The following is a 288,358-nucleotide window of genomic DNA, read 5'->3' on the forward strand; positions in this document are numbered from 1 at the left end:
TGGTGGTTCTTTTTTATGGTCATTTATGGTCATAAGATATATTGTATAAATGGGAGGGCTCGGAACAGATGGAGCAGTATTTGTATTTTGGAACACAAATTTGGTTGAAATAGATTGGGGGCACCATGTTCCATTTGCTGGGCCCCTAAGGAAACCTCCTACAAGTGACACCATTCTGAAAATGAGACCCCTCCAAGGATTTTATCTATGAGTATAGTGAGCATTTTAAACCCACAGATACTTCACAGAATTTGATATTAGGCCGTAATATTGAAAATTTTCATTTTTTTTTCACAAAAATGTTGCTTTAGCATCAAATTTCTCACTTTTTCAGGCGGTAACACCAAACAGTGGACCCTGGGTTTTTACTCACTTTTTTATGAGCGTGGTGATACCCCACAAGAAGTCAGAAACCTCTGTTTGGACAAATGCAAGGGCTCAGAAGGGAAGGAGCAATATTTGAATTTTGGAAAGCAAATTTGGCTAAAAATGATTTCAGGTACCATGTTGAATTTGTAGAGCCCCAAAGGTACCTAGAGAGCAGAAACCTCTTACAAGTGACCCTAATTTGGAAACTAGACATCTCAAGGATTTTATACAAGGGTATAGTGAGCATTTTGAACCTCCAGGGGCATCACAAAAATGTTGCTCTAGCAGAAAATTTCTCACTTTTAGGCTATGTGCCCACGAGCCGGTGACACTGAGTCTGTGGAGATGTGAGTGTTGTCCATGGGAGAATTCAGCTGCCCGTGAACAAAATCCAGGTTTGGGTCGCTGCTGACTTTAGCTCTATTCTCCCTTCGGAGAACACTCCTCTCCGCAGCATAAATTGACAATCTGCAGTGCTGGATGTCAGTTTATGCTGTGGAAAAAATAAGCACAGTAGGCAGGAGATTTCTAAAAATCCTTCCACTGCGCTTCTACTGTACAACAAAGTTTTGGATGCAGTGAAAACAGCGTCCAAAATGCTTGAAACCCTAATCGCGGGCACGCAGCTTAAAAAACTAGGAAGGATTGAGGGATGGATGGATAGATAGACAGACAGATGTCAAACACATACAGTATCTCCCAACTTAATATATACAGTATGTCTCCCTTTCTGGCGCTGGGGTCCACAGGCCTGGTCGTGGTTGCACCCTCTGCAAATGTGATTGTTACACCCCTAATTTTTGAAATGGCAGCCTCTGATAGATTTAGCACAGATCTTTCAGACAGAAATACACATTATATTCATATGTATCGTACTTTTTATTCTTCTATGTTACATGAAGCACTGTACTTCTATTGGTTAATGAATGAGGAATATGTTTTATAAGCTAGGTAAAAAATATATAATCAGTCAGTCCAGTGAAAACTAAACTAAAAAGTAAGAACATTTATTGGGTAAAACAAACATTTGGCTGTTTGCATGGTGAATGGCCACGTGGTGGCAGCAAAAGCATACAATAATTTAATATGCACTCTTGCTGGAAATTCCAGTGAATGACATCTTGATAGATACTGGGTCTCATAAAAATTGTTCTACGGGCTCCTACACATGACTGTGTTATGGCTACGTTTCTGGGCTGCCAAAATGGCGGGATTGTCTTTTGTACCTCCATCTACTTCCAATTTCATATAAAGGTACAGAGTTGTTCCTCATTTTCTGGAGCACCAAAAACACTGGGGCCTCAGAACATTATAAACAATGTAAATATTAATTAACTATAGGGTGAATTCCAGCTTAAGAGATGTAGCATTTGCATGACACTTTCAATGTCAGAAGGCTGACTCTGTTTGCAAACAGCAGCGGAAACTTGGAGATATTTTGTTATATAGATACAGGTGACATATGAGTAAAGTTTAAGTGGAAGGATAACAATTTATCTTTTTTGAGTAAAGGCCACTTTACACGCTGCGACATCGCTCAAGCGATCTCGCTGGGGTCACGGAATTGGTGACGCACATCCGGTCGCTTTAGCAATGCCGTTGCGTGTGACACCTTTGAGCGATTTTGCATCATTGCAAAAACGTGCAAAATCGCTCATCAGTGACATGGGGGTCCATTCTGAAATATCGTTGCTGCAGCAGTAACGAAGTTGTTCCTCATTCCTGCGGCAGTACACATCGGTACGTGTGACACCGCAGGAACGAGGAACCTCTCCTTACCTGCCTCCCGCCCGCAATGCAGAAGGAAGGAGGTGGGCGGGATGTTTGTCCCGCTCATCTCCGCCCCTCCGCATCTATTTGGCGGCGGTTCAGTGACATCGCTGTGACGCTGACAGAACCGCCCCCTCAGAAAGGAGGCGTTTCGCCGGTCACAGCGACGTCGCAGGGCAGGTAAATAGTGTGACAGGTCTGGGCAATGTTGTGCGCCACGGGCAGCGATTTGCCCATGTCGCAAAACCAATGGGGGCGGGTACCCATGCTAGCGATATCGATCATGGTATCGCAGCGTGTAAAGCGGCCTTAACTCAAATATTTAATAGTAACAATGTGTAACCGATGAAATATGATTTGTCCTTTGTCCGTTGTTTTCTTACAGGATCCGTTACAAATGAAAAATAAATAGCAATCCATTAATGGATCAGTCATTCATAGACCCCTAAGTTAAAATAATGGATCCAGTAGTTATCATTTTCCCAATGGATCTCTGCAGGATCCAGTCTAATCGATAGTTACAGGATATGTGAACTTACCCTAACACATGTCCTGTAATCATCAATTTGAACGGATCCTGCAGAGGTCCATTGGGAAAGAAGAACTGCAAACACAACTTTTTTGTCCGTTGTTGAATAAGTGATGTCTGCCTGATACGTTTTTTAGACATTGGAGTCTATGGAGAATGGATCCGATAAGATAAATAGCAATCCATTAATGGATCCGTTCTCCATAGACTGAAATGTTAAAAAAAATGGATCTGGCAAAAATTATTTTGCCAACGGATCTCCACTGGATCAGTTCTAATGGATGGTTACAGGACATGTGAATTCAGCCTTAAAGTAACTGACGTAACCTCCAATGTATCTGTGCATGTGAAGATCATTAATGGCTAGATGGTGGGATTAATTGAATATAAACATGTCTCTTTTTTTAGGAGGCACTGGCGGATCCACCTTGTTGAAGACATATGCTGCAGGATACCACATTTAATCCTTTGTGTGAGGCCAGATCCATTCATTTTTTGACTTCTACAAAGCATTACTTCCCCATGATCAGAAATGTGCCATTGTACTCATGTGCATCGTAGTAAACAAAAAAGTCCCCATGCTTTACAGAAGCAACAAAATCTCGTGAGTATGCGGAACCTTTAGATGTCTTTTTCTTATATCATATTTACGTAATTTATTGCATGGTAATATTGCGACATGCACAGTCTCAATAAAATACATATTTACTAACATTACAATTCTTGGATTCTGGTGCGTTTTTCAATCGCACATCTTATTATTTTGGTTTTGTCGCACTGCCCAGCAATGATTTCATTAAAACATGGTCAAAGAGGTTTTGCAGGTATTCGGGTTTCCTATGTTTTTCATATGTCGGCCCACATGGTATATGATAAAAATATATGCCTGTAAAGGATGTAACAATTGTCTTGTTTTATCCGTTACATTGCTATTTTGCATCAGTTACGTCCCTTTCTGCAGCACTGATAAAGGAAACAAAAAAATCATGATGACAAATATGTACAGACTGCAGATAATTAGTAGTTATGTGATTGTGTTTCCAAAATCTCAGACTGTGCTGTTAATACATAAAAAAATTGATAGAAATTGTAAAGGGTATAAAAAAAGAATAACACAGTTTTGGTAATTGCTAAATTCTCTAAGCACAACTTTTTTTTGTGGATTATAAACACCCTAAAGTTAAGAAGAGATATCTACTAGTGATGAGCGAGTGTGCTTGCCACTGCTCGAAACTCAATTGAGCATCAGGGTGCCCGGGCAAACTTGTTACTCAGCCGAGTGTCGTGGGTGCTTGAGCTCCATGTTCAAGTCCATATCCGCATGTTTTGTGGCTGTTAGTCATGTTGGCTACTGCCAATACAATGATTGACAGACCGCATCGTGTCACCGGGTCTTATATGACACTTGGGGTCGCGATGCTCAGCACACTCTCCATGTGTTTAATGGCAATTTTAGTACATTATGTGTTGTACACTTGCACCCTTAACTGCCTTTGATATGGCACTAAAGGGTGTTTGTAGCCTTGTTCATTAGACCATCATGTACATCTGTGATTTTATCAAAAGAAAGAGATTTATTCTCTGAAACACGTAATAAAGATCACTTTCATCATCTGGTTTCTTCTTTAAGACGGCAGCATGGTGTTAACCCCTTCTCCTCCACATCAACTATGATTTCTGGATAAGGGGAGATCTTCCAGACTCCTGGAAACGTAGGCTTTTTCTTTGGTGGACCAAAGATCGAATTGGTTTCTGCAGCCTGCCCCATTACATAAAGTCATGAGCAAACATACTGTTGGTGCAATTGGTTCAACTACATATGGGCCAAGCTAGTGCAATTGGTTCAACTACCTAGGATCAAAGAGCTTTGGAGAAGCCCATGTAGAAGCAAATTATAAGGAGGGCAATTTAGCCTTTCAACCCAGGTACAAGTTTGTGGTGGACCTTTGCAAGCTTGTCCTCATTATGATTAACAGCACACCAGGCATTGAGGTTTTCCTGCTTATTGGTGCTTAGCTTTCTGCCATTTCTGTCCGACACTCTATGACTAGGCAGCACATTAATGTTATTGAAGCGCCGTTTTTGTCAGATACCAGGTACCTAGCCAGAAGAGTATGGAAGGGACGCGCCCACGGGGTCTGAGGTTACACATCACGAGGCCGCGTTTTTTCTCCTGGGCCACTGCTGTGGCCTTGCCAGGTTCCGCGGTGTCACTAAAGATGAAGGGATGGGGCAGATGAGAGTAACTGTTTGTGATGTCACCTGTCGTGTGCGGCCACTATTAGCCGCTGCTGTGGGACTTCTCTCTCTGCTAGGGCTGATTGTGACGCAGCTCGAGTGTTGCAGCGCTCCACAGGTAGAGTTAGGCCTCAGTGAGGATGTTGGGAGCAGTAGTCGCCTATGGCAGTTCAAGTTCTTTTCTCACTGGAAGCATGCCGCCGTTGGAGCACCGAGCTACGCTGTGATGGGCTTTAGCCAATCCTGGATACTTTGGAGGTTTAGACCGGTGTTTCCTTCTGTGCATCACCTTTCGACGTTTTCCCTCCACCCAAGCTCCTGGGCCATGGAACGGGTCACGGGTTCCTTCTGCACTCCCCGTTAACCCTGGGATCCCCCTTCTTTCCAAAAAACTCGGGTCGAGCTTCCAGCTCCAGACCACGGGCCCCGAACTGTCCGTGTCTCTGCTAATCTCCTCCTGAGGGCGACCTGGCGCTTCCTGCACCTGGAGCTAGCTAACTATTAAGAGTGATGGTTCATAACTACCCCTGTTGGTGCACCACCTCCCAGGTAACTGAACTAGTGGGCATGAGGTCCCATAGCTCGTGATGGACACCCCAGCACTTAACCTAGCCAAGTTCCAGTGGAAGAGCTCCCGTGTTATGTGTTGGTTGAGTATGTTGTCGATTGTTTACCGGTGACAACCTCCTCTGTATCCGAGATGAATACTGCACCTCGGGTGGGGTGCAGTATCCTGTGGCGCCTGAAGTCACAGGGGCACCACAGAAGCAGCACTATGAGGTTCATCTGAAGAGGTTATTGTATTTTATTTTAAACACGGCAAGGGAGAATACAATGGAGGGAGAGTGGAGGAGGGGTGGAAGAGAGGACAATTTAAGGTCTTATAATGAATTTTGGGGAAGGATAATAGAGAGTACTGTAATAAATGAGTCGGGAGTAGAGTTGAGCGCGGTTCGTTGTTCTCCAGTTCGCGGCTCGAGTGATTTTGGGGGCTGTTCTAGATCGAACTAGAACTCGAGCTTTTTTGCAAAAGCTCGATAGTTCTAGATACGTTCGAGAACGGTTCTAGCAGCAAAAAGCAGGGTTTTTTACAGCTACAGTGTGCAGGAGCCATCGCTGGCAGCCTGCCAGAAGCTGGTAACCAAGATAAACATCGGGTATCCAACCAAAGCGCTTTGGTTAGTAACCCGATGTTTATCCTAGTTACGTGCAGGAAGCCCACACTTCCCCGCTCAGCTCGCTCCACCCCCTCCTGCTCGCGGCATGTACACACGTACACACACACACACACACACGCACACACACACACACACTCTGCACACATGGCCCCGCTCGGCTTACCTGCGGTGATGAAGTCCCGCCATCCCGACCTCAGCGCTGTCACTGTCCTCCATGGCCTCCGCTTGTCACATCACCTTCTCTCGCTTCCGACCCGAGACTGACTAGCGGTGACGTCACAGGCCTCTCGCGATACTTGGCTGTGAAGGCGGCGGTCATTGAACTCAGTGACAGGTGCTGTCGGCAGTGCAGGAGATCAGCGCAGGTAATGTACCTCGCTGACAGCAGCACTTGTCATGCCCTGCAGTGACCTGGGCTGACCTATTGATGTTAGCTCAGGTCACTGCACTGCTCTCCCAGCCAATGGGGAACATTCTGCTCTTCATTGACTGGGACAGTGTGGATCGTCATGGCAACCCCTTGGATTACACCAGACCTGGATTTGTTTTTCTTTATAATAAATTGGTTAAAGAGGGAATGTTTTGGGGAGTGTTTTTTCAAATAAAAATATGTTTGTCGTCTATTTTTTTTTATCACTGACTGGGTTGGTGATGTCGGGTATCTGATAGACGCCTGACCATACCAACCCCAGGGCTTGATGCCAGGTGACATTACACATCTGGTATTAACCCCATATATTACCCCGTTTGCCACCGCACCAGGGCGCGGGATGAGCTGGGGCGAAGCACCAGGATTGGCGCATCTAATGGATGCGCCACTTCTGGGGCGGCTGCGGCCTGCTATTTTTAGGCTGGGGAGAGTCCAATAACCATGGACCTCCCTAGTCTGAGAATATCAGACCCCAGCTGTCTGCTTTACCTTGGCTGGTGATCCAATTTTGGGGGGACCCCTACGTGTTTTTTTTAATTATTTATTTAATTTAAAATAACAGCGTGGGGTGCCCTCAGTTTTGGATTACCAGCCAAGGTGAGGTTGCCAGCTGTGGTCTGCAGGCTGCAGCCGTCTGCTTTCCCCTAGCTGGCTACAAAACTAGGGGGAACCCTACGTCATTTTTTTTTTCATTTTTTTGGCTAAATACAAAGCTAAGCACCCCTTAGTGCCACATGAAAGGCACCAAAGGGTGCAAAATTACAAAATGCAGGAGAGTGGGACATTATGTGTCTTTCTGCCATTATAATGACAGAAAAGACTGATATGAAGTGCACAAGCACAGGAAAATCACCAGAGCGCTCTACGCTGTGAAAACCAGTAGAAAATGGCACTGGAGGGAACATGTGACCGCCTCATGTAGGATGAAGCTATGGATCCTGGGTAAATTTATGCATTTACCCTCCTTCAGTTTTTTTGCAGTACACAAAAAAAAACGGAAGGCACACGGATGACAAACAGATGACATACGGACCGTCTACGGAACGAAAACGGATGCCACACGGATGCACCCGTGAAAAAAAACGGACTGTTTTTTGAAGACCGCAAAAATGGATTGGTTGTGTTAATGTAGCCTTATTCTGATCTGCCGTTTATAAACAGCAGGCAGAAATAAGTGAATAGTGCCCCCCGGCGTCAGAAAATCTCCGGGGTTTCAGGGCTGGCTGAGACCCTGGAGATCATGATTCAGGACGGTTTTTCCGGTCCCCGCTCACGTGATCACAGGTATACACCGTACACCGATGATCACGTTACAGCATATGACAGCGCCGGTAAAAAATTATTTATCTCCCATCTGGCATGAACAAACACTTCTTCTCCACTTCTTCTCCACTTCTTCTCCACTTCTTCTCCACTTCTTCTCCACTTCTTCTCCACTTCTTCTCCACTTCTTCTCCGTTCTTTTTCTATGGTCGGTCTACCCATTAGCTCTGCCATGCATAGTGTAGCTCTACACCTACTGCACATGTTACTTTATGAATGGCATCTCTTTCGTACCAGAGCTGTCTAAGCCTACTCTGACCCCATATTTGTCATTACTATATTGTCCTTGTACTGTATTATGACATTTGTATCATGTGTTTCATTTCTTGCTGTGTTGCAATTTTTTTGCTGCATCCCAATTGTACCTCTACATTGTTCGAGTTTATGTTATTGTTCTCTCACTCTTATGTGATACTGATTATTGTCATTTTTCAGGATTACATGCAGATAAGTCCAATCTGATGAAGGCTCAGGCCGAAACGTCATTTGTAACTTGTTTTGGACAAAAACATATATGCTTATGAAAAAAAAAAATTTCTTAATACGGACCAATAAAGAGTTATTTTGCATTACTATCAGTTGTGACTTACTGACTTAGTCTGGGAGATTTAGAGTGCCGAGATTACTCACTAATTTTATCTATTATTACCTCTGAGCACCTTAATACCAGTGAGCAGAGCTTCCTCTACAGTAGTTCTCCTGATTAGGCATGCCCTTACCTCATGAGCAGGGCATTGCAGCTTTGGTAGCAACCATTACGACATGGACTCTGCTGCTGTGGACCCGGGGAGAGTGAGTGCAGATTCATTGCACCCACACTCCTCACATGAAGGGTCCGCACTCCTAGAAAATGGGGGATACGTTCCCTGAGTGTCTCCCCCCCATATTCTAGACGGTCCAGAGTCGTCGTGGGACCCCTTTATTTTTTTTCTTACAATCAATTGGTGAAAGAGGAAATGTTTTGGGGACTGTTTTTTCAAATAAATTTCTTTTGTAGATTTTTTTTTTTTTGTTAGTACTGACAGTTTATGATGTTGGGTATCTAGTGGATGCGCCACGTCTGGGGTGCCTGCGGCCTGCTATTTTTAGGCTGTGAAGGCCCAATAACTATGGACCTTCCCACCCTGAGAATATCAGACCACAGCTGTCCGCTTTACCTTGGCTGGTGATCCAATTTGGGGGGGACCCTACTTTTATTGTGTAATTATTAATATTTATAAAATCATTATAGAAAAGAGCCTGAGGGGACCTCCACATTGGATCCCCAACCACGGTAAAGCTGCCAGCTGTGGTTTTCAGGCTACAGCCGTTTGCTTTACCCTAGCTGGCTATCAAAAATGGGGGGACCCAACGTCATTTTTTTTTTTAACTATTTTTTAAATAGAAAAAATGAATGGGCTTCCCTGTATTTTGATTGCCAACCAAGGTAACGGCAGGCAGATGGGGGTGGCAACCCATAGCTGTCTGCTTTATCTGCGCTGAGAATCAAAAATACCGTGGAGCGCTACGTCATTTTTTTAAAGATTTATTTTTACAGCACTGTGATGTCCAGCAATCAAAATACAGGGAAGCCCATTTTGTTTTTAGTTATTTAAATAAATAATTAAAAAAAATATATATGGGCTCCCGCTGCATTTTTTGTATTGCTAGCTAAGGGTAATCCAAGCAGCTACTGGCTGCTAACCCCCACTGCTTGGTGTTACCTTCACTGGCAATGGAAAATCCAGGGAAGCATTTTTTATTTTTTTTTGCCAAAAAACTACAAAAAAAGGACGTGAGCTTCGCCATATTTTTGTATGCTAGCCAGGTATAGCAGGCAGGTGCTGGAAGAGTTGGATACAGCGCCAGAAGATGGCGCTTCTATGAAAATGCCATTTTCTGAGGCGGCTGCAGACTGCAATTCGCAGCAGTGGGGCCCAGAAAGCTCAGGCCAACCTGTGCTGCGGATTCTAATCCCCAGCTGCCTAGTTGTACCTGGCTGGACACAAAAATGGGGCGAAGCCTACGTCATTTGTTTTCTAATTATTTCATGAAATTCATGAAATAATAAAAAAAGGGCTTCCCTTTATTTTTGGTTCCCAGCCGGGTACAAATAGGCAACTGGGGGTTGTGGGAAGCCGTACCTGCCTGCTGTACCTGGCTAGCATACAAAAATATGGCGAAGCCCACATAATTTTTTCAGGGGGCAAAAAACTTCTGCATACAGTCCTGGATGGAGTATGCTGAGCCTTGTAGTTCTGCAGCTGCTGTCTGTCTGTATGGAGAAGAGCAGACAGCAGCTGCAGAACTACAAGGCTCAGCATACTCCATCCAGGACTGTATGCAGACGTTTTTTGCTTACCAAAAAAATGATGTGGGCTTCGCCATATTTTTGTATGCTAGCCAGGTACAGCAGGCAGCCACGGGCTTCCTCCAACCCCCAGTTGCCTATTTGTACCCGGCTGGGAACCAAAAATATAGGGAAGCCCGTTTTTTTTAATTCTTTCACTTATTTCATGAAATAATTAAAAAACAAATGACGTGGGCTTCGCCCCATTTTTGTGTCCAGCCAGGTACAACTAGGCAGCTGGGGATTGGAATCCGCAGCACAGGGTAGCCCGAGGTTTCTGGGCGCCTCTGCTGCGAATTGCAGTCCGCAGCCGTCCCAGAAAATGGCGCTCTCATAGAAGCGCCATCATCTGGCGCTGTATCCAACTCTTCCAACAGCCCTGGAGCCGGGTGGCTTGTTGGGTAATCATGAGTTAATACTGGCTTTGTTTTACTAGCCAGTATTAAGCCAGAGATTCTTAATGTCAGGCACGTTTGACCCGGCCATTAAGAATCTCCAATAAAGGGTTAAAAAAAAGACGCCACACAGAGAAAAAATACTTTAATAGAAATAAATACACAGACACATTAGAGACTCCATCTTTATTACCCCCTGTCAGCTTTCCACGATCCATGGTCTTCTGTCTTTCTCGTTCAACAAATGCAGCTCTGCTACATCACTGCTGCATGGGGGAAGACGCTGCTTCCCGTGGAGCATTCCCTCCGTGAAAGCTGCACGAGAAGCAGCGTGCAGCCTTCACTCCGTGAGTGATCAGTGCTGCTAGCGGTAACAGCGGTAACGCTGACAGACACGTTACCATAGCAATGGTGCTCCCGGAGCCGCGGTTAGCGGTGACGTCACCGCTAACTGCATTGATATGGCAACGGTGATCTCCGTTAATGACCGGCTGTGTCAGCCGGTCCCTAACGGAGCGGGGAGTCGACCGCGTGCTAGAGCATGTCGCCGGTACACGGCGATACACAAATGTGCACCGTGTACCGGAGAGATGCACTCGCAGGTCCTACATGACGCGTCATAGTCATGTAACCAGTCTGTAGCCAATGAGATAATAGCCACGTGACTGGTCACATGGCTATTTTGACGTCTTGATAGGTCCTGCATCTCTGCTGGCAGTGCCGGTCACCGGGAGGATTAAGCGATCATCGGATGGAATAGCGGCAGGAGACAGAGTGCAGGAGGGATTGCGGGGACCGGTAAGTGTTATGGCAATGTTTATTAACTGTATGTGTACATTTATAATGCATTTTTATGTGTTTGTGATTGCCTCCCATTATAGCCTATTGGTTTGAGTTCGGTTCGTCGAACGTTCGACGAACCGAACTCGAACGGGACCTCGGCTCGGCGAACCGACCTCGAGCCGAACCGCGACCGGTTCGCTCATCTCTAGTCGGGAGACTTCCACACATTAGAATTACCTCTACAGACTCCCACACAATATGAAAGCAACCCAATCTCCCATGTGTTTTTCTCCATCATACTTCCTCACAGTATGATGGCATGCACAGATTTCACCACAGCATGACTGCACAGGCTTAAATACTCAGTATTATGGCTCCCACAGACTCAGAAACAGTAATTTGTCTCCTACTCACAGTATGATAGCATCTGTAGATTACCACACTGCAGGAGACAGAAAGGGCAGGCTCTTTAAAGGATGTAACATGACTTGAAGTCATAAAGGAAATTTGTCACCAGGATGTTGCTGTGGCACCCCTAAGGCTCTGGTCACCACAGATTACTGCACCTCAATTATGGTGCGGTATTCATCTCAGGTAAGGGGGGGGAGTTAATCACCGGTGTTCCATATTCACACTCTACATACAGATTAGTAGCCTTCACACAGGGTAGAATGGTTCAGGGTAGGCAGGGGGTGGCCATCATCATCATGGTACATCCCTGGTCACTGAAGCCAGCCACCTGGGGGGCAGGTTCCACTGGGGGTAGAAATAGGCACAACACACTCACATAAAAAACAGATCCGTCGGGACCATAATTCTGACAAGACATCTGTGTAAAACTTGGACTTTACTAGGCCCGGGACTTAGAGCGGGAGCTCAGCCAGGGTACCTAACGACTGAGGGGGACATCCTAGAAATAGGACATTCTCTCTCTCCTTCTCTCTTAAAACACTGGTGGGGGCCCCCCTACTTGCCTGGGATTGACTGGAGCCCATCACGGCAGTGACCAGTGCTACTGGGCTGGCGACTGAAGCTGTGAGTAAACTACACCTTGAGCCCGCAGAGACTGTGTTGGCCTATAGTTATCGGCGTCGCCACCCAGCGCATAGGCGCCAACCACCAAAACCTCCCCTCTTCATCCACCAGGGGTCCGCTCTGCCTGTGGGGAGAGACACCATCCCGGCTGCCATAACACCTGCCCCGGCGAGGAATCCTGCAGCAGCGGCTCCTCCCTGGCTGCATACCAAACTTTCCCAAATACCCCACTTCCCCCACCATTTACTGTACGCTTCGGGCCAACAGAACCATGAAAGGCCACCCGTGACCATGGCCTGCTTTAGGCATGTGCGACTTGTGCGGTCGCACAAGGCGCCGACGGCCATGCTTCATGGGGGTGCTTTGATGGGAGGAGCCACAGGGAGACCCTATGTGTGAAGCTAGACGTACTGTCTCTCCAGCGGCGCCTCTCCATCCCTTTCTTGAAGCCTGGCAACCGGGTGCCTGCGCCGTGCATGCAAGCGGTATGATTGGCTTGGCGACAGAAAGATGAGTTTCATCTACTGCCCCTGCTCCAATCAGTGAACGTGCACATCCAGTCGCTCTCCCGCCTAGCTCCGCAGGCTCACCTCATCTCACATCCCCAGACCTCGACAGCAGAGAGAAGATCATGCCTTGTATGTGACCGCAGCGCAGGTGCAGTTTATTGCAGGCAGTCCTGCCTCTCTGTGTGGGCAGACAGGTGCCTCTCTGTGCGGGCGGCTAGCTGTCTCTCTGTGAGGGTCGATGGCCGGGTGCCTGCCTCTGTGCAGCGGGCGGCCGGGTGCCTGCCTCTCTGTGCAGGCGGCCGGCTGCCTGCCTCTCTGTGTGGGCGGACGGCCGGGTGCCTGCCTCTCTGTGTGGGCGGACGGCCGGGTGCCTGCCTCTGTGCGGCGGACGGCTGCATCTCTGTGCGGGTGGCCGGATGCCTGTCTCTCTGTGCGGGTGGCCGGCTGCCTGCCTCTCTGTGCGGGCGGACGGCCGGGTGCCTGCCTCTGTGTAGCGGACTGCCGGGTGCCGGCCTCTCTGTGCGGGCGGCCGGCTGCCTGTCTCTGTGCGGGCGGCCGGCTGCCTGTCTCTGTGCGGGCGGCCGGCTGCCTGTCTCTGTGCGGGCGGCCAGCTACCTCTCGGTGCGGGCGGCCATCTGCCTGCCTCTCTTTGCGGGCGGCCGTCTGCCTGCCTCTGTGCGGGCGGCTGGCTGTCTCTCTGTGTGGACAGCCGGCTGCCTGTCTCTGTGCGGGCGGCAGGCTACCTCTCTGTGCAGGCGGGCGGCCGCCTGCCTGCCTCTGTGTGCGGGTGGCTGGCTGCCTTTCTGTGCTGGAAGCCGGCCGGCTGGATATCTGTCTGTGCGGGCAGCGGTGGCTGTGTGGAGCAGGGCGGTGTGGCTGATGTCCCAGATGCTGTGGGTTGAAATGATGGCGTCCGGGGCGGCCAGTGTGCAGCTGGAGCCCTCAGCTCAAGATCTTGTCATTGAATTGAGAGCTCAATCTGCTCCGGAGGCTATTTCTTTGAAGCCCGCACCGCTGACAATGCATCTGGGACACCTGCCGCACTGGCCTGCTCCACACAGCCAGCACAGCTTCCGCTGCCAGCACAGACCCCATGCGGATTCCTTTAGCGGACATACACACACACACACACACACACATACACACACACAAACACTCAGCTTTATATATTAGATTTGTAACTATTTCATAGTTACATAGTTACTAAGGTTGAAAAAAGACCTAGGTCCATCTAGTTCAACCTTCCTTCACCAGTTCTACATTTGGTCACTAAGTCATTTATAACCAACAATGTTGTGTGTACTGAGGAAATCATCCAGCCCTTTTTTAAAAGTTGTTATAGTATCTGCCATTACTACCTCTTGTGGTAGGGCATTCCACAGTCTGACTGCTCTAACTGTAAAGAACCCTTTCCTATTTAGCTGTCGGAATCACTTTTCTTCCACTCGCAGTGAGTGCCCCCTGGTCCTTAGTATTATCTTTGGAAGAAATAAGTCATATGCCAGTCCTTTATATTGACCACACATGTATTTATACATATAAATGAGATCTCCTCTGAGACGTCTTTTTTCTAAGCTAAACATATCTAACTTTTTCAACCTGTCATCATATGGGAGGCCTTCCATTCCTTGCAGTAGTCTAGTTGCCCGCCTTTGAACTGACTCTAACTTCTGAATGTCCTTTTTAAAATGTGGAGCCCAAAACTGGATCCCATATTACAGATGTGGCCTTACAAGTGATTTATAGAGGGGTAACAATACATTGGGATCACAGGATCTAATCTCTCTTTTTATACACCCTAGAATCTTGTTTGCTTTTGCAGCTGCTGCTTGACATTGAGTGCTGCTGCTCAGCTTATTTGTAATGAGAATACCCAAGTCCTTCTCCTGTTCTGTAGTCCCGAGTTTACTTCCATTTAATGTATACGCAGTTATAGGATTACTCCGTCCTAGGTGCATTTCTTTACATTTATCAACATTAAATCTCATTTGCCAAGTATCTGCCCATTCTGACATCTTATCCAGATCTCTTTGTAATATTGTACTATCAAGGTCAGTTTTTAATATCCTACATAGTTTGGTGTCATCAGCAAAGACTGACACTTTACTATCAATCCCATCCACAAGGTCATTAATAAAGAGATTAAAAAGAATTGTCCTAGGACAGATCCCTGTGTTACCCCACTGCTGACTATAGCCCATTTAGAGAATGTACCATTTATGACTACTCTTTGTTTCCTATCTTTTAGCCAATTCCTTACCCAGTTGCATATAGTTTCCCCTAGTCCTTGCTTCTGGAGCTTTAGTATAAGGCTATTATGTGGTACAGTATCAAATGCCTTTGCAAAGTCCAAATAAATTACATCATCTGCATTACCAATATCCTGATTTGCACTTACCTCCTCATCAGGGCCGTATTTGGGGTTTTTGCTGCCCTAGGCACTGTCAGTGGTGGCGCCCCCTTCTGATCAGTCAGATTACGGTTATATGCACACAGCTTTTTTTTTTTTTTCCCAGACAGATCCGCCCTATAACCCGCCCCAAAAAACCCAAACTCTAAATATTAAAGAAATGAACTCATACACTGCAATGTAAAACGACTTGCTGTCCATATGTTCAGTCTTTGGAGTTTTTTTAAGCGCGTCAGGTTTCCTCAGACATGAAGCGGCTGACAGTGACCGGTCCATTATATGGCGCCTGCTGCTTGGATGCCGCTTACTAGTTGTGACCGGCCATTATATGGCGCCTGCTGCTTGGATGCCGCTTACTAGTTGTGACCGGTCCATTATATGGCGCCTGCTGCTTGGATGCCGCTTACTAGTTGTGACCGGCCATTATATGGCGCCTGCTGCTTGGATGCCGCTTACTAGTTGTGACCGGCCATTATATGGCGCCTACTGCTTGGATGCCGCTTACTAGTTGTGACCGGCCATTATATGGCGGCTGCTGCTTGGATGCCGCTTACTAGTTGTGACCGGTCCATTATATGGCGCCTGCTGCTTGGATGCCGCTTACTAGTTGTGACCGGCCATTATATGGCACCTGCTGCTTGGATGCCGCTTACTAGTTGTGACCGGCCATTATATGGCGCCTGCTGCTTGGATGCCGCTTACTAGTTGTGACCGGCCATTATATGGCGGCTGCTGCTTGGATGCCGCTTACTAGTTGTGACCGGCCATTATATGGCGGCTTCTGCTTGGATGCCGCTTACTAGTTGTGACCGGTCCATTATATGGCGCCTGCTGCTTGGATGCCGCTTACTACTTCATTTAAAAAAATAAGTAAAATCCAGTAGCTAAAAGATGTTGGAAAAAACAACCAAGAAGCCACAGCAAAAAAAATAAATATTTGCTTCAGGATAAAATGATGACTGTCCTAAAGTGTTTTCTGTCTGAATAATTCCGGGGGTTCACAGACATCTACAAGACGTGTGCACATTCCCTGATAGAGCCCAGAGCCTTCAGATAGTAGTTAAGACCTCCATACACATTAACCTAAAGTTGTCTAAACCCGCCAATATCGACAGGTTCTGCTGATAGCCCAATGTGAACAGGGGTTCTCAATTCTGATTGTCAGGGGAATAAGGATCCAGCATGTCCAATTACGGAGTGTAGATCCTATTATCCTCTAAATGATAAGCTGCTGTCGGAGATGTCCAGCAGCGGCTCTAATAAAGAACACAGAAACAATTGGCAGAATGAGTGCTCCTGTATATGGGAGAGCCGAGCAAGATAGCTGCCGGCCTAAAAATCAGACTATAGTGTATGGGGGCTTTAGTCTATTACTTATTCGGCTGACAGACATGCAGATAGCTGTATTTTTAGTCCAGCACGCTGACCCTATGTTTTAGGATCAAGACTGATAAGGTAAAGATTACAACAGCCACATGACTATCACCAGAACCACCATCAGTACAGTAATACATAACTAAAACCACACTACATACTATAATACGTAACCAAAACCACAGTTAGTACAGTAATACATCAACAGAACTACTGTCAATACAGTAATATCATCAAAACCACCCTAAACACAATAACACATCACCAAACCCACCCTGAAGACAATACATCGCCAAAACCACCATCAGTACATGAATACAATGCCAAATTCACACAGCAATCAAGTGCAGTGTCAGGTTAGACCCATATACATCTATGTATTGCATTAACGTACAACTCTCAGTATGTCCTTAACAATGGTAAGGAGATGCTGGTAGTTGTTACCAGCCATCATTAGACTGTGGACCATATAAGAACCACAATACTGATTAGTCCCAGGCAGTAGACTTAACTTTTGGACGAGATCTTATAGGTTTAGGTCCATTAATTCTGAGGAGATTAGTAGGGCAGAGGTGGGCTCAGTAGGGAGAAGGGGCATCATGGGGTGGGACTTGAGACCCCCACCAATTGCTCAAAAGACCTCTTAAGTGCACAGCTCAGGAGACAGGACTATGAAATTTTACTCCCGGAATCCATTCTGTCTGCATGTTCTGGTTCTGGGAAACACTCGGGGCCACGGTAGTCGGACCCCCAGCGATTGGAAAGTTATTCCCCATCCCAAGGATAGGGGGCAAGTTCCCAATGTGAGAAAACCCCCTTTAAAAGCAGCATTCACACTGCAGCCAAAGATGGGAAACTGATTTATCTAAACAGTGTCCATCACCCGATGCACGAGCAAAAAACTTTCATTCGTCAGGTGAGATGATTTTTAAGCTGACTTAAAGGGAACCTGTCACCCCAAAATGACACCTAGACTGCGGAAATATTTATATGGGGGACATGATCTGTGGAGAAATAAACCCACCCATATAGGTCAGCTTAAAAGGAACTGGTCACGACCTTTAATATTAAACTGCTCCATTGTCTTGTTAGTCAGAAAATGTGCATCACTTACATTGCGTCACTAACAAGAGGGGGGGCAGTTTAGAATTGAAAAAGGGTGTAACAGGTTCCCTTTAATGTTCACTGAAAAAGCCACATTTGATATGAAAATGAGGACATTTCTGCGCGGCCTAAGCCTGGTGCACGATACCACCTAATATAGGAAAATACTAGCCAGGCCTTTGTCTTGATTAATAGTGATCCATTGGTGAGAGTGAGCACCGTAACACCAGATCTCCTGTCTGCACCGCACCCAACACTGCGGCACACTCCAAGCGTCAGTGCGGGTGTGCACACAACACAGGAGGAGCACAGCGGCACACGCCAAGCGTCAGTGCATGTGTGCATCCAACACAGGAGGAGCACAGCGGCACACGCCAAGCGTCAGTGCATGTGTGCATCCAACACAGGAGGAGCACAGCGGCACACGCCAAGCGTCAGTGCATGTGTGCATCCAACACAGGAGGAGCACAGCGGCACACTCCAAGCGTCAGTGCATGTGTGCATCCAACACAGGAGGAGCACAGCGGCACACTCCAAGCGTCAGTGCATGTGTGCATCCAACACAGGAGGAGCACAGTGAGGAGGGGCACACGGCGCTGTGATGTGCTGTCTGCTCACTTCAACAACCTTCCTCATTGAATCGGCAGTCAAATACAGGCAGCAACCAGGTGTCAGAACGTACCTGCATCACACTGCAGGCGCACCACGCGGACACTGCAGTCACATTGCATGCACACCCACGCGGACACTGGAGTCACATTGCAGGCGCACCCACGCAGACACTGCAGTCACATTGCAGGCGCACCCACTGCAGTCACATTGCATGCGCACCCACGCGGACACTGGAGTCACATTGCAGGCGCACCCACGTGGACACTGGAGTCACATTGCAGGCGCACCCACGCGGACACTGGAGTCACATTGCAGGCGCACCCACGCGGACACTGCAGTCACATTGCAGGCGCACCCACGCGGACACTGCAGTCACATTGCAGGCGCACCCACGCAGACACTGCAGTCACATTGCAGGCGCACCCACGCAGACACTGCAGTCACATTGCAGGCGCACCCACTGCAGTCACATTGCAGGCGCACCCACGCGGACACTGCAGTCACATTGCAGGCGCACCCACGCAGACACTGCAGTCACATTGCAGGCGCACCCACTGCAGTCACATTGCAGGCGCACCCACGCGGACACTGCAGTCACATTGCAGGCGCACCCACGCAGACACTGCAGTCACATTGCAGGCGCACCCACGCGGACACTGGAGTCACATTGCAGGCGCACCCACGTGGACACTGGAGTCACATTGCAGGTGCCCCCACGCGGACACTGGAGTCACATTGCAGGCGCACCCACGCGGACACTGCAGTCACATTGCAGGCGCACCCACGCGGACACTGCAGTCACATTGCAGGTGCACCCACGCGGACACTGCAGTCACATTGCAGGCGCACCCACGCGGACACTGCAGTCACATTGCAGGCGCACCCACGCGGACACTGCAGTCACATTGCAGGCGCACCCACGCGGACACTGCAGTCACATTGCAGGCGCACCCACGCGGACACTGCAGTCACATTGCAGGCGCACCCACGCGGACACTGCAGTCACATTGCAGGCGCACCCACGCGGACACTGCAGTCACATTGCAGGCGCACCCACGCGGACACTGCAGTCACATTGCAGGCGCACCCACGCGGACACTGCAGTCACATTGCAGGCGCACCCACGCGGACACTGCAGTCACATTGCAGGCGCACCCACGCGGACACTGCAGTCACATTGCAGGCGCACCCACACTGACACTTGGAGTGCTACTCTGCTCCTCCAGTGTCAGGACACGTGCAGAAATGCTAAGTGATTTTAAACAGCACTGACTCACCTAAGGACGAGGGACTGTCTTTAATATGCAAATAGGACGGTGCACATCTGCACCAAGACATCGGCCGCACCAGGGGGGACAGAACAGTTTGCATATATATAATATTAAGGTAAAACTGTACATGCCAGAGTGACGTCCCCTGTATAAATGTGTCTGCAGATTAATTGCCATTTTGGGAGTAAAAGTAAAATGTCATCGCTCTTAGCAACACTTTGTCCTGCGTCTCCCAAGACTCCCCTCTTGTCTGGTCTGCTGCAGCACATACTGCAATGGTGCCCGTATAGGGAATCTGTCACCAGGGTTTGCTCCCCCATCTGAGAGCAGCATAATGTAGAGACAGACCCTGATTCCAGCAATGTGTCACTTACTGAGCTGTTTGCTGTCGTTTTCTCTGCTGCAGATCTCACAGTTATACAGAGCTCATGAATATGCTGGACTACCTGCAGCACACCAAGTAGTCCTGTAATGATAACTACTGCTGATTAAACAGTGATGTTATCAAAACTACACTAAGCAGCCCAGTAAGTGACAACACTGGAATCAGGATCTCTGCCCCTACATTATGCTGCTCTCAAATTAGGTGGCAAAAACCTGGTGACAGACTCATAATTCTCCTCACTAAAGAGTAACCACCCTAAGTAAGCCCAAGGCTGTGCCCAAGAATAAATAATTGCCCATCACTGAGCTCACAGCACAAAGAATGACCCCACACCGTGTCACTTACAGTATACAGCCTCCACATTCTCTCCTATAACATTTCCACTACACTGCCCCCTCACATGAAAACCCCACTGTCCTCCCCACTGAATTATACCCTCCAGACCTTCCTCACTTATGAACTATGACCTCCACTGTCCCCACCTCTCCATGCAGCCCCCACTTCACTGCCCCCCTCATGCTGTCCCCACTCTATAATGAGCCTTATGCTTCGCATTCTGTATACCGAGCCCTCCCAGGCTCCTAACTGAGCGCTCCCCATGCTGCCCCTTCTCCATATCAAGACCCCCCATACCAAGCCCACCATGGTTCCCCTTCCATACCGAGCCCCCCATGCTTTCCCATTCTCCATACCATGCCTCCCCCCGTGCTACCCCATTCTCCATACCATGCCCCCCCCCGTGCTACCCCATTCTCCATACCATGCCCCCCCCCCATGCTACCCCATTCTCCATACCATGCCCCCCCCATGCTACCCCATTCTCCATACCATGCCCCCCCATGCTACCCCATTCTCCATACCATGCCCCCCCCATGCTACCCCATTCTCCATACCATGCCCCCCCCATGCTACCCCATTCTCCATACCATGCCCCCCCATGCTACCCCATTCTCCATACCATGCCCCCCCCATGCTACCCCATTCTCCATACCATGCCCCCCCATGCTACCCCATTCTCCATACCATGCCTCTCATTCTCCATACTGTAACTCCCATTTGCTATACTGTCCACCACCCTCCCTCATTTTCCCATTCTGCTCCATCCCCCATGCTGCGCCCCCACATCATGCTCCAACCCCATGTTGCGCCCCCCCATCCTCCATGTTGCGCCCCCACATCATGCTTCATCCCCCCCATCCTCCATGCTGCACCCCCACATCATGCTTCATCGCCCCCATCCTCCATGCTGCGCCCCCACATCATGCTTCATCCCCCCCATCCTCCATGCTGCGCCCCCACATCATGCTTCATCCCCCCATCCTCCATGTTGCGCCCCACATCATGCTTCATCCCCCCCATCCTCCATGTTGCGCCCCCACATCCTCCATGTTGCGCCCCCACATCATGCGGCATCCCCCCATCCTCCACGCTGCGCCCCCACATCATGTTCCATCCCCCATGTTGCGCCCCCATATCATGCGGCATCCCCCCCCAGCCTCCATGTTGCACCCCCACATCATGCTGCATCCCCCCCATCCTCCATGTTGCGCCCCCACATCATGTTCCATCCCCACATCCTCCATGTTGCGCCCCCACATCATGCTGCTTCCCCCCCCATCCTCCATGTTGCATCCCCACATCATGCTGCATCCCCCCCCCATCCTCCATGTTGCGCCCCCACATCATGCTGCATCCCCCCCCATCCTCCATGTTGCGCCCCCACATCATGTTCCATCCCCCCATCCTCCATGTTGCGCCCCCATATCATGTTCCATCCCCCCATCCTCCATGTTACGCCCCCATATCATGTTCCATTCCCCCATCCTCCATGTTGCGCCCCCATATCATGTTCCATCCCCCATCCTCCATGTTGCGCCCCCATATCATGTGGCATCCCCCCCAGCCTCCATGTTGCACCCCCACATCATGCTGCATCCCCTCCATCCTCCATGTTGCGCCCCCACATCATGCTGCATCCCCCCCCATCCTCCATGTTGCGCCCCCATATCATGTTCCATCCCCCATCCTCCATGTTGCGCCCCCATATGTTCCATCCCCCCATCCTCCATGTTGCGCCCCCATATCATGTTCCATCCCCCCATCCTCCATGTTGCGCCCCCATATCATGTTCCATCCCCCCATCCTCCATGTTGCGCCCCCATATCATGTTCCATCCCCCCATCCTTCATGTTGCGCCCCCATATCATGTTCCATCCCCCCATCCTCCATGTTGCGCCCCCATATCATGTTCCATCCCCCCATCCTCCATGTTGCGCCCCCATATCATGTTCCATCCCCCATCCTCCATGTTGCGCCCCCATATCATGTGGCATCCCCCCCAGCCTCCATGTTGCACCCCCACATCATGCTGCATCCCCCCCCATCCTCCATGTTGCGCCCCCACATCATGTTCCATCCCCACATCCTCCATGTTGCACCCCCACATCATGCTGCATCCCCCCCCCCATCCTCCATGTTGCACCCCCACATCATGCTGCATCCCATCCTCCATGTTGCGCCCCCATATCATGTTCCATCCCCTCATCCTCCATGTTGCGCCCCCTTATCATGTTCCATCCCCCCATCCTCCATGTTGCGCCCCCATATCATGTTCCATCCCCCCCATCCTCCATGTTGCGCCCCCATATCATGTTCCATCCCCCCCATCCTCCATGTTGCGCCCCCATATCATGTTCCATCCCCCCATCCTCCATGTTGCGCCCCCATATCATGTTCCATCCCCCCCATCCTCCATGTTGCGCCCCCATATCATGTTCCATCCCCCCATCCTCCATGTTTCGCCCCCATATCATGTTCCATCCCCCCATCCTCCATGTTGCGCCCCCCCCGGGTTGCTTGTTCGGCGCTGTCTTCGGCTGTAAAGCGCTTACCTGCTCCAGGCTGCATCTCCCGTTCTCCACGGTGGCGGTGGCGGCAGCGGCGGCATCTGACATCTTGCTCGGCGGCGGTTCCATCTCCGGCGGCGGCTCCATCTCCGGCGGCGGTTCCATCTCCGGCGGCGGCTCCATCTCCGGCGGCGGCTCCATCTCCGGCGGCGGCTCCATCTCCGGCGGCGGCTCCCGTCCTCCTCTGCGCGGCCTCACGCTCCTGTGACCTCTGCACAGTGAGCGCACGGCAGCACGTCGGGGCGGGGAGCTGATTACAGCTCCTCTGACCCCGGAAGTAAGTGCCGGCACGCTCACAGTGTCATTTATATTCGCGTGTTATAGACGCGACTATAAATGACTGTGCGCTCCCTCCCTCCTCCAAAAAGGCGCCGGATTTAATAAAGAGTTTGGAGGAGGGAGGGAGGAAGATTTAAAAAAATTTTTTTTTTTTTTTTTTAAATTTTGGTTTGGGCGCCGCCCCCCTGGAAGGCGCCGCCCTAGGCACGTGCCCTCAAGTGCCTAATGGCAAATACGGCCCTGCTCCTCATAGAACCCCAACAGGTTGATTAGACACAACTTATCTTTCATGAATCCATGCTGTCTGTCAGTTATTATATTATTTTCTGCAACATATTTTTGCATGTCATCCCTTAAAATGCCCTCAAAAACTTTGCATACTACTGATGTCAGGCTTACTGGACAGTAGTTGCCTGGATCTACCCTCTTACCTTTCTTAAATATCGGTACCACATTAGCAATCCTCCAATCCTGAGGCACCAACCCTGTTACAAGCGAGTCTAAAAAGATGAGATACAGCGGTCTGTCAATTACGGAGCTCAATTCCCTCAATATTCGTGGATGAATGCCATCTGGCCCTGGGAATTTACCATACTATGAAGAAAAAGACATGGATCGCACATCCCAAAAATACAATGATCTAAAGCCGCTAGGCGAAAAATTAAATAGAACATGAGGTTCTTTTGTTACCATTCTGATCAGATTGTATTAAGCCCACTGCCACGTCACGGCAAACCTCTTGAGTGGGTCCCTAACCTGACCTTTTTGTGTGGCACCGTGCACTGACCACCGCCGCAGCGACAAAGCGCCAGCAAGGCGGGCGACCTGGTGCCTCACAGCACCCATGCTGCAAGGCAAAGCCCCCAAGGCTCCAGGCCGCGCCGCCCCACCAACACCACACCACCACAACAGCAGCCACCACACAGCACCAGCACACAGTGAGAGGAGCTGTGCACTCACCTCCCACTGGCTCCCATATGTGAACTGGGAGCAAAAAGAAGGATGACCCCTCTTGCAGTCTCCTGCTGATTAAAATCACCTGTGCCAAATGGGGAGAGTGCAGATCCAAGCAAAAAAAAAAAAAAAAAAGAAGAAATCTATCCCCCTCTGTTATTTGCTTGGATCTGCACTCCCCCCATTTTGGCACAGGTGTTTTTAATCAGCAGGAGACTGCAAGAGGGGTCAGCCTTTTTTGCTCCCAGTTTACACATGGGAGCCGGTGGGAGGTGAGTGCGCAGCTTCTCTCACTGTGTGTTGGTGCTGTGCGGTGGCCGCTGTTGTGGTGTTGTCGTGACGGTGGGGCAGTGCGGCCTGGAGCCTTGGGGGCTTTGCCTTGCAGCATGGGTGCTGTGAGGCGCCAGGTCGCCTGCCTTGCTGTTGCTTTGTCGCTGCGGCAATGGTTGGCGCTCAGTGCCGCACCATAAAGGCTTTAGATTAGGGACCCACTCAAGAGGTTCGCCGTGACGTGGCAGTGGGCTTAATACAGTCTGATCAGAATGGTAACTAAGAACCTCATGTTCTATTTAAATTTTTGCCTAGCGGCTTTTAGATCAATGTATTTTTGGGATGTGCGATCCATGTCTTTTTCTCCATGGCTTGTTATAGAACAGTCTATCCCCCTCTGTTTTTTGCTTGGATCTGCACTCCCCCCATTTGGCACAGGTGTTTTTAATCAGCAGGAGACTGCAAGAGGGGTCAGCCTTTTTTGCTCCCAGTTTACACATGGGAGCCGGTGGGAGGTGAGTGCGCAGCTTCTCTCACTGTGTGTTGGTGCTGTGCGGTGGCCGCTGTTGTGGTGATGTCGTGACGGTGGGGCAGTGCGGCCTGGAGCCTTGGGGGCTTTGCCTTGCAGCATGGGTGCTGTGAGGCGCCAGGTCGCCTGCCTTGCTGTTGCTTTGTCGCTGCGGCAGTGGTTGGCGCTCAGTGCCGCACCATAAAGGCTTTAGATTAGGGACCCACTCAAGAGGTTCGCCGTGACGTGGCAGTGGGCTTAATACAGTCTGATCAGAATGGTAACTAAGAACCTCATGTTCTATTTAAATTTTTGCCTAGCGGCTTTTAGATCAATGTATTTTTGGGATGTGCGATCCATGTCTTTTTCTCCATGGCTTGTTGGCCCTGGGGATTTGCCAATGCTTAATTTACTCACACGTAGGCGTACTTCTTCTTGTGTTAAATTAATTATATCGGGTGGTGAACTTTGATTTTTCACTTGTTGAATGATCCCTGGTACAGTCAGGTCCTTGGTGAACACAGATGAGAAATGCCTATTTAATATCTCAGTCTTTTGTTTGTCCTCTATAACTAACTTGTTATTTTATTTTAAGGGGCCAGTACTATCCTTTGTTTTCCTTTTGGCATTAATGTATTTATAAAAGATTTTGGGATTTATTTTAATGTCTTTGGCGATTTTTGTTTCAGTAGCTAGCTTTGCTTGTTTGATTTCTTTTTTGCATTTCCTATTGATATCTTTATACTCTTAAAATGCTATTTCTGTATTCTCAGCCTTCAAGATTTTAAACGCCCTTTGTTTTTGTTTTATTATACTTTGTACAGTCTTATTTATCCATAGTGGTTTCTTTTTCATTCCGGGACATTTTATTACCAGAGGGTATACGTTTTTTACAGGACTCTAGCAGTATATCCTTAAACTTTCCCCATTTATGTTCAGTATCCCTGGTTACTATGACTTTGTCCCAGTCTACACATTTAAGCTCTTCCCTTAGGCTACTTTCACACATCCGGTTTTTGCTCTGCGGCACAATACGGCGCTCTGCAGAAAAACCGCAACAGGTTGCGTTTTTTTTGCATAGACTTACCTTAGTGCCGTATTGTGCTGCATAGGCTTGCGTTCGGTCCATTTTTTGCCGCATGCGGCAGATTTAGCCGATGCCGCGGCCGGATGGAACGTTCCCTGGCACGTTTTTTGCTCTGGCAAAAAAAAACGCACCGCGCCGCATCCGGCCACTGTGGCACATTTTTCAATGCATGCCTATGGACACCTGATGCGGTTTCTTCCACTGTGCATGCTCAGTAGCATGCCGCAACCGGAAAAAAACGGTCGGGCCGCATGTAAAAACTTAAGCAAAGGATGCGGTGTTTTCGCCGCATCCGTTGCATAGGTTTCACAGCCGGATTGAGCCGCACTGCTCAAACCGGATGTGTGAAAGTTGCCTTAATTTGTTGAAATCAGCTTTCCTAAAATTCCAGGTTTTAGCATTTCCCCTTGTGTTCTATTGAATATTACGTTGAAGCTTACCATATTATGATCGCTGGTGCCCAAGTGCTCCCGGACCTGTAGATCTGAAATTGTATCCGGTCTATTTGACAGGACCAGATCTAGCAAATTATCTCCCCTCGTCGGTTCATCTACCATCTGAGAGAGGAAATGGTATTGAATGGTAGACTATGATTTTATCATAACATAATAGCATTCAACTGTCACTTAATGAACAAATACAGCATGATTTTCAGTATGAAAAAAATCCTTTAACTGACAACCATCTTTATTTATTCTTTGATGCACCCTGAAACATGCTGGGTGATCAAATATTACCCAAAGAGTTTCCTTTCTTGGGAACAATCCTGTACCCATTATTCAGGATTGTATTCAAATATGGATCGTGAAACAAAATGGGAATACACCTGTTGATACTTCTTTTTATTTCTTTATACTGGGGACTATACGGAGTACTAAAAGATAGTATATAAATTTTGATAGTTAAAAATGTTTTGGAATTGAAGCAGTAACCCATCCACATAGAGTTGGGGATTGGCACAAAAAAAGTGCTTTTAAGAGAAATGCGTTAATACTGCATCGAAGCACCAAACAGCCTAACAGCATGAATGTCCAGTATTACAATGCCAGAAATGCGCCAGAGGTGATGAGTTCATGAATACTGAGCATGTGTTAATGAATTTCAATAAAGAAATTTAGGATTTCATAAAGTCTGCCATACCTTCTGTTGCACCATTCCGTTCCAGCTATATCTATAGCTACACTTATCCATACTGGCTGTGCCTGTCCCATCAGCCATCCCAGCTGCATCTATCACATCAGAGACCATCAGTGTTCATCTCCTTGGGGCCAGCTGTTGTAGCACCAAGTCTACCTGAATGGAACCTTGTGACTACTGGCAGCCAAGTCCACCCTCACATTAGAGGCTCTGGTGAATACCTGGTCTACGCCAAGTCATGTCCCTTAGGTATACTGTGTGCTGTGGGCTAGAGGGTCCACTCCCCACTTGCACACTCGAGCACTGCAATTATGTTGCTGTAAGATGGGGTAGCAAATTCCTGGTGGCAGATTCTCTTTAAACTTCCTCCTACATGATTATAATGATGAGGAAGAGGAGGAGAAAGAAGCAAAATTTTGGCGACATTTGCAACCTGAAGGAGCTGGAACTATCCTAAACAGTTTATTGAGCTTTTCCTTTCTTTTAATTCTACCAAAGTTGACAGTTATTGTAGACTCCAAGTACACAGTGATTAATGTGCAGGTGCATAGGGATAAAAGTTGGCCCATGCTCTCACTCAACTACTTATGTCATTACTAGAAGGTGGCCCGATTCTAACGCATCGGGTATTCTAGAATTTACGTATTGTGTAGTTAATGTATGATTTTTGTTATATATATATATATATATATATATATATATATATATATATATATATATATAGATGCTGTTGTGTGTAGTTGCCAAGTGTTTGTGTAGGGCGCATGTACATGTTCTGGGTGTTGTCTGGGTGGGGGAGTGTGAGAGCAGTGTTGTTTGTGTGTTGCATTGTGTGTGTTGCATTGTGTGTTGCATTGTGTGTGGAGCGCTGTGTGTCTGTAGCGTTGTGTGTGTGGTGCTGTGTGTGTTGCGCGGTTTGTGTGGGTGTGTGTGTGTGGGGTGCGTGTGTGTGTTTTGGGGGGAGGTATGTTTTGTGCAATGTGTGTGTTGCGCGGTATGTGCATATATTTGTGTGTGCCGCGGTGTTGGTGTGTTGTGTGTGTGCAGCACTGTCTGTGTGTGTGTGTGTGGGTGTCTGTGTAGGGCGGTGTTTGTGGTTCCCAGTGTGTGTGTGGTGTGTTGTGCGGTGCATGTGTGGCGGTGTGTGTGTGTGTTTTGGGTGGAGGTGTGCTCCCCCCATCGTGGTCCACCCCCCATGCTGCACCCCCCATCGTGCTCCTTCCCCCATGCTGCGCATCCCCCATCGTGCTCCATCCCCCATGCTGCGCACCCATCGGGCTCCATCCCCCATGCTGCACATCCCCCATCGTGCTCCATCCCCCATGCTTTGCACCCCCATCGTGCTCCATCCGCCATGCTGCGCACCCCCATCGTGCTCCATCCCCCATGCTGCGCACCCCCCATCGTGTTTCATCCCCCATGTTGCACTCCCCATCGTGCTCCATCCCCCATGCTGCGAACCCCTCAGAGAGGAGTATAATAGGAGGATTATAATAGGAGCAGTATAAGGGGAGGAGTAGTCCTGGGGAAAGAGGAGTGTAATGGGAGGGGTTGTCCTGGGGGGAGGTGTACAGGTGCCCAACGTGTGCGGGGGGCGTGGCCGAGCGGGCATAGTGTGAGGGGGCATGGCCTAGTGGGCATAGTGTGAGGGGGCATGGCCTAGCGGGCATAGCGTGAGGGGGGAATGGCCTAGCGGGCATAGCATGCGGGGTGTGGCCTAGTGGGCATAGCGTGTGGGGGCGTGGTCTAGCGGGCATCACATGTGGGGGCGTGGTCTAGCGGGCATTGCATGCAAGGGGCGTGGCCTAGCGGGCATCGCATGCGGGGGGCATGGCCTAGCGGGCATCGCGTGCGGGGGGCGGGCCTGGCCAAACGGTTAATCTATGCAGGGGGCGGGGCTAAGCCGAGCCCAGCGGCCAATCCGACGGTTGTCACTGTAAGGGCACAATGTCACTGTAACGACACAATTTTGGAGCAAGACAGACAGACAGACAGAATTAGGCAATTCTATATATAGATGACCAATTCAAGAATGTAAATATATGGCCACCTGAAACTGCCACTGTCTGCTGAAATACTGCAGTAATGCCCATATAATTTTTTGGGTGACATGGCCAAGCAACAATACATGGCATGCTGCATTTCCCAAATTAAAAGTTGCAGAAGATTGACATTGAGGAGTGTGTGAAGAGGAGGAGATCCTGCCAGGCAACCTGGAGGAAGAGGAAGTCTGAAAGCGATCTCTTCCCACACAGCACTGTCTCCACTCTATAACTTTGATATTTTGCTCTCTACATTGAAATGTGTGAGTGCCAGGAATGGACTTAGTACCAAAATATAGCCTCTTCCCCCTTGTGTATATACAGCCTGCAACCTCTGTACAAGGTATTTCTTCTAATGTGCTCTACAGTAGTATAACTAGAGTTTGAAGGGCCCTGGTGCAAAATTGGTACCTGGGCCCCCTTATGTTGGTAAGATGCATTTATATATACATGTAGCATTCTAAATCCTATCAAGACATACGAGTTGCCCCCACCCCTCCAATTATGTAGTAATGTCCACGACCCTGTTCTAATGTCCCCCATCCTGGTGTATATATAACCCCATTCTAGTACAAATGTCCCCATCCTGGTATATATGTCACCATCCTGGTATATGTGTCCCCCTCATAGGGCCCTGCTGGTATCTGCTGCCCCCCTCGTATCTATTGTCCCCCTCCTGTGGTCCACCTGGTGTATACTGTCCCTCTGCTGGGCCCCTCCTGGTATATACTGTCCCCCTCATGATAAATACTGCCCCCTTTGTCCTGTCCCCTTCCGGGTATCTACTGTGCCCGTCCTGGTATATATGTCACCATCCAGGCAAATATGTCTCTATTCTGTCTAATGCAAAAAAACAACATTTTACTCACCATCCCTGGCTCCCACGTTGCACAGCGTCCTACTGTGTAGCCAGCACACAGTGTCCGATGGGTTTCATGGTTGTTGATGGTCTTGCAACGCATAATGTCATTGCCAAGCGCCATCCTTAGTCACTGGGACACAGATGAAAGCTGCAGGCTTCTGTTTTTCTGGTAGCGTGTATTGCAGTACAGGGACCCGACAGGTCTCTGCACCACAATGCATTTCAGCTGGATGTGCAGCCTTGAACGCACATCCAGCTGAAGCAGGGGCTGGGGCTGGCAGACCCCTGCAAGCCTGGGCCCGGTCGCCATTGAGCTCAATCCACCATTCCGCCCCTTGTATCCTACCCCAAAGAGTCCCAGCAGATCTCGTGTCTGACCTCACTACCTTATCTCCTCACATTGCCCTTTCCAACATAGTGTCACTTCCCTGCTCCTTCACTTTGCCCACCAAGTGGCTCCTCACCAATATTCCCCTTTACTCCTCCCACTGACCCTGCCCCTTGCTACTTTGTTTTCTTCTCCTCAAAATCCTTTCACCTACTACTTTATCTCCCCCTTAACCCTGACAGAGTACATACCTACATTTTGTTTCCAGATAGTATTTCCCTCCTTACCCTAGAACCTCTTTCCACCTAATAGAGTGTCTCATTGGTCTTCCCCTTGCTTTCCTTCTCTCTATGCTACTTTCTGTCCCCATTCAATGATTTTATGCATCTCATCACTGCTGCCCCTCCTGTACTTGGTACTTTCTGTGCTTCCCATCCTAGTTTCCAAAATTAAACTCTGCTACTTTTTGTGCCTACCCCTGCCATAGCTTTTAGTATTCTTCTCTCCAAACTTCTGCTACTGTGTCTCCATGAGCATTCCCCAGTAATTTGAGAATTGGGCCCCCAAAGGCCTAAAATCCTTTGCTGTATGGGGCTCAGGCATTTCTACTGACTGCTCTGATATGTCTTTAACTGTTATGCTTTGAATGTAATAATGGCAGGAGCATGGGTTATATTTGAGGGCAACATACGTCATACCCTATCTGAATAAATTCATATTTTAAAATCAGTCAACATGATTACATATAGACAAAAGAGATCAGCATCAAGGTACAATAAAATAACACAAAACCTTTATGTACATGTTTAGTCCAGCTGTAACATATTTCACATTTACTTAACTTGAACTGAAGTAATTTAGCTAGTATTAGGTAGCATATACCAAAAAATAGACAATTCAAGATTACATATTTTAGTCACAATGTTAGTTAATTAGAAGAGAGTACTTTATGTACATTCTTAAGTATATTATTTTCCAGTATTTAGTACATTTCATTTCAAATTTCTTTTAGATTGCGTTTTATTAAGGGAAAACACAGTAGAAATTGTCATTTTAAGTTACATAGTATTTTATCTGTTTTTAAAGCCATGTAAATATCTTATTTGTGGGTGATTTATGGAGTTAATATGCGGCTTTCTGACTTAAACAAGTCTGCCAACTGGTATACGAGGTAGACACAAAAATGCTTGTGGTGTTCTACTCAGGTTAATAGGATTTCCATCTAGTCTTATGTCTTCAAGAGATCTTCTGGCATATGACAAATCCTTCATTTTACAGAATGTATCTTCGTGCATTTCCTGAATGTTGTTATCCTAAAGCAATATGGAAAAATACATGAAATCTTGTTAATAATATTTTTACTTTTCATTAAAATTTTAAAAGAACAGTTAAATTTGTCCCCCAACATTTATTTTGGTCCATTTGATAATTTACTTCTTCACAACTAAGTTTCATTCTTACATTTTTTCCTCCTCATTATGGGTAGTTGTCTCAGATTCTGACAACCAGTTTGTAAATGCTCTACAACCGGCTGTGTGCACACGATGCGTTTTTTACCGCGGAAACGCTGCGTTTTGAACCGCAGCGTTTCAGTGGCAAATTGCATGCGGTCAGCTTTCCCAGCAAAGTGTATGGGAAAGCTGAAAAAGTGCACATGCTGCGTTTCTTTCCGCAGCGTTTTGGATGCCAAAAATCGGTGCGGAAAGAAAAGCAGCATGTCACTTCTTTTGTGCGTTGTGGCTGCGTTCTCTCCCCCATTGAAATCAATGATGTGGGGTCAGAACGCAGCTACACCGCATGGACCTGCTTTTTTGTTGCGGTCCGCGGCCTTTGTCGGCACGCCAGAACGCAGGCATTTACCTGGAAGTGAGGTCAAGAGGTTTCCTGTTGACCTCACTTCCTGGCAAAGCCCCCGGTGTCGCCAAAGTGCCCGCCCTGACCCCCGACCCCCCCTCCCGAAAATCCAACATGGCCGCGCGCACAGTAGCGCACCGGCCGCCCTGCTCCTATGATTTCTGTCGCATGTGCAATAACACATGCGACAGAAAACTGTTCCCCAGGCCCTGCCCGTTCACCCCCTATTCCCCCCGGTGTCATACATACCTGTCCGGTCGCAGCGCTGATCCCCCGCGGCCCCCTCCTCCTTCAGTGCACGCTGGCCGGTCACATGAGCAGAGCAGCTGACAGCCAGCACTGTGTTCAGTGTGAGCTGTGCTGGCTGCTCGCAGTCTGCAGCTGTGACCCGGGGAGAGTGGGTGCAGATTTTTGGCACCCACTCTCCTCAAATGGAGGGTCTGCCCTCCTAGAAAATGGGGGATACGTTTCCTGAACGTGCCCCCATATTCTAGAAGGTCCAGAGGCGACGTGGGACATCCATATGGATTTCTGCGGACCCATTTTTTTTTATTAAATTGGAGAACAAGGGAATGATTTGGGGAGTGTTTTTTCTAATAAAACATTTTTTGTTGTCTTTTTTTGCTTTTGTTTACTGTCAATTAGTTATGTCGGGTGTCTGATAGACGCCGTGACATCACTAATTGCTGGGCTTGATGCCAGGTGACATTACACATCTGGTATCAACCCCATTTATTACCCCGGTAGCCAACGCACCAGGGCGCGGGATGAGTTGGGGCGAAGCACCAGGATTGGCGCATCTAATGGATGCGCCACTTCTGGGGCGGCTGCGGCCTGCTATTTTTAGGCTGGGAAGAGTCCAATAACCATGGCTCTTCCCACCCTGAGAATACCAGACCCCAGCTGTCAGCTTCACCTTGGCTGGTGATCTAATTTGGGGGGACCCCACGTTATTTTTTTTTTTATTCTTTATTTATAAATAAAAAAAAAAACATGGGGAGCCCTCCAAATTGATCACCAGCCAAGATGAAGCTGCCAGCTGTGGTTTGCAGGCTACAGCTGTCTGCTTTACCCTGACTGGCTATCAAAAATAGGGGGGACCCCACGCCATTTTTTTCATTTTTTTATTTTTTTTTTTTATTGGATAAATACTAAGCTAGGCACCCTTTAGTGCCACATGAAAGGTACTAAAGGTGCCAGCTTAGAATATGCAGGCGGGGGTAGGACGTTCTATATATTTGACATCCCTTCATCCATTGACGCTTTTTAGGCTGTGTCCACAATCAGGGTTTGCAGCGTTATGGGCGCTGAGTGTTTTCCCTGCGTCCATAACGCTGCGTTGTGCAGTAGAAGCACAGTGGAAGGATTTTTGGAGATCCCATGCCCACTGTGCTTCTTTTCTCCGCAGCATAAACTGACCGGTAGCATGGCTTCCCGAGCCTCAGCATGTCAATTTATGCTGCGGAGACGAGAGTGTTCTCTGCAGGTAGCATAGAGCTCCACAGCAGCCTGAACCCAAATCGTGGGCATGGGCAGCTGCAGGAAGGCTGACACTGTACTAGACGCCGTGTCGCTGGATCATGGCCACATAGCCTTAGGCCCCTTTCACACGTCAGTGATTCTGGTACGTTTGTGCTTTTTTTTTAAACGTACCAGGATCACTGACATACGCAGACCCATTATAATGAATGGGTCTGCTCACACGTCAGTGATTTTTCACTGCACGTGTCTCCATGCGGCGTACCCGCGTGTGCGTGATTGCCGCACGGAGACATGTCCATTTTTTTCTGGCATCACTGATGTCCCACGGACCACGCAGTGGTGTGATCCGTGAAACACGTGCCAGAAAAAAACGTGCTTTTAAAATAAAAAACATTTTAACTCACCCGGTGTCCAGCGATGTCCTCTGCAGCCCGTGCAGCCTGCTGCTTCTGAGCCGGCTCATTATTGTCGCGCATATTCATGATGCACGACACAGCCGACCTGGAAGCAGCTGCTGCGGGGGTCAGCGCCGGCCGGATGCTGCACCGCGGGAGCGATCAGCACCATGGAGAGCGGGAGCGGGTGCAGGTGAGTTAATCTCTAAGTGCAATCACGGGCCACGGAGAACGGAGCCCGGATTGCACTTAGACAACCCACGTGTGCTGTGATTCACGGCACACGGAGGGACATGTGCGTGTTTTACACGCCAGTGAAAAACGTCAGTGTTTTTCACTGACGTGTGAAGCGGGCCTAAAAGTGAGAATATTATTGCTACAGCAACATTTTGGGTGAAGTAGCTGTGGATTCAAAATGCTTAATATACTCCTGAATAAAATCCTTGATGGGTGCAGATTCCAAAATGGGGTCACTTGTGGGGGTTTTCTGACGTATAGGTACCTAAGGGGCTTGGTGCGCGAAGTTTATTTCAACTTTTCCAAAATTCAAATGGTGCTCCTTCCATTCCAAGCCCTCCCATTTATCCAAACAGAATGTGGAGAAGGAAATGACATCACAGGTTTTTTTTTCCAAAGGTCTGTGTTCAACCAACTTTATTATCACTGACAAGTCTTAAAAAACGCACCTAAAAAAACGCATGAAAAACGCATGAAAAACGCATGCGTTTTCGATGCGTTGTTTCTCAAAAAGCATTGTTTACAATTCTCCCCTCTGCCAGAGGGTGCGTTTTTTTCCGCGCGGAAAAAAAAGCAACGTGTGCACATACGTGTGCAAACGTACCCTCATCCTTTTAATACCAAGATCTTTAGCATCAGAGATGCTTATTACAATATTTTGGGGTAGCTGTCAACTGCGAGGAAAGATACAGGTTAAGCGCGTCATCCCGCATTAAAGGACGAACATGGCCGATGATGGAAATATACGTCATCGGTCATGAAAGTGTTTATTTCACTGTATACTATATTTAAAAAAATATAAAGGTGTAAGTTATCTCACTTTTCCCAATTTAAAAATAAAGAAATTGAAAAAATTGAACGTCAAATCCATCAAAATCTAAAATAAAATAATCCATATGATCAATGCTGCAAAGAGAATAAAAATCAAAATGTCAAATTTTCAGGTTTATTAGTTGATGCACGTGACATGACCAAAAGTTGCCATAAAAAAATAAATCAAAATGTGATATATCCCCCTAAATGGTATAAAAAAAAAACAACAGCTTGCTATGCATAAAAACAAGCTCATGTTGTAGGCCCATTGAAGGAAAAATAAAGCTAAAATAAGTTACCGATCTCAGAAAATGGCAAAATTACTTAATATTTTTTTTGTACAAAGTTGTAAATTGTTTTTGACCATTAAAAAATAAAATAAAAACCTTATAACTTTGGTATTGCAGCAATTGAGGTTACAACAATTATGTTGCCAGGTAATTTTTCTTACACAATGAACTCCACAAAACTAAATCCCCAAGATAACAGCAAAATTGATTTTTTTTTTCACTATTTCATCCCACTTAAAATTTTATTTGCCTTTTTCAATACAATATATAGTGAATGATTTGGTTTATTTTGAAATTACAACTCATCCTGCAATAATCAAGCTTTCATTCATCTATGTTGGCACAATAATAAAAAAAAGCTCTTGAAAAAAAGATGAGAAAAATCACAAGCGCAAAAATGAAATTGGTTCTGGTGAGAAACTGCTTAAGAAAGGATGGGTTTCAAAAAAATGCAGTTTTGATACTATGTTTTATGCAGTTTTTAAAGCCAGAGTGAGAAGTGGATCCAAAAGGAATGACAAAATATAGACTACCAATTGTCTACTAGTGATGAGCGAGCACTGAAGTGCTCAAGTGCTTGTTACTTGAATCAAGCAGGTTGGTCACTTGGACAAGCTTCACCTGAGTAACAAGTATAACGGAAGTCAATGGTAAACTTGAGCAGTGGGAGGCCAGAAAAATCACTGGAATTTAATTTTCACATTTTTTACCTTATCTGGGTATGTGGTGTGTATGCCATGGTCAGACACCTACTGTTTAAATTATGAAGGAGGCATTCTGAAACTCACAAAGCATAAACGTGTGTCGCCCCTGCGTCAGCAGCCGGGCGGCTCGGATCCGGATCCGCGGTGGCTCGAGGGGCGTCTGGACCCAGGGGTCGTGCGGCCATTCAAATAAAGGGGATATTTACAGGGGGGGTGTATAGTTAAAGTTAGTAACGCCACCCGGGGTGTGTAGTAAGGTGGAGTACCACCGCTGCCGTTGGGGAGTACCCGGGGTGATGATAGGGGCAGCCAGGGGTTGCGACCCTCCACGGGTGGGGGGGATGCCCCGGGACTCGGTGATGGAATTGGGAAGTGCCGTTGGGGGTGAAAGGGTCAATTGTGTATTCACTCAGTCCATGAAGCTGACACCGACAACTTGGTAAACCAAAGTTCTGGATACCGCTGCCGCCGAGGGGAGCTAGTTTGGGTCCCGTTCTCACTGGTGTTGCCTGATGATCTGTGACCTTTTCCTTGGCACTCAGTTCTCTTGCTAGTTGGCCCCTGTAGTATAAAACTAGTCAGGTCCCACTCCCCAGTGTGGCTAACTGTGGGAGCTTGCTCTCAGGGTTCACGCTTGGGATTTTCTGGAAAGTTTTTGTAGAAAGTCCTATCCCCCTCATTGCTCTAGTACCCCGATTTTGAAGCGGGTGGAGAGCGGATCTTGAAGGCTCCGTTCTCGTTGGGTAAATTGTCAGGTTGCCTGAAGCTACTCCCTGACCTAGGGTCCACGTACCCCGTTGTGCCCTGGTCCCAGCCTGGTGATGGTACAAGGCTACCGGCTGTACTCCCCAACAGTTCTGTGCCCCTTGTCACGATCCCCTGTGACCGGGGGTCCAGCTCCTACTAGGCCCAGACCATCGTCTGCCACCTAGTTACTTCCAAGGAGCCCGGATCCTGACCTCCTCTCTTTCTCTCTCTCTCTCTCTCCTCTCTCACTTCCTACCCTTCACTGAACTACTCCTGACACTCCTGACCTCCCCTTACCAACCCCCCAAGTGGGCGACCCTATTCCACTCGGCCAGTGGTGCAGAGTGTTCCTAGGATTTTGATTGACTGCTGTTGGCAACACGATAAGTTGGGGACCCGTAACCAAGGAGGAGGTGGATATTGCACAGAAGGGTAGATTGCACAATACCCTGTGACTACCTGATAGGCCACGGTGTCAGAAGCACACAATGCAGTAAATGCAAAAATTAGAAGGAACAGGCACTTCGATACACCCTGTATTATACAGTACATAAAGAAGGGCTTCATACAAATTCTGTTAAAATGGTTAGCTAGTGGAATTCCTACACTCATAAAACCTATGCATTACGTGCAAAGGCTGCCAAAAATTAGAAGGAGGGACTTCAATACACCCTTACACCCTAGAAATTATGTAGAGTATGGCCTCAGAATAATTTTTTTGACCATTTGAAAAATATTCTGACTCCTACACTGGTGAAGCCTATGCACTAATTACAAGGCCTAGCACAAATTGAATGGTTGCTCATCAACAGATTGCCCCCGGAAAAAGCAGACAGGAAGTGTGTGTTGAGTCATTGTCAGTGGCCATTTTCTCAGAGACTCATCTCCATAGAGGTGCTAATGGATCTGGTAGGAGAGATGCTGAAGCCAGCGTCTCTTGATTCCACAGACCCAGAGGCGTTGAGTCTATCAGAAGAGAAAAGGCCTGAAGGAGACAGGTGGCAGAAGGCCATGTTTAGTATGTGGCCAGTTTCAGAGTGCCCTTACTCCTTAGAAGAAATTGGGGATAGTCGGTCTCCAAGGGGACTATAGTTGAAGGCGTAAGAGCCTTGTTCAGGAGGGACTGATAGGAAATCCCTCAAGGCCAGTTGCGCCTGGTCTTTAATTATATTTTTTTTTTCCTGTGGACTTTACCCAAATGGACCTTGCCCAAAATCCCATGGATTTTGCCTCTCCTTGACTGCCACTTTGTACTATGGACTGTTGCTGCGAGGGTGGGGGGATTAGAGTACCCTAGGCATCGTTGGCTTGAAGAACAAGTTTAGAAAGTCATACTGGGGACTATTGGTGTAAGGGCCTTGCTTTTAAGAACTTGAACTCCCTGTTTCGGGGTCCCAAGCAAGTGGAATAAGGTCATGATGACCCTGAGGAGAAGTAAACAAAACAACTACCTGCTGGAGAAGCAAAGAATCATTGTTTTTTCTGTGTGGTTTTAAGCTTTGGTCTCTTCCAGCTTGCTGCATGGTGGAGGATGACCATGATTAAAGAAGGGGAAATTGTAACGAGATGGACCAGAGGTTGTCCCCCCCCATAGACACTTATAGGAGGTCCTTAGATAGTTTACCATTATTAAGGACTGAGACTCCTATACTGGTAAAGCATATGTACTTTTTGCAAGGGCGGAGAAAAAATTAGAAGATGGCACTCCAATACACCAATACACCTTGGTATAGAAATAAAGGAGGACTTAAAAAAAATTCCCATTTGTAAGGGGTTGAACTCCTAGACTGGTAACGCCTATGCACTAGCTGCAAGGGCTGAAAATTTTAGAGATAGGCCTCTAAAATGTATGTAGTAGGGCACTATACACACCCTCGAAAAATTAACAGTGAGGGTCGCATCATGATCATGTTGAATGGTTGTGGAGAAGGAGGAGAAAGACACTAAAAAGAAAAAAAACAAGAACTATATACCCTTGTTTGGGTGGGAAAGGGTGCATGGGAATACACCAGAAAAAAAAGAAACATTTTAGTTTACTTTATGATCTACTGCTCTCATCTGTTGAGGTTGAGAAGTCTGGTCCAATCCAGGCCTTGTTCATTTTGATAAAAATCAGCCTGTCAGCGTCTCAGTTGATAGGCGGATGTACCTATCAGTTATTATGCCCCAGCAGCACTAGAAGCCCACTCTGCAAAATGCTAGTGGCAGGGCAGACAAGCACCTCCAAGGTGTAGAGTGACAGTTCATGCCACGTGTCCAAATAGGATATCCAATAGTTTTACAGCACAGAGGAATCATGGAGGGTGCTGGTGCAGATGGCTAGGTTCTCTTCACCATCTTCATAAACTTTTCCTTCCTTGTCAGGGTATCCTGCAAATCAGGGCCTGGGCACTGGAACGGTCTAATGAAACTGTCTCAAACCTTTGATAATGTTCACCTTCCTCTCTTGGACCTTGTATGTGTCTCCCTCCTCTCTCTTCCTTGGTTGTACAAAACACTATGGCTCTGCAGCATTGTCAGATGGGAATTTCTTCAACAAGTCTTCATCTATAAGCCTTTTGATATTGCATCAGTTTGCAGCCTTCTTCACCGCAGGAAGGAGATATGGAAAGTTCTCCTTGTAGCATGGGTCAATAATAGTGAACAACCAATAATCGATGTTAGCCAAATGCATATAACGAGAGGGTCACAGGTAAGGCAGCAGGACATAGTCTGCCATGTGCGCCAGACTTCCAACAGGCAAGATTTCCCCATCCTCAACAGTAGGATGACTTTCCAGCTCCTCCTCCTCCCTCTCCTCTTACTCCTCCTCCTCTTTAGCCCATCCATGCTGAAAAGACAAGAAGCTGGTGTTGGTAGCATCCTCTGTAGCGCAGACAATCATCGCCTGTTCCTTCTCTTCCTCCTCAGTCTCCTCCTCCTTATTATCACCCAAAAGATGCTGAGAAGATGAGATGAGGTTGGGATTGGTAATATAACCCTGTGTACTTTATTCCTCCATCTTCACGTGGTCTACATGCAAAGCTTCCTTTCCAAATGTGAGAAACGAGCGTTTCAGTAGACACACTCTCTGCTTATTCTTCTTGACCTTTCTGCTGCCTTTGACACTGTTGACCACCATCTCCTTCTCTCTATGCTCCATTCTATCGGCCTAAAGGACACTGTTATTTCCTGGTTCTCATCCTATCTTTCTGGCCGCTCATTCAGTGTATCATTTGCTGGCTCCACATCTTCTCCTCTTCCTCTCACTGTTGGGGTCCCTCAAGGTTCAGTCCTTGGCCCTCTTCTTTTCTCCCTCTACACTGCCCCAATTGGTCAGACCATCAGCAGATTTGGCTTTCAGTACCATCTTTATGCTGATGACACACAGCTATACACCTCCTCCCCTGAGCTCACCCCCGCTGTACTACAGAACACCAGTGACTGCCTGACTGCAGTTTGCAATGTCATGTCTGCTCTCTATCTGAAACTTAACCTTTTTAAAACTGAACTTCTTCTTTTCCCTCCATCTTCCAACTTTCCTCAACCTGACATCTCCCTCTCTGTGTGTGGCACAACGATAAGTCCTAGGCCGCAAGCCCGCTGCCTGGGGGTTATACTTGACACTGATCTCTCCTTCACCTTCCACATACAATCTCTTGCCCGCACTTGCCGCTTGCACCTCAAGAACATCTCTAGAATACGCCCCTTTCTCACTATGGAAACGACAAAAACCCTCACCGTGGCCCTGATCCACTCTCGCTTGGACTACTGTAACTCTCTATTAATTGGTCTCCCCCTAACTAGACTCTCTCCTCTACAGTCAATCCTTAATGCAGCAGCCAGGGTCACCTATCTGGCTAACCGCTACTCGGATGCCTCTGCTCTGTGCCAGTCATTGCACTGGCTGCCCATATATCATAGGATCCAATTCAAACTGCTTGTTCTCACCCACAAAGCTCTCCACAGTGCAGCACCCCCCTAAATCTCCAACCTCCTCTCTGTCTATCAGTCCACCCGTTCTCTACGCTCTGCAAGCGACTTTTGACTAACATCCACACTAATTCGAACCTCCCACTCCCGGATCCAAGACTTCTTCCGAGCTGCACCAACCCTCTGGAACGCTCTACCCCAAGAAGTTAGGACAAATCACAACTTACTCAGCTTCAGACGCACCCTAAAGACGCATCTTTTTAGGGCGGCCTATCACTCCCTAATCAGATTCGATTCACATAGTCCCTCTACAACCTCTCACAACATAGCTCCACATCAAACTCCATGGCACCCAAAGGCATCTCAAGGCTCGGGCCCACTGGTCCAGGAAACCATTATCCAGCCCCATTTCCGTGAGATGGTTGGATTGTCATTGTAAATAAGAACTTGAACCTTGCCTCTCCCCCCATCTCATTGTAGATTGTAAGCTCTCACGAGCAGGGTTGTATTTTTTTTTCCCTCTAAATATTGTATTTCTATAACTGTTACTTGTTTGTATATGATCCTCCTGAATTGTAAAGCGCTACGGAATATGTTGGCGCTATAGAAATAAAGATTATTATTATTACACAAAAGCAAGCTGATCATGCTAATTATGGCATAATTGCCGCCCACTATCTTGGATGATTTCTCAAATTTTTAGACAACAGCTCAGATGTCAGACATACATGGCTACATGTTTGTTCTTATGTTCAAAAGCTGACAGGAAAACCGACCGGCATTTTGTAGCTGGTATTCAACTACTGCCCTCTGCTTCTCACAAAGACTTGCTAATGTGACGTCCTGGCAAAACCAGGGTGTCACAGAGCCTGCAGAAATCCAGCAAAGTGCAGGCCATTCTCCTCCTTGGTAACTTGATCCCACAACAGTGCAGCAGGACAGACACCCCCCCAGTGTAAGAGCTAAACAGAGCAGCGGGGGAGGGGATGGAGCAGAGTGAGTGAGGAGAGTGAAGAGAGCAGACCAGGGGTTGGATAGCTCCTGGCTGCTGTAAGGAAGGGAAGTGTGAGGAAGGGGCCCGAGGTCACCGGGGCAGGGTAGTGGCCCGCCGGTATCAAGGGACGACCCGGATCACTGCAGGGGAGTGGGCTCCCCGTTCCCGACTGAGGAAGGAGAAAGAAGCGTCTGGCTGCAAAACAAGAACAGGATCCTGCTGTACTGTGTGTGGGACCCAAACACCCTCCGCACCGAAGGCTGCGGACTTCGGCAGTTTCTAGTTTACCAGTGACTCTGTGTGGTTTAATTGTGAGTACAGCAGTGCCATCAGGCACCGCACCGCAGCACTGCGCCCTGCAGCATCTCCCCCTACCTCCTACCGGGCCCCGGGACCAACAACCCTTACCTACGGAGAGGTCAACACCTAGCTGCTCCCCACCATCGCTCCCGGGAACCCCGTCACCAGCAGCGGTGGTGCCCACCATCACCACAATCCGTGGGTGACGTCACAAACTCTCTACATCCCAAAAGAAACCCAAGTCCCCTTTTCACTCGAGGGCAAGGAGCGCTGCTCGAGCCCCGGGTCCGGCCCACTCGAGCCATCGAGGAGAAGGCACCGGAACTGAGCACGATCTCCCAGAGCAGCCCCCACGATGGGGAAGCTGGCCCCCACCCCCGACACTAACATATGTAATGTTCAGTTCCACCGCATAGGCAGGTTGAAAACCAGTCGGTGAGCCTGCACTTACAAGAGCTGCTGCATTACTGCCAGACCAGCGGCAGCTGTAGGTTACTTGCGGAAATGGGTGCACATGCAGCAAACCTTGACAAGTAGCTTAGAAAAATCTGTGTAGGTTTTTAGAAAGTGCCTAACCACTCAGTTGAGAATGTGGACCAAGCATGATATGTTTGCGAGCTTGCCAAGTTTCAGAGACTCCACCTGGTTATGGCCATTATCACACATGACCTTGCCTAATTGGAGGTTCAGTGGTGAGAGCCACAGATCTGTCTGGTCTGTTAGAAGTTTTAACAACTTTACAGCAGTGTGCTGTTTATCATCTAAAGAACTGAGTTTCAGCAGAGACTGTTGTCACTTCACTGAGGCAGTGCTGCAGTGCATCCAGCTTGTGACTTAAATGGATGACAGTTTGGAGATGGAAGAGGAGGGAGTGCAGGAACTTGTATAGGAGGTGAGAGGAAACCTTGATGCAATAGGGCCTGCAAGGTTCAGAGTTGGTAGCACATACCTGCCTCCACGAGGTTCATCCAGTGTGCTGCCAGGGAAATGTAGTGTACCTGGCCACAAGCACTTGTCCATGTGTCTGTATTTAAGTGAACCTTCACAGTAACTGTGCTGGTCAGGGCAAGGGTGAGGTTAAGTGTAATGTACTTGTGTAAGGCGGGGATGGCACACCTGGAGAAATAGTGGTGGCTTGGGACAAAGTACCGATGGACGGCTGCTGCCATGAGGTTGCGGAAATCCTCAGTGTCCACAAGCCATAAAGGACAACATTATTAGGACAAGCAGTGGAAATGTGCACGTTTAGTGTTTGGACCTGCGGGTGGGAGGTTGGGTATTTCCACTTGTGCTCTAAGGCCTGTGGTAGAGATAGCTGAATGCTGCGCTGGGACAAAAACATAGACATGATTGCTGATAGTGGTTATGGTGGTTATAAATATGCAATAACAGGTGCAGGGTGGGAGGCACCAATATCTGTGTCCTGGACAGCAGTGCTCAGCATGTACCAGAGGGTAAGCACCACTGGCACCATCCACAGACACTGATTGTGGACCCAGTCACTCGGCCCACCTAGTCAGGTGCTTGGATGACATGTGCTTGAGCATGCGGGTATTGGTCAGGCTCCTGCTGATATTGGGATGACACAGGTTGCATATTATTGTTTTCTTATCGTTCCCACTGTCTGTAAAAAATTGCTACCCCTCCCATGTTGCGCTGATGTGCTTGCTCTGAATGCTATCTTGCAGGTTGGGTTGGTCACTTCATCGTCCACCACCTTGTTTTCCACTTCTTTTCTCTGGTCTTCTTCCTTACTTGTTGACTTAACAACATGACTTTGTTGGCAACTGTGTGTCATCATTATCCATCTCTTGAGACAGTAATTGCTGTCCCCCACTGTCATCTTCTTGTGACTGTGGTTGTTCAAATATTTGGGCATCACCACACAGGATCTCATCATGTCCCTCTTGAATCATGAATGGTGAGAAACCAGAAGAAGCCATAAATGGAAAGTTAAAGAACTCCTCAGAGTGTCCAAGTGTGAGATTGTTTGACTCGCCATGGTTAGAGATAGAAGGATCAGTGTTAGGGTTATTTAACCCAGACGTTTGGCTAGGGAGACTGGACCATATGAAAGACAGGGTGATACTGGGAAACAGAATAGAAGCATTGTTTGCTATCCGACCGATCACCTGTTCACACTGTATTGGCTTCATCAATGGTGTCCTGCGCCCCCCTACAAATTGGGACATGAAGATAAGTGTAGATGATGACTGTGTTTGTTGTGCTCCTGCAGGAGGCACAGTTGGCCCACGACCTCTGAGTGCACTATTATCAGCAGGATTTTCACTTCTCCATCTCTTACCGCATGCCTTGCACACGTTAAATTAGGTATAAAGCAAACAGCAGTATTATAAAAGAATAGAATAATTTTAATTAGCTCTGAAAAGGACTTTTTGGTTTCTAAGTGGCAGCAGCAAGGACTGTAAGGCAATCATTTCTGCCTAGATGCATCTAATATACTAATCCCTACACTAATTGCAACTAAAAGTGGTATTATTAGAGGGTAGAATATATTTGAATTAGCCCTGAAAAATACTTTTGTGTTAACCTAGCAGCAGCAAGGAATGTTAGGCAGTAAGCCTTCCTAGATTCTGCTAATACACTATCCCTATCATGCAGCTCTCCCTAAACTAATTTCAGCTAAGAGTGATATTATTAGAGCAAGACATATATTTAAATTAGCCCTGCATAGGACTTTTGGGTTAACATAGCAGCAGCAAGGAATGTAAGACAATAATCCTTTACTAGAGGCCTCTAATACACTATTCCTTCTCCAGGAGCTCCCTCTGTACTAATTGCAGCTAAGAGTGGTACTACTAGAGAATAGAATGTATTTGAATTAGTCCTGAAAATGACTTTTCAGTTAATGTAGCAGCACCAAGGAATGTAAGACAATAATCTCTTCCTAGATACCTCAACTGCACTATCGCTTCTCCAGCAGCTCTTGCTACATTATTTCTGGGGTACAGTGCACCAAGCATGGCGTCACTGCATCTTATATAGACTTGATGGTGATATGTGTCTAGCCAATCACACGGCTACGTCATTATCGTGATTGGTATGCAATCCTCGCATGTATAGTGGCTGAAAAAAGCTGGAAAACATGCGGGGTGGGAAATTGAGCATGGCACCTGAGCACCAGGATACTTAAACGAGGACTGAGCACGTCGAGCACCCCGATACTCGATCGAGTACTGAACAATGCCGTGCGTGATCGCTTATCACTATTATCTACTTTTTTCACTATTATCTACTCCTGTGTTTGGTTCAAGAAACCTGCATATTTGGTTTCAGTTCTATTAAGATATCACTTACCAGAGTATAGTTCTCTGTAGTGTCCATGTTCAATCTATCAAAGTTGATATAATGCTCCTTCAAATAAATAAAATGAATGATTGATTGTACATATGCATATTTGCTTACTTACCTGAAGATGAAGAGCCTGCAAGTTATCAGGAAGAGGTAATGGGATATGGTCTAAGTTGTTGTCATTCAAGTATAAAATGCGTAGATCTTGCAAGTCCTAAAAGTGAAAAGAAATTAATTTTCCTAATTGAAACACATTTTTCATTTTCACAATCATTGACAAAGAGTTTAAATTAAATAATACAACATATGATTGCAAAATTTCACAGTAATCTTGTGACATTGTTTGTCATGTGAGTACTGTAGTCCATCAGCATTCATTGATTTGCGGCAGCCTTTACATTCCCATTAGACAGAACTGTTCCCATTTTGGCAGGATCAGCCAACACTCTTATGTGTATGGGAGCCCACATATTCCCTTCTAAAAGATTATGTTAAGGGAGAGAGGGATCCTGTCTGTTGAATTTCAAAAACCAATCCATTTTTTTGGCATTGAGATAAGCCTTTAGAGTTTTTTTAAAGAGTACACAAGAACTCTCAGTTGAGCCGTGCATTTCAGTGTATGGGAGAAACAGGATGTATAGCTGTTAACGGAGGCTTAAGGCCCAGTCACACACAGCGATCCCGACGATATGACCTGATAAGGATCACTGGTAAGTCACTGCGAGGTCGCTGGTGAGATATCACACAGTCAGACCTTACCAACGGCGTGGTAATGATGAGCAACCTGTATAACGATCTTGGCGGTCGTTGGGACCCTGTCACACAGCAACTAGTATGACGATTCAGACCTCGAATAGGGGCGTAGTGTTTGAAGATGTGAGACACGTAGGCGTGCATATGCGTTGCCTTTTCAGCGCCCCACAGCTCTGATTGTACATATAGAAGAACGGCACTATGGGTGTTTGCTCATGCTAGTATGAGGACATATAGAAGAACGGCACTATAAATGGCACTATAGGTGTAAAAAATGCTAAAATGCTATAATAGCAAGTAGGTGTCCTATGAATGAAAATGGGAACAATTTTGAGACCCCCAAAAGATGCCTACCGTGTCCAGGGAGTATAGCTGTCTGAAGAATCAGTGAAATCTGGGTGGAATTGCAACTACGATCCGAAAAACAGCACTCAACCGGGAACAAATAAACCTGGGATTAATGAATCCGGGTATAGTTGCAACTACGATCCGAAAGGCAAGCTGCCCAATCACAACGAAGTAGCGGCCATTAATCGGTACTGAAGGGTTGTGGAAAATGGGATGCACAATGCACGCTTATGTGTCTGAGTTCGCAGTTGTCAACGAGGTTGTTAGGAGGTCGTTGGTAGGTGTCAAACACAGCAATGCGTTTTGCCCAGCATGACATCACCTTTGAAGAAAATGGTCCGGACCATTCGGCAATCACTAGTGATCTCACAGCAGGGGCCTAATTGCTGGTAGGTGTCACACATAACGAGATCGCTGGCGAGATCGTTGCTACGTCACAGAAACTGTGACTCAGCAACGATCTCGTTAGCGATCTTGTGTGTGTGACGGGGCCTTTAGGTCTCCTCCAAGGTGAAATAAATCAGTGATGTACAGTACATAATATTTTTTTAATTTCAATAGCAGTTAAAGGGAATCTGTCACAAGGTTTTGCTACCTCATCTGAGAGAAACATTATGCAGGAAAACAAACCATCATTCCAATAATATATCACTTAGTTTACTGGGTGCAACAATTGTGACATAATTTGAATAATTAGATGTAGCATGTAGCAGAGCTCAGAAAACTAATCCCGCCTACACACCATATCTTTGAACGTACAACGTCTATTGACTGTGAGCTGCTTATACAAGGAGAGGACCATGATCGGACAACTGCTCATGAGCCCTGAAGTCCAGGCAGTGATAATCCCATGGTGATAAAATCTTTATTGTAAGGAAACAACAGCACAGAGACTAATAAGTGACACATTGCTGAATTCAATGTTTAAACCCCTATCTTTTGCTGTCCACAAATTACATGGCAAAAACCTCCTGACAGATTCCCTTTAAGGGATTTATTTTCCCAAACAAATTAGATATTTTAACCTATAGTAAATGGCCTAATTTGGTGCATTTTTAATTAACTCATGCATATCAGTCAAATGTTTACCAAAGAGATACTCCTACTAATAAAAATGTAAAATTCATATAAGTTGAGGTAAATTCAAAATATTTATCAAAACATTGACCCCAATTGTAGTGTGAACTTAGCCTGTTCTTGATTGACTCCATCTACATACTTTGAATGCCTCCTGTTTAATTCCTTTGCGTCCAAGTCTATTCTTGCTGACATCAATGAAGTTCAGAGAGTTTGGAAGTTCTGGAAGCTGCCTTATCCTATTATCCAAAAGTGAGAGCTCATTAAGCTGTGACAGGCTCCTAAATGCATCTTCATCAATTTCTGATATGATATTTGATGTCAGATCAATCTTCTGTAATTTGCCTGAAAGATGTAAAATACTTAGTTATGACTGAAGTAAAAAGAAATTTCTACACAGAGCTTCTTAATTAGAAATTATATTTGTAACACAGAAAAATCAGAAGGATAAAAATATACAATTAATATTCAGTTGTAACATTTCTTAACTTAAAGCACCTTAACAGGATGAACAAAGACATCTTAATGTAGAAAATTGAAACTTTACACCTCGTGTTCAATGGCTCACGTTGTGTTAGGCTTGGCTCTCATGAATTTTTTTGGGAAGCGGAAAAAAACAATACTGGTTTTTAAAATACATTTTAGGGAATACTACTTTTTTGGTGTTTCTTTTTTCTACACTGTGTTTTGCAGCCCTTTGACTTAACAGTCTAAAGTTAGAAGGGGATAATATAAGGAATATGCATAAAAAATCAATGTCACTTATTTTTTTTCTCAGTGAGGTTTTAAAAAAACTCATTAATAAAAAAATAATAAAAAAAAATTGTAAAAACAACAAAGTTAATTTTCCATTTTTATTGGGAGTATATGAAGAGTATTTAGAGGGGTGGCTCACCCATATTTATTATTTGCTACATCGATATTATGTTGAGAAACAATGTTTCTCTCAAATACCTTATGTTGGCAATAGTGCCTGTGAGAGGTGCTATTGCGGACCGTGATGCAGATAAACTGTCTTTATAGAGAGAACTGTAACATTCTCACGGAGTTTCTGGTGGAGGATTTTGAAGTAGAACCAAAATCGTCTTCAAAACCACCTTAAAGAAGTGGTTCACCCATATTTATTATTTGCTAGATCGATATTAGGTTGAGAAACAATATTTCTCTCAAGTATGTTATGTTGCCAATAGTGCCTGTTACCGACACTATTGCGGACTGCTGATCCCCATCGCTTGATCTCCGGGCTCCGTGACCTCATGGATCCGGTGATGTCATGTCAACTTGCTGATCACGTGACATAACCGTGCCCAGCCCCAGTCTTCCTGAGTCACTGGGCTGTGGGCAGTGTGTCACCACTCGTCACAGCTCAGCTTGTCTCCTGCTTGCAGCACTTTGCTGTGAGGGAGGATGGAGCGGGGAGCTGATGGGCTGTCACGCTGGGCTATGATGAGCGGTGAAACACTGCCCACAGCTCAGTGACTCAGGAAGACTGGGGCCGGCCACGGTGATATCACGTGATTAGGAACTTGACGTGACATCACCGGATCCCCAAGGTCACGAAGCCCGGGGGTCAGGCGATGTCGAACAGCAGTCCTCAATAGCGCCACTCACAGGCACTATTGGCAGCATAAGGTATTTGAGAGTTACATTGTTTCTCAACCTAATATCGATCTAGCAAATAATAAATATGGGTGAACCACTTCTTTAAGGTGGTTTTGAAGACGATTTTGGTTCTACTTCAAAATCCTCCACCAAAAACTCCATGAGAATGTTACAGGTATCTCTATAAAGACAGTTTATCTGCATCACGGTACAGAAAACATTCGTTAGGTTAAAAACGGCTTTCATAACTGATAATTACACTGCACTGGCCTGCAAAATGTTCATTTTTTTGTTTTAAATGTATGAAATAGGCTGTTTCTTATGGTAATTGGTGCCCTGATTCCATATCTACTTTTAAAACTTTTATATTGGGCAGGAATTTTGAATAGCATGTGCTTACATTGTTTTTATGTTTTTATTTTTAACAGAATTTTCTTTTTTACAAACTTTCTTTTTTTTACCTATTTTTTTTTTTTTTAAAAAAATTCTTGAAGATTTAGCTGCAGGTGCATCCCTTTTTAGTCTTCAACAGTAGTTTGCAAGCATTTTTGGGCTCAATTTCCCTGTATAACGGCCTTCAAGTAGTGCAATGTATTGATGAAACTGCTTCCCGTGCATCCGATCCCCATGCTCATCACTGACATCTCCAAGGTTATTGGGGAAAAAATGTCAATGGGAGTCCAGGAAATGTATCTTGAGAGCCAGATTGCTTCCCAAGTCTTTGTAGAATTGTAATAACTCGATCACAAGATTTCTATAGGTTGATGCTTTATGGTTGCCAAGGAAGTTTATCACTACATTTTTGAATGACTCCCCACATCGGTGCCTTAGTCTTGCTTAATTTTGTATCAAGATCAGTTTCTTTCGTAATTTCCCTTATTTGTGGCCCCACAAATATTACTTCCTTGATATTAATCTTATAATTTGGGGAAATGTATTTCTGAGGTATGCAAAACCCTCAGTATCCATCGCTTTGACAAAATTCTAGATCAGCCCACGTTTTTTGTGAAATGCTTTTTGTGGTCTCTGCTGTCCCATTCACAAAGAAAACAAAACTTTACACCAAGGCTATTTATCTTCAGATTACCACAAATTTACCACTTGTAGTTTTCGGAACGGATTTTTGATGGTAAAAGACACACATTTTGATATGTTTCTTTCAGACTTGTTGCAGGTAGCGTTCAAAACGCGTAGCCGCACATGGGCTCCCTACTTTGCCCCTTTTAATGACAAGTATTTAATACGTCCTTTAAAATAAAGCTTGCACAAGATTTTGTATTATTCCGGAAGCTGGATTATTTTTTTCTTCTATTGGATCCCTGCACTACCAGAGTGTTATCCTTGCATGCCGGACCTTGCCACAGCTGAGCTGGATCACCTTCTTTCCCTTCTGATAAGCAAGAGAGAGTTTAGATGGCTTTTCATTTCCATTATACAGAAGTATTGCTTTTAAACTTTCTGGAGGCCTTGCTCTTGTCCCATTGTATCTAACAGGGTTTGCAGTAAACTAGGTCACCTTTCATTGAAAATAAGTGTTCAAGCTCCTCATATCTACGGTGAAAAGAACATATTTTGGTTCCCTGCTCCAGCAAGTGCCAGCCTTTGAGCCTCAAAGCCAAAAGGTCTGGCTGACTTTTTGATAGGTTTAGATCACAAACTAAATAATTTAGATCAACCTGGTTTAGTTTGTTAGACTCTGCAGACTTATGACCTAGAATATCAGGATCTTCTCGATTAGTCTCTTTTTCAAAGAAAATCAGCATCAGCTTCTTCTTCAGTATTTAAGGTCCAAGATCTTGGTGGAGTGGGGACTCCACAGCTCTGAGCTATGTGAGACCAGACAAATTGCTGAAGAAATGTTTGGATGTGTCAATGAACCTCTTAACTTGTTATTCCATCAATCTTTGTCATACAGAAATGGCAATCTGTAGAATGGTCTCTTGGCTCTCTTTATACCTTTGGAACAGCAAATGCCATGCACCGTGGTTTACCATTGAACAAACTTTGGAGAAGTATAACACAAGATGAGCAACAAATATGGGTGGCTCAAACTTTGTCTTGATCTCCAATTTTTCACTGAAAATATAGGAAATAATTTTTCTTTACCAAACGGCGTTTTTCTTCTCTGTGATTTTAAAGACACTTGACCACAAATATAGCAAACGTTGTTTCGATAATTTAAACAAATGCACAACATGTTTGACAAAATGTCCTACAGCACAAGAAAAACAACAGAATTAAAATTAAGTTTATCGCAGCAATAGTTTAAAGTAAAAGAAAAAAGCATAAAAATACAACTGATATTCACAAAGGACTGTGAGATAATGAAGAATTTTAAATGTAAGCTGTGAAAAATGAAAGCTCGCATATCCCTAAGATATCTTGGGAAAAAACAGAAGCTCTGTTACCGAAGTATGGAAACAAAGCAATTTCATAAGAACAATGTAAAGATATAATATATATAATTTGTAACCAATTTTTTTGTCTCAGTGGCTCTAAAATGAAGAAATGAGAAAAGAAAGAATTTTTCAATTGGTCTTAACCACTATGGTACACAAGCCAATTTTTATTTCTGCTTTCTTTTATTCTCTTTGTCTTCCAAGAGGCACTCTAGCTTTATTTTTATGACAACATAGCTGGATAAGGGTTTGTTTTTTGTGGGATGAGTTGTGATGTTGAATGTTGATATTTAGTTTACCAAATAATGTACTTAAATAGGTTTTCTTTTACTTATTGATGGACCATGCTTAGCTATCAATATCTCCAATACAATGTACAAATTCCATATCTATCAGCAATGCAAGCAATGTAAGGAGACTGCACAACTCTATACACTGTGAAGTGTCCATTGAAGTCCCAGACTGCCATGACAATCCATAGGCATGGGGAGAATGGGATAACAATTCCAATGCTTTAGTCATTATTAACAGTCTAGGCATAAATAGAACTGATCTAAAAGGTTAACGGGAACCTGTCACCATTTTTTTCACTATTAAACTAAAAGTATCACCTTCTGCAGCTCCTAGGCTGCATTCTATGAAGGTGCACCTTGTTCCCTGACTCCCCTTGCAGATCCCAAATATAATTTTATAAAAGCTGAATGCCATGTATGCTAATTACCTGTGTGGCTCAGATGGGCGTGCTCATTTTCTGCTCCTGTCCCCCCTCCTGCCACTGATCGCCATCCTCCTTTCTTGATTGACATGATGACGCTTCCATGGTCATCCACGCTGCACTTTCAAATCTCACGTCTGTGCAGTCATGTCTGCTCGCGCAGGCACAGTTTGCTTTGCCATATCGCGGGCAGAGCAGAAAACATAGCTGCCCTCGCGCGCAGGTGAACTATTTGCACAGGCGCGAGATTATTGTCAGCGCTGTGCATGGCGTCACTGCGTCATCCTCGTACTCAATCTAATCCTCGTGCCTGCGCATTTAGCTCACCGGCGCGCCGAAGGGCAGCTATATTTTTCTGCTCTGCCCGAGATATAGCAGAGCGAACTGCGCTTGCATGAGCAGACATAACTGCACAGGCGCGAGATTTGAAAGTGCTACGTAGATGATGTCGGAGGCGTCATCATGTCAATCAAGAATGGAGGACGGCGACCAGCGGCAGGAGGGGAGACTGGAGCCAAAAAAGAGCACGCCCATCTGAGCCACACAGGTAATTAGCATACGTGGCGTTCAGCTTTTATAAAGTTATATTTGGGGTCTGCAAGGGGAGTTAGGGCACAAGGTGCACCTTCATAGAATGCAGCCCAGGAGCTGTAGAAGGTAATACTTATAGTTTAATAGTGAAGAAACTGGTGACAGATTCCCTTTAAACTGCTGCAATCTGGACTTAGCTTTTGTGACGCCCTGGACTAGCCAGGTAGTCACAGACATTACACCACACACACCCCCTTCCCTGGATAGTCACACCAGTCAGACAAAAACCCTTGTTGCCTCCCTCCAGGGTCTGATGTCAACACCAGGTGGGGCGGAGCCAGGCAGTTGGCCCCACCCACCGAGGAGTTCACAGGTCTGGAGGCGGGAAAAGTGACAGTTTTGTGTAGACAGTAAAAGTGAGAGGTCAGAAACTGTCGGTGTCTGGGTAGGGGCCCAGACACAACCAGCAAGGTTGGCAGATGGTGGTGGCCGTCTGCAGGAGTTAGTGGATCTCTGTGGAACCGTAGGACCGGGGTCGGGCGGCGGCCCGCCGGTACCGAACCGGGGAGTGGAGTGAAGCTAAGCACACAGGCAGGGCCATCGGACCCCGACTAGGCTTGGAGCCACCGATAATGGTCAAATCCAAGTGTGACCGGAACCCCAGGGGTTTCCCAACAACCAAGACCCGACAGAAGGCAACAGTCCACACCGTGAGGATATACAGCCACCGCCATAGGCTAGAGATCCAACGGCCAGCGCCTGCGGGCAAAACGGGCTCCTTCGGTACCTATACACCGGGGAGCGGACTACCGGTGGGCAACCACAGGAGTCAGAACATTCTAACAGGTGCAGGGAAAGACAGCCACCATCACACTGTCCGGGGAGAGCACAAACACTGCAGCCGGCTGCGGAACCCGTCCATCCAGCTGTTTGGTTTACCAGAGACTCTGTCATTGACTGCCTGAGTGAGTACACCAGTGCCATCCGGCACCGCGCCGCGCTGCCCCTGCATCCCAGCCATCCAGCCTCCCCATTACACCACCGGGCCCCGGGACCACCAACCCCTACAAACGGAGGGGACAACATCCTAGCTGCTCCCTACCATCGCTCCCGGGATCCCCGTCACCAGCAGCGGTGGTGCCCTTTATCACCATGACCCGTGGGTGGCGTCACGAACTATCTCCCTAAACAAACCAACCCTTTTCACTCGTGGACGAGGAGTGCTGCTCGAGTCCCCGGGTCCGGCCCACCGCTCGAGCCACCGAGCAGCAGCAGAAGCCCCGGACCCAAGCGTGGCGAGCGCATCCCCTCTGCCCGCGACACTTTTACCCCAGCAATTACAAGCGAGTGTAAAGTGTATAGCACATCTAGCACTCGCCTCTTATAGAATAAGGCTATGTGCGCACGTTGCGTTCAGTAACTTGCAGAAATGAACGCAACCTCTGGCAGAATTTATCATTGTCAAATTTGATTTTGACCACATAAACGCAGGAAATACACAAGCGTTTTTATAGCGTTTTTGTCGCGTTTTGGCAGTGCTTAAATTGAGATATGTTTTCAATACAAATACACAACTAAATAAAGTTTGAGCATTCAAACAGCAGGAAAAAAATGAAAAAAAAAAATAAAAATATTAAAGACCTTTAAATCATACACTATAATGATAATTTACCGAAAATGATTAGTGCGATTTAATAATTATGTTCAAAATAAAGTAAAAGTATTGTTTGACTCATTTTTTAAGGTCGGGATGGATGTGAGGGCAAATGGAAACCTCTTGACCTCACTATAATGCCAAAAACGCATGCTTCTATTTTGACAAAAAAAATGCGTTAGCATCAAAAAAGCATGTAAAACGCTAGAAATTTCTTTGAGGATGCGTTTTGATAATTCTCATTGACTTCAATGTTACCAAAACGCTACCAAAACGCTCAAAACAGTTGACATGTTGCTTCTTCAAACGCAAAGATTTTGACAAATTTTTGTCAGAAAAACCGCAGCGTTTTTGGATGCATAGTGCGCACACAATATGCCTATTTCCCATAGTCTTTGCTTGGAAATCAAAACGCATGCATTTTTGCATTAAAACGCTGCAGTTCAAAACGCTGCGGAAACGCATGAAAAAAACGCAACGTGCGTACATGGCCTAAGTCTGCTCGGGAGCCTACATCATAAACGTGCACCTGACCTCCGTACATATACAGAGGATATTATAAAGGGGTTAATTCCACTTTGACAATGCATCTATTCTTCATGGTAAAAAATAACAAGCACTGTATAGAATAATCTTTCAGTCAAAGTTTTTTCAATTTCAATTGCATTTATGCTAAATTACACCTAGTAGGTTCACAAGAAGTAAAGAGCAGAGCAGAATGAGACTACACAGAATTTGCTGTCTATTATGATATAGACACATAGGTCTGCATAAAAGCTTTGGAAAAAACATGGTAACACATTTTTAATTATGACTTACTGCAAAATTATTTAAAGATTGACTGTCATTTTAATTTTTCTTTCATAAATCAATAGTACACACGAAAATAAGAAACTTTGTAATATATCTTACAAGAGAAATCTGCTTGTATCTGTTTTTGGGCTAATCATTCATTCTCAAGATTCAAAATTTTTCTCACTTCGGTTGTATTAAAACTTGTGTGGGGCGCACTGTCTTATCAGAGCTTTCCATGCAAGGCTGCTGTGAGATTATGTTGAAAAATGGTATATTTGTCTTTTCTGATAGATGGCTAATATAAATTCTACATCCAGAATGCGAATAATTTTTGACTCACTCTTAATATCTAACATATGTTTTAAAGTTTCATGTCTGCGCTTTTACTGTTGATTTATGAAAATTGATTATTAATAACTTTGATTTATCAAGAATACATACTTAAGTATGAAAAATCATTCTTGTTTATCTTGCTGATCTTATTAAAACGTAGGTAAACATGAGTAGTGTCTTTAGGAAGCGGTGGAACTGAATCGAGGTTGTGGTCATCACAGTAAACAGTAGTGCGAATGCAGGCACATAGGATACAGGTTGAGATTCCTGGAAGACAAAGACAGTCTGGTTAGCATATTGTAAAGGCAGTGCTAGACTTTTATGACCAATTCTGAAAATTTTAGAAGCTCAATGGCTCACCATTTTCATAAAGTACTTAAACCATGTAACTAACTCATATGCATCATAAATAAGGATGATCGAATACCTCAAATATTCGGCTTCGAGAATATTTTCCAAATAGTTAGCCGATATGCGATTATTCGATGCGCAATGTAAGTCTATGGGAAGACCGAATAGTTGTTATTCGGGTTTCCCATAGACTTGCATTGCGCATCGAATATTCGCGAATAGTCGATTAGCGGCAACCTATTCGGAAAATATTAGCAAAGCCGAATATTTGAGGTATTCGATCATCCCTAACTATAAACTTTAGGAGCTTTAGCTTATTTCTTCAGGTAGTTGAAAGGTCATTAAGATTTTAAATAAAATGTAAAAAAAATGTTTAAAAGAACTGAGAGTCCTCAGGGGTTGATACCTTTTAATGGCTAACTGAAAAGATGGTAAAAATAGCAATCTTTTGAGACTACTCAGGTCTAGAGATGAGCAATGTTCGAAGTTCGAGGTTCGCCAATTTCATGTTCGAGTGATTTTGGGGGGTGTTCGAGTCATTCGACAAACTCGAACGATTTGCTAAACGTTCGGCAGTTCGAGTTACATTCGAGAATGGTTTGATAATCAAAAGCGTGGCTTTTTACAGCTACGTGTGCAGGGAGCCATCGCTGGCAGCCTGCGGTAAGCTGGTAACCAGGTTAAATATCCGGTATCCAAGCAAAGCGCTTTGCTTAGTAACCCGATGTTTACCCTGGCTACGTGTGCAAAAATCCCCGAAAGCCACACAAAAGCACTTCCGTGTGACTTCCGTCGGATGCCGCTGCAATCTGTGTCCCACTCCAGCCCCCTGCCTGCTCAGCAGTGTCCGCAGCTGCCCACACTGTATGGTGTCCGCAGCTGCCCACACTGCAGTGTCAGCATATGCCCGCACTGTATGGTGTCCGCAGCTGCCCACACTGCAATGTCCGCAGCTGCCCGCACTGTACGGTGTCCGCAGACGTCGCTGGAACGACAAACATCTCCTTCCCTGCGTCCGCCGGAAAAGTAGGAAGGAAGGAGGTGAGTGGCATGTTCTGGCCGCTCATCTCCTCCCCTCCTTTTCTATTGGGCGGCGGTTCAGTGATGCTGCTGTGACATCGCTGTGACGCTAAACGACCCCCCCTTAGAAAGGAGGCAGTTTGCCGGTCACAGCGACGTTGCTGCACAGGTATGTGCATGTGACGCTGCCGTAGCGATAATGTTCGCTACAGTAGCGATCACCACATATTGGCCATACGATGGAGGTGGGTGCTATCGCGCTCGGCATTGCTAGCATCGGCTAGCGATGTCGCAGCGTGTAAAGCACCCTTTAATATCAGGTAAGTTTGACCCGGCTATAAGGAATCTCCAATAAATTGTTAAAAAAAAGACACCACACAGAGAAAAAATACTTTAATAGAAATAAATACACAGACACACTTAGAGACTCCATGTTTATTACTCCCTCTCATCCCTCCACGATCCATGGTCTTCTGTCTTCTTTCTCCTTTAACCCATGCAGCTCTGCTACATCAGGCAGCACTGCATGGGAGGAAGATGCTGCTGCTCCCCGTGCAGTCTAATCACTCAGTGAGTGAGCAGAAGCTATGGGCTGTAAGCGGTGACATCACCCCTGACAGGCGGGTTACCATAGCAACGTTGCTCCGATCACGTGATTCCCGGTGCCGCTATTTACCGGCTGTGACAGCTAGTCCCTGCTTGTGGGCTGACTCTGTAAAGAGCGCCCACATGCAGGAACGGGGAGTCGACCATATGCCAGAGCATTTCGCCGGTACACGGAGATGCTGGAACGATCACCGCGTACCGGAGAGATGCACTGACAGGACCTAATGGGACGTCTAGCCATGTGACCAGTCTGTAGCCAATGAGATAACAGACACATGACTGGTTACATGCTATTTTGACATCACGATAGGTCCTATCATCACTGCTGGTTACGGGGAGGACGCAGCGATTATCGGAAGGAAAAGCAGCGGGAGACAGAGTGCGGGATGCGTTGTGGGGACCTGTAAGTTTTATGGCAATGTTTATTAACTGTATGTGTACATGTATAATGTGTTTTTATGTGTTTGTGTTTGCCTCCCATTGTTTTCAATGAGGTTCGAGTGGTTTGTCGAACGGTTCGTCGAACGGTTTGTCGAACGTTCGTCAAACGGAGCCTCCATTCGACAAACCGAACCAAACTCGAACTCTAGGGGTGGCTCATCTCTACTCAGGTCTCTTCATCAGGCTCAGTAATAATTAAAAATAGAAATAAAATGTAGGCATGTCATGTTCAATCGGAAACCCTTCCTGTCAGCATTGGGGCCTTGCCAATTCAAACTTTTGGCATGTATTAATTAACCCCTTAAGGACGAAGCCAGTTTTGTACTTAATGCCCAGGCCATTTTTTGTAATTTTGACCAGTGTCCCTTTATAAGGCTATAACTCTGGAACGCTTCAATGGATCCCGGTGATTCTGAGATTGTTTTTTCGTGACATATTGGGCTTCATGTTAGAGGTAAATTTAGGATGAAATTTTTTTTTGTGAAAAAATATGAAATTTGACAAAAAAAATTAAAATTTTGCAATTTTCAAACTTTTCATTTTTATGCCCATAAACCAGAGAGTTATGTCACACAAAATAGTTAATAAACAACATTTCCCACATGTCTACTTTACATCATCACAATTTTTGAAGCAAAATTTTTTGGGGTTAGGAAGTTATAAGGGGTCAAAGTTCATCAGCAATTTCCCATTTTTTCAAGAAAATTTACAAAACCATTTTTTTAGGGACCACATCACATTTGAAGTGACTTTGAGAGTCCTAGGTGACAGAAAATACCCAAAAGTGACCCCATTCTAAAATCTGCACCCCTCAAGGTACTCAAAACCACATCAAAGAAGTTTATTAACTCTTCAGGTGCCTCACAGGAACTAAAGTAATGTGGAATGAAAAAAAAAATTAACATTTTACCTAAAAATGTTGCTTTAGCACTAATTTTATTACTTTTTCAAGAGGTAACACCAAAAATTGGAGCTCACACTTTGTTACCCACTTTCTTATGAGCGCGCCGATACCCAACATGTGGCGAGAAACCTCTGTACGGGCAAATGGTAGAGCTTGGAACGAAAGTAGCAATATTTGAATTTTTTAAAGCAAATTTGGCAGAAACAGATTGCGGGCACCATGTTGCATTTACAGGTCCCCTAAGGTACCTAAACAGCAGAAACCCCCCTCAAGTGACTCCATTTTGGAAACTAGACCCCATAAGGGTCTAGAAGGCTTAAGAAGCCTTACGGCTTCTATCTAGGGGTATAGTGAGCATTTTGGACTGACAGGTACTTCACAGAATTTGATAACATTAGGTTGTCATATTGAAAATTTTCATTTTTTTAGCAAAAATGTTGCTTTAGCATCAATTTTCTCACTTTTTCAAGAGGTAGCTCCAAAAATTGGAGCTCACACTTTGTTACCCACTTTCCTATGAGCGCGCCGATACCTCACATGTGGCGAGAAACCTCTGTACGGGCAAATGATAGAGCTTGGAACGAAAGGAGCAATATTTGAATTTGGGAAAGGAAATTTGGCTGAATTTGGAATATATTCTCAAATTTTCAGAGCTTTTGGGTTTCAAGAACAGAAAAACCCCATAAATGTCTTTGTAAGTTATACCCTGTAATGTATTTGTTTACAGAGGTAGGGCGTAGTTTGACACCATTTTTTATGCAGCTGATGCCTATTATAGATGGTGCACCATTTGGTCTTCAGGGTAAAACTGATGGAATCCCAGAACCTATTCAAAGCTTACAGAGACATTGTGCTACCAAACAAGAAAATCCTTCCAGGAATTATTACTCACAAAGGGCGGCATGCCCCTAAAAACACATTTACTGAACTTGGTCTTGCTAACAAAACAGTTGTAGAAGGAAGAATAAACTTTATTGGACGGAAGGGCAAAATGTTCAAATGTGGAGGAGTTGGCAGCCACTATGTGGCAAACCTGAGTGTGCCAAAGATGACAGAACACCAGCAGGGCCAGAAGGACAGCTTTATCTTCCAAATAACTGGTCGTACAATGTCTTCTTAGCGCCATCAATCCCTATATGAGGGACAAATGTGCCAAGCGACATGGTACACCATAACAGGCTCCTGCCCGCCAAGGTAGGAACCGCTATGTGCACAAAACGACCAATTCGTTACAGAATTCTGAAAGTATTGTTCGATGCAGGTGGTTCGGCAAGAACCCTGCAGTAAAGCCCATAGTGTATGAATACGGAACAGCATCATTGTTAGGGGATCCTCCAATAAAATGATCATGCCCATAATACCAAGATAAATGCAAAGAAAAGTTTTGTGTAGTAAGACCTAGTGGTAATATGAGTCAAACTAAAATAATTGGTAAAGAAAAATGTTTGAGTAATGAAGTCCTGGAAAGTTGTCAAATGATGAGACTTTTCAAGAACATTAGTGGAGTCCACACTCTGGAGTCTAAAGACGTGGGCATGTGGACTGGGTTTTGTCTGAATAATTGTTTGGTATGTGATGATAAAGTCCTGGAATTAATTGTGAAATGGGGTAAAATGTGTTTTACTGCTGAAAATTTTCTCTTTATTACTAGTCCAAGAAAAAAAAATTACTGAACAGAAATATAAAAGTAAAGTATTTGCAAAATTAAAAAAAAGCTGCTACCACACAGTTTGGTGTAATTTATTTATGCCAATTAATAATTGTGGGATGTGTGGTAGGTTTCAAAACAGGGGGAGATGCAAAGGCCTGGTTGGGAGGGGCACATGGGGCAGTAGTACCGGGAATCGCTCCTTGTGCTGTGCTTTCTACAAACACAGCATCTTTTTTGGGGATACCTTTGGGTGGGAGTGGAAGGGATGGGGCGAATGAAATGACGCTTGGAAAGTCTCCGGACATCCTCTGACTCGAAGGCTTCCTCCTGTGCCTCCGAGTCAAAGAGGAGGCTCTCAATAATTTTCTCCTGGTATTGGAGGAAAGAGAGCGGTCCTTGAGATTTTTTATAGAGGATGAAGCTATTATAGGTAGCTACCTGTAGGAGATAGATTGCTACCTTTTTATACCAGGTCCTGGTTTTCCGCTTCACTAGGTAAGGCTGAAGCACCTGGTCAGACAGATCTACACCTCCCATGAACTTATTGTAGTCTGCGACACAGAGCGGCTTCTGTTTGTCCCTGGTGGCGCCCCTGTTCCTGACCGTCACAGTGGTGTCCGCATGAAAACGTCCTTGTGGTCTCTCCATTTTATGGCAAGAAGATGGTCACTTGCCAGTGAGGAGGACGCACCCTTCTCCCCACGTTTAGACACCAACTGTGACGGTAGACCAACTCTGTTTTTTCTGATTGTTCCACAAGCCCCTGTGTTTGCAGCGTGGAGGGATTTAGAAAGGGGGACACTGGTGTAGTAATTGTCGGTATACACGTGATAGCCTTTCTCAAGGAAGGGGATCATTAGCTCCCAAACAATTTTGCCAGGGATGCCAACTGCCTGGGGGCAGTTTGGGGGGTTGATTTGGCGATCCCTCCCTTCGTAAATGAGAAAGGTACACGTGTAACCGGTTGTGCTTTCGCACATTTTGTATAATTTTATACCATATTTGGCATGCTTGGAGGAGATAAATTGGCCGAAAGACAGACGGCCCTTATAGCTCATAAGGGACTCGTCTATAGAAACATTTTTGTCCGGGGTATACGAATTTAGGAAGGTAGTTTTTAGAAGGGATATTAGGGGTCTCAATTTATAAAGTCGGTCATAGTTTGGGTCATTTCTTTGGGGGGCTTAGGAATTATCGTTAAAGTGCAGGAATCGCGAAAGGGTCTCATATCGGGATAGGGTCATGAAGGCTGCAAACACAGGGGTGCTGTGCACTGTTTTTGTTGCCCAGTACGAGAGGAGTGTAGGTTTTTTCTCTAACCCCATGTTAAAAGTAATGCCCAAAAATTTTTTAAGTTCAGGGACATTTGTGGGGATCCAGGAGCGGGAATGGATGGAGGTAGGATTTTGGGATATATGTTGACGGGCATATAAATTGGTTTGGTGGACAAATAATTGGAGGACTTCTGGGGTAACATAAATTTGGAAAAAATCTAATGGGGTAAAATTTGTGACATTTACATTTATACCAAGGGTTGCTACAAATGGAGGAATTTGAGGGGAGAAGGACGGGTCAGGATACCATAGTGGCCGGGGAAGGGCACTACTTGGACCTGCCTCTGACTTTTCAGCAGTGACGACCGACTCCACTACCATCGGGCTGTCAGATCCCGAGGAGGAAGCCGAGTAGTCACTATCCGAAAATCGCTCGATTTCAGAGGCAGACTCTGTATCCGAGCCTGAACTGCCGGAGGCAAGAAGCATGTATGCCTGCTCGGCGGTAAATGTTCTCCGCGCCATTACGGTATTTTTCACTGCCTAGCAAAAAAAAAATACTACAATTTTTTTTTTTAAATTTTTTGAAATATTTTTTTTAGATTTTTTTTTTAACCCTAACCCTGATCTAACCCTGATCTAACCCTGATCCTAACCCTGATCCTAACCCTGATCTAACCCTGATCTAACCCTGATCCTAACACTGATCTAAGAAAAAAAAAAATCTAAAATAAAAATTCTAACTACGGGGGGATTCTGACAGCGGTGATGAGGATATTTGGGGGGGGGGATATTTTGGGTGAGGATATTGGGGATGAGGATGAGTGATTTATAATAAAAATTGGTGTTTTTTTTTTTCTGACAGAAACAGCAATAAATGTAGTCTCTCTCTCTTCTCTCCCAGATCAACTACAAGGGAGAGAAGAGGGAGGCAGACCCAAATGCTGCCATTTCCAAAATATTTGGGGTATTTGATCACTGTGATAGGGTCTAACACAGTGATCAAATGTCAGGAACCAATGAAATTAATTCCTGACGTTGCTAGGTGGAAGGAGGCAGACTTTGGCGGTCGAACTGCACATGCGCCCGCCATTTTACACGGACACGAGAAGGAGGGAGGCCAGGGGAATGCCGTGGGAACTCGGTAACGAGACCCAGGTACCGGGGGGGGACCGAGAGGGACCGGACAAGGACCGTTCTCTCACATTTAACTGTTAGATCACGTCAAATGTGAGAGAAACCATTAAAAACCATTAAAAACCGGCATTTCATTTTGCTAGTACATGCTTGCCGTTATTCGGTTAATAACGGCGATCACCGTACCTTTAAATGAAAAAACCGGCCCGAACCGTAATCTCCGGGGTCTCAGCTACCCCCGGCAGCTGAGACCCCGGAAATTTTCCGACTCTGGGGGGCGCTAGATCCTTTTTTCCGACCGCCGTTAAAAAGCGGCGGATCGGAAGAAGTACCCTAATTTGTCGCCGTTAAAAGGCGTATCGGCGGTCGTTAGGGGGTTAAAAGGCAGATAATGTTGTTTTTAATAGTTTCCACCCATAAAGTCATTCAGCCAATATTTTTAAAAGAAAAATCTTGCACCATCATATTTATAGAGTCAGATATATAGTGTGCACACAATTTCAGTGTAGTCTAGTTTAGACGTGCTAGTGTGGGGATTTGAAATCCCTGAAAATTAGTTTAGGTATAATACTGCACATTCCTTTTAAGAATGAATTGGCAAGAAGGCGAGTTAATTTGGGCAAAACAAACGTGAATTTTAATATAATGGCGACAATTGAGCAATTGACGTTTTGGTCCTCCTGGACCTTGGTCACAATAAATCGCTAATTTGCATATACATATGGAAAGCAGGGTCACAGGTTAGATTCCTCTTTGTCCTATAGATGTATGGTCAGCAGGATAGGACCTGGGTATTGTATCCAGTGTCCTATATAAGGCAATCTATGGGAAACAGCCAGATATAGCAGGAACCTGGGATTATATGCATTGCAAGTGTTTCATCACATGCGAGGTTCTATATTGTTACTGCCAAGTGAACTTCCATTGGGAGCATAAGTTAACAGTGTAATGTCACTATTGCGGAGGTCGACCAATTTGCGGTCCTGCTGTATGTGTCTGCCGGTTCACCTGGGCTGCAGCTCTGTGTGTATTCTTGCCAATCATTGGCTTGTTGCCAATTCATTCTTAAAAAGAGTGTCCATCATATTTATATACAGTAGTTCAAAAAAATATCCAATTGATTGCAAGGAAAATTGATTTTCTCAATACCATTGGGAAGTTTACCATTGAATTTTAATGTTCCTAAATAAGATCCATCTTTGAATTTATGCAAACTATTCACTTACATCCATGTAAAAATGTTTCTTGATATCACAGGCTGCACACTTAAGTAATGAAAAATGTATAAAAAAACCCCCTACATACTGTAGCTACTCAGTGTGCTGCATGGACACACATTGATTTCAATGACCTCCTGCTGAACATCTAAGATATAGATTTAAAAGAAGACAAGCTGTGATACCTTGGTATTTTTATGTCTAGCAGATGCTCATTTCATCTAGGAAAACTCCTTACATGTTTGAAGTGAACACACAATAAGAGAATATGTTCATAAAATGGACAACTCCTTTATGCCGCAATGTTTGATGGCTAAGACATTAGATACCATCTAGATATGACCACATTTTCTTTAAATTCGTTGACTTTGCTAATTTTTCACAAATTTTTTTTTTTTTGTGGTTTGCATCTTTTTATTAACATTTTACAAATTTTAATACAAGAAATAGAAGGAATAAGGGAGGAATTAGGGAAGGGAAAAAAGAATAGACATAAAGGAAAAAAGGAAAAACCAACAGTTAAGTGTTGCCTTTATGGCCAATGCTTCAAAAGTATTAACATCGAACGTTTTGTCACCAACGTACTTGGAACAACAAAAACAATAATATACATGAGAAATAATAATCATTACATGTTAGGAGGCTAAGTTATATGCAGACTAGGCATAAATGTTTTCGCCCATAAAGACCATCTCAATTTGTATCTCAAAAAGTTATTTTCTTTCAATGCAAAGCTATACTCATATGAATTATGTGATGATATCCGTTCAATAATTTCTATTATGGAAGGTGCCTCTACCGGTCTCCATTTTGAAGCAATAGGATGTTTTACCACGAGTAGAATATGGCAAATTATGTGTCTGCATGGGTCTTTAAACTCTTCTATACCAATTAACAATAGTGCCAGTTGGGGTGAGAGAATGAAACTCTGTGATGTAACTTTATTTATTAGATCACACACATCTTCCCACATCTTTTTTAAAGCTGGACAACTCCAAAATTCACAAAAAAAATTTGATTAATTGCGAATAAATTTGTATGAATTTCCATACTGGAAAGCTTATAATTGCCCATAGAGAGGAGAGAGAGAACCCAGCTGACCATAAAACCTTTTACTTTACAGGTGAGAAAAAGAGAGAGGATCCCCACTGACTATAAGACCTCATACTATATATGTTCTGGTATGATAATCCATAAGATGTCTTAACAGCCTGCTCTTTGATGCTTAACCCCTTTACCCCAGAGCATGGTATTCACCCTCATGACCGAGCCATTTTTTGCATTTCTGACCAGTATCATTTTGACAGGTTATAACTCTGGAACGCTTCAACGGATCCCAGAGAATCTTTTTTCATGACATTTATACATACTTCATGTTAGTAGTAAATTTAAGATAATTTTTATTTTTTATTTATGAAAATATCGGAAATTTTGCAATTTTAACACTTTGAATTTTATGCCCTTAGATCTGAAAGTTATTTCACACAAAATAGTAAATAAATAACATTTCCCACATATCTACTTTACATAAGTGAAATTCTTGAAACCTAATTTTTTGCAGTTAGGAAGTTAGAAGGGTTAAAAGTTCATCAGCAATTTCCCATTTTTCCAACAAAATAAAAAAAAACACTTTTTTTAGGGAACACATCACATTTGAAAGAACTTTAAAAAGTCTAGGTAACAAAAAAATACACCAAATGATTCTAAAAACTGCACCTTTCAAACTGATCAAAACCACATCAAAGAAGTTTATTAACCCTTTAGATGCTTCACAGGAACACAAGCAATGTGGAAGGAAAAAAATTAAAATTTTACTTTTACCCACAAAAATGTTACTTTAGCCCCAAATTTTGTATTTTAAGAGGGGTAATAAGCGAAAAGGCATCAAACAATTTGTTGTGCAATTTCTCCTGAGTACACTAATACACCATATGTGGTGGAAACCTACTGTTTAGGAGCATCGAAGGTCTCTGAAGGGAAGGAGCGCTATTTGAATTTTTGAATGCAATATTAGCTGGAATTCTTAGCAGATGCCATGTCGTGTTTGAATAGCCCCTGAGGTGTCTAAACAGTAAAGCTCCCTCAAAAGTGACCCCATTTTGTAATCTAGATGTGGTGGAAACCTACTGTTTAGGAGCATCGAAGGTCTCTGAAGGGAAGGAGAGCTATTTGAATTTTTGAATGCAATATTAGCTGGAATTCTTAGCAGATGCCATGTCGTGTTTGAATAGCCCCTGAGGTATCTAAACAGTAGAGCTCCCTCAAAAGTGACCCCATTTTGTAATCTAGATGTGGTGGAAACCTACTGTTTAGGAGCATCGAAGGTCTCTGAAGGGAAGGAGAACTATTTGAATTTTTGAATGCAATATTAGCTGGAATTCTTAGCAGATGCCATGTCGTGTTTGAATAGCCCCTGAGGTGCCTAAACAGTAGAGCTCCCTCAAAAGTGACCCAATTTTGTAATCTAGACACCTCAAGGAATTTATGGAAATTTTTTTGGGAACACCTTGAACCCCCAGTTCCTTCACAGAACTTTGCAATATTGGGCCATGAGAATGAAAAAAAAATATTTTTACATCAAAAATGTTGCTTTCACCTCAAATCTTTAATTTTCACAATCTTAACAGGAGAAAATGCACTGTCCAATTTGGTGTACAGTTTCTCCTGAGTATGCCAATACCCCAAATGTGGTGGAAATATACTGTTTTGGTACACTACAGGGCTTAGAACGGAGAGAGTGCCATTTGACTTTTTCAATGCAAAATTAGCTGGAATCATTAGCGGACACCATGTTGCATTTGGAGAACCTTTGAGGTGCCTAAACAATGGAGCTCCCCCTCAAGTGACCCCATTTTGGAAACTAGACCCCTCAGGGAATTTATCTAGATGTTTGTTGAAAATTTTTAGCCTACAGGTGCTTCACTGAATTTTTCAACGTTGAGCTGTGAATATGAAAAAAAAATAATTTTTACCATAAAAATGTTGCTATAACCTCAAATCTTTCATTTTTTACTAGGGTAACAGGAACAAAATGCATCATATAATTTGTTGTGCAATTTCTTTTGAATATGCAAATATCCCATATGTGGTGAAAATCAACTGTTTGGGAGCACGGCAGGGCTTGAAAGGGAAGGAGCGCCATTTGAATTTTTTAATGCAAAATTAGCTGGAATTGTTAGCATACTCTATGTTGCATTTGGAGAGATCAACTGGTGCCTAAACATGCGAGATCCACTACAATTGTCCCCATTTAGGTAACTATACCCTTCAAAACATTTGTTTAAAAAAAATGAGAGTCCTCAGTGGTTGATATATTATACCCTTCAAGGAATTTATCTAGCTGTTTGATAACCACTTTGAAAATCCAGGTACGTCACAGAATTTTATTATGTTGAGCCATGAAAAATGTTGTTTTAACCTCATATCTTTCATTTTCACAAGGGTAACAGGAGAAAATGCACCATACTATTTGCTGTGGAATTTCTCATGGGAATGACAATACCAGTGTAAAGTGAAGAAGAGGAGGGCCATATTTGAGTTCAGATTTAGTTGGAATGGTTTGGGGGTGCCATGCCACATTGGAAAATCCCATGAGGTGTCACAACAGTGCAGTTCCCCAACAAGTGATCCCATTTTTCAAACTAGACCCAACAAGGAATTTATTTAGATGTTTAGTGAGGACCTTAAACTCACAGGTGCTTCACATAATTTTAAAACTTTGAGCCATCAAAATGAAAAAATACATTTTCAACCACAAAAATGTTACTTTACTCCCAAATGTTTCATTTTTGCTGGGGTCACTGGAGATGATAAAGCATACAATTTGTTCTGCAATTTCTTCTGAGTATGTTGATACCCGATATGTGGTAGAAAACTACTTTGGAGGCACAGAACAAAGTGAAGAAGGGAAGGAACGCCATAGTTGGAATGGTTTGCGGATGTTATGTCACATTGGCAAAGCCGCTGAGGTGCCAGAAAAGCAGAAGCCCCTCACAAATTAACTCATTGTACAAACTGCACCCTTCAAAAAAAATAATTCATCCAGTGTTGCAGTAAGTATATGGAGGTCACAGGTGTGTCACAAAATGTTACACTATTGGGCGGTAATTTTTACATGGGGAATAGGTAAAAAAGGCTGCATAATGTGTTTCAAAATTTCTTCTGAATGTGGCAATACCCCACATGTGACTGTACAGTACTGTTTGGTCACACCGCAAGGCTCAGGAGGGAAGGAGAGCCATTTGATTTTTATAGCACAGATTTTCATAGAATAGTCCTTTCACAGAGCCCCTAAGGGGCACTTTGCACACTACGACATCGCAAGCCGATGCTTGCGATGCCGAGCGCGATAGTCCCCGCCCCGTGGCAGCTGCAATATCATGGTGATAGCTGGCGTAGCGAACATTATCGCTACGCCAGCTTCACATGCACTCACCTGCCATGCGACGTCGCTCTGGCCGGCAACCCGCTTCCTTATTAAGGGGGCGGGTCGTGCGGCGTCATAGCGACATCACACGGCAGGCGGCCAATAGAAGCAGAGGGGCGAAGATGAGTGGGACGTATACATCCCACCCACCTCCTTCCTTCCGCATAGCTGGCGTGAGCCGCAGGACGCAGGTAGATGTTCCTCGCTCCTGCGGCTTCACACACAGCGATGTGTGCTGCCGCAGGAATGAGGAACAACATCGTAACATCGGTCATTTCCAAATTATGGAAATGTCCGACGCTACACCGATGATACGTTTACGTCGATTTTATGCTCATTAATCATATCAAAAAGGCTTTACACACTACGATATCGCCTGCGACGCCGGATGTGCATCACTTTCAATTTGACCCCACCAACATCGCACCTGCGATGTCGTAGTGTGCAAAGTGCCCCTAAGTGTCAGAACAGAATAAATCCGCTCAAGTCACCAAATTCTGGAAATTACACCCCTCTGGGAATTAATTTATGGGTGTTGTAAGGATTAAGGGTGGCTTTACATGCTGCGATATTCGGCCCAATATCGCTAGCATGACACACGCCCCCATCGTTTGTGCGCGACGGGCATATCACTGCCTGTCGCGCACAAAATCGCACACCCCTGCCACACATACTTACCTGTCCTTCGACATCGCTGTGACCAGCGAACCGCCTCCTTTCTAAGGGGGGCGGTCCGTTTGGCGTCACAGTGACGTCACTAAGCGGCCGCCCAATGTAAGCGGAGGGGCGGAGATGAGCGGGACGTAGCATCCCGCCCATCTCCCTCCTTCCGCATTGTGGCCAGAGGCAGGTAAGGAGATGATCCTCGTTCCTGCGGCATCACACGTAGTGATGTGTGCTGCCGCAGGGACGAGGATCAACTTCGCCCCTGCGACAGCAGTGATAATTGGGAGTGGACCCCCATGTCAACGAGGAGTGATTTTGGACGTTTTTGCAACGATCCAAAATCGCTCCTAGGAGTCACACGCTACGACATCGCTACAGCGGCCGGATGTGCGTCACAAAATCCGTGACCCCAACGAGATCGCTGTAGCGAAATTGTAGCGTGTAAAGCCCACTTTAGTCTCTGAAAAAACTAATGGTGTCTTATGAGGTGAATTTTTCAGAATTACAAATCGCAAACAAGCCCTTGTTGTGCCCAGTACATTGTAGTGCCCATCTATTATGTGCACCACCTCCTTCTGGAGACCCGCACCCCATAAATTAAGAGGGCTTTCCTTACTATAGCAATGCCAAACATGGAGACGCTAACTGTAGTTTATGCAGACTGTAGCGCTTAGAAGGAAGGGGGGCATTTGGATTTTGGAGAGCAGATTTTGCTGGGTTTTTTTTTTGGGGAGGGGAGCCATAGAGTTATTCCAGAGCATTTGTGTTGCCAGTAACATGGAAGCCCCCTATATTCCCATTAACACATGATGAACCTGATTGGGGACTTGTGTTTTTGTGGGTTGAGTTGAATGGTTTTTGGTGGCTTTGGATCAGATCACATTTACCCCATGCTCTATGCTGAGTACTTACTTTGGGGTTTTCATCCCCATCTCCAATATATGCGATTCAGGTAAAACCTCAACAAATCCATTCACAATAATGAGACAGCAGAGTTAAGGCCGCTTTACACGCTGTGACATCGCTCAAGCGATCTCGTTGGGGTCACGGAATTTGTGACGCACATCCGGTTGCTGTAGCGATGTCTTTGCGTGTGACACCTATGAGCAATTTTGAATCGTCGCAAAAACGTTCAAAATCGCTCATCGGTGACATGTCCCCCTATTCTCGAATATCGCTGCTGCTCGTCATACGAAGTAGTTCGTCGCTCCTGCGGCAGCACACATCGCTATGTGTGACACTGCAGGAACGAGGAACCTCACTTTACCGGCGGCCACCCGCAATGAGGAAGGAAAGAGGTGGGCGGGATGTTATGTACCGCTCATCTCCGTCCCTCCGCTTCTATTGGGCGGCGGTTCAGTGATGCTGCTGTGACGCTGAACGAACCGCCCCCTTAGAAAGGAGGCGATTTGCCAGTCACAGCGACGTCACTAGGCAGGTAAGTAGTATGACGGGTCCGCGCGATGTTGTGCGTCACGGGCAGCGATTTTCCCGTGTTGTACAACCAATGGGGCGGGTACGTACGCTAGCGATATCTGTCACAATATCGCAGCGTGTAAAGCGGCCTTTACTCTGGACTCCATTTACCCCCTATTCAGCTGTATCTATCTTTTCAAAGGTGCACAAAACTGTTGATGACAGCACTTTTGTGCATGTTTTAAAAAAAGGAATAAAAAGATGGATATCGCTGCACCACAGGCCAGGCGGGAATTCAATGTTACTCCCTCTGTCTCATTACAGTGAATCTTCCATTGGGAAATATGTCTGAATCACGTTTTTCAGATATTTACATGTAATCCCTGTTGTAAGCGCTCAGCATAGAGCGCCAAATAAATATAAGCAATCTTTGGGAGGCAGAATAAACTAATCAATAGCGGATGAAGAAATGGCTTCATATATTTATTTTTTATGCCATTCACCTTGCGGTATAGATGATTAGGTGCCTTTATTCTTCTGATCAGTACGATTACAGTGATACCAGGTTTATATTTTTTTTAGGTTTGGCGACTATCACACTAAAAAATACTTTTTTACAAAATAAAGGTTTTTTGCATCACTGGATTTTGAAGACTATAATTTTTTTTCTTTTTGCCGACAGTATCATATGAGAGCTTGTTTTTTGCGGATGAGTTGAAGTTTTTATTGGTACCATTTTGGACCACATAATATTTTTTGATCACTTTCAATTCTGCTTTTTGTGAAGCAGAATCATGAAGAAATACAAATTCAGGAATTGTATTTTATCTCGACATTAAAAGTGATAAGACAGCTTTATTCTTCGGGACAGTATGATTACAGTGATACCACATTTATATAGGTTTTTTTTATGTTTTGCTGCTTGTTTTTTGTGTGACAAGATGACATTTTCAGCTATACCATTTTCATTTATATATAACTTTGAACCATGGATATCTAAGCTGCAATGCCCTCAACATGAGGTGCAAGACAAGAAAGCCATGGACCCCATAGGGGGGAGGGGCCACATGACCAAAGGGAAGGGAAGGAGTGATGGGGTTAATAAAAATGAATAGGGTGCATTATGGGATGCTATATGAGATTGGTTGAGGAAAAGGATCCCAGGAGGAGGAGGGGGGGAGTATATAAGGAACTGGGGAGGGGTCTTACCTCCCTTGTGACTCTGGACGGCAACTGATCGGGACCAGGACGCAGATGGCGGACCTTCAGGAGCTGGAGCGCCTGATTAGAGCGGTGATGGTGGTGCACGGGGCCCAGGCAGTGCACCATCTAGCCGTGGCCAGCATTCCAGGCCCCCGTCCAGGTATTCTCCGGGTGCAGGGGGGCAAGGAGGCGCAGTGAGAGCCCCCCTCAGGACCCTCCGTGGCGGGGCGGGCAGCGGCAGCATCCAGCGTCTGCCCCGGCCGCCGGGAGGAATCTCCAGGGAGGCCGCGGCGGCCGAGAAAAGAGCGTGGCCAGCCCGGGGACTTCTTCCGGTGTCGGGCCTTGGGCTGGAGTACAGAGCCCAGCGGCGTCTCCCGTCCGGGAGCGAGCCCGGTGACTGACTGAGTCCAGCGGCAGCTTTGGAGGAGGAGGGTCCGGCCCGGGGCCTACTTCCGGTCTCGGACCTCAGACTCGATTTCAGAGGCCTGCGGCAGCTCGGGATCCGGAGCATGCCCAGCGGGGACCTGAGGTGTGCAACGTGGAGAGAGGAGATGTGTCCAGCCTGGGTTCTGCTCCCGGCGATGGGCCTCTGGCGGTGGGACACGTCTCTGTGGCGGCTTCCACCCGGGAGCGTGCCCGGCATGATATTGAGGCCAGCAGTACCCCCCGTGGGCGGCAGGGAGGCCGGGTGCAGGCAGCCAGTGGGGGGCCAGTGTGGGCAGGCGAAACCCGGATACCCGTGAGGCTGCAGGGAGCAGGAGTGACGTCAGGAGCCCTGAGGTTACTGCCAGGTCACTCAGGTCCCCCGCACGGCGCCCGGCAGCAGCGGTCTCCCTCGGGTGGGGGAGGGCTCGACGAGATGGTCTGGTCGTAGGCCCCGGAGGGCAGGAGGCAGCGGCAGGGAGCCCCCTGAGCCCAGGGAGAGGCTCCACCAAGAAGAGGACATGGTCGGCGGCAGCAGCTCAGGGGACAGGACAGTCTCGTGGGATTTCGCCGCGCAGGAAGCAGCGGATTTTGGATGCCAGTGCCCACGCAGCGGCCCAGGAGGGTGTCCGTGGTGGAGGGGATGCATCGGCTGTGTCCTCTGGAGCTGGTACAATGGAGGATGGCTACAGCGAGGAAGAGGAAGGAGCCCTCATGTCGGGGGACAAATCGGAAGAACAGATGGCGAAGGACGTCAAAATACCGATTTCCAGAATTTCTGAGTCACGGTCAGGTGAGCTAGCCATGGTTTCGGCATTGGTTACGGTGCGGGGTGATTGTGTCGAGGAGGCGGCTGCGGGTACAGCAGCGCCAGAGGAGTCAGCTCTTTTTAGTCAGTTGCTGGGGCTTTTGCAGGTTTTAGCGTGAGCGGCGGTGGCGGCCTGGACGGGGTCGGCGGCGGACTGCGCAGCGTCGGTAAGCAGCGAGAAGGTGCCGGAAGGGGCAGGAGCAGCTAGCGTTGTAGTGGAGTCATGGGTGAGAAGGCGATAGAAAAGGAGAAGGAAAAGGAAGATGAAGTGGTGCGGCTAGATGACAGGGCTAAGAGCGAGGTGTACGTGTGCTTTGAGGGCCCGCTGGGGGCTCACCTCAAAAAAGAGGTGAGGAAGGAGATTTGGAAAAGGGAGCATGTGGAGATATTTTCCTTACTGCCCCAGGAAAAATTTAATTTAAACAAGGTGAAGCCGAGTGATTCCAAGAAGGAAAAGGAGGAGGAAGAAAAACGCTGTTATAGGCTCATTCCTAATTCCTTTTCCAATTGGCTGCAGGCGTTTGCGATTTTGGAAAGTGTGATAGGGGAGAAGGAGCCGGAGCACTGCTCGACTTTGTTCGGATATATGGACGCGATCAAGGAGGCGTATCGGACGTATGGAGGCTTGGCATGGTTGAGATACGACGAGAAGTTTAGGCAGAGGAAGGTGTTGCGGACAGGCATGCAGTGAGATCATAAGCATATTTCCTTGTGGATGCGTTTGATGGCTGCCTCGAGCCAGCCCTTTCGTGGTGGCACCGGGGGAGCGGGAGTCGGGCCCTCGGGTAATCAGAAAAAAGGATTTTGCTGGCAATTTAACGAAGGCCAGTGCAAATTTGGCGCAGCCTGTCGTTTCAAGCATGAGTGCTGCGGCTGCGGGGGGGGGGGGGGTCATAGTTTGTCCAAATGTTTTAAGAAGGGGAGAGGTAAGGCTGGGGACGAGTCTGGTAAAAGGGAGGACGCCGGTGAAAATAGAGGCGATGGCGCCGTTTTTAAATAGGTATCCGGATGGGGCAGCGGCGTCCCTTGTGCGGTCTGGTTTTTTATATGGTTTTCGGATTCCGTCGGTGGTTGAGGCATTGCCGCCGGTATGTCATAATTTACGGTTGGCAAGGGAACACCCTCTGGTTGTGGGTGAGAAATTGGGTAAAGAAGTTGAGCTGGGCAGGATGGGGGGCCCGTTTGAGAGCCCGCCATGCTGTAATCTTTTGGTTTCTCTGTTGGGGGAGTTGCCAAAGAAGGAGCTGAACAAATTTAGGCTCATTCATCATCTATCATTTCCGGAGGGGTCGTCTGTGAATGATGGCATTGCGCCGGAATTGTTGGCGGTGTATTACGTCTCGTTTGACAAAGCGCTGGATTTGGTAAGGGCGGCAGGGCATGGTGCATTGATGGCAAAGGCGGATGTTGAATCGTCGATTCATTTGTTGCCGGTGCATCCGGATAGTCAGCACCTTCTGGGTTGCTGGTGGAGTGGGAAGTTTTATGTTGATCATTGTTTACCTATGGGTTGTTCAATTTCCTGTTCATATTTTGAGACGTTTAGTTCCTTTGTTGAGTGGGTGGTGCGGAACGTGTCCGGCTTGTCCTCCATTATCCATTATTTAGATGATTTTCTTTGTGTGTGTCCGGCGGGTTCCATGGTTTGCGTTGGTTTATTGTTTGCCTTGCAGAGAATAGCGGATTGTTTTGGGATCCCTTTGGCGCGAGAAAAAAATGAAGGGGCCGGCGCCGGTCATGCAGTTCCTGGGGATAGAAATTGACTCTCTGGCTATGGAATGCAGATTGCCCGAGGACAAAATTTTGGATTTATGGAGCGCGGTAGCAGCGATGCTGACAGCGAAAAAGTGCGGCTTAAGGTGGTACAGTCTTTGCTCGGGAAGCTGAATTTTGCATGCAGAATTATGCCGATGGGGCGTGTGTTCGTCAGGAGGTTGGCGACGGCTACGGCAGGCGTGAGGTCCTCGGCTCATTTTGCGTGGGTCACGTGGGAGTTCAATGAGGATTTGTTGGTTTGGGACGTCTTCTTACGGCAGTTTAACGGCCGAGCTTTGTGGTTAAAGAGGGTGGTGCCCAATGGGGCGCTGGAGCTGTATACGGATGCGGCAGGGTCGGCGGGTTTTGGCGTGATTTTTCAAGGCCACTGGTGCGCAGGGAGGTGGCCTGAGGACTGGCGGCGGGGTGGCCTGGTAAAAAATTTGGCGTTACTGGAGTTGTTTCCGATCGTGTTGGTGGTTGAGTTGTGGGGCTCGCAGTTTTCAGAACGTAAAGTCTGCTTTCATTACGACAATCAGGCAGTCGTTCATGCGATAAACAGTTTTTCAGCTAAGTCCGTAGTGGCATATTTGCGGTATTTGATGCTCAAGTGTTTACTGTGGAATATTCATGTGGTGGCAAAACATGTACCCGGGGTCGACAACGGGGTAGCTGCCGCTTTAACTCGTTTTCAGTTCCGCAGGTTTCGGGAGTTGATGCCAGGGGCAGACGAGATCGGAGCGGTGTGTCCAGAGAACTTGTGGAGTCTGGTGAGGCTGTAATTGCGGGTTTGATTAGGAACTCAGTGACTGAGGTAACTTGGTGCTGTTATGCTAAAGTGTGGGTTGAGTTGCAGGCATTGTTGGGAGCAATGTTTGGAAAAGGCCGGGGGAATTATCTGTTGGCGCTACTGGCATTTGTGAGTCATGATTTCAGGACCGGTAGGTTAGCATCGGCAGTCGCACTTAGGGTGGCGGATGTGGCCTTTTGGTTGAAGGTCAGGGGTGAGCGAGACATTTTGCGTGATTTTCGTGTGTGGCAGGCCTTGAAGGGGTTTCGTAAAGGAGTGAAGGAGCGGGAAACTAGGCGGACCATTTAGTTTCAATTGTTACGGCATTTAGTGAATGGTTTGCGGGGGATTTGTGTTTCAGTTTATGAGAGGTTGCGTTTTGAGATTGCTGTTGTGTTAGCCTTTTTTGGGGCTTTTCGGATTGGAGAGTTGGTGAGCCCATCTAGGGTTAGAGTTGGTGGTTTGCTGTCTGAGGATGTGTCAGTAGTGGGGCAGAGAGTGGAGGGTCGGCTTCGTCGGTCCAAAACGGACCAGATGGGTCGAGGCAGGTTGGTGGTGTTTTATGCGGTACAAGGGGTACATTGGCGTGCGTGGAATGGAGTGGAGCAGGGTCGTGCTAGAGTTCGAGTACTACTGCAGTATGGACCGACCTCCGAACATGTTAGTGTTACATGCGGGGAGGAATGACCTGGATTTGCAGGCATCGAGCGATCTGATCAGGGACATTAAGATGGACCTGTTGCGTTTATGGGCAAGGTACCTGGGTTTGATTGTGGTATGGTCGGAAATTGTGGCCAGGCTAGTGTGGAGGGGGGCTCGGTCGGTTGAGAAGCTTAATTGAGCCCGGGCACAGGTGAACAGAGTGGTGGCGCGTTTTGTGCAGAGAAACGATGGTATTGTAGTGAGACATGTGGAGCTGGAGTCGCTGAATTGGCAGTTTCGGAGGGGTGATGGTGTACACCTTAATGATATTGGTTCTGATTTATGGGCGTTGGGTTTGCGTGATGGTGTGGAGCAAGCCTTGGGTGTGTGGCGGGTCCAGGCCACGTAAGGAGTCACATGTCCTGTCCTGTGGCGGGGGTAGGTTTGGTCCAGAAGTGGTTTAAGAGATTGGTAGCTGGACCGAGAGACACTGTCTTGGTATGGTGTCTCCGGGTTCCGGGAATTGCAGGCACGGGGTTCTGCAAAGTTTGGGGGGTATTAATCCGTGGGGTGATTAATACCTCATCTCTGGGTCAGAGTGTTGCAGCGAGGGATATTGGTGTAAGAAGTAGTTTCTGGACCGGGCCTACATAGGGTTACATAAAATCTTTGTTATTTCTGTGTTACCTTTTATTGTTTGGGGTCGCCCATTGGACGGCGCCCCCTTGTGTTAGAGTGTTAATAATAGGTAATAAAGGCTGCTATGGCCAATTTTCAACCAAGTCGCGTGCAGTCTGTGTGTTATTTTATTAAGGTTAAGTTTGGGGTATCATAAAGCATCACGACTGGAGAATCCTTCCTCAGTGGTCATGGCTATATTAGTAGAACTGTACTACATTTCTAATTAGCGGCATGTGCTATTATTATTACTATTATTATTATTATTCCTACTACATATTGCAATAGGATCTTCCAGTTGGGAATATTCCTTTAATGTTATAAAAATTCTTAACAAATACTTAGAATTCCTTCAATTACAATTATTATTTCTAACATGGGTCAATTGTGGGTGTCTGCTGTTTTTGTACCTTATTGGCTGTGAAACTTCTAGCCAACATTGCGCTCCAAAAATTCAAGTAGTACCCCTGCCTTCTATGCCCTGCCGTATGCCCAATTAGTAATATCTGTAGACATACTGGGTACTAGTAGAAAAATTGACAACAAATTGTGGAGTCTACTTTCTTTTGATACCCTTGTGAAAATATAAAAAGCTAAAGCAACATTTTAGCTAAAAAAAGTTATTTTAAAGCATACTCCAGCACTTTTTTCAATGTGGGAGTGAGCTTTAAATGTAAGAACCCAGCCCACAGTCATACTTTTCCTCCAGCATTTTCATATTTTTTTGGTGCCACATCAGTCCCATGGTGCCATCTTATGACTGTTGCTTTGGTTTGGTCGGAAGTCAGAAGTTCTTTTACAAGTTCTCAATACAACTCTATGGTAACAAGAACAAGCCAGAACAAGGCTCTCATAGACTTGTATTGATGTGCGACCTCTGGCATGCTTCAGCAAATACTGGAGCATTCGGCAAGTCACAAATGGCCAGAGCCCAACATTAGAGATGAGTGAACCTGAGGTTCGATGTTCAGAGTTCGAGTTCAAAGCAAACCAACTACCAAAAGAACAAAGTTCAGGTTCAAAGTTTGAGGGAGTTACAAGTGCAAACCACTAAAGCAAGCAGCGCTGTGCTTATGTATAATTGTTGCTCAGCCCTGTCCAAGCCGCTTGCAGTGTTTGAACGGCTCACACTTAAGGTAAAACCAGCATGATCAGATGTAGTGTATACTCACAAAAAAAAAAAATTAAAAACCCCACCCTCCCCCGGAAGTGTTTTGCTTATGGCTGGCAGCATGTGAGTGGAGTCACAAACTGCCCAATAACTGACTTCCATTGAGGTTCAGATCAAGTCAGGGTCACAAACCGAACTTTTTTAAAGTTGGACTGTAGCTGCCGAACCAAACTTCCAAAAGTTTGCTCATCTCTACCCAACAGAAGCAGCAACAGAAGGAGACAGCAGAAGGTAGATATGAGCAAACCTGAGGTTTGATGTTTGGAGTTTGGGTTCAGAAACCGACTACCAAAAAAATCAAAGTTCTGGTTCGAAGTTCGAGTGAGTTACAAGTGCAAACCACTCAAGCAAGCAGCGCTGTGCTTGGGTATGAGTGATGCTCAACCCTATGCGAGCCGCTTGTAGTGTTTGAACGGCGCACACTGGGGGTAAAATCAGCATGATCAGTTGTAGTATGCACAAACACACACACACTCAACCACTGAGGACTCTCAGTTCTTTTAAACAATTTTTTTATCAAACACACACAGACAAAAAATTGATAACCCCCCCACGCTGCCCTGGAAGTCTTCTGCTTATAGATGGCAGCATTTCGCTGAAGCCAGGAACTGCCCAATTACAGACTTCCATTGAAGTTCGAATTAAGTCGGGGTCACAAACCAAACTTTTTTAAGGTTCGACTTTACCTGCTAAACCGAACTTCAAAAGGTTTGCTCATCTCTAGCAGAAGGAGTAAGGGACTTAGATTTAAAGCACCACTCCAGAGTTGCAATATAAAAATGCTGAAGTGGTGCTTTAGAGTAATAAAAATTAAAAAACTTCAATTTTTTTCAAGATGCAAATCGTGTTAGCGTAAATTGACCACGGTGTCATGAAATCACTTGGCTTGTAAAAGCATTGAAGAGTTATTACGACATAAAGTGTCACGTCTTATTTTAAAAAAAATTAGCCTTGTGAGGAAGGTGAAAACTTACTTAGGCAGAAAGGGGTTAATTAGGTTGAAAAAAAGATGTTGGTTCATCTAGTTATACCTTTCTCCATCAATTATATATTATCTATCACTAGACCATCACTAGATTACTTATCACCCACAATGCTACTGGTTACAAGAAAATGAACCAACCTTAAGGCCCCGTCACACGCAGCGTTTTCTCTAGCTATATCGCTAGCGAGCGTTCCCGCCCCAATCGTCTGTGCGTCACAGGCAAATCGCTGCCCGTGGCGCACAATATCGTTAGGAGCCGTCACACGGACTTACCTGCCTAGCGACGTCACTATTTCCGGCGAACCGCCTCCTTTCTAAGGGGGCGGTTCGTGCGGCGTCACAGCAATGTCACTAAGCGGCCGCCCAATAGAAGCATAGGGGCGGAGATGAGCGGCCGTAACATCCCGCCCACCTCCTTCCTTCCTCATTGCCGGCGGCCACAGGTAAGCTGTAGTTCGTCATTCCCGAGGTGTCACATATAGCGATGTGTTCTGCCTCGGGAACGACGAACAACCTGCGTCCCCAACAATCAACGATTTTTGGAAAATGAACAACGTGTCAATGATGGATGATATGGTGAGTATTTTCCATCATTAACAGCCGCTCATTGGTGTCACATGCAACAATGTCGCTAACGATGCCGGATGTGCATCATGGAATCCGTGACCCCGGCGATATATCGTTAGATTCATCTCTGCATGTGATGGGGCCTTTAGTGTCTGTAATTGTGACCTTCCACAGTCTACTCTAGTTATATCTCTCAAATTTGGCAGGGAAATTAGTTTCATATCAAAGTTATTTGATTCAAATAAATGTTTCCCTGTTATGCACTTAGTTCTCTTTACACCATAGAGCAAACATTGGATGCAAAAAGAAACCCAAAAACCTTTCCTCATCCATTCCCTGCCCTGCCACAGCCCATAGTCAAAGTTCTCTGCTCCGTCTTCTTGTCTCCTCTTTCCTGCGACATGTAACCACCTCTTTGGCCAACTTTATTCTCTGCCTAGGCTTCCTTTGCCAAAAAATCCTCTGACATTGCATTCTACTTTTTACATTCAGCTATTGGAAACCTCAAATAGAGACTGATACAACCCATTGGCAATGCAAAGCACCACTGCTTATGCATTGCATTGCATATGCCAGTAGGATAGCAATTTTGATAGCTCTCCCTTTTGCATTTGTGGCTCATATATTGTGCTTTATTGTACAATTTTCCTGCTGCATTCTCTCTCCATAACCGGTGACTGTATAGCCAGCATACTGCTGTAATCTGTTTGGTATTTGTATTTTATTTTGTAGGAGGTTCAGCATGTGTGCAGTTGTCTTACCAGTATTTATAGCCGCTAACACAGCCTGCTTGGGTGACATTTGCTTATTCTATTTAAGCCCTTACTCCCTGCCCTTGTAGCATCATGGTCACCATTGTAAATCTGTGCATGTGCATATGGTATATTTCATTCAACTCTCTACAGTTTTTCAGGAAGCGCAAGCATTAGCAATAATGGCATCTGATCCTGTAAACGCCGTCTACCTTGCCTTATTGTGCCATTACTGCCTGTGTTTGATACATCATCAGTTACTTTCGTGCACTCACAAATGCGTATTGTGTTTAGCTCTGTCTGGGTTTGGACATTTTCAGGATGTGCATGTGTACAAACATCCCACATCCTCAGACTTCACTTCTGTGTTACCAATATGATAAACCTGACTACCGGTAAGTTCATTACATAATTGAGCGACAGATACTATATATTAGTTCATACACGTTGGTCCAACCTACTCCCCTGATGAAGCTGGCTACAGTGATACATGTGGAGTTTTCCTGACAACCCCCACCGCCTTGCTCTGTTGGTTTTTTTTAAGGCAGCAACACTGGGTATTTCATATTTATCTCTGTTTCTTCTCATAGCATAAACGCTGGTTCTCTTGCACCAACAGCAACTTTGATAATTTTACCTCCTCCACCTCAGCACACAGATTTAGTTAGGTAACTATAACATCTACATGTATGCACCATGGAGCCTTCTGAGCACCCCATGTAGCTTTCTGAGCACCCCATGTAGCTTTCTGAGCACCCCATGTAGCCGTCTGAGCACCCCATGGAGCCTTCTGAGCACCCCATGGAGCCCTCTGAGCACCAATTGCATGGTCTTTGGCTCCCCTAGGTTTTCATGCCTGCATGATCGTTACATAGTACTCTTGCCTGATACTTTGCAGAGCTCTTGTCTCTTCTATGTATATGTCTCATTCTTGCGGACACTAACTGTCCTCTATATCATTTCTGTGTGTTTATGTCTGTGTGAGATATATCTAGGTATTTATTTATGTATGTGTTCTCAATACATACATAGCATTGCCATTGGTGCTTTTTGTGCATTACTTGTGTTGTCTGCATTGTACATAGCAACTTTGCATTTTTATAGAGATTATGTGGCACCCCTGAATACATTAGGGTGCCACAGGGAACTGCATCCTTACCCAGGGTGCAGGGCTCACCCCCCATGGTTCTAGGTACCCAAGAAACTGATGTCACTCCCATCTGCACCACAAAACCCAATCACCTCACATCAGTGACTGCAGACACATCAGGGGGTTGGACTAACTGGAAATGGGCCAGCCACTTGGGGAAACTGAGCAGACTTTGAGAGGGAGACGAGAGAGAAGGAAGTAGGCCCCAAAGAGAGAAACTGGGAGAGTGAGATCCTGGGGAGCTAGGGACACTGGTTGGGTCGCAATCAGTGGTTCGGGTCCAGAGGAGTTGGGGACCGGTAGCTGGGACATTGGACAAGGGTGTGACAGACATAGTCTTGGAGGACTGTCGGCACCAGAAGGGCCCAACAGAACTGACCGGTACTGAGCACGATGGGGTACAGGACCCTATGTCAGGAGCCGATTCAACGTCCTGGCAATTCACCTGCAAGGGAGAGGATCTTCAAGGACTTCCCTACAAGCTCATAGGTTGAGGGCATCAGCACAACGAGGGGGACAGGGGTGTTTCCAAACACAGTAACCCACTAAAGTCCCACATGCCAGCCCTCTGGAGCACAGCTACACTACAAATAGTGAGCAGGGCCCCCAACAGCTTCAAGCCATGGGGACCACTAACAGACCACAAATTGTGCACGGAGGCAGGCTCCGGATCACTAAGTGACATTGGTGGGACTGGGTACTTGGACGGACTCCCGGCAGCGGCAGTTGTACACAGAGACTTTGGTTTACCTGCAGTGTGTGTGTCTCCTTTATAAACCTCATCCAGCACCACGACTACCCACAGTAAGTACCCTGGTCCCCTACACCCTGTCCTCCCAAATCTATCCACCAGCACCCTGAGTCCAGGGCCTTCCCTACCTGCGGAGGGACTGACAACTTGCTGCTTCCCACCATCTGCCCCGGCACTCCTTCCAGCAGCGGTGGTACTCCCATTACCGCAACCCGCAGGTGGCATCACAAACTAAATCCCTGTAAATACCCTCCTTTTTACAGATCAAAGTTTCCGCCAAGCCGGGTTCCGACCCCTTGGGTCACGACGATCCCAGATCCGAGCAGCCCAACTAACACCGGGGCTGTATAGTTACAACTGACAACGCAGAGCTTTTCAAATTTTTCAACCTTCAAGTTTTTGTTGCGTTGTCTAACCATAATTGATGTGATGATGTGAATGTTTATAGTATGTTGGTTTGTTATCAATAGAGTGTTACATTTCAGTATATATTGATGTTACTATTTTTGATGTTCACATCCATTATGTATTGGCTTTTCTCCCCTTGATTGTTCATGTTTCATAAAGGATGCAGCACCCAACATATTGACATATATTGCTATTATTGCTGTGCATCCTTTTATCGCAGGTTATTGTGACTTGCACTTTGATGTCAGGGGCCTACTCTGCACCGAAAGCTCTGCCATAGGCTGAACTCACACAAACGTATGAAAAAAACGCTCCCATTCTCATCAGGAGAGTAGGACAGGTTTTTTTTCCCAATTGTCACCCGTGTGCTGTCCGTTTACAATCCGTTTTTTTCTCAGCAGCTATTAGTGATTTGCAGTCATTTCCAGTACTATTTACAGTGTTCTCTGCTACATGATTGTAATGTATCCTTAAAAACGGACGTCACTAGGATGGTCCATTTGCCATCCATGTGACGTCAGTTTTTTTTCTCACACCCATTGACTTGTATTGGCGAGTCTCGAATGATTTCAGCATATTGCAACTTTTCTCTCATCCAGAATCTGGATGAGAAAAAAGCTGACTAACTGCTCTGCCTCATTAACTAATATTGGTCCGAGTGCAATGAGACATTTTCTCGCGTTGTACTCATCCGATTCATACGCACGTGTGAGCACACCCATATAGTGAATATAACCAAAGAACATATTGCATGCCAGAGGATGAAGGAAAGAAGAGTTTGGAGCAGAGGACTGGAAGATGGGCTATTATTATTATCATTATTATTTTACCCCTGTCCCAGCCCTATAAAATTAAGCAAAACAGAAGCCACCATTTTTCTCAATTTCTAAAATATTAATTGCAAGAAATTCAGATTCTGGAAAATCCCAATTTTTAACCCCTTCATGACCCATGACGGATATATCCGTCATGGATCATGTGGGGTTAATCTCCGCCCCCTGCCGTGGGCAGGTCGCTGCGATCTGCGCACATATCAGCTGTTTTCAACAGCTGACATGTGTGCCTGCATGTTACGAGTGGAATTGCATTCCACCCGCAGCATTTAACCCATTACATCTCACTGCCAAAGTCTGGCAGTGAGATGAATATGCGCGCGGCCATTAATTTCACTTAACGCCGCACCCACCAGAAGTCACGTGCATGATCACGTGACTTTCAGTGGTTGCCATGGTAGCACAAGGTCATGTGATGACGCCTGTAGCTAACATAAGTCAATTTCGGTTTCACTTGGCCCGGAGCCGAGTGAAGCAGAAAGTGAGCATATCTGCTGTTTACAGCTGTATAGCTGTGATCAGCAGATAGGGCAGAGCGATCGGATTGTTGATCCATAGGGTAACTAGTAAAATAAAAAAAAGTTAAAAAAAGTTTTAAAAAATAAAAAAAAATAAAAGTTCAAATCACACCCCTTTCACATCATTGAAAATTGAAGGGTTAAAAAAATAAAAAAATATACACATATTTGGTATCGCCGCATTCAGAAATGCCCAATCTATCAAAATGTAAAATCAATTAATCTGATTGGTAAATGGCGTAGCGGCAAAAAAAATTCCAAACACCAAAATTAAGTTTTTTTGGTCAACGCAAGTTTTACTCAAAATGCAATAACAGGCGATCAAAATGTAACATCTGCGCAAAAATGGTACCGTTAAAAATGTCAGCTCGAGACGCAAAAAATAAGCCATCATTGAGCCATAAATCCTTAAAAATAAGAACACTACAAGTTTCATAAATGGCGCAAAACGTACACCACTTTTATTGGACAAGATTTTGAATTTTTTTAACCCCTTACATACAAGTAAACCTATACATGTTTGGTGTCTACAAACTCACACTGACCTCAGGCATCACAACAACACATCAGTTTTACCATATAGTGAACATGGTGAACAAAATATCCCAAAAACTATTGTGCGGTCACACTTTTTGTCGCAGTTTTTCCACACTTTGAATTTTTTTGCTGTTTTCCAATACACTATATGGTAAAACTTATGATTTATTTTAAAAGAACAACTTATCCCGCAAAAAACAAGCCCTCATATGACAAGATTGACGGAAAAATATAAAAGTTATGGCTCTCGGAAGAAGGGGAGCAAAAAAAATAAAAACGGAAAAACTGAAAGCGCCCGGGGGCTGAAATTTGAGGTGAGTTCAATTTGCCTCAAACAAATTTGTTCATTTCTACACTTTTGCCAGGCACTATATATATAGTAATATCTATGGTCTGTATTACAGTACTATGGAGGCAGCCCATAAGTTCTTTATGGTCCATAAAAACTTTGGCTCCAGCATATAGGGCACCATAGTTTAACTGCTACATTAAAAATAATATATTGTATAATAAATAATTAATTTCATAATTCAATTTTGAAAAAAAAAAATCCTCAAATTTAGCATCAAAAGCTATTTTCATTGAATAGTATACCTTTTTGTTGTGGCAAAAAAAGTTGTTAATGCAAAAACACATGCAGTAATTGTTCTGAAATTAAAATCTAAAAATGTAACAAATGCAGATGAGTAAAACCGAACCATGAAAATGTAAAATGTCTAAAATATGAAACATTCAATATTCAAAAAAGCTTTTAATCATTTAAAGGTCATCCTAAACTATTTCTTCACTGTACATCTGTGTGCTCAGCTCATGTAACTGAATACTAATAACACAAACCTCCACTTGCTTCAGGAGTTTGGACTCCAGGAGACAAGGGCCCCTGTGGTGAAGAGCCATCAATTAACTTTGGTGTGGATTCTTCTTCTTCTTCAATTTCTTCTTGAACTGGCTCTGGAGACAGAATAGGTCTATTCACAATAGGCAGTACAGTTCCAATCTCTATCTAGAGGAAAGGAAAGTACATTTATTGATCAGAAAGAACTAGTGCACCAATACATTCATTCTTGATGTGTGTATAGCGATATAAAGTTTGTCACTAGGTGTCAGTATACAACAAATCCTTATTTACTTGCTTACATGATATTTTACACAGATAAAGGCAGCAGCTAGTGGTGCTGTATTACAACCAAGAAGAGACTTACTTGAAGCAGTAATATTGAAGATATAATAAAACTATAGTCGTGGATTAATTGTCTCAAGTACAGAGAAAGCTGTTGTGTTCTCTACTTGTTTATACTTTTACCACCACAAACTATTTTTTTCTTTTTAAAACATATCAATAAGTTTAATATTCCTATTTGGATGCATATTTAGCAAAAAAAAAAATACAGATATTTTGCTTCTTGTCTACTTGGAATGCAAAAAAAATGACTACTTTGTACACATACATATACTGTTACTTACTGCCCTTTGCAGCAGAGGAAGACAGTGAGAGATGGAGATATAATAATAACTAGAAGGTGGCCCGATTGTAACGCATCGGGTATTCTAGAATTTATTGTGTAGTTAATGTATGATTTTTGTTATATATATAGATGTTGTTGTGTGTAGTTGCCAAGTGTTTGTGTAGGGTGCTGTAAATGTTCTGGGTGTTGTCTGGGTGGGCGGTGTGTGAGAGTGGTGTTGTTTGTGTGTTGCGTTGTTTGTGTTGCGTTGTTTGCAGAGTGCTGTGTGCCTTCAGCATTGTGTGTGTGTGGTGCTGTGTGTGTTGCACGGTTTGTGTGGGGGTGTGTTTTGGGGGGAGGTATGTTTTGTGCAGTGTGTGTGTGTGTTGGAGGAGTAGTCCTGGGAGGAGAGGAGTATAATAGAAGGAGTAGTCCTGGGGGGAGAGGAGTATAATAGGAGGAGTAGTCCTGGAGGTGAGGAGTATAATAGGTGGAGTACTCCTGGGGGGAGGTGTCTAATAGGTGGAGTAGTCCTGGGGGGAGGTGTCTAATAGGTGGAGTAATCTTGGGGGGAGGTGTATAGGTGCCCAATGTGTGTGGTGGGTGTGGCCGAGTGGGTAAAGAGTGCGGGGGGCATGACCGAGCGGGCAAAGTGTTCGGGGGCATGGCCAAGCGGGCAAAGTGTGCGGGGGGCATGGCCAAGCGGGAAAAATGTGTGGGGAACGTGGCATGGCCGAGCCGAGCGGGCACAGTGTACAGGGGGGCATGATTGAGTGGGCAAAGTTTGGGGGGCGTGGCTGAGCGGGCAAAGTGTGCGGGGGGCATGGCCGGGCCGAGCGGCCAATGCGTGCGGGGGGCGGGGCCGGGCCGATCTGATCCGAGCGGCCAATGCGTGCGGGGGGTGGGGTCGAGCGGAGCGGCCAATGTGACGGTTGTCACTGAAATGACGTTATTTGGGAGCAAGACAGTCAGTCAGAATAAGGCAATTTTATATATAGATAATAAAAAAAAAATCTTTATTTCTATAATGTCAACATGTCCCGCAGCGCTTTACAATTCAGAGGTTCATATACAAGCAAGTAACAGTTATAGAAGATACAATATGGACAAAATAAAGGCATCCTTGCTCGTAAGAGCTTACAATCTACAATGAGGTGGGTGGGAGGGGGACAAGGTACAGGTGCTTATTTACAACAACAAGCCAGCCATCTGAAAGAAATGGGGGATAGATAAAGAATGCATGAACCAGTCATTAGCCAATCTTTGTGATGCTTTTGGGTATAGTGGAGTTTGACGGAGAGGAACAGTATGTTCTGAGAAATAGTGGCACAACTATATGAATTGAATTCGATTAGGGAGTGTGACAGGCCACCCTAAAAGTATGTGTTTTTAGAGAGCATCTGAAGCTGAGTAAGTTGTGGTTCATCCTAGTTTCTTGGGGCAGCGTATTCCAGAGGATTGGTGCAGCTCAGGAGAAGTCTGTAAGCCGGGAGTGGAAGGTTCGGATTAGTGTGGATGTTAGTCGAAAGACGTTTGTGGAGCGTAGAGAATGGGTAGGGTGATAAAGAGGAGGGTTGAGATGTAGTTGGGTGCCGCAGTGTGGAGAGCTTTGTGGGTGAGAACAAGCAATTTGAATTGGATTCTATCATATATGGGCAGCCAGTGCAATGACTGGCACAGAGCGGAAGCTTGCACCACTTTTTGAAAAAGGGTGGATTGATGATGTATACTGTACAAATCCCTTAATAATAGGGATATAAGAGGGTGTGCTACACTAACTGTTAAAGATTGTGTTGTCCCTTGATGGTAGAGTGGTTACAAACAAACTTAGTGATGATGTAACAATGCAGGCATTATCAGTTGAAGAAGCTTTACTAAGAATCAAGAAATACACTTGGTGATATACAACTAACATGAGCCAACTAGCTTGATGGTTTCAACACAGGAGGCAAAAGGTAGCCTGGAGCAGAGTTAGATAGTTGCCATTAAAACAACTGCCTAACAGTTAAGACATTTGCTGACACTTGAAGCACTAGCTAGCACTTGAATTTACTCAGCAGCACAGTCTATTTGGGTTAGTTACAACCTTCTTCTAGTCGCTTCCTGCAGTAGCTTCTCTGGCTCTTAGCAAAAAATACAGCCATATCTTCACAGGTTCTGCTGTAAGGAGGTGGTTGTATTCCTTCCCCTGAAGACACATGCATATTGTAATACTCACAGGGCGAGTAAGGGGTAAGTGGATCCACTGGACTAAAAGCACCGATCACTCACCTGGAGGAGCAAACCTGAATGGTTGCTGAGTCTTCAACAAATCCATTATAGGTGGAGATAGGCTAACTCGCTGGTAGATAGCCGACAAGGGCAGCCTCAGGGTATCACGGTGCCAGCGACATGGGTTTATACACCAATAATCTAGTAAGAGCAGCAGCTGGTATTGTAAGGTCGGCTGAGAAGGGTAGTTGTGGCAGCAGTGGCTGAGATGAGTAGTTAAAGCAGCAGGAGCTGAGATGCGTAGTTGCAACAGCGGTGACCGCTATTGTAGGAGCAACCGTTGTGGACAACTCAACTGCAGTAGAACCAGTATTAGGTATGGATAGTTGCAGCAGCAGCGGAGTAGCTATGCTCAGGAACACAGAAGAGTATCAGCAATTCAACTTACTATGGGACAGAAATGATCCAATCATCCAGACCCTGAATTTTTTTTGAGACATTCCGCAAGATGTTCGACAAGCCAGGCCGAGTGTCTTTAGACGCATCCTCACTGCTTTGACTCTGCCAAGGGAGTCTCACCATAGGCCAATATTCTGTCCATTTCTGTATCCTGCTCTGCAACCTGGTCTGGAGTAATGAAGCACAGGTGGTTATATTCTGGTCAGGACTAATTAGAAGAATAAATGAGCTGGCTGGTCAAAATGTGCCATCTTCAATAGATGATGTAGTATTGCTGGCTATCAGCATTGATCTAATGTTCCAAGAGCAATCCAGAGAGGCAACCTGGGAGAAGAGGTCAGCCGCTCTTTGGCATCATATAGCGATGGTCTTTATCACTGACCTGGCGAAGTCCTCTTGCTGCACCGTTATATGGGTAGTAGTGGACAGGTTTTCGAAAATGGCCCATTTCACCCCACTGTCTAGTTTGCCTACTGAGCACTTCATCCAGCACATCTTTCAGCTGCTTGGTCTACCACATCATGTGCTGTCAAACAGAAATGTCCATTTCACATCCTGGTCCTGGAGGGCCACCTGTAAGTTGCTGGATGACAGCTTAGACTTCTCATCGGACTATCATTCGCAGTGCAACGGTCAAGAAGAATGAGACAAACAAATCTTGAGAAATTTCCTGCTGCACTTTGTTAATGATCATCACAGCAACTGGGTCAAGTTCCTTCCATGGGTGGAGTTTTTGTATAACAATCACGATGAGCGAATCCTAAATCTCCTTTTCAAATTGTGTATGGACAGCAGCGCAAAATCCAATTCTTTATCGCGATCACTTTTGACAAACCAGTGGCCAATGCTCTGTTCAAGACATTCTTTGAGATCTTGGCGGAGACCAAGTCCTCCCTGGAGCATTCTTCCATCCGAATGAAGAGGCATGCAACTAAGAAACGATAAGACCCTTCTTTGTTCCAGCCCAAAGACAAGGTATGGCTCTCTTCCAGATATCTCCACCTCAAGTTGCCATCCTACAAGTTGGGTCCCTGTTTTATCAGCCCCTTCGAGTTGCTCTAGTGGATTAACAATGTGTCCTACAAGTTGAAACTCCCAGCTTTGCTACGTATCCCCAACTCGTTCCATGTGACCCTTCTCAAACCTGTCATCCTGAGCCGTTACTACAGGTATCCAGGTACCTCGCCTCATCCAGTCAGTGATGAAGACACCTTTGAGGTAAAGCTATCCTCGCTGTAAAAAAGTTCTGTGGTAAATCCTTCTACTTAATGAACTGGAAGGAATTTGGTCCTGAGAAGAGGTCATGGGGGCAGAAGGAGAATATTAATGCCACTCTTCTCCCTAAGAAATTCGTGGAAATGGGAGGGCATAAGGGGGGTAGTGTAATGTCTGTATCAGTGTCCCGACACTGTCATGCTCCTCCCCTCTGGTGGAGACATTAGTACTGTCACCTTCCTGGCCTACGGATACATTCAGGAGACCTGTTCGGTGTGCGCAGGCAACAGGGAACAGCAGCAGGGATCTAGGGCAAGGCAGCATGACCGGGAAGTTGAGAATGGGGATGAGGGGCAGGACAAGTGCAGGAACGTTACACACAATAATGGAAATATATTTTTTTATATATATATATATATATATATATATATATATATATATATATATATATATATATATATATATATATACACAGTGTAAAGTGATAAGAATATAGAAAGCAAGTCTGTTATTGGTATACCCATCGGTTGAGCAGAGGATTAGCGGACCCACTGGGCCACAACACGCAGAAAACCCAGAGGGGCTTAACTGCGGAACCAGGGCCGGCGTCAGCACCCAACATACCCGGGCAAATGCTGGGGCCCTGGAGAGCTGGGGGGCCCACTCAGCCTCATCACTTCAGCTGCCCCCGGGCCGGGCCCACTCTCCTTCAGTTCTGCTGCCCCCGGGCCGAGTTCCGGGTACCGCAGTACCTCGGCAGGAAACTGTAGCTGCCGTCCCTTAGCTAGTTTCACACTTGCGTTGCAAAAAGTGTGATAATAAAGGCCACGGATTCCAGTGAAATAAGTTTTCTTTAGCCGAGAAAGAGAGCCCTCATCATCACCGCACACCTCCCAACATTACCGCACACATCCCGACATCACCGCACACCTCCCGACATCACCGCACACCTCCCGACATCACCGCACACCTCCCGACATTACCGCACACCCCCCGACATTACCGCACACATCCTGACATTACCACACACATCCCGACATTACCGCACACACCCCGACATCACCGCACACCTCCCGACATCACCGCACACCTCCCGACATTACCGCACACCCCCCGACATTACCGCACACATCCTGACATTACCACACACATCCCGACATTACCGCACACACCCCGACATCACCGCACACATCCCGACATCACCGCACACACCCCGACATTACAGCACACATCCCGACATTACCGCACACATCCCGACATCACCACACACATCCTGACATCACTGCACACCTCCCGACATCACTGCACACCTCCCGACATCACTGCACACCTCCTGACATCACCGCACACTCCCGACATTACCGCACACATACCGACATTACCGCACACACCCCGACATCACTGCACACATCCCGACATTACCGCACACATCCCGACATTACCAAACACACCCCGACATCACCGCACACATCCCGACATCACCGCACACATCCCGACATCACCGCACACATCCCGACATCACCGCACACATCCCGACATCACTGCACACCTCCCGACATCACTGCACACCTCCTGACATCACCGCACACTCCCGACATTACCGCACACATACCGACATTACCGCACTCACCCCGACATCACTGCACACATCCCGACATTACCGCACACATCCCGACATTACTGCACACATCCCGACATTACCGCACACACCCCGACATTACCGCACACACCCCGACATCACCGCACACATCCTGGCATTACCGCACACATCCCGACATCACCGCACACATCCCGACATCACCGCACACATCCCGACATCACTGCACACATCCCGACATTACAGCACACATCCCGACATCAGCGCACACTTTCTGATATTACCACACACATCCCGACATTACCGCCCACATCTTCACCGCACACACCCTGACATCATCGCACACATCCCGACATCCCCACACACATCCAGACACTACAGCCCTCATCATCACCACACACACACCGGCACTACCGCACCCATCATCACCGCGCACACACACACACCGGCATTACTTCAGTGACGTCCCCGCTGACAGCTGCGTGGAGATCACAGGAGTGGCAGTGTTCTACTGCCGCTCCTGTCAGATTCATGTAGCAGAGCTGGATGCAGGACCTAGTGTGGATTACGCCAGACCTGGAGGGGTATTTGGGGATTTTAATAAAGTGGTGAAAGCGGGTGTTTTTTTTGTCTTTTATTCCAAATAAAGGATTTTTTCGGGTGTATGTGTTTATTTACTTTCACTTACAGATTAATCATGGAAGGTATCTCGGGGAGATGCCTGCCGTGGTTAACCTAGGACTTAGTGGCAGCTATGGGCTGCTGCCATTAACTCCTAATTACCTCGATTGCCACCGCACCAGGGCAATTCGGGATGAGCCGGGTTGAGTCCCAGGACTGTCGCATCTAATGGATGCGGCAATTCCGGGCGGCTGCTGGCTGATATTTTTAGGCTGGGGGGCTCCCCAAAATGTGGGGCTCCCCATCCGAAGAATACCAGCCTTCAGCCGTATGGCTTTACCTTTGCTGGTATCAAAATTGGGGGGACCGCATGCCGTTTTTTTTTTAATTATTTATTGTACTACACGATATAGACCCGCCCACAGGTGGCTGTGATTGGTTGCAGTGAGACAGCTGTAACTCAGCGTGGGGGCGGGTTTGATTGCAACCAATCATAGGTGCCGGTGGGCGGGGAAAGCAGTAAATACGAGATTGAATAATGGACAGACGGCTTTTTCAAAAGAGGAAAAGCCGCCAGAGCAGTGTGAGTGTGTCTGTAAGTATGCAGCAGAGCAGTGTGTGTCTGTATGTATGCAGAAGAGCTATGTGTGTGTCTGTATGTATGCAGCAGAGCTGTGTGTGTGTCTATGTATGCAGCAGAGCTGTGTCTGTATGTATGTATGCAGCAGAGCAGTATGTGTGTGTCTGTATGTATGTATGCAGCAGCAGTGTGTGTGTGTGTCTTTATGTATGCAGCAGAGCAGTGTGTGTGTCTGTATGCAGCAGAGCTGTGTGTCTGTCTGTAGGCATGTATGATGAGTATCTATGTATGTCAGTGTATATGACTGTATAGATTTGTCTGTTTATATGTATTTTGTGAGTTTGTTTTTTAATATGTATATGTACGTATTGTGATGGGGTATGCAACAGAGCAGTGAGGGACGCCAGGCCAAAGAACAATCCAAGAAAGATTTAATGAGGCAGGGAGCATAAAACATGCAATATTAAAATGGTTCTTTAGAGTCCACACAAAGGAAATAGGTCCGGGGCGCCAAGGAGAATGCAAAAGTCCTCAAAGTCCAATCGTCCATGTACGGGCGATAAGGAGCTGGCCTTAGCACAGGTCCTCACCCTTCACTCAACAAAGCACAATCCTACGTGGCCGCGGATCTCCAGTCTGTAACAGTCCACACACACAGACCCCAGGATCCAGCCTCAGCTATAGATCCTAGTACGTCTCCAGCCGAGATCCAACTAACTGAACTAACATGTTCTTCTCTCCTGAGATCAGCCCCTTAGGTGGGCACACCTCCCCCTGGCCATTTGATGCATGAATGGACTTTAGACTGCTGGCTCTGTTCTGTTTACCAAGTTGTAGATTGGAAAAGTCCCATGCTGAGAAGAACAATATATATGCAACCCCCACCAAATCAATGACAATAGCTACTGCTGAAGCCTGATTGCAATATGATACAGGCTGGGGGGAAGGTATGGTCACTTACATCCCAAGACATTTCAAAGTGTTCAGTAAGTACAACCAAAGGAAAGTTACATCACATCCTGACATAGTATTACAGCAAATACAGTGAGAAGGTAAAATACATCACATGGCATCTTATACAAAAAATATGGGATGGAGAAAACTACATACATCATGACAATTCCTTCCCCTCCCAACTTGTGTACGTACTATTGACCTCTACAGGTCACTGGTTAAGTACACGCAGGCATGGCTGACAGGACTCAAGGCTCATCTTGCCTGGACAGTCCATCTGCATTTTGGGTGTTGGCTCCAGGTTATTTAGTGTATGATGAAGATGTAGGGTTGAATGTTCGGGTCCAGTTTATATCCTCCTTCACTTAAACTCTGCTTCCTGCACCCACAAATCGGCATTGTATATCTCCCACATCATTGGCTAGGAGTATGTTTGCAGGAAGGCCACTCATCACACCGATTATGCACTGTTTTGCCCCAAAGCCATAATCCAGGGTCACACTCACTCTTGGAATGTATCTTTGAGTACCTCCTGCCAATTCAATGGCAATTCCTGGTCCCTTTTGAATTGCTTCTGGTTGAATTACTCGGGGATCTGCGATGGTGAGAAAAGCCCAAGTGTCACGAAAGCCAACAACTTTTTGGCCATTCAGCACGACCTCCTGTAGATGTTTATGCTGAAGATCATAAGAACGCGTGGCTGTGGCTCGCATTCCATAGACTCCTGGTAGGGAAGTCAAGATATCAGGGTCACTTGGCAAATCATCAGGGCCTGAATCCAGCTCTTCTCCTGCTGAAGATGTCTTTAGATAATGGACAGGCAAAGGTGGTCTGCAGCTGTTCTGCCTCTTAACACCTGGACAGTGAGCTTGCAGATGACCAGGCTGCCCACATTGATAACATCTGCGCTGCGTCTCACTCCTTCCAGTTTGCCTTCTGGAGAAGTAGGTAGGAGACCTTGGTGACTGATAGGGAGGTGCAGGTGCAGGAGGTGGTTGTCGATTTGGAGGATGACTCCACTGGATAGATGGGCATGTGGCCCGCAGATGTCTGGGATGCCCACAGCTATAACATCTCCGCTCTTCTACTTTCTCTCCTCGTCGTATTCCAAAAAATGTAGTAGAAACAACTGGAGGCACGTACATATGGGTATCCACATGAGGTGGTGATCTAGGTCGAGGAACATTGGACACTGAAGGACAAGGAACCTCTGGTGTTGGGGAGCTGGTCATTTTTGCTCCCTCTGCTAGCAGCTTCTTCCATTGAGGCTTGATAGTGAGCACCTCATCAGCTAGAGCAGCAGCTTGTTCCATTGTCTCTGGTCTCCTCTCACGCACCCATTCCCGAATTTCAGTAGGGCACTTGGCATAAAACTGTTCTTTTAGGATGACCTGGATGAACGTCTCCCAAGTTAAGGCCCCCTCTCCCTCCAGCCAGCGATGGCATACTTGTTTCAGTCTGTGGGAAAACATCTTGAAAGACACTTCTCCATCACAGGCTAATGTACGGAACTTAGTCCTATAAGTACCTGGGGTCACGGCATAATGTTCCAGAATGGTCTGTTTTATCTCCCCATACCCACAATTCCACTGAGGGTCCATAGCTCTATAGGCGTCGGCAGCTCCACCCTCCAAGAGGCCCACCAGGTGTCTGACTCGCTATCTTTCTGGGACTTCCATTAATCGGCACTGATGCTCAAAGTCCTGGAAGAAGCCCTCAATGTCACCTGCAGCTTCATTAAATGGCTTAAAGTCCTTGCGGGACACTCTGGAGAATTCCTTCATAGTTGGTGCTGTGGTTAAAGTTTGTCTGGAGCCTCTAGCTGCTTCCACAGCAAATCTCCTCTCCAGCAATGCCCTCTCTTGAGCTCTGCGAATAGCATCCATCTTATATTCAATGGTGACCTCATCTCCAAGCAGTGCCATCTCCTCCTCATACCACACAATCCATTGACTTTTTTGGGTATTTTCCTCCAGCTCCCGTCTTTCCTCCCTTTGCTATGGAAATTGTTCCTCGGTGCCATCTTGCAGGCAAGCGTTTTCCAATGCCTCAATTAGTTGCTCCTTAGAGAGTCCTTTGTAACCGACTCCTAATTCACGGGCCATTGTTTGTAGGCTCACCACAGTCCAGTTCTTGTACTCTGAGGTTCTGATTCCAGATGTTAATGGGCCGTTGTCCTCCATTCTTTCTGCTCTGCTCCCGCCGCTGCCACCAGTTTGTGACGGGGTATGCAACAGAGCAGTAAGGGACGCCAGGCCAAGGAACAATCCAAGAAGATTTAATGAGGCAGGGAGCATAAAACATGCAATATTAAAATGGTTCTTTAGAGTCCACACAAAGGAAATAGGTCTGGGGGCGCCAAGGAGAATGCATAAGTCCTCAAACTCCAATCGTCCATGTACGGGCGATAAGAAGCTGGCCTTAGCACAGGTCCTCACCCTTCACTCAACAAAGCACAATCCCACGTGGCCGCGGATCTCCAGTCTGTAACAGTCCACACACACAGACCCCAGGATCCAGCCTCAGCTATAGATCCTAGTATGTCTCCAGCCGAGATCCAACTAACTGAACTAACATGTTCTTCTCTCCTGGGATCAGCCCCTTAGGTGGGCACACCTCCCCCTGGCCATTTGATGCATGAATGGACTTTAGACTGCTGGCTCTGTTCTGTTTGCCAAGTTGTAGATTGGAGAAGTCCCATGCTGAGAAGAACAATATATATATGCAACCCCCACCAAATCAATGACAAAGCTACTGCTGAAGCCTGATTGCAATATGATACAGGCTGGGGGGAAGGTATGGTCACTTACATCCCAAGACATTTCAAAGTGTTCAGTAAGTACAACCAAAGGAAAGTTACATCACATCCTGACATAGTATTACAGCAAATACAGTGAGAAGGTAAAATACATCACATGGCATCTTATACAAAAAATATGGGATGGAGAAAACTACATACATCATGACACGTATCTGTGTATGTGTGTGTGTCTGCATGTTTATAGGGCCTTCTGGGACTCTTCCGCCCGGGCCCCACAAAAATCTGGAGCCGGTCCTGTGCGGAACCACTCCTGGTTTTCACCAGAGACTTTAATAGTGAGGATATTACGCTGCAGGTGTGAGACCAGATGCCAGTAGGGAAGACTAATGCTGTGACAGCTGTTCCTAGGGGTACAAGAAGAACAGTCTCTGATGGTAACAGCAGCAGTACCAGGTGTAGAGGTTACAGCAAGGATGGATGGATATATGGGTGTGGTAGCAGTGCCCGGTGAGGATACTTGCGGATGCGGGTACCTTGGTAGGTGGCCAGCGTAACAGTGTGTAGCAGCAGCGGCATACTTGGGATAACAGCAGAACACTGAAACATAGACACTGATCAGCAGCAGAATATAGCAGACTACAGCAGCTGAAAAGACAGCAGCAACAGTGCTATAAGACCTGAGAACTAATCAAAGACATTTTTATTGTATATCAAGGAACATAAAAAGCACATTTGTGTCACACAACACCAAATGGTAACACAACAACCATAGACAAATTTTAAAAACATTTAAAAACATACAAAAAGGAGACCATGTGATTCCCTATATAAAATGGACCAATATTCTAACCAAGCTAGCTGGTGTAATAAACAGATCAGAAGCTAGTTAGATTTTCAAAGCACATAATGTTGCAACATAGCAAAAAATGCGCTAAAGCGCTTCACAAAAAATTGTAATACATATTAAACCCAGCAACAGCTTATAATGCAGTCATAATAGACCCTGATACTTAGACAAAGCAGCCCTGTGCAAAGAAATGATGGAAACCCCAATATCTCAACTAGCATAACCCCAGGTTGAACCTGAGCACCACAATTCCCAGAGCTGCAGCCTGATAATCCCTAGCCCTGGGCTGAGAAAATGAGTGCAGAAAATAGCTTGCCTCAAGGAGACAGATCTTTAGCTCAACTCGTGTGTCTATGCACCAAAGTCCAAGGGGTTAAAGCAGGATAATGTACAGCACAAAGTTGTTTGAAGGTCCAGGGAATCACCTTACCGTTGGGTAAGCTAGTTGAGATGTTGGGGTTTCCATCATTTCTTTGCACAGGGCTGCTTTGTCTAAGTATCAGGGTCTATTATGACTGCATTATAAGCTGTTGCTGGGTTTAATATGTATTACAATTTTTTGTGAAGCGCTTTAGCGCATTTTTTGCTATGTTGCAACATTATGTGCTTTGAAAATCTAACTAACTTCTGATCTGTTTATTACACCAGCTAGCTTGGTTAGAATCTTGGTCCACTTTATATAGGGAATCACATCTCCTTTTTGTATGTTTTTAAATGTTTTTAAAATTTGTCTATGATTGTTGTGATACCATTTGGTGTTGTGTGACACAAATGTGCTTTTTATGTTCCTTGATATACAAATTATGTATATGGTGATCCCTCATTTTTTGGCACTTCTTTTCTCTCTATTAAACATTAGCTTTTAGTGCCAGGGGTGATCCCAGGATTTGGTGCCCTCCTACTTCTTGAGTAAACAAGACCTGAGAACTAGCAACATATCTGACTCAAGACCAAGGCCCTTCCCAGGTATTCCCAGGTATTCTGCAGTGTCTCAGCTGAGCTAATAGGTCACTTCCGGGTCAGGGCACATTAGCCATTTAAGAAAAAGGGCGTGTTCGTGCGCACCCTACAATCAGTTCCAGGATGCCAGTGAGGTGTGCACAGCTTCCTGGAGAAAGCAACATGGACTGGAGATGGGACAGCCACAGAAGGAGAGCCAGACAAGTGAGAGAGCCAATGTCCTAATCCAGGGAGGAGGCGCAGGACAGTGCGGGGATGTCGGTATAAGCATTAAAGTTCTATAGAACTTCACGTGTGTATAATAGGATTGTAAATAATAGTATGTTGCTGAGATTCCACTTGCCCTGTGGTAGGTAACTGCACGGCAAGGAAGTAGTTAAGTTGTGGGTTTAGTCAAAAGGGAGAGGAGTCAATGACTAAGGAACAGGGCTGACTCCATCTTAGATTCAGATAGGGTATGACTAGAGTTGAGTTCGGATGTACAGGTCGAGTTATACCTGAAGTTAGTGAGTGATCTCATTTGCTCTGGAGCGGCAGAACAACCGTCAGTTATCGTGAAGTCCTCCTAAAGCTTGGAACATCAGACGAGAGAGCTAAGGGTTAATGCATGACGAATGTCACCATTACTAAAACCTGAGCTAGTGGACGTATTGCAAGCTGGCTCTTGACCCTTCCTGGCAGGGGTAAGAACCAACTCTGATGTGGCAGGGATACCAAAAGTTTACATACACTAAAGCGATACCATACTATGAAGAAAAAGACATGGATCGCACATCCCAAAAATACAATGATCTAAAGCCGCTTGGCAAAAAATTAAATAGAACATGAGGTTCTTTTGTTACCATTTTGATCAGATTGTATTAAGCCCACTGCCACGTCACGGCAAACCTCTTGAGTGGGTCCCTAACCTGACCTTTTTGTGCGGCACTGTGCACTGACCACCGCCGCAGCGACAAAGCGCCAGCAGGGCGGGCGACCCGGTGCCTCACAGCACCCATGCTGCAAGGCGAAGCCCCCAAGGCTCCAGGCCGCGCCGCCCCACTGACACGACACCACCACGACAGCAGCCACCACACAGCACCAGCACACAGTGAGAGGAGCTGTGCACTCACCTCCCACTGGCTCCCATATGTGAACTGGGAGCAAAAAGAAGGCTGGCCCCTCTTGCAGTCTCCTGCTGATTAAAAACACCTGTGCCAGATGGGGAGAGTGCAGATCCAAGCAAAAAAAGAGGGGGATAGCCTGATATAAATACCATACTATGAAGAAAAAGACATGGATCGCACATCCCAAAAATACAATGATCTAAAGCCGCTTGGCAAAAAATTAAATAGAACATGAGGTTCTTTTGTTACCATTTTGATCAGATTGTATTAAGCCCACTGCCACGTCACGGCAAACCTCTTGAGTGGGTCCCTAACCTGACCTTTTTGTGCGGCACTGTGCACTGACCACCGCCGCAGCGACAAAGCGCCAGCAGGGCGGGCGACCCGGTGCCTCACAGCACCCATGCTGCAAGGCGAAGCCCCCAAGGCTCCAGGCCGCGCCGCCCCACTGACACGACACCACCACGACAGCAGCCACCACACAGCACCAGCACACAGTGAGAGGAGCTGTGCACTCACCTCCCACTGGCTCCCATATGTGAACTGGGAGCAAAAAGAAGGCTGGCCCCTCTTGCAGTCTCCTGCTGATTAAAAACACCTGTGCCAGATGGGGAGAGTGCAGATCCAAGCAAAAAAAGAGGGGGATAGCCTGATATAAATACCATACTATGAAGAAAAAGACATGGATCGCACATCCCAAAAATACAATGATCTAAAGCCGCTTGGCAAAAAATTAAATAGAACATGAGGTTCTTTTGTTACCATTTTGATCAGATTGTATTAAGCCCACTGCCACGTCACGGCAAACCTCTTGAGTGGGTCCCTAACCTGACCTTTTTGTGCGGCACTGTGCACTGACCACCGCCGCAGCGACAAAGCGCCAGCAGGGCGGGCGACCCGGTGCCTCACAGCACCCATGCTGCAAGGCGAAGCCCCCAAGGCTCCAGGCCGCGCCGCCCCACTGACACGACACCACCACGACAGCAGCCACCACACAGCACCAGCACACAGTGAGAGGAGCTGTGCACTCACCTCCCACTGGCTCCCATATGTGAACTGGGAGCAAAAAGAAGGCTGACCCCATAAAGGCTTTAGATTAGGGACCCACTCAAGAGGTTCGCCGTGACGTGGCAGTGGGCTTAATACAGTCTGATCAGAATGGTAACTAAGAACCTCATGTTCTATTTAAAATTTTGCCTAGCGGCTTTTAGATCAATGTATTTTTGGGATGTGCGATCCATGTCTTTTTCTCCATGGCTTGTTACACTAAAGCGATGTTGCTGGTGAAAGCACCCGCCCCCGTCGGTTGTGCATCAAGGGCAAATTGTTGCCCGTGGCGCACAACATTGTTAATCCCCGTCACACATACTTGCCTGCCTAGCGACGTCGCTGTGGCCAGCGAACCGCCTCATTTCTAAGGGGGCGGTTTGTTCGGCATCACAGCGGTGTCACTAAGTGGCCGCCCAATAGAAGCAGAGGTGCGGAGATGAGCAGCCGGAACATCCTTCCTTCCTCATTGCGGGCCGCTGCAGGTACGATGATGTTCCCCGTTCCTGCAGTGTCCCACATAGCGATGTGTACTGCCGCAGGAACGATGAACAATCTGCGTCCTACAACAGCAACAATGATCGGATTAGAACGACCGGACAATGATCAACGATTAGGTGAGTAATTTTGATCGTTAACGGTCGTTCGTGTGTTTCATACGCAATGACGTCACTAACGAGACCAGATGTGCGTCACGAATTCCGTGACCCCAAGGACATCTCGTTAGCGATGTCGTTGTGTGTAAAGCCCCCTTTAAGATTAGGGCTCAGTGGAGGTCATATCATTACTCCTTGTTCTTCTGTATGCTGAAGTGAGTTCTTAATAACATTGGCTGTATGTTTGGGCCTCTTTCCTGTGGCAGAATACATTTTGAGCCAATCAGATGCCTCCTTGATTGTATTGCATGGTGGCTAATTACCTGCTTGTATTTCGTAGCATTTAGGACATCATTAATCTTAAACAAATTCCCAACTTCTTTGCTGAAATGAAAATCCATGCCTGTAAGGAATCTCCACTGTTACGGGCCGAGGTGCTGCCGTGCCTCGGTCGTCTTCTTCCTCATCTGGCCTTTCATTGCTACATTCTAGTCATCTGGCTGCTTCACAGTCTGTGGGGAGAACTTTCTATGGTTCAGGGACTAAGTTCCAAAAAGCAGCTACTGCACATATGCAGGAAAATTATGCTGTTTCCAAGCTAAGTCTGGAATAGGCCTCAGTGAGCATGCTCGCCACATGCCAGCTTCTGATTGGCTGAGGTGACATCACTCCTGACATGCTACCTCCTTATTGGTAGTGGGTGACATCACTGATGATGTTCTGTAGCGCTATTGGCCGAGGTTCGGGCTGGCTATGGATGCCACCTTCTTGTGGGCAGGGACTAAGTTATAAAAAAAGCCCTGGAGCACGCACATGAGTGCTCAGTCGTTTTTGTCCATGCATGTGCTCTCCTCCTGAGTACTACAGCGATAGACATTATAGATGCTGTCCGGTCTATAGCCTGTGTGTGACCGCTGGTTAAGCCAGTTCTACCCGCCCATTGCTCTGTCATTGCTGGTTAGGCATATACTTTCTGAGTGTAGGGCTTAGGTGTGGTTAGCACACATACTATCAGACTAGACCGATTGAATGGCGTCTTTTCTATCCTCTTCTCTTCTTTGGCTGTTGTTTTAGAGGGCAGTCGATCTGTATTCATATCGCTATACAGTTCGGTTAGCATAGAGTGCTCCTAGGTCAGTGTGGTTAAACTGAGCCAGCGTACAGGGCAGTACGGTTAGTACTGTGCCCTGCTATCCTTTTATACGCATTGTGTGTGTGATCTAGACACACTTTACAGTATATACAGTGCCTACAAGTAGTATTCAACCCCCTGCAGATTTAGCAGGTTTGATAAGATGCAAATAAGTTAGAGCCTGCAAACTTCAAACAAGAGCAGGAATTATTAACAGATGCATAAATCTTACAAACCAACAAGTTATGTTGCTCAGTTAAATTTTAATAAATTTTCAACATAAAAGTGTGGGTCAATTATTATTCAACCCCTAGGTTTAATATTTTGTGGAATAACCCTTGTTTGCAATTACAGCTAATAATCGTCTTTTATAAGACCTGATCAGGCCGGCACAGGTATCTGGAGTTATCTTGGCCCACTCCTCCATGCAGATCTTCTCCAAGTTATCTAGGTTCTTTGGGTGTCTCATGTGGACTTTAATCTTGAGCTCCTTCCACAAGTTTTCAATTGGGTTAAGGTCAGGAGACTGACTAGGCCACTGCAACACCTTGATTTTTTCCCTCTTGAACCAGGCCTTGGTTTTCTTGGCTGTGTTCTTTGGGTCCTTGTCTTGTTGGAAGATGAAATGACGACCCATCTTAAGATCCTTGATGGAGGAGCGGAGGTTCTTGGCCAAAATCTCCAGGTAGGCCGTGCTATCCATCCTCCCATGGATGCGCACCAGATGGCCAGGCCCCTTGGCTGAGAAACAGCCCCACAGCATGATGCTGCCACCACCATGCTTGACTGTAGGGATGGTATTCTTGGGGTCGTATGCAGTGCCATCCAGTCTCCAAACGTCACGTGTGTGGTTGGCACCAAAGATCTCGATCTTGGTCTCATCAGACCAGAGAACCTTGAACCAGTCTGTCTCAGAGTCCTCCAAGTGATCATGAGCAAACTGTAGACGAGCCTTGACATGACGCTTTGAAAGTAAAGGTACCTTACGGGCTCGTCTGGAATGGAGACCATTGCGGTGCAGTACGTTACTTATGGTATTGACTGAAACCAATGTCCCCACTGCCATGAGATCTTCCCGGAGCTCCTTCCTTGTTGTCCTTGGGTTAGCCTTGACTCTTCGGACAAGCCTGGCCTTGGCACGGGTGGAAACTTTCAAAGGCTGTCCAGGCCGTGGAAGGCTAACAGTAGTTCCATAAGCCTTCCACTTCCGGATGATGCTCCCAACAGTGGAGACATGTAGGCCCAACTCCTTGGAAAGGGTTTTGTACCCCTTGCCAGCCTTGTGACCCTCCACGATCTTGTCTCTGATGGCCTTGGAATGCTCCTTTGTCTTTCCCATGTTGACCAAGTATGAGTGCTGTTCACAAGTTTGGGGAGGGTCTTAATTAGTCAGAAAAGGCTGGAAAAAGAGATAATTAATCCAAACATGTGAAGCTCATTGTTCTTTGTGCCTGAAATACTTCTTAATACTTTAGGGGAACCAAACAGAATTCTGGTGGATTGAGGGGTTGAATAATAAATGACCCTCTGAATAAACTTTTCACAATTTAAAAAAAAAATAAAAAAAGAAATAACATTCTTTTTTGCTGCAGTGCATTTCACACTTCCAGGCTGATCTACAGTCCAAATGTCACAATGCCAAGTTAATTCCGAATGTGTAAACCTGCTAAATCTGCAGGGGGTTGAATACTACTTATAGGCACTGTACTGTGTAAATATATATACTATAACCTTTGTGAGGAAACAGAGGCTTTAGTATTAGGATCTCCGTGATACGTAACGGTGCTCCTACACCTTCATATTATTTAGTTGTGTCTGTGAGTCAACAGAGGATTCTTGCTCTAACGGAGCTACTCTAAAGTAAAGGCCGCTTTACACGCTACAACATCGCTCAAGCGATCTCGTTGGGGTCACGGAATTTGTGAAGCACATCCGGCTGTTTTAGCGATGTCGTTGCGTGTGACACCTATGTGCGATTTTGCATCGTCGCAACAACGTGCAAAGTCGCTAATCAGTGATATGCCCCCTTATTCCCAATTATCGTTGCTTCTGCGTGTCTGATGTAGTTCGTCGTTCCTGCGGCAGCACACATTGCTATGTGTGACACCGCAGGAACGAGGAACCTCACCTTACCTGCGGCCGCCGGCAATGCGGAAGGAAGGAGGATGGCGGGATGTTACGTCCCGCTTATCTCCGCCCCTCCACTTCTATTGGGCGCCCGCTTAGTGACGTAGCTGTGACGCCGAACGAACTGCCCCTTTAGAAAGGAGGCGATTCGACGGTCACAGCGACGTCGCTAGGCAGGTAAGTAGTGTGACGGGTCTGAGCGATGATGTGTGCCACGGGCAGCAATTTGCCCGTGTCGTACAACCGATGGGGGCGGGTACACATGCTAGCGATATCGGTAACGATATCGCAGCGTGTAAAGCAGCCTTAAGAGTGGCAGCTCTATATGTGGTGGGAACTGTAACACTACATTACTACCCCCTCGGTGTTAGGCTATGTGCGTACGTTGCGTACTGTCCCTGCAGAAATTTCTGCAGCGATTTGAACAGCACACGTGCTCTTCAAATCGCTGCAGAAACAGTCCGTAATGAAAAAAAAAGCCGATTTCATGCGCTCTGAGTGCAGCCCCTCCCATAGACAGAGCAGGGGCTGCATGCAGAGCGCACGAAAGAAGTGACATGTCACTTCTTAGAACGCTCGCTTCGGGCAGCAGCCGAAGCGCTACGCTCTAATACGCCACGTGCGCATGTCTCCTGCATAATCTTCATAGATTATGCAGGGGACGCAGGACTCATGCAGTTACGCTGCAGTGCAGATCGCAGCGAAACTGAATGCAATTACGCAACGTGCGCACTTAGCCTTACAGCTCCTGTTCTTTGTTATCAGCCATCAGTCAGCAGCAAGATAATACCTTTTCACAGTGGACCCTGACTATCTATTTGCACTATACCATCTTTTTCCCAAATAGATAGCCCCACCGTAACACTTCACCCTGCTTCACTTTTGCCTGCACTCATTTTACTGCTCTCCAAACTTTCATAGAACAAACTGATTTATATTACAGGAAATATTTCAATGTTTTTTTAATTCCATAGGACATACTGACATTTTTCTGTAACTTAGTTTTTGAATGTAATTCTTCAATGAACACAACTTCTGGCCAGACTTTTACAAACAGTAGATTGGTGTAGATGGGTCCCACTGGTTGTTGCCAGTTCTCAGATGATGACACTGCTGCTGGACCTTTTCCAATATTGGAAGGAAGAAAACATGATGTGTCTTTTATTTGCTGTACTAAGCTTCCTTGTCAGACCAATGTGTTTATGGTCATTAAGGTTGCCCATTCCTTGCTATCCTCAATGCTGAAAAACATAGGCACATATGTTTCCATTCCAGCAAAATGACAATGACTTTTTTACATATTTGCCAATTTAAAAGAAACATCCAAGAGATTCCAAAAAACAGAGATATTCCAGACGAGTCAATAGTCAAAGGTCAATAAATCTTCATGTCTCAAATTATTGGCTTAAACAAACTGGAAATTGGCAATTTTGTAAGGTTCATTTTACCTCAGTTTATCAAAGTGTAAAGGATGGTTGAATGGCTGCAGAGAGTATGATCTGGCAAAGGGGCATGGCTATGTTTGTGTAGAAAGAGGTCCGCCATGCAACGAACAGATGAGGAGAACGTAGTGATGACTTACAATTATTTTGATTGTTTATTATGTGGTGGCTTAATCAAGACGAATCAACATGCAAAAAATAGGTGGCACGGGATAGTCAGTTTTCGTATAACATAAACAGCAATGCTACTTAAACACTTCTAATATAGCTAACCTAGAGATCTATACTTTTTCTGGGTGCTCGTTAACCCCAGATAAAACTTCCGTCAAATCACTACGTTTGTCAGGGTCACTAACTACAAAACAGCAGATGGTTTACAGTGTAATCCCTGGGAGCTAGCGTTCTATGGTAAGAATCACACCATCTGGTACCGCATGGCCAAGCAGGAAGCAACAGCCCAACTCAATCAGTTTACCCACAAGATACGGTATCTGGTCTCCTGGGGGTTTTGACAGGTGACATCTGCTGCTTGACCAAAAAGTCAGAATTTTAGATGTGCTTCTGGAGGGTAACTCAGTACAGCTTCCTGCAAGCATGAATTTGCCCAGTCAATTCTTCAACAAGGTGGTCAGCAATCTGCACTCTTGCCTGCACGTCTGTTTTCTTCTGCAGTTTGGCCCAAGCTTCACCCTCGTCTGACATTCTGAGCTTTGGTTTTTTGCTGCTGCACCACTGCTATCACCTGACTCAATGTCTCTATGAAACTTGTCCCTTGAGGAAACACATTCTTTATTCAGTGGTTCTGGGTGGTGTCTTTGGCCAACAGAAGGCAGTGTTCTCTTAAGGTACCGTCACACTAAGCAACATCGCTAGCAACATCGCTGCTGAGGCACAACTTGCTAGTGATGTTGCTGTGTGTGACATCCAGCAACAACCTGGCCCCTGCTGTGAGGTCGCTGGTTGTTGCTGAATGGCCTGGACCATTTTTTAGTTGTTGCTCTCCCACTGTGAAGCACACATCGCTGTGTGTGACAGCGACAGAGCAACAACTAAATGTGCAGTGAGTAGGGAGCCGGCGTCTGCGGACGCTGGTAACCAATGTCAATATCAGGTAACCAAGAAGCCCTTCCCTTGGTTACCTGATATTTACCTTCGTTACCAGCGTCCGGCGCTCTCAAGCTGTCAGTGCCAGCTCCCTGCTCTCTGCACACGTAGCCGGAGTACACATCGGGTAATTAACCCTATGTGTACTGTGGCTAGGAGTGCAGGGAACAGGGAGCCGGCACTGGCAGTGTGAGAGCGGCGGACGCTGGTAACGAAGGTAAATATCGGGTAACCAAGGCAAGGGCTTCTTGGTTACCCGATGTTTACTGTGGTTACCAGCGTCCGCAGAGGCCGGCTCCCTACTGCCTGCTAAGCGGTATGCGCTGGTAACCAAGGTAAATATCGGGTTCATGCGAAAAAGGAGAAAAGTTCAGGGCACTGCCCCAACACCAAAAGACTTTCAGAACATCCTATACTGGGCCGAAAAAGGTGCACATGCTCTGCGGTGCCGTTGATGTGAATAGACATATGAACATCAGAGCGATAAAAGAGGAAAAAACATCAGGCACTCACCAGTTGTTGCTTGTGCAAGTTTTGTTGTTTTATTCGTGCAGGTTACAAGTGCATGGAGTGGAGGGGAGGGAGCGGACGCTACACACGTCCAAAGACGACGGCGGCCGTTTCGCACCTGTCTGGTGCTTCAGCTGGTCTGGATTGAGCTGACATCACATCCATTATATCCACATAATACAGGTGGTTGATATCAGCAGTGATTAAAACAAGTTTAAAATCAAACTGCAGTATTACTACTGAATGGAGTGCAAAATAAGCATGTACAAACATATAAAGACATACAATAATATCACATATAGCTGGAATCTAGAAAAATTATCCCAAGAATACGCTCAACTCATTTTTATCATTTAGTCCTAATGGACCCAGAGCATTAAACTTCATAATATATTCTGCCTCCTTTCTGAGCAGAAGTTTGTGCGTATCCCCACCTCTGGCTGGAGTTTTAACTAAATCAATGCCTATAAATGACAATACATTAGGGTCAGAATTATGGACTTCTTTTATATGATTAATTAATCTTGTAGCGCCTATTCCGCTAGAGATGGAATTTCTATGCTCCCTAAATCTTATAAACAAATTTCGAATAGTTTTGCCAATATAAAAATATTGACAAGGGCAGAATATTACATACACCACCATTTTGGACCTGCAGGTAATCAGACTTTTTACATAATGTGAATGGCCACCTATTTTAAATGTTCTGCCAACTATATGGAATTGGCAAAAAGAGCAATTGCCGCATCTAAAATTACCTGTAGGGCCAGCATGGTGTAGCCAGGTCATGGGCGGTAAATAGCGTTTCTTAATCAGAATATCTCCAATATTCCTGCACCTCCTGTGTGTCACTAAGGGCTTATTCATGGCCATGTCTCTAAGTTCATCAATCCCTTCGATTATATGGATGTGATGTCAGCTCAATCCAGACCAGCTGAAGCACCAGACAGGTGCGAAACGGCCGCCGTCGTCTTTGGACGTGTGTAGCGTCCGCTCCCTCCCCTCCACTCCATGCACTTGTAACCTGCATGAATAAAACAACAAAACTTGCACAAGCAACAACTGGTGAGTGCCTGATGTTTTTTCCTCTTTTATCGCTCTGATGTAAATATTGGGTTAGTTACCCGATATTTATCTTAGTTACCAAGCGCAGCATGCTTCCACGTGTAGCGACACTCCAGTGATCCCTGCCAGGTCAGGTTGCTGGTGGGATCGCTGGAGCGTCGCTTAGTGTGACATCTCACCAGCGACCTCCTAGCAACTTACCAGCGATCCCTATCAGGTTGTATCGTTGTTGGGATTGCTGGTAACTTTTTTAGTGTGACTTGGCCTTTACCAGCTCTGTTGGATCTGATTGAATGAGCAGGCTGTTCTGTCTACTTCTTTACATTTGAAAAAAGATTCCTCCAAAATGACAACCAGTAAAAGATGCCTTTCTTTACATGAAAGGGGTGTGCATATTATTTATATCCACATTGTAACAGTTATTATAGTGTTATACTATGTATATGTCGCGGGAGGAGGAGGGGACGCCGCGCTCTCCCACTGCTCGGGTCCGGCCGCTGCTGCTGCTGCGGCTGCCGCTGCTCGGTGGTGGCTCGAGCGGTGTGCCGGATCCCGAGGACTCGAGCGGCGCTCCTCGCCCGTGAGTGAAAGGGGTGGATTGGTGGTGGGGATTTGGTTATTATCCGTGACACCACCCACGGTTGTGGTAATTTTTGGTAACACCACCGCTGCTCTGTATGGGGATCCCGGGAGCGGTGACAGGGAGCAGCTGAGTTGTTAGTTCTCCCCTCCATGGGTAGGGGTTGGTTGTCCCGGGGCCCAGTGATGGGGTGGAGGATGGGTGATGGCAGGCCGGTTGCGGGGCCTGGTGAGGTGCAGGGTCACGGGGGCAGCGCTTTGCCGCATGGCACGGTGGTACTCACTCAGCCTGAGACGATGACACAGTTCTCGGTAAAACACACGGCTGGAAAGACGGTTCCCACAGACGGCTGCTGTTGCTTTTCCCCGGTAGTTAACGGTGACTGTCTCTTTCCCTGCACCTAGTACTTCTGTTGGTTCCAATGGGTTCCCACCAGTAACCCGCTCCCCGGCTTGGATATGGGCTGGAAGAGCCCCTCTTTGCCCGCAGGCGCTGGCCCTGAGAAACTGGTGCCTTGGCGGTGGCGGTGTCTCTCTCATACGGTTGGACTGTTGCCTTCAATCGGGACTTAGTTGTTTGGAAACCTGGAGGTCCCCTTCACTGACGGATTTGGCAAATTCACGGCGACTCCAAGCCTTGCCGGGGTCCGAAAGGCCCCTGCCAATGGTGCTGGCTTCTCCTTGTGTACCGGTCCGGTACCGCTGGGCCAAAGCCCGTCCACGGTCCTTACGGCAACTCCGATAGGCCACTCCTGCAGACGATCACCGCCGTCTGCTAACCTTGCTGTCTCTGTCCGGGGCACACACCCGGACGCTCTCAGTCAGTTGCTCTACTCCCCTTCACTTTACTCCTTCCACTTTCACTTCCCAAGCTTAACTCTCTGCTCTGCACTCAAGCTCTGCCTGAGCTAAACTAACTGCAGTTTCCTGCCTCCAGGACTGTGAACTCCTCGGTGGGCGGGACCAACCGCCTGGCCCACCCCCTGGTGTGAACATCAGCCCCTAGAGGAAGGAAACAAGGATTTTTGGGTCTAGCTTTGATGTGCCTAACCGGGATGTAGGGTGTGGTGATGTCATTACCTGTGACCCCTGGCTTGTCCAGGGCATCACATTCCCCCTTAGCAAAATGCAGACCGTCCGCGGGCTGCCCGTCCAACACCGGTTTTATTTTTCCTTTTTTTAACTGTAAAAATCTAAAAATGTAAAACGGTGACAGACATACAATTAAAATAACATCTTCCCACATCGGGAGGTACTCTTACTTAAACGGTTTCAATGGTTACGGCTTCCGCTCTCTTCCACCCAAGCAACCTGGCCCTGATGCTGCCCCTAGCAAACAGGCAGCACCCCTTGACCCCAGTCCTGCACAATTTGCCCGAGCGGGTTCTGTCCTTTTCAGGGGACCCACGTCCATGGGGAACCCCTGAAACCCCCAGAGGATTGCCACCGGTTCCTGTTGTGGCTGGGCCCCAGCCTCCTCCACTGCGGGCCCTTCCTCCAATCTGCCTCTCCGGAGGCGGCAACGGTTGGAAGCTGCAACCACACCTTATTTACAAGCCACTAATGTTTGTGGTTGCCCTGCAAGTTCTCAGGCTTGTCCATAAGAAGTTCCTTATGCAGCTTTGTAACGGTCCCCACGGGGACAACGGTGCCGGCAACGACCAGTTTCAATCAGCGGTAATCAGGTGACCTTTCTTTGGTTTCATTCACTTATCATTTTTACATAAACTTTCAACTTTTAAACTTTTAAACAGTGGTGGTCCCAACGGGGACGGTGCAACAGCATTCCGCTGCCCTTACTCCAATTCTTCAGCTGAGGCGGATCCATCCTCTGCCACCAGCATATCAAACATGCACTGACATGCCTGCTGTGACAGAGGTGCCCGGTATCCATTTCCACTGGTGCGCGGGGTGTAGAAAACCACTGGGTCTCCTTCATAGCGGGGACGCTCACTTGCCCCGTCAAACTCAGCAGTGGGCTCGGGGCCGGGGCCGGAGTCATCATCAATTATTCTTGCGTCAGGCGGGTTGCCGCCAGCTGCCGCAGCCTCCGGGTCCCCCAGCACATCAGGCTCTACCGCTGTGGCACGGTGCAGCATATCAGGTCGACCAACACTGGGGTGCCCCATAGGCAATGGCAGAGACGATGCAAAAGCCGAAGCTGGACCGGGCCTCCCATCCGCAGTGGCCGGTCCCTGTGGGACATGGAGACGTGGGTCGCCCGTCGGCTCCATCACGCCGGCTCCCATCGCATGCATCGGGACAGTCGCAACCAGCGCTTCCACCTCGCTGATCCACTGCTCCATCATCTGGAAGATCTGATTCTGCTGACGCTGGTTGAACTCAATTACTCTGGTCCTCATCCATGCCACAGTCCCGGGCTCGGGCACGGAACCCGTTGCAATCACTGCCGGGGCCTCCAACACATCTTCGTTACAGGGCCTCGGCTCCGGTGGCCTCTGGGGAAGCAGTTCAGGGCTGCCCCGGGCGTCTGCAGCCGGTCGGTCCGCTTGGGCGGACGGGCAGGGTACCGCTACCGGTTGGACAGGTAGCGGGCCTACTGGTGGGGCGGCAGTGACTAACGCGGGTAGCGGGGGAGGCAGCAGGGTGAACGGGTGTAGGCCGGGCCCCTCAGCCGCGATGACCGACCCACTAGGGGTACAGGGGCGTGGGTCTCTTACCCGTTCCTCCAAATCTTCCTCCACCTCGCATCTTCGCATAGCAGCCACCACGTCCGCCATGTCGGCCTCCCACTCCTCCAGGAGGAGCTGCATCCGGGCTTGCAGACGATGACTCAGCGGGGCAGTTCGGTCCTCCATCCACGCCGCTGTGCCGGGCGCGGGGGTCTCGCTGTTGTTAGCTGGAGCGGACATCTCAGCAATTGTGCTTTCCAGGAACTAGCAACAAGAGGGCCACAGGGTCCTGGCGTCCCTGCTTTTATAGCCACGCTCACATGCGGTTAGACGCCATTTCGTCCCCATTAGCCTCTTTCCAGCTCCTCCTCTATTGGGGCGGGGTTTTGGCCTTCGCGCCTCCACTACTCGAGGAGACACTCGAGCGGGAACTCTTCGCGCCAAAGATGGCGGCTTCTGAAATTTTCTGGCCGGACACCTCCGGCGGTAACAAGGCGCACCTCTACCCAATGGCAGAGCGGTAAGATCCTGTTCGTGACGCCAAGTTGTCGCGGGAGGAGGAGGGGACGCCGCGCTCTCCCACTGCTCGGGTCCGGCCGCTGCTGCTGCGGCTGCCGCTGCCCGGTGGTGGATAGAGCGGTGTGCTGGATCCCGGGGACTTGAGCGGCGCTCCTCGCCCATGAGTGAATGGGGTGGATTGGTGGTGGGGATTTGGTTATTGTCCGTGACGCCACCCACGGTTGTGGTGATTTTTGGTAACACCACCGCTGCTCTGTATGGGGATCCCGGGAGCGGTGACAGGGAGCAGCTGAGTTGTTAGTTCTCTCCTACGTGGGTAGGGGTTGATTGTCCCAGGGCCCAGTGATGGGGTGGAGGATGGGTGATGGCAGGCCGGTTGCGGGGCCTGGTGAGGTGCAGGGTCGCGGGGGCAGCGCTGTGCTGCACGGCACGGTGGTACTCACTCAGCCTGAGACGATGACACAGTTCTCGGTAAAACACACGGCTGGAAAGACGGTTCCCACGGACGGCTGCTGTTGCTTTTCCCCGGTAGTTAACGGTGACTGTCTCTTTCCCTGCACCTAGTACTTCTGTTGGTTCCAATGGGTTCCCACCGGTAACCCACTCCCCGGCTTGGATATGGGCCGGAGGAGCCCCTCTTTGCCCGCAGGCGCTAGCCCTGAGAAACTGGTGCCTTGGCGGTGGCGGTGTCTCTCTCATACGGTTGGACTGTTGCCTTCAATCGGGACTTAGTTGTTTGGAAACCCGGAGGTCCCCTTCACTGACGGATTTGGCAAATTCACGGCGACTCCAAGCCTTGCCGGGGTCCGAAAGGCCCCTGCCAATGGTGCTGGCTTCTCCTTGTGTACTGGTCCGGTACCGCCGGGCCAAAGCCCGTCCACGGTCCTTACGGCAACTCCGATAGGCCACTCCTGCATACGGTCACCGCCATCTGCTAACCTTGCTGTCTCTGTCCGGGGCACACACCCGGATGCTCTCAGTCAGTTGCTCTACTCCCCTTCACTTTACTCCTTCCACTTTCACTTCCCAAGCTTAACTCTCTGCTCTGCACTCAAGCTCTGCCTGAGCTAAACTAACTGCAGTTTCCTGCCTCCAGGACTGTGAACTCCTCGGTGGGCGGGACCAACCGCCTGGCCCACCCCCTGGTGTGAACATCAGCCCCGGGAGGAAGGCAACAAGGATTTTTGGGTCTAGCTTTGATGTGCCTAACCGGGGTGTAGGGTGTGGTGATGTCATTACCTGTGACCCCTGGCTTATCCAGGGCATCACATATATAGCACAGTATAACACAATTATTTTTAAGACCAGGTACATTTGAAACCAGAAATTTACATACACTTTTTAAAAAGACACATAAGCATGTTTTTCTAACTATCAGACATGAAATCAGAATAAACCTCTCCCATTTTAGGTCAATTAGGAACCAAAATTGTATGTATATTCCAAATGCCAGAATAATGACAGATAATGCTTTAAGGCATTTTTATTACTTTCTGCAAAGTGAAAAATGTACATACAGTACAGACCAAAAGTTTGGACACACCTTCTCATCTCTAGAACAACTATTAAAAGGAGACTTTGTGCAGCAGGCCTTCATGGTAAAATAGCTGCTAGGAAACCACTGCTATGGACAGGCAACAAGCAGAAGAGAATTTTTTGGGTTAAAGAACACAAGGAATGGACATTAGACCAGTGGAGATCTGTGATTTGGTCTGATGAGTCCAAATTTGAGATCTTTGGATGCAACCACTGTGCCTTAGTAGAAAAGGTTGAAAGGATGGACTCTACATGCCTGGTTCCCACCGTGAAGCATGGAGGAGGAAGTGTGATGGTGTGGGGGTGCTTTGCTGGTGACACTGTTGGGGATTTATTCAAAATTGAAGGCATACAGAACCAGCATGGCTACCACAGCATCTTGCAGTGGCATGCTATTCCATCCGGTTTGCGTTTAGTTGGACCATCATTTATTTTTCAACAGGACAATGACCCCAAACACACCTCCAGACTGTGTAAGGACTATTTGACTAAGAAGGAGAGTGATGGGATACTACGCCAGATGACCTGGCCTCCACAGTCACCAGACCTGAACCCAATCAAGAAGGTTTGGTATGAGCTGGACCGCAGAGTGAAGGCAAAAGGGCCAACAAGTGTTAAGCATTTCTGGGAACTCCTTCAAGAATGTTGGAAAACCATTTCCGGTTACTACCTCTTGAAGCTCATCAAGAGAATGCCAAGAGTATGCAAAGCAGTAATCAAAGCAAAATGTGGCTACTTTGAAGAACCTAGAATATAAGACATATTTTCAGTTGTTTCACACTTTTTTAAGTATTTCATTCCACATGTTTTCATTCCTAGTTTTGATGCCTTCAATGTGAATCTACAATTTTTAGAGTCATGAAAATAAAGAAAACTCTTTGAATGAGAAAGTGTGTCCAAACTTTTGGTCTGTACTGTACGTTTCAATAGTATTTGGTACCATTGCCCTTAACCTGTATAACTTGGGTTAAAAGTTTTGGATATCTTTCCACAAGCTTCTCACAATAGTTGGTAGGAATTTAGGACCATTTTTCCTGACAGAACTGGTATAACTTGAGCCTTGTTTGTAGGTCGCCTTGATCGCACCTACCTTCTCAGCTTTGCCAATACATTTTCAGTAAAATTAAGTTCAAGGTTTTGTGATTGCCACTCCAAAACATTGACTTTGACATCCTTAAGCCACTTTGTAATGAGTTTGATAGTATGCTTTTGGTCATTGTCCATTTGGAATACCCATTTCCATCCAAGCTTTAGGTTCCTGGCTAATGTCTTGAGATGTTGCTTCAGTATTGCCACATAATCTTCATGTTCATGATGACATCTATTTTGTGAAGTGCACCAGTCCCTCCTGCAGCAAAACAACCTCACAACATGATGCTGCCACCTCCCCCCCCCATGTTTCACAGTTGGGATGGTGTTCTTAGGTTTCAAAGTGACTCCATTTTTAATCCAAATGTAATGATGGTCATTATGGCCAAACAGTTCAATTTTAGTTTCCTCAGACCACAGGACACATCTCCAAAAATGAAGGTCTTTGTTCCTGTGTGCATTTGCAAACATTAATCTGGCTTTTTTTATTTTTCTTTTGGAGTAATGGCTGCTTCCTGGCAGAGTGGCCTTTCAGCCCATGTTGATACAGTACTTGTTTCACTGTGGATAATGACACAATCTTACCAGCTTCCGTCAGCATCTTCACAAGATCTTTTGCTTTTGCTCTTGGGTTCATATGTACATGTCTGATCAAAGCATGTTCATCTCTGATACACAGATTCCATCTCTTTCTTGAGGGGTATAATGGCTGGACATTCCCTTCTTGTTTGTACTTGCACACATTGTTTGTACAGATAAACTAGGTACTTTCAGGTATCTAGAAAATGTACCCAAAGATGAACCAGACTTGTGCAGGTCTATAAATCTCTTCCTGAGATCTTTGACTTTCCCATGATGCTACACAAGCAGTGTGTCTCAGGGGTGCATTAAAATACATCCACAGGTGTGTCTCTGATTAACTCAAATGTGACCAATAAAGAAGCTACCAAAGATTTGACATCATCATATGGGTTCTCCCATATTAATTAAGAGCATATTACTCTTAGTGTATACCAACTTTTTCCTTTGCAAAAAGTAATAAAATGCATTAAAACATTCTTTGTCTCGTTATTCTGGCATTTGGGAAAGATAAATAATTTTGGTAATCTGAATTGACCTAAAAAGGGAAAGGTTTATTCTGATGTCATGTCAGATAGTGAGAATAACATGCAGATATGTCTTTTTAGATAGTGTATGTAAACTTCTGGTTTCAATTGTATCTTTTACTATAATTAGGCACAGCACAGGAGAAGCAAAATAAGGAACAAACCTAAGCAGACAAAATCTAAATATACCAAGATATTCTACACAGCAGATAGCTTTGAAGTTACAAAAATAACATCACCCTGAAATCTACAGTTGTGGCTACCATTTATAACCCCTTCACGACCCTTGACGGATCTATCCGTCATGGAGCGTGTGACGTTAAGCCCCGCCCCCTGCATTGCTGTGATCCGCGCACATATCAGCTGTTTTCAACAGCTGACATGTGTGGCTGCATGTTACGAGTGGAATCGCTTCCACTCGCAACATTTAAGGGTACATCTCACTGCCAAAGTCTGGCAGCGAGATGTATATGCGCGCGGGCATGATTTTCACTTACCGCCACCCCCACCGGAAGTCACGTGCGTGATCACATGACTTTCGGTGGTTGCCATGGTAGCACAGGGTCATCTGATGATGCCTGTAGCTATGACTAGTCACTTTCGGTTTCACTCAGCCCGGAGCCGAATGAATCATTAAGTGATCATATCTGCTGTTTACAGCTATGTAGCTGTGATTAGCAGATAGGGCAGAGCGATCGGATTGGTGATCGCTATAGCCCCCTAGGGAGACTAGTAAAATAAAAAAAAGTAAAAAAAAAGTTTTTCAAAAAAAAAAACAAACCTTAAAGGTTCAAGTCACCTTCCTTTCACCCCATTGAAAATTAAAGGGTTAAAACAAAATAAATATACATACAGTTAGGTCCAGAAATATTTGGACAGTGACACAATTTTCGCGAGTTGGGCTCTGCATGCCACCACATTGGATTTGAAATTAAACCTCTACAACAGAATTCAAGTGCAGATTGTAATGTTTAATTTGAAGGTTTGAACAAAAATATCGGATAGAAATTGTAGGAATTGTACACATTTCTTTACAAACACTCCACATTTTAGGAGGTCAAAAGTAATTGGACAAATAAACCAAACCCAAACAAAATATTTTTATTTTCAATATTTTGTTGCGAATCCTTTGGAGGCAATCACTGCCTTAAGTCTGGAACCCATGGACATCACCAAACGCTGGGTTTCCTCCTTCTTAATGCTTTGCCAGGCCTTTACAGCCGCAGCCTTCAGGTCTTGCTTGTTTGTGGGTCTTTCCGTCTTAAGTCTGGATTTGAGCAAGTGAAATGCATGCTCAATTGGGTTAAGATCTGGTGATTGACTTGGCCATTGCAGAATGTTCCACTTTTTTGCACTCATGAACTCCTGGGTAGCTTTGGCTGTATGCTTGGGGTCATTGTCCATCTGTACTATGAAGTGCTGTCCGATCAACTTTGCGGCATTTGGCTGAATCTGGGCTGAAAGTATATCCCGGTACACTTCAGAATTCATCCGGCTACTCTTGTCTGCTGTTATGTCATCAATAAACACAAGTGACCCAGTGCCATTGAAAGCCATGCATGCCCATGCCATCACGTTGCCTCCACCATGTTTTACAGAGGATGTGGTGTGCCTTGGATCATGTGCCGTTCCTTCTTCTCCAAACTTTTTTCTTTCCATCATTCTGGTACAGGTTGATCTTTGTCTCATCTGTCCATAGAATACTTTTCCAGAACTGAGCTGGCTTCATTAGGTGTTTTTCAGCAAATTTAACTCTGGCCTGTCTATTTTTGGAATTGATGAATGGTTTGCATCTAGATGTGAACCCTTTGTATTTACTTTCATGGAGTCTTCTCTTTACTGTTGACTTAGAGACAGATACACCTACTTCACTGAGAGTGTTCTGGACTTCAGTTGATGTTGTGAACGGGTTCTTCTTCACCAAAGAAAGTATGCGGCGATCATCCACCACTGTTGTCATCCGTGGACGCCCAGGCCTTTTTGAGTTCCCAAGCTCACCAGTCAATTCCTTTTTTCTCAGAATGTACCCGACTGTTGATTTTGCTACTCCAAGCATGTCTGCTATCTCTGTGATGGATTTTTTCTTTTTTTTCAGCCTCAGGATGTTCTGCTTCACCTCAATTGAGAGTTCCTTAGACCGCATGTTGTCTGGTCACAGCAACAGCTTCCAAATGCAAAACCACACACCTGTAATCAACCCCAGACCTTTTAACTACTTCATTGATTACAGGTTAACGAGGGAGACGCCTTCAGAGTTAATTGCAGCCCTTAGAGTCCCTTGTCCAATTACTTTTGGTCCCTTTAAAAAGAGGAGGCTATGCATTACAGAGCTATGATTCCTAAACCCTTTCTCCGATTTGGATGTGAAAATTCTCATATTGCAGCTGGGAGTGTGCACTTTCAGCCCATATTATATATATAATTGTATTTCTGAACATGTTTTTGTAACCAGCTAAATTAACAAAACTTGTGTCACTGTCCAAATATTTCTGGCCCTGACTGTATATTTGGTATTGCCGTGTTAAGAAATGCCCAATCTATCAAAATATAAAATCAATTAATCTGATTGGTAAACGGCGTAGCGGCAAAAAAAATTCCAAACGACAAAATTACGTTTTTTTGGTCGATGCAAGTTTTACGCAAAATGCAATAACAGGCGGCCAAAACGTTGCATCTGCGCAAAAATGGTACCATTAAAAATGTCAGCTTGAGACGCAAAAAATAAGTCATCACAGAGCCATAGAACCCAAAAAATGAAAACGCTACAGGTTTCGGGAAATGGAGCAAAATGTATGCCACTTTTATTGGACAAGCTTCGTGAATTTTGTTTAACCCCTTAGATACAAGTAAACCTATACATGTTTGGTGTCTACAAACTCGCACCGACCTCAGGCATGAGACTCACATATCAGTTTTACCATATAGTGAACACGGTGAATAAAACCTCCCAAAAACTATTGTGCGATCACACTTTGTTTGCAGTTTTTCCACACTTGGGATTTTTTTGCTGTTTTACACTATATGGTAAAACTTATGGTTTCATTTAAAAGTACAATTCGTCCCGCAAAAAACAAGACCACATATGGCAAGATTCACGGAAAAATAAAAAAAATTACGGCTCTCGGAAGAAGGGGAGCAAAAAACAAAAACGCAAAAACGGAAAGTGCCCGGGGGCTGAAAGGGTTAAAAACATTTTTTTGGGGAGGAAAAAACCCAAACATTCATTGAGCAAATAGCAGTGCATTTAATCTTTATTAAAGAATACCTATCACCAAACCTGGGCTTCCCATTTTAATTAATTAAAATGTATTAAAAAAATCACTCAGAAAGGTCCTTCATGCCTCCCAAAAGGGTCCAATTTTCTGCCAGTTGTTAAGCTCGAACTTCTTGGTTTTAGGATTTTTGCAGGCATCTAATAGTACAGCCCTAATAATATTGCTACCATTCCATAATAAATGAGTAAAGTAAACAGTAGTGCTCAGTTAGTTGAAACAGCAAAATTTCATGACACTTCATCTATTAAGGACTTGTTTTTACTTATGGTCCAAAATGCGTCAGGTGCCCTTATGCGTGTCTTCTCATTTTTGGGCCCTCTGTAATTTTAGATGTCCAATAAAATTTTGATGTTTTAATATTCCCAATTTTTATTTTATGCTGGGCCCACACTTTTCCTTTCCTTAGTCATACACCAGCCTGGCCTATCTGGAGGACTACGAGCACCTTTAAGTCCTGGAGCACAGTTGCCTATGGTAAGCTGAAGTCTTTTTTCTTATTTTCTTCTACTGAGAGAGCGGCCATGGATCCTGCTCTTCATGCTGGGATCCCATAACCTGGAGCTTAGGACCAGACAATTGCAAGAAAGTTTGGCCTTTTTGGGGTGCATTAGGGGGGACCCTTCTGAGCAATTTTAATACCTTAAAACCATGAATCACATGGAGAAAGATTTGTGAGTCAACAGTTGTCTCATTAAACGCTTCACAACTTTGGACACACTGGTATGTTCAAGGTCGTGTCTCAACCCATGATGCGGGCTTGCACGACGAGCTCACATCTTTCTCTGTACCTGTCACCTTATCTGATTAGCCAACATGTGCCTCTAACAGCAGCGGGTGGATCGGAGATCCTCCCACAACTGCTAACCAGTTAAATCAGAGATTAAAAGTGGGATTTAACATGCGGCGATAGGGAGCGTGTCATTCCCCACTCCCATCGATGGCCCGGTGATATGATCACAGAGCAGTGATGGGTTGTCATGACAGCCACTGATCAGCTGACAACCACTGTTTCTCTCATGATGATCTTCCAGTGAACGCTGGCTGCAAGCCGACGATCATAGGAAGTCATCATTTCTGCATACAGAGCAGTGGTGATGATGACCTTCTCTGTATAGAAAAAGTGATTGGATGATTGCAACTGCAAGTCCCTTAAAAAGACTACAAAATATAATAAAAAATGAGAAAAAAAGTTTAAAAAAAAATAAAACAAACACAAGTTCAAATCACCCCCCTTTTGTGCCATTTAAAACAAAACAATAAAAAACAACACATATTTGGTATTGCTGCATTCAGAAGTGTCCGATCTATCAAAATATAAAATAAAGTCAACTGATTGGTAAACAGCATAACAGAAAAAAATGTAATCGCAAGAATTACGTTTTTTTTGGCCTCCGCAACATTACATCGCATCTACCTAAAAATGGTATGAGCAAAAAAGTCAGCCTAGTGTGCAAAAAATCTATGACACAGTACCAGATCCCAAAAATAAAGCCTTCATATGTCTGAAAACATAGAGCCAAGTGTGAAAAAATGTTTTGACAATTTTTAACTAATTAAATTATATATATATATATATATATATATATATATATATATATATATATATATATATATATATATATATATATATATATATATATATATATATATATATATATATATATATATATATATATATATATCACTTTGATAGGTACGTACTCATACTGACCTGTAAAATCACACAGCCAGGTAATTTTTGCCATGCAGTATGTATAGTAAATAGAAAACCCCCATAACAATTGTGGAATTGCACTTTTTTTGCAATTTTCTCAATTTTTCTAGTATATTATATGGTAACATTAATTCAAAACTACAACTCATCTTGCAAAAAACAAGCCTTCATACGGCTATTTTGATGGAAAAATAAAAACTCTATAGCTTTTGGTAGAAGAAGAGGAAAAGACAAAAATGAAAAATGGATAATTGCCGGATGGTGACGGGCTTAAGATACTAGGTAAAATGCTCCCTGTGCTGCAGGAGTAATTTCTTCATGGCTCAGTCAGTGGAAGATGATGGGGATGATCTTCTGCTGATATTCATCAACATTAAGAATTGTTCTACTTTTTAATAAGAGTGTGAAGATTACAATGCCTGCTACAATTCCAAAGACAAAGACCATCAGTTGCTGGGTAAGGATTTTATCTTGGCAGAAGTCTTCAAGAAAACAATAAATGTGGTGTTCACTGAGCTCATGCTTAGAAAAGGCTCTAATCTGGGACTGGCATCTCTATTTGTTAGGTCGGCTGATGATCCCTGTCACTGTCATGATGAAGTTCCTTTGAACGCTGGTTGAGCGCCAGTGATCACAGGAGATCAGCTTTTTTGCAGTACAGAGTGATGCTAAAGCACCGCTCTGAACAGTAGAAGCGATCAGACAGTGTGAGCTTCAAGTCCCCTAAGGGACTGTTTCAAAAAACATGAAAAAAATAAAAGAAACACAAGTTCAAATTACCCCCCTTTTTCCCTATGGAAAATAAAACAATAATAAAAAAAATTGGTTTTGCCACGTTCAGAAATGCCCGATCTAAAAAAATATAAAATAAATTGAACTGATTGGTAAAGGGCACAGCGAGAAATAAAATCAAAATGCCAGACTTACGATTTTTGGTTGCAGCAACATTGCAATAAAATACAATAACAGGTGATCAAAACATCACATCTACCCAAAAATGGTGTAATTAAAAATGTCAGCTCAAGACGCAAAAAGAAAGGCATCACTGAGCCCCAGATCCTGAAAAATGACAATGCTACAGGTCTTGTAAAATAGCAACAAAAGCACAATTCTTTTTTTTGATAAATTTCAGAATTTTTTTTCACCCCTTAATTAAAAGTAAAACTATACGTGGTTAGTATTAACAAACGTATACTGACCTGGGGAATAGCATGAATAGCATTGCCAGGTCAGTGTTACCATATATAAAAAAATCCTATAAAACAATCTAGGAATTGCACCTTTTTTGCAATTTCTTCGCACTTGGAATTTTTTCCCTTTTTTCCAGTACAATATGGGGCAACATCAATGGTGTCATTCAAAAGTGCAACTTGTATCGCAAAAAACAAGCCCTGATATGGCTATATTGACATAAAAATAAAAAAGTTATGGCTGTTGGAAGAAGGGGAGGAAAAACAAAACCAAAACAGAAAATTGCTGGGTTGTGAAGTTAAATTACATGGGCAGCCCAAGTGGGTGATAGATACCCTCCTGTTTAAACCACTTACGACCAAGGATGTGCTGTTACATCCTTTGTTGTCTCCCCCATTTACCGTGGGCTTCGGCGGTAAGCCTACTTTAACCCCTTTACGACCGCCGATACGCCTTTTAACGGCGGTAAATAAGGGTACTTTTTCCGATCCGCCGCTTTTTAACGGCGGTCGGAAAAAAGGGTCTAGCGCCCCCCAGAGTCAGAAAATTTCCGGGGTCTCAGCTGCCGGGGGTAGCTGAGACCCTGGAGATCATGATTCGGGCCGGTTTTTCCGGTCCCCGCTCACCTGATGACCGGTATACACCGTATACCGATCATCAAGTTATAGTAAATGACCGCGCCGGTAAAAAATGATTTATCTCCCATCTGGCATGATCAAACATGCCAGATGGGAGATAAATCTTTTTCCCGGTTCCCTCCGGTCCCCCGGTGTCCCCAAAGTGCCCCTCCCGACCCCCAACCCCCTCCCGAAAATCCAAGATGGCCGCGCGCACCGGCGATCACAGCAGCGCGCCGGCCGCATTTCCCCCTTTCCTATGGTTTCTGTCGTATGTGCCATAACACATACGACAGAAACCTGCTCCCTAGGCCCTGCCGGGTCCCCCCCTACCCCCCCCCTGGTGTTCCCCGGTGTCCCCCGGTGTCATACATACCTGTCGCAGCTCTGATCCCCCGCGGCCCCCTCCTCCGGCTCCTTCACAGCAGACTCCGGTCACATGAGCAGAGCGCAGCTGTCAGCTTCCTGTGTTCAGGACGCTGGCTGCTCGCACTCTGCAGCTGTGACCCAGGGAGGGTGGGTGCAGATTCTTTGCACCCACTCTCCTCAAATGGAGGGTCTGCCCTCCTAGAAAATGGGGGATACGTTCCCTGAACGTGTCCCCCATATTCTAGAAGGTCCAGAGTCGACGTGGGACATCCAAATGGATTATTGTGGATTTTTTTTTTCTTTTCAATAAATTGGTCAATCAGGGAATGTTTTTGGGGAGTGTTTTTTCAAATAAATTTTTTTTTGTTGTCAATTTTTTTTTTATTACTGTCAATTAGTTATGTCGGGTATCTGATAGACGCCGTGACATAACTAATTGCTGGGCTTGATGCCAGGTGACATTACACACCTGGTATCAACCCCATTCATTACCCCGTTAGCCAACGCACCAGGGCGCGGGATGAGCTGGGGCGAAGCGCCAGAATTGGCGCATCTAATGGATGCGCCACTTCTGGGGCGGCTGCGGCCTGCTATTTTTAGGCTGGGAAGAGTCCAATAACCGTGGCTCTTCCTATCCTGAGAATACCAGACCTCAGCTGTCAGCTTCACCTTGGCTGGTGATCTAATTTGTGGGGACCCCACGTTTGTTTTTTTTTTTAATTATTTATTTATAAATAATTAAAAAAAAAAAACAGCTTGGGGAGCCCTCCAAATTGATCACCAGCCAAGGTGAAGCTGTCAGCTGTGGTTTGCAGGCTACAGCTGTCTGCTTTACCCTAGCTGGCTATCAAAAATAGGGGGGACCCCACGTCATTTATTTTAATTCTTTTTTTTTTTTGGGCTAAATACAAGGCTAGGCATCCTTTAGTGTCACATGAAAGGCACTAAAGGGCGCCAGCTTAGAATATGCAGGGGGGTGGGACGTTATATATGTTTGACATCTATCCATTCATCCATTGTAGCATTTTACGCTGTGTGCCCACAATCAGGGTTTGCAACGTTTTGGGCGCAGAGTGTTTTCCCTGCGTCCATAACGCTGCGTTGTGCAGTAGAAGCACAGTGGCAGGATTTTTAGAAATCCCGTGCCCACTGTGTTTCTTTTCTCCGCAGCATAAATCGACCTGTGGCGCAGCTTCCCGAGCCTCAGGATGTCAATTTATGCTGCGGAGATGAGTGTTCTTTGCAGGTAGAATAGAACTAAAGTCCACAGCAGCCTGAACCTAAATCGTGGGCATGGGCAGCTGCGTTCTCCCGTGGACAACACTCACATTTCTGCAGGAGGCTGACACTGGGTACTAGACGCCGTGTCGCTGGATCATGGCCACATAGCCTAAAGGCTACTTTACACGCTGCGATATCGGTCCCGATATCGCTAGCGTGGGTACCCGCCCCCATCTGTTGTGCGACACGGGCAATCGCTGCCCGTGCCGCACAACATCGCGCAGATGCGTCACACATACTTACCTGCCCGGCGACGTCGCTGTGACCGGCAAACCGCCTCCTTTCTAAGGGGGCGGTCCGTGTGGCGTCACAGTGACGTCACTGAGCGGCCGCCCAATAGAAGCGGAGGGGCGGAGATGAGTGGCCGGAACATCCCGCCCACCTCCTTCCTTCCTCATAGCGGCCGGGAGGCAGGTAAGGAGAGGTTCCTCGATCCTGCGGCGTCACACATAGCGATGCAAAATCGCTCATCGGTGTCACACGCAGCAACATTGCTAATGCGGCCGGATGTGCGTCACCAATTCCGTGACCCTAACGACTCCGCATTAGCGATGTCGCAGCGTGTAAAGCCCCCTTAACAGTGAGAAATTTTTTGCTACAGCAACAGTTTTGTGAAGTACCTGTGGATTCAAAATGTTTACTATACTCCTGAATAAAATCCTTGAGGGGTCCAGTTTCCAAAATGAGGTCACTTGTGGGGGGTTTCTGATGTATAGGTGCCCAAGGGGCCCTGCTAATGTGACATGGTGCGCGCAATTTACTTCAACTTTTCCAAAATTCAAATGGTGCTCCTTCCATTCCAAGCCCTCCCATTTATCCAAACAAAGGTTTTTGGCCACATGTGTGGTATCCCTGCGCTCACAAGAAATTAGATAACAACCTGTGGGGTACACGTTTTGTTGTTGCCTCTTGAAAAAGTGAAAAATGTGTCGCTAAATCAACATTTTTGTGAAAAAAATGAAAATTTCAATATGGCAACCTAAGCTTATCAAATTCTGTGAAGTATTCGTGGATTCAAAATGCTCAATATACACCTAGATTAAAGCCTTGAGGGGTCTTATTTCCAGAATGGGGTCACTTGTGGGGGACCTCCACTGCTTAGGCACCTCAGGGGTTCTCCTAATGCAACATGGCGTCCGCTATTGATTCCAGCCAATTTTGCAGTCAAATTGCACTCCTTCTCTTCTGAGCCCTGTAGTGTGCCCAAACAGTTGATTTCCACCACATACAAGATATCAACAAACTCAGGAGAAATTGCGCAATAAATTTCATGGTGATTTTTTTCCTGTTACCCTTGTGAAAAAAAAAGCTACCTGGTTGAAGTAACAATTTTGTGGTAAAATTTTATTTTTTTATTTTCATGGCTCAACGTTATAAACTTCTGTAAAGCACCTGGGGGTTCAGGGTACTCACCAAACATCAAGATAAATTCCTTGAGGGGCCTAGTTTCCAATATGGGGTCACTTGTGGTGTTTTTTTGCTGTTTACGTACCTTAGGGGTCCTCCAAATGCGACATGGTGCCCGCAATCTTTTTCAGCCAAATTTCCTTTCCAAAATTCAAATATTGCTCCTTCTGTTCCAAGCCCTCCCATTTCTCCAAACAAAGGTTTCAGACCACAAGTGAGGTATCACCGCGCTCATAAAAAAGTGGGTAACAAACATTGGGGTCACATTTTTGGAATTACCTCTTGAAAAAGTGAAAAAATTGATGCTAAAGCAACATTTTTGAGAAAAAAATGAAAATTTTCAATGTGACAACGTAACGTTATCAAAATCTGTGAAGTACCTGTGGATCCAAAATGCTCACTATACCCCTAGATAGAAGCCTTAAGGGGTCTAGTTTCCAAAATGGTGTCACTTGTAATGGGTTTCTGCTGTTTAGGTACCTTGGCGGACATGTAAATGCAACATGGTGCCCGCAATCTATTTCAGCCAAATTTGCTTTCCAAAATTCAAATATTGCTCCTTCTGTTCCGAGCCCTCCCATTTGTCCAAACAAAGGTTTCTGACCACATGTGGGGTATTGGCGCGTTCATAAGAAAGTGGGTAACAAGTTTTGGGGTTCATTTTGTTGTGTTATTTCTTCTAAAAGTGAATAAATTTGGGGTAGAGCAACATTTTAGGTAAAATTTTATTTTTTGCTTTTTTTCATTCCACTTTGCTTTAGTTCCTGTGAAGCACCTGAAGGGTTAATAAACTTCTTGGATGTGGTTTTGAGTACTTTGAGGCGTGCTGTTTTGAGAATGGTGTCACTTTTAGGTATTTTCTGTCACTTAGGCCTCTCAAAGTCATTTCAAATGTGATGTGGTCCCTAAAAAAATGGTTTTGTGAATTTTGTTGAAAAAATGGGAAATTGCTGATGAACTTTGACCCCTTCTAACTTCCTAACCCCAAAACATTTTGTTTCAGAAATTGCGCTAATGTAAAGTAGACATGTGGGAAATGTTATTTATTAACTGTTTTGTGTGACATAACTCTCTGGGTTAAGGGCATAAAAATTAAAAGTTTGAAAATTGCAAAATTTTCATCAAATTTCCGATTTTTTCACAAATAAAAGCAAAAAATATCGTTCTAAATTTATAACTATCATGAAGTACAATATGTCACGAAAAAACAATGTCAGAATCACCGGGATCCGTTGAAGCGTTCCAGAGTTATGACCTCATAAAGTGACACTGGTCAGAATTGCAAAAAATGGCCTGGTCATTAAGTACAAAACTGGCTTCGTCCTTAAGGGGTTAATTACCACACATCTCTGCTGAGATGCTAGAGTACGCTGTGAAATACAGACAACATGAATTAAATGCTCGCGGCAGGGTTCGCGCTGTTCCCCGCTGCCAGTGGCCCCGTGACACGATCAGTATGTTGCCATGGTAGAGTGGAGTCAGCTGATGACCCCTGATGCTGCCATGACTTACTTCCTTTGAGAGCTGACAAAGTGTCGGTGCATTTAAAGGAAAACAGCATTTGTGCTGATCAGGGCAATGCTGCTCTGATTAGAAGAAATGAACAAGCAATCAGACTGTGCAGTGATAAAGTCCCTTAGGGGGACTAGTAAAAAAAAAAAATGTAAAAAAAAAAGTTTTTAAAATATGAAAAAATAAAAAAAAATCTTAAAGTTCAAATCATTTCCCATTCGCCCTATGGAAAATAAAACAGTTAAAACAACAAAAAATATACACTTATTTGGTATCGACATGTTCAGAAATGCCCATTCTATCAAAAAATATAATCAATTAATCTGATCGGTACATGGTGTGGCAAGAAAAAAATTCCAAAAGCCAAAATTACAGGTTTTTGTTAAATGTTATAAGAGGCGATCAAAATGTATCATTTGCAGAAACGTCAGCTTACGATGCAAAAAATAAGTCATCACTGAGCACCAGATCCTGAAAAATGAGAATGCTACGGGTCTTTGAAAATGGCAACAAAACTACTCTTTTTTGGACAAACGTTTAATTGTCTAATCTTTTTTAACCCCTTAGGTAAAAGTATACATGTTTGGTCTCTAAGAACTCATACCAACGTTAGGCATCATCTGACACGTGAATAAAAGACCCCCCCCCAAAAAAAATCGCACAATTGCACTTTTTTGCAATTTCATCACACTTAGAATTTTTTTTATTTCCTAGTACACTATATGGTAAAACTAGTGATTTTTTTCAAAAGTACAACTCTTCCTGCAGAAAATTAGCCCTCATATAGCAATATTGACAGAAAAATAAAAAAGTTATGGCTCTCTGAAGAAGGAGAGGAAAAAATGAAAATGAAAAATGAAAAATTGAAGGGGGGTGAAGGGGTGAAATCATTATTGTGTAAAATAAAAAAAGGTGCTAAAAAGTGCAGTAAAAATAAAACTTGGCTCTAATAAACATTTAAATGCAGTTAAAAGTACTTATAACTTCTATTCTTTCTCTTGCTGCTAAGAATCTAACTCCCATCCTAACTTGAAAATGGGGACTGACTGTAACAATTGAAGGTAATCTGTCAGCAGGTTTTTGATTTGTAATCTGAGGACAACATGCTGTAGGGGTTAACACATAGATTTCAGTGATGCATCTCTTTTCACAATGCATGCTGTTCTTTTACTGCACTGTTTGTTTCAGCTTCAAGTTAGAGTATCATTGTCGAACTAGGTCAGCTACAGGTCAGCTAGTCCAGCAAGTGCCCTGCTGTGATTAGCAGCTCACTGTCTATAGACATTTTACATACAGAGCCTGCTGTGAGTGGAGGCAGCTTTCTCAGCTCTTCTGCATTGCTAAATCTAAAAACTTATTGTGTCAGATCCACTACACCCAGTAAACTAAGTGATACGGTTTTGCCCACATCATGTTGCTCTCCGATGAGGTAGCAGAAACCTGCTAACAAATTCCCTTAAAGGAGCAAAGAAGAAATGTTTTTGACAATAATAAAAGCAAATAACCTTTCCCAACTGGTTCAGGACTCAACAAGAAAAGGGGCACTACTAGACCTACGTTTAACCAATAGGCCAGACCGCATATCAAATATATGGGTTGGGGGTCCCTTAAGTAATAGTGATCACATAATAATAAGTTTTCATGTATTCTTTAATAAGATGTAGAGTAAAGGGGCTAGAATAACATTGAACTTCAGGAAGGGAAATTTCCAATGGCTAAGAGATGATCTTAGTGCCATATATTGGGACGATGTCTTGAGACATAACAGTACACAAAGCAAATCCAAAAATATTCTTCTACTACATACACAGTAAAAAACGCAAAAATGACTGCTGGTCACCTAAAAAAAACAGTCTGGCTGAAATGGTGGAACAAGATAAGCAAAAGGCCAATCTGTAAAAAAATGTTTTTCTCTATAGTATTTATACAAGAAAATCCCATGACAGAGGCATGATTAGAGATACCATAAATTGTTCATTAAATGTCACCTGCTTAACCCAGCAACAAGTACGGCACCACCTAAAAAATCACTAAAGTAGATAAATCCCCAGGCCTGAATGGCATACACCCACGACTACTGCAGGAATTAAGTACGATCATAGACATCATAATTTTTAATATTCACAGATTTCATAATGGCAAGCTCTAAACCACAGGACTAGCACATAGCTGGTCATATTCAAAAAGGGGAAAAGTCTGAGCCTGGAATTTATATGTCTTTAGGTTTAACCTCTATTGGGGGAAAATCCATGAGGGTTTCATAATAGATACTATCCTGGTGTATCTCAAGAAGAATAACCCCATGACTCAATATCAACATGAGTTTATGGGGGATCAATCCTGTCAAACTAAGCTGATCAGCTTGTATAAGAAGGTAAGTTCCAGACTGGACCAGGGTAGCACAATGGATGTTGTCTATATGAACTTTTTATGGTACCACACAAAAAAATGGGACTAGGAGAAAATATGTGTAACTGGGTTAACAACTGCCTCAGTCTTAGAAAATGAAGGGCAGTTATGAATGGAACACACTTGAACTGGGTCACAAGTTACAGTGAGATACATTAGGGGTCAGTAATGGGCCCTCTTCTTTTTAACATATTCATTAAAGACCTTGTAGGGGGTATACAAAATAGACTTTTGATATTTGCAGATGATATTAAACTCTGCAATGTAATCAACATAGAGGAGGATAACTTATGATTAGAGAAAGAGTTATGTAAGCTGAAGGCATGGCCAGAGAAATGGCAATTGAAGTTTAATGTAGATAAATTTATTGTTATGCACTTGGGAAGGGGAAATACAATGTATACCTATGTACTAAATTGTAAAACACTCAGTAAAATTGTCACTGAAAAGACGTGCGTGTATGGGTGGATGGCAAATTCAACTTTACTGACCAGTGTCAGGCAGCTGGTGCCAAGCCTAATATAATAATGGGATGCATTAAAAGTGGCATACATTCTCAGGACAAGATCATAGTTTTGCCTCTATACAAGTCACTAGTGTGGTCACAATTAGAAAACGGTGTACAATGTTGATCTCTGGTGTTTAAGAAAGACATAGCTGAACAAGAGAAGAGCAACCAAGATTAATAAAGGAATGAGAGGACTGCAATACCAAGATAGGTTATTAAACTTGCAGTTATTCATTCTTAAAAAAATGAAGGCTTACGGGAGAGCACAGTACAAAGATTTTTCTAATGATCTTTTTACACCTAGGCCTGCAATGGGGACCAGTAAGCATCCACTACATCAAGAGGATAGAAAGTTACCAAGATATGTAAAGGGCCCTCACTCACCATTGTGATACTTTGCAATGTCTCATATTGTCTGTACATGACCCCTCTGAATTGTAAAGTGCTGCAGAAAATGATGGCACTATATAAGCAAAAATTATTATTAGTAAAAACAAAAAAGCCAGCTCAGCTCAAAAATGGCATGTATTATAAGATGTGAACTGCACTACATTTCCAAACTGTACTATTTTAAAATTTTAGCTTTTTGGCAAAAAATTGCAATTTCTTGAGCTACCCGGCCATGTCACGGCAAATCTCTTTGGGGCAGTTCTACTCTAAAATATTTTATATTTAAAATGTTCCATACGGCCTCACATATGAAAAAGTAGAACTGCTACACATTCAGTCATCAAGCCCTGTTCGCAAGCTATTCAATTCATGCCGCATTTGCTTGGGCCTGACCCACCCACAGCCATGATTCAGTCAAGTACTGCTTTAATCAGTTCTACTTTTTCATATGTGGAGCCATATGGCACATTTTAAATATAAAATATTTTAGAGTAGGACTGACCCAAAGAGATTTGCCGTGATGTGGCGGGGTAGCTCAAGAAGTGGCATTTTTTTGCCAAAAATCTCAAATTTTAAAATAATACAGTTTGGAATTTTAGTGCAGTGCACATCTTATAATACATACCATTTTTGAGCTGAGCTGGCTTTTTTGTTTTTTCTTCATTGAATTGGTCAGTGGCTGACTCCCACCTTACCGTGCACCTCCAATTTGGTTTGTTTTTCCACTTGTCTTGATTTTGGCAATTGGTGGCTGTTCACATTCAGCCATCAAGCCCTGTCCGTAAGCTATTTAATTCATGCAGCATTTGCTTGGGCCTGTCCCGCCCACAGCCATGATTCAGTCATGGGCTACGGGATTGAAAAGCACCAAGTAAGTGCTGCTTTAAGCAGTTCTACTTTTTCATATGTGAGGCCATATAGCACATTTTAAATATAAAATATTTTAGAGTAGAGCTGCCCCCAAAGAGATTTGCCATGACGTGGCAGGGTAGCTCAAGAAATTGCAAAATTTTTGCCAAAAATCTCAAATTTTAAATTAGTACAGTTTGGAATTTTAGTGCAGTGCACATCTTATAATACATGCTATTTTTGAACTGAGCTGGCTTGTTTGTTTTTTTTTCAATTATTATTAGTAGTAGTACTAATAGTAATCATAATCACAGACGCAGATTCTTTACTGTAAGATCAGTGAGACTATGGAACTCTCTACCACATGATGTGGTAATGGATGATTCACTACTAAAATTCAAGGGCGGGTCTGGATGCCTTTCTTAAAAATATAATATTACCTTTTACAGTCAATAGATTCTGTGATAGGACGTTGATCCAGGGAACTAATTTGATTGCTGTATGTAGAGTTGAAAAGGATTTTTTCCTCTAAAATGGAGTTTTTATTGTCTGCTCCATGGGGTTATTGCTTTCCTATAGATCACCATTTTTGGCTATAGGTTGAACTTGATGAACTTTAGTCTACCTTTAACTATAAAAACTATGAAACTATGAATAAACTTCATATCACTGACAGTTTGACCTTTCTCTATTCTAACTCCATTTTGCCTTGATAATCCCAGTCGGATTTATCTTGCATTTGTTACCTATCCTGTGATAACACCACACTCACCAAACAACCAAAGTTCACTCCACCTCAAAAGAGAAGGGGAAAAAATGCAAACCAAATAAACAACAAACCAGAGTTAATATGGCATATACGAGTGGCTGCTGATAAGTCTTTGACTTTACCCAGAAAGAAACGAAAAATGATGATGAAACATTATATTTATTCCACGTAATCTCCACTGATGTCAACACAGATCTTACATCGGTATTCCAAGTTCTGTAAGGCTAGAAAAATGAAGGATTACGGTTCTGCCTCAAACCAGGCATCCGTAGCAGCTATGGAATCAGAAATGGTGTGAAATTTGGTACACTTCAGGTGTTTCTTCAGGTTTGGAAACAGATGATAGTCGGAGGGAGTTAGATCTGGTTATTAAGGTGGGTGGTCAACCAGCTAGAAGCCCAGCTCTGCCAGTTTTGCTGTGGTTGCTTGTGCAGTGTGAGTGGAGGCGTTGACTTGCAGGAGCAAGATTCTTTGGACAGCTTGCCACGCCTTTTGGCCTTCAGAGCAGTCTTCGATTGGTCCAAAAGTTCAATTTAATACCTTGCATTGATGGTGGAACCCTTTTGAATGAAGTCCACTAGCAGCACGCCCTCCATATCCCAGAACACAGACACCATCATCGTAGTGGCTGATTTTTGCACCCTGAACTTCTTTTGATGAGGAGAACCACTGTGCTCCACTCTTTTGACTGCTCCTTGTTTTCAGGGTCTTACAAATAAATCCAGGTCTTATCCATAGTGACCAGTCGACCCAGGAAGTTATCAGTCTGGAAACACTGACAAATGGATCGGGAAGTTTTCACGCTTTCATGCTTCTCTGATCTGTTGTCAAACATTTGGGGACCCACTTTGCAGATAGCTTCCTCATGTGCAAATGTTCATGGATAATGACACAAACATGTTCACGGGAAATCCCCATGATGTCTGCTATTGCTTTAGCTGAAATTCGTCGACTCTCCAGTATGAGGTTGTGCACAGCATCGATGATCTCCGGAACAACCACCACTCTCGGTCGTCCAGGATGTTCTTCATCATTGGTGCTGAAGTGGCCCATTTTAAATTTGGCAACCCAGTTCTTAACTGTGTAATATGAAGGGCATTGATCCCCCAATGTCTGTGACATATCACCATGCATATCCTTCACAGACTTTCCTTGCAGAAACAAGAATTTTATCACTCCTCTGATCTCAGTTGCTGTGAATATCGCATTAGACTCCGCCATTTTGTTTTCCCCATATGCGTAGAACACTGTTGCCATAAGCAACAAACACAAAATTTTGAAAACATGTATTAGACACATAAGGTTTTTATGTGATGTAATATTCGTTACCATAGAAGAAAAAAAAAATCACAAAGCCGAAGACTTATCAGCAGCCTCTCGTAAATGTCTCAATTCATCAAGACTGGCATTTTTATGCTGATTTTAATGAAATATGTGATGGTGAACAGTTAGCTATATTCATTAAGAGGTGTACATCTCTTAATGAATATTTAGCATCTTTTAGCTGCCGTGTGCCACCACAAGAATTAAGAATTTCTGAAATAATTTATGCCATGTTTGTGGTGTACATTATGAAGAATTTGTGGGTCGTGCCTAGCCAAATCCTCTCCAGTTGAATTCCACCCACTTTTCAAAAAGTTGTTGGAAACTTGACACAACTGGTATAAATGGTATACATCAATTAGTTTCATACCAGGAAACTGGTGTAAACCGCTCAATAAATCATTCCTTCAGGCTACATTACCACAATTATTTGATCATTTTTTAATGTTGCTGATTTTCTACAACCTTTTGGCAGCGGATTTTCTGCATCTAAAGCAAGTCTATGGGGAATATCTGCACTTAAACCAGCATACCCACAAGATAAGTTAACATGATGTTGAACATGCACTGCAGATCAGTTTATGCTGAATTAAAAAGAAACATGAGATTTCTATAAATTCCATCCCCTTTGCTGGAACTGTATGATGCTGCATTTATAATGTGGCAAAAATAAGTAACATCAAAAACTCACTAAAAGATCAAGATGGGCACAGAGCCTAAATCTTTTTATCAATTTTACCAAAATGTGCAGATTATTTAAATACATTTTAATTAATATTAATTACAAGATACTGTAAATAATACTGACACCTTTTGTCTCTCGAGGCGATTATTCTTTTGTAAAAACATACAAAACAATATTTGTAATCATAAAATCTCTACTTACAAGTGCATATCAATAAATTCGAATATCCTCAAAAAGTTAATTTATTTCAGTAATTCAATACAAAAAGGGAAACACATATATTATATAGAGTCATTATACATAGTGATCTATTTCAAGTGTTTTTTTCTCTTAATGTTGATGATTATGGCTTACAGCCAATGAAAACCCAATAATGATTATCTCAGAAAATTAGGATAATTACCACAAAATACCTGCAAAGGCTTCCTAAGAGTTTTAATTGGTCCCTAATCAGGTTCAGTAGGCTACACAATCATGGGGCAAACTGCTGACTTGACAAATGTCCAGAAGGCAGTCACTGACACACTCTACAAGGAGGGTAAGCCACAAAAAGTCATTGTTAAAGAAGCTGCTGTATCTAAGCATATTAATGGAAAGTTGAATGGAAGGAAAAAGTGTGGTAGAAAAAGGTAAACAAGCAACCGGGATAATCACAGCCTTGATAGGATTGTTAAGAAAAGTCCAATCAAACATTTGGGGATTGGAGATTCATAAGGAGTGGACTGCTGCTGGAGTCAGTGATTCAAGAGCCACTGCACACAGACGTATCCATGACATGGGCTACAACTGTTGCATTCCTTGTGTCAAGCCACTCATGACCAATAGACAATGCCAGAAGCATCATACCTGGGCTAAGGAGAAAAAGAACAAGACTGTTGCTCAGTGGTCCATCTTGTTGTTTTCAGATGAAAGTAAAGTTTGCATTTCATTTGGAAATCATGGTCCCAGAGTCTAGAAGAAGAGTGGAGAGGCACACAACCCAAGCTGCTTGAGATCTAGTGTGAAATATCCACAGTCAGTGATGGTTTGAGGAGCCATTTCATCTGCTGGTGTAGGTCCACTGTGTTTTATTCAGAACAAAGTCAGTGCAGCCGTATACCAGGAAATTTTAGAGCACTTCATGCTTCCCTCTGCAGACAAAGCTTTTTGGAGATGGAAATTTCATTTTCCAGCAGGACTTGGCACCTGTCCACACTGCCAGAAATACCAATACCTGGTTTAAGAACCACAGTATCACTGTGCTTGATTGGCCAGGAAACTCGCCTGACCTAAACTCCATAGAGAATCTATGGGGTATTGTCAAGAGGAAGATGAGAGACACCAGACCCAACAATGTAGACGAGCTGAAGGCTGCTATCAAAGCAACCTGGGCTTCCATAACACCTCAGCAGTGCTACAGGCTTATCACATTCACGTCACACCGCATTGATGTAGTAATTCATACAAAAGGAGCCCCGACCAAGTATTGAGTGCATTTACTGTACAGACATTTCAGTAGGCGCCAACATTTCTGAATTTAAAATAATTTTTCAGTTGGTCTTTTATAATATTCTAATTTTCTGAGATAATGACTTGTGGGTTTTCATTGGCTGTAAGCCATAATCATCAACATTAACTGAAATAAACACATGAAATAGATCACTCTGTAATGAATCTATATAATATATGTGCTTCCCTTTTTGTATTGAATTACTGAAATAAATTAACTTTTTGAGGATATTCTCATTTATTGAGATGCACTATTATATTAGTAAAAATATATTTTGAGTGTTTTAACCCTTTGCTACAAAATGTACAAACAGCTGGACTTAAGTCTATAGTCACAGAAAACTGTTTGATTTTGCTAATAACTCGCTGAGTGTTACACACTGCCACTAAATATGAATCAAATCTCCATGCTCCATTGAATCTTTAGGAGAGTGAGGAAACGCTTTCTAACTCACCTTACATAACCTGTCTGGACAATAATGGAGCCTATTAATAACAACAACTGAGATATTTTAGGAATTATGAGACATCCTAAAAGATGGATTCCCATTTAATTACTTCTCAGTTCCCAACATCATTCTGCAACTCATCCCTAGATGACTTTTTCCAAAATATGACCTTAATGAAAAACTACAGAATAAAAAAAATATTTTTTTAATTATAGATATTGATGGTTTGATATCAATAAGGTTTTATATTTTAAGTTATAACCCATGATTTTACAATAGATATTAGAAAACACAAGACAAGAAGTGTTGTCATAGGAACTTTGGAACACCATGATAGTGATTAATTTTAATTTAACTTTTTTTGTGTGAAAAGTTAACTTTATTATTAAGTACTGTGTTTTCCTGAAAATAAGCCCTAACTGGATTTTTTTGGCATTTTTGGAGTAGGTATGAAATATATGCCCTCCTTAAAAAAAAAAACCCAGCTGCTTACTCAAACTAACAGTATCCTGAAATAGGGCTTGTAAATCCCTATTTCAGGATACATAACATTTTTTCTCCGCTTCTGTTGCTCTAAGCCCCGGCTAATTAAGTGAATCAATAGTCACCCTCTTTCATATCCAGAATCCCACCCACCACTCTGAACCCTGTATTAGGATTACATCAATCCTCAGTGGCTATCCTGAGCTGAGTGTGACATCTGCATAGACCCCATGTTGTCACTCTCAGATCAGAAGTGCCACCAATTACTGCGCTGAGTAAGCGCATGGCTAATTAAGTGAATGAATATTCAGCCTCCTCTCCCATAAACACACCCACCGCTCTGAGTCCTTCTCAGGTACCTGCTGTATTACTAGTACTGCCAATCTGAGGATCGCATTGCAATCATCAGTGACTCTCCTCAACTGAGTATAAGAGCTGCATACACATGCATGCTGTCCACTGAGCTCAGAAGGGAAAGAAACTCCCGGAAAATAAGCCCAAGCACATTTTTCATAGCAGAAAAGAATATATACCCCTGTCTTATTTTCGAGGAAATACGATATATAGGAGCTCTTTGTTAAAAAATTACATTTAAGTAAATGATCCTATGAAAATGTTCTTATTACTGACTTTCCAGTGTGGTAATACCTATTTTATTACCGTAAACATTTCAAAATAATTCTTAGGAGGAGTCCAAAAGTAAAAATAAATTTAATTTAAATCCCTATCTATTTGATGCTATAATCTAAGCTGCTCTGTAATATACTTGTATTAAACATTCCCTACCATTCTCTAACTACACCAGCCACTGTTCTATATTTTTTTCTTTTTCTTGTCTGATGATGATTTGTTTGAGAATCACAGTGCATGCTGGAATACTCAAATGAAGCGTCATCAGGGGGCAGAGACTGTGGCAGCGACAAAACCTTGCCCCCTCCCTGAAACAAAGCGTCATCAGGACGCTTGTTTTAGAGGCTGGTCTGCTCCTTCCTGCTCTGTGCCTTCTGTCCCTGTGATGTCCCTGCCTGCATTGTACACAGTGTGAACTGCACGAGCACAGCGCTGGCTTTGTTATTTGCTAAGATCTGTAATGATGACCAGTGCTATCTATACCCAGCATTCTGGGGACTAGTGCCGCTTCCGCTGGTGACGTCACTGGTCTCCTCAAGAGCAGGTATAGGGAACGCTGATCATTACAGATTTTAGCAAATAACAGGGCGAGCACTATGCATGTTGCAGATCTCACAATGTACTGCTCATGGAGGGACAACACAGGGAGGGACAACACACTGAGGATCACAGGGGGGAAATGCACGGAGGATCACAGAGGGACAGAGCAGTGCCTGAAACAAGTATCATGATGATGCTTTGTTTCAGGGTGGGGGCAGAAGCTATTGGCAATGCACCAGTCTCTGCCCTCTGATGGCAAAATAAAATGTAAAAAAATAGAATAGTAGTTAGATAGTATAGTTAGAGAATGGTAGGGAATCTTTAATGCACGTATATTAGAAAGTAGCTTAGATTATAGCATCAAATACATAGGGATTTAAATTTTTATTTCATTTTGCTTTCGGACCAACACTTTAATTAATATAAGAGTCCTGTGTTCAGAATCAGCATCTCTTGGTCAGAGTACGAGTGGTTACAAAGAACGTCTCTCATCCTGTATGGCACAGACAGCCCAATATGTGAATGGATGTGTGTCTTGTGTGCAGAGTTGAGCCTAGACTGTATGGCCTCTTGGTGGTGTGTGTATATATACGGTGTGTGTATATATATATATATATATATATATATATATATATATATATATATATATATACCGTATACACCATATATATATATATATGTATATACTGTATATGCAGATGTGCTGCTGATAACATGATACTGTAGGTGACAATATTAGCAAAACTTTTGCCCAGGGCCCCACTTTATCTGACACCAGCCCTGACTTTAAGCTCCCTGTATTAGTGGCCGGCATATAAAAAAATCATCCAAATTTCTGAAGGAATATCTGAAGTTACATTTAATGATGGGAATAGTCTTAGCTAATTTAGTTCCCCACCACAACATCTGCAATCAGAATAACTGGTAGGCAAGGATAGGCACTAGTGTAGGGTGCTACCTTTTGCCTCCCTGGTGTGACCCAGTTTTTTTTAAAAAAAAATACTACCAGCACTTTAACTGTGGCTGCCGTCGTTAGGCACAGTGACGGCCAGGGCACAGGCATTCAGGTGAGTAGTGTCAATGACTCACTAACACAATGCAACACTTTCTCTGCATGCACTCTGGATGTCATTCCTCCCAGTATTCAATTGTATTCCCAACTTTAAGATGCTGCAGAATGCCATAGAAAAGGGACATCTGCAGAGAGGAGCTATAGCTATAAAAAAGCTATAATGGCTTCTGGTCCAGATGCAGATGAAATGGATAAAATGAGTCTAATCAGAGGACACATCATCTGTAAAGTACTCACATGTAAATGTATATTTTTGATTTGGACTGCATCTAATCACTAATGTGGTACTTGTATGGTTCGAAGTCTGATGATGATTGGTAATAACTATTGTCCCCTTACCATTGGTAAGTTTATAGTGGGAATTGTAGGTTCATTGCAATTAAATATTGTACAAAACTTTGTTTTTGTAGTCAACTAGTAATGATGGTTTTTGTGCAATATTTGTGTACTTAAGATGGTTCTGGTGATGTTTCCATCGCCAGAACCATCATCACTATATGAATACATCACCAAATCCATCATCACTACATAAATACATCACCACATCCCTCATTACTACATAAATGAATTACCAGATCCATCATCATTACATGAATAAATCACCAGATCCATCATTACTACATGAATAAATCACCAGATCCATCATTATTACATGAATAAATCACCAGATCAATTATCACTGCATGAATAAATCACTGGAACCATTATCCTTACATGAGTACATCACCAGAACCATTTTCACTACAGGAGTACATCACCAGAACCATTATCACTCCATGAGTACATCACCAGAACCATTTTCACTACAGGAGTACATCACCAGAAACATTATCACTCCATGAGTACATCACCAGAACCATTTTCACTACAGGAGTACATCACCAGAAACATTATCACTTCATGAGTACATCACCAGATCCATCATCACTACATGAATACATCACCAGATGCATCATCACTACATAAACACCAGAAGCACCAGTTTTATTGCAAGCTGTAATTATACCATGACAGATGCAGACATCATTATATGAATCCCTTTAACTATAATGGGGTCTGTTTACTTTCCATAAGGATATCCATTACTGCTCGACACCTTAATTGAAACCAAACAATCCCAATTATAGTTAAGCTATATTAATTTTTCTGACTATCCTTGGGTTTGACATTTCAATTATAGAATGTCAATGATGAATGCAAAGAACAGTAAGTGATTCCTATATCTAATTGTGAAATTCCACTTTTAAGCCATACCCCTAGAGTTCACCACTTTTTTTGGTTTTGCTGGTATTTCTTGGTAAAAAAAGTAACAATTCGATTGATAAAGCTTGTTACCTAACCCATCTGAGTGGGGGATGTATTAGGGGGTCTTGTAACCTTACTCTCTGACCTATTCCTCTTTTTGGAGGAAGGGTGCAGGGTGCTAGTGACCTCACTTGCCAAGGGCATCAAAACACCTACTTCTGGCCCTGGTTACTTTGAAGCCCTACTCCTGCCACCAATTGCTATCTAAACCTGTATCTGCACATGCCCTAATCTCTTTCAGCACCTTTGCAGAATAGCAGGGGACAGTGTCATAAGGGTAAAAGGCATAGCAAGAGAGACTGTAATAGGGTAAATCAATTAAACACTTTTATGTCTGTTGTTTACTCCCGAAACCTCTGGCAGCCAGTGCGCTTCAACGTGGCCACTGTGTTAAGAAGAGAAGCCTTCTAAGGTATTGGACATTAGTTCATATAGCCTCAGAAAGACACTCATAAAAACATGAAGCTCCAACCAAGATATTTTAAGAAATTAATATTTAAACACTAAATGGTACTTAAATGTGGGCACACACTTTACATATATTTAGACATGTCATATCAGCAGGAACTTTTTACAGCATTTCTCAATATTGCTTGTAGTCAGTTCGAGCAACTGGAAGATTAAAATAAAAATAATTAATGAAAGAAAATACCTCTCCTTGATCAATATTACTGTTTTCATCATAGTCGTAATTGCTGTACAGATCAACTTCATATGTATCGGTATCATAGTTAATGGAATCCGTTGGGGGAGCAGCTACTGCCGCTTTAAGTATAAAAAGTCCCAAGAAAATATTTGCAAATGACTTCATTCTTCAAAGCTTTTAAAGGGAAACAAAAATATGGAAAAAATTTATCAAATTGTAATTATGATCACTGCTGCAAAATGGTAAAATCAACCCTAATTATATCATTTTAAGAGCAAATAGCAGAAAATGAGGAGCTCTATTCATTTGAGAGTAATGAGTACAAAAATATTGCAAGACTCCCACAGACTCACAGTAGCATTAATTCAATGATTTTCCTCCCTGCATATAAATGGGTGTACACATAGATCTTGGATGGATGCCATAAAGTCTACAAGTCAACATCTTCAAGCTGGGTAGCTGACATTTATGGATACAGTTAAGGATACATAATACCAATTAACCTAATATTTTTGCTACTGAAGGTTGAGTGTGACACAGTGCTGGATCTACTTCATTGTGAACTTTATTTTCTTCAATGTATCTAGTTATCTCTATGGACAACGTTATCATAATACATTGATGTCAAGATATGTATATAATAATTAGTAATCTTTTGTATAAGTATCTAAAAAGTGAAAACGTTTTATACACACAAAGAAGTGATTCATGGTCCACATGTTGTGGCTTTACCATATTTCTTACTTTTACGAGGTTATATAAAACATCTTTAACAGACTTCATTTTTCTCCCTATCTAGTGGACAATTTTTGCTATATATACCGTATGCATAGTGGAGAATCCATTGGACATTACTGACATATTGCAATCATTTTTGTTTTAAATTAAGAAAATCATTATTGTAAGGAAAATATTCTTTTTTATTATACTTGGAGTTTTAGTTTAATTCTTACTCAGCTTTGTGGTGATGAACTTATAACACTATAGCGCTAGTTAAACAGAGGACATATTTGCCACATATGTACTCCTCCTGCTTGGGTAAATAGGCATATAACACGTGGTGTCCTCTAGAATGATAGTTCTCTTTAAGATGCTAAGTGTTGCATACACCCATACACTTGTCCTATTCATCTGCAGTTCTTAGTACTTCTAGTCCAGTAACATTACCAATTCATGTGCCAGAAAGAACTGACACATAAACTAAACTTCAGTAAGTTAAAAGAAAGAAAGCTTTTATGAAGCAGCATTAGGCAGGAGGATATGAAATTCCACTGGGAATAGAGCAGTACAAAGCCTTCATTTATGTCAGATTCTCCAAGATACTTTATGCACTGCACCCATCATGAGAACTCTGCTTGAATTACCAGTTTCCATTGCAAGGCAACTAACTGCAGGATGAAATATCCACAGCTTGCAAAAAAAATCAGTATATGGAGTATTATAGATGGACAGATGGATGGATGGATGGATAGATAGATAGATAAATAGATAGATAGATAGATAGATGGATAGATACAGGGATAGATTCAGGGATAGAGGGATAGATAGATACATAGATAAATAGATAGATAGATAGATAGATAGATACATAGATAGATACATAGATAGAAGGATAGATACAGGGACAGATACAGGGATAGATAGATAGATAATATATATATATATATATATATGTATATATATGTAGATATAGATAGATAGATAGAAAGAAAAATAGATAGATACATAGATAGATAGATGGATACATAGATAGATAGATATAGATGATAAATTATAGATAATAGATAGATGATAAATAAATAGATGATAGATAGGTAATAGATAGTGCTGCCTGTTATTTTTATCTAAAATATTATCTACCTATACATATATGGTATTTTGAGAGGCCTTGTACCCATCTCTCATTTTCTAAAGTGCTGTTCCAATTTTCTAGATAGATAGATAGATGATAGGTAGATAGATAGATAGATAGATAGATGGATAGATGGATAGATGGATAGATAGAGGGATAGATAGATAGACGGATAGATAGATAGAAAGATAGATAGATAGATGATAGCTAAATAGATGATAGATAGATAGATAATGGATAGACAGATGGATAGATAGATGGATAGATAGATAGATAATGGATAGATAGATAGATAGATAGATATATAGATGATAGCTAAATAGATGATAGATAGATAGATAATGGATAGACAGATGGATAGATAGATGGATAGATAGATAGATAGATAGAGGGATAGACAGATAGATAATGGATAGAATCATAGATAGATAGATAATGGATAGGCGGATGGATAGATAGATGGATAGATAGATGGATAGATAGATAGATAGATAGAGGGATAGACAGATAGATAATGGATAGAATCATAGATAGATAGATAATGGATAGGCGGATGGATAGATAGATAGATAGATAGATAATAGATAGAGGGATGGATAGATAGATAGATAGATAGATAGAAGGATAGATAGATAGAGAATATACTAACATGCAAATTGTACTTTTAAAATTTTCCAAAAAACAAACCAAATCAAAATATTCATTAAAAAATCAATTAAAGTGGAGCCAAAATTTTACGTTGTATTAATTTTACTATGATGTCACTAAAATATATATGTCCATGTATCAATTTAGTAAAAAGGTTGTTTGGGGATTTTATTAGTTACTCTACTTTTTGGGCGACATTAAAAAATTAATGAATATAAAAACCCAGTAGAATTTCGTCAAAAACAATTCACGTTAGGAAATAGCGAGAGGGAAACTTACCTTGGCTCCTGGTTTTTGGGAATGACAGCAGGTTAGATGGAGTGCAGTGCAAGTGGGATGTAACCTGACCAATTACAAGCCATATCTAAGGCTGAAGGAGGCTGGTACACTGAGTGCTGTATCAACTTGGAATTCACACCATGAAATCTCTTTTAGTTTGCAGGTTAGAATTAGCAATGGTTTAAATATCTAAATGTGATATCCACTATGCATTGGCACTGGATTATGAAAACAGACGTCTGAGCCTAGAAGTTTATTTTACTATATGAATGCCTCCATTGTGGTACCAAGCATGGGAACTTTGTATTGATGTTATTAGGTTACAGCAACAACCTCTTAGAAATAGCATGGAACCAGCAATATACTGAATGTGCAAGTTGCAGTATGTTTCACATTGAAAGTGTCTACCCATAATTTCATATAAATTGCTAAATAATAACTTTTCTTTGAAATCATCAAGATTTTAACAATTTACTCGCTAAAAATAACTTTTAAACAGTATTAGAAAATATTTTGACATTCATTTAAATAAGATAATCCGTATAAAAAAAATCCTTCCCACATTGTGGTTTATCCCGAATCCCAGTACTTATTGTAAAGCAATGCATAGTGTACAACGTTTTTGCTAAGTGCCATTGCGAGAAACAAATGAATCCAGGCTACTAATACAATAAAAGAGACCTCTCTTGATTTCAGTAATTCTAAAGTGTCAAATGCTGCTGTGTTCCCATTATAAGAATTCCTTTGAAATTTGTTGAGAAAGGTGAACCTTTAGCAGTGTATCCCCTATTTTAATTGAATAACTTCTGAAAAGGCATCATAAAATGTTTCCTCAGGTACAAAATGTATTCACGAACACTTCAGATGCATTTGAACAGTAGATCATATCTTTTCTCCAAAACCTGAATAGGTCCTTATTAGTGATGGGCGGACCTGGACTGTAAAAGTCTGGATCCGCACGCTTTCAAACATACCCAGGCACCGGGTAAAAAAAATGCGGTTTTTTTGCCAGGAGGTGTAGATTGGGTACATAAATTTACTGGAAAAATGTAATCACGAAATTTGCATCTCTTGGCCCTAAAATGCAAAAAAATGTATTTTTCTGCCAGGAGGTGCATGTGGATTCTGTCAAACCTACAGATGTATTTTGGAGGTTAATAAAGTGGTGAAAGAGGGTGTTTTTTGTATTTTATTCCAAATAAAGTATTTTATGGTATTTGTGTTTATTTTCACTTACAGATTAGTGATGGGGGGGTCTCATGGATCTGCCATTAAAGATTAGTAGCAGCTGTGGACTGTAATTAAATCCTTACTACCGCAATTGCCACCGCATCAGGGCAATCAGGAAGAGCCATGTAAAGTGCCAGGTTTCTTGCATCTAATGGATGTGACAATCCCGGGTGTTTGAAGATTGCTATTTGAAGGCTGAAGGTGGCGCTATAAGCATGGATCTCCCCAGTCTAAGAATTCCAGCCCCCAGCTGTTGGGCTTATTCTTTTCTGGGTATCAAAATTGAGGGGACTGCATGCTGTTTTTTTCAATTATTTAAATAATTTAGAAAAAAAGCCGCATGCGGTTTCTCTTATTTTGATACACAGCTAAAATAATCGCAGGGCTTGGGCTGCAGCCTGTAGCCGAACACTTTATCTGTGCTGGGTATCAGAATATGGGGGACCGCATGACAATTTTTGTATTTATTTATTTATTTTTATTCTACGCTATAGACCCGCAGACCGGTTCTGTGATTGATCAGACACACTGTCACACAGACTGGGGGCGCATCTGACTGCAACCAATCACAGATGCTGGTGGGTGGGTAAAGACGTGAATATTCAATGAAAGTTAATTATTGGCTCCAGAAGTGAATGTGTGACATGGAAGCATTGTACTGCCATGACGGATCCTCGGTAAGTACAGCGCGCACTCCCATCCTCTTATTCCTTCTACCAACAGCTTTATTCTCCAGATTCTGGTCCCCATATACTTATATGGTGACCGGATTCCAGATCGGAGCTAAAAAAAAAAGAGAACAGGGCCCCCCTGGTCTCGGTTATCTGCGAGTCCATCACAAGTCCTAATATTCCAATAGACATAAAAAACTTATATTTTTATGTTTTCATATTTATGGTATGGCATAATGCATATAATGTGGTGCCACTGTGGACACCCCGTTATTTGCCACAGTCATAATATGGAATATGCAGAACTTGAAGCAGCAGTAGTTGAAAGTTTGTGAACTCACACGTCAAAATTTTTCTTATTTCTGCATAAATTTAACCTTAAACTACCTCCAATTTTCACAGAAGACCTCAAATTAAACAATCAGAACGAAATCAAACAAATGAGTCGAAAACATTGGACTGTCATTTTCAGTTGAAAAAAAAAGTTCCAATTTCAAGTCTGTGTGTGACAAATGTATGTAAACCTTTAAGCCTGCTTTACACGAGTCGATCTATCGTGCGATAGCATGAGCCATCGTACCCGCCCCCGTCGTTTTTGCGTCACAGGCAAATCGCTGCCCGTGGTGCACGAACTCGTTTAACCCCCGTAACACGCACATACCTTTCAAACGACCTCGATGTGGGCGACGACTGTCCACTTTCTGAAGTGGGAGGGATGTTTGGCGTCACAGCGACGTCACACGGCAGCCGGCCAATAGAAGCAGAGGGGCAGAGATGAGCGGGATGTAAACATCCCGCCCACCTCCTTCCTTCCATTAAGCTGGCGGGTGCCGTGGGATGCAGGTATGCCGTGTTCATCATTCCCGTGGTGTCACACGGAGCAACGTGTGATGCCACGGAAACGCTGAACAACCTGCACCCATGAAAATAAACGATATTTTGAAAGTTAACGACGAGTACATGACTCACGATTTGTGAGCGATACTGCGTCGCCAAATTGTAAAAAAGGCCCTGAAACAGCATGTTTACCCAGTTGAACCTCCCACCTAAGGTTGCCTGAGATCCAACACAGAGCACTCAATGTTTAAAAAGGCCCCTGATGGATGAGATGAGGATGGATGAGAATGAGAAAAGAGGTGGTTAATGAGAGCTGTAGGGACACACAGTTTAGACTGATACACAGGGTGATCTATGGCTTCAACGTACCAAACAAACAGAAGGTTAATAAGATAGTACATTGTCCCAAATGTAGGATGCTAAACACGGATCTGTTACATGGGATTTGGCAATGCCCAGAGAGTCAAAAATTCTGGAAAAAAAATGCAGGCGCTAATAACTAGTATATGGGGGATAGAGGTGGCGATGGACCCATTGATATGGATTTTTCATGATGACCATGTTGAACAAATGGCAAGAGTGAGTGAAAAAAGAGATAGAATGTAATGGGATCAACAATTCAGACTGCATCATCAATGTAGAAAGGGATTTGAACATTGCATTAGCACTTGCCCACAAGGGTGCAGTGTCAGACTGTGCAATCACAGACACAGAGGTGGGAAATCCCCTAGAGCTCGTGTGTTCTAACCAGGAAGAAAAAGAGCGGCAAAAGAGTACAGACCCAGAGCTCAGCCAGGACAGAGCTACGTGTGGTCTCCCTGAACAGAGGGTTCTTTTGCAACCGGATTCTTGGAAGAATCACCCTGTGGAAGTGGGTTCTGCCGTCCCTGGTCTGCAGGACTTTGTTTTCACCGAGGATCTAACCGGACTGCAGAGCATCGCGCCCGGAGTGCATATCCAGGGGCTGTGACAACTTGACTGCAGAGCATCGCACCCTGAGTGCAAGTGCAGGGGCCGTTACCGACACAAGGGAGCCATCCGTGCAACCGTGACCTCCCTTCTTCTGCTCGGTGTGCCCCGGGACTAAGAGACTGACTAGAATCTGTTACCAGCGGGAGAAGATCAAAGGAGAAGACCGAGGAGCTGCATCCCTTCAGCGCTGCACCGGGACCCATCATCGTGAGACTCCAGGCATGCGACGTGGGAGCGGCATCTTCTTCTGGGATAGACTGGTACGTGATTGTAGGGAAAGTTAGGGAAAGTTGCCGCCATTTCTTTGTTTTTTTCTCTTGTCTTTTTTCCTTGCTGCGTACCCGGAAGGAGTGAAGATCCGGGGACTCCACCATACACATGTGCGCAGATAGTTCGGTTGACTGTGTTATAAATATGTTTCATAGTAAAGAAATGTTACTACCGGTAAAATCTGAGTATGGGGATTTTGTTGGAATAGAGCATACACACACACCCGCGGCCCTACCACCGGTCGCTTCATGTGGCGTAGACGGCAGGATCGGCTGCACGGGCCATCTGTCGACAGTTCATCCATGTCTCTGGGTGTCCGGAGAGGTTGCACTCCGACCAGGGGGCTTGTTTCGAAGGCCGAGTCATCAAAGAGCTGCATCGGATGTATGGGATCCAGAAGTCGAGGACCACTCCTTACCACCCACAAGGGAACGGTGCATGTGAACGCTTCAACCGGACTCTACTCAAGCTGATCCGCACCTTGGCCGATGATAAGAAAGACCAATGGCCCCAATTCCTTCCCGATCTAGTATGGGCCTACAACAACCAGGTCCACTCCGTGACTGGTTACACCCCACACACCCTTCTCTTTGGCCGCCCCGGAAAAGGGGTCCATGACCTGAACCTATTCCGCCCCGGAGATGATGTCTGCCATAACTACCCCTCCTGGCAAAATGCTCACCGACAGAAGATGGAGACTGTACACCGGCTGGTGAGCCAACAAATCCGGGGCCAGATACATGCTGACCCACTCCCAGTGCAAGAGCAACCCTTGAAGTTGGGACAGCTAGTCCTGCTCTGTATCAAGAAGCCACAAGGGAAACTTCGAGCCAAGTGGGAGACTGAGGTCTACCGGGTAATCGAACGCCCCTACCCCAACGGGCATGCATACCGAGTGCGGGGTGAAGACAGTCGCAGCATCCGCACTGTGCACCGAAATATGTTGCGTCCCTGCCGATCCCAGCCTGACTCCCCTACCACAGTACCCGGAGGGGGTAACGCTGCCGACACGACTGACGTCACGGACGTTTCCCAGCATAGTGATCACGTCGACTCCGAGACCGGTGACCCACCTACACAACCCAGTTCTCCCCCCGGAGTGCTGACTGAAGTGGGGCGTAAAGACAGTGACGGGGAGGGGAACAACCGACCCTTGAGACGCACTGACCGCACCACTGCTGGGATCCCGCCCGGGCGGTCTTACAGGGACCAGTATGTATGGCCCACTTCTCAACCAACCCCTGTGACATCTGCAGTCATCACTGCCTGGGAACCGACGGTAGTTGACAGGGACTGCCAACCTTTAAGTGGGGGGGTATGTAATGGGATCAACAATTCAGACTGCATCATCAATGTAGAAAGGGATTTGAACATTGCTTCAGCACTTGCCCACAAGGGGGCAGTGTCAGACTGTGCAATCACAGACACAGAGGTGGGAAATATCCTAGAGCTCGTGTGTTCTAACCAGGAAGAAAAAGAGCGGCAAAAGAGTACAGACCCAGAGCTCAGCCAGGACAGAGCTACGTGTGGTCTCCCTGAACAGAGGGTTCTTTTGCAACCGGATTCTTGGAAGAATCACCCTGTGGAAGTGGGTTATGCCATCCCCGGTCTGCAGGACTTTGTTTTCACCGAGGATCTAACCGGACTGCAGAGCATCGCGCCCGGAGTGCATATCCAGGGGCTGTGACAACTTGACTGCAGAGCATCGCACCCTGAGTGCAAGTGCAGGGGCCGTTACCGACACAAGGGAGTCATCCGTGCAACCGTGACCTCCCTTCTTCTGCTCGGTGTGCCCCGGGACTAAGAGACTGACTAGAATCCGTTACCAGCGGGAGAAGATCAAAGGAGAAGACCGAGGAGCTGCATCCCTTCAGCGCTGCACCGGGACCCATCATCGTGAGACTCCAGGCATGCGACTTGGGAGCGGCATCTTCTTCTGGGATAGACTGGTACGTGATTGTAGGGAAAGTTAAGGAAAGTTGCCGCCATTTCTTTGTTTTTTTCTCTTGTCTTTTTTCCTTGCTGCGTACCCGGAAGGAGTGAAGATCCGGGGACTCCACCATACACATGTGCGCAGATAGTTTGGTTGACTGTGTTATAAATATGTTTCATAGTAAAGAAATGTTACTACCGGTAAAATATGAGTATGGGGATTTTGTTGGAATAGAGCATACACACACACCCGCGGCCCTACCACCGGTCGCTTCAAGAATACCAAAGCTGTTCCATAGTATAGCCATAATAGGAAAAAGGGCTTTACTGGGCAAATGGCTCGAAGGCAAGGTTCCGTCAGAAGACGAGGTAATGAGGCAGATTAAAATGCTACTTAGAATTGAACAGAGGACAGCAGAAAAAAACAAAGACGGTTTGACTGACACATTCTTTAAAAAATGGAGAAAATTCATTGAAAAACAATGTGAAGCTACAGAAATACAAACAATAGTTACCCCCTTCACGTACACAGAGTGGTATCTACTAGAAGACATTAAGGGAACATTAGGGAAATTACGTGTGGTCTCCCTGAACAGAGGGTTCTTTTGCAACCGGATTCTTGGAAGAATCACCCTGTGGAAGTGGGTTTTGCCATCCCCGGTCTGCAGGACTTTGTTTTCACCGAGGATCTAACCGGACTGCAGAGCATCGCGCCCGGAGTGCATATCCAGGGGCTGTGACAACTTGACTGCAGAGCATTGCACCCTGAGTGCAAGTGCAGGGGCCGTTACCGACACAAGGGAGCCATCCGTGCAACCGTGACCAAAGATCAAAGGAGAAGACCGAGGAGCTGCATCCCTTCAGCGCTGCACCGGGACCCATCATCGTGAGACTCCAGGCATGCAACGTGGGAGCGGCATCTTCTTCTGGGATAGACTGGTACGTGATTGTTGTTTAAAAAAAAAAAAAAAGGCCCCTAAACAGCATCTTTACCCAGTTGACCCTCACAGCCAAGATTGCCCGAGATCCAACACTCTTGCACAGTGCTATAATACAGATGGTTTTCGGAGCTCTGCAACACTGTACCTGCTGCAGCACAGTTACAGGTTTGTGATAGTGATGGGCAGTCTGGCTCTTTTTGGTGATCCGGTTCCCATGGCTCTGCTCACCAAATAGAGCCGGCTCTTTCAGATCATTCTCGGCTCCTTAATAAATATGTGTTCACCCCATATTTAAGATTATAGTAACGCCGCCAAAGCCGTGCCCACCCGTGGCTAATCCCCGCCCACTTACAAGCGGCCATTTAGATTGCTGAGTAGGCGGAGTTTAGCCGAGGGTGGGCGGGGTTTTGGCAGCAAAAAGAGCCGTTTAGAAATTTGAGTGGCTCATCCTGGTGATCCGGCTCCTGTCTTTCACAGCAGGGAGCTGGATCTTTGTGTCGACGGATCGTTCGCGACCGACACATTACTAGTTTGTGACAAATTAACCCACAATACCTGGTGCACAGTGACTACTCATCTTTTTTAAAAAAAAAAAACTGAACCCACAGATCTAAATTTACACTGGTAACAAGTACAATTTTGTTAAAAACTAAGGCCACAAATTCTTGTTCAGAAGTGGCAACAGCTATTTTTTCTTCCGAAAATTAAGGCCACAGAATCTGGTGAGAAGTGGTGGTAGGTAGTTTTTACAAAAACTTGAAACTACAAACCTTGTGGGTACATCGCGAGGAGGAGGAATGCCAAAGTGACTTTGCAGGGCAGACAGGCGAGAAGCATCAGGGTGAGAGCGTGCTCACAAACCAGCCTCTCTTTCAGCAGAAGCTCTGACTTATGTGGGTAAGTTTTCAGGAAGCACTACACCTTCAAATTTAGGCACACTACACACACTCTGTTTTTAAGTAGATTGGGCTAATAGTTTACACTGCCTGTATGCTGCTGTTTTTGATTGCTATGCAAAGCTATGCGATACAAAGCAGTATATGGTTTCAGAGATATTCACACAGCAAAGCATGCTGCACAAATTCTGCTTTTTGATATATTGAGCTAATAGCATACACTGCCTGTTCACTACAGTTTTTGACCTCTACACAAAGCTGCGTGATGCAATGCAGTATGAGGTTTCAGAGATATTCACACAGCAAGACACGCTGGAAAATAATAACTTTTGGTAGCTTGGGCTAATAGATTACACTGCCTGTACAATGCTGTTTTTGACTGCTAGCAAAGCTATATGATGCAACAAAGTATAAGGTTTCAGAGATTTTCCCACAGCAAAGCATGCTGTATAAAATCTGCTTTTTGATAGATTGAACTAATAGATTAGACAAACTGTATGCTGCTGTTTTTGACCAGTGCGCAAAGCTGTGTGATGCAATTGTCATGGTCATCTCCCTGTTTTTTAGAGTCTGATGACAGCTTGAGGACTGGAGCTTCTCATTTCCATCTGGAACAATACATTTAAATGAAGTTTCCTTTTTTTTGGTGCTTTGCAAGTTAATGTCAGTTTGGTTGTCAGCAGCCCATTAGATTAGAGTGCATGTCAGCTGCAGCTGCTTTGTAGCCATGCCCCTTTAGGTTTAAGTAGTTATGTTTCCCAGAAATCCTTGCTGATTATACAACCCAGTTGTATTCTGGCCACCTTTGTAGAAGGTTCTGCTGAGAATTTCTCCCAAAGTTGGACTGTACCCTTTTTGTTGCTGTTTCCATAGTTTCTATTTTCTTCCCTTTTGTCTTTTTAGTATAACAGCGGGTCTAGTGAACCTCTCCCGTCCTCACTAGCCAGGGCATCTACAAGGCTTCTCAGGGTCTCAGGTTCCTGCTCAGCGACAGATGCGGAGACTATATAGGAACTGTTGAGGAGAGTAGGGACAGCTGCAGATGAGGATAGGTGGTATCTAGAGATGAGCGAACCTCTAAAGGCTCGAGTTCAGTTCGGTTCGTCGAACGGAGGCTCCATTCGAGGAACGTTCGACGAACCGTTCGACGAACCTCTCGAACCCCATTGAAACCAATGGCAGGCAAACACAAACACATAAAAACACATTATAAATGTGCACATACAGTTAATAAACATTGCCATTGCACTTACAGATCCCCGCGACGCGTCCTGCACTCTGTCTCCCGACGCTTTTCCTTCCAATAATCGCTGCGTCCTCCCGGTAACCAGCACTGATGATAGGACCTTCCGTGATGTCAAAAAAGCATGTGACTAGTTACGTGTCTATTATCTCATTGCCTACAGACTGGTCACATGGCTAGACGTCATGCTAGGTCCTGTCATTGCATCTCTCCGGTACGCGGTGATTGTTCCAGCATCTCCGTGTACCGGCGAAATGATCTGGCACATGGTCGGCTTCCCCGTTCTGCTTCCCCGTTCCGTTATTCACAGGCTGCCACAGCCGGTCAATAACGGAGATCACCTTTGCTATAGCAAACCGCCTGTTAGCGGTGACGTCACCGCTTACAGCCTGCAGCCTCTGCTTACTCACTGAGTGAATAGACTGCACGGGGAGCAGCAGTGTCTTCCTCCCATGCAGCACTGTCTGATGTAGCAGATCTGCATGGGTTGAAGGAGAAAGAAGACAGAAGACCATGGATCGTGGAGGGCTGACAGGGAGTAATAAACATGGAGTCTCTAAGTGTGTCTGTGTATTTATTTCTATTAAAGTATTTTTTCTCTGTGTGGTGTCTTTTTTTTTTAAACTTTATTGGAGATTCTTAATGGCCGGGTCAACCTTGCCTGACATTAAGAATCTCTGACTTAATACTAGTTAGTAAAACAAAGCTAGTATTAACTCATTATTACCCAGCAAGCCACCCGGCTTTAGAGCTGCTGGGAGAGTTGGATACAGCGCCAGATGATGGCGCTTTTATAAAAGCACCATTTTCTGGGGCGGCTGCGGACTGCAATTTGCAGCAGAGTGAATTAGACTGCACGGAGAGCAGCAGTGTCTTCCTCCCATGCAGTGCTGTCTGATGTAGCAGATCTGCATGGGTTGAAGGAGAAAGAAGACAGAAGACCATGGATCGTGGAGGGCTGACAGGGAGTAATAAACATGGAGTCTCTAAGTGTGTCTGTGTATTTATTTCTATTAACCCCTTCACGACCGCGGGCCGTAAAATTACGTCCTATTTTAACGTGACTTAACGACCAGGGACGTAATTTTACGGCCTAAACTTCATTTGATTGCCGTGGCCATAGCAACGGCTTTCAAATGATGTCCCCTGCTGTTTCTTACAGCAGGGGACCTTTGCTTGACCCCAGGGGGGGCGGCATCGCCACCCCCTATCGACGATCGATGTGATTGGCTGTTCAAATCTGAACCGCCAACCACATCGATCGCACTAATTTCGGCAAAAATAATGCCCGAATTAGTGCGATCCTGTGAGATCCAGCTATGAGATGCCGCAGCTGCAGCAGCATATCATAGGTGGACCTCAAACATGCCGCCCCCAGCCCCTGCAGCACTGATTGGAGCGATCGTGCTATGACGCGCAATCGCTCCAATCAGTGTGCAGTGGGGCGGTCTGATCTGCCGGTGGCCGCCCTCCCCAGGCCTGTGCTGGCCTGCGAGCCCTCCCCCAACATGGCTGCAGCGTGCAGTGGCTGGTACTTGTGGTACCACGCCACCGCTGCTGCCGCCGCCGCCGCCTCTGATGTCTCCGCCGCTGCAGCTCTAATGGTAAGTATTCTGCTCCCTGCGCGCTCCCGTGAAGGCCCCTGCCCGTGCCCCCCCCGATCTGCCCCCCTACGCCCCGATCTGCCCCCCTACGCCCCGATCTGCCCCCCCGGCATCCCGATCTGCTACCACCGCTGCTGCTGAGGTCACCGCTGCTGCTGCAAAGTGAGTACTGTGCTCACTTTGCAGCCCGTGCGCGCTCCCGTGGTGCCCCTGCGCGCTGCCGTGATAGCCCCTGCCGTGCCCCCCCCGCGATCTGCTCCCCCCAACATCCCACCCCCCCCCCCCCCGCTCCCCCCGCGATCTGACTGCCTCCCCCATTATTTCTATTCTGCTTCTGCAGCTCCCTCTCCGGTCTCCCCCTCTGCTCTCCCCCCCTCCCCCTCTGCTCTCCCCCCCTCCCCCTCTGCTCTCCCCCCCTCCCCCTCTGCTCTCACCCCCCCCCCCCCTCTGCTCTCACCCCCCCCTCTCCCCCTCTGCTCTCCCCCGACGTCCTCTTACCTGTCTTCACCGGCCTGATCACATCTGCGTCCATCGCTGGGTCCTTCCTGGGCATTCTGCTGATCTGCCTGCTGCTCCTGTAAAGCTGTCCATCTCTCTGCCATCTGTTCCTCTGCAGCTCTTCTGGTCAGTGATCCTCCTGCTAGTCCTCTGGGTACTGTGAGTACCTTTTTTTTTTTTTTTCCGTATCCCCTGTCAATTTTTACACCTCATCCGTCCGTGCGTCCCGCCAAGCGCTGATCAGGGATGCAGATAACGGATCGGCATCCCTGCTCAATTTTTGGCGTGACTTTTTTTTCCGTATCCCCGATGCTTTTTGTATCGCATCCGTCCGTGCGTCCCGCCAAGCGCTGATCAGGGATGCAGATAACGGATCGGCATCCATGGTCAATTTTTGGCGTGACTTTTTTCCGTATTCACGACGCTTTTTGTATCGCATCCGTCCGTGCGTCCCGCCAAGCGCTGATCAGGGATGCAGATAACGGATCGGCATCCATGGTCAATTTTTGGCGTGACTTTTTTTTCCGTATTCACGACGCTTTTTGTATCGCATCGGTCCGTGCGTCCCGCCGAGCGCTGATCAGGGATGCAGATAACGGATCGGCATCCATGGTCAATTTTTGGCGTGACTTTTTTTTCCGTATCCCCGACGCTTTTTGTATCGCATCCGTCCGTGCGTCCCGCCAAGCGCTGATCAGGGATGCACATAATGGATCGGCATCCATGGTCAATTTTTGGCGTGACTTTTTTCCGTATTCACGACGCTTTTTGTATCGCATCCGTCCGTGCGTCCCGCCAAGCGCTGATCAGGGATGCACATAACGGATCGGCATCCCTGCTCAATTTTTGGCGTGACTTTTTTTTCCGTATCCCCGACGCTTTTTGTATCGCATCCGTCCGTGCGTCCCGCCAAGCGCTGATCAGGGATGCACATAATGGATCGGCATCCATGGTCAATTTTTGGCGTGACTTTTTTCCGTATTTGCGACGCTTTTTGTATCGCATCCGTCCGTGCGTCCTGCCAAGCGCTGATCAGGGATGCACATAACGTATCTGCATCCATGGTCAATTTTTGGCGTGACTTTTTTTTTTACGTATCCCCGACGCTTTTTTTTATCGCATCCGACCGTGCGTCCTGCAGCGGCCGATCAGTGCACTGCGTCTGTGCGTTTGAAAAGTCAAATGGCGCTCCTTCTCTTCTGAACCCCGCCATGCGCTCAAACAATTACTTTCCACCACATATGAGGTATCTGCGTACTCAGGAGAAATTGCACAATACGTTTTATGGTGCATTTTTTCCTGATAGCCTTGTGAAAAAAAAAGCTACCTAGTTGAAGCAACCGTTTTGTGGTAAAAAAAAAAATTTTTCTTTTCACGGCTCAACGCTATAAACTTCTGTGAAGCCCCCAGGTGTTCAAAGTGCTCACCAAACATCTAGAAAAATTATTTGAGGGCTCTAGTTTCCAAAATGGTGTCACTTGTGGGGGAGCTCCACTGTTTAGGCACCATAGGGGGTCTCCAAACGTGACATGGCGTCCGCTAATGATTCCAACCAATTTTGCTGTCAAATGGCGCTCCTTCTCTTCTGAGCCCCGCCATGCGCCCAAACAATTACTTTCCACCACATATGAGGTATCTGCGTACTCAGGAGAAAATGCACAATACATTTTATGGTGCATTTTTTCCTGATAGCCTTGTGAAAAAAAAAGCTACCTAGTTGAAGCAACCGTTTTGTGGTAAAAAAAAAATTTTTTCTTTTCACGGCTCAACGCTATAAACTTCTGTGAAGCCCCCAGGTGTTCAAAGTGCTCACCAAACATCTAGAAAAATTATTTGAGGGCTCTAGTTTCCAAAATGGTGTCACTTGTGGGGGAGCTCCACTGTTTAGGCACCATAGGGGGTCTCCAAACGTGACACGGTGTCCGCTAATGATTCCAACCAATTTTGCTGTCAAATGGCGCTCCTTCTCTTCTGAGCCCCGCCATGCGCCCAAACAATTACTTTCCACCACATATGAGGTATCTGCGTACTCAGGAGAAAATGCACAATACATTTTATGGTGAATTTTTTCCTGTTACCCTTGTGAAAAAAAAAGCTACCTAGTTGAAGCAACCGTTTTGTGGTAAAAAAAATTTTTTTTCTTTTCACGGCTCAACGCTATAAACTTTTGTGAAGCCCCCAGGGGTTCAAAGTGCTCACCAAACATCTAGAAAAATTATTTGAGGCCTCTAGTTTCCAAAATGGGGTCACTTGTGGGGGAGCTCCATTGTTTAGGCACCTCAGGGGGTCTTCAAACCCGACATGGCGTCCGCTAACAGGTGCAGCTAATTTTGCACTCAAAATTTCAAATGGCGCTCCTTGCCTTCCGAGCACTGCTGTGTGTCCAAACATTTGATTTCCACCACATATGAGGTATCTGCGTACTCAGGAGAAAATGCACAATACATTTTATGGTGCATTTTTTCCTGTTACCCTTGTGAAAAAAAAGCTACCTAGTTGAAGCAACCGTTTTGTGGTAAAAAAAAATTTTTTTCTTTTCACGGCTCAACGCTATAAACTTTTGTGAAGCCCCCAGGTGTTCAAAGTGCTCACCAAACATCTAGAAAAATTATTTGAGGCCTCTAGTTTCCAAAATGGGGTCACTTGTGGGGGAGCTCCATTGTTTAGGCACCTCAGGGGGTCTTCAAACCCGACATGGCGTCCGCTAACAGGTGCAGCTAATTTTGCACTCAAAAATTCAAATGGCGCTCCTTGCCTTCCGAGCACTGCTGTGTGTCCAAACATTTGATTTCCACCACATATGAGGTATCTGCGTACTCAGGAGAAAATGCACAATACATTTTATGGTGCATTTTTTCCTGTTACCCTTGTGAAAAAAAAAGCTACCTAGTTGAAGCAACCGTTTTGTTGTAAAAAAATTTTTTTTTCTTTTCACGGCTCAACGCTATAAACTTTTGTGAAGCCCCCAGGGGTTCAAAGTGCTCACAAAACATCTAGAAAAATTATTTGAGGCCTCTAGTTTCCAAAATGGGGTCACTTATGGGGGAGCTCCATTGTTTAGGCACCTCAGGGGGTCTTCAAACCCGACATGGCGTCCGCTAATGAGTGCAGCTAATTTTGCGTTCAAAAATTCAAATGGCGCTCCTTCCCTTCCGAGCTCTGCCGTGCGCCCAAACAATTGATTTTTACCACATATGGGGTATCAGCGTACTCAGGAGAACATGCACAATAAATTGTATTGTGTACTTTCTCTTTTCTCCCTTGTAAAAATGAAAATTTTATGGCTAAAGTAACATTTTTGTGTTAAAAAGTAAAATTTTCATTTTTTCCTTCCACATTGCTTTGGTTCCTGTGAAGCACCTAAAGGGTTAATAATCTTATTGGATGTGGTTTTGAGCAGTGTGAGGGGTGTAGTTTTTAGAATGGGGTCACTTTTGGGTATTTTCTGTCACCTCGGCCTCTCAAAGTCACTTCAAATGTGATGTGGTCCCTAAAAAAATTATTTTGTAAATTTTGTTGGAAAAATGAGAATTTGCTGATGACCTTTGACCCCTTCTAACTTCCTAACGGAAAAAAAATTTGTTTCGAAAATTGCGCTGATGTAAAGTAGACAAGTGGGAAATGTTATTTAGTAACTATTTTGTGTGACATATCTCTCAGATTTATGGGCATAAATTTTCAAAGTTTGAAATTTGCGAAATTTTCGCCAAATTTCCTAAATTTTCACAAATAAACGCAAAAAATATCGGCCTAAATTTACCACTGACATGAAGTACAATATGTCACGAAAAAACAATCTCAGAATCGCCAGGATCCGTTGAAGCGTTCCAGAGTTATAACCTGTCAAAGTGACACTGGTCAGAATTGCAAAAAATGGCCCGGTCATTAGGGTGTTTTAGTGGCCGGGGGTGAAGGGGTTAAAGTATTTTTTCTCTGTGTGGTGTCTTTTTTTTTTAAACTTTATTGGAGATTCTTAATGGCCGGGTCAACCTTGCCTGACATTAAGAATCTCTGACTTAATACTAGTTAGTAAAACAAAGCTAGTATTAACTCATTATTACCCAGCAAGCCACCCGGCTTTAGGGCTGCTGGGAGAGTTGGATACACTGCCAGATGATGGCGCTTTTATAAAAGCACCATTTTCTGGGGCGGCTGCGGACTGCAATTTGCAGCAGAGGGGCCCACTATTAGATATCTACCTTCTGGGTCAATTATCGTTTTCAGTTCTTCAAATCTTATTGAATCTCTTTTAATAAGGGCCACACCTGATTTTTTCTTTTTATTTGAAGAGAGAGGGATTGTTGGGAATGATTTATGTTCAAATTTGGGTGTTTTTTTCTAGGGCAAATTTTGTTTCCTGTAGTCCAATTCTGCTTTGAATTTTTGGCTGTCCCTCCATATGAGAAACCTTTTTTGTGGCGAGTTTAACCCATTGACGTTGATGGTCAGGAATTTTGTGGTCATCTTGGTGGTTGATGGCTTTTTTGGCTTTATCTCTTGGTGCGGTCTAGACATTTGATGTCCTGCTGGACATTATAAATGTGAAGACATTATAAATAAAATTAGAGAACTAGAAAATTCACAAGCAAATAGTCCCTCAGATGACACACAAAAAGAAATTTTAAAACTCAGACTAGACTTAAAAACCATCCTCTCAAACGAATACGAAAGATTCATACTGACCTCAAAATCCAATTTTTACCATCACATGAATAAACCTTCTGGACTCTTAGCCAAAAGACCAAGAATTCTGAGGTCTAAGACCAAAATCTTACAGATAAGAGATAGCGACAACACAATATACAAAAACCCAAAAGACATTTCACTAAAATTTGAGGAATTTTTAACAACCTGTATAACTTAAAAAAATAATAAACTAGAAGACAAATCCACTAAGGAAGATATCAATCAATTCCTTGACTTGATTCAGTTACCCTCTCTAACGAAGATTTAAATTTCCTAAACACCCCACATAAAAACAGTGACATAATGGCTACAATAAACTCTTTAAAACAAAATAAAGCACCAGGACCAGATGGAATTCCCAATGAGTACTACAAGATCTCATCAATGAACTATCACTAGTCTTAAAATTACCTGAGGAGATGCAAGAAGCCACTCTATCAGTTTTGTATAAATAAAAGGGAGACAGAGACTTCATTGGAAACTATAGACCCATTTTGCTCTAAAATTCTGACCTGAAAATATTGGCAAAGACCCTAGCCACCAGACTACAAAAATGAGTACTGATCCTTATACACAAAGATCAAGTGGGGTTCATTGCGAATAGAGGAGTAGAAGACGCTACCAGACGAATCCTAAACCTACTCACTCACTCAGGGAAAACTAAGACTCCCACAGTCTTTATCGCAATTGATGCTGAGAAGGCATTTGACCAGGTTGAGTGGAACTACTTTCTACAAACTTTAAAAAAATTTGGCTTCAAAGGGAGGGTATTAGACCTTATAAAATCATTCTACTCAAACCCGTCTGCGAGAATTTTAACAAATGGTCTCCTATCGGGTAAAATCAACCTCTCGAATGAAACAAGGCAGGGGTGTCCTCTTTCACCGTCACTGTTTGATCTTTTCATTGAGCCCTTGGTGGAGAAGATCAGGATGGACTGCGGGATTACGGGCATCCCTACTAATAACATGAAATTCAAAGTGTCACTTTTTTCAGACGACATCCTACTCTCTCTAACGGATCCACTGAACTCTGTCAAACAGACCTTGGAAATTTTTAAAGAATTCTCAAGGGTATCATTATATAGGACTAATGTTAACATTTTTCTTTTTATTCATATGCATTAAAAGTTTTTCAGAACCAAGACAAACAAACAACAATTACTTTTCAGTGAAGATTAACAAGGTGTCTTACTCACTCTACTTGAGGCACTTAAGAAGCAGAGAGTAGGTGATAATATTGATCAAGACAGTATCTCAAAACAATATATAGAAAAATTTTAATATTAGTCAATAATAGGAGTTGGGTATATTCTGACACAATGCTAAAACTGTATATGTATACCAATTTAAAGAATCTTTTTTCTGAGAAATGTATCATTATATAGGGTCAATATGGAAAAAAACAGGCTATGCACCTCAATCTGGATCAGGATCTATTAAAATTCCTACAATCGGAAATCAAATTTCAGTGGAATGTGGACAGCATGTCTTATTTAGGAATCAAACTAACGAAAACCACAAAGGACTGCGCTAACCAGAGTATTACTGACATTTATAATATCATACAAAAAGATCTACACCATCTATCCAAAGTAGAGCTTTCCTGGTTAGGAAAAATAAACATCACAGCTCTCTTAAAGAATCCAAATAATCAAAACATGTGGAGAACCAAATATATCTCCCAAATTTATAACGAAGGCACAGATCCCCTTAGCTTAAAACACTTGGAGAAGTGGAAAAACGAGTTAAAAATCCCAGAAAATCAATTTGAAGGAAGATTTCAAAAGCCATTGGCCACAGTCTACAAAAATATACTTTGCTTTGCTCTTATAGCAACCAATTATAAGATAATAACCCATTGGAATTACACACCCCATAAATTGCATTTAATTAACCCAGGTACCTCAAACAAATGATGGAGGAACTGTGTAAATTCAGACAACATAACTCACAGATTTTGGTCATGTCCAAAGATTAAGACATTCTGGAGAGACATTCAATCATTTATAAGGTCCATTACACAGCTAGATGTAACTCTAAAGGGTGCTTTACATGCTGCGACATCGCTAGCAATAGCACCCACCCCCGTCATTCATGCGACATTTGGTGATCGCTGCCGTAGCGAACACTATCGCTACAGCAGCATCACATGCACATACCTTTTCAGCGACGTCGCTGTGACCGCCGAACAATGCCTCCTTCAAGGGGAAGGTACGTTCGGCGTCAGGGCCGGATTATAGGCGGGGCAGGCGGGGCTTCAGCCCAGGGGCCCCCACCAAAAGAGCTTCCAAGGGGGCCCACACCACCAGGGCCATACTTGCCACTATTCACCTGTCAGCATTTTTTTTTCTTCACACTCTCCCCCTCCCCCCGTAAAGACAGTCTAATAAATCAGCTGTGTTTTCGGGGGGGGGGGGGGGCGGGTGTTGGCGCCCCGCCATTTACTTGTATCGGCGTCTTTAAGACACAAAAACAAACTGCGGGCACAGGACGCTGATTGACCCCGGAAGTACCAGCGCTTGCACTTCCGGGGTCAGAGGTGTGCACTGCCAATGAGCTCCCTGCGCGGCCATACCCAGCGTGAAGCGGGGCAGGGGCACGGTGTAGTGGGCCGCTGTATCTGCTTTCCCCGCCGCGCTCCTCCGCACTGTGTACATGCCAGGCACAGGAGCAAGAGGCAGCACTGTACTGTGCCGGCTCTGCTGTGTGCCTGGCATGTACACAGGCATTTTTTTATAATAGCAGAAACGCAGTTTATATCAACCTTAATTATTTTCAATATATCAACCAGCAAGGTCTTAAATAACATAAATCTCCTAGGAGACACTAGTATAAAAATATCTAAAACTTAACATTTAATATGTAGATTAAAAAGTGAACAGGGTCACTGAAAAACGTGACATACTAAACATACAAACAGAGAATACACCTGGTGTTTGATCACAGCCCCACACGTATTATCATAAAGGTGCACTAGCACACCATCAAACCTAGTACCAACGTCAGGCCATTAAAGAATCAACACCAATGTATATGACACATTAGATTGTCCATATAAGCATCATGGACATAGAGACCTCATAATTAACCCCTTGTTAAACTATTCTAGGAACAAAGCACCAAAAATAGGGGTACCCAGAAATAGAAGGGGAACAGGTCTCACTATAAGTAGCGGGCTATAGTAATGCAGCAAACCTGGAACTCGATTGTCATAGATCGAGTATACTTGTTTCCTTGATTTGTTAATGCATTTTTAGGTGAAACTTCCATCAATGTACACATAACTTCCGACGCGTTTCATTAATATTCCTCAGGGAAGTCAATAATCCAAATCAGAGGGTAATACCACCGTCATAAAGGCAGGCATCCCCGGTGGAACCCCAGTGCTGGACTGAAAATGAAATAAAAATACAAACGCGCTAACTTTTGGTGCTTTGTTCCTAGAATAGTTTAACAAGGGGTTAATTATGAGGTCTCTATGTCCATGATGCTTATATGGACAATCTAATGTGTCATATACATTGGTGTTGATTTTTTAATGGCCTGACGTTGGTACTAGGTTTGATGGTGTGCTAGTGCACCTTTATGATAATACGTGTGGGGCTGTGATCAAACACCAGGTGTATTCTCTGTTTGTATGTTTAGTATGTCACGTTTTTCAGTGACCCTGTTCACTTTTTAATCTACATATTAAATGTTAAGTTTTAGATATTTTTATACTAGTGTCTCCTAGGAGATTTATGTTATTTAAGACCTTGCTGGTTGACATGTACACAGGCAGAGAAGCGCGTCGGCGCCGGTCACCGCAGCTTCGTCCTTCCTATCCAAATGTATTTGCGTCTTTCAGACGTAAATACAGTTGAACAGCGTGCCGGGACTGGGCCCCGCCCCCGACGTGCAGCAATTTATTTATTTATTATTATTATTTATTTATAGAGCACCATTGATTCCATGGTGCTGTACATGAGAAGGGGGTTACATACAAAATACATGTACAAGTTACAGTAGACAGACTAGTACAGAGGGAAGAGGGCCCTGCCCTTGCGGGCTTACATTCTATAGGATTATGGGGAGGAGACAGTAGGTGGGGTGTAGGTGGGGCGGCAGCTCCGCACGGTGGTGGGGCGGCAGCTCCGCACGGTGGTGGGGCGGCAGCTCCGCACGGTGGTGGGGCGGCAGCTCCGCACGGTGGTGGGGCGGCAGCTCCGCACGGTGGTGGGGCAGTGAGGTCATTCAAGGTTATAGGCATTTCTGAACAGATGAGTCTTTAGGTTCCGTTTGAAGTTTGCAAGTGTAGTAGATAATCTGACGTGTTGAGGCAGTGAGTTCCAGAAGACTGGGGATGTTCGGGAGAAGTCTTGGAGACGGTTGCATGAGGAGCGAATGAGAGAGGAGGATAGAAGGAGATCTTGGGAGGACCGGAGATTACGTTTTGGAGTGTAGCGAGAGATTAGTTCAGAGATATATGGAGGAGACAATTTGTGGATGGCTTTGTAAGTCAGTATTAGTAGTTTGAATTGGATACGATGGAAGATTGGGAGCCAGTGAAGGGACATGCAGAGAGGAGAAGCGGGGTGGTAGTGAGGCGAGAGGTGGATCAGTCGGGCAGCAGCATTAAGGATGGACTGGAGAGGGGCGAGCGTGTTAGCAGGGAGACCACATAGGAGGATGTTGCAGTAGTCGAGGCGGGAGATTATGAGAGCATGCACTAGCATTTTTGTAGATTGAGAATTGATGAAGGGACGGATTCTGGAAATATTTTTGAGTTGAAGACGACAGGAGGTGGTGAGGGATTGAATGTGTGGTATGAAGGACAAGGCAGAGTCAAAGGTCACTCCGAGGCACCGAACTTTGGGTGCTGGGGAGAGCGTGATGTTATTTATTGTAATAGATAGATCAGGTAGAGAGTGTAGGGGAGATGGAGGAAAGATGATCAGCTCAGTTTTGGCCACATTGAGCTTTAGGAAGCGAGAGGAGAAGAAGGAAGATATAGCAGATAGGCACTCTGGGATTCTGGACAGCAGAGAAGTGACATCTGGACCAGAGAGGTAGATCTGAGTGTCATCGGCATATAGGTGGTACTGGAAGCCATGGGACTTTATGAGTTGTCCCAGGCCAAATGTATAGATAGAAAAAAGTAATGGTCCCAGGACAGAGCCTTGAGGGACACCAACAGAGAGAGGACGGGATGAAGAGGTTGTGTGGGAGTAGGAGACAGTAAAAGTGCGGTTGGAGAGGTAATGTGCTGCCTTGCTGACGTCATCACAGTGCTGCGGGTGCCACACTGGGGACATCAGGAAGCGAGTACTCCATGAAACAGCTGAAGAGACAGGTAAATCAATGGGGATGAGGGGGGAGGGGCTGAGGACACATAACGGGGAACATTTGTGAAGGAACACAGCTTTGAGACAGGCAATGGAGGAGTACTGTATTCCGAGGGAGGGGGAGAGGCAGGAGTGTGTAGGGATGGGGCAGTGTAATTTGTGTGTGTAGGGGGTGATAAGGGTTGCATTGTATTGTGTGTGTGGGGAGGGGTAATAGGGGGTGCATTATATTGTGTGTGGGTAGAAGAGTAATAGGGGATGCATTATATTGTGTGTGGGGGGAGGGGTAATGGAGGGTGCATTGTATTGTGTGTGGGGGGAGGGGTAATGGAGGGTGCATTGTATTGTGTGTATGTGTGTGTGGGAGGGGTGATGGAGGGTGCATTGTTTTGTGTGTGTGTGGGGGGAAGGGGTAATGGAGGGTGCATTGTATTGTGTGTGTGTGTGTGTGGGAGGGGTAATGGAGGGTGCATTGTATTGTGTGTATGGGGGAGGGGTAATGGAGGGTGCATTGTATTGTGTGTGTGGGGGAGGGATAAAGGAGGGTGCATTGTATTGTGTGTGTGTGTGGGGGAGGGGTAATGGAGGGTGCATTGTATTGTGTGTGTGTGTGTGTGTGGGGGGGGAGGGGTAATGGAGGGTGCATTGTATTGTGTGTGTGTGTGTGGGGGGGGAGGTGTAATGGAGGGTGCATTGTATTGTGTGTGTGTGTGTGTGGGGGAGGGGTAATGGAGGGTGTATTGTGTGTGTGTGTGTGTGTGTGTGGGGGGGGAGGGGTAATGGAGGGTGCATTGTATTGTGTGTGTGGGGGAGGGATAAAGGAGGGTGCATTGTATTGTGTGTGTGTGTGGGGGAGGGGTAATGGAGGGTGCATTGTATTGTGTGTGTGTGTGTGTGTGTGGGGGGAGGGGTAATGGAGGGTGCATTGTATTGTGTGTGTGTGTGTGGGGGGGGGAGGTGTAATGGAGGGTGCATTGTATTGTGTGTGTGTGTGTGTGGGGGAGGGGTAATGGAGGGTGTATTGTGTGTGTGTGTGTGTGTGTGTGTGTGGGGGGAGGGGTAATGGAGGGTGCATTGTATTGTGTGTATGTGTGTGTGGGAGGGGTGATGGAGGGTGCATTGTTTTGTGTGTGTGTGTGGGGGGAAGGGGTAATGGAGGGTGCATTGTATTGTGTGTGTGTGTGTGTGGGAGGGGTAATGGAGGGTGCATTGTATTGTGTGTATGGGGGAGGGGTAATGGAGGGTGCATTGTATTGTGTGTGTGGGGGAGGGATAAAGGAGGGTGCATTGTATTGTGTGTGTGTGTGGGGGAGGGGTAATGGAGGGTGCATTGTATTGTGTGTGTGTGTGTGTGTGGGGGGGGGAGGGGTAATGGAGGGTGCATTGTATTGTGTGTGTGTGTGTGTGGGGGGGGAGGTGTAATGGAGGGTGCATTGTATTGTGTGTGTGTGTGTGTGGGGGAGGGGTAATGGAGGGTGTATTGTGTGTGTGTGTGTGTGTGTGTGTGGGGGAGGGGTAATGGAGGGTGCATTGTATTGTGTGTGGGGGTGGGGTAATGGAGGGTGTATTGTATGTATGTGTGTGTGTCGGGGGAGGGGTAATGGAGGGTGTATTGTGTGTGTGTGGGGAGTGAGGGGTAATGGATGGTGTATTGTGTGTGTGTGTGGGGGGGAGGGGTTATGGAGGGTGTATTGTGTGTGTGTGTGTGTGTGGTGGGGGAGGGGTAATGGAAGGGGCATTGTATCGTGTGTGTGTGTGGGAGGAGGAGTAATGGAGGGTGCATTGTATTGTGTATGTGAGAGGAGGGGTAATGGAGGGGGCATTGTGTGGGGGGGGAGGGGTAATGGGGGGTGCATTGTAATGTGTGTGTGTGTGTGTGTGGGGAGGGGTAATGGGGGGTGCATTGTAGTATGTGTGTATGTATGGAGTAATGGGGGGTGCATTGTATTTGTATGTGTGTGTGTGTGTCAGCGCTCTGTGTATGTGTGTGTGTGTGTGTGTGTGTGTCAGAGCTGTGTGTGTAAGAAGCAGTACTGTATGTGTGTATATATGAATTAGAGCAGTCTGTGCGCCCCCCAGAACTATATGGGTCCCCCAGAGCGCTATGTCACCCATCCCAGTAATGAGTACACCACCAGAGGTGTTTGCCACTCCAGTAATGTCTATGCCCCCTGCCCCTCCTGTAATGTATATATTGTAGCCCCTAGCCCCTCCTGTGATGTATATACAGCAGTGCTGTCAGTGGGCAGTCATGTCTGTTAGTGACAGCCATCGTGAAACACAGCCACATGTCCTGAAGGAGCTGGGCGAAAACAAGCGGGAAAGGTGAGTGAGGCTGCTGGCGACTTCCCCATATTAATACCTAAGGGCTCATGTGCACGTAACTGCTGAATATTCTGCAGCGATTTGACAGCACATGTGCGAGTCAAATCTCTGCAGAAACACTGCATAATGGATGCAGTTTTTCTGTACAAAAAAAGCCGATTTCATGAGCTCTGGCTGCTGCCCCCACCATAGACAGAGTGGGAGCTGCATCCATAGCGAACGGAATACTTGACATGCTCATTTATGAACGCACAAATTTTGGTCAACATTTTAGCACCCAAATCGCTGCGTTCATAAAAGCAACGTGTGCACGTATCATGCACAATCTTCATAGATTCTGCAGGGGACGCAGGATGTATGCATTTTCACTGCAGTGCTATACGCAGCGTAAATGCATGGAATTACGCAACGTGCGCACGAGCCCTAATGCGTCTGTGTCTGCATGTTTGTCAGTGTATATGACTGTGCATATATTTGTCTGTTTATATGTATTTTTCTGAATTTGTCTTCAAATATGTATATGTACGTATGCCTGTATGTGTATGTGCGAATCTGTGTGTGGATGGGGTGCGCTGAGACTCTTTCACCCGGAGGCCACAGAAACCTGGAGCCGGCCCTGGCTGCCTTAACATTGGGATCAATAAAAAATATGTGAGTAAAGCGGGCTTTACACGCTACAATATATCTAACAATGTGTCGGCGGGGTCACGTCGTAAGTGACGCACATCCGGCATCGTTAGTGATATTGTAGTGTGTGACAGCTACGTGCGACCCTGATTGTGCGTTAAAACGTTGATCGAACACATGTTCAATTTCTAAAAATTGCACGTCCGGTTGTTCAATGTTCCTGAGGCAGCACACGTTGCTCCATGTGACACCCCGGGAACGATGAACACATCTTACCTGTGTCCTGCCGGCAATGCGGAAGGAAGGAGGTGGGCGGGATGTTTACGTCCCGCTTATCTCCGCCCCTCCTCTTCTATTGGCTGGCCGCTGTGTGATCTCGCTGTGACGCCGAACATCCCTCCCACTTCAGGAAGTGGATGTTCACCGCCCACAGCGAGGTCATTTGGAAGGTAAGTAAGTGTGACGGGGGTTAATCGTTTGTTCGACACGGGCAACAAATTGCCGCACTTACGATGGGGGCGTGTGCGATCACATACGATAATCGCATATGTAATTGAAACGTGTAAAGCAGCCTTAACTCTACTTTCTGTGTATAAGTGACGGCTGTGAGTTATCCTGGACTGTGTCTGTATTGTAGTACTGTAAATCTGAATGTGGTAGAACAGGATTAGATAACTGTTCATTGGATTTATATCTAAATGCTACAGTTCACGCTCTACTGTTATGGCTAAAAATGTTAACGTTATGGGGCCCCCACCAGATATTCTGCCCAGGGGCCCCCACCAACCTTAATCTGGCCCTGTTCGGCGTCATAGCGACGTCACTGCGGCATCACTAAGCGGCCGCCCAATAGCAGAGGAGGGGCGGAGATGAGCGGCCGGAACATGCCGCTCCCTTACTTCCTTCCTCATTGCCGGTGGACGCAGGTAAGGAGATGTTCGTCATTCCTGTGGTGTCACACATAGTGATGTGTGATACTGCAGGAACGACGAACAACCAGCGGCATGCACCACCAATGATATTATGAAAAGGAGCGATGTGTCAGCGATCAACGATTTTGACGCTTTTGCGATCATTGATCGTCGCTCCTTGGTGTCACACGCTGCAATGTCGCTAATGGCGCCAGATGTGCGTCACTAACGACGTAACCCCGACGATATATCGTTAGCGATGTCGCAGCGTGTAAAGCACCCTTAACTCCAGAATTAGTTCTTCTCTTAAACATTGAAGCGATACCTAAACATTTTAGTCACATAGTAAAACTTATTCTATGAGATTCCACTAATCTCATTGCATCCAAATGGAAATGAGAGAGAGCTCCTAAGCTATGGAGAAACTAAAGGGTACTTTACATGCTGCGATTTCGCTAGCGAGATCGCAAGCAAGCGTACCCGCCCCTGTCGGTTGTGCGACACGTGCAAATCGCTGCCCATGGTGCACAACCTCGTTAGTCCCCATCACACGGACTTACCTGCCCTGCGACGTCGCTCTGGCCGTCGAACCGCCTCCTTTCTAAGCGACATCACACGGCAGGCGTCCAATAGAAGCGGAGGGGAGGAGTTGAGCGGGTTGTAACATCCCACCCACCTCCTTCCTTCCGCATGGCCGGTGGAGGCAGGTAAGAGATGTTTTTCACTCCTGCGGTGTCACACACAATAATGTGTGGTGCCGCAGGAGCGGCGAACAACATCGTACCTGCAGCAGCAATGACATTAAGGAAATTAGCGACGTGTCAACGAGCAACGATTTTTCACGCTTTTGTGCTCGTTGATTGTCGCTTATTGGTGTTACATGCTGCGATGATGGTACGGTGCCGGATGTGCGTCACTACCGACATGACCCCGATGATATATCGTTACCGATATCACAGCGTGTAAAGCCCCCTTAAGTCTATATAAAACTTTAGAGTATTATTATGCCATAAAAAATAATACTTAAACCAAGTACCTCACCATATGGGACCCATGGCTAGAGTCCAATCACCGACAAACTATACAGCCCAACTAACGTTAAGGAAACACTAACCATATCTGAGAAATACAATCACTTTAATAATTCAAGGCTTGAAGCACTAGTCTTTGATATCTCCTTGATCGAAAACTCACTATAATTATATGTTTTTGACCTCACAAATTTGCTGGACTGTCTACGGAATCCATGTAAGGAAGTTGTTAATTTTATTTGTTATTTAGTTATTTGTTACAAAAATTTAACTCATAAGCAATTGAATTGACCAACAAAATATACTGCTTGATGTATCAACACTAACATACTAGGGGGTTAAACTATGTGAATTATCTTAACCTTAATATTACTATCTATATGTCCTTAAGTTTTCTAACACATGATTTCAAGATTTGTTAACTAAAAAACCTAACAAAAGTCTTTTGAATAAGTAAGAGAATAGAATAGATTTTTTTATGTTGCAGCAGCAAGAAGTGTAAGGCAGTAATCAACCTAATACACTATCCCTTCTCCAGCAGCTCTCACTACATTAAATGCAGCTAGCAGCAATATTATTTGAGAATAGAATTGATATTTTAAATTGCAGCAGCAAGCACTGTATGTCAATAATCACTCTGGTACACTATCATTTCAGGGAGATTATGGCAGATTGAGCCAAGCATCACGTTACCAATTCTATTACAGACCTGATGGCGCAATGCAGTCAGCCAATCACAGTAATGCCAGTAGCCAACATGGCTACAGCATTACCATGATTGGCAGACAATCACAGCATGTTTTGTGGCTGACAAACAGCCACAAAACATGCGAGGTGGAGACTCGAACATGGTGAACGAGCACCAGGGATACTGGATCAAGTACTGAACATGCCCGAGCATCTTGATGCTTGATTGAGTATTAAGCAGTGGCGAGCACACTCACTCATCACTAATTAGCATAGATTTAAGCATACTATATGAGATCCTGATTATTTATTTCTGGCTGGCCATTACTTTAAGAATAGAAGCCTCCAAAAAGTTCATAGCGATCTTTAAGACCTTGTAAAGAGACATACAGATTTATGAAACATACTGCACTTTACAATTAAATGCATTTTAAGCTGTCAAATCGTACAGATAAAAAAAACCTAAAAACCATCTGAGCCAACCAAAGATCCAAAGCTAAAGCTGATGGTGTTAAAAAATGAACCATTTTGGACAAGCAATGTATCACTACCCAGGTGGTAAAAATTGTCTATTTAACAAGCAAATTTTCAAAAAAAAAATTTTAGTTCTGAGTAGGGCTGGGCAGACCCGGATTGTAAAAGACCCGGATCCGCACTGTTTCAAAGATGCTCAGGTTCTGGACCTGGGCCCGGGATTCTGGGTGCTTGATCCGGGTTTGGCACTTGAGAAATTAAAAAAAATAAAGGAAAGATAAAAAAAACAAGAATGAAGTGAGCGTTTCATACTTACCGAGGCTCCGTGTCATAGCGGCAAACTGCTGCCAGGTTGCGCATTCACTTCCTGTGCCACGCATTATGTCATTGCATACACATGGCTTACGCTGCTTTCCCCGCCCACTGGTCGTCCTGTCATTTGTGATTGGTTGCAGTCAGACGAGCTTCCAGACTGTAACAATGTCCACCTGCAATCGCTGACAGACACTGTATGCGGGTCAGTATTGAGGTATAAAAATAAATAAATAAAACAATTGGAGCAGGGTCCCCTGGTATTCTGATACCCACCACAGATCAATCCATTTGCCTGCAGGCTGCCGGCCCAGTCCTGCGCTTATCTTGTCTATGTATGAAAAGAAGAGGAACTGTATGTGGCTTTTTTTCCCCAACTATTTAAATAAATAATAAAAAAAACGACATGCGGTTGGTTCCCCAATATTTAATGCACAGCCATGATAAAGCCAGCTGAGGGCTGGTATTCTCAGGCTGGAGAGGCCCAGCCTAAAAATATCAGCCTCCAGCTGCCCAGAATTGCCCAAAACTTCATCCATTAGATGCAACAAGCCCGATGCTTTACCAGCTCTTCCCGATTGCCCTGATGCACTGTCAATCGGGGTAATAAGGGGTTAATAACAGCACACAGCTGCTCCTAAACCCCAGCTTAGTGATGGTAGCGTCTATGACTCCCCATCGTAAACCTGTAAGTGAAAGTAAATAAACAGAAAAAAACCTTTTTTTGATATAAAAGACAAAAAGCGCCCTCTTTCACCAATTTATTAAACCCAAGAGGTGTAGATGAGGTGCAAAAATATGGTGTAAAAACTTCATCATCAAATCTGCATCCCTTTGCCCAAAAATGCAAAAACAAGTTTAGTTTTTTTTCTGCCAGGAGGTGCATATTTCGTACTGAAATTTGGTGCAGACGATTTTAGCACCAAATGTGCACCTCCTGGCAGAAAATTGTGCAAAGAGCAACGGCAAGAAAAGTGGCAGAAATGCGGAAAAAAAAATCCACATTTTTTTGCTAGGAGGTGTAGATTAGGTGCAGGAATATGCTGTAAAAAGTTCATCACCAAATTTGCATCCTTGGCAAAAAACTGCAGTTTTCTACCAGGAGATGTAGGTCTTTGAACTCAGCGACCTCCACCTGAGGTCAGGTTCCATGTGATCACAGGTGATGGACTGTGGGAACCTCTAGCTGTGACCGCAAATGACCTGATTGATGTCACCAGTCATTGAGCAGCTCATCCATTCTGCACTCACAGCAGGCAGTCATGTTCTATGACCGCTCACTGTGACTTCGATGTAGCAGAGCTGAATCCGTGGGATCTCGTGTGGATTAGTTCGGACCTGCAGGGGTGTTTGGGGGGCTAATAGAATGGTGAAAGAGAGTGGGGTTTTGTATTTTATTCCAAGTAAAGGACTTTTTCTGTGTTTGTATTTATTTACTTTTACTTACAGATTAGTGATGCAGGTGTCATAGATGCCTTGCATTACTAAGCTGTGGGGTGATATTAACCCCATCACACCAGGGCAGTCAGGAAGTGCCAGTAAAGCGCCGGGCTTGTCTCCTCTAATGAATGCGGGCGATGATGAACTCTGGGCGGCTGGAGGTTGAAATTTTTAAGCTGGGTCTCCCCAGCCTGAGAATACCAGCCCCCAGCTGGCTTTATCTTGGCTGGGTATCAAAATCGGAGGGACCCATATGCTCGGTTTTTTTTTAATCATTTATCTAAAATTAAAAAAAAGCCTCATGTGGTTCCTCTTCTTTTGATACATAGCCAAGATAAGCGCAGGGCTGGGGCTGTAGCCATGGGCTTTATCTGTGCTGGGTATTAGCATACCGGGCGACCCTGCACCAATTGTTTTTTTTATTTTTTATACCACGATACTGATGGTGGGTGCTAGAGTGTATGGGCTCCTTCCAGGAAGATGTCATTTCAACACGCCCTTATCACATGATAGGGGCATGTTCAAAATGCTGTCCAATGTTTCCTGCCAGAATAAACATTCTTTTTCTAACGCCACATGGTCATGGAGTTGTTTAGAATGGAAGCAGGGGTCTGGGGGTGAGACGCCCAGATAGGGTGTGTGCACGTGGGGGCAAAGCTCCCCCTTGCATGATTATGGTTGACAATAGGAAACATCACCACGCCCACTAACCAAGCTACTCACGCCCACTAACCTGGAATGTGCCCATACATTCAAGACTCATGGAACATGCTAGAGTGTATGGGCTCCTTCAAATACACTGCTTTCCTCACCCACCGGCTGTCCTGGCACCTGGGATTGGATGCAGTCAGCTGACACTCAGTGTGGGGGCATGTGTGACTGTAATTAATGGCCCAGGAAGTGAATGCGAGGCCTGGGAGCAGTGTATAGCCATGCCGGAATCTTGGTAAATCCACCACATGCACTCCCATTCCTCTATCTTTCGTATCACCTCCGGATCTCCAAATTTTGATCCCCATTGTCATATATGGGGGTGAATTTCAGACTAGATCCGGACTTTTTTTTAAAAGAGAGTCTGCCCAGCTCTAGTTCTGGGCCACGCTTAGATATTGCATGGGTAATAATTTGAGGAGACCTTAAGGTGCTCGTTTAATTGTTTTGAACTGAACACCGATGGTGCAGCAAGCAACAAACCTTTTTCTTTCTCCATCTAGACCACAAATAGTTTTGTCAGAATAACACAATGGTACTCTCGACTGCAAAATGTTGCAAAATTTAGAGGTACTAAAGAGCATCCTCTGGGAGAATTTTAGGACTAATTATAGTAATTGTCAATTAAAATTAGATGTATGTTTGATCTTCAATGTTAAGGTTCAAAGGACTAAGAACGATAATTTGTTCCTTAATTCATATTGTCTGGATGATATTGAAATACAAGATGTAAAAAATGTTGAAAGAAAATAATTCAAGATGGGAATTGAGGCTATGGTCAGACAGAAGATGCTGCAAATGTTTGTGGGAAAGCTCAGTGGTTTTCTATTTGTCTCCATCCTTGAAATAAATGGAAGTATGAATCATTGTTTTATAATGATCTTGTTCAGCCCATGTTAATAAATGCATAGTTTCAAGATTCTATCCTCATCAAAGATGGAGAATTTAGCTCAAAGAAACAAAAAGAAGAAAAGTGATGAATAAATAAGTTCTGTAAATTATCTTAGATGTCAACAGACAACGTCAGTGTTTGGTAAAAAGATTGAGTATACTGTACAATGATGAGACGTCTGACCAGGAAGAGTAGAATGTTATAATAAGGCCTAGGACACATGGCAAGTAATATTGGACTGTTGAAATGCAATAAAAAAGTTGCATTCCACTGAGACCAATGTTACTTTATGGGGCCGTTCCCAATTCCAATTTTATTTCTCAACCCAAATCGGACCGAGAAAACAATCACAGCATGCTGTGATTGTCAGCAAGTGTGAAATCACTCACATCCATAAACGTTTATTGGTGTGAGTGAAACATCAGACTGTACTTGGATAACATCTGAATGCAGTGTGATACAGGGCCGGCTCAAGGTTTTTGTGTGCCCCGGGCGAAAGAGTTTCAGTGGGCCCCATCCACACATAGACATGCATATACATTTATATGTACACATACAGGCATACATACATATACATACTTAAAGACAAGTTCACAAAAATACATCTAAATAGACATAAATATACAGTATACATTGTCATATATACTGACATACATAGATACACACATCATACATGCACACAGACACATTAGAGATATCTTTAACATGGGGAAGCCGGCAGCAGCCTCACTCACCTATCGGCTTGTCTCTTGTCTACCTCTCCTAGGCATGTGGCTGTGCCATGCTTATTGGTGGCTATCGCTAACTGACATGGCTGCACACAGAGCACATTGACACTGCTGTATATACATCACAGGAGAGGCTGGAGATATACAGCAATAGAGTGGACATACAGCTCTAGAAGGGGGTATTCAGCTCTGGGGGAAATACAGCACTGGGGTCGAGGGGACATACAGCTCTGAGGTGGTATACAGCACTAGAGTAGGGGGCTTACAGTTCTGGGGGTATACAGCACTGGGGTGGGAAGACATACAGGTCTGGAGGGTATACCTCACTGGGGTGAGAGGACATACAGTTGTTGGGGAGTATACAGCACTTGGGTCAGGGGACAGACCGTTCTGGGGGGTATACAGCACTGTGATGGGGCAGATAGGTCTGGGGGGTATACAGCACTGGGGTCAGGGGACAGACAGTTCTGGGGCGTATACAGCACTGGGATCAGGGGACAGACAGTTCTGGGGTTAATACAGCACTGGGGTTGGGGAGACAGATGGTTCTGGGGATATACAGCACTGGGATTGGGGGGCAGACAGGTCTGGGGGATATACAGCACTGTGGTGGAAGGGAGAAGACAGTTGTGGAGGGTATAAATCACTGGCATAAGGGGACAGACAGTTCTTGGTGGTGACAAATATGTTGGCGGATGTTGGTGCTGCGGCTCCTTGCTTCATGGTAGGTCAGGGGAGGTGAACTTTTTCACTTCTGGGGGCCATTTGGAATTTTCTACCAACCTTTAGTGGCCTAACCAAATTATCAACTTGAAAACTACTCTGCTATATTTGGTCAAACAATTAACTCACCCCTACTGTAGTGGCTGGAGCTGCTTCTCATTGGTGCGGCTGTGATGTTCAGTGAGATTGATCATGTTGTTTCTTACAACTGCTTTTCCAGGTTTGTCTCAGTCTGGAGAGGCTGGGGGCATACACATCACAGGAGATGCTGCAGCAAATACATCACAGGAGACGCCAGGGCCCATAAATTACAGAAAACACTGGGGGTACAGATCTCAGGAGGGACTTGGACATATACATCCGAGGAGAGGCTGGGGTGTACACATCCCAGGAGAGGTTGGGATGTATACATCCCAGGAGAAGATGGGGCATATACATCCCAGGAGAGGCTGGGGCATATACATCCCAGGAGAGGCTGGGGCATATACATCCCAGGAGAGGCTGGGGCGTACGCATCCCAAGAGAGGCTGTGGTGTATACATCACAGAAGAAGATGGGGCATGCACATCACAGGAGAGGCTGGGGCATGTACATCACAGGAGAGGCTGAAGCATGTACACCACAGGAGGGACTGGGAGTGTATAAATCACAGGAGGGGTGTATAAATCCCAGAAAATGCTGGGACACCGATAGCACTGGAAGAGCACAGATAGCACTGGTGAGCGCGGACAGCACTGGCGGGCACGGACAACACTGGCGGTGGCATGGACAGCATTGGCGTCTGCACAGACAGCACTGGTGGCAGCACAGACAGCACTAGGTGGCAGCATGGACAGCACTAGGTGGCAGCACAGACAGTACTAGGAGGCAGGACGGAGAGGACTAGGAAGCAGCACGGAGAGCACTAGGAGGCAGCACGGACAGCACTAGTTGACAACACAGAGAGCACTAGTTCGCAGCATGGATAGCACTAGGAGGCAGATTGGAGAGCAGTAGGAAGCAGTAAGGACAGCAGTAGGGGTTACACAGCACTGAGGTGGCACACAGCACTTGGGGGCACACAACACTAGGGAGTACACACAGTTCAAGGGGGTTCACACAGTTCTAGGGGGTACACACAGTTGTATGGGGTACATAGCACTGGACGGGGGGCAGCGATGAGTTGCGGACTTACAGTACTGGGGGGATGAGGAGTCACACAGCACAGGTCCGGGAGCCATGTACAGCAGGGAGGCCGGTAAATCTGCTGCAACTCTTCTTCTGTGACAGGAGCACCTCCCGCTGCTTACCCCGCCCACAAAGTAAGCACTGAGCAATCTAGCACAGGCCAGGATTCATCCTAAAATGTATGGGCTGCAGTTAGGTCACGGAAAGAGCCCGTACATTCTAGCATCTACCACATGGATAGATGCTAGAGTGTATGGGTTCCTTCCAGGTACCTTCTCTTCATATGTAGATGGGAGTTCAGCATACTGCACGCTAGCTCCGCCCGCAGATGAACTTCAGTGCCCCTGCACACAATGCTCAGCAGTGACACACTGCGTGCAAGAAAGTACAGCTGCCGCCCGAGCACTGCGGACCCCAGAACTCACCTGGGGGCTGCAGGATACATCACCACCCCTGCCAATGGTAAGTTGGCACCCTTGAGGGTCCAGGGCCCCGGCACTTGCCCAAGTGTGCCGAGTGTTGACGCCGGCCCTCTTGCGATATACGCATCAGCTGACAATGGAGGAAATGGAGAAATGAATCTCTCCCTCTCCTCTGCAGCTCTCTCCCTCTTCTCCACAGCTGTGACCTGAATGCAGGATTGGATCACAGTATAATAACACTTGGCTGACGCTCATAGTATATCGGGAGTCGAGGTCCATTAGCATATCGTATACGATGCTCTCTTATCGGATGCCATAAGCTTGTGTAGCCCCAGCCTGGAAGAGCTTCTCCTGCTTTATTAGAAAAAATATCTGCTACACTTTGGTTTTTCGTCTTTTTAAATAGTAGAGATAGTAGCAGGTTATGGTAAGAAAGAGTTACATCTGGACTCACCATGTATAGTACAATCTCTCCATTGCTTTTATGTATGAGGGTGCTGCTCCACTACTGGCCAACAGTACAACAAGGAAAGTGTCACGGGCGGGGAGGGCGCCGCTGCGCTTGCTAACGCTCGGGTCCAGTGCTGCTGCGACGGCTGCTCGGTGGCTCGAGTGGTGGGCAGGATCCGGGGACTCGAGCGGCGCTCCTTGCCCGTGAGTGAAAGGGGGTAGTTTGGTTTGGGGATTTGGTGACGCCACCCACGGGTTGTGATGAGGTTGGGCACCACCGCTGCTGGCGACGGGGATTCCGGGAGCGAAGGTAGGGTGCAGCTAGGATGTCGTCCCCTCCGTGGGTAGGGGTTGGTGGTCCCGGGGCCCGGTGAGGTGACGGGGGAGACAGGGTTGGCAGGGTGCAGGGTCGCCTGGACTGCGCAGCGCGGTGCCGGATGGCACGGTTGTACTCAGCCACAAATGTACGCAAAGTCTCTGGTAAACCAAATGGCTGGATGGACGGGTCCCGCAGCCGGCTGCTGCAGTTTCTCGTGGACGGTTGGTGGTGGCTGCCTTTCCCTGCACCAGTGTGTATGTTCGGTCCCGATGGATTCCCACCGGTAACCCGCTCCCCAGCGTAGATATGTGCCGGAGGAGCCCTTTTGCCCGCAAGCTCTGGCCCTTGGAACTCTAGCTGTGGCGGTAGCTGTATTTCCTTTTGCTGGTTGGACGGTTGCTTTCAGTCAGGTCTTGGCTGTTAGGAAACCCCTGGGGTTTCCGGTCACTGACGGATTTGACCTCTAATGGTGGCTCCAAGCCTGGTCCGGGTTCGCAGGCCCTGACTGAGTGTGCTGGCTTCACTTCGCTCCCCGGTTTGGTACTGGCGGGCCACCACCCGTCCCTGGTCTTACGGTTCCACGTTGACTCGCCTCTCCTGCAGACAGCCATCACCATCTACCAACCTTGCTCTTAGTGCCCGGGCCACACACCCGGACACGGTCAGTTTGCTCCTCCACTACCACTCCACTCTTCTCCTGACTCCTACTGACTCCTACTCACTGACTTCCTTTTCCCGCCTCCAGGACTGTGAACTCCTCAGTGGGTGGGGCCAACCACCTGGCTCCACCTCACCTGGTGTGGACATCAGCCCCTGGAGGGAGGCAACAAGGATTTTGTGTCTGGCTGATGTGCCTGTCTCGGGGTGGGGGTGTGTGTTGCAGTACCTGTGACGACCTGGCTAGTCCAGGGCGCCACATTCCCCCTTGGTTGAATGCAGACCGTCCGCGGGCTGCCCGTCCATCACCGGTTTTATTTTTCTTTTTAACTGTAAAAATATAAAACAAACATCAACAGTTTATGCATTTTTAAATCTTCCCATATGGGAGGCAGGTCGCTTAAACGTTGCAAAAACACAGATATTTACATTTTTAATAACAACGGACGGCTTCCGCTCTCCCACCCAAGCAACCTAGCTCTGATGCTGCCCCTAAGAAGTGGGCAGCAACCCTTGACCCCAGTCCAGATCCAGGCTGCCCGAGCGGGAACGGATATGGTGTCTCGCACTCGGCTGTCACTTCAGGGGACCCCACGTCCATGGGGGACCCCTGACTCCCGGAGGATCGCCACCGGTTTCGGTAGTGGCGGGCCTGGGCCATCCTTTTCCTCCAGGCCCATCCTCCAAATCAGCCTCTCCGGAGGCGGCAACGGGAAAACATGCCCCAACATATTTACATTCCCACAAGTTCGTGGGTGCCCTGCAAGTTCTCAGGCATGTCCATGAAGAGTTCCTCATGCAATGGTAGCAAAGGGTCCCTACGGGGACTACTTGCCGGCAACGGCCGGATCAATCACGGTGTCAATCAGGTTAAACTTTAGTTTGATTAGTCTTATCATTCATTCAAACACTTTTAATGGTACTGATGGTCCCAACGGGGACAACTGCTGCAACGGTGGACCGCTGCCGCATCCTTTTTCTCCAAGCAGCAGTCTTAGGGCACAGCTGCCATGGCCGCCGCTCCTGGTCAGCCAGTGTGGGGGACGGGCCCAGCCGGAGTCCCTCCATGCCGGCTACGACCGGCACATCCAGTAGTGAGGGGCCCCGCTGTGACGTGGCCTGCTCTGCCACTTGGCAGCTACGTCCCCGCGGTGCCTCATCCGAGGCCGGGTGTCTGGAAGCGGTCAGCGTGGCTTGCGGTGCTGGCGTCGGGTCGAGGATCGCCTCTGTTGCGGCCGGGCGGACTGCCGGAGCCGTCGTCATCTCCGTCGCGGCCAGGATGGAAGCCGGGACGGGTGCCAGGGCGGTGGTAAAGGTAAGGCCCGGGGGCCGCAGGTCTGGGCCCTCTCCCACAGATGCTACGGGCTCCGCTACCGGTGAAAGTGGTAACGGGTCAGTCGGGGCGGTGGCCGCGGGCATGGGCAGTAAGGGAGGTGGCGTAGTGGATGGCAGCAGGCCGGGCCCCTCAGATGCAGCAGCCATTCCTTCAGGGACATAGGGGCGTGGGTCGCTTACCGGCTCCTCGGAAACCACCTCCACTTCGCATGCCCATACGGTTGCAGCCAGGCCCTTCATCTCCGACGTCCACTCCGCCATCATGGAGTGGACCGCGGCCTGGAGCTCCTGGCACGTCTTGCTGCTGGGTCCAGGAACGTGTTCCGGCAGAGTCCTGGTGTCCCTGCACTTCTGCGGCGCTAATTACATGCGGCCGCTAAGCACTGCCGCTCCTTTGGCCAGCGCTCCTCCGCCAGACACAGACATCTTCTCTCCGTCAGGCGCAGACATCTTGTTACCGCCCCCCCTTGGTCTTCTCTCGGCAACTCCTCTTCAGGGGCGGGGCTTCGGCCTTCGCGCCTCCACTGCTCAAGAAGACGCTCGAGCGGGAAAATCTTCGCGCCCAAAATGGCGGATTCTGAAATTTTTTGGCGGGACACAAGGCGCACTTCTACCAGATGGCAGAACGGTAAGATGCTGTTCGTGACGCCAAGTTGTCACGGGCGGGGAGGGCGCCGCTGCGCTCCTCGCCTGTGAGTGAAAGGGGGTAGTTTGTTTGGGGATTTGGTCCGTGACGCCACCCACGGGTTGTAGTGAGGTCGGGCACCACCGCTGCTGGTGACGGGGATCTCGGGAGCGATGGTAGGGTGCAGCTAGGATGTCGTCCCCTCCGTGGGTAGGGGTTGGTGGTTCCGGGGCCCTGTGAGGTGACGGGGGAAACAGGGTTGGCAGGGTGCAGAGTCGCCTGGACTGTGCAGCACGGTGCCGGATGGCACGGTTGTACTCACTCAGCCACAAATGTACGCAAAGTCTCAGGTAAACCAAACGGCTGGATGGACGGGTCCTGCAGCCGGCTGCTGCAGTTTCTCCCGGACGGTTGGTGGTGGCTGCCTTTCCCCAGGTGGCACCTGTGTGTATGTTTGGTCTCGATGGATTCCCACCGGTAACCCGCTCCCCAGCGTAGATATGTGCCAGAGGAGCCCTTTTGCCCGCAGGCTCTGGCCCTTGGAACTCTAGCTGTGGCGGTAGCTGTATTTCCTTTTGCTGGTTGGACGGTTGCCTTCAGTCGGGTCTTCGCTGTTAGGAAACCCCTGGGGTTTCGGTCACTGACGGATTTGACCTCTAATGGCGGCTCCAAGCCTGGTCGGGGTCCGGAGGCCCTGCCTGAGTGTGCTGGCTTCACTTCGCTCCCCGGTTCGGTACCGGCGGGCCACCGCCCATCCCCGGTCCTATGGTTCCGCGTTGATTCGCCTCTCCTGCAGACGGCCACCACCGTCTGCCAACCTTGCTCTTAGTGCCCGGGCCACACACCCGGACACGGTCAGTTTGCTCCTCCACTAACACTCCACTCTTCTCCTGACTCCTACTGACTCCTACTCACTGACTTCCTTTTCCTGCCTCCAGGACTGTGAACTTCTCAGTGGGTGAGTGGGTGGGGCCAACCGCCTGGCTCCACCTCACCTGGTGTGGACATCAGCCCCTGGAGGGAGGCAACAAGGATTTTGTGTCTGGCTGATGTGCCTGTCTCGGGGTGGCGGTGTGTGTTGCAGTACCTGTGACGACCTGGCTAGTCCAGGGCGCCACAAAAGCACGTAGAAGGAGAGCTGGCATCTCCAGGGAAAATTAAAGGGACTCTATCAGCAGGTTTCTGCAATGTAACCTGAAGACAGCCTGCTGCAAGAGTTAAAACAGAAAATGTAGTCCTGCATGTCTTATCCCATAGTCTGTTTTTGTTTACCGGCTATGTTAGTTTAAGCCTGTTATCTTTATCATTAGTGGGTCTCAGCAGTGAGTTGTAGCCTGACTCTGTCCTCTTCTGTGATTAGCAGCTTCTGTCTATGGAAATGTACACTGAAAGCCTGATTTGGGCGGGGGTAGCTCTCCCAGGAATGCTATATACAAGATCTCAAATCTTTCCGTGTCAGAACGGCTGCCGCCACAAATCTAACTGATACATTGTTGAACTCAGGGTCTCTTTGCCTACATCATGCTGCTCTCAGTTGAGATAGCTAAAACCTAAAGACAGATTCCATTTCAAACTTGGTGTTCTTTACTACCAAATCACTTTTAAGAGTTTCATGTAACGTTCCGTAGTTAACCTCTGATGTGTTTCTGCCATTTCTGCACAGCCTCAATCATAGATGATATCTCTACAATTAAGGCATGGATAATGCTGGAATCACATCAGAGGTTAACAATGGAATCTTGCATGTAACTTTTAGATGGATTTGGTAATAAGGAAAACACATTGTAAGTTTTCTGAAGGTGCCAGCTCTCCTTTTTCATGCATTCCTTGTAGTACCAGGTTATGATTTAGTCCATAAAGGCAATGCTGAAAATAGTACAATAAAAAGTGAATAATTTCGCCAGTTGTCTATTGGATGGATAGTATTGTGTGAAGGTTGTTGAAGGTCCAGAAACAAAATCTCCATACTTGAAGTTGCACTGGAATAATTTGATAGGAAACACATTCCTGCAAAGTATATGACCATTGACCAGTGCTTTTTTTGCGGTGGTACGCGCCGGTACGGCGTACTGGAAAATCTGAAGAGCGCCTCTGGCTCTGTTCACATGGCTAATTTGTAAGCTATACAAATTAGCCATGTGGAGCAGAGGCACAAGCCAGGGGCATCTCTAGGGGGCGCTGTCGGGCTGCCTGATGCGGCGGTGTGGGTGTGGATGTCTGCTGGGTGGGAGACGCTATTCTCTGAGCGCAGCTGTCACGCTGACAACCGCACTCTTACGAATTTGCAGTGCACGGCTCCCACTGCAATTGTCCTTGTGTCTGTCAGACGCGAGGACAATTGAAGCGGTGACGCCGGCGCTGACTTCCGGGTCAGCGCGACGGCTGTCTGTGATCAGGTCAGCTAATCAGACTGCTGACCCGGAAGCAAGCGCCGCAGCGCAGAGGCGGCAGAGAAATGCTGAGAAGTGCTCCACTGTGGAGCTGAAGACACGGACGGAGGAACAGTATAAGGTAAGAGGGGAGTATTTAAGAAACAGTATGGGGGAGAGAGGGGGGAAGGGAACTATCTGTGGACACACTATGGGGGGGACAGTGGGTGGGGGAGGGAACCATCTGTGCACACACTATGGGGGAGACAGAGAATGTGGAGGGGCAATATGTATATACACAGTATGGATGGGGGAGGGAACTATCTGTGGACAGAGTATGGGGAGAGAGAGGATGAAGTTTCATGCATGGGGAGAGAGAGGATGAGGTTTCATGTATGGGGGAGAGAGGATGGGGTTTCATGCATGAGGAGAGAGGATGAGGGGTGATGTATGGGGAGAGAGAGGATGAGGTTTCATGTATGGGGGAGAAAGGATGAGGATTCATGCATGGGGAGAGAGAGGATGAGGTTTCATGCATGGGGAGAGAGGATGAGGTTTCATGCATGGGGAGAGAGAGGATGAGGTTTCATGTATGGGGGAGAGAGGATGAGGTTTCATGTATGGGGGTAGAGAGGATGAGGTTCCATGCATGGGGAGAGAGGATGAGGTTTCATGCATGGGGAGAGAGAGGATGAGGTTTCATGTATGGGGGTAGAGAGGATGAGGTTCCATGCATGGGGAGAGAGGATGAGGTTTCATGCATGGGGAGAGAGAGGATGAGGTTTCATGTATGGGAGGAGAGAGGATGAGGTTTCATGTATCGGGAGAGAGGATGAGGTTTCATGCATGGGGACAGAGGATATGGGGTGATGCATGGGGAGAGAGAGGATGAGGTTTCATGTATGAGGGTAGAGAGGATGAGGTTTCATTTATGGGGGAGAGAGGATGAGGTTTCATGTATGGGGGAGAGAGGATGAGGTTTCATGCATGGGGAGAGAGAGGATGAGGTTTCATGCATGGGGAGAGAGGATGAGGTTTCATGCATGGGGAGAGAGAGGATGAGGTTTCATGTATGGGGGGAGAAAGGATGAGGATTCATGCATGGGGAGAGAGAGGATGAGGTTTCATGCATGGGGAGAGAGGATGAGGTTTCATGTATGGGGAGAGAGTATGAGGGGTGATGTATGGGGAGAGAGAGGATGAGGTTTCATGCATGGGGAGAGAGAGGATGAGGTTTCATGTATGGGGGTAGAGAGGATGAGGTTTCATGTATGGGGAGAGAGAGGATGAGGTTTCATGTATGGGGGAGAGAGGATGAGGTTTCATGCATGGGGAGAGAGAGGATGAGGTTTCATGCATGGGGAGAGAGAGGATGAGGTTTCATGCATGGGGAGAGAGGATGAGGTTTCATGCATGGGGAGAGAGAGGATGAGGTTTCATGTATGGGGGAGAGAGGATGAGGTTTCATGTATGGGGGTAGAGAGGATGAGGTTCCATGCATGGGGAGAGAGGATGAGGTTTCATGCATGGGGAGAGAGAGGAGGAGGTTTCATGTATGGAGGTAGAGAGGATGAGGTTCCATGCATGGGGAGAGAGGATGAGGTTTCATGCATGGGGAGAGAGAGGATGAGGTTTCATGTATGGGAGGAGAGAGGATGAGGTTTCATGTATCGGGAGAGAGGATGAGGTTTCATGCATGGGGACAGAGGATATGGGGTGATGCATGGGGAGAGAGAGGATGAGGTTTCATGTATGAGGGTAGAGAGGATGAGGTTTCATTTATGGGGGAGAGAGGATGAGGTTTCATGTATGGGGGGAGAGAGGATGAGGTTTCATGCATGGGGAGAGAGAGGATGAGGTTTCATGCATGGGGAGAGAGGATGAGGTTTCATGCATGGGGAGAGAGAGGATGAGGTTTCATGTATGGGGGGAGAAAGGATGAGGATTCATGCATGGGGAGAGAGAGGATGAGGTTTCATGCATGGGGAGAGAGGATGAGGTTTCATGTATGGGGAGAGAGTATGAGGGGTGATGTATGGGGAGAGAGAGGATGAGGTTTCATGCATGGGGAGAGAGAGGATGAGGTTTCATGTATGGGGGTAGAGAGGATGAGGTTTCATGTATGGGGAGAGAGAGGATGAGGTTTCATCTATGGGGGAGAGAGGATGAGGTTTCATGCATGGGGAGAGAGAGGATGAGGTTTCATGCATGGGGAGAGACAGGATGAGGTTCCATGCATGGGGAGAGAGGATGAGGTTTCATGCATGGGGAGAGAGAGGATGAGGATTCATGCATGGAGAGAGAGAGGATGAGGTTTCATGCATGGGGAGAGAGGATGAGGTTTCATGTATGGGGAGAGAGTATGAAGGGTGATGTATGGGGAGAGAGAGGATGAGGTTTCATGCATGGGGAGAGAGAGGATGAGGTTTCATGTATGGGGGTAGAGAGGATGAGTTTTCATGTATGGGGGAGAGAGGATGAGGTTTCATGTATGGGGGGAGAGAGGATGAGGTTTCATGCATGGGGAGAGAGAGGATGAGGTTTCATGCATGGGGAGAGAGGATGAGGTTTCATGCATGGGGAGAGAGAGGATGAGGTTTCATGTATGGGGGGAGAAAGGATGAGGATTCATGCATGGGGAGAGAGAGGATGAGGTTTCATGCATGGGGAGAGAGGATGAGGTTTCATGTATGGGGAGAGAGTATGAGGGGTGATGTATGGGGAGAGAGAGGATGAGGTTTCATGCATGGGGAGAGAGAGGATGAGGTTTCATGTATGGGGGTAGAGAGGATGAGGTTTCATGTATGGGGAGAGAGAGGATGAGGTTTCATGTATGGGGGAGAGAGGATGAGGTTTCATGCATGGGGAGAGAGAGGATGAGGTTTCATGCATGGGGAGAGACAGGATGAGGTTCCATGCATGGGGAGAGAGGATGAGGTTTCATGCATGGGGAGAGAGAGGATGAGGATTCATGCATGGAGAGAGAGAGGATGAGGTTTCATGCATGGGGAGAGAGGATGAGGTTTCATGTATGGGGAGAGAGTATGAGGGGTGATGTATGGGGAGAGAGAGGATGAGGTTTCATGCATGGGGAGAGAGAGGATGAGGTTTCATGTATGGGGGTAGAGAGGATGAGGTTTCATGTATGGGGGGAGAGAGGATGAGGTTTCATGTATGGGGGGAGAGAGGATGAGGTTTCATGCATGGGGAGAGAGAGGATGAGGTTTCATGCATGGGGAGAGAGGATGAGGTTTCATGCATGGGGAGAGAGAGGATGAGGTTTCATGTATGGGGGGAGAAAGGATGAGGATTCATGCATGGAGAGAGAGAGGATGAGGTTTCATGCATGGGGAGAGAGGATGAGGTTTCATGTATGGGGAGAGAGTATGAGGGGTGATGTATGGGGAGAGAGAGGATGAGGTTTCATGCATGGGGAGAGAGAGGATGAGGTTTCATGTATGGGGGTAGAGAGGATGAGGTTTCATGTATGGGGAGAGAGAGGATGAGGTTTCATGTATGGGGGTAGAGAGGATGAGGTTTCATGTATGGGGGAGAAAGGATGAGGATTCATGCATGGGGAGAGAGAGGATGAGGTTTCATGCATGGGGAGAGAGGATGAGGTTTCATGCATGGGGAGAGAGAGGATGAGGTTTCATGTATGGGGGAGAGAGGATGAGGTTTCATGCATGGGGGAGAGAGAGGATGAGGTTTCATGTATGGGGGTAGAGAGGATGAGGTTCCATGCATGGGGAGAGAGGAGGAGGTTTCATGCATGGGGAGAGAGAGGATGAGGTTTCATGTATGGGAGGAGAGAGGATGAGGTTTCATGTATCGGGAGAGAGGATGAGGTTTCATGCATGGGGACAGAGGATATGGGGTGATGCATGGGGAGAGAGAGGATGAGGTTTCATGTATGAGGGTAGAGAGGATGAGGTTTCATGTATGGGGGGAGAGAGGATGAGGTTTCATGTATGGGGGGAGAGAGGATGAGGTTTCATGCATGGGGAGAGAGAGGATGAGGTTTCATGCATGGGGAGAGAGGATGAGGTTTCATGCATGGGGAGAGAGAGGATGAGGTTTCCTGTATGGGGGGAGAAAGGATGAGGATTCATGCATGGGGAGAGAGAGGATGAGGTTTCATGCATGGGGAGAGAGGATGAGGTTTCATGTATGGGGAGAGAGTATGAGGGGTGATGTTGGGGAGAGAGAGGATGAGGTTTCATGCATGGGGAGAGAGAGGATGAGGTTTCATGTATGGGGGTAGAGAGGATGAGGTTTCATGTATGGGGAGAGAGAGGATGAGGTTTCATGTATGGGGGAGAGAGGATGAGGTTTCATGCATGGGGAGAGAGAGGATGAGGTTTCATGCATGGGGAGAGACAGGATGAGGTTCCATGCATGGGGAGAGAGGATGAGGTTTCATGCATGGGGAGAGAGAGGATAAGGTTTCATGTATGGGGAGAGAGGAGGAGGTTTCATGTATCAGGAGAGAGGATGAGGTTTCATGCATGGGGACAGAGGATATGGGGTGATGCATGGGGAGAGAGAGGATGAGGTTTCATGTATGGGGGTAGAGAGGATGAGGTTTCATGTATGGGGGGAGAGAGGATGAGGTTTCATGTATGGGGGGAGAGAGGATGAGGTTTCATGCATGGGGAGAGAGAGGATGAGGTTTCATGCATGGGGAGAGAGGATGAGGTTTCATGCATGGGGAGAGAGAGGATGAGGTTTCATGTATGGGGGGAGAAAGGATGAGGATTCATGCATGGGGAGAGAGAGGATGAGGTTTCATGCATGGGGAGAGAGGATGAGGTTTCATATATGGGGAGAGAGTATGAGGGGTGATGTATGGGGAGAGAGAGGATGAGGTTTCATGCATGGGGAGAGAGAGGATGAGGTTTCATGTATGGGGGTAGAGAGGATGAGGTTTCATGTATGGGGAGAGAGAGGATGAGGTTTCATGTATGGGGTAGAGAGGATGAGGTTTCATGTATGGGGGAGAGATGATGAGGTTTCATGGATGGAGAGAGGATGAGAGGTGATGCATGGGGAGAGAGAGGATGAGGGGTGATGTATGGGAAGAGAGAGGATGAGGTTTCATGCATGGGGAGAGAGAGGATGAGGTTTCATGTATGGGGAGAGAGGATGAGGGGTGATGTATGTGGAGAGAGGATGAGGTTTCATGCATGGGGAGAGAGAGGATGAGGTTTCATGCATGGGGACAGAGAGGATGTGGAGCAAACTGGAAAGAAATTTTGAAGACACGGAATAAAAAGTGACATGGTATGAGGAGCAAGTGGGCAGAATGGGGAGTGAGGGGAAAAGTATATGGACACACAGGAGGTAGTGCGCAGACAGTAAGGAATGAGAAGAATGTGAGGGCCACAGAATTAAGACTGGGTAGTGGAGGGGGTGGTATGGAGAGGGGGCAGAATGGGAGTACAGTGTGAGGTTATAGCGAGGAGGGGGAGTGGGATAGGGCACAGTATAAAGACGGTGCAGCATAAGGTGACACAGTGTAAAGGACACTGTAAACAGTAAGCTCAGTTTGGAAAGAGGGAATATGTAGGCCATGTACCATAAGAGGGACAGTGTGGGTCATATTTTGTGCAGAGAACACAATGAGGGGCCATTATTTATTCTGGGGCACATTGTAGGGCAGATATTTTTAAATAGAAGTATTATAATCATTCTGCTACTTTTTGGGGCATCGTGTCGGGATGTGCTGCAGAAAACTGGAGAAGATGGAAATCTGCAGAGACGAGATGTGAATGTGAAAAGTCATCATGGCGTCAGGACAAGGTGACTAGAAAGAAATAACTAGAGACAACATCATCTATAAGGTAGCTGAATGTAAATGTTTATTTGTGATACTGACAATGTCTTATCATTAGGCCTTAGTCACACTTGCGCATTGTTTCTGATGTGAGCGCAATGGGACCCCCACTGATCAGCTGATTATGGTGGCCAGAAATGCTTATTTCTGGATCTGCTCTGTCATCTGATGGTGTCCGCGGCCGGATACTGCACATCCACCTCATTGATTTTAATAGGAGACTGCTGCCACTATCAGAAGACAGAGCAGATCCAGAACTGATCACTTCCGGCCACCACCGGCACCTAGTGTAGGGATTTGGCGGGGTTGCTAGGTGCTGGACCCTGACCAGTCAGACATTGGTGACCTATCCTAAGAAACGGTCATTAATGTTAAAGTATTGGACAATCTCTTTAATAAAGTCTTGTGCTGTCTGACAAGTTAAGGGTTACTATGTTTTTATTTATGTTGTTAGGAGCATTAAAGGGGTTGTCCAAGTTTGTGATGAGTCTGCAGTCACTCCTTGTGTCAATCTATGTGACTGCAGACTTCTGAATTCTCACAGTGTGCACTCTGCACGCTGTCAGGATTCTCTGGTGCCGGCGGTGAGAGTGGGAGGTTATGAAGCTGCAAGTATGCGATTTACATAGATGCGGTCACGTGCTGAACAGACATGCTCACTGAAAATGAATTGACTGAGGCTGGACACATCAAACCAGAATGTGGCCAGAAGTGTACAAATCTCATACTTGTGCTCACATGATCGTCCACTCTCTCCACTGGCACCGGCACACCCCGCTACTCAATGTCAGCCGCCTGACAGCAACCCCCCCCCCCTGCTACAAAAAAAGCACTGCCATTGACTTAAGTGAGACATATGGTCTTTCTGCAATTCATGACAGTAGAATATTAATTTAAACTTCCTGCAGTTTCTGAGTTTAAAAAGATTACATGGATCAGGCCCAAGGTGATCTTTGCATTTTCACCTAGGCCTCAGAGTTTTCTTGTTATGGAGAATGGATAAAAGAGCACAAAAATTACCCTTTAGTCCATGATAAAGGAAAGTTAATTGAATTACAAATGTTTTTCTTCTTTTCTTCTTCTGTTCAAATATCTAACACTTCACTTGCAGGGGCTTGTCTGGAATGGCGGCTTGTGATTAGTAAAGGTGGGAAATAAATAAGGAAAGCACATGGTAAATTCCTATTCTTGGAATCAGTGCAGTTATAGGTAGTAGTGACTCGTAGGTGATGTTCTTTCTGATACAGTTGTTCACTTTTCCACGTTTTTCCATCTGACCCAGCGCACCATGATAACTACAACTTCTTAAAACTCATCTGCCGAGTTTACAACAAAGATACATTTAACTTCTCACATTTCCATTACCGGTCTCACATATTCATAACCTGCAAAAATGCCTCATCTTACTGTCACCCCATTGTAGAGGCTTCTGCTGCTTTATTTGTCCACTCTATTGGTACACTCAGAGCTCAGCCCAACGTGAGTTGCACTTGGGGTAATAACAATATGGTCAGATGTAGTGTGTGCAAAAAAAAAACCCGGCCATCCACCCCCAGAAGTGATCTGTTTATGGCTGGCTGCATGTGAGATGAGACCCAAACTGCCCAATTAGTGACTTCCATTGGGGTTCAGGTCAAGTTTGGGTCACAAGCCGAACTTTAAATTAAGTTCAGATAACCCCGCCGAACATAACTTCAATGGACTCGCTCATTTCTAATTATTACCGATATCATCATTGTCATCCACCATATTAATTGTGTTAGGCTATGTGCACACGTTGCGTTTTTTTCAGCGCGGAAAAAAACGCACCCTCTGGCAGAGGGGAGAATTGTAAACAATGCGTTTTGGAAAAAACGCATCAAAAACGCATGCGTTTTTCGTGTGTTTTTCGTGCGTTTATCGTGCGTTTTCCATGCGTTTTCTTCAGGTGCGTTTTTGACCACATGATCCAGTGACAGTGCCACAGTACATCCAGTACACAGTGCCAGCCTTCCTGTAGAGATGTGAGTGTTGTCCACGGGAGAACGCAGCTGCCCATGCCCACAATTTGGGTTCAGGCTGCTGTGGAGCTCTATGCTACCTGCAGAGAACACTCTTGTCTCCGCAGGATAAATTGACATGCTGAGGCTCAGGAAGCTGCACCACACATCAGTGTATGCTGTGGAGAAAAGAAGCACATTGGGCATAGGATTTCTAAAAATCCTTCCACTGTGCTTCTACTGCACAATGCAGCGTTATGGACGCAGGGAAAACACTCTGCGCCCATAACGCTGCAAACCCTGTATGTGGGCACGCAGCCTAAAATGTGTCAATGGATGTCAAACATATATATAACGTCCCACCCCCCCTGCATATTCTAAGCTGGCGCCCTTTAGTGCCTTTCATGTGCCACTAAAGGGTGCCTAGCCTTGTATTTAGCCCAAAAAAAAATAAATAATTAAAATAAATGATGTGGGGTCCCCCCTATTTTTGATAGCCAGTCAGGGTAAAGCAGACAGCTGTAGCCTGCAAACCACAGCTGACAGCTTCATCTTGTCTGGTGACCAATTTGGAGGGCTCCCCAAGCTGCTTTTTTTTTATTTATAAATAATTATAAAAAAAAACAAAACGTGGGGTCCCCCCAAATTAGATCACCAGCCAAGGTGAAGCTGACAGCTAGGGTCTGGTATTCTCAGGATGGGAAGAGCCATGGTTATTGGACTCTTCCCAGCCTAAAAATAGCAGGCCACAGCCGCCCCAGAAGTGGCGCATCCATTAGATGCGCCAATCCTGGCGCTTCGCCCCAATTCATCCCGCGCCCTGGTGCGGTGGCAAACGGGGTAATAAATGGGGTTGATACCAGATGTGTAATGTCACCTGGCATCAAGCCCTGCAATTAGTGATGTCACGGCGTCTATTTGATACCAGACATAACTATTTGACAGTAATAGCAAAAAAAATTGACAACCAAAAAAAAATTTATTTGAAAAAACACTCCCCAAAAACATATCCTCTTTAACCAATTTATTGAAAAGTAAAAAAATTGGGTCCGCAGTATCCATTTTTGACGTCCCACGTCGCCTCTGGACCTTATAGAATATGGGGGGCACGCTCAGGGTACGTGTCCCCCATTTTCTAGTAGTGCAGACACTCCATTTGAGGAGAGTGGGTGCAAGAATCTGCACCCACTCTCCCCGGGTCACAGCTGCACAGTGCCGAGCAGCAGCCAGCGCAGCTCACACTGAACACAGGAAGCCGTCAGCTGCTCGGCACATGTGACCGGCCGGCGTCTGCTGTGAAGGAGGAGGGGGCCGCGGGGGATCAGCGCTGTGACAGGTACGGGGGTTACCGGGGGACACCGGGGGGAATAGGGGGTGACCGGGGCCTGGGGAGCAGTTTTCTGTCGCATGTGTTATTGCACATGTGACAGAAACAGAGGAGTAGGTACACTTCCAGGTAAATGCCTGCGTTCTGTATGCCGACAAAGCCCGCGGACCGCAACAAAAAAGCAGCTCCCTGCGTTGTAGCTGCGGTCTGACCCGCATCATTGATTTCAATGGGGGGAGAACGCAGCCACAAGGCACAAAAGAAGTGACATGCTGCTTTTCTTTCCGCACCGATTTTTGGCATCCAAAATGCTGCGTTTAGAAACGCAGCGTGTGCACTGATTTTTTGGCTTTCTCATACACTTTGCTGGGAAAGCTGAACGCATGCAATTTGCCACTGAAACGCTGCGGTTCTAAACGCAGCGTTTCCGCGGTAAAAAACGCAACATGTGCACACAGCCTTACTGTGATTTTGGATCGTACTCCAAAGAACAAATATCCAAGCCCATATTGTGTGTTAAGGAAATAAACATACATTCCCAGTAATCCACTGGTTTGCCAACTAGACTTTTACCTGGTCAAGTTGCTGGTGGTGCAAATGCTGTTGTACCAACTTGCTGAGTTTGCTGCCTATTGAGAAATGATCATATGCCCTCAGCTTCATTGAAAGATAACCATCTACTATTAATTCTTGCAAAAAAGAGTGCCCTCTCCCTGTTCTCACGTGAAGGAGAATGTAGGCCTCTCTTGGAACTTGTCTTACCCTTTAAAGTGCCCTACCCAGTAGATACTTGTACAGCTGTACAGCATTTGGTGTATGGACCTTGTAGGCGTCACACCCCTATTGGCCCTGATATTGTAACCCATGCTTTGTCCCCTGAGGAGTCACAAATAGTCACTAAACGCGTCGGGAGGCATGTGGGGCTTTGTTTGCAAGGACGGTTAATAGGTCTAGCTGCGGACTGTCCTTGTAAGGACGGGAGTCAATGGGTGTCAGGGTGAGTTTATCCCACTCTAGATTTAAAGCCTCTTCTGACTCTGACTGTCAACAAGAAATGCTGTTACAGGCACTAAAAGATCGACTGAATGGGTGAGATCTTTCTTTTTTTGCCTAATTTATGTGTTGCCAACAGGTATTATTATTATTATTATTATTTATTATTATAGCGCCATTTATTCCATGGCGCTTTACAAGTGAAAGAGGGTATACGTACAACAAATCATTAACAGTACAAGACAGACTGGTATAGGAGGAGAGAGGACCCTGCCCGCGAGGGCTCACAGTCTACAGGGAATGGGTGATGGTACAATAGGTGAGGACAGAGCTGGTTGCGCAGTGGTCTACTGGGCTGAGGGCTATTGTAGGTTGTAGGCTTGTTGGAAGAGGTGGGTCTTGAGGTTCCTCTTGAAGCTTTCCACGGTAGGGGAGAGTCTGATGTGCTGAGGTAGAGCGTTCCAGAGTATGGGGGATGCACGGGAGAAATCTTGTACGGTAAGGTATGAGGAAAATGTATGTTTCTATGTATGTGGTGCTATTTGTGGAGCCACACATATTGTACATTTAACCTGTTTCACCTTGGCCTAAGCATAGTGAATAATTAGGACCGCTGTCTCTTATTTACTGTATATATACTATCTATTGATAGCGGTGGCTATGATATAAACTGTTTCCAACACAATTTTCGGCTGTCCCTCTTATCTCCTTGCCCAAGGGACATGATCTCAGCCTATTTAGTGAACTGCACATAATCTCGGGCGATGTGCATATGTAACCTACAGGGTCGAACCCTGCGGTATTTTAATATTGTTTAGGCACTACACATTTTTTAGATATATAGAATAAAGGTTATATTTTAACTTTATCTCACTTGGTGCTAGAATATATTGTAACTACTGTTAGTTCCTGTCCTGGAACACCAACCGCTGTTCCCTGCTTATAATTGAATATTCTCATTATAAAAGCAAAACGGATTTTTTTTTTACATCTCCTGAAGAGGAGTCAAAGTTGTCTTACTATCAGTGTAAGCTGTGTTCCTATTCTGTTCTACAAAAGCTTCATTGAGTAAATGCCTTCTGCCCACACAGGTTACCTGCAAAACTCTCTATGATCCAAATAGACACACCATTCCAAAGCCTGTATCAGCATTTGGGCTACAGCAAGTAGCCAAAGCAGCAATAGTTACAGTAAATTTGACTTTAGGGATCAAATAGTTAATCTACCATTGTGACAGCTTGCCAAACTTTATTAAACAGAGGTGCTCCTGCTAAAAAGCTAAGTTATGCCATCCCATCTGGTTGCAGTGGGACTTTGATTTGTGTTGCAAGAGGACAATAACCCAAACCCACTTCCTGGGTATGTAAGACATTTTTGACCATGAAGGAGAGTAATGGAATGCTGCATCAGATGACAAGAACTGCATGGTCACTCTGTTTCACCCAAAATGAGATGGTTTTGGATGAGTTGGACTCCAGCATGAAGGCAAAGCAGCCAAAAAGTGTACAGCATCTTTGGGAACTCCTTCAAGAATTTCGGAAAGCCATTCCAGGTGATGACCCGATTAAAGTGCTTGAGAATAAACCAAGAGTGTATAAAGCTGTCATTAAAATGAAAGAGGATATTTTGAGGAATTTCAACTCAAATTCTGGTTCATTTCATGTAGTTCTATACCCTTTGTTTCATCTTACTATAGTCCTTTGAGGCATATGTCAGGCATTTTCCTCCTAATGAATTGGATGCCTCTGACTTCTGTATGCACTCTCATCAAGAATGGCATAAGAAATGTAGGTCTTGATAAATAAGAGCCTATATGCCCATGTTTGATACATTTATCTTTGTTATAAATCTTTGCTACGCCTGCATTCAGTAACCATATTGCATGACGTCATCTTTTTGACTGTAGAGCCCACAACCGGAAACACTAATAACCAGGACCCCCACATGCACCCCCCTCTTCATTTTTAATCTGTAAAAAGAAATAAACACAAACACCAAAACATCCTTTATGTGAATTAAAGTACAAAAAAAACCCACAGTCTTTCATCCTTCCATTAACCCCCAAAACACCCAGACATAATTAACCTGAGGTTCCACAAGAATCCTGACTCTGTTTCATACTGCAGCAGTAAGTGGTGACGTGACTTAGTTTATGTGCAGTGACAGCTGGAGATTCCCTCGATACCACACCTGTGACTGAAGGTAAAATGATCCCAGGTGACCTCATTGAACTCAGTGATCTCACCTCAGAGATGCAAATTTGGTGCTAAAATTTAACATAAAAAATCTGCATCTTCTAGAAAAAAAAATGCATCAAAACACGGTGCAGGTTTGATGCAGTAGTGATGCAAATTTGGTACTGAAGTGTCTGCACCAGATTTCTGCACCATATTTACATCTCCTGGCAGAAAAATGCACCAAAATGGGGTCATAACTGCAATTGAGCATTCTTTTGCCAAGAGATGCAGATTTGGTGCTAAAATTTATACACTATATTCATGTACCAAATCTGCATCTTCTGGCAAAAAAATGAATGAATACCGCATTAAAACTACATCGAGTTTTGATGTGTTTTTTTTTTCCAGAGGATGCATATTTGATGCAGGAATATGGTGTCGAAATTTCAGCACCAAATCTGCATCTCTTGGCAAAAAAAACCTACAAAAAAGGTTTTGACTTGATTTTCTGCCAGGTGATGCAAATTTAGTGCAGAAATCTAGTGCAGGCATTTCAGCACCAAATTTGCCTCTCCTGGCAAAAAACATCACCGAAACAGCGTCAAAACTGTTTTGTGCATTTCTTTTTTCAAGAGGTGCAGATTTGAGTCTGTAATTTATACACCATATTTCTGGACCAAATCTGCATCTTCTGGCAAAAAAAGTGCATCACTACAATTTTTTTGCCAGAGGATGCAGATTTGGTGCAGGAATATGGTGTATAAACTTCAGCACCAAATCTGCATCTTTTGGCATAAAAAAACATACAAAAAAGGTTTTGACGCTGATTTGGCTCAATTTTCTGCCAGGCGATACAAATTTAGTGCAGAAATCTAGTGCAGGTATTTCAGCACCAAATTTGCATCTCCTGGCAAAAAAACATCGAAACAGCATCAAAACTGTTTGTGCATTTCTTTTTTCAAGAGGTGTAGATTTGGTGCTGAAATTTATACACCATATTTCTGGACCAAATTTGCATCTTCTGGCAACAAAAATTGCATCACTAGTGGGGGGTTTTTGCCAGAGGATGCAGATTTGGTGCAGTAATATGGTGTATAAATTTCAGCACCAAATCTGCATCTCTTGGCAAAAGAAATGTGGTTTTCTGCCAGGAGATGCAGGTCTGTGAACTTAGTTCACCTGAGTTGGGGGGGGTCACTGAATTCAATGAGGTCACCTGAGGTCAGTTTACCTGAAGTTACAGGTGAGAACTCTTGGAACCTCCAGCTGTGACCGCAGATAAACTGAGTGACGTCATTGCTCATGGCTGTGGCTCAGTCAGTTTCTGCCTGAAGCCACAGAGTGCGCTCATGTTTTCCAATGTGCCGTGCACTGTGAATTCAGTGTGAAGCAGAACCGGGATTGTTGTGGGACCTCGTGTGGATTACGTTAGACCTGCAGGAGTGTTTTTGGGGTTAATAAATTGGAGAAAGAGGAAGGTTTTGTGTATTTTATTTCAAATAAAGGATTTCTTCAGTGTTTGTGCTTATTTATTTTCACTTACAGTAATAGTAATGGGGGGGTCTCATGGACCCTCTCCATTACTAATATAGAGCTTGGTGGTAGCTGTGAGCTGTCATTAACCCCCACCAGGGCAACCAGGATGAGCTGAGTAAAGTGCCAGAATTATTACATCTAATGGATGTGACAATTGTGGGTGGCTGCAGGCTGCTAGTGTTAGGCTTGGGTGGCCCAATAACCATGGGCCTCCCCAGTCTGAGAATACTAGCCCCCAGCTGTCAGCTTTATCTTGGCTGGGGGACCACCTGCTTTTTTTTAAATTACTTATTTAAGTAATTAAAAAAAATCTCCATGGGTTCCATCTTATTTTGATACACAGGTAACATAGGCACACAGCTGGGGGCTGCAGCCTGTATCTGTATGCTTTATCTGTGCTAGTATCATAATAAAGGGGAACCTACACCAATTTATTTATTTATTTTTTCACCACTGTAAGGGATGCACCCAGCATGTGTGATTCCAAGCAGCCAGACACAGGGTAGGAGCGTGGTCTGACTGCAACCAATGACAGATACCGAGACTGCCAGTGTGCGAGAGATGCAGTGAATATGTATGAGGTTAATGAGTGGCCCCGTAAGCAGTGTTACAGCCATGCGAGAGACTCTGTAAGTATAATGCGACTGCTCTAACCTCCCTGGCCCTTTCTACCACCCTTTCAAAGCAAAACATTTGAGTACCCATAGACTTATGTGGGGATCAGCATCTGGCCAGATATCCGGAATTAATTCCGAGCCCAAAATGTTTTGTTTTTTTTTAAAAATCTGGTTGGACTTGCTGTTTCTGGACATCTGTGAGTTCATCCATCACTAGTTATAACTGTTATGTTGCAAACATGATGCATTGCCACACAAAAATATCTGGTATTGCGCAAGTTTTCATGCTGCAACTAACCTTTTTAAAATCTAACCAAAGATTGTCTATTGGATCCAAGTCAAATGACTATAATGGCCAAGCCAGAATTTTCCAGGACTTTTAAAACCAAGCCTTAGTGGACTTTGAGGTATATTTTTCATCATTGTCCTGTTAAAATTTCCATGGACCCCTAAGCTTCAGCTTCCTCACAGAAGGCATAACAATTTCTCTTAGGATTTCCTGATATTTGATTGAATCTATCTTGCCCTGCACACACATTTGGTTTCCAGTGCAAATTGAAGCAAGACATTCTAAGAGAACCATCAAGTCACTAACATGCTTCCCTGTAGGCAGGTTGTGGTTATAGCATAAACTTCCTTCTTCTGGATGATGCATGGTTCCGAACAGTTCCAAGTTAGTCTTATCACTCCACAGAACAGAATTCTAAAGCTTCTATTGCTTGTTTATATGGTTTTGAACAAAATTTTAACTGACTTGTCTGCTGTTTTTATCCTGGCCCTAACACCTGCTATTTTTTAATGACCTGTATGGTTTTATCCTCAAGCCCCCTCTAAATTGTTACATTTTTAGATTTTTGAAATTATTGAGCACTTCTTTTCAAAGAAGTTGAATGTGATCTGTAGTAATGGACTTTTATGACCCGTGTATGCACTAAATATTTAATGGGAATTTCTTTGTTGGCTACTGCATTCTTTATTTTATGGTGAAATATAGATTTGTGTATGCTTGTTTTTGTATTACATAGCTTAAAATGAACAAAAAAGAAAACATAAGCAGTTTATTTTCATTTACTTTAATTTTAATTTTTACAAATTTGCATTTGAGTTGTCATTATTTGCAGAAATAAAACAGAAAGCAGAGGCATATAAACATTTACCTACTATTAAATTAACCTGGTGCATAGTTTCCATGTAGAGTAAATCATGGTAAAGCACCTAGTCAGTTAGATGTACAGTATATTCACTTACTACTAACATCTGCATCTATCTTCATGGTTTTAATACATTGATATTTTAAAGATTCCCTTAAGGAACCCAAAGTAAAAAAAGACTAATATATTAATTGAGGCATACAAACATTACCATTGTGAAATCTAAAATAATGTTTAACAGTAAAGTTTAAAATAAAAAAAATGGGCTATATTCTTGGAACCCCGTTTGTAGCAAAATCTGCCCAAGTCTGTAACATATGAATTCAAGAAATTTGAGCCTGCAGCTGCCTTAGCTGTGCTAATATATAATTATCCTGCAAACAGTGGCATTAGTTCACAAAAATTTGTTAACCCCACCCCATTACATTCATACAAAAATTCCTTGAGAGATGATTGATTATGAATGTAAAATTATCTGCTTTAATTTTTTCAATCTGAATCAGTTTAATGTAGTTGTATAATAGATACCTAAATAACTATAGCCTGGAGAAGTCTAAAGCAAATGATAAGATCTAATGGAATTGGTGGCTTAACTTCATTTCCATCCAGACGTAAATAACGAAGACGAGGTCCATGTGGAAAATCGGGGTCATGTTCTTCCTTGACTATATTAGGACAAATTGTAGTTCCACTAATGTCTGAAAAACACAAGACAATTTAACTAATACATTTTTATTCCCAAATATTATAAATTAAGGCATGTGCTGTTTCCAGTTTTACAAATTACATATTTGATTATACTTTGACAAATATGACTCTACAACGTCTTTACCAAGATCTTTGGAATGTACATATAAAATCAGAGATACCAGAGCATAAGATGTCTTTTGGTGTGCAAATAGGTCCAGAAATATTTGGACAGTGACACATGTTTTGACATTGTAGATGTTTACCAAAACATATTTAACATGCAGTTATTCAATAGGCTTAAAGTGAAGCTTTGAAATCATAATTGGAGTAAGGGTTATCTTAAAAGCACTTTAATGGTGCTCATGGGCTATTCCTTCATTTATACATCATCAACTAAGCAGGTAAAAGGTCTGGTGCTTATTCCAGATGGGGCATTTGGATTTGGTAGCTGTTACTGTGAACCTACAACATGCGATCAAAGGAGCTTTCAATGGAAAAGAAACAGCCCATCTATTGGGATAAAAAAGAAATCCATCACACATATCAACAGTTTGGTACATTATGCAAAAAAAGCACACTGGTTAGTTTGGAAACTCAAAAAGCCCTGCATATACAGTAGACAGAAGACAACAGTGATGAATGATTGCTGAATTATTTTCATGGTGAAAAAAAACCCTTTCATATCACTCACACAAGTGAAGAACACTCTCCAGGAAGTAGGTGTTTCAGTATCGAAACCTACCATAAAGAAAAGACTTCATGAGAGCAAATACAGAGGGTTTACCAGAAGGTGCAAACCATTAATCAGCCTTAAAAGTAGGAAGGCCAGATTAGACTATGCCACAAAAATCTAAAGAAGCAATCCCAGTTTTGTAAAAAACATTCTTTGGATAGTGGAAACTAAGGTCAATCAGTATCAGAATGATAGGTTAAAGAAAGTATAGAGGAGGGTTGTAAGAGTTCATAATCCAAAGCACACAAGATCCTCTGTAAAATATGGTGAAGGCAGTGTGAATGTATGGCTATGCATGGCTCCAATCGCACTGGATCATTAGTGTTTATAGATGATGTTTCTGAAGACAGAAGCACCTGGATCCATTCTGAATTGTACCTGTACTTTCTGCTCAGATTCAACCAAATTCACCATAGTTGATTCAACACCAGTTCACAGTACTGATGGACAAGGACTCAAAACCCAGGAGTTTTTAAATGCAAAGAAGTGGAATACTCTGCAATAGCTGAATCAATCAGATCTCAACTCTATCGAGCATGCATTTCAAATGCTCAAAACAAAACTTAAGACAGAAAGCGTTACAAATAGAGATGAGCGAACCGGTCGCGGTTCGGCTCGAGGTTGGTTCGCCGAGCCGAGGTCCCGTTCGAGTTCGGTTCGTCGAACGTTCGACGAACCGAACTCGAACCAATAGGCTATAATGGGAGGCAATCACAAACACATAAAAATGCATTATAAATGTACACATACAGTTAATAAACATTGCCATAACACTTACCGGTCCCCACGATCCCTCCTGCACTCTGTCTCCTGCCTCTATTCCATCCGATGATCGCTGAATCCTCCCGGTGACCGGCACTGCCAGCAGAGAGGCAGGACCTATCGTGACGTCAAAATAGCCATGTGACCAGTCACGTGGCTATTATCTCATTGGCTACAGACTGGTCACTTGACTATGACGCGTCATGTAGGACCTGAGAGTGCATCTCTCCGGTACACGGTGCACATTTGTGTATCGCCGTGTACCGGCGACATGCTCTAGCACACGGTCGACTCCCCGCTCCGTTAGGGACCGGCTGACACAGCCGGTCATTAACGGAGATCACCGTTGCCATAGCAATGCAGTTAGCGGTGACGTCACCGCTAACCGCGGCTCCGGGAGCACCGTTGCTATGGTAACGCGTCTGTCAGCGTTACCGCTGTTACCGCTAGCAGCACTGATCACTCACGGAGTGAAGGCTGCACGCTGCTTCTCGTGCAGCTTTCACGGAGTGAATGCTCCACGGGAAGCAGCGTCTTCCCCCATGCAGCAGTGATGTAGCAGAGCTGCATTTGTTGAACGAGAAAGACAGAAGACCATGGATCATGGAGGGCTGACAGGTGGTAATAAAGATGGAGTCGCTAATGTGTCTGTGTATTTATTTCTATTAAAGTATTTTTTCTCTGTGTGGTGTCTTTTTTTTAACCCTTTATTGGAGATTCTTAATGGCCGGGTCAAACGTGCCTGACATTAAGAATCTCTGGCTTAATACTGGCTAGTAAAACAAAGCTAGTATTAACTCATGATTACCCAACAAGCCACCCGGCTCCAGGGCTGTTGGAAGAGTTGGATACAGCGCCAGATGATGGCGCTTCTATGAGAGCGCCATTTTCTGGGACGTCTGCGGACTGCAATTCGCAGCAGAGGCGCCCAGAAACCTCGGGCTAACCTGTGCTGCGGATTCCAATCCCCAGCTGCCTAGTTGTACCTGGCTGGACACAGAAATGGGGCGAAGCCCACGTCATTTGTTTTTTAATTATTTCATGAAATAAGTGAAATAATTAAAAAAAACGGGCTTCCCTATATTTTTGGTTCCCAGCTGGGTACAAATAGGCAACTGGGGGTTGGAGGCAGCCCGTGGCTGCCTGCTGTACCTGGCTAGCATACAAAAATATGGCGAAGCCCATGTCATTTTTTTGGTGGGCAAAAAACGTCTGCATTCAGTCCTGGATGGAGTATGCTGAGCCTTGTAGTTCTGCAGCTGCTGTCTGCTCTTCTCCATACAGACAGACAGCAGCTGCAGAACTACAAGTCTCAGCATACTCCATCCAGGACTGTATGCAGAAGTTTTTTGCCCCCTGAAAAAATTATGTGGGCTTCGCCATATTTTTGTATGCTAGCCAGGTACAGCAGGCAGGTACGGCTGCCCCCAAACCCCAGTTGCCTATTTGTACCCGGCTGGGAACCAAAAATAAAGGGAAGCCCTTTTTTTATTATTTCATGAATTTCATGAAATAATTAGAAAACAAATGACGTAGGCTTCGCCCCATTTTTGTGTCCAGCCAGGTACAACTAGGCAGCTGGGGATTGGAATCCGCACCACAGGTTGGCCTGAGCTTTCTGGGCCCCACTGCTGCGAATTGCAGTCTGCAGCCACCTCAGAAAATGGCATTTTCATAGAAGCGCCATCTTCTGGTGCTGTATCCAACTCTTCCAGCACCTGCCTGCTATACCTGGCTAGCATACAAAAATATGGCGAAGCTCACGTCCTTTTTTTGTAGTTTTTTGGCAAAAAAAATAAAAAATGCTTCCCTGGATTTTCCATTGCCAGTGAAGATAACACCAAGCAGTGGGGATTAGCAGCCAGTAGCTGCTTGGATTACCCTTAGCTAGCAATACAAAAAATGCAGCGGGAGCCCATATATATTTTTTTTAATTATTTATTTAAATAACTAAAAACAAAATGGGCTTGCCTGTATTTTGATTGCTGGACATCACAGTGCTGTAAAAATAAATCTTTAAAAAAATGACGTAGTGCTCCGCGGTATTTTTGATTCTCAGCGCAGATAAAGCAGACAGCTATGGGTTGCCACCCCCATCTACCTGCCGTTACCTTGGTTGGCAATCAAAATACAGGGAAGCCCATTAATTTTTTCTATTTAAAAAATAGTTAAAAAAAAAATGACGTTGGGTCCCCCCATTTTTGATAGCCAGCTAGCGTAAAGCAGACGGCTGTAGCCTGAAAACCACAGCTGGCAGCTTTACCGTGGTTGGGGATCCAATGTGGAGGTCCCCTCAGGCTCTTTTTTATAATTATTTTATAAATATTAATAATTACACAATAAAAGTAGGGTCCCCCCCAAATTGGATCACCAGCCAAGGTAAAGCGGACAGCTGTGGTCTGGTATTCTCAGGGTGGGAAGGTCCATAGTTATTGGGCCTTCACAGCCTAAAAATAGCAGGCCGCAGGCACCCCAGACGTGGCGCATCCACTAGATACCCAACATCATAAACTGTCAGTACTAACAAAAAAAAAAAAATCGACAAAAGAAATTTATTTGAAAAAACAGTCCCCAAAACATTTCCTCTTTCACCAATTTATTGTAAGAAAAAAAGAAAGGGGTCCCACGACGACTCTGGACCGTCTGGAATATGGGGGGGAGACACTCAGGGAACGTATCCCCCATTTTCTAGGAGTGCGGACCCTTCTTGTGAGGAGTGTGGGTGCAATGAATCTGCACTCACTCTCCCCGGGTCCACAGCAGCAGAGTCCATGTCGTAATGGTTGCTACCAAAGCTGCAATGCCCTGCTCATGAGGTAAGGGCATGCGTAATCAGGAGAACTACTGTAGAGGAAGCTCTGCTCACTGGTATATAGGTGCTCAGAGGTAATAATAGATAAAATTAGTGAGTAACCTCGGCACTCTAAATCTCCCAGACTAAGTCAGTAAGTCACAACGGATAGTAATGCAAAATCACTCTTTATTGGTCCGTATTAAGAAAATTTTTTTTCATAAGCATATATGTTTTTGTCCAAAACAAGTTACAAATGACGTTTCGGCCTGAGCCTTCGTCAGATTGGACTTATCTGCATGTAATCATGAAAAATGACAATAATCAGTATCACATAAGAGTGAGAGAACAATAACATAAACTCGAACAATGTAGAGGTACAATTGGGATGCAGCAAAAAAATTGCAACACAGCAAGAAATGAAACACATGATACAAATGTCATAATACAGTACAAGGACAATATAGTAATGACAAATATGGGGTCAGAGTAGGCTTAGACAGCTCTGGTATGAAAGAGATGTCAATCATAAAGTAACATGTGCAGTAGGTGTAGAGCTACACTATGCATAGCAGAGCTAATGGGTAGACCGACGATAGAAAAAGAACGGAGAAAAAGTGGAGAAAAAATGGAGAAAAAAATGGAGAAAAAGTGGAGAAAAAGTGGAGAAAAAATGTAGAAAAAGTGGAGAAAAAGTGGAGAAAAAGTGGAGAAAAAGTGGAGAAAAAAATGGAGAAAAAGTGGAGAAAAAGTGGAGAAAAAGTGGAGAAAAAATGTAGAAAAAGTGGAGAAAAAGTGGAGAAAAGGTGAAGAAAAAGTGGAGAAGAAGTGGAGAAAAAGTGGAGAAAAAGTTGAGAAAAAGTGGAGAAAAAGTGGAGAAAAAATGGAGACAAAATGGAGAAAAAATGGAGAAAAAGTTGAAAAAAAGTGGAGAAAAAGTGGAGAAAAAATGGAGACAAAATGGAGAAAAAATGGAGAAAAAGTTGAAAAAAAGTGGAGAAAAAGTGGAGAAAAAATGGAGAAAAAGTGGAGAAAAAATGGAGACAAAATGGAGAAAAAATGGAGAAAAAGTTGAAAAAAAGTGGAGAAAAAGTGGAGAAAAAATGGAGAAAAAGTTGAAAAAAAGTGGAGAAAAAGTGGAGAAAAAGTGGAGAAAAAAATGGAGAAAAAGTGGAGAAAAAATAGAGAAAAAGTGGAGAAAAAATGGAGAAGTGGGGAAAAAGTGGAGAAAAAGTGGAGAAAAAATGGAGAAAAAGTGGAGAAAAAATGGAGAAAAAGTGGAGAAAAGGTGGAGAAAAAGTGGAGAAAAAGTGAAGAAAAAATGGAGAAAAAGTGGAGGAATAAGTGGAGAAAAAGTGGAGAAAAAAATGTAGAAAGAGTGGAGAAAAAATGGAGAAGAAGTGGAGAAAACATGGAGAAAAAGTGGAGGAAAAAGTGGAGAAAAAGTGGAGAAAAAGTGGAGAAAAAAATGTAGAAAGAGTGGAGAAAAAATGGAGAAAAAGTGGAGAAAAGGTGGAGAAAAAGTGGAGAAGAAGTGGAGAAAAAATGGAGAAAAAGTGGAGAAAAAATGGAGAAAAAGTGGAGAAAAAATGGAGAAAAAGTGGAGAAAAAATGGAGAAAAAGTGGAGAAAAAGTGGAGAAAAAGTGGAGAAAAAATGTAGAAAAAGTGGATAAAAAAATGTAGAAAGAGTGGAGAAAAAATGGAGAAAAAGTGGAGAAAAAGTGGAGAAAAAGTGGAGAAAAGGTGGAGAAAAAGTGGAGAAAAAGTTGAGGAAAAAGTGGAGAAAAAGTGGAGAAAAAGTGGAGAAAAAGTGGAGAAGAAGTGGAGAAGAAGTGGAGAAGAAGTGTTTGTTCATGCCAGATGGGAGATAAATATTTTTTTACCGGCGCTGTCATTTACTGTAACGTGATCATCGGTGTACGGTGTATACCTGTGTTCACGTGAGCGGGGACCGGAAAAACCGTCCTGAATCATGATCTCCAGGGTCTCAGCTAGCCCTGAAACCCCGGAGATTTTCTGACGCTGGGGGGCGTTATTCACTTATTTCTGCCTGCTGTTTATGAACGGCAGATCAGAATAAGGCTACATTAACACGACCGATCCATTTTTGCGGTCTGCAAAAAACAGTCCGTTTTTTTTCACGGGTGCATCCGTGTGGCATCCGTTTCCGTTCCGTAGATGGTCCGTATGTCATCTGTTTGTCATCCGTGTGCCTTCCGTTTTTTTTGTGTACTGCAAAAAAACTGAAGGAGGGTAAATGCATAAATTTACCCAGGATCCATAGCTTCATCCTACATGAGGCGGTCACATGTTCCCTCCAGTGCTATTTTCTACTGGTTTTCACAGCGTAGAGCGCTCTGGTGATTTTCCTGTGCTTGTGCACTTCATATCAGTCTTTTCTGTCATTATAATGGCAGAAAGACACATAATGTCCCACTCTCCTGCATTTTGTAATTTTGCACCCTTTGTATTTAGCCAAAAAAATGAAAAAAAAAAATGACGTAGGGTTCCCCCTAGTTTTGTAGCCACCTAGGGTAAAGCAGACGGCTGCAGCCTGCAGACCACAGCTGGCAACCTCACCTTGGCTGGTAATCCAAAACTGAGGGCACCCCACGCTGTTATTTTAAATTAAATAAATAATTAAAAAAAACACGTAGGGGTCCCCCCAAAATTGGATCACCAGCCAAGGTAAAGCAGACAGCTGGGGCCTGATATTCTCAGACTAGGGAGGTCCATGGTTATTGGACTCTCCCCAGCCTAAAAATAGCAGGCCGCAGCTGCCCCAGCAGTGGCGCATCCATTAGATGCGCCAATCCTGGTGCTTCGCCCCAGCTCATCCCGCGCCCTGGTGCGGTGGCAAACGGTGTAATATATGGGGTTAATACTAGATGTGTAATGTCACCTGGCATCAAGCCCTGGGGTTGGTGAGGTCAGGCGTCTATCAGATACCCGACATCACCAACCCAGTCAGTAATAAAAAAAATAGACGACAAACACATTTTTATTTGAAAAAACACTCCCCAAAACATTCCCTCTTTAACCAATTTATTAGAAAGAAAAACAAATCCAGGTCTGGTGTAATCCAAGGGGTTGCCATGACGATCCACACTGTCCCAGTCAATGAAGAGCAGAATGTTCCCCATTGGCTGGCAGAGCAGTGCAGTGACCTGAGCTAACATCAATAGGTCAGCCCAGGTCACTGCAGGGGATGACAAGTGCTGCTGTCAGCGAGGTACATTACCTGCGCTGATCTCCTGCACTGCCGACAGCACCTGTCACTGAGTTCAATGACCACCGCCTTCACAGCCAAGTATCGCAAGAGGCCCGTGACGTCACCGCTAGTCAGTCTCGGGTCGGAAGCGAGAGAAGGTGATGTCACAAGCGGCGGCCATGGAGGACAGTGACAGCGCTGAGGTCGGGACTTCATCATCGCAGGTAAGCTGAGCGGGGCCATGTGTGCAGAGTGTGTGTGTGTGTGTGTACGTGTGTACATGCCGCGGGCAGAAGGGGGTGGAGCGAGCTGAGCGGGGAAGTGTGGGCTTCCTGCACGTAACTAGGATAAACATCGGGTTACTAACCAAAGCGCTTTGGTTGGATACCCGATGTTTATCTTGGTTACCAGCTTGTGGCATGCTGCCAGCGATGGCTCCTGCACACTGTAGCTGTAAAAAGCCCTGCTTTTTGCTGCTAGAACCGTTCTCGAACGTATCTAGAACTATCGAGCTTTTGCAAAAAAGCTCGAGTTCTAGTTCGATCTAGAACAGCTCCCAAAATCACTCGAGCCGCGAACTGGAGAACCACGAACCGCGAACTGCGCTCAACTCTAGTTACAAATATAACACAGCAAAGAAAGGACAACAGTATTTACCTGCCCAGGTCGCAGAAACTAATGCACTAGAAGAATGCAGCAGACCACCTTGATAAAGATGGAAGCAAAATACAGCCACAAAATAATGATGATACAAAAACACAACCTCCCATTGGATAGAAGAGGGTGATAGTTTATCATTGAGATTGCAAACAAATAAGGCTTGTAAAGGGCGCTGGTCACACACGTAGTGCACAGTGTCTGACTTACAGCCCATATGTGATGCCAATAATATTTGATCAGATGGGCTTCCCAGCACCCCACTGGGACAGACACCCTAGTTTACAAAACCAACATAGAAGGGTGGCTGCATCCTGCATAAAAATAAAGTGCAGAAAAATATATATACAATATATAAAGAATTACCATGAACTGGTAGGTTGTGAGTGTCTGTCTCAGTATTTTCCACCTGAATTAGCACTATCTTTTTCAAGGTGGGTTTCTGCATTGTGCTAGTGCGTTAATTCTTGTGACCTGGGCAGGTAAATATTGTTGTATGTGGAGAAATTTTAACTAATTTCTCTGTCATTTGCTTTTGAATAAATAGTAAATAGAATTAAAGTATTGCATAAAAGAAGAACCTAAAACTTTAAACTTTTAAAATTAATCCCAGTTACAGCTAGAAAAATACCACACAAAAAACAAAATCAAATGTAAACATTGTGAACAAGGGCTACTATATGTATACATACTAAATATTTGCTTTTAAAGGGGTTTTCTTAAAGTTAAAATTTATACCCTATCCATGGGATAGGAGATACCACCCTTATTGCGGTGGGTCTGACCACTTTGGTCCCAGTTCATTCTGAAAACCAGGGCTGAAGAGCTACAACTGAATGGAGCGAAGGTCGATCATGCGTACTACTATTCCATTCATTCCTAATGGAAGCACTAGAGACTGCTGAGCACAGTGATTGGCTGGTTTTCAACACTTTTTTTGTTGGGAATGAAGAGGCACTGCGTGTGTTTGACCTCCACTACATTCATCCGCAGCTGTTCAGAGCTCCAGTTCTCAGGATTAATGGGGGCCAAGGCAGTTGGACTTCCAGAGGATGGAAAGTTATCCCTTATCCTTTTCATAGGAGAAAACTTTCAAAGTTGAGAAAAACATTTTAGGGACTGTGAGTCTGATGTTTTTTAAACTAAAGATCAAAAAACTAACAAATGCCCAAAGTGCTCATATTTGAGCCTTTTAAGGGTTGCTCAGGATTGGGTGAAAAGTCATCAGTCCCCCTGTGTGACCACAGGCTGCCAAATCACACTGTCACAATATCTCAGTATGCCTGTGTATTAGCATACTTGTAGGCACAGCTGACTAGACGCATTCAAAATCTCTCAATATAAGTGACTTGAGAGAAGTTAGATAAAATTATATATATATATATATATATATATATATATATATATATATATAAATATATATATAGTCACTTAAACAAGGAATAATGACACCAAGTGCACATTTTACGATTTGTCACAAGTCTAGACAACCTCTTAATTAATTAATCAATCTTTTTCAGCCATAATAGCACTTGAAATTTTAAGGATCATATAATCAGATGTTAGGAAAAGCTAATTGAAGACAAATTTCACAAGTTAACTTTTCTTTCCATAGTCATTAATTTACTTAGTACCACTCTCTGCAAAGTAGAAATTACAAATACCACAAACTTTATTGTAGGGGTTTAGTGAGACTTGAACGAAGGCTTTCAAAATATATAAAAATATATAAATATTGATCTCAAGAATGAACACATCCTGTATTAACTATGCTTTGGATTGTTCAAGATATTTGCCAACATTTGAGATCAATGGGGAAAATGGAAAGACATGTGAGAATAAAGCTACTACTTCTTTTAATTAGAAACCAGACTAGGATCAAGATATCCTAAATTCATGTGTCAAATGATGGTTTGAACTGACAGACTATATTATAGATTGAACTTGTAAGTTTTAATAATTCAAGTGACATAAGATACAAGGTTCACTACTCACAAAATGTTAGGGATACTTTGAATAATGATGAGTGAGCGTGTTCGGCACTGCTGGATACTCGATCGAGCATTGGGGTGCTCGAGCACCATGTTCAAGTCCTCACCAAAATGTTTTTGTCTGTTTTTCAGCTACTAAAAATGTTTAGATTGTCTGCCAATCACACCTGCACCACCACATTATAGGTGTCAGGTCCGAGCATTCCTATATGAACAGTGTCCTGGAAAGTGGATTGGTCATCGTGGGCCAGTTGAATGGCCATCAAGGTCTCCCGGTCTGACCCCCTTAGACTTTTATGTTTGGGGTCACCTGAAGGCAATTGTCTATGCTGAGAAAATACAAGATGTGCAGCATCTGAAACAACGGATACTGGAAGCCTGTGCTAGCATTTCTTCTGCAGTATTTTTATCAGTGTGTCAAGAGTGGGGAAGAGGGTTGCATTGAAAATCCAACACAATAGGCAGCAATTTGAGCACATTTTATAAGTGGTCATACAATTGTAAATAACTAGTGAACAAATAAAGTTGCAATAAAACCAAGCACACTATTGTTTTTCTTGTGAAATTCTCAATACGTTTGATGTGTTACATGATCCTCTTCCCATTGGAAAAAATAAAGTTGGATCCAAAATGTCCAACTTCAAAATTGTCACCATGGTCACTGTGGCGCCCCTGAGGCTTTCGTCGCCCCAGGGGTACTGCACCTCAACTAGAGGTGTGGTATCCCATCCAGGGTAAGAAGGGGGCCATCTACCGGTTCACAGACAAAACCTGCACACACCAATTGCTAGGTCACACACTGGGTCAGGGTTTAAGGCAGGTACTCCATTAATGCTGAGAAGCAGCGACCAGTATACCTGGTTATAGAGCCTTAAGTCCCATTCACTGGCATGAAGGGGTGGAGCCTGGTGGGGGGAGTGTAGGAGGAGTCAGTGGATCAGTAGAAAAAGTGGGCGGAGCTAGGTTTAAAAGGTAAACAGTTGAGGAGAACTGGTTAGCAACAGTTAGGGGGAGTTCAGTCAGGCAGTCTGTCAGAAAGTGACAGTAGACAGGAAGATCTAGTCAGTGAGGAGTCTAGCCAAGAGGAGGTTTTAGGTGAAGAACCTGGAGTTTTGCTTGGCCCAGGTGACACCGACTGAAGGGATTCCAGAGTTCCACGGATGTGCGGGATGCCTCCGTGGACTTGTTCCACCAAAAACACCGGGGTGGAGGGATCTGGTCGCAAGAACGGGGACAGACCCCAGGCTAAAGAAGAAAAACATTGCTTCAGGCACCTGAGGCCACAACCTGCCACCCATCACCTGCAAGGGGGAGCAATAAGAGGACCGAGGTCAGCCACCCTTTGGACAGGCTCGGTGGCGGAGGCGCAGGACAGTCTAGTGAAAGTCGGCGCTAGTGAGATGACCAGGGAAGGACACATTGAGGGGTGCACCGGTACTGACCCTTGAACTATTCGGGATCGGCGGAGGCCCCTGACAGTGAATCCGGGCATACCATGGGTCAACTGCAGTGTTGGAACGAACAGTGAGTAAAATCATCTTATCTGCAAGCCCCGTGTCGTCTGCTTTGTCCTGCACCTCATCAACATCCATCATAGACTGTCCCAACGGTTGCCCCGGGTTACCTGCTTCACCTGTGGGGAGCAAAAAACGCCTCAGCTGCCATAACACCAGCCCCGGAGGTCCCATCCAGCAGCCGCGGTTCCTAAGCCGCCATCCACAGGTGGCGTCACGAATTTTACTAAACATTAACTACAACTCCCATCATCATCTCCCCTTCATTATTAAAAGACACCACCACCGCTGACATCCCCGGAGCCGGACCCCGCCACCGCTGACATCCCCGGACAAGTTCGGCCTGGTTCCAAGTGCCCCTGGCCCTGGGGCGTGCGTGTCATCACCACCCATCTTGAAAAGTTTCCCCTCTCCCGTATAGTAATAAGCCACAAACAGGAAGTTAATATCACCAACCATTACCATTTGATTTAGGTGTATCCATACAAATGGCCCATCCTATACATCATGTTTGGAAGCCAAAATGCAATAAATATCACCCCAAAAACACCATGTCAACAGTGAAGTTTGGGGATAGGAACATCACTGTGTGGGGCTGTTTTTCAGCATATGCCACTGGCAAACTTAAAAAAAAATGGAAGGATGAATGGACTAATGTATTGAGACAATTTTGATAAAAATCTGCAGCCGTTTAACAATTTGATGAAGATGAAACCAGGGAGGAAATTTAAACAAAACAATGATCTCAAATACACAGCCAAGAATACTCTCAATTTGTTTCAGAGAAAGAAAATAAAATTGACTTGAATCTAATAGAAAATGTTTGGAAGGAATTAAAAGTAAAGCGGGCTTTACACGCTACGATATCGTTAATGAATTATCGTCGGGGTCATGTTGTTTGTGACGCACATCCGGCGTGATTAACGATATCGCAGTGTGTAAAACTTAAGAGCGATCTGAAACGATCGCAAAAGAGGGCAAAATCGTTTGTTGCGGAGAGGTCTTCCTGAAATAAAAAATAGTTTTCTGCTTTTTAGCGATGTTGTTTGTCGTTCCTGCGGCACCACACATCGCTGTGTGTGACACTGCAGGAGCGACGAACATCTCCTTACCTGCCTCCACCGGCAATGCGGAAGGAAGGAAGTGGGCGGGATGTTTACATCCCGCTCATCTTCGCCCCTCCGCTTCTAATCGACGGCTGTAGTGTGACGTCGCTGTGACGCCACACGACCCGCCCACTTAGAAAGGAGGCTCTGAGCGACGTCGCAGAGCAGGCATGTGCGTGTGACGCTGCCGTAGCGATAATGTTCGCTACGGCAGCGATCACCACATATCGGCCGTACAACGGGGGCGGGTGTTATCGCGCTCGACATCGCTAGCAATTGCTAACGATGTTGCAGCGTGTAAAGCCCGCTTAAGAGTTCATGGAAGGCGCTTATGAAACCTTGCGGATTTCAAGAAATTCGTGTTGATAGCACCTTTAGTGACATGTTCAATACTTATTTCACCTGCTGTGAATATCTATCTATCTATTTATCCCTCTATGTATCTATCTATCTATCTATCTTTCTATACACCTCCCTGACATCATCATGTCAAATGTCTTTTAAGGTTGAGTTAGAAACACATGGTGACTGTTTCGTTCATTTGGCAATATCTAGGAGTTTACCACTGGCAAATTCCAATACTTCTTTGCAAAATATTACTGACAGTTCATTAAATTAATCTCAAGTGGTTGCTCCTCATATGACTCTAAAACTAGGAAGGGCATTAATTATCAGAACTAGTCTGTTTCTGCTCTTCAAGCCCTGCAGGAGCGAAATTCTTGTTTTCCATTGCTCAGGTTTTGACTGGGAGCAGTCTAAAGGGTGCTTTACACGCTGAGACATTGCTAACGATATATCGTCGAGGTCACGGTGTTTATGACGCACATCCGACGTCGTTAGCGACATCGCAGCGTGTGACACCAAGGAGCAACCTAAAACGATCGCAAAAGAGGTAAAAATCGTTGGTATTGGAGAGGTCGCTCCAACACCAAAAAATCGTTGACAGGTGAGTAGTGAGGTTGTTTGTTGTTCCTGTGGCAGCACACATCGCAGGAACGACGAACATCTCCTTACCTGCGTCCACCGGCAATGGGGAAGGAAGGAGGTGGGCAAAATTTTACGTCCCGCTCATCTCCGCCCCTCCGCTTCTATTGGCCGGCTGCTTAGTGACGCCGCAGTGATGTCGCTATGACGCCAAACGCACCTCCCCCTTGAGGGAGGGATTGCTCGGCGGTCACAGCGACATCGCTGACAAGGTATGTGCGTGTGATGCTGCCATAGTGATAATGTTTACTACGGCAACGATCACCACATATCGCTGGGGACGGGTGCTATCGTTCCTGAAATCGCTAGCAATCGCTAGCGATGTCGCAACGTGTAAAGCACCCTTTAATCATGAAAATAGATACTGAGATCTGAGGAAAGGATTTTAGTGACTCCTGTGAAGATCTAGTGAACTCCATACCCAAGAGAGCTATGACAGTGCTTGAAAATAATGGTGACCACACAAAATATTCACACTTTGTGCACAATTTGGCCATTTTCACTAGAGGGCATGCAATATTTACACTGTTATACAAGCTGCACAATGACTATTTTATACTGTTTCAAAGTGTTATATGTTCAGTGTTGTCCCTTGAAAAGATATAATAAAATATATACAAAAATGTGAGAGTTGTATTCACTTTTGTGATATACTGTATACCCTACCAGTATTTATAATATGAAATATAGGCTTCTAAATTATTTATTGTGTGCTATTACTTGCTTGAATACTTAGTTTGCCACTATTTATTTATTGAAATACCAATATATATATTGCATATTGACTCTAGTAATCATCTACCATATATACAATTTTTTTCAGATTATAAGACGCATTTTTCCTCCAAAACAAGAGGATAAAGAGGGGTGTGTCTTAAATGCAAATGTAGCTTACCAGGAGGTGGAGAAAGGGTGCTGTGTTGGCTGCAGGTGCTGTGCTGGCTGCGGCGGGAGCTGTGCTGGCTGTGGTGGGGGCTGTGCTGGCTGCAGGAGTTGCTGTGTTGGCTGCAGGGGTTACTGTGTTAAGCAGGAAGGTGCGGTGGGTGAGATGCTCTGCCAGCAGTGCGGGCTTCAAATAATGGCGCCCGGAGATGCTGCTTGCACATCGGACCTTTCAGCTCAAGTTCTCATCTGTGCATGTGCCTCCTCTGGCCCATTGATCTCCCAGCAGCGTACTTAAGGAAAATGGCGCCTGGAAGTTGGGCATGCACAGATAAGATTTTGGCTTGTCATTGAGCCGAGAACTCAATCTGCACACACGCCGACTCCAGACGCCATTTCTTTGAAGCCTAAATGGCCGACAGAGCATCTGTGAAACCACCCTGCTCCACACAGCCAGTACGGCGCCCGCAGCCGGAACAGCCCCAACCACAGCCAGCACAGCCCCCACCGCAGCCAGCACAGCCCCCACTGCAATGCCAGTAGCATCGCCCTACTCCAGTACCCCCCCCCCCCGAGTCCTGTGACCCCAGTCCACCACCGCTGCTGCCCCCCACTGGTAAGACACCACTGGAGCATGATATGGACCCCCCCTATTTTTTACCTTTTTTATCTCTAAATTTGGGGTGCGTCTTATAATTCGGTTTGTCTTTTAAAAGAAAAAATACGGTATATATACCATAGATATATTTTTTTGTTTTGTTTTTCTTTTTTCCACATTATTTTTGGACATATCCTTTCCCCTCCCATGCTTAATTTTATCTTTTTATCATGTCATTGTCTTATCTTGTTTTAAAATAATTTATTTAATATATGTTAATAAAAATGAATTAGTTATAATCTGTATGCCTCTATTTGGAATATTTTTGGAGAAGTTCTACTTTTGGGGTATTCTGGGGCTAGTTATTTAATAAATATTACTTTTAGAATTTCCTTCTTATGTAGGGTGTGTATCTCTATGTACCAAGTCTATAGACAAAGTAGTGCTCTTCAGAGGGGGAAGGGGCATAGAGGGACTAGTGTAGTCTGGCAATGATAATTTCAGGTGATAAAACCTTCACTATAAGTAAACTATAAGTAAACAACAGCACAGCAGGGTAATAAATGACACATCATTGAACTTTGCCTGTCAGCTTCTATCTCATACTTTCTTTAGATTACATAGCAAAAACCTGCTTACAGATTACTAGTATTCTTTGCTCGTCTCTTTCTACAACAGAAAAGTCCTGTGTTGAGATTTCTATGGAATTTGTTAGAGCGCTTCCTATGGCTTAAGGCTTCACTACTATCTAAGTGTAAGTGGACTGATTCTTCTATATGTCTTAGTTTATTCAGTCATTAAGAGTTTTATCTGCTCCACTGTTGGCCCATATATTTTTCAAAGAAATTCACAACTCACTTCATATTTAATTATAGTGTATACATTTTTCTAGGTTCAGGTGGGTGCTCTGCAAGAATTTCAAAACCTTCTTTGACTCAGCTCAACACCCTAAAATAATTGACAACCCCGCAGAATCAATCAGTCCAAATAACAATAGCTGCAGAACTACAAGGCTCAGCATACTCCATCCAGGGCTGTATGCAGGAGTTTTTTGCCCCCCTCCCAAAAAATGACATGGGCTTCGCCATATTTTTGTATGCTAGCCAGGTACAGCAGGCAGCCATGGGCTGCCCCCAACCCCCAGCTGCCTATTTGTACCCAGCTGGGAACCAAAAATATAGGGAAACCCTTTTTTTAATTATTTCACAAATTTCATGAAATAATTAAAAAAAAAATGACGTGGGCTTTGCCCAATTTTTGTGTCCAGCCAGGTACAACTAGGCATCTGGGGATTGGAATAATCAGCGCACTGTGCCCAAGCTTTCTGGGCACCCCCGCTGCGAATTGCAGTCCGCAGCCACCACAGAAAATGATGCTTTCACAGAAGCGCCATCTTCTGGCGCTGCATCCAACTTTTCCAGCTGCCCTGGTGACGGGTGGCTTGCTGGGTAATAATGGGGTTATGGCTAGCTGTATATTATCAACTGGCCCTAAGCCCAAAATTCACGCCAATATTAGACAAGGCCACCATGAATTTCTAGTAGAGATAAAAAAACACAACACACAGAAAAATATTTTTATTACAAATAAAACACAGCACAATTAGTGACTCCATGTTTATTGAAATAAAGAACCCCCCTCCGCAGTGATCCTGGGTCAAGGGTCCCGTGCCGTCCAATCCGGATTCAATATCATCTGATCGGTTTGCTGGAAGGCAAAGTGATCAGATGATGTGTCAGGTTCAAGGGCCTTAATCACATGACACATCAGCTGATTGTATAAACGGCTTTTATACAATCAGCTGATGCATCAGTGCAAAAAAAAAAACACTACACACTTCTGTGAAGAGAGAGAGGAGAGAGGGAGAGAGAGAGAGAGAGAGAAGAGAGAGAGAAGAGAGAAAGTAGAGAGAAGAGAGAGAAGAGAAAGAGGAGAGAGAAGAGAGAGAGAGGAGAGAGAAGAGAGAGGAGAGATAGAGAGGAGAGAGCGAGAGAGAAGAGAGAGAGAAGAGAGAGGGAAAAGAGAGAGAGAAGAGAGAGGAGAGAGAGAGAAGAGAGAGGAGAGAGAGAAGAGAGAGGAGAGATAGAGCGAGAGAGAAGAGAGAGAGAGAAGAGAGAGAGAAGAGAGAGAAGAGAGAGAGGAGAGAGAGAAGAGAGAGAGAAGAGAGAGAAGAGAGAGAGAGGAGAGAGAAGAGATAGAGAGAGGAGAGAGAGAGAAGAGAGAGCAGAGAGAGAGAGAAGAGAGAGAGAGAGAGGAGAGAGAGTAGAGAGAGAGAGAAGAGAGAGAGAGAGACATACACAGACACTACCGCCCCTATCATCATCCCCGCACACACCCCGGCAGTACCGCACCCATCGTCATCACCGCACACACCCCGGCACTACCGCAGTCATCATCATCACTGCACACACCACGACACTACCGCACTCATCATCATCACTGCACACGCAAGCACTACCGCACTCATCATCATCACCGCACACACCCCGGCACTACTGCACACATCATCATCCCCGCACACACCCCGGCACAACTGCACTCAACATCATCCCCGCTCACACCCCAGCACTACTGCACCCATCATCATCCCCACACACACCCCGGCACTACCGCCCCCATTATCACTGCACACACCCCGGCACTACCGCACCCATCATCATCACCGCACACACCCCGGCACTACCGCACTCATCATCATCACCGCACATGCGCAGGCACTACCTGAGTGAAGTCTCCAGTGACAGCATGACTCACTTTAGTTGCTGCGTGGTGCTGACACAGAGTGGTCGTGTTCTACGGTGCTCCCTGTCAGCTTTATGTAGCAGAGCTGAAAGCGTCGTGTGGATTACTTCGGACCTGGATGGGTGTTTGGGAATTAATAAAGGGGTAAATGAGAGGGGGTTTTTTTGTCTTTTACTCCAAATAAAGGATTTTTCGTTGTGTGTGTTTATTTACTTTCACTTACAGGTTAATCATGGAAGGTATCTCGGGGAGATGCCTGCCATGATTAACCTTGGACTTACGGGTACTTTGCACGCTGTGACATCGCTATTGCAATATCGTCGTGGTCAAATCGAAAGTGACGCACATCCGGCGCCGCTAACGACGTCGCAACGTCTAAAGCCTAGATGCGCCGATAAACGATCGCAAAAGCATTGAAAATCGGTGATCTGTGTAGCACCGGTCATTTTCATAATGTCGCACCAATAGGAGATACGATGTTGTTCCTCGTTCCTGCGGCCGCACACATCTCTGTGTGAACCCACAGGAACGAGGAACATCTCCTTACCTGCCTCCACCGGCTATGCGGAAGGAAGGAGGTGGGCGGGATGTTTATGTCCCGCTCATCTCCGCCCCTACGCTTCTATTGGCCGCCTGCCGTGTGACGTCGCTGTGATGCCGCACGACCCGGCCCCTTAGGAAGGAGGCGGGTCGCCGGCCAGAGCGACGTCACAGGGCAGATAAGTGCATGTGAAGCTGCCGTAGCGATAATGTTTGCTATGGCAGATATCACAAGATATCGCATGTGCGACGGGGGCGGGTGCTATCGTGCTCAGCATCGCTAGCCGATGCTAGCGATGTCGCAGCGTGCAAAGTACCCCTTAATGGAAGCTATAGGCTACTATTTAACTCCTTATTACCTTGATTGCCATGGCACCAGGGCAATTCGGGATGAGCCGGGTAGAGTCCCGGGACTGTCGCATCTAATGGATGCGGCAATTCCAGGGCAGCTGCTGGCTGATATTGTTAGGGTGGTGGGCTCCCCATAACGTGCCGCTCCCTATCCTGACAATACCAGCCTCCAGCCGTGTGGCTTTATCTTGGCTGGTACCAAAATTGAGGGGGACCGCAGGTTTTTTTTTTTTTAAATTATTTATTTATTTATTTTACTGCACGATATAGACACGCCCGCCGGCGGATGTGATTGGTTGCAGTGAGACAGCTGTCACTCAGCATGGGGACATGTCTGACTGCAACCAATCATGGGCGCCGGTGGGTGGGGAAAGCAGGGAATACCAGATTGAATAATGAGCGGCAGCCATTTTCAAAAGAGGAAAAGCCGCCGGAGCTTTGTGACAGCCGTGCAGCTGATCGGTGAGTAGGAAAGAGAGAGGGATTGTGCTGGGGACGCAGGACGCTTGCAAATACACAATGTGCGATGTGAAAAGCCATGCTTTTGATAATTGAACCGTTATCGAACGGTAACTCGAACTGTCGAACGTAAAGCAAATCATTCGAGTTCGTCGAATGACTTGAACACCGCCCAAAACCACTCGAATTTGAAATCTCTAATCTCTTCTACTTGATTAGAAGACATGGTCTTATAGAGAGATGCTGGGTATCCAAATAGATTTCATACCATACATCTTTTTTCTGTTGCGATTAAGATTTGGCTCCATTTCAAGATTGGGCTTTACAACCTTCCACTGTGGCTACAGCACTTTACTGTGCTCGACATTAGGTTTTACAAGTTACTTCACATACCTCCCTGACATTCATTATCCCCCAAGTCTTTTTAAGGTTGTCTTAAATACACGTGGGGTCTGAGTATTAAGTCATTGTGTTCAGTAATCTTTTGTCTAGAAGTTTGCAACAATGCAGTTCTGTCAGCTGCAATTGTGACACCCTGAACTAGTCAGGTCGTCCCAGGTAGTCCCATGCACGTACACCCCCTCCCTAAAAAGGTGACAGCAGCCAAACTTCAAAACCTTATCACCACCCTCCAGGTTTGATGTCCACACTAAGAGGGTGGAGACAGGCGGCTGGCTCCGCCCACTGAGGAGTTCACAGGCCTGGAGGTGGGAAAAAGACCCAAGTTTAGTCTGTAGCAGTCTTGTCTTGACAGTGGAGGAGAGAGGTCGATTTCAAGGGCAGACCTGTGACCAGGCCTGCCAATAGTCTACTCAGGTGTCTGGGTCGGAGCCCAGTCACCTCTGGCAAGTAGGCAGACGGTGGTGGCCGCCTGCAGGAGCTGGGATTACAGCCAGTGGAACCGTAGGGACCGGGGTCGGGCGGTGGCCCGCCGGTGCCAAACCGGGGAACCGATTGGAAACTGGAGCACCAGGAGAGGTACTCAGACCCACTACAAAGCCCCAAACCGACAGAGCTGAGTCAAATCAACTGATTGAGGACTGGACTTAAGGACCTTTCCCACACAAGACCCGTTAGAAGACAACAGCCCAACCATACAGGGTAAAGCCAGCGCCAAGGCATAGAGACCCAAGGGGCCAGCGTCTGCGGGCAAACAGGGCTCTTCCAACACGCAGCAAGCCGGGGAGCGGATTACCATTGCTTAGGCATAGGAGTCAAACATTCACACAGAGAGGTGCAGGAGAAAGGTGGAAACCACCAACCTGTTAAGGGAGAAGCTGCAGCCGGCTGTGGGCCCCGTTCATCATCCCGTTTGGTTTACCAGAGACTCCAGTGTATTGTGTCATAGTGAGTACACCAGTGCCTTTGGGCCGCGCACCGCGCCGTACCAGCATCCAGCACGCACCTGTCCCCACGCCTCAGCACCGCCCTCGGGCCCCCGGGACCATCACTCCCCTACCCACGGAGGGGTCAACACCAAGCTGCGCAACACTGTCCCCGGGAGGCCTAGTTAATGGCAGCGGTTGTGTCCATCCATTCACCACAACCCATGGGTGGCGTCACGAACTTACATCCTATTCCAAACCACCGCGGCCCCGGCCGTGGAACTCCCCACCGAAGTCCCTGCGTGTAGTGCCAACCCCCTTGCAGAGCGATTTGACCCCGGGTCCGTGAGGAGCTCGAGCCACCCACCGTTCGAGCACGGAGCGGTTCGGCGGTCGCAGCCGAGCCTGCGAGGCGGTACACAATCATCATCACAAGCTCCTGGAAATTCTGTCACTTGCATATATTGCTCCTCAGACCTGCTATTTAAGCCATCATCTGAGATAAGCATTGCAAACTGCTATTTAGAGACTATTAACCTCGTGCTGCAATCATCTCCAAATTGTTATATAGTAGGATTCCACAGTTGCAACAAGTTAGTTCATGAAATTTCTTCCTTCCTACTGGAAAAAATTCCATTATCCTCTGAGAATGCTAACTAATAAAAAAAATGGAAGCATTTAGGAACCACAACAACTCAGTCCCAAATTGCCAGATCACATAAAGTTCCAAATCAGGGTCTCAGTGTGCTTTGTTGCAAAGTGCATAAAAGATGCAGGTGCTCAGCTAATATTATAACTGTTGACTTCCAATTCTCCTCTATCATTAATATCATCAGTAAAACTGTTGGTTATGGCTTGATGCATAGTATGTTGATGCACTGGTCCTGGTCCTGAAGAAGAGGTATATCCTCGAAACGCGTAGACCGATGGAATAAAAGAATACATTTATAACCTCTACGTGCTACATCTTCATTTTGGCTGATGCGCGGCATTAACCCCCTTTTCACTCTGATTTTTATGCACATCCACGTGGGGCTGCAGCAGACACCATCATCCTATGCTCTATCAGTGGTTGTGACTATCACAACAATTTCAGGTGAGTGTATTTTTCCTGATCTACCTCACTGATCTGTTGGTATTACACTATCAGCGCTCCTTATTTTTCAGCTTATACGGTTATGGCTTGATGGCATGGGTTCCATGGTTTAGCAACCGCAAGGCAGCATAACATCACAAAACACAATGACAAGCTGAGGATGGAGACGTGTAGAGCATGCTGCCAATGGACTTCATTTCAAAATGAAGAGCGCAGAATGCCAAGCAGTGGTTACCTATCACAAAAGTGGACACTGTCCTAGTCCCACTGGAGAGTCGAACTGAAGTAGCAGTGTTTCAAGCATTCAGTTCCTTTTTTTTAATAAATAAAACCACATTATGTGATTATGTTATTTATAATGTACTATTTTTTACGGTGTTCATTGACGGGGTTAATTAGTGTGACAGTTTTAAAGATTGGGTTGTTCCAAACGCAGCAATAGCTAATATGTATACATTTTTTGTTTATTTTTGTTTTTACATAAACATGTGTGTTTATTGGTATAATGTTTTGGGGTTTTGGTTGGGGTTTTTTTTTTCATTTTTGGTGGGGATTTTTTCAAATATTTATACAATTTATTTTACATTTTTTTATTTTACTTTTTACTTAAGCCACAAATGGGATATTAATTTATATTAGTCTGAGCCTTGGTATAATGCATTGCTATGCATGTGGATGGCAATGCATTATACTGTAACTAGACTAATATTAATATTACACCTGTCAGTGTTATACTGACAGAATGCCTCTTAGACATTTCTGCTGGCATGGTCTAACAGGGCCAGTATTGCCCCTGAGTGAGTATAAAATTCCAATAAAGTAAAATATAATCAACAACGATTAGATATATGTTAGATCAGTTAAACCTTAACTTTTATTTCCATCAGATAAAAATGAAGGCTTATAATAAAACATAACTTATGTGAAGGTGCACAAATAAATCAGTGCATTTAGCAAATAATTTGGCATCACACTTTATGTCTTAAGAAGAGGCCAACCATGGATTCAAGAGGGGATAATAGCTAGACAGTAAACAATAAGCTGTCCCATTCCAGGTCTCCTGTCCTGACAGGACATTACCCAAGTGTGATCCTGTTCCACTAAAGGTGTCTATAGTTTTAGGGGGCTTTACACATTGCGACATCGCTTCCGAAAAATATCGTCGGGGTCACGTTGTTAGTGACGCACATCCGGCGCCGGTAACGACATCGCAACGTGTAAATCCTAGATGTGCCGATAAGCGATCGCAAAAGCGACGAAAATTGGTGATCTGTGTAGCGTTGTTCATTTTCATAATGTCAGGTCGACCGCAGGTAAGATGTTGTTTGACGCTCCTGCGGCAGCACACATCGCTGTGTGTAAACCCGCAGGAGTGACAAACATCTCCTTACCTGTGCCCCGACGGCAATGCGGAAGGTTATGTCCCGCTCATCTCTGCCCCTCCGCTTCTATTGGCCGGCTGATAAGTGACGTCTCGGTGACTTCGCTGTGATGCCGAACGCAAATCCCCCTTGAAGGAGTGATAGTTCGGCAGTAACAGTGACGTCGCCGAGCAGGTATGTAAGTGTGAAGCTGCCGTAGCGAGAATGTTCACTACGGCAGCAATCACCACAAAACGCATGTGCGACGGGGGCCGTTGCTAGCGATGTGGCAACGTGTAAAGTACCCCTTACACTTGTGATCCGTTTCATCCACCTGTAACAAGGGACTTCTCAGAGGAGATAAGGAAATCATTATTATTATTATTAATAATAATAATAATAATAATAATAATAATAATAATAATAAAGGGTCCTGAAATTATAGGATTGATTAAATATTTTAAAAGTGGGGACATTTACAAGAGTGTCTGCAGTGACAGACATTCCACAAACCAACAGTGTGCTGTGCGGTAAATAGGTATGATATTAATAAGGCATCCGTGCCATGTGCCTTTTTAAACAGACAGAGGAATGACATCTCCTTCTCTCAGGGTGTAATGTCACTTATGAGTCCCCTTGAAACAGCTGGATTACGGGGATTGTTGTAACTAGTGATAAGCGAATCTGGGGATTTTTTTGGTTTGCCCAGACTTTAAAAGAAGTTCAATTCAGGATCCGAAATTAACCCCAGACATCAAAGACCATATAAGTCAATGGAGACTCTAACTTTTGTGCTGTAAAATGGATGTGCTATAGTCATAGTAAGGGTTAGGGGAAGGAAGTAGAAGGGAGCCATAACAAGGACAAAAGGGACCAAAATGGGGGAAATTACTCTGAAAACACATATGGAGAGTGGAGATGAGCCACCCCCCTAGAGTTCGAGTTCGGTTCGGTTCGTTGAACGGAGGACAAATTCGTCAAACGTTCGACGAACCAATTTGAACCCCATTGAAAACAATGGCAGGCAAACACAAACACATAGAAAACACCTTCTAAGGTGTCCAAAAGGTGACAAACAACTCACAAGACACCACAAACACATGGGAAAGTGACAAGTACATATCCTCATGCTGAAAGAAAAGAGCTGGACGAGTAAAAAGAGGAGGAGACACAGATATAGGCATGTCATGCCCTTCTAAAATCATGTAAAACACAGCAAGGGGACCCCAAGCAGAGTCTCCCTTTTTTCCAAAAATTGGGCCACACACCCCACTTCAGTGGCATCACTTGTGCCCCAGTTGCAAACTTGACAGGTAGATTTGCATCAAGCACATTCAAAAATACGCCAGCCTTTACTCTCCCCAAGATGACACAGGGGTAGCAAAGTCCTTGCTGATCCATGACTTGTTCATCTTGATGAATGTTAGTCTTTCCACATTGTCACTGGACAGATGCATGCACTTATCTGTCAGCACACACCCAGCAGCACTGAAGACACGTTCAGAGACAACGCTGGCTGTGGGATACGACAAGATCTCCAAGGCGTAAGTGGCGAACTCAGGTGATTTTTCAAGATTGGAAGCCTAAAATGAGCAAGGCTCCACTTGCACAATCAGAGCATTGATGTTCATTTGGAGATACTCCTGTATCATCCTCTCCAGCCGTTGACTATGTGTCAGACTTCTTGTCTCTTGTGGCCTTGCAAAGGATGGTTTAAAAAAAGTTATGAAATGATTCTATAAAATTGCTGTTACCACCAGATACGGTGCTGTTGGTACGGTTTGACTGATGATGATGTGACAGTCCCATGGTTGGCAAGTTACAACTGGGAGATTCACTCTGTGCACGACTGGTGTTTGGTGGAAAAGCCGAGCTAAGATTGCATAACAGCTTCTGCTGATACTCCTGTACATGTGCGTCCCTTTCTGTGGCTGGAATTATTTCACCAAATTTTGACTTGTACAGGGGATCTAAGAGTGTTGCAACCCAGTAGTCATCATTACTTCTAATTCGGACAATCCGAGGGCCATGTTGTAGGTAGTGCAGCAAGAAGGCGCTCATGTGTCTTGCACATCCATGCAGAACAAGTCCTTGCTGTGTTTGTGGCGGCGAGGTGATAACCGTGCTTCCTTCCTCTAACATCTCCCCCCAACCTCGAACAACCGAAATTTGACCAAGGTCTTCCTCATCTGCTGAGTCTTCCATGCCCATCGACAGTTCGTCCTCCATTTCTTCCTGGGCTCCTGCACCTTCCTCAACAGTTTGGCTGCTACCATGCGCCCTTGTTAATCCTTCTCCCCCACTGTCCCATGCCTGCCGCCTTGGTGATGCTGAACGTCTGGACCTTGTAGATCTTGGTATCCCTTCCACATATGAATCCTCCTGTACTTCCTCCCCTTCCTTTTGTCCCACCCCCTGACTCCGAGTAGTGTTTAGCGTGTGCACCAGCATGTAAATGACTAGAATTGTCATGCTGATAATGGCATTGTCAGCGCTAAACATCTTTGTCGCCATGTTGAAACTGTGCAGAAGGGTGCATAGGTCCTTGATCTGAGACCACTCCAGCAGCGTGATCTTCCCCACCTCTGCAACTCATTGGCCCAGGCTATACGTCATAACGTATTGCACCAGGGCTCTGCGGTGCTGCCACAGTCGCTGCAACATGTGGAGAGTCGAATTCCAGCGTGTCGCCACATCGCATTTCAGGCGGTGAACCGGCAGGCCGAAAGACTTCTGGAGTGATGCAAGTCGGTCAGCTGCGCCGGTGGAACGGCGGAAGTGAGCAGAGAGTGACCGTGCCCTGTGCAGAAGCCCATCTAGGCCGGGATAGTGAGTTAAAAATTGCTGGACAACAAGGTTCAACACGTGAGCCATACAAGGCACGTGTGTCACCTTGCCCCGGCAAAGGGCTGCACCCAGGTTTCCAGCATTGTCGCATACGGCCTTCCCTGGCTGCAGGTTGAGTGGAGACAATCATTTACTAAACTCACTCTCCAGAGCTGACCACAACTCCTCAGCTGTGTGACTTTTATTTCCCAGACATTTCAACATAAAGACCTCCTGATGCCGTTGAGCTGTGCTGCCAGCATAGTAAGGAGGTGTGCAGGATTCCTTGTGCACAGTTGTAACGTGGGTGGCCTGACCAGACAGGCTTTAGGCAGAGGTGGAGGACCCAGACGAGGTTGAGGAGGCAGAAGCAGTGGAGGAACTTCGACATACAGAGGATTGACGCACAACTCGTAGGGACGGCAAGACTTGTTCAGCAGACCCTTCTCCATCTCTCACCATAGCTACCCAGTGCCCAGTCAGCGACATGTAACGCCCCTGTCCATGCTTACTAGTCCAAGTATCGGTGGTGAAATACACCCTGTCACACAGAGAGTTTCTCAAGGAAGCAGTGAAGCTCTGTGTGACATGCTGGTGTAGCGCAGGAACACCTTATTGGAGAAGTAGTGGCGACTGGGCATCTGGTACTGGGGCACAGCAATGGACATAAGGTCTAGAAAATCCTCTGTGTCCACCAGGCGGAAAGGCAGCATTTCTGTAGCCAACAGCTTGCAGAAGGTGACAGTAAACCTCTTAGCTTTGTCATGACTAGGAGGAAATGGTCTTTTAATTCTGCACTTCTGAGTGACCGAGATCTGGCTGCTGTGCAGAGACGGCGTTGAGTATGGTGTCCCTTGAAAACTGCTGGTCTGTGAGGAAAGTGCAGGCGGAGACATGATGTTGCCTTTATCCAAAGTTGGTGCTCTCGATGTCTGAGAGAGCTCTACACCAGCACCTGTTTCCCCTTCCAAAACAACTGACGACCTGCCAATCAAACTGCCTGTTGCAGTTAAAGAGGTGGAAGGTCTGCGTCGAAAAGCATGTGTGACAGCTGTCCCCACAGTCATAGAGGATGAGGAGCGCGCGGATGCACTTGAAGGGGCAGACGGTGGTTGGCCCGCTCCGCTAGGCCGCATTGCAGCACAGTGAGCTTCCTACTGGGACTTATGCTTGTTATTCATGGGATGGTTCATGGACGAAGTAGTCAAACTAGTGAGTTTTTGGCCTCTATTTACAGATTGGCAAAAAATCTTACAGATCATATGAGTTGGGAGATCTTTTGCGATGTCAAAAAAGGACCAGGCTAGGCAACTATTAGAGCCCGTGTGACCTGCAGAGCCACCCCGACTTGTGCTCAGAGGCAGAGTTCTGGCTGAGGATGCAGTTGTTGACATGCTTCCAGTACTCCGTCTTTATCCAGGAAGGCGCAAGCAAGCCTCGTCATCAATCGCATCCTCCTCCACCGCCTCTGCTGACCTCCTTGAGTGCCTGACTGTGGGTTGACAGTAAGTGGGATCTACAACCTCATCATCAACCTGTGTGTTTGCACTCCCCTCACCCTCTGACCTAACCTGTTCCTGCCCTGACTGAATAGTTAAGTTGTCATTCCAATCAGCTATCTGTGTCTCATCGTCATCAGTATTTTCCTCATTGTCTCCACCAAGAGGTGTTACAGTTTGGGAATGAGGGTCTACATTATGCTCAGAAACTTGGTCATCAGGGGCTGAATCTGACTCACAAAGCTGCTGGGCATCACTGCAGATCATTTCCTGGTTTGTACTCACTGTAGTTTGGGGGCAGATCTCTGATTCCCAGGCTATAGTGTGACTGAACAGCTCTGCAGACTCACCCATCTCTGTTACACCATACTCTGCAGGGCGGGTGGAGACTTGAGAGCTGGTAGAAAGCAAGTGCGATTGGGGTGACAACTCAGAGGACTGTTGTTTTTTGGATGTTGAAGTTGAGGTGGAGGAGAGGCCACTTGTTGGAGCACTTGAGATCCATTCAAGCATGTTCTTTATTTGTGCATCATCTACCTTTGTTAGAGTTGTTCGGTTCCGTAAAAAAGGGATCACATCAGTTTGTCCACGGAAAGTAGTAGACATCTTACTTTGCTGGAAGATGGCCTTTCTTCAGCAGATGTTACTGTAGCTTTACCACCTACTCCACGGACACAAACGTTTTTTCCCTTTCCAACATGCCTGTTCCCCTTTCCACCAGTATCTGTCCTTTTGCCACTCATTTTGTTTGTGACCAGATTGGACACTTAAAATGTCGTTGCAAAAATGGAGATGTTGTGTACAATGCAATGCAGAGGTGGTATAGCTAAATTGTCAGCAGAGGAACCCTAACGTTGTATCCCAGACAATGTAAGTATCCCCCTAAAAATGGCAGCACTTTTGGCAATTAAAATTGCGTAGCACAAATGGACAGGTGCTGTACAATGCAGATGTGGTGTAGCTAAATTGTCAGTAGAGGAACCCTAACATAGTATCCCAGACAATGAAAGTATACCCCTAAAAATGGCAGCACTTTTGGCAATTAAAATTGCGTAGCACAAATGGACAGGTGCTGTACAATGCAGAGGTGGTATAGCTAAATTGTCAGCAGAGGAACCCTAACGTAGTATCCCAGACAATGAAAGTATGCCCCTAAAAATGGCAGCACTTTTGGCAATTAAAATTGCGTAGCACAAATGGACAGGTGCTGTACAATGCAGAGGTGGTATAGCTAAACTGTCAGCAGAGGAACCAACACTGACTATCCCTGACAATGAAACTATGGCCCTAAAAGTGTCAGCACTGTTTGCAATTAAAATGACGTAGCAAAAATGGGCAGGTGTGTAGAATGCACAGGTGCTGTAGCTAGCTGGTCAGCAAAGGAACACTAAGTTAGTATCCCAGACAATTTTAGTATGCCACTAAAAGTGTCAGCACTGTTTGCAATTAAAATTGCGTAGCAAAAATGGACAGGTGTGTAGAATGCATAGGCGCTGTAGCTAGCTGATCAGCAAAGGAACACTAAGTTAGTATCCCAGACAATTTTAGTATGCCACTAAAAGTGTCAGCACTGTTTGCAATTAAAATTGCTTAGCAAAAATTTGCAGGTGTGTAGAATGCACAGGTGCTGAAGCTAGCTCGTCAGCAAAGTAACACTGAGTTAGAATCCCAGACAATTTTAGTATGCCACTAAAAGTGTCAGCACTATTTGCAATTAAAATTGCGTAGCAAAAATGGGCAGGTGTGTAGAATGCAGAGGTGCTGTAGCTTGCTGGTCAGCAAAGGAACACTAAGTTAGTATCCCAGACAATTTTAGTATGCCACTAAAAGTGTCAGCGCTGTTTGCAATAAAAAATGACGTAGCAAAAATGGACAGGTGTGTAGAATGCACAGGTGCTGTAGCTACCTGGTCAGCAAAGGAAGCCTCACTTTCTATCCCTACCAATGAAACAATGCCCCAAGGAACTGCCTGAGCTGATGTAGCCAGATGCTGTGATATAAACCCCTGCACAGCGTTGGCACAGACCTGCCTAGCAACAATGGCTATGAACGGCTGTAATGTAGCCCTGAAAAGGGCTGAAATTCCAAGTAATCCCTAATCCCAAAAGTGCTGTGTAGATTGCACTCTATATCTATAGTGCACACAGCAGCGGGAGCGGGAGCGGTGACTGTCATCCACCCACAGCAGACGGATAATGGCGGCGATGGGGAAAATGGCAGTGTCTTATAAGGCAAGGACATGTGACATGCACAGCCTATGACACCTGCCCTTGCTTGTCTGGCAAAAATCCACTTTGCTGTTTGTGTGTCTGTGATTTGCTGACAGCCTGGCTCACCCCACTGTACGCGAGGTTAGGAAGAAAAAAAAAAAGAAATTGGCGATCGCCATTCTTTCAGCACTCAGCAGCAGCAGTGATCTAAACCCTGCCCCCCCCCGCACACTATACGGTGAATTTTGATAATATCATGATTCACAGTGACTCACACTATTACAGTGAAAAGCCAGCTAAGAACTAGCTACGCTTTTTGATGATCGAACCGTTCTCGAACGTAACTCGAACTGCCAAACTTTAAGCAAATCGTTCGAGTTCGGCGAACGACTCGAACACCCCCCAAAATCACTCGAACATGAAATTGGCGAACCACTCGTCTCGATCATCGCTCAAATCTAGTGGAGAGGGTGTAAATAAAGAAAAAAAGAGACATGGACTCCTGTTTTTTTATAACTTTTGTGAGTAAAGTAGACAACTGCGGGCTGCAATCCTCAGCTGTCAGCTTTACCTTGGTTGGTTATCAAAGATAGAAGGGTTCACAAGCTTTTTTTTAATTATTTAAATAAACAAATAAGTTCCCTTCTATTTTTGATAATAAGGTAAAGCAGACAGCTTTGGGCAAGTAGTATTAGGATGGGAGGGTCCATGGATATTTGCCCCTCCCAGCTTGAAAATAGCCTTTAGCCGCCCCAGAAGTGGCACATCTATTAGATGCCTAGCTCTTCCCATTTTCCCTGGTCTGGTGGTAATTGGAGGAATAGTTTTGGGATTGATGTCAGCTGTGAATTGACAGCTGGCATTAAGACCAGAGGTTAGCAATGGAGAGGCCTCTATCAGACACCCTCATTACTAACAAAACAAGTGTAGCATTAAAAAAAAAATCACAGACACAGGAAAAAAAAAGTTTATTTGAATAAAGACATCCCCACACATCCATGTTCACCAATGTATTAATAAAAAAAATCCTCGATATTCTGACATAATCCAATTGGTGACTAATGACTTCCGCTCACTTCCTCATTCACAAATTTATTACTTCAAAATAAATCCTAGAAGTTCCAACGTAATCCAAAGTGTAATGTCCATGATGTCTATCGATTGCTATTTAGCCACATTCTTAGAACTTTGTCAGAATGATGCTGCATATGTTACTGCCAGTCAGTGGCAGCCGAGATTTTTTTCACGAGTGGTGACGTCAGTAACTCAGTGACCTCACCGTTCATGAGAAATTCTAGGCTGCGGCTGACCTACAGTGACCTATGCCACCTTGTTCAGAGAAAATTCTGAGAACAAGGTTCCATAGGTTACTTCCTGTCAGTGGTAGCCAGAATTGCTCACGAGCGGTGACATCACTGAGTTATTGACGTCACTGCTCATGAGAAATTCCGAGCTACGGCTGATCGGCAGTAACCTATTAAGCGTCGTTCTGACAAAACTCTCAGAACAACATCCCAAAGAAATTGATGGACCTCCTGGGACATTATTCTTTAAATTATGTCAGAACTTCCAGGAATTATTTTGAAGTAATAAATTAGTGAATGAGAGAGTGTTGGAGAGTTAATGTTTTTTTTTCTTGTTTCTGTCCTTTGTAACTCTATGCTTACCAAGTTAGTAATGGGGGTGTCTGATAGACACCTATTCATTACTAACCCCTGAAGTTGATTCCAGCTGTCAATTCACAGCTGACATCAACCGCACAAGTATTAGCCTGATTGCTACCGCACCAAGGCAATCGGAAAGAGTGTCAAAGTGCCCTAATTCGTCTAATAGATGCGCCACTTGTGGTTTGACTGCGGGCTGCTATTTTGATGCTGGGAAGGGAAAAATAACCATGGGTCTTCCCACCCTAAAAATACCAGCCCCTAGCTGTCTGCTTTATCTTGGCTAGTTATCAAAAATAGGAGGAACCCCATACTATTTTTTTAATTTATTTCATTTTATAAAATGTCTTGGGATCCCTTCTATTTTTAATAACCAGCCAAGGTAAAGTTGACAGCTGATGGTTGCAGCTTGCAGTTATCTGTTTAACCAGCACTGGTTAACAAAAATAGGCAGGAGCCAGGATATTTTTTTTGCTGCATCTTTATTTCACAGCAGCGAACAGGCAATGTCAGCATGCAATAAAGCTTTTTGATTGACTGCCTTACAACAAACTTTGTTAACATATGAACATTACTTGAACTCCGAACACAGACACTGGCCTTTTTTTAGACCGTGTTTGAGTATGAGTTCCGGACATCTGGAGTTTGGTACTTTATACTTCGGGTTCGCTCATCCCAGTTGTGACATACAATAAGCAGGCCTTCTCATTGTTTTACATCACTACCAGTGTATTGCCCTAACAAAGCCTCCTAGTTAAGTACTAAGGAAGCGCCATGAACATCACACATCAGAGCATGTCTTATAATTTTTTTTCATATATTTTTGCATATCTACTTTATATTTTACTTCATTTTTTAGTCACCTTAGGGGACTTGTACCTGCTATCATTTGATCATTTAAACTATATACTACAATACAATTGTATAGTGGTACATACAAATAGGTCCACAAATATTTGGACAGTGACACAAATTTTGGCATTTTACTTGGTTACCAAAACACTTTCAATATATAGTTATGTAATCAATATGTGTTTTTAAGTGCATGCTCTCAGCTTTAATTTGAGGGTATTCGCATCCTAATTGGAGTAAGAGTTTAGGAATTACAACTCTTTAGCATGTAGCTACCTTTTTTTAAAGGGACCAAAAGTAATTGGACAATTATCTCAAAAGCTCTTTAATGGGCTACATCATTAATTAAGCAGTTAAAAGGTCTTGATCTGATTCCAGATGTGGCATTTACACTTGGAAGCTGTTACTGTGAGCTTTCAACATGCGGTCAAAAGAGTTCTCAATGGAAGAGAAACAGATTATTATTGGGCTGAAAAAAATAAGAAATCCATCAGAGAGATAGCAGAAATTTAAGGGGAGGACAATAGAGTTGAGCGCGGTTCGCGGTTCGAGGTTCTCCAGTTCGCGGCTCGAGTGATTTTGGGGGCTGTTCTAGATAGAACTAGAACTCGAGCTTTTTGCTAAAGCTCGATAGTTCTAGATACGTTCGAGAACGGTTCTAGCAGCAAAAAGCAGGGCTTTTTACAGCTACAGTGTGCAGGAGGCATCGCTGGCAGCCTGCCAGAAGCTGGTAACCAAGATAAACATCGGGTATCCAAGCAAAGCGCTTTGGTTAGTAACCCGAAGTTTATCCTAGTTACATGCAGGAAGCCCACACTTCCCCGCTCAGCTCCCTCCGCCCCCTCCTGCACGCGGCATGTACACATACATCCCCACATACATCCCCAGCCATGCAGTCCATGACACTGACGTCCTCCTGGCACTCTGCACACATGGTCCCACTCGGCTTACCTGCGGTGATGAAGTCCCAACCTCAGCGCTGTCACTGAATAAATATGGAAAACTGAGTTTTATATGGCCAAACATAGTTCCAAAAGGAAAATAATAACTAGTATACCCACATAGATAAACAGATATTTATTACAAAATTCCACATACAAAATAGGGGTACTGTTAGTAAAAAACAGGTTATCAGAGAATTAGACAGTGAAGGGTTAAAGAACAATCAGAGATCACCCTTCCAAGGACCCAGGCAGCATTAATCAAGTATTCTGCATAGGTAAATATACTGCACAACCCAAAAGGGAAAGTCACATTGTATGGCCTACCAATTGTGTCTAAAAAGCACACGAAAGAGCCCATGGGTTGTGCAAGGGTTAGAGCAACAGCTTACCCATATCAGGTTCCTATGCAGTAGCCGTATCCAGGGTCCAGTAAAGAGGGGGAGAAACGCCAGCACTGTCACTGTTCTCCATGGCTGCCGCTTGTCACATCACCTTCTCTTGCTTCCGACCCGAGACTGACTAGCAGTGACGTCACGGGCCTCTCGCGATACTTGGCTGTGAAGGTCATTGAACTCAGTGACAGGTGCTGTCAGCAGTGCAGGAGATCAGCGCAGGTAATGTACCTCGCTGACAGCAGCACTTGTCATCCCCTGCAGTGACCTGGGCTGACCCATTGATGTTAGCTCAGGTCACTGCACTGCTCTCCCAGCCAATGGGGAACATCCTGCTCTTCATTGACTGGGACAGTGTGGATCGTCATGGCAACCCCTTGGATTACACCAGACCTGGATTTGTTTTTCTTTCTAATAAATTGGTTAAAGAGGGAATGTATTGGGGAGTATTTTTTCAAATAAAAATGTGTTTGTCGTCTATTTTTTTTTATTACTGACTGGGTTGGTGATGTCGGGTATCTGATAGACGCCTGACCTCACCAACCCCACGGCTTGATGCCAGGTGACATTAGACATCTGGTATTAACCCCATATATTACCCCGTTTGCCACCGCACCAGGGCGCGGGATGAGCTGGGGCGAAGCACCAGGATTGGCAAATCTAATGGATGCGCCACTTCTGGGGCGGCTGCGGCCTGCTATTTTTAGGCTGGGGAGAGTACAATAACCATGGACCTCCCTAGTCTGAGAATATCAGACCCCAGCTGTCTGCTTTACCTTGGCTGGTGATCCAATTTTGGGGGGACCCCTACGTGTTTTTTTTTTTTAATTATTTATTTAATTTAAAATAACAGCGTGGGGTGCCCTCAGTTTTGGATTACCAGCCAAGGTGAGGTTGCCAGCTGTGGTCTGCAGGCTGCAGCCGTCTGCTTTAACCTAGCTGGCTACAAAAATAGGGGGAACCCTACGTCATTTTTTTTTTTCATTTTTTTGGCTAAGTACAAAGCTAAGCACCCCTTAGTGCCACATGAAAGGCACCAAAGGGTGCAAAATTACAAAATGCAGGAGAGTGGGACATTATGTGTCTTTCTGCCATTATAATGACAGAAAAGACTGATATGAAGTGCACAAGCACAAGAAAATCACCAGAGCGCTCTACGCTGTGAAAAGCAGTAGAAAATGGCACTGGAGGGAACATGTGACCGCCTCATGTAGGATGAAGCTATGGATCCTGAGTAAATTTATGCATTTACCCTCCTTCAGTTTTTTTGCAGTACACAAAAAAAACGGAAGGCACATGGATGACAAACAGATGACATACGGACCATCTACGGAATGGAAACGGATGCCACACGGATGCACCCGTGAAAAAAAATGGACTGTTTTTTGCAGACCGCAAAAATGGATCGGTCGTGTTAATGTAACCTTATTCTGATCTGCCGTTTATAAACAGCAGGCAGAAATAAGTGAATAACGCCACCCAGCGTCAGAAAATCTCCAGGGTTTCAGGGCTAGCTGAGACCCTGGAGATCATGATTCAGGACGGTTTTTCCGGTCCCCGCTCACGTGATCACAGGTATACACCGTACACCGATGATCACGTTACAGTAAATGACAGCGCCGGTAAAAAATTATTTATCTCCCATCTGGCATGAACAAACATGATAAATCTCCTCCCCGGTCCCCTCCGGTTCCCCGGTGTCGCCAAAGTTCCCCCCCTGATGCCGTCCCAGAAATCCAAGATGGCCGCACGCACAGCAGCGCGCCAGCCGCATTCACCCTACTCCTCTGATTTCTGTCGCATGTGCCATGACACATGCGACAGAAAACTCCTCCCCAGGCCCTGAGAGGTCACCCCCTATAACCCCACCGGTGTTCCCCGGTGTCCCACGGTACCTGTGCAGCGTTGATCCCCCCACGGCCCTCTCCTTCACAATAGACGCTGCCGCATGCACAGAGCGGCTGACAGCTCAACTTCCTGTTCAGACACAGTGAGTGGTGGTTATGAATCTGTAAGCTAAATGGGTGGTACGGTGGCTCAGTGGTTAGCACTGCAGTCTTGCAGCGCTGAGGTCCTGGGTTCAATTCTCACCAAGGACACCATCTGCAAGGAGTTTGTATGTTCTCCCCGTGTTTGCGTGGGTTTCCTCCGGGTACTCCGGTTTCCTCCCATACTCCAAAGACATACAGCGCTATGGAATTAATAACGCTATATAAATGAATAAATTATTATTATTACTGCAATGCCCTGCTCATGAGGTAAGGAACATAATTGATCAGGAGAGCTATATACTACATTTCCAAATGGAGGGATTTGCTTTTATAGTTTCCCTGCTGAACGACTACCAAACATGAGAGTCCGTTATACGCCACAAGAAAACACATCTAAATAGCGAGCTCTGTTGTTAAGTATTCATTCAGCTGGATAACTGGACTTAAAGGGGTATTCCATCTCCAAGATCCTATCCCCAATATATAGTAGGTGGAATAGCAATAATATCAGCAAATACCAATATTTGGAAATGTAGAATAGTTCTCCTGATTAGGCATGCCCTTACCTCATGAGCAGGGCATTGCAGCTTTGGTAGCAACCATTACGACTCTGCTGCTGTGGACCCGGGGAGAGTGAGTGCAGATTCATTGCACCCACACTCCTCAAATGAAGGGTCTGCACTCCTAGAAAATGGGGGATACGTTCCCTGAGTGTCTCCCCCCCCATATTCTAGACGGTCCATTTTTTGCCTACAAACCTAGCTACAGATTTAATGGTTATTGGGGTCAAGCGCTAACAATTGTCTGTAGACTACTTGGTATATCCATTCAGGACTGTATGCAGAAGTTTTTTTCCCACCAAAAAAATGACGTGGGCTTTGCCATATTTTTGTATGCTAGCCAGGTACAGCAGGCAGCCATGGGCTGCCTCCAACCCCCAGTTGCCTATTTGTACCTGGCTGGGAACCAAAAATATAGGGAAGCCCGTTTTTTTAATTATTTCACTTATTTCATGAAATAATTAAAAAACAAATGACGTGGGCTTCGCCCCATTTTTGTGTCCAGCCAGGTACAACTAGGCAGCTGGGGATTGGAATCCGCAGCACAGGTTAGCCCGAGGTTTCTGGGCACCTCTGCTGAGAATTGCAGTCCGCAGCCGCCCCAGAAAATGGTGCTCTCATAGAAGCGCCATCATCTGGCGCTGTATCCAACTCTTCCAACAGCCGGGTGGCTTGTTGGGTAATCATGAGTTAATACTGGCTTAGTTTTACTAGCCAGTATTAAGCCAGAGATTCTTAATGTCAGGCACGTTTGACCCGGCCATTAAGAATCTCCAATAAAGGGTTAAAAAAAAACACCACACAGAGAAAAAATACTTTAATAGAAATAAATACACAGACACATTAGAGACTCCATCTTTATTACCCCTTGTCAGCCCTCCACGATCCATGGCCTTCTGTCTTTCTCGTTCAACAAATGCAGCTCTGCTCCATCACTGCTGCATGGGGGAAGACGCTGCTGCTCCCCGTGCAGCCTTCACTCCGTGAGTGATTAGTGCTGCTGGCTGTCAGCAGTAACGCTGACAGACGTGTTACCATAGCAACGGTGCTCCCGGAGCCGCAGTTAGCGGTGACGTCACCGCTAACTGCGTTGCTATGGCAACGGTGATCTCCATTAATGACCGGCTGTGTCAGCCGGTCCCTAATGGAATGGGGAGTCGACCGTGTGCTAGAGCATGTCGCCGGTACACGGCGATACACAAATGTGCACCGTGTACCGGAGAGATGCACTCGCAGGTCCTACATGACGCGTCATAGTCATGTGACCAGTCTGTAGCCAATGAGATAATAGCCACGTGACTGGTCACATGGCTATTTTGACGTCACAATAGGTCCTGCATGACTGCTGGCAGTGCTGGTCACAGGGAGGATTCAGCGATCATCGGATGGAATAACGGCAGGAGACAGAGTGCAGGAGGGATCGCGGGGACCGGTAAGTGTTATGGCAATGTTTATTAACTGTTTGTGTACATTTATCATACATTTTTATGTGTTTGTGATTGCCTCCCATTATATCCTATAGGTTCAAGTTTGGTTCGTCGAACGTTCGACGAACCGAACTCGAACGGGACCTCCGTTCGACGAACCGAACTCGAGCCGAACCACGACCGGTTCGCTCATCTCTAGAGGACAAATCAACAGTTTGGTATGTTCTGAGATAAAATGAGCACACTCAAGAGCATTGGAGCTCAAAGAGGCCTAGATGTTCGAGGAAGATAATAGCGGTGAATGATCCCAGAATCCTTTCCTTAGTGAAGGAAAACCTCTTCACAACATCCACCCAAGTGAAAAACACTCTCAAGAAAGTAAGTGTTTCAGTATCTGAGTCTACCATAAAGAGAAGACTTCCTGAGTGCAAATACAGAAGGTTCACCACAAGGTGCAAACCATTAATTAGCCTTAAAAGTAGAAAGGCCAGATTAGCCTTTGTTAAACAAAATCTAAAGAAGATGCCCAGTCTGGAAAAGCATTGTATGGGCAGTTGAAAGTAAGATCAACCTGTACCAGAATGATGGGAAGCAGAAAGTATGCAGAAGTCATGGAGCGGCTCATCATCCAAAGCACACCACATCTTCTGTAAAACATAGTTGAGGCAGTGTGATGGAATAGAGATGCAGGGTTTCCAATGACACTGGGTCACTAGTGTTTATTGATGATGTGACTGAAGACAGAACCAGGCAGATGATTTTTGAAGTGCACAGGGCGATACTTTCTCCAAATTCAACCAAATGTAGCAAGGTTGATTGGATGGGACTTCACGGTACAGATGGACAATGATCCTAAATATACTGGAAGAGCAACCCAGGAATTTTTTTAAGGCAAAAAAGTGGAATATTCTTCATGGCAGAGTCAATCATCAGTTCTCAACCCCATCAAGCACAGACTTAACACAAAACTTTTAAGGCAGAAAGACCCACAAACAAGCAACAACTAAAGTCTGCTTCAGTAAAGGCCTAGCGAAGCATCATAAAGGAGGTAACCCAGCATTTGATGATGTCCATGGTTTCCAGACTTCGGACAGTCATTGCCTGTAAAGGATTCTTTATGAAGAGTTAAAAATTAACATTTTATTTATGGTAAAGTAAATGTGTTCAATTAGTTTTGAGTCTCTGAAATGAAGAGGCTTTGTAGAAAAATGGTTGGAATTCCTAAATGTTTCATAGGATATTTTTGTTCCAGCCCTTTAATTAAATCTGAAAGTTTACACTTAACATTGCATCTCAGCTGTTTTAGTTTAACCAAAATTAGTGTTAGCAAGACCCCAAAACACCAAGATTTTGTCACTGTCCAAAAATTAATGGACCTAACTGTAAATATAGCAAAATTGCAATTCTCCTATGAAGCTGGGCCTTTGACTAAGCTTCATAGGAGGACAAACATGGCACTTACAAGAGTTTTTGGCAGAGTACTATTGTGAATATAGATTAGAAATGCTAAGACAATGCAAGGACAGGAGAGAGAGGGGTCTTACATAGTGTTATGGTGTGATCTGTGCAGTAAGACCCACCGGACTTCAAGTTGTATGAAGCTTGTAGTAAACACCCTCTATATCACCACTGCATATGCCTCCTCTTGATCCTGACAATAATTGTTCCCTATAAGGCCTCTGCCACACTCACGTGAATTTCACGCACATGCCGAGAGACACGTATTTCCCCTGCGTGTTGCGTACAGGTAAGTACGTGTCTCTGGTACGTGCGTGACACGTGTGTTCTACGTGTGCTATCCGCGATAGCACACGTAGAACCGGTAATTATTATACTCACCTGGTCCTTCCTGATGTCCGCGCTGCTGTCCGTGGTGCTGATCCTCGGTCTCCAGCCCTCCCGCCTCCCCGCTGCTGCTGCTGCCAGGCAATGAAGTGAATATTCAATGAGAATAATGAGCGGCGGTCGGCAGCAAGAGGCAGCAGCGGCAGAGACAGGAGGGCTGGAGAAGGTGAGTTAATGTTTTTTATTTTTTTCCCTGACATGTGTGTTTACTCCGGCGCGTGTCACACGGGACCGCATCCACACTACACCCGTGTGGTACGGGTGCGGGCCGTGTAACACCCGTGCTGCCGGAGAAAACACTGACATGTCAGCGCTTTGAAAATCGCACACACGTACAAACGCACACGGACACACGTTCCGTGTGGTTTTACGTGTGTGTGCCTGCTACCATAGGGTAGCATTGCTGTACATGTCTCTGTGCCGCCGGTACGTGTAAAAAATGACAAACACGTGCCGGAGGCACGGATGTGTGGCGCAGGCCTAAGGGGGAGCAACCAAGCAGTCAAACAATACCACTGCGACATGCTGGGTCACATCCCTCCACAGGTGCAACTCTCCAAAAACAGAAGCATCAACAAGGCAGCCACACCATATGAACAGAAAAATAAAGGCCATCTTTCTTTGTTGTTCAGTCAACCCTTATAAACTACAGGTTATGTTTGCACATTGCATTGCATCTATAAACTGGATAAACATATAGCTGGGATGATTTAGGAAAGCCTGCACTCGCAGGGGGTTTGGACCCGATGGCCCTTGAGGTCCTTTCCAACTCTACCATTCTATGATTCTGTGTTGTAAACTTTTGGCTTTGGAATCTGAAAGTAAACAAGATTTTTTAAAAAAACGTCATCGACTCACAATGTAAAAAAGTCTATATCACTCAGATGCTACGTGCAAATTTTCAGATCAATTGCAAGCCCTATCTCCTACAAAAGTGCTACAGATTTTCACGTAAGATTGCATTCAATTTATTCATTGCAATGCAAAGATTTGCAATAATAGCTATATCCATAATAAAATTCACAACAAAATTTAAATGTAACAAATGTGATTTTCATTTTGGATTTTGGTATGATTTTGTATGTACCATTGTATAATTTTTGGAGTGTATGGACTCAGCTCTGTAGGACCCACCATTCTTGAGATAGTCACGGAAAAGCGGAATACATAAGCAAATATTCACTTATGGCCAACCGAATTACATACTTTTCCCAACAAGTGTAGAAAAAAATGCATTACAAAAGTGAAGATTAAGTTATGAGCAAATAACTGGACCAATCTGCCCTGTCTATGAGGGTTGTACAAAAAAAAAATCATATTCCAAACCACTTCTGACTAACATAGACAAATGATATTTTTGGAGAACATGTTTCATATCTTTATAAAACAGTATGCAAAAACGAAGTCAAATTTATATGAAGGTTGTTATTTTTTTTTATTTTAATGGCAGTCAAATAACTTTTCTACAGTGTTAGGATATTAAGTTGGCTGCATTCTGGAGTAGTGGCTGCAGAGCTGAATAAAATGTAGTTTTTATATTTTAATTTCTCATCTATGTTTCACAGATATTACCTTGTAAAGTTTATATTCTAATTTCTGAAAAGCCTAAACAGGCGCTACCAGAGAGTGTTCACTGGGGGTGTGTTCTTTTTTCTCTGCAAGGTGTTGAATAATCATAAAGAGGAAGCATCATGCAGGGAAAAATAAAAAAATAATCCCCCAGATGTTCAGAAGAATAAGCTTTGCCGTGAAACATGTAATGAAAAACACCCCTGCTCTCAGCCCTGATCTTTGCAGCTACTGTGCAGACTAGAGCAGAGCTGAGTGGCATTAAAAACACTTGCACCTTTCATCTCACAGCAGTAAATGTGAGGGAGGTACAGCTAAGCTGAGTATTGCTGTAAACATCCCCAGCTTTAATCTCACAGTAGTGTGGGGAAGGGGTTAATACAGGGAAGGGGGTCATTACAAATTACAAACACTTTTTTTAGCTGTAGTTCTCTTCTCAGATTGATGCCAGTTCTGCTGTACTGCCCTCCCCCCACACTGATGGCAATAAGATGTAAACTAGTGTCAAGCTCCTTCCTGTGCTGTCTCCGACCATGCACCCCGCTGGCCATGGGGACCAGGGGCGTCTCCGCAGTGTCATCAGGGATGGAATAGCTTCTGTCCATTTTGTACTTACTATTTCCAGTAATCTGACACAGCCCACACACACGCCCTGCTTTCCTATATCCACAGTGCCACTGCAGAGTAGTGATGTGTCGGTCGCGAACGATCCGACACAAAGATCCGGCTCCCTGCTGTGAACGACAGGAGCCGAATCACCAGTGTGAGCCACTAAAATCTCTAAATGGCTTTTTTTGCCGTCAAAACCCTGCCCACCCACGACTAAACTCCACCTACTCAGCAATATAATTGGCCGCTTGTAAGTGGGTGGGGTTTAGCTATGGGTGAGTGGGGCTTTGGCTGTGTTACTATAATCTTAAATATGTGCTCACCTGGGGAGAACACATATTTAATAAGGAGCCGAGAACGAGCTGAAAGATCCGGCTCTTTTTGTTGAACGGAGCCATGGGAACCGGATCACCAAAAAGAGCCGGACTGCCCATCACTACTGCAGAGCTCTGCATGCACAAGGGATCATGTGATCTCTGACTCCTCCCCTCCCTCTGACATCATCGTTGGTCCTGTTAGTACAGAGCTGTTTTGAGTGCAATTCCCTCCTAGCCTATTGCTGAGCAGCTGTGTATATAAAGCATCCTCCCCTTATGGGAAGTGCTTGGGCAACATTTCCTATCCTTAGGTATGTTGTCAGTGTAGAGGTCACGCTGCGTACCTCTTCCGTTGCCTTTTACTAATATGTAATTTCCTATCCTTAGGTTTCCTCTTGTTTGCTGAGCCTCTGGAACTGCTGCTTTTGTTTTACCAAAGGGACCCACAAGCTGTTCCTCCTTCCTGGTCTCCAGCTCCACTCGTGGTTCCACGTCCACAGAACCTTGTTGTAGCAGTGGTGCCACATCCGGAGGAGCCACTTCCACTTCCTTCACATTTGCCGTGTCTTCGCACATTGTGCAGTGTCACTGTCGGTGTACACCAACCTGAGACTTTGCTCTTTTCTTGTGACTCGGTGAGTCATGACCACTGTCTGGGAGATCGTGTATTTAGGCCCCCTGGGGTTGGGTTGGAAAGCCCCTGTATAGGGGTTTGCTCTCGGTTGCTCCTCCAGGGGAGTCCAGTGCATGGTCCGGTGGAGTCTCTCTCAGTCACCTTCGCACTCCTTTCCTGTTTGAGGATTGTCAATAAACCCAGTCTATTGCTCACCATCTACGCTCTTCCGTGTTCTGCTTGTGGTCAGCTGCTGCAGCTCCGCTGCGGTCTAGTGGGTTCACACATACACGCTCGCCATGCTGCGGTGAGCGTTATAACTAGAGGTGTTTGTAATGACACTCAGTTCTCCTGTACCCCAGTTCTACACACACACTTAGTGTCCTTTATTACAGATGGATGTGTTTGTACTGACACTCAGCTCTGCTGTAGTCTTTTCTGTACACTGATTGCCATGAGATGAAAGTTAGAGATGTCTGCAATGACACTCAGCTTTTCTGTACCCCTTCTCCCCATACTGACTGCTGTGAGATGATATGGTGCAGACATTGAGCAATAAAGGCCTTATATACTCAACCATTGTAAATTGGAGGTTCTCTTATTATTCTCCTTAATTCGTTCACATTTATAGCTTATAAAATTTGAAGAAATCAATGCACGTGCCAAACATTTGGCACTCTAGCTTAGAAGGATATAGAAAAAGTGCACGCAGAGCCTCAGTTTATATCCTTAAATATTTTGCTTAGCAAAAATAGATTATTGCGAAAAGATGAATGTGCTCATCAACCACGTCTTGTTTTCTGCAATTTAGAATTTTCTCTCCCATTTGTGACAAATACTTTGAATATCTAACTATGATTGAAAGATTTTGTACAGTATTTCACATTTATCTCCAGCGCAAATCACAAATTCCAGTAAAATCCAAAATGTGTGCCCCTTAGGGGCACTTTGCACACTACGACATCGCAAGCCGATGCTGCGATGCCATGTGCGATAGTCCCCTCCCCCGTCGTAGCTGCGATATCATGGTGATAGCTGCCGTAGCGAACAATATCGCTACGGCAGCTTCACATGCACTCACCTGCCCTGCGACGTCGCTCTGGCCGCCGAACCACCTCCTTATTAAGGGGGCGGGTCGTGCGGCGTTATAGCGATGTCACTCGGCAGGCGGCCAATAGAAGCGGAGGAGCGGAGTTGAGTGGGATGTAAACATCAGGCCCACCTCCTTCCTTCCGCATAGCCGGCGTGAGCCGCAGGACGCAGGTAGGAGATGTTCCTCGCTCCTGCGGCTTCACACACAGCTATGTGTGCTGCCGCAGGAACGAGGAACAACATCGTAACATCGGTATTTCCCAATTCATGGAAATGCCGGACACTACACCGATGATACAATAACGACGCTTTTGCGCTCGTTAATCGTATCAAAAAGGATTTGCACACTACGATATCGACTGCGACGCCAGATGTGCGTCACTTTCGATTTGACTCCACCGACATTGCAGCTGCGATGTCGTAGTGTGCAAAGTACCCCTAAGACTTGCTTTAAATATGTTTGTGGCAGTTATAATATATATAATATATTTCAAGCTATTTAAATGTCCTGTGCTATCTATTGTAACCCTTCCTTTACAACATTTTTTCTAACTCTTTTAACTATCTCTGAACAGGTGGTGTTTTTCTCCAAGAAAGTATGAATAAAAGCCTGGAGGACATACATAATCATAGAGAAAATCTCCTGTCCAGCCTTGTCAGACATGAAAAGATGATGATAAAATGTCTTTTTTTCCTGTCTAAATCTGACACTTGTTATTGCTGATGGACTGCTGGAGATATCTATTCTTCCCCTGAGGTGTGTTTGCAGGTGATTTTGTTGAAAGGTGTAAATTAAAACAAAAATAAAACCCTCTAGCTTGCAGGAATGCACAACATTAATTAACCATAATTCGAGTAATTTCTTAAAAATTTAACTAAAAGCCCACTGGACTAAGAAGCACATCTTAGTAAACTTGGCATATCTTTTGGACTGTCCATAGATAAGAAAATGAAACCTATCAAGGCTATGGGCTGGCATAGATTTCTGGAACAATGTGAATTTGTAACACGGCAGTGTTACCCCCCGCACCCCCTGTGCACGCTGTCTGTGTCATCATGGGTCATCTGTGTCTGTGCATCAGTCTGTGTCCCGCGCCAGCCCCGCGGATGTCCGCACTGCAGCGTGTCAGTGTTTTCCCCCCTCTGCAGTATCAGCAGCTTCTCACCCTGCAGTGCTGGCATCCGCGGGGATGACGAGCGCTGCTTGTCATCACTGCCCGTGCAGTCTGTGTCCCGCTCCCTGCCAGCCCCGCAGCTGCCCGCACTGCAATGTCAGTGTCTGCCCGCAGTATCAGCAGCTTCTCACGCCGCGGGGCTGGCAGGGAGCGGGACACTGCTGCTGAGGTTAGATGAGATAATTACCTGCAGTGACGATCTCCTGCCTCCTGATATCACCGCGGTCACTGCTGTCTATGCCCGTCTCGCGGGCGGCCCGAGACTGTCACTAGCAGTGACATCACGGGCTCTCGCGATACTGCGTAGAACGCGGCGGGCATAGAAGTCAGTGACAGCGCTTACGTCAGCAGTGCAGGAGATCGTTACTGCAGGTAATGATCTCATCTAACCTGACGGCAGCGCTCGGCATCCTCTGCAGTGACCTGGGCTGACCTATTGATGTTAGCTCAGGTCACTGCACGGCTCTCCCAGCCAATGGGGAACATTTTGTTCTTCATTGACTGGGAGTCTCATTAACTATGGTATGGATCGCCGTGCAACCCACTTATTGGATTACGCCGGACCCGGATTTGATTGTTCTTGTCAATAAATTGGTGAAAGAGGGAATGTGGGGAGTGTTTTTTTCAAATAAAACTTTTTTTGTTGTCTATTTTTTATTTCTTACTGACTGGGTTGGTGATGTTGGGTATCTGATAGACGCTTGACATCACTAACCCCAGGGCTTGATGCCAGGTGACATTACTCATCTAGCATCAACCCCATATATTACCCCATTTGCCACCGCACCAGGGCAATGGGATGAGTTGGGGCAAAGCGCCAGGATTGGCACATCCAATGGATGCGCCACTTCTGGGGCAGCTGAAGCCTGCTATTTTTAGGCTGGGGGGTGTCCAATAACGGTGGACCTCCCTAGTCTGAGAATATCAGACCACACTGTCCGCTTTACCTTGGCTGGTGATGCAATTTGGGGGGGGCCCACGTTTTTTGTTTTAAATTATTTATTTAATTTAAAATAACAGCGTGGGGTGCCCTCTGTTTTGGATTACCAGCCAAGGTAAAGCTGCCAGCTGTGGTCTGCAGGCTGCAGCCGTCTGCTTTACCCTAGCTAGCTACAAAAGATAGGGGGGACCTCACGTCGTTTTTTTTAAATTTATTTATTTATTTATTGGCTAAATACAAGGCTAAGCACCCTTTAGTGCCACATGAAAGGCACTAAAGGGTGCCAGCTTAGAATATGCGGGGGGGTAGGACATTATATTGGTCTTTCTCATCTATTATCTATCTCTCTATCTATCCCTTCATTCATTCATCCATCCCTCTATTTATCCCTCTAGCATCTGTCTCTATCTATCCCTCTATCTATCTAGCTGCTTCCGTTTTTTTGCAGTATGAAAAAAAGTAGGAAGGTACATAGATGACACACGGACCATATACGGAACGGAACGGATGCCACACAGTTGCATCCGTGAAAAAACATGACCATTTTTTGAGGACCGCAAAAATGGGGCAGTCCTGTGAATGTAGCCTAATCAAGAGGCTTATGAGGGTGATGTATTTAATTACAAATAACTGTTTTTTCTTGGTGTATGTGTTTATTTATTTGCTGTGTCACAGATGAGAGAAGATGGATCTCTGCTCTGTCACATGCTGAGAGGTCAGGTGCTGGGCAGAATACTGACAGCCAATGAGTGTGCAGAGGGAGGGCAGGGGGCATTTCTGGACAGTGAGGCTGGGCAGGGGGCGTTTCTGGACAGTGAGGCTGGGCAGGGGGCGTTTCTGGACAGTGAGGCTGGGCGGTGCCAGCTCTGACTGAGGTTTGGCAACCAAGAATACTGGAAATTGTCATGTTTGCTAGAGCTGAATGTAAACAAGGAGCTGCAGAGAATAAAGGGTGAATTCAAGAGGAACAAAAGTTAGAAAACAAAAAATAACAATGTAGGGGTGATTTATATGACAATACAGCATAGATAGCTTACATTTTTTTTGGAGTGTATGTCGGATAACTCCTTTAAGTCCGGGAGGCTTCTGCAAAACTGAGGGATCTTGCAGACTTTGTAATGTAAATAAATCCCCTGGATGTTGCTAAAACTTTCTAAAAACCTAAATGGTTCAGAACAGTAGCGTAGGTATCATGGGGGGGGATAGAGGGTGCGGCCGTCCCGGGCCCCGTGCTCCAGGGGGCCCACCACCCAGACCAGCGCTACCATTAACTATATTGGCGTGCACAGTGCGCCAACATAGTTAACCTCTGTGGCAGTGCTGAGGAGGCACAATCTCACTGTACTACTGCTGATGACAGCGCACACGCAGGGCATCAGAGTTCCAGCGTGATGTCATCGCAAAGCGCCTGGACTCTGATGTCTTGTGCAGGCAATGTCCGGCCCGAGCTGCACCACTCAAGATGTGCTAGAGCAGGTGAGTATATGATGTATTTTTTTTAATTCAGAACGGGGGACATATATACGAAGGCTGGGGGACCATATATACCAACCTGGGGTCCAGACTAGGAGCCCATATATACCAGCATGGGGTCCAGGTTGGGAGCCCATATTTACCAGCACAGGGCCCAGGCTGAAGGCCCATATACATCAGGCTGGAGGCTCATATATACCAGGATGTGACCCAGGCTGGGTTCTTATATATACCAGCATGAGGGCCCATATATACCAGGCATGGGGCCTATGGTGGAGGTCTATATACACCAGAATGGGGTCCATTTTGGGGGCCCAGATACACCAGGCTAGGGGTCCATATACACCAGACTGGGAGTCCATATACACCAGGCTGGGGGCCCATATTCACCAGGATGGGGACATACTATATATAATAGCATGGTGGACATTACTACCTAATGAAGGGGTGCAGCACATGTCTTTATAGGATTTAGGAAGCTACAAGGGCCCGTACATGGGACATAAACATGTCAATGTTGCATCGGGGTCCAACGAACTCTAGTTATTCCACTGGTGTGGGGGGGTACTTATACAGTGTGAGGAGCCTTTATACAGTGTGGGAGCTAATGTACGGGTCATTATACAGTGTGGGAGCTAATGGGGGGGCCTTTCTACAGTGTGGGAGCTAATGTGGGGGCTGTCATATACTCTGGGGACTACTTTGGTGGCCCTCATACAGTGTGGGGGGGCTACTATTGAAGCCATTATACAATGTGAGAGCTGCTGTGGGAACAATTAATCAGTTTGTCAGCTACTGTAGTGGCCATTATACAGTGTGTGGACCATTATTTTGGGGGCGCTGTAGGCCCATCATACTGTATATAGGGGAGATATATAGACATCATACTGTGTATAGGAGAGGTGTAGGAGCATCATACTGTGTATGAAGGAGCTATGGGAACATCATATTGTGTATAGGAGTGGTGTAGGGGCTTCATACTGTATATAGATGAGCTGTACATGGGGACACATTACTAAATGTTAAGTGAACACTTAAGAACCATTATTGTTATAGGGGCACTCAGGGTATTGTGACCGTCAGAGGCATACAGGGGGCATTATTACTTTATTGGCGCAAAATGTGTGCCCTTTTCTAGGGCACTTATACAGGGCATTAATATTTTCTAGGGGTAATTCTACCATCTAGAAAGCACAAAGGAGGCATTTTACCATATAAAGGACAGAGTGATGGCATTATTATGTGTGGGCACAGTTGGGGACATTAGTATGGGGAGGGCACAGTGGTGGCATTGGTATGTGGAGGGCACAGTGGTGGCATTTTTACCATGTGGGGGCACAGTGGTGGCATTATTATGTGGGGCAGTAAGAGGAGCACAGTTTTTGTGCCACGCAGCAGGTGACTTAATAGGGACACATACAACAGCAGCGGCTCAGTATTGGGGTGTTTGTGCAGGTTGGGATTAGATGGGGACAGTGCCAGAAATGTGAGAAGTCAGATGCATCTTTGTTGTAATCTCTGTAGATGAGTTCTGGCTGGAAGAGTGATTATGTCGGTTTGGGCAAGATGGACAAGACAGAAAAGGTAAACAAATCCATCTGAATGAACGTCAGCTGTAAGTCACCATCTAGATCTCTTGTATGTGCTGCAGGACTGATATCTACCACTATATAGTCACCATATAGCAGTAATATGAGTGTAATCTGCTGAGGTTCCACTATATCCACGATTAGTGTGTGCCACCGTAGTTATCATGGTTACCTGGTAAGGGGCCCACTCAGATGTTTGCCCCCCCCCCTGAGCTGAACCCTTAGCTACCCCACTTATTTAGAACCGTAAAAATCTGGTAAGAGGTTAAAAAAAAACAAAAGATACTCTTCTCAATGCTCCTCTCTCAAGCTGCCTCTGCTGCTCCCAACCAGCAGTTCAGTCCTCCACACCTCCATTGCATCAGATCTCTGGCCTTTTTTTTTAGTCTAAGCCAAGGTTTCCAAAATGCATATATGCACCAGAGTTCACTGTGCATGCTTTGGGGCCTAATTGTGGTTAGAAGTCTGAGTTTAGAGTAAACACTGCACTGCGATTTCTGGCTACAAGCACAGTAATCTCTGTGGCCTGCTCATAGTGGGAAATCCAAACCAAGCTAAACACCAATCAGAGATGCAATGCAACAAAGGCATGGAGGACCGGGATGCAGGCAGAGAGCAGTGGGGGTTCTCTCCTCGAGCAGGGACTGAGGTTCACTGCGCATGCTCTGTGGCCTAATTGCAATCTCAGCCTTAAGTATACAGTGGGCAGGAGAGGAAAGCAGTGAGGTGAGTATAAGAATTTTTCAAAAATTGATACATCTTATGTTTATTATGTTATGGACTCTGGAGAGACCCCAGAGCATAAAAAGGACATTAAATTCACAAAGAACAATTTATTTGAGAATGAAATCTGCACAAACAGGTGAATTTGAATTTTGTCGGATCCACTCATCTCAACTGTTAAGCAAAGTTACTAAATTGATAAAATTCTCTTTTTTTGTGCCACAAATCAAAAAACGTAAAATAATCACTAGAATACTATGTGTTATAATTGTGAAATAATACAATAGATATATAATGGAAATAAAAGCACATCAGCTTGGGCACGATAAAGGCGCCACAAGATGTGGTGAACCCGCTTGACGTCAACTCTCCCTCAATTGTCCTGTAGGCCTATATTGAAGCAAACATCCAAATTAATGGACTGCAAATATAAAACATTTAAAATTTGCTAAATCAAACCTAATTGTAATCATAATGGAAAAAATCTGAGAAATATCCCTATATCAATATGTAACACCATGTAAATAATATTCACATGTGTGAAATACCTAAGCAAAAAATACAATATGTCATGTTCTCCATGTATAATGTGTGCAATAACTTAAGATGAAAAAGCACAAGTGGTTCATATAGTGCACTAAAAGGCATTACGTAACATATGGGAGTAAACAAAAAAAAAAAGAAAAGAAGGTACTGCCCTTTAATAAAGTCTTAAAGCATGGCCCCAAAATAGATGCAGGTTCATCAGGGGCAGGGTGGGAAGTAGTATTGCAGAACTAGTGGCTACAATTGTTACTCACACTATACCATTAAAGGAATTGTTTAGGAGGTGTTTTATATTTGCATTTAATGAATCTGGATGGGTGTGTGACGCCCTGGCAAAACCAGGTAGTCACAAAAGTGTCCATCCTCCTTGTCACCACCAGAAACCCACACTCAGGTACAACACACAGCCATAAAAACCTCGCCACCCCCTCATGATAATTAGGGCACACCAGTGGGCGGGATCAGGTGGATGAGAACGCCCACCTAGGGGTCCTGAGGTATCAGAGGCAGGAACACGTCAGTTTGAGTAGTTGTTTGGTGGAGGAGTAGTGAGTGGAAGTGGAGAGCTGACAGCAGTGGAATCGGGGGTAGGAGCCCCAGGACTACTCGGCTAGGTGGCAGACAGTGAGCAGGGCCACAGGCGACGGAGATCTGGTCGTGGGAGACCTAAAGTGGACCAGGGCAGGGTTGTAGCCCGTCTGTGCCCACAGCGGGAATCCGGTCTGGGGGCCATGCACTGTCGGGGTGCCTGCCCTTTGTTAATTCCCCAGCAGAGAACGAGGCTTCAGGCCATGTTCTCCCGAAGCCCAGAGAGCGAAACGGAAGCCCAATGCGGGGAATAGGGTGTCCATCAGAACCCAAAGAGATCCCAAGGGTCAAATTTCGCGGGCCACATCTCCCAACATAATCAGTAGTGGAAGTGGACTTCCCCGTTCCATGCGGAGTCGTCCCAGAAAAGACACAAAGACAGAGTGCAGGAGGAATGGACCCCTGTTTACTATACTCGGGTGTGGGACCCAAATACACCCACCAAAGGCGACCGGTCACTGGCAACTTGGTTTACCACTGGACTTGTGTGCGATTATTGAACTGTGAGTACACCATTGATCCCCGGTCCAACCTGGCACGCCACCTCCAGCAGCCATTACTCCCCTGTACCAAAGAGGGCCCCGGGACTACACCTCCCCTACCCATGGAGGGAATCCCACCTTGCTGCTCCATCAGCCCCGGGCGTCCCATCACCGGGCAGTGGTGGTGTCACCATCTTTCACCGCAACCCACGGGTGGCATCACCGACACATCAACCCCCTGTAAATACCCCCCTTTACAACGGTTGTGAGGACGCACGGCCGTGCGAGCCCGGGTACAGTCACCACTCGAGCCGCAACAGTAACCCAGATCCGAGCAGCCCCAGAAGCGGCAGAGGCCCCCGCCCGCAACAGGTGCTCCAGTATAGGGCTACAGGGACAGCGAGGGAGAGTAGATGTTGTGCTGAGGCACCAGAACTTGCAGATTAGGGCAACTTAGTGTTGTTCTCCTCTTTTGCATTTGCTATATGCTTATACAAAGCTAGGGATTTTCTAGGATTCTAATCAAATGTATGAGCAACCACTTAAACCAAAGAGGTGATAATGATCATCCCTTTCATATGTAGGTTAAAACACAGTCATTAACTGTAACAGAAACAACTTTGTACAAATTTTTAAAACTGGGTGAGGAACAGTCAAACTCTGCTACAAAGGTGAGGTTGTGGAAGATAGATTCACGTCACAGGTCTTACACCATGATAAAATTAAGCACAACAACAAGAAACAAGGTAATTATTCTGCATCAGCAAGGTCTCAAGATTTGAAAGCAGACTGGGATTTCAAGATGTGTTTCCAAGCTCTTTTTTAGAAGCATACATGTTGGAGAAGTCTGGCCAGAAGTGGGTTTCATGATAAAATACAACAAAAAACACTGTTTTAGCTTGAAAACAAGGCAAAGTGACTCAACTATGCATGGAAGCATGGGAAATTTGGTACAGAAAAATTACATTGGACTCATGAGTCAAAATTTCTAAATATTTGTTCACAGTAGTGTTAGAGAGCAGTACAATAATGAGCGTCTACAAGCAAAAGTAAAGCATTGTAGAGGTTCCTTGCAAGTCTGGGCCTGCATTTCAGAAAACATAATTGGGGATTTGGTTAGGATTAAATGTATCCTCAATGCTGAGAAATACAGGCATATACTAATCATTCATATAGTACCATAAGTGAGGCATTTCATTGGCTCCAAAACTGGGTGAGCAACAGTTAAACTCTGCTACAAAGATATGGTTGTGGAAGATAGTTTCATGTCACCAGTCATACACCGTGGTAAAATGAAGCACAGCAGCAAGAAACAAGGTAGTTATTCTGCATCAGCAAGGGTTCAAGATTTGAAAGCAGACTGGGATTTAAAAATGTGTTCTCCAAGCTCTTTTTTAGAAGCATCAAGAAATGGATAATGTACAGGACAGTAGATATAGTGGTTGGACAAGTAAAATTTGTGCAGTAGATGAAAGGCATATCATGCTTTCTTTCCTTTGAAATCAAAAGATGTTCAGAAGTGCTTTTAGCTCAGAACTGGCAGGAACCAATGGGACCTAGCTCCACCCATCAATTGTTGGAGAAGTCTGATCAGAAGTGGTTTTCATTATAGAAATTCAGCAAAAAAGAACTCTTTTTAACTTGAAAACATGGCAAAGTTACTCAACTATGCATGAACACAGAGGAACTTTGTAACAGAAAAATTATAGCAGGTGGTCTGGACTGATGAGTCAAAATGTGAAATATTTGTTCACAGAAGTGTTGGAGAGCAGTAAAATAATCAGCGTTCCACAAGCAAAAGTATAGCTGTGAGGGCCGGGGAGGACTGGTAGGCCCAGGAGGTGGATCCACTGGACCAAGCACCCCACCTGGAGGGCAGGGTACACGGTAGCTGGAGCACTAGCGTGGCAGGAATGGGAAGAACCAGGTCACCAGGGTCACAGCGTACTTTAAGGCAATAATACAGGAAACAGGAACAAAAGGACCTGAGCACCTAGCTCACAAGACAAAGCAAAGAAACACAAGTTATGATCAGGCCCCACCCACATGGAAAGGTCAGTCTTATATACCCAGCACAGCCTTAGGTCATTTCCTGTTGCAGCAGTGCTGGGCCTTTAAGACCAGGTGAGTGGGTGCAGCCCAGTCCTATACAGAGGCATCAGTCAGAGTTAGACTCCTGAGACCTGGAACAGGACTCAGGGGAGCAAGAGCGGGAGCGGCAGGCGTGACCGGTGGACGCATGGACTGGACCAGTGAGCAAGGAGCGGTGGTGCGATGGCGAGACTGGATCAGTGAGCACGGAGCGGTGCAATGCAGGTGTTACCGGATCAGTGGGTATGGAGCGGTGCCTGGATGGTGAAACCGGATCAGTAGGTAAGGAGCACTGCTGGGACACCGGGAGCGTGACAATAGCATTGTAGAGGTTCCTTGAAAGTCTGGGAAAAATATTTGTATATTTATATGAAGGTATATTTATACAATGTATATATATATATATATATATATACAGTATATGTATATATATATATATATATATATAAAAATATACATTCATACAGCAGTAACCTAGTGGCCGGCCACTATCAGTTTACTCTCAACAGTTATAAAACATTACTTAAAATGTTTATTTCCAATCCATTAAGCCTTCCACAATTCCATGCCCATTCATAGTGAGCTATGACTTCTATAGACAGGGAACACATGTCCATATAAGTATTTTATGAGTAAAACTGGACTCTTAAAATGATATTGTAATTATTGGGTGGTAGAACGTTAAAAGCATTATGCAGCTAATCTGACATGGATTATTTTTTTGAAGCACATCAGCTTCATTAAGTTCTTCTATTGAGTTTTCAATCAAAAACCATTTCAATACAAAGTCATTCACATGTAGTTGAACCAATCTTATATAGACTTAACTTTTTTAAACAAATTTAGTAGAATTGAGCCATGGTTTTCCTATTTTTCCAAGTTAAAGTTTTTGAGTAGCTCACAAGAATTTTTACAATATCTATAGCGATGAACATCAATGTCTTGCATCATTCAATGGCCTAAAGCATTACACCTGTTCCCATATCATTCTTCAAAGACCTACTGTTGGTGTCTTTTATAGAAGATTTTTAACCATTGAGGATTCTTTCTCAAGTATTCGTTACCATACAGTAAAAAACTGACTTACTTTTAATCTTGTTGTGATCAAGATAGAGACGCTCCAGATGACCATTAACATTGGGCACAGCTGTTAGTTCATTGTGCGACAATTGCAAGTCTAGTAGGGAACTGACATTAAATACATTTGCTGGAACGCCCGTGTCTGAAAGCTTGTTGTAGTTTAGCCTAATGAAAGAGATTTTTGGTACTTTATCAAAGTACTCATTTGGAATGGTCTCAATATTGTTGTTGTCTAAGTACAATTGCACAGTGTTAGAAGGAAGGCCTGAAGGCATTTTCTTTAAGCCATTTTTGGCAATGTTGAGTTGCACCAGATTTTTAAGTCCAGCAAATGCATCAGCTTGAAAGGAACCATCTGTAAGCTTGTTGTGGTGTAAATCTAGTAAAGTGAGGTTTTCTAAGCCGCTAAAAACACCTTCAGGAATCTTAGAGATTTTATTTCTTGCCATACGAAGTTGTTCCAGGCTGCTTGGTAATGATGAAGGCACTCCTTCTAAAGCATTGTCTTCTAGAAATAAGTAAAGTAAATTCTTCATAGAGCCAAAGACATTATTTTTAATATTTTGACTTGTAATATTATTTTTGTTCAAATTGATCCATCTAAGTTCTGTAGCATTAGAAAATTGCTTCTTATCAAGTGTCCTAATTTCATTATTTTGCAGATACAAATACCAAATTCTTGATGGAATGGGAGGAACTTCTTTCAAACCTTTGTTTTCACAATATAAAGCACGTGGGAAGCTTTGTGGACAGGTGCACTCTTTTGGACAGTCATTTGAAAGCAAATAGGAAGGTTCCAGGTCAAAATAGTCATAAACTTGACTTTGGACAACAGTAAAGATGATAATGGTCAGAAAAAGCATAAATGTTCTACAAATCATATGTTTCTCCATTGTCAACCCTAAAAAAGAATAATGAAAAATATTTATTTACATGATGACAATGACAGTCTCCAGCTCTGTAATAACTATTCCAGCGTCTAAAATTTCCATCCTGAAGTCATCATTTGATTGCATGTAGGCCTCTTTTTATATGTTTGTAACATTGCTGCTTAAAATGCCTAGTGTATTGTGAACATTAAGCCCCATACAGAGGACCAGATGTTTTAGTCTTTACATCACACTCAACTCCAGCTAGAATGAACTCACTACATCAACTACATCATCTAGTTTTTTTCTCTTTTCCATAGTCCCAAATGGTTTACAATACAAAGCTCTTTATTGTTTTAGATTTCCATGAATTTGTGCAATGTTTGGGTAGTGGAATTAATCTAGTGGGAATATAGACAAAATAGATTAACTTGTTTAAATCAGGTATGATTTCTCCAAAGTAGTCAAGTTATTATGACTTTCCATTCTCCAATATGATAGTTCATTTGGATAGCATTTTCAATAAATATGGTTTGCTCTAGTATGGAGGATCAAAGGCCATTCAAACAGCTGTTTCTTGTGTATGGCTCTGAAACCTGGAAAGACTATGAGAATCTTTACCCTCAAGCTATGTGACTAACCTAAGACAAATTGTGTTTTATCAACCTTAGAGCACACTGTTCCACTTAAATTGTGATTAATAAAGTTAATAAAGTAACATTTACACTTAAATGCTGTAGAAATAAATACATATACACAACACTAAATATATACTTCTAATTGTATATATATATATATATAAATATGTGTGTGTGTATATATATATATATATATATATGTATATATAAATATATATATATATATATATATATTTCTAGCTCTGGTATGAGGGATCAAAGGCCATTCAAACAGCTGTTTCTTCTGTATGGCTTTGAAACCTGGAAAGACTGAGAATCTTTGCCCTCCAGCTAGGTGAATAATCTAAGACAAATTGTGTTTTATCAACCTTAGAGCACACTGTTTCAATTAAATTGTGATTAATAAAGTTAATAAGGTAATATTTCACGTAAATGCTGTAATTAGAAATACATATAAACACACACACTAAGTTATATACTTCTAACTGTGACATCTATAACATACATGTGGATATATACTTATCTATACATATATAAATACATACATATACATATATATACATTTGCATGTATGCATACTTATGTATACACACACATACATTTTTTTTTATATATATATATATATATATATATATATACGTATAGATAGATACATCGATATACATGGGATTTGCGTATATCTATCTATCTATCAATCTATCTATCTATATATATATATATGTATATATATATATAGATACCTATTTATTGAAAGATATCACAGTTAGAGTTACTATAGATCTAATCCCTAGACAAACTAAGCATCTATGTAAAAATACAAAAAACATCTTTAGTCGTTAACTAGCTATATTAATAATGACTTAAAACTTTAGATTTCAGACTGAATATCATTGTCTTATGCTTTAATTGAAGTTCAGAGTTTCAATGAACATATAAGTATGTCTGTTACATAAATGATGCCTCTCTACTAAACATCCTCATCTCAGCCAGTGTCAGGTGAGTGACAGTTAAACATTTCATTTCACATTAGAAATATTTCTAAAACCTGGACTGTCTCCAAAAACACTATAGATGCAATCTGAGCAAACACCAGTTATCATGCCTAAAATAATTAGGAATCGTATAGTATAAGCGTAGAGTGCTGTGAAAGATTTACCTTCCAATTGTGGAATGTAGAGGTCCTTCCTCACACTAGGATTCACCTTAAAGTGGGAACTCTTGGCTCTTAGCAGAATATTTTGATCCTGTCCTTTGAGGTTTTACTGCCTCTTACATCAACTCTACTCTTGTTCCGCTCACGAGCAGCTTCTTAGATTACTTGTATAATATAAGCATAGCCACTAGCCATTGTGTCTAATCAGCTGCTCTTTAGGCTTACCTCTTAGTTCCTGACTTTTCAGTCCCTTTGTGTGTCTCCCTGGCAAGACTATGACAGAAGTAAAATGCCTTAGTTTACCAATGCTGTCTGTCTAATATATATGCACCAGTGACTACAACAGTTAACCCATAAAGCAACCTTAGACTTTTCAGCATGCTGAGTTCTAAATTGATGTAAGCAACCATGTACCAATCTGCTTTATAAAAATAAATGAATAAAACTGCACAATGTGGACTCTGTCATCATTTTATATTACTTGTAATCACATACTTTGTTTCTAGATAAAAAAAAAACTACTATACTATAGTAAAAAATAAAGATTGTATACTTTATATATTTGGCATATTTTTACATCAAAATAAAGTTAGCCAGTTTTTGTAGCAGAAAGCCAACTACAATGCATATACTTATAGTATAGGCCTCACATTGGCTCACAAGCACCAACTACACAAAAAAAATCTACAACAGAGTACCATTTCTCAAAGAGAAACCAAGGAAAAAATTGTGAAAACATACCCTGCTGTAACTAAATAAAAGCATAGTGCATATAAACATAGGGTACTTAGTAAACACTGTTTTTGATAAAAAAAAAGCATAAAGCTATCCCCCCAACGCCAAGGTGTACCCAGTTGGGATAGTACCTACACTCTCTAATATTAAAACCTTACCATGGGTCTAAAATAGGCCTCAATGTGACTAAGGGCTGAGAGTGACCGGGTCCTAAAAGGACACACAGTCAGGGGATGCACAGAATGAAATGCCCAGCTCACGTTTTTTTTTATCAAAAACAGTGTTTACTAAGTACCCTATGTTTATATGCACTATGCTTTTATTTAGTTACAACAGGGTATGTTTTCACAATTTTTCCTTGGTTTCTCTTTGTCTTATGGCCAGTGTGAACATGAGCTCACAAGCTCCATGTTTACCATCTCATAGTCCGGCTCACTTTTTTGTTTTTATAGAGTACCATTTCTCACCCACTCACTGAAAATATTAGAGATTATCTCTAGCCTGGAATGTATTACGATCTGTTTTTAAAGCACCACTCCAGCATTTTTTTTAATGCACCACTGGTGTGGTTGCTTTAAATCTAAGTCCCCAGCTCCCTGTGTTATATTCATCATTCTTTCACAACTCAATGCAAGTCAATGAGAGCCTCATTCAAGCCTCATTCTGGCTCTTATAGAGATGAAATCGGAGCTTGTGACATAACTTATGACTTCTGTCCAATCAGAAGTTAGAGTCACAAGATGGAGCCTTGAGATCGGCGTGGCCTTGGTAAAACGTGAAACTGCCATAAAGTAACTTTATATATTTTTGTTCTTTTTGAATTTATGTAATTTGCCTTGATTTATTTTGAATATAGTGTAGGGACTCATAAGTTTGAGGACACTTGACATTTGGGTTGTGAGCTTATGTATTTTGGCCAAATTATGGACCAATACCTCATTTTGTTAATTATCATTTTTTTATTGCATAATTTTTTGCAGGATGCAGCCTGGCCCTTTGGGTGTCTATCTTGTGTGTTGATGCACTTATATAGTGCTGGAAAGTCCACCTGATCTAATAGTATGGGTGTCATCAATAGGTTGTAAGCCAGACACTGTGCATCTCACGTTCCTGTGAGACTGGTGCCCTATGCACCTCATTAGTGTGCATGTTTAATGCCAGCAACCGCCCCCTCCATGATATGGTAAACTGTGAGCGGTTATCTCATCGGTATTCTGTGTGACGCCCCTGACCTTATCAGGGTGTCACAGGGAACTGCACTCCTTTCTCTTACGGTGCAGAACTCACCCGCCATGGTTCTGGGATCCTAACTATTGGTATTGCTTCCATCAGCACTCAAATCCTAGCCACACCTCACACCACACCCTGTCAGGCACACCAGTAGGTGGTCTAGCTGGAAAAGGGCCACCCACCTAAGGGTCAGGCAGACTGGTGGGAGGTACATAGTCAGTCGAGTAGTAGCCCTCAGTGAGTGAGGAGCTGAGGGAGTTGTAGCTCCCTGGGAGAGGTTGGTTAGGTCGCAGATGGTGGTCTGGGACCGGAGGAGTCGGAAATCCAGTCGCAGGGTATTGGAGAAGTGTGCCCAGACTTAGTTTTGGAGAATGGTCGGCACTGGAAAATCTAGTAACCGGACCAGTACCGAACACAGCAGGGTACTGGATCCTAGATCAGGGAGTTGCTTCACGCAACCTGGTAATTCACCTGTGGAGGATAGTCTCTTTAACAACTTTCCCCAAGAGCTCAGAGATCGAAGGCACCAACACAACGAGGGGGATAGGTCTTTCCAGCTTATGTGGCCCACTGAAATCCCAAGTGTCAGCCATCGAAAGCAAAGCTCCTTTATTTAATTATAGGGAGCAGGACTCCAACAGCTTCAGGCTGAGGGGTCACTCAGAAACGTCTAAACACAAGTACATAGAGGCAGGCTCCTGACCACTAGCAATACCAACACAGACGGATTCCCGGACGAGCTCCCCAGAGAGGCAGTGGCACCCAGAGACTTGGTTTACTCCTGTGTCAGAGTCTACTTAATGGTCGCACCAACTTCCACACGGCCTGAGTGAGTACGCTGCTTTCCCCTGCGTCCTGCCTGCCCGCATAGCCTGCACCACGCTTCCCTACACCTCCACCATCACGAGTCCCAGGGCCTCCCCTACCCGTGGAGGGAACGTCATCTGGCTGCCCCACTCCATCTCCCCCGGGTACTCCCATCGGCGATACTCCCCTTACCACGAACCACGGGTGGCGTCACAAACACTTATCCCCAGTAAATAGCCCCCCTTTCATTTTCTAGTGGCTGCAAGCCCCCGAGTCCAGAGACCCTCGAGCCACAGCAACCCCGGATCCGAGCAGTCCGACTGCTGCAGGGGCGGTACATTCTGCACCTGTGTTTCTCCCACCTTTATCATTAGAGGCTGGCTGCATTCTGCAAGTGTATTTGCCATTTGACCCATGTTGGCTAATGGCTTTTTCTGGTGCGTTTTCTTGATTTTTTTTTTCTGAATTTATGTCCTTTGCGGTGAATTAGTTTGAATATAGTATAAGGACTAGCAAGCATGAGGACCCTTGATGATTGGGTTACGAGCTTACGTATTTTGGCCAAAATATGGACTAATACCTCACTTCATAATTATCATTTTTTTTAATTGCACAATTTCATGCAGGATACAGCCGGTCCCTTTGGGATGTCTGTCCTGTGTGTCGATGCACTTATGTAGTGAAATGGTAAGCTGTGAGTTGTTATCTCATCGGTATTCTGCACCTATGTTACCCCCACCTTTATCATAGTGGGCCGGCTGCATTTTGCGAGTGCATTTGCCATTGACCTATGTTGGCTAATAGCTTTTTCTGGTGAGTTTTCTTGATTTTTTTCTTTCTGAATTTATGTCCTTTGCGGTGAATTATTTTGGATATAGTGTAGAGACTCGTAAGCCTGGGGACCCTTGACGATTGAGTTACGAGTTTACATATTTTGGCACAAAATATGGCCCAATACCTCACTTTATTAATTATCAATTTTTATTGCACAACTTTCTGCAGGGTGCAGCCGAGCCTTTTGGGGTGCTTATCCTGTGTGTCAATGCACTTATATAGTGCTGGGCAGCCCGTCTGATCTAATAGTATGGGCATCATCAATAGGCTGTAAGCCAGACACTGTAGATCATAAATACCTGTGTGACTCTCACCCTATGAAAACCTCATTAGTGTGCATGTTTAATACCAGCAACTACCCCTCCATGAAATGGTAGGCTGTGAGTGGTTGTCTCATTGGGTTTTCTGCACCTGTGTTACCCCCACCTTTATCATAGGGGCTGGCTGCATCCTGGGAGTGCATTTGCCATTTGACCCATGTTGACTAATGGCTTTTTCTGGTGAGTTTTCTTTAGTTTTATTCCACTACTTTGCCTTAAAATACTCCTGGGTTGTTTTTGAGGCATGTTTTGAGTCATTGTCCTTCTGTAGTGTTAAGCGCCAATCTAATTTGCTGCATTTGGTTGAAGCTGAGCAGAAAGTATAGACCTGTACATGTCAGAATTTATCTGGCTGCTTCTGTCTTCAGTCACATCATCAATAAACACTAGGGACCTAGTGCCATTGAAGTCATGCATGCCCATTGTAACATGTGTGCTGGCTTCTGCTTAGGCTGCTAGGCAGCACCGTACTGTTGTTGCAGGTGATGCTTGACATAACAAACCTATTTTATTCCTGGTTCTTGTGGTTCTTTCCAGTCTGGAAGCTATGAGGTTAATCTTGTTGTCTTAATTTCTGTCTGCTGTCAGCGCTGGGTGACCCTGTTCTATATAAACCCCAAAGAGCTAGCTCCCACAATCAGTCAATAAAGATTCTATCCTGGCTGGTGCCTCTGTCCTGAGTGCCTGTATTTTGATAATCTTATTCATTGACCTTAGATTTACATGTCACTACCTGCTTGTTATTATTTTTTTCCTGATGTGACATCCTGGATCTGACGCAGTTTCCTGATTATCATTCTTGCCAGCTTGCGCCATCAAACACCAGTTGACTTTGTGACCCTTTACCAGGGACCTCTAAGTCCAAATCCCTCTACAGGGATTAAAGGATGAAGGCGAGGTCAACCCTTGGGTTCTGGGAAATGAAGCAGCTTATGCCAAGCCTGTTTGTGGTAGCCACTATAAAATGTGTGCTCATGGATCCTTTCCTAATGGTGGTGGACCAAATGCAAGACTTGACCAATTTAGTCCATACAAATTCACAAACATGAAGCCGTTCAGGTCCAAGCCCCTGCAGCACCTCCCTTTATTATTCCTGAACCCAAAGTTAAGCTCACCGACCGATCCGACCAAGGATTTTTTTCTTTTAGGAAAACATTTTCAGCTTCATTTCACTTTCTACTGGTTCTGAAATCCAGAGTGCGTGACTCATCATTTCCCTGCTGTGGTGTGACCCCCACGGTTGGGCGTTTTCTCTACCCCCTAACTCTCCATAGCCGTTCAGTCAATTCATTTTTTGAACATTAGGGCTTCTATATGATGACCCTGACTGAGTAGCACTAGCTGAAAGTAAAATTAACTGTCCTTCTTCAGTAACAATGTCCTGCGGAGGATAACTGTATGAAATTTTGATGCTGGGTTACTGACTCACAGTAGAATGACCAAGCCCTTCGCCATCAGTTTCAGGCTTGATTTTCTGATGACAATAAAGGCATGTTAGTGCAGTTTAGGTCTCTAGACTCAGTTGACTCAGCGATACACCTTGATAGTGTGACGCTCTGGCCTAGCCAGGTGGTCACAGACACAACATCATACACCCCCCATTCCCTGGACAGGTCACACCAGTCACACATTAAATCCTTGTTGCCACCCTCCAGGGTTGATGTCCACACCAGGTGGGGTGGAGCCAAGCGGTTGACCCCTCCCACCGAGGAGTTCACAGGCCTGGAGAAAAACACAGTAGTTAGTGAGTAGTCAGAGAGTCCAGTTGTGGGCAGTGGAGTGTGAGGAGTGCAACTGTTGGTGTCTGGGTTGGAGCCCAGGCACTTCCAGAAAGGTAGGCAGACGGTGGTGGCCATCTGCAGGAGTTGGTGAAGGTCAGCGGAACCGTAGGACCGGGGTCGGGCGGTGGCCCGCCGGTAGTGAACCGGGGAGCTGACTGGAGCCAAGCACGAGGCAGGGTACTCAGACCCCGACTAGGCTTGAAGCCAACCTTTAGTCAAATTTACTGATTGCGGTCTGGACCCCAGAGGTTAATTCCCACCCAAGTCCCGATTGAAGGCAACAGCCCACCCGTTCCGGATAAGCGCCACCGCCATGGGCCAGAGATCCACAGGGCCAGCGTCTGCGGGCAAACGGGCTCCTCTGGCATGTATACGCCGGGGAGCGGACTACCGGTGCCCAGGCATTGGAGTCAAGATACAAAACACAGGTGCAGGGAAATGACAGCCACCATCAACCCATCCAGGGAGAACACCGCAGCCGGCTGCGGGCCCCCTCCATCCAGCCGTTTGGTTTACCAGAGACTCTGTCTATCTGTGTCTGAGTGAGAACACCTGTGCCATCCAGCACCGCGCTGCGCTGCACCGCAACCCTGCACACTGCCAAAACCCATCCTACGGAACCCTCCCTCCTACCAGGCCCCGGGACCAACAGCTCATACACACGGAGGGGTCAACACCTAGCTGCTCCCCGTCATCGCTCCCGGGAACCCCGTCACCAGCAGCGGTGGTGCCCACCATCACCATAACCCGTGGGTGGCGTCACGAACTCTATATATCCCAAAAAGTCCAATTCCTCCCCTTTTCACTCTTGGGCGAGGAGCGCTGCTCGAGCCCCGGGTCCGGCCTGCTTGAGCCACCGAGGAGAAGGCACGGGATCCGAGCGTGATCTCCCCGAGCAGCCCCCGCGACGGGGAAAGCTGACCCCCACCCCCGACAATAGATTACATGAATGCTGTCACAAATGCACTACTCACGCTGCACCTGTACCTAAAACTGGTATGCCTATTACCATTGCTGCTGAAACTATGCAGATTGGGATGACAAATCCCTATCAACAAAAAGGCACTAAGCATCAAAAGCTGAATCCTTGTAGCAACTATAGAAAACCTGAACATCATATATGAATGCCTGCTCAAGACAAGCGCTGTGAGAAACATGTCAGCACCTAGGTGGGTCCCGGCATGCCAACCTAGGTGCATAGGTATTTCCCTATGATTTTGCAAAACTATTGTTCCCTGGTTTTTTTTATCGTATCTAGAAAACTCTGTGTGGCTTCATTCCTTTATTGACTATGGTTCTGCAGCCAATTTTGTTGATGCCAAGGTGGCAAAGGTTTTGTTTTGTCCTCATAAAAATTATGCTTTCCTATGAAAGTCACTGCTAGTGATGATATATCTCTCAATCAGAGAGTGGTGGAGTACGGCCCTAAGGCTGGAAACACACTTATGTGTGTAAAATCGGTCCGAGTTGCATGAAAAAAACTCGGCTGATTTTAGTTCACGTTAGTTCAGTGTGCAATACAAGTGCGATGCTTTTTTTTAATTGTTTCCAGGCTAGCAGAGCATGTGTATTGCGTGTGTGATCCGTGTCTGATCCTTTTTTTTCTCAGCAGCTGTCATCTGCCATTCAGCTCTGCTACATGGCCGCTGACAGCAGCCACAGACAGAGCCATGTAGCAAAGCTGAATGGCCGCTGACAGCAGACACAGAGAGAGCCGCGCGATCAGAATGAAGTCGGATGAACGTCACCCAACTTCATTGTCATCCCGCGGATCTGTCTGTGTGGCATGGCCTGATTTCGTTCACCGGTGAAGGTCTCATCGGTGACTGCAAATCCCCTGAGTGACCGCAGTGAGCCGCGCTATCAGCGGTGCCATCACTGAGGATACCCGCGGCCGCAGCAGAAGTCTTCCTGCTGAGATCTGTGGCCACGGGTAACCTGAGTGACGTCATCGCTGATAGCACGACTCACTTCAGTCGCTGCGGGGAGCTGTGACCGCTCTCTGTCAGCTTCCAATGTAGCAGAGCTGACAGCATCGAGGGACCTCTGTGGATTACGTCGGACATGGAAGGGTATTTGGGGTCTTGAATAAAGTGGTGAAAGAGGTTGTTTTTTATTGTTACTTATTTCAAATAAAGTATTTTTGGGTGTATGTCTTAATTTTCTTAATCTTACAGGTTAATCATGGAAGGTATCTCGGGGAGAAGCCGGCCATGATTAATCGAGGACTTAGTGGCAGCTATGGGCTGCTGCCATTAACTCCTTATTGCCTTGATTGCCACCGCACCAGGGCAATTTGGGATGGCCAGGTACAGTCCCGGGACAGTCGCATCTAATGGATGCGGCTATTCCGGGCGGCTGCTGGCTGATATTGTTAGGGTGGGGGGCTCCCCATAACGTGGGGCTCCCCATCCTGAGAATACAAGCCTGCAGCCATGTGGCTTTACCCTGGCTGGTATTAAAATTGGGGGGAACCACACGCCGTTTTTTTTAATGATTTATTTATTTTTTTTACTGCCTTATATAGACCCGCCCACCGGCAGCTGTGATTGGTTGCAGTGAGACAGCTGTCACCATCATGGGGGCGTGTCTGACTGCAACCAATCATAGGCACCGGTGGGCGGGGAAAGCAGGGAATACGAGATTGAATAATGAGCGTCCGACTTTTTCAAAAGAGGAGAAGCCGCCGGAGCAGTATGAACGCCATGCAGCGCCGCGCCGGTGACCGGGGATCAGTGAGTATGAGAGAGGGGGGGAGAGGGATAGACCGACATGGACAGAGAGAGAGAGAGACCGACAGAGAGAGAGACAGACCGACAGAGAGAGAATAGAGACAGAGAGGGTAAGACCGATTGACAATAATCGCATGTTTCTCAAAACACTGGAAATGAGTGAGGTCTCACAATGTCGGTAAATCTCTATGATTGACCGACATTGTGAGACCTCACTCATTTCCAGTGTTTTGAGAAACATGCGATTAATGTATTTAGAAAAACGAATGTCACTAGGATGGTGTGAGTGCCGGTCCGTGTGACATGCTCCCATAGAGTTGCATTGGAGAGACTCGTGCGTGAAACTCTACAAATAGCAGCCTGAGGCGATTTTTTTCTCAGTCCGAATTGGACTGAGAAAAAAATAGCAGATGGGAGCTGCCTCATTGTTTAACATGTTTCCGAGTGCAATGCGAGAATTTCTCGCATTGCACTACTGCGAGAAAATCGCAAGTGAGAAGCCGGCTTAAGGAGGTGTTTCTGTTTGCTGGTACTTTACATTTTGAATCCATGTCATATTTTGTTCTTGAAAACATGCCCAAAGCCATGATATTGTACATGCCTTGGTTACAAAAACATAATCCGATCATTGCCTGTCACCAAGCTGATATTGCATGCTCTGATCTCTGAGTGTCATGTATGTCTTTATCTGTGAATGTGTCTAAAGCCACATCATTTTGCTGATGTATTTTTTGTGTCTCAATCTGATAAATTTCCCCCACACAAGGATTATGATTGTTCCATTGACCTGGTACCAATCTCCTGTCTCCCCAAGGGTAAAATATCTAATCTTTCTGCTCCAAAATGTCAGGCTATGAAGGGTTATGTAGCAGACGGCGTGAAAAAAGAGTTCTTCTGACTGTACTGTAGACATGAACAGTAAGCATCGGTTTCTTTTTGTTGGTAAAAAAAGATGATGGTTTATGACCATGTGTTGACTAACGAGAACTTAACAAAATTAGTGTGGAAAATCAGTATCCCCTGCCACCCATTCCTGATCTCTATAACCAGCTGTTGGGAGCCCATTGGTTCACCAATCTTGATCTCAGGGGTACGTATAACCTGATCCATATAAAAGAAGGAGATGAGATGAAGACAGCATTTAACACACTTTAAAGGCACTATCAGTTTCTTGTTATGCCTTTTGGGCTAAATAATGCATAAGCAGTTTTGTTAGTAACATATTCACTAGTAATGAGCAAGCACTAAAATGCTCGGGTGCTCGGTACTCTAATCAAGCAAATTGGACTGTTTGGGTACTCGTCACGAATAATGAGCAATGGAAGACAATGAGAAACTCGAGAATCTTTCCAGAAAGCCCTCCCAGGACTCCTTGTGGTTATGAAAATTACTAGAATGGATGTAAACAGCACCTTATTGGAATGTGAATGGTACAGGGAAGATGCCTGGATGCATCTTAGATTCCAAGGTCGAGCTGGGAACAATGTTGTAAAAGCATTACATCACTTTTATGGACAAACAATAAAACATACAAAACAGAAGATAAAATGGATTTTTCAGGAAAAAATGTAGAGAACCATATACACTGCCTACAAGTAGTATTCAACCCCCTGCAGATTTAGCAGGTTTGATAAGATGCAAATAAATTAGAGCCTGCAAATTTCAAACAAGAGCAGGATTTATTAACAGATGCATAAATCTTACAAACCAACAAGTTATGTTGCTCAGTTAAATTTTAATACATTTTCAACATAAAAGTGTGGGTTAATTATTATTCAACCCCTAGGTTTAATATTTTGTGGAATAACCCTTGTTTGCAATTACAGCTAATAATCGTCTTTTATAAGACCTGATCAGGCCGGCACAGGTCTCTGGAGTTATCTTGGCCCACTCCTCCATGCAGATCTTCTCCAAGTTATCTAGGTTCTTTGGGTTTCTCATGTGGACTTTAATCTTGAGCTCCTTCCACAAGTTTTCAATTGGGTTAAGGTCAGGAGACTGACTAGGCCACTGCAACACCTTGATTTTATTCCCTCTTGAACCAGGCCTTGGTTTTCTTGGCTGTGTGCTTTGGGTCGTTTTCTTGTTGGAAGATGAAATGACGACCCATCTTAAGATCCTTGATGGAGGAGCGGAGGTTCTTGGCCAAAATCTCCAGGTAGGCGGTGCTATCCATCTTCCCATGGATGCGGACCAGATGGCCAGGCCCCTTGGCTGAGAAACAGCCCCACAGCATGATGCTGCCACCACCATGCTTGACTGTAGGGATGGTATTCTTGAGGTCATATGCAGTGCCATCCAGTCTCCAAATGTCACGTGTGTGGTTGGCACCAAAGATCTCGATCTTGGTCTCATCAGACCAGAGAACCTTAAACCAGTCTGTCTCAGAGTCCTCCAAGTGATCATGAGCAAACTGTAGACGAGTCTTGACATAACGCTTTGAAAGTAAAGGTACCTTACGGGCTCGTCTGGAACGGAGACCATTGCGGTGGAGTACGTTACTTATGGTATTGACTGAAACCAATGTCCCGACTGTCATGAGATCTTCCCGGAGCTCCTTCCTTGTTGTCCTTGGGTTAGCCTTGACTCTTTGGACAAGCCTGGCCTCGGCACGGGTGGAAACTTTCAAAGGCTGTCCAGGCCGTGGAAGGCTAACAGTAGTTCCATAAGCCTTCCACTTCCGGATGATGCTCCCAACAGTGGAGACAGGTAGGCCCAACTCCTTGGAAAGGGTTTTGTACCCCTTGCCAGCCTTGTGACCTTCCACGATCTTGTCTCTGATGGCCTTGGAATGCTCTTTTGCTTTCCCATGTTGACCAAGTATGAGTGCTGTTCACAAGTTTGGGGAGGGTCTTAATTAGTCAGAAAAGGCTGGAAAAAGAGATAATTAATCCAAACATGTGAAGCTCATCGTTCTTTGTGCCTGAAATACTTCTTAATACTTTAGGGGAACCAAACAGAATTCTGGTGGATTGAGGGGTTGAATAATAAATGACCCTCTGAATAAACTTTTCACAATTTAAAAAAAAAAATAAAAAAAGAAATAACATTCTTTTTTGCTGCAGTGCATTTCACACTTCCAGGCTGATCTACAGTCCAAATGTCACAATGCCAAGTTAATTCCGAATCTGTAAACCTGCTAAATCTGCAGGGGGTTGAATACTACTTGTAGGCACTGTATGTCTCATCTACTCGTTATGCTATGTTCACACGCAGCGTTTTTGCTGCATTTTTGGACTTTGTCATTGCTTTCAATGGTGAAAAAAATTCACCCATACATGTAATTTTAACATTTTACTACCTTATCTGGGCATGTGGTGTGTGTGACATGGTCAGACACATCCTGTTTAATTTATGGAGGAACTCTAAAACTCACGAACTCTCATGCAGACAATGCAAGAACTACCACAAATTGGAAGGAAGAGGGACTCCAATACATCCTTTAAGAGACATAAAGGAGGATCTTTTACACAATCTGTTCAAATTGCGTACATATATTAAGCTGCGTACATATTTTAAAATATGCAAAGTATGCCGTAAGGGACGGGGAAGTGGACGTCCCACTGATGGGTGTACCAAAGGTTGTGGCCATGGGCCAGAGCAAACTGGGTCTGCTGCAGGAGGATACTAAACACATATATTATCTAGACCTAGCTTCATGTCTCACTTTCATCAGGGTATGGGACACCACTGTCGAAGCCAGAACAGTAAGAGCAGGTTGTAGGTTGAATAGAAGATAATTCCAGTCTGTTTTCTATCACCACCCTGTCTTTCACACAGTCCAGTCTCACTAGCTAAGGATCTGAATCATATAATCTTCACCCTGATCCTCCTTTCTCCCACCATGGCGAGTCCTAGGAAACAAGTGATCCCACAATTGGATACTCTGAGAAGCCTTTACCTTTGCATTCATGGCTTCTTCTGGCCTCACACCATGCCCATTTCATGGGTCCCATGAAGATATCCTGTGGGGGGATGTTAAAATATTTGAGCAGCCACAGCCAGAAGAAGTCAACAGTGAGGAATATCAATAACTATCTCAAGAAATGGATGATGATAAAACACAGTTGACATCAAAGTCATATTAAGTCTACAGTTCAGGAGCAGAACTGAAGGAAGAGATCCACAGAACTGCAACAGGCAGGAAGAGGCAGTAAGATTGACAGAGGGAGAATGTGGCCAACTGTTCCCCATAGCACTCACACATGGCCAGTTTCCAGGCTAAGGCTAGTTTCACACTTGCGTTGGACGGGATCCGTTGCTATCCGCAGCCTTGAGGAATTACGGTAACCATTACAGGAAAGCGCTATATTCCTCATAGACTTCTATTAGCTACGGATAGCAACGGATGGTCTTGAATTGCATCCGCCCCGCAGCGCATCAGTTGTTTTGATGCTGACCGTCAGTGAGCGTCGGGCGGATGGAACGCTGCATGTAACGTTTTTTTGAGCAGCGGAAACCTTTATTTTTCACTGCGCATGCTCTTTTTTTTTTATCACAAACTTTATTTTATTTCTCGGTGGCCGAATGTTCAGCTGAGCGCTCGGCCGCCGGCATGTCAGGGCGCCCAGCTGAGCGCTCGGCCGCCGGCATGTCAGGGCGCCCAGCTGAGCGCTCGGCGCCGGCATGTCAGGGCGCCCAGCTGAGCGCTCAGCCGCCGGCATGTCTGTGCACCCAGCTGAGCGCTCGGCCGCTGGCATGTCAGGGCGCCCAGCTGAGCGCTCAGCCGCCGGCATGTCTGTGCGCCCAGGTGAGCGCTCGGCCGCCGGCATGTCTGTGCACCCAGCTGAGCACTCGGCCGCCGGCATGTCTGTGCGTCCAGCTGAGCGCTCGGCCGCCGGCATGTCTGTGCGCCCAGCTGAGCGCTCGGCCGCCGGCATGTCTGTGCGCCCAGCTGAGCGCTCGGCCGCCGGCATGTCAGGGCGCCCAGCTGAGCGCTCAGCCGCCGGCATGTCTGTGCGCCCAGGTGAGCGCTCGGCCGCCGGCATGTCAGGGCGCTCAGCTGAGCGCTCAGCCGCCGGCATGTCAGGGCGCTTAGCTGAGCGCTCGGCCGCCGGCATGTCAGGGCGCCCAGCTGAGCGCTCGGCCGCCGGCATGTCAGGGCGCTCAGCTGATCCGCCGGCATGTCAGGGCACTCAGCTGAGCGCTCGGCCGCCGGCATGTGAGAGTGCTCGGCCGCCGGCTATTAAGAGTGATCAGCTGATCGTTCACAATAGTCGGCTGCCGGTAAACTGTAAAGAAAAAAAAAAAAAGCTTTCCGTTATTTTGTACGATCCGTAGCATTGCGTTGTGCCACTCTATGCAATGCATACGTTGCATGCGTCACACAACGCAATGCTACGGATCCCGTCCAACGCAAGTGTGAAACTAGCCTAAGGGTTAGGTATTCCCCAGTCTGTTGCTTTTTTACAGAAAGAGCAGAAGATAAGAAAATGGCCATTTGCAACCTGTGCCGTACCAAGCTCAGTTTGGGCCTGACCACTACCAGCCTGACCACCACAAGCATGTTCAGTCATATGTTATCTAAGCACTTGACTAGGTGGGATGAATGCCTGGGTCTACAATCATTGTCTGCGGATTACCTCACTGCCTCTTCCCTTGTGCTATGTGCTAGTCAATTCCCTGTCTAGAATGCAGGCATGGATGGCTCCTGCCCTGAACCTGTCTTTGCACATTCGTAAATACCATCAGTAACCACGCTTACTTCCTTGTCCCAGCACAGTGTTCAACTGTCTTTACCTTAGGCTTTGAAACACAAATGGAAATACCCAGCGACCCACCCACAGGCCCAAACATTAAATGGCCACATTTTCAGACTGCTTGCTTCGGAAATGTTGCCATTTAGCCGTGTGGACACTGAGGCTTTTTGTAACCTCATGGTGGTGGCCGTCTCTCGGTACTCGATTCCCAGCTGTCACCATTTCTCCCAGTGTACCGTGCACACATTACTCAATCACTTGTCCAATAACATCACCCGTGCCCTCACCAATGCAGTTACTGGTAAGGACCACTTAATCATGGACATGTGGACAAGTGCTTAAGGCCAGGGATGCTACATTCCCATGATGGCACACTAGTTGAACATTGTGGAGGCTGGAATCAAGATGTATCCTAGTATATGTGTCAGATTCCCAGGCTTCAGAGTCGCCACCTGAATACAGCCATTATCACACACAACCATACCAGGTTGTAGGTTCAGCGGCGGAGCCAGATATCTGTCAACAACTCTGCGGGGGTGTGCTGTTTGTCACCTAAAGATATAAGGTACAGCAGAGCTTGCTTCATTGAAGCAGTGTTCCAGTGCTTCCAGCTTGTGACTGATAGGTACTAGTGTTGAGCGAGTATGCTTGTCACTACTCGGTACTCGCACGAGTATCACTGTACTCGGGCTACTCGGCGGGGACCGAGCAATCTCGCGATGCTCGTGCTGTACTCGTGGTCTTCATCCCTGCATGTTGGCGCTCTTTTGAGAGCCAGCCCTCATGCAGGGATTGGCTGGCAGACCCCTGCAATGCCACAGCCCTGTTAGTTGTGGAATTGTAGTGATTGGCCGGCCTGCACAGCGTGACCGAGCCTTTATACCGGTGGGCGCGCTGTGTTCTGCACACAGCCATCCAGAGAGTCAGTGCAGGGAGAGTGTTGCTGCTTCAGGGAAAGGTTTGCAGCCCTTTATAGTTATTTCCGTAGCAGGGCTGCAAACAGTGTGACCAGAAGTCCTTCTCAGGACTATTGTAGTTGTATACAGGCAGGCAGGGTATAGCCAGGTCGGAGTACAGGAGCAGAGTCCTTCTCAGGACTATTGTTGCTGTATACAGGCAGGGCAGGCAGGGTATAGCCAGGTCAAAATACAGGCTAGTGACCAGAAGAGTCCTTCTCAGGACTATTGTAGCTGTATACAGGCAGGCAGGCAGGGTATATAGCCATTCCTAGTGGTGACCGTATACCAGCCTTCATCACCATATCTGGGGCTGATGTACACAGTCTAAGGCCCCCTTCACACGTCCGTGAAAAACACGCACGTGTGTTATGGGCCGTTTTTCGGGTCCGTGTCCCGTTTTTGTGTCCGTTTTTATGGTCCGTGTGGCACCTGTGTGAATTACGTATGCTAGCCGTGTTTGTGTGTAGAACGTCCATGTTTGCGTGTGGAATTAATGTGTATGTGTACGTGGAATGTCCGTGGGTAATGTCCGTGTGTGTGATGCACAATGTCGTTTATAAATGTCGGCTGACAGCAGACAGAGTTGCGCGATGAGAATGAACTCGGGTGAACTTCACCCGATTCCATCCTCATACCGCGGCTCTGTGTCGAGTACTGATTAGCGGTCACCTGTGAAGGATTCACCGGTGACCGCTAATCCCCCGAGTGACTGAAGTTTCCCCCCCTCTCTCATACTCACCGTTCCTCGATCCCCGGCGCGGCGCTGCACGGCATTCACACTGCTGCGGCGGCTTTTACTATTTTGAAAAAGCCGGCCGCTCATTAAACAATCTCCTATTCCCTGCTTTCCCCGCCCACCGGCGCCTATGATTGGTTGCAGTGAGACACGCCCCCACACTGAGTGACAGGTGCCTCACTGCACCCAATCACAGCAGCCGGTGGGCGTGTCTATACTGTGCAGTAAAATAAATAAATGAATAATTAAAAAAAAACGGCGTGCGGCCCCCCCCCAATTTTAATGCCAGCCAGATAAAGCCATACGGCTGAAGGCTGGTATTCTCAGGATGGGGAGCTCCACGTTATGGGGAGCCCCCCACCCTAACAATATCAGTCAGCAGCCGCCCAGAATTGCCGCATACATTATATGCGACAGTTCTGGGGCTGTACCCGGCTCTTCCCGATTTGCCCTGGTGCTTTGGCAAATCGGAGTAATAAGGAGTTATTGGCAGCCCATAGCTGCCAATAAGTCCTAGATTAATCATGTCAGGCGTCTCCCCGAGATTCCTTTCATGATTAATCTGTAAATTACAGTAAATAAACACACACATGAAAAATCCTTTATTAGAAATAAAAAACACACACATATACCCTGGTTCAACAATTTAATCAGCCCGAAAAAGCCCTCCATGTCCGGCGTCATCCAGGATGGTCCAGCGTCGCATCCAGCTCTGCTGCATGGAGGTGACAGAAGCTGCAGAAGACACCGCCGCTCCGGTCACCTCCACGCAGCAACTGAGGTGAGAAGCGCAATCAGCTGAGCTGTCACTGAGGTTACCCGCTGTCACTGCATCCAGTAACAGCGGGTAACCTCAGTGACAGCTCAGCTGATCGCGCGGCTGTCTTCATTTGCCGCGTGGAGCTGTAAGGAGCGGCGGTGTCTTCTGCAGCTCCTGTCACCTCCATGCAGCAGAGCTGGATGCGACGCTGGACCATCCTGGATGACGCCGGACATGGAGGGCTTTTTCGGGCTGATTAAATTGTTGAACCAGGGTATATGTGTGTGTTTTTTAATTCTAATAAAGGATTTTTCGTGTGTGTGTGTTTATTTACTGTAATTTACAGATTAATCATGAAAGGAATCTCGGGGAGACGCCTGACATGATTAATCTAGGATTTAGTGGCAGCTATGGGCTGCCATTAACTCCTTATTACCCCGATTTGCCAAAGCACCAGGGAAAATCGGGAAGAGCCGGGTACAGCCCCAGAACAGTCGCATATAATGTATGCGGCAATTCTGAGCGGCTGCTGTCTGATATTGTTAGGGTGGGGGGCTCCCCATAACGTGGAGCTCCCCATCCTGAGAATACCAGCCTTCAGCCGTATGGCTTTATCTGGCTGGCATTAAAATTGGGGGGGACCGCACGCCGTTTTTTTTTAATTATTTATTTATTTATTTTACTGCACAGTATAGACACGCCCACCGGCTGCTGTGATTGGGTGCAGTGAGGCACCTGTCACTCAGTGTGGGGGCGTGTCTCACTGCAACCAATCATAGGCGCCGGTGGGCGGGGAAAGCAGGGAATAGGAGATTGTTTAATGAGCGGCCGGCTTTTTCAAAATAGTAAAAGCCGCCGCAGCAGTGTGAATGCCGTGCAGCGCCGCGCCGGTGATCGGGGAACGGTAAGTATGAGAGAGGGGGGGGAAACTGTCCGACAGACTGTGAGAGAGGGACAGAGAGACCGACAGAGACCGACCGACGGACTCAGGGAGATTGACCGACATACACAGAAATAGAAAGAATAGCCGACATCACTAGAAATAAAAACACCAAACGGACACGGACTATAGGTAGATGCATGCGTGTTTACTAACGTGTGTGCACATACCCATAGACTTTCATTGTGTCCACGTGTGCGTGCTCCGTGCAGATAACGGACATGCATCCGTGCAAAACGCAAACACATATGGATCACGGACACGCACACACGGACATAATGAAATAACGCACGTGTGACCACAATCATAGATTGAGAAAAACACTGTGGAAAGAAAGCGCAATAGGGTCTTACCCCAGACAATTGGGGAAAATCAAGGAGGGTGGTCTTACTCACCTATAGGGGTTGTGAAAGTCACAACGCCTATACCAGCATATAAAAGTATCCAAGCCACGGCAGCGGACCCAAGGTTAGCAGATAACAGAAAGTAGTAGATAGGGATGTTAAACCGCGCCACTGACTCAGCCGATCCAGGAGATTAATGGATAGGTGTTGCTTTAATTCATTACACAGATCAGGTCAACGCGTTTCGGGAGTCGCAGCTCCCTTCATCAGGACAGTCTGGCAAGCAAAACACATCTGCTGTACAGGGAATACTTCCAGCAATATATACCTTACTAATGACGTCATGGTCCGCCCACTTCTGAAAAAAATCGGCGGGAATCAATGCATAGAAAAAAATGTATATGTGTCATCTCTATAACATTCAGCCTTTCTTATAGTACGTCATTTTTTCTTTGTCATAACTGTCCTGACGACTCAGAAGTTTAAAATAAAATGAATTACAAAGAAAAATAAAAACATATGTTTGTGTCAAATTTATATACGTCTCTCTCTTTTACATATGGTGTCAAAAAAAGTTCATGGGGAACCCATGTAAATGTGCACCTCAAACATCGCAACATTACCTAGAACCTACTTAGGAAAGTGTCACTTTAATCAAAGCGGCCGGAAAGTGATCGTATAGTCCGCCCGTACCATATGGGAGGTGACCGTCGGGATATGTTCAAAAAACGGGAATCATTATAAGGAGTACTACAGGGAAAAGGATAAAAAAATATATATAATGAAAAAAGGCGTAGCTAAGAGGATCAATTATCCCATAAATAAAAAATATATATATATATATGTATCTACATTATGTGATATTCACTGGATAAAAAATATATATAAAGAAATATTTAGATATATAAATTGGAATAATAATGATAAGAAGAGGGGGATCACAATAATGTACCTTAAAGAACGGTGCCATTGTCTGAGTGCCAAAAATATGATTAAGCCTAGGCTCCATGGCGGGAACATAAAGCAGACCAAGGACGCTATAGTGTCTTGCGTATAAGTGCAGGTTTAAAAAACCTTTTCCTTATGATTGTTAAATGCCTCGACCAACCCGCTAATGCGGGTCACGCTGAGGGAAGGACCCCATCAATGTTATTTAATCGGGAACCAGCGTTATATCACCATGTAATCTAGAGTAATTTTATTCCCGATCTGTGGAATCATAGAAAAAAATTTTTTTATTTATTTACTATTATTTTCTTGACTATACCCGGTTACTGAGTGTGGGAAAAATATAAATAACTATTTGGTGAAAGTATGGAGGTAGTCTAAAAAAGACTGAACTATGCCGTGAGGGTGAATAAAAAATCAGGTGCACATGTCAAGATACCCTCTATCGAGGAATGTGCGCAGACCTATGCTGAGTGAAGGTAAGGAGCTAGTGTGAACTTGAGGTTCAATCAAGTTCAAACCCGTGGGAGAAAATCCAGTGCGCATGTCAAGTGAACCCTCTCTCGAGGAAAATGTCCAGATCTCTGTTCCGTAGACATATGGAGCTAGTATGAAAGGAGCTATACCGTGCGGGTGAAACAGTTCAAAATCGTGAGAACAATTCCAGTGAGCATGTCAAGGAGATCCCTCTTGAGAAATCCATTAATATGGAGCTATGTGTGGTCTGTAGTATGTCACAAAAAACTTTACAACTGATATATCTCTAGCTATTATTAAGAATACATAAATGTACATATGAAAAAAGTAATTGTATATAAAAAAATGTATAAAATTATGTTAAAACCTGAGGCTATGACCTGAACGAATTATTACAATAAAATAAGGACTACCTGACAGGATGTAAATCCTCTAAAAACATATTATAACATTAAACATCATAAAATTACATAAAAATCCATAAAAATTAGATTAGTGAAAAACACATAAGGACTCATAGTCCATGATATTCTCTAACCAGAGAAGATCCATTGCTTGTTAGACGGCGGCCCTGAACTATCCTATCCTTGGGGATATCATTGTCATTTCTCTTACAACACAGTATATCCATATTAAAGGGACTATCTTTGGGGAAAAAATAGTGAACTAATAAAATAGATCCGTTACTTCATTGAGCCCAAATGGTTTTAATGTGTTAAGTTTATAGATCCAATAGGTCTCTTTCCTTTTTAAAGCATCAATACGATTGTGTGAAAGAGGGGTTATCTGTTCGATCGGGGTGATCCTGATCTTTGCTCTCCCATTATGCTCCATAGTGATGTGTCTCGACAGACCATGTAACATGAATCCTATTTTAATGTTGTGTCTGTGCGAGTTTAACCTCTTATGCAGTGCCTGTATTGTTCTCCCAATATATTGTCTATCGCATTCACATTCAATCAAGTATATCACAAAGTCAGACTGACAATTTAAACGTGATTTGATGGAAAACACTTCCCCCCCCGTTTTAGAGCAAAAATTGACTCTTTGGTGTTGAATTGACCTGCAGCATAGACAGTTCTTAGAGAAACATTTGAACGATCCCTTGGTATTATCCATGGCTTCCATGGGTTTATTTTCTCTGAGCCGGCTAGGAGCTAACTGGTTTTTTAATGTCGAGGCTCTTCGATAGGCGATCCCAGGCACTTCTGGGATAGCATCCTTCAGAAAGGGGTCATTCCGAAGAATACCCCAGTGTTTACGGATAATACTCTTGATCAAATCCCCATCATTACTGTAAGTCGTCACAAAGTTGGACGAAAAATTTACACTCATGTCCTTCATCCCGTGACTGTTTGAACTTACTAATTCTTTCTGTGTAAGTTTTTTGTTGATCTGATATGCATTCTTAATTAATGGTATAGGATAGTCTTTCTCCAAAAACCTTTCTCTCAGGATATTGGCTTGTAGTTCAAAATCCCTATCCAAAGAACAATTCTTTCGGATTCTTTGGAACTGATTCTTTGGGATATTTTGTAACCATTTATTGTAATGGCTGCTAGTGAAATGAATATAGCCATTGCTATCAACTTTTTTGAAGAAAGTTTTCGTATGGATAGCTCCTTCATTATGTGATATAGTCAAGTCTAGGAAATCAATGCTGTCCTTATTTATAATAGGGGAGAAAATGAGACCCCAATTGTTATTGCATATTTGTCCTAGGAATTCATTCACATTATTTTGTGAATTGTCCCAAATCAGGAACAGGTCGTCGATGTATCTTTTATAGACAATAACATGCTTGAACAATACCGACCCAAAAATGTATAATAACTCAAACATACCCATGAACAGATTTGCATATGTAGGTGCGACTTTAGACCCCATCGCAGTTCCACAGCATTGGTGGTACAGTGTGTCTCGGAATGTGAAATAGTTATTACATAGTATAAACCTCATTCCTTCAAGGAGGAAGTTTTTTTGTCCTTCCGGCAGACGTTCATCCACTAATAGAAACTGTCTGAAGCACTCTATTCCCAATCGGTGGGAGATATTAGTATACAGGGCTGAGATATCCAGGGTTACAAAAACAAAAGTATCTTTCCACTCAATATTCTTAATTATATTAATAAGCTCTGTGGAGTCACGGAGATAGCTCCTCAAATTGGTGACATGACTTCTCATAATGCGGTCAATATAAGCTGCCAGATTTGCAGTCAACGAATCTATACCTGAAATGATAGGTCTCCCAGGGGGGTTCTCCAGATCCTTGTGGATCTTCGGTAGGTGATAGTAAAAGGCCAGTTTTGGATCTTTAATGTTGAGAAACTTAGCCTCATCCTTATTTAATATTCCTTCTTTGACCGCTTTATTAATCAAAGTATGGTATTCAATAATAGCTTGATTGTAAATGGCCATGTCCACAGTCTCATAATGAAGAGGGTTCGATAGGTTCCTAAGTGCCTCCTGTATATAGGTTACTTTATTTTGTACTACGACCCCACCACCTTTGTCAGCGCATCTAATCACTAGGTCAGGATTATTTTTTAATGAGAGTAAAGCTCTTCTCTCCTCCATATTTAAATTGGTTCTTATTGAATTCCTATAGCATGAGAGTTTTTTGAATTCTTCCAAAACTAAATCACTGAACGTCTGTAGATGGTGACCCTTGCTACGTATAGGGTAAAAATTGGATTTTGATTTCAAATCCGTATGATAAAAATTATTATCAGGACTCTCCAAGTCCATATTGGGGCGAGTCTTATGTATCTCAAAATGTCTTGTTAGAGTCAGTTTCCTCACATACTTCTGAAAGTCCAAATACAACTCGAAGTCATTGGCATTAGTGGCAGGACAAAAGGATAAGCCTTTCCTGAGAACTTTAAGCTCCCCTTTGGATAGCGGGTAATCAGATAGATTAAAAATCCCTATATTAGTGTCTCGTGTAGTGGATCTCTCCTCTCTTTTTTGTTTGACCCTAATTCCAGCCCTGGATCCTCTGTAGTGCTTTTTCTCTTTCCTATTCTTGGTGTTAAAAAGTGGGTTATGTGGCTCTGTGACTTTTTGGCCAGGGCTAAAAAAGGAACACAAGTATTACCTTTTTGGGAGTTATCAATGGTGATCGTGTTAATTTTAGGGCTTATATTCGGGGAGGCCCTAGGAGATAGGACAGTCATCGGTTCATTGACATTGGGTATCTCTGGTAGGGGAATGAACTCCTCATGTGTCGACAGTTCAAGGAGATCTATGAAATCCTTGTCAGGTTCATCTAGAGGGATCAAATTATTGAGCTCTTTTTCTAAGGCTATATCTCTTTCCTTGCGGATTCTTTCAATCTGAATCCTTAAAGCTTCGAGTTGTCTTTTAGTACTCTCAAAATCTCTCAATTTGCCATCATTTTTAGGAACGTCTGTCAAGATCTCATTGGACGGTTCACTAGGAACCACTTCCTTAGGTGCCATGTTTAAAATTCCCCCTGGAGGTTCAATGGAGACTATTTTGAATTGTGATCCCCTTGCATCAGAATTTATGGGAGTCTGATGAATAGGGGTCGTCTCAAAGTTCAAGGGAATAGGGCCCACCATCTCATTCCTAGATGAGGATGAAGATCCTTTTCTGCTCTTATGGAACTTGCTGTTAAAAAAGCTCTTGCTATTGAAGCTATTAATCCTGGGCCTGCGATTGACAGGTTCTCTGGATGAATCACGAGGGATAGGAACCTGGGATTTTGAGGGAATCATGTCCTGCCTATCTCTCTGTAATTTTTTTGACTTCCTGAAAATCGTATCCTGTTCCATTTGTGTGAGTTTAGTGTTAATATCGGAATTGGCTATTTTATATTCAGGGTGCAATTCAAAATGACTGAGTTCTTTGTACAGATCCTCAATTTTAGCAGTGGCCTCATTGGCAATCATAGTCCTTTTCTTATATAAACATTGTAGCATATTCCTCATACAATCATTCAGGATCCCCTCCCATTCCAGTGAAAAAACCGGATCAGAGGGGAAAGGAGAGTCATGTTTAATCCTTAAGCCCCTAGGGCACAACTTCTCTTCCATATAGATGGTCAGAAAACGGGCATCCAACCCAAAGCGGAGTTCTTCTTTCAAAAGATCCTCCAGTCGTACAAACAGTCTTTTCATGCTTAAAGTATCCTCCTCTGAATAGACATTGGGTAGATCCAAATCACAGTCAGTATTGATCAATTCACGGGTACCTACTGTTTGTAGGATTAGTTTTTCCCTAGAGGACAACAAACATATGTTTTTATTTTTCTTTGTAATTCATTTTATTTTAAACTTCTGAGTCGTCAGGACAGTTATGACAAAGAAAAAATGACGTACTATAAGAAAGGCTGAATGTTATAGAGATGACACATATACATTTTTTTCTATGCATTGATTCCCGCCGATTTTTTTCAGAAGTGGGCGGACCATGACGTCATTAGTAAGGTATATATTGCTGGAAGTATTCCCTGTACAGCAGATGTGTTTTGCTTGCCAGACTGTCCTGATGAAGGGAGCTGCGACTCCCGAAACGCGTTGACCTGATCTGTGTAATGAATTAAAGCAACACCTATCCATTAATCTCCTGGATCGGCTGAGTCAGTGGCGCGGTTTAACATCCCTATCTACTACTTTCTGTTATCTGCTAACCTTGGGTCCGCTGCCGTGGCTTGGATACTTTTATATGCTGGTATAGGCGTTGTGACTTTCACAACCCCTATAGGTGAGTAAGACCACCCTCCTTGATTTTCCCCAATTGTCTGGGGTAAGACCCTATTGCGCTTTCTTTCCACAGTGTTTTTCTCTGACTGATTCGGATCTGGTGTGACCAGCTCCCTTGGTGGATATAGCTGCAGAGGGTCGTTTGACTTTATAATGGATTATTTCAACAACCGGTTGTCCTCTAGGGAAAAACTAATCCTACAAACAGTAGGTACCCGTGAATTGATCAATACTGACTGTGATTTGGATCTACCCAATGTCTATTCAGAGGAGGATACTTTAAGCATGAAAAGACTGTTTGTACGACTGGAGGATCTTTTGAAAGAAGAACTCCGCTTTGGGTTGGATGCCCGTTTTCTGACCATCTATATGGAAGAGAAGTTGTGCCCTAGGGGCTTAAGGATTAAACATGACTCTCCTTTCCCCTCTGATCCGGTTTTTTCACTGGAATGGGAGGGGATCCTGAATGATTGTATGAGGAATATGCTACAATGTTTATATAAGAAAAGGACTATGATTGCCAATGAGGCCACTGCTAAAATTGAGGATCTGTACAAAGAACTCAGTCATTTTGAATTGCACCCTGAATATAAAATAGCCAATTCCGATATTAACACTAAACTCACACAAATGGAACAGGATACGATTTTCAGGAAGTCAAAAAAATTACAGAGAGATAGGCAGGACATGATTCCCTCAAAATCCCAGGTTCCTATCCCTCGTGATTCATCCAGAGAACCTGTCAATCGCAGGCCCAGGATTAATAGCTTCAATAGCAAGAGCTTTTTTAACAGCAAGTTCCATAAGAGCAGAAAAGGATCTTCATCCTCATCTAGGAATGAGATGGTGGGCCCTATTCCCTTGAACTCTGAGACGACCCCTATTCATCAGACTCCCATAAATTCTGATGCAAGGGGATCACAATTCAAAATAGTCTCCATTGAACCTCCAGGGGGAATTTTAAACATGGCACCTAAGGAAGTGGTTCCTAGTGAACCGTCCAATGAGATCTTGACAGACGTTCCTAAAAATGATGGCAAATTGAGAGATTTTGAGAGTACTAAAAGACAACTCGAAGCTTTAAGGATTCAGATTGAAAGAATCCGCAAGGAAAGAGATATAGCCTTAGAAAAAGAGCTCAATAATTTGATCCCTCTAGATGAACCTGACAAGGATTTCATAGATCTCCTTGAACTGTCGACACATGAGGAGTTCATTCCCCTACCAGAGATACCCAATGTCAATGAACCGATGACTGTCCTATCTCCTAGGGCCTCCCCGAATATAAGCCCTAAAATTAACACGATCACCATTGATAACTCCCAAAAAGGTAATACTTGTGTTCCTTTTTTAGCCCTGGCCAAAAAGTCACAGAGCCACATAACCCACTTTTTAACACCAAGAATAGGAAAGAGAAAAAGCACTACAGAGGATCCAGGGCTGGAATTAGGGTCAAACAAAAAAGAGAGGAGAGATCCACTACACGAGACACTAATATAGGGATTTTTAATCTATCTGATTACCCGCTATCCAAAGGGGAGCTTAAAGTTCTCAGGAAAGGCTTATCCTTTTGTCCTGCCACTAATGCCAATGACTTCGAGTTGTATTTGGACTTTCAGAAGTATGTGAGGAAACTGACTCTAACAAGACATTTTGAGATACATAAGACTCGCCCCAATATGGACTTGGAGAGTCCTGATAATAATTTTTATCATACGGATTTGAAATCAAAATCCAATTTTTACCCTATACGTAGCAAGGGTCACCATCTACAGACGTTCAGTGATTTAGTTTTGGAAGAATTCAAAAAACTCTCATGCTATAGGAATTCAATAAGAACCAATTTAAATATGGAGGAGAGAAGAGCTTTACTCTCATTAAAAAATAATCCTGACCTAGTGATTAGATGCGCTGACAAAGGTGGTGGGGTCGTAGTACAAAATAAAGTAACCTATATACAGGAGGCACTTAGGAACCTATCGAACCCTCTTCATTATGAGACTGTGGACATGGCCATTTACAATCAAGCTATTATTGAATACCATACTTTGATTAATAAAGCGGTCAAAGAAGGAATATTAAATAAGGATGAGGCTAAGTTTCTCAACATTAAAGATCCAAAACTGGCCTTTTACTATCACCTACCGAAGATCCACAAGGATCTGGAGAACCCCCCTGGGAGACCTATCATTTCAGGTATAGATTCGTTGACTGCAAATCTGGCAGCTTATATTGACCGCATTATGAGAAGTCATGTCACCAATTTGAGGAGCTATCTCCGTGACTCCACAGAGCTTATTAATATAATTAAGAATATTGAGTGGAAAGATACTTTTGTTTTTGTAACCCTGGATATCTCAGCCCTGTATACTAATATCTCCCACCGATTGGGAATAGAGTGCTTCAGACAGTTTCTATTAGTGGATGAACGTCTGCCGGAAGGACAAAAAAACTTCCTCCTTGAAGGAATGAGGTTTATACTATGTAATAACTATTTCACATTCCGAGACACACTGTACCACCAATGCTGTGGAACTGCGATGGGGTCTAAAGTCGCACCTACATATGCAAATCTGTTCATGGGTATGTTTGAGTTATTATACATTTTTGGGTCGGTATTGTTCAAGCATGTTATTGTCTATAAAAGATACATCGACGACCTGTTCCTGATTTGGGACAATTCACAAAATAATGTGAATGAATTCCTAGGACAAATATGCAATAACAATTGGGGTCTCATTTTCTCCCCTATTATAAATAAGGACAGCATTGATTTCCTAGACTTGACTATATCACATAATGAAGGAGCTATCCATACGAAAACTTTCTTCAAAAAAGTTGATAGCAATGGCTATATTCATTTCACTAGCAGCCATTACAATAAATGGTTACAAAATATCCCAAAGAATCAGTTCCAAAGAATCCGAAAGAATTGTTCTTTGGATAGGGATTTTGAACTACAAGCCAATATCCTGAGAGAAAGGTTTTTGGAGAAAGACTATCCTATACCATTAATTAAGAATGCATATCAGATCAACAAAAAACTTACACAGAAAGAATTAGTAAGTTCAAACAGTCACGGGATGAAGGACATGAGTGTAAATTTTTCGTCCAACTTTGTGACGACTTACAGTAATGATGGGGATTTGATCAAGAGTATTATCCGTAAACACTGGGGTATTCTTCGGAATGACCCCTTTCTGAAGGATGCTATCCCAGAAGTGCCTGGGATCACCTATCGAAGAGCCTCGACATTAAAAAACCAGTTAGCTCCTAGCCGGCTCAGAGAAAATAAACCCATGGAAGCCATGGATAATACCAAGGGATCGTTCAAATGTTTCTCTAAGAACTGTCTATGCTGCAGGTCAATTCAACACCAAAGAGTCAATTTTTGCTCTAAAACGGGGGGGGAAGTGTTTTCCATCAAATCACGTTTAAATTGTCAGTCTGACTTTGTGATATACTTGATTGAATGTGAATGCGATAGACAATATATTGGGAGAACAATACAGGCACTGCATAAGAGGTTAAACTCGCACAGACACAACATTAAAATAGGATTCATGTTACATGGTCTGTCGAGACACATCACTATGGAGCATAATGGGAGAGCAAAGATCAGGATCACCCCGATCGAACAGATAACCCCTCTTTCACACAATCGTATTGATGCTTTAAAAAGGAAAGAGACCTATTGGATCTATAAACTTAACACATTAAAACCATTTGGGCTCAATGAAGTAACGGATCTATTTTATTAGTTCACTATTTTTTCCCCAAAGATAGTCCCTTTAATATGGATATACTGTGTTGTAAGAGAAATGACAATGATATCCCCAAGGATAGGATAGTTCAGGGCCGCCGTCTAACAAGCAATGGATCTTCTCTGGTTAGAGAATATCATGGACTATGAGTCCTTATGTGTTTTTCACTAATCTAATTTTTATGGATTTTTATGTAATTTTATGATGTTTAATGTTATAATATGTTTTTAGAGGATTTACATCCTGTCAGGTAGTCCTTATTTTATTGTAATAATTCGTTCAGGTCATAGCCTCAGGTTTTAACATAATTTTATACATTTTTTTATATACAATTACTTTTTTCATATGTACATTTATGTATTCTTAATAATAGCTAGAGATATATCAGTTGTAAAGTTTTTTGTGACATACTACAGACCACACATAGCTCCATATTAATGGATTTCTCAAGAGGGATCTCCTTGACATGCTCACTGGAATTGTTCTCACGATTTTGAACTGTTTCACCCGCACGGTATAGCTCCTTTCATACTAGCTCCATATGTCTACGGAACAGAGATCTGGACATTTTCCTCGAGAGAGGGTTCACTTGACATGCGCACTGGATTTTTTCCCACGGGTTTGAACTTGATTGAACCTCAAGTTCACACTAGCTCCTTACCTTCACTCAGCATAGGTCTGCGCACATTCCTCGATAGAGGGTATCTTGACATGTGCACCTGATTTTTTATTCACCCTCACGGCATAGTTCAGTCTTTTTTAGACTACCTCCATACTTTCACCAAATAGTTATTTATATTTTTCCCACACTCAGTAACCGGGTATAGTCAAGAAAATAATAGTAAATAAATAAAAAAATTTTTTTCTATGATTCCACAGATCGGGAATAAAATTACTCTAGATTACATGGTGATATAACGCTGGTTCCCGATTAAATAACATTGATGGGGTCCTTCCCTCAGCGTGACCCGCATTAGCGGGTTGGTCGAGGCATTTAACAATCATAAGGAAAAGGTTTTTTAAACCTGCACTTATACGCAAGACACTATAGCGTCCTTGGTCTGCTTTATGTTCCCGCCATGGAGCCTAGGCTTAATCATATTTTTGGCACTCAGACAATGGCACCGTTCTTTAAGGTACATTATTGTGATCCCCCTCTTCTTATCATTATTATTCCAATTTATATATCTAAATATTTCTTTATATATATTTTTTATCCAGTGAATATCACATAATGTAGATACATATATATATATATATATTTTTTATTTATGGGATAATTGATCCTCTTAGCTACGCCTTTTTTCATTATATATATTTTTTTATCCTTTTCCCTGTAGTACTCCTTATAATGATTCCCGTTTTTTGAACATATCCCGACGGTCACCTCCCATATGGTACGGGCGGACTATACGATCACTTTCCGGCCGCTTTGATTAAAGTGACACTTTCCTAAGTAGGTTCTAGGTAATGTTGCGATGTTTGAGGTGCACATTTACATGGGTTCCCCATGAACTTTTTTTGACACCATATGTAAAAGAGAGAGACGTATATAAATTTGACACAAACATATGTTTTTATTTTTCTTTGTAATTCATTTTATTTTAAACTTCTGAGTCGTCAGGACAGTTATGACAAAGAAAAAATGACGTACTATAAGAAAGGCTGAATGTTATAGAGATGACACATATACATTTTTTTCTATGCATTGATTCCCGCCGATTTTTTTCAGAAGTGGGCGGACCATGACGTCATTAGTAAGGTATATATTGCTGGAAGTATTCCCTGTACAGCAGATGTGTTTTGCTTGCCAGACTGTCCTGATGAAGGGAGCTGCGACTCCCGAAACGCGTTGACCTGATCTGTGTAATGAATTAAAGCAACACCTATCCATTAATCTCCTGGATCGGCTGAGTCAGTGGCGCGGTTTAACATCCCTATCTACTACTTTCTGTTATCCACAATCATAGATTAACATTGGTGCACATTTGGCCGTGTCTCCGGTATATACGGAAACGGACCAAACACGCACGTGTATCACGGACGTGTGAAGGGGGCCTAAAACAGTCCTGATAGTGTCAGACTTCTCAGTAATTGTCGCTCCTAAAAACCTGTTAGGTTCTTAATGCGTCCGTGCTTGCATTTAAAAACCGCACGTGTGTGCCTGTCGGTGGCAGCGTACAGGTGCACTTGTGTGCGTTTTGCACAAACTTGGATATAACGCACAAGTCTAGTGAATAATACACGTCAGTCAGCAGTGTCTGATAGTGTCAGACTTCTAAGTAATTGTCGCTCCTAAAAACCTGTTAGGTTCTTAGTGCGTCCGTGCTTGCATTTAAAAACCGCACGTGTGTGCCTGCCGGTGGCAGCGTACAGGTGCACTTGTGTGCGTTTTGCACAAACTTGGATATAACGCACAAGTCTAGTGAATAATACACGTCAGTCAGCAGTGTCTGATAGTGTCAAACTTCTCAGTAATTGTCGCTCCTAAAAACCTGTTAGGTTCTTAGTGCGTCCGTGCTTGCATTTAAAAATCGCACATGTGTGCCTGTCGGTGGCAGCGTACAGGTGCACTTGTGTGCGTTTTGCACAAACTTGGATATAACGCACAAGTCTAGTGAATAATACACGTCAGTCAGCAGTGTCTGATAGTGTCAAACTTCTCAGTAATTGTCGCTCCTAAAAACCTGTTAGGTTCTTAGTGCGTCCGTGCTTGCATTTAAAAACCGCACGTGTGTGCCTGTCGGTGGCAGCGTACAGGTGCACTTGTGTGCGTTTTGCACAAACTTGGATATAACACACAAGTCTAGTGAATACACGTTAGCGCAGCATTGCAAAATGCGCAAGGGCGTTGGCAACGAACAAGGAAGTGGACGTGATGGTGGTGCAGGCAGAGGCTGAGGTCGTGGGCAAGCTCTAATTTCGCCACAACAAAGGGCCACATCTACTCGCTCGCACATCCTGTCCCAAATTCTTGGGGACCGCAGCAGTACACCGCTCTTGAACCAAGACCAGTGTCAACAGGTTGTTAGTTGGATAGCGGATAATGCTTCCAGTCAGATTGGCACCACCACAAACACTCTGTCTTCCACACGGTCAAGTGTCAGTAGCCGTGATACTGCACCGCACATTTCAGAACCTGATCCTCCTTCCTACCACAAGGCTGAGTACACGTCCACGGACATTACTGATCCCACACTTGAACACTCAGAAGAGCTGTTCACGTTTCCATTCGCACATTCTGGCCTCTCGCCAGCTCCTGTTGAAGTGGGTCATGAGGAGATCGTATGTACAGATGCCCAAATATTTGAGCAGCCACGTTCTCACGAAGTTGGCAATGTGTCTCAACAAGGGGTGGACGATGATGAGACACAATTTTCAGGAAGTCAGGAGGAGGAGCAGGGTGCGGAAGAGGAAGACGACGTGGTGGATGATCCAGTAACTGACCCAACCTGGGAGGAGGATATGCAGAGCGAGGACAGCAGTGCACAGGGGGAGGGAGGCGTAGCATCCCAACAGGCAGTAAGAAGCAGGGTGGTGGCCCCAGGCAGAAGTCAGGCAACCGTTCCCCGGAACAACAACACGACACAAGGTGCCTGTACAAATGTTAGGTCTTCCCGAGTCTGACAGTTTTTTAAGTTGGCTCCAGATGATTCTAAAAAGACCATTTGCAACACCTGCCATGCCAGCATCAGCAGGGGTACCAAAACTAGCAGCCTGACCACCACCAGCATGATCAGGCACATGTCAGCCAAGCACCCGACTTTGTGGGAGGTACAACAGAGTCGAGGAGCAGTGCTTGCTGATGTCACTGCTACGTCTTCGCTTGTTGTGCATGCGAGCCAATCCCCTGTCCATGCTGCCTGCGAACAAGCCTCCTCCAGCCCTGCACCTGCAGTTGCCTATGCAGAAATAACACCATCATCAAGCACGTCCTTGTCCCAGCGTAGCGTTCAGTTATCCATTCAGCAAACCTTTGAACGCAGGCGCAAATACACTGCCAACGCCCCACATGCCACAGTTCTAAATGCTAACATTTTGCGACTGCTTGCGCTGGAAATGTTGCCTTTTAGGCTGGTGGAGACAGAAGCATTCCGCGACCTGATGGCGGCAGCTGTCCCACGTTACTTGGTCCCCAGCCGCCACTATTTCTCCCGGTGTGCCGTCCCCGCATTGCATAACCACGTGTCACAAAACATCACACGTGCCCTGAACAACGCTGTTTCAGCCAAAGTCCACCTAACCACAGACACGTGGACAAGTGCTTGTGGGCAAGGCCGCTACATCTCGTTGACGGCACACTGGGTTAATATTGTGGAAGCTGGGACCCAGTCTGAGCGAGGGACGGAACACCTCCTTCCCACACCAAGGTTTGCAGGCCCTACCTCAGTCAGGGTTTCACCCACACTCT

The 288,358-nt window shown here is 45.1% G+C and overlaps 2 protein-coding genes across 3 annotated transcripts; both read right to left on the minus strand.

Annotated features, from left to right (window-relative positions):
* Positions 1 to 31,182: 31,182 nt before the first annotated feature.
* Positions 31,183 to 143,739, minus strand: EPYC (epiphycan). Its single transcript, XM_075342434.1, has 7 exons — positions 143,677 to 143,739; positions 140,904 to 141,071; positions 85,582 to 85,747; positions 55,773 to 55,931; positions 47,778 to 47,980; positions 45,576 to 45,671; positions 31,183 to 31,730 (listed from the first exon to the last, which is right to left on the minus strand). The coding sequence occupies exons 2-7, from the start codon at positions 141,060 to 141,062 to the stop codon at positions 31,560 to 31,562; spliced, it is 954 nt and encodes a 317-aa protein (XP_075198549.1). The 5' UTR covers positions 141,063 to 141,071; positions 143,677 to 143,739; the 3' UTR covers positions 31,183 to 31,559.
* A 54,815-nt stretch (positions 143,740 to 198,554) lies between these two features.
* On the minus strand, positions 198,555 to 256,413 carry KERA (keratocan). 2 transcript variants are annotated; one of them, XM_075342437.1, is made up of 3 exons: positions 256,380 to 256,413; positions 253,502 to 254,395; positions 198,555 to 199,301 (listed from the first exon to the last, which is right to left on the minus strand). In XM_075342437.1, exons 2-3 carry the CDS (start codon positions 254,385 to 254,387, stop codon positions 199,132 to 199,134), a joined length of 1,056 nt encoding a protein of 351 aa, XP_075198552.1. In that variant the 5' UTR covers positions 254,388 to 254,395; positions 256,380 to 256,413; the 3' UTR covers positions 198,555 to 199,131. The 2 variants fall into 2 exon arrangements, with proteins under 2 accessions (XP_075198552.1, XP_075198550.1); XM_075342435.1 differs by lacking the exon at positions 256,380 to 256,413 and adding an exon at positions 256,158 to 256,285.
* Positions 256,414 to 288,358: the final 31,945 nt, after the last annotated feature.

Source organism: Anomaloglossus baeobatrachus, chromosome 4 (assembly GCF_048569485.1).
Source record: "Anomaloglossus baeobatrachus isolate aAnoBae1 chromosome 4, aAnoBae1.hap1, whole genome shotgun sequence".
In the NCBI taxonomy this organism is placed as follows: Eukaryota; Metazoa; Chordata; class Amphibia; order Anura; family Aromobatidae; genus Anomaloglossus; species Anomaloglossus baeobatrachus.

Coding starts and splice junctions, on each gene's coding strand:
- EPYC (XM_075342434.1), bottom strand. CDS start 141,062: ATGAAGTCATTTGCAAATATTTTCTTGGGACTTTTTATACTTAAAGCG. Junction 85,748..140,903: donor GTAATATTGATCAAGGAGAG/GTATTTTCTTTC, acceptor CCTTTCCTCTAG/ATAGAGATTGGAACTGTACT. Junction 47,981..55,772: donor GAATGATTTTTCATACTTAA/GTATGTATTCTT, acceptor TACATCTTTCAG/GCAAATTACAGAAGATTGAT.
- KERA (XM_075342437.1), bottom strand. CDS start 254,387: ATGGAGAAACATATGATTTGTAGAACATTTATGCTTTTTCTGACCATT. Junction 199,302..253,501: donor TGATCACAACAAGATTAAAA/GTAAGTCAGTTT, acceptor TGTGTTTTTCAG/ACATTAGTGGAACTACAATT.